Source organism: Pelodiscus sinensis, chromosome 7 (assembly GCF_052426305.1).
Source record: "Pelodiscus sinensis isolate ZL-2025 chromosome 7, ASM5242630v1, whole genome shotgun sequence".
NCBI classification, from domain to species: domain Eukaryota; kingdom Metazoa; phylum Chordata; order Testudines; family Trionychidae; genus Pelodiscus; species Pelodiscus sinensis.
The window spans coordinates 39,701,199-39,982,505 of NC_143058.1; the positions used below are offsets into that span (position 1 = coordinate 39,701,199).

A 281,307-nucleotide genomic window follows, 5' to 3' on the forward strand; every position below is an offset into this window, starting at 1 on the left:
AGGAGCAAAATACATTCATTCTGGTCTTTCCTTTGAAGCTTAGACTGAAATAAGAATGGAACATCTGACTATATTACAAGCATACATAAGATTATGTGAGAATACCACTAGCATTTTAAATTAATTTCTCTTAAGTAGTGCAGTCAATGGAAATTATATGACTGAAATGGAGACTGGATACTTTATGGATGAAAAATCGTAAATTAAGGGCAAAGCTACTGACAATTCTCATGCACAGTTATACAAATTAAAAATTATTTGTGTGTGGAAATATTTCCCAGATGACACTAGGATTTGTTGATTTCTCCCAGTATCTCTTGATTTGCACTATGGTATATGTTAGTAATTATCACTGCCATGAAAATAACTGAAATACATAATTTACTTGATACAAATATCACCCTGCAGTTTCAGAAACAATTTAAATAAAGTGGTATTATAACTCTGCTTCTAGAAGTGTGAGAATCTATAAATTATGCATTTTAAAAAGTTGAATTTTTTGCAAATATAAGGTTTTTCTGCTGGCAATTTTATGTGTGTTATTTCATATGCAAATGTTAAAGACAGTGAAGAACACTGTTGAACAGGGGGAAAATTCTCTAAAAATAAAGGCAAGATGGACATAGAGCAGCTGGCAAATCAGGAAAAGAAGATTTAATCTCCACTAGAGAGAGAAAGAGAGAGAGAACTGCAGAAATTCTCAAGAACAAGCAAGCCAAATATCAGAGATTAGGTAAATATATTTTTGGAGGGAAAGATAGAGAAAGTAAGAAGTATTTTATCTTATTGCACATAAAAAGAGTCCATTACAAGAATTAATCAAAAATAATGTTAGGTGACAAAAATCAGAGGACTTGAAGAAAAGAACATTGAATGGCATGTAAAAGTTGCTGAGAAGTCACTGAACTCTGCTTCTAACACAGTGTTTTCATGATCTTTCAAAGTAGGAGGAGGAGAGACTGGCAGGATTATTACAAAGTCTTCTATTACATTTTGCAGAAATAGAATGACAGATTGAATGAACGCATATAGAAACCCAAAAAGCTACTCATATATATTTGCATCACATATGCAAATTTATCAGCAGACACTGATTAACAACTCTAGATTTTTATTGAGAATTTGTGACTGGTAAAACTATTGGGTCTATTTTGGGTTATAAATCTTTTATTATAAAAATGTACATAACACATGACAAGAAGGTACTTTTCATTTTATTTTTGCCCCTTTAAATGCAATATTCCAAAACAGAAAATCCAGGAAAGGACTTAGAAGCAGAAATGTACAGAAATGATAGGGAAGAGAAAAATCAGAAATGAATTTGTAGTATAATATACCAGGAAAATGTCAATAGGTCAGGTTGCAAACCGCTGCTAATGTTTGATAAATTAAATAGCAATAAGTCTCCAGGATTGGATGGTATTCTCTCAAGAGTTCTGAAGGGACTGAAATATGAAATTGCAAAATTACTAACTGTGGTACTTCAAATTAGCTAACCTCTAATTAACTGGTATAGATGCTGATGTGATCCACATTCTTAATTTTATTTTCCAGGAGACAATCTTGCCAACTACAGGCCAGTAAAACTAACTTAAGTATTAGGCAAATTGGGTTGAAACTATAGAAAAGAACCAAATAATCAGACACATAGATCAACATAATGTGTTGGGGAAGAGTCAACACAGCTTTGTAAAGGAAAATGTGTCTTACTGATCTATCAGAGATCTGATCTACTAAAATTCATTGAAGAGGACAAGTGTGGCCAAGGGTGATATAGTGTACAAGATTGCTTGTTAGTGGAATCCTTGTCCAAATAATAGCTCCTGAAATAACTATTTTGAAATAGAGTGTCCACACTATAGGGAAGCCTCAAAATCAGTCTGAGGAAGGCTCCCTTAATGTAGATGCGCTATCTCGATTTAGAGCTCCAGGAATCACTGAGGAGTAATTAATTTGAGTGACTCCGGGGAATAGTTACTTTGAAATAGCAGTGGTGTGGACACTCCACTGCTGCTTTTTCAAAATAACTATTTCAAAATAAGTGTTATTCCTCATGGAAAGCAGGAATTATTATTTCAAAATAACTAGCCCCTATTTTCAAAATAATGGGCTTGGTAGTGTGAATGTTTTGCTTCTTATTTCGAAATAACTCCCTAGTGTAGACCAGAGCTCAGTGGTTAAAAGACAGACACAAAGGGTAGGAAACAATGGTCAATTTTCAAAATGGAGAGAGGTAAATAGTATGTCCCCAGGGACCGCTATTAGTACCAGTGATGTTCAACATGCTCATAAATGATCTGGAAAAAGAGGTAAACTGATGGCAAAATTTGAAAAGGACACAAAATTAGTCCAAAGCAGACTATGAAAAGTTACAAAAGGATCTCAGAAAATTGAGTGATAGGTCAACAAAATGGCAGATGAAATTCAATGTTGATAAATGCAAAGTAATGCACCCTGGAAAACATAATCCCAACTATGAATACAAAATGGTATAGAAATTAGTGGTTTCTAGTCACAAAAGAGACCTTAGAGTCACTCTGAATAGTTCTCTGAAAACAGGCCGAGCCAAAGGGTTTGCAGGGCTCAAGGCAGCACGCTGAGTTTGGCTGAGCCACATAGCCGGGTGGCTCCCAGTGAGGGCAGCGAGTGAGTGGCCAGGTGGGCGGGAGCTGGGCAGTGCAGGGCCCAAGGCAACCACCTTGCTCACCTTGTCCAAAAGCTGGGCCTGTCTGAAAACATCTACTCAATGTGCAGCACCAGTTAAAAAAAGTTAATGTTAGGAACCATTAGGAAAGTGATAGATAATAAGACTGAAAATATCATACTGCCACTTTATAAATCCATGGTGCACCTATTCCTTGTATACTGCATGTAACTCTGGTTTCCCCATCTAAAAAAAAATTTATTAGAATTGGAAACTGTACAGAGAAGAGTAACAAATATTATTAAAGGTATGGAACAGTTTCCTTAAAAGGAGAGATTAAAAAGACTGGGACTTTTCGGTTTATAAAAGTGATGACTAAGGGGAATATGCTAGGGGTCTATAAAATCACGAATGGCATGGAGAAAAGTGTTATTTACCCCTTGACATAGTACAAGAACCAGAGGTAATCCAATGAAATTAATAAGAAGCAGGTTTAAACAAACCAATATGCTTGTATTGTCTATTGCAGGGCAGGACCTTACTTTGTGCCTTGAGTTTTATCATATAACTCAGAACCTATATGCCTCCTTGTCTGAAGAGGCTATAGTCTGTTATCGTGTTTGGGAAGACCAATTTGTTAGGACAGGTTCTGGGGGCACACATATTCAAACTCTTTCTTCCACTTCATAGTACCTTCCTTAACATTTTGTTATATTTCATAACTCTTACTAGGATACTTTCAATTTTCAATTTCTTTGTTTGAATTTATGTATGTTTGGTGTGCTAATGCTAAATGGATCTGGTATTATCTCCATTACTGATCATGATAAACGTGGGAAAGAAATCTCTGTATTACTTTGTAGAAAAGCTCAGAAGCTTTGTTTACCTTTAGTCTCCTGACTATGGTAAGGAATGCATGTGTCAGATTTATTGAAAAGGTGAGCTTAACTGAGAAAGAATACGAGGAGTTGATGTGAACTTAACTAAAAACCTTTCTGAAACAAGTGTCTCAAAGCAACATCCCTGTCTACCCTAGAAAAATGACTGATCATTTTCAGTTCCCCATTATTGACCAAGCACATTAACTGCAGTTGAAAATGACTTTCCTATTAAAGTAGACATGCCTTAATAAATAACATCTGTACAGCATAAATATACTGTGATGAAGTAGTCCACACGGAGGGAGAACAGCCACAGGGTGAAAAGTCACTACAGAGAGACTGAATCTACAATGGCATGCTAATTATATCAGTCTCTGCCTTACAGAAATTTAACATAGCAGAGCTATAGGAGGTCCCAGCTTCAGGGTGCACACAGCAAAGCTTGTCCCCACTATTCAAACAACTCAAATTTAGACTAGACACCAATACTTTCAGAAATATTCCCCTGAAGTGGGAACAATTAACTTTCTTGTTCTCTTCTGGTTCTGTGGCCTAGGAAAAACCAGAAGCATTATATGCACATTGCTGTAAGATGACATTTTGAATCTCATACGTAGGGTTGAAAGTGTGGCTAACACACAGTGCTACATTTTGGCAGGAAAGCAGTGAGAATAAGAAACTGGAAATACCACATTAAGTTGTTTTTCTATTTATTTTTCGTTTTGCTTTTTTCCCCTCCTTTTTTTGCTCAGTGTTATTGGTATTTTGTTGGTTCCTCAGGAACGCAAAGGTCACATTATCCCATCAAAACAAAGGATGGAGATAGGAAAAAATAGTATAGAAGGAAAGGGGTCTGAAGCCCAAGGGAGTCATCATCACTGGCCATACACTGGGTCTTAAAGTCCCAGTTTCAGAATTAGCTGGGGCAGAATTTTAAAAGAAAAAGGCATCTTTCTTGTTAAACAGTTATTGATCATATTAATACCTGAAACCGTGTATGAAGATTCAGTATTCTTTTTAGGGAACTTTAAATAAAAGGCATTTTATAGACCATAAAATAGAGTGTCATAGCTAGCAACTATGCTGTTTCTTTGCACTGAATCAGTTTGAGTCTACAGCCTATGCTTCCCAAGACACAGTTGTAGGGTGACAAACTGTAGAAGGTCTAAATAAAACAAAGCATAGTTTGTTCCAGAACAAATATAAAATGAAAGCAGTTTTTAGTGCTGCCATTCCAATACTTCCATTTAATAACCAGTATAAGCCAATGCAAAAGACAACCCCACAAATCTATCCCTCCTCATCCTCAGAAACAAATTCAATGCCTGTCCATTGTAGGGGACAACAATGGAGTCATGTGACCCCAGTAATAATAAAAAAGCAGCAATGGGAATAGTTACAACAGCATTATAAACAAACTCAAGAAGTGCTGAGCCTTTTTTATTTCCTCTTTGTATTTAAGCAGCGTAAGTTATGTTTTCTGGTCACAATGTACCTGAAACAAGCTATATAAATAAAAAGTGTAAGCTATATGTTATCTTCAACAGCTACTCTCCACAGCTTAAACTAGTATTTCACCAAAACAAGCTTAAATGGATTGCTTCTGTGGTGAGGGAAGAGGACAGCTAGCTAATAAGTCACATGATTAATGATACTTTTCAGTATATATGTGATTTCTTTACTGTTATTTGGTGTGTGCTTTTCACCTCTTCTGAAATTAAAGGTTTGAACTATGTCCCCAGTTGTTCACTGTTGGGTCTATAGTGTTCTGCCTTACCAAAAATTGTTCAGCAGTTGGCTAGTGAAGGACTCATTTATTTTATATTCTGCCAAGTCCTCTTTCCTTCCTCTCCCCCCAAGGGTTCCTTTCCAAAAGCCTGAGTGAGTTTAGTGTTGTAGTGAGGATTCTTTGGGTCCTATTTGCACAGCTCCATATCCTTGTTACTCTGACCTTATGGAACTTTTGATCATCTTTCTCTGACAGCCTCTTGCCAAGTTTCTTTGACATGGTGCACTGATTTTCCCACAGCCTACCAATCTTTTTCTGAGATATCTGAGCATCCTATGAATTTGTCACTGTATATATTTCTAGTTTAATTTTGCCTTTAGGCATTTCATAAATATTGTGCCAGGCAAGCTGATGTCTCTTTTCTTAAAAAAACAAAACAAACCCCCCCAAACTTTACTTCTTTGAGAAAGTAACAAGAAATGTTTTGTTCTCCTTCCTTGAGGATTCCAGCCTCTGCACCTTCTGCTACAAGAGACCAGGTTGACTTTTTTCCTCATAGGATCTCAAAGAATCAGCAGGATCCACATTTTTGTGTAGCTTCCAGATCTGAAGACAGCTTAGTTTAACATCTTTAGTTTGCAGATGGCTCCTTGTTTGTACCATTATCTCAATGTTCTCTGTGGTTCTAATTTGGAACTTTTGTTCTTTCTTTCTAGTTCTTCCACTCAATGAGTGGGCAAGTTAACACCTCTCTCTGAGTTTCCTTATTAATCATTTTTTTTAAAAAGCTTTAGAGGGGTAGCTTTTTAGAGGGGCAGAGTTAGTCTCTAGCAGGAAAAATTTAAAAAAACAACAAATAGTCTAGTAGCACCTTAGAGACTAATAAAACATGCAGATGGTATCATGAGCTTTTGTGGGCACAATCCACTTCTTCAGATGACAGGAGTGTTAGTTTTTTTAAAAGTTTAACAATTCATTAATATTGGCTACACGCAGCTAGGACTAATCTAAGCATAATTTATAAATCCACAGCACACAGGGGGTCATCTGTTTTGATATGGGTGTAAATAGTAGATCTAAATGTGTAAAATGCACTGTCACAAGTTCACATGTATTGCAAGTCAAGATCACTGTTCTCCTTGGGATATTAAAATGTGGTGTTCAAAAATTCAACATAGAAAAGAGGTTCTCAAACTTGGGGGCAGGCTCCCTTGCAGGGGATATGAAATATATTCTGTGATGTGTGAGAGAGAAGCTTTGGGGGGGGGGGGGGGGAGAAAAATCTTACTTTATACATTTTACCCACTGCAAAGGAAAACCAGCAAAACATTTCTCCAAATATATAAAAGGCACCAGCTGGTTCTGTGCATTTGACTCTAGGTGGCGCTGTACATTTTGACAGATTTCCATTTAGCTTGCATAGCATTATACAAAGTTGTTGCCATCTGTATGTTACTCCATTTGCTACAATACAGTGTGCACATTTAACAGTAAGCATCAACCACAATCGTTGTTTTGCTTTTGCTCTTACTACCATGGATTATTAGTTCAGTCTGAATAAATACCTTCCTTTTATATTTAAAAGTTAGTGAGTTGCATGTTGTTGGTTTTTAATCAATATATGTATTTGAATGGCAGAAGAGGGCATAAACAACTGCAGATGCAAAGAATGGGAGGCATGATCAAATAAGTTTGAGAGCCACTGATGCAGAGTTTATCTATTTAGCCGTGGAACATCCCATTTAAGTTACCCTCTAGGTCCAGTCCCTGTGAAAGTTCTGCATCCTTTGCCAATAAGTTTCTTTCCCTACATTGATCACCAGTGTCCAGTGGAATGCTGCTGTTGTAGGTGGCCATAGTCAAAGATGGAGCAGCATCCACGCCCCCATCCTATAGACCAGTGGTTCCCAACCTTTTTGAGCAGGCAGACGTCTTTTCAATCTTAAAATTTCACAGACCCCACAAACGATCCATTTTTGCTAGCGGCCCAACTAAACCCCTTCCTGCCACTCTAATAGCTTTGGAATGGTTAGAGCAGGGTGACGTATTTAAAAAGAGAAAAAAAATGGTAAAAAATGACTGACCCATTTATAAGCCGACTCCAGAGTACAGTCGCAGCTTGTCAGCTTCGGCATGGGCTGAGGGATGTGCAGACTGCAGGGCACGTAGCTTCTCAGGTCCCATTGGCTGCTGTTCACCCATGCTGCTTCCTCAGCTCCTGTCCCCTCAGTCCCCTGCCCATCCACTGAGTAAGGGGGTTCTTATGGCCAAAGGGAGTTCTGGAGCTGCCAACTCCTGAAGGGTGGAATTTTGGGAGGATAGGGGGCAAGGGCAGATCTTTGGAAGCATGGGGGAGGCGGAAGGGAGAGGGGAGGTAGCAGCTGTATGCACCGGGACATGGCTTGATTTTGATCCTGTTCTCTGGAAGCTAAGGAGGTGTGGGGAAAGTGCTTGCATGATGTGCATGCCTTTCATGCCTGGCTGGTGTGAGAGGCATGCATGGGATGCAAGCACTTTCCTCTTGCTCCCTTAGTGTCCAGAGAATGGGATCAAAAGCAAGCCACATCTCGGTTTGCATGGCTGCTGCCCCCTGCCCCTCCCCATTCAGGGAGGCAGAAGAAAAGATCCTTACTTTTAAAAACTTTCCACAGACCTCTGCAGTGCCCTCCGTGGACCACAGGTTGGGAACCACTGCTACAGAAGATATTGAATATCAGGAGATGTCTTCAGCTGGATTCTGTATTCAGCTGGGAGCCAGAGAAGAATAGAGAAACAGGATGATGCACTTACAGCAACTTGTGTTGCTAAGATGATGGGATGTTGCATTTTATATCAGTTGGAGTTTTATCAGAGGATATGACTTCATCCCCAAATATAAAGAGCAAAAATTGACTCCTCTCTGTTCAAATTCCAATCAATTATATCTAATTTTAGAGGTAAGCCCCACTGAAATTACACCGTCTCCCAAGCTGCAAACTGAAGCTTCCTCACCAAACAGGTATGTGTTACACAATCTGCACAAAATTCATTCATGGGGGTGGTTGCTCTGCAGGGAGAAGCCAGTTTGGTGTACTCAAAGAGGGCAGAGAGAAATGTGACCAAAGGTGTTGTCATATCCCCAACAGAAAAGAAACTAAACTTCTCTTCTAATAGTAATCAAAATCTTTCCCTACTGGAGGTAAGAAGTTTAACAAAATAAATGAGTCTGGAATGGAAGTTGGAGATAAGGAAGATTAGTTCTCAGAGATAAAGGAAAGGAGGCCAGTCTTACGAGCTACTAGATGCCTTCACATGGACTTTGTGTACTTGTAACTCCATTGGGAGTGGCAAGTGCTTAACATCTTATAACAGTGGAAGAGTTGCTGGAAACAAAAGAAGTGTCCTCACTTGTAGCTGGGTTATGCTAGTTCTCACCAAGCTCACACTAATGAACGTCATGTAGCTGTAAGTGTGCGTGCGATGGCTCATACAAGCCCCTGAGTAGATACCCACAGGCTCCAACTGTGTTTGTAAGTGACGTGGCTAGTCTCTCCTACCTCACACTACTATTCTTAACTTGCTAGCACTGCAAGATCTAGCAAGAGTATCTCCATGAACTGGAAGTCGCACTCTGCCTCTCCCAGTGAACACCTACTCAAACAGCAGAGGCTGCTGGTCTCTGCAGAACCTGCCTGCTGTTAGCATGAAGTAGGTGCAACCTCCAGGCATTATATAGAACAGTTGCTGCTGTACAATCTGATGCAGAGCAGTCAGTTTATTTGGAGGAGATGGGAGGCAGGGCCAGAGATTGATATAGCTTTGGCTGTTCCCCGCTCTAGTTTATAGAGTACCAAAAATCTTCTGTATACCCTGAGTATTGAGTGTCTGTAAATAACGGTAGTGATGCAGGGTTAGCCCTTATACCACTTGTCCTGTTTCTCAGTTTTCAATCTGAGTACCCCTTATAAGCTTACAGCCCACACCACTTCTTTCACAAGCCTATTCATTTAGAAGATTGCTTCAGCTCCCTTCTCCAAATAGGAGAGAATAGGAACAGTCTGCTGAACTGACAGGCCTGTCAAACAAGCAGAGAAGTGTTACCTCCACTTGGTCAGTATTTACTGTTTCCAAATGCTCCTTAATGTAAAACTCCACTGATCATTAAAATAGTTCCTTGCTATACAGCTAACAGTGCAGCTACTTCTTTGTATGGGATAATTCATAAACAGGACTAATAAGAAGACATCAAATGGTCATGTTCTCATTAATGTATCCTACTGTACAGTGCATGTGTGCATAGACCATCCATATTAGCAGAGGGAAGGGAATTACACTTATCCCACCTCAGTTGGGTATCCTATTCCAAAGTGTAAAGAGTTTTTCAATGTTCTTACTTTCTCCCCTACATGGCATGTTTCTCTCTGATCATAGCAGCTAGTCACACAGCTGGGCATAACTCATTTTCCTTGACGATGCAACAGACCTGCCCCCCCCCCCCCCCCGTGGGTCTGATCCTGAATTCCTTGCACACCCAAAATGCACATTGACGTTGATGGGAGATTCAAGTGGACAAGAAATAAAGAAGTTGCTGTGTTCAGGAACCTGTGTAATAGTCAGCTGGCTGTATTTATTTCAGCGTCTGATTCCCTTTCTCTTTTCATCAATTTTAAAGAGAGCAGGGTAGGGAAAACACAGCAGTTCTATGTAACTCCTTGCACCAGGAAAAGACATCCTGCAGTTATTGGCCCTTACCAAAGGCAGAACGTCTGCCAACTTCATGAGGAGTTTTACCTAAGGAAGGAGTGCAAGATTTGGCCATAGACTTTATGCCATTCACAACTGTTCCCCCTCCCCTGCCAATTAGCTATTCCAGAAAGCATGACCTCTGAACCTCAAATATCACCACAGAACTATCTTCAAAATTTATATGGAGCAAACCATTTAGGTGGCTTGAGAACTGAGGTGAGCAGGGCCTTCAACAATGCCTGAGTGTGCGTCTATAGAAATTTTACTGCCAATTTTAAAAATGGCAGGTTCAGGCCCTGTATACCTTCAATTGTACGTAAGGCTGTTCACCTTGTCACAATGATGTTAGAGAACTAGCTCGTGCCCATGAAGGATGTGAGTCTGTACTGAAAACTACACAAAGCCATAAAATGCACTTCCAAGAGCTTCAGGGAATGCAGAAAGCATACACTATATGGCCATCCAGTTTCATTGGCTTACAGGAGGAGACCCTACCCAGTCTCTCTCACTTCTTTTGGGTTCAAGTGAGAAAATTCTTTGTCCATTGTGGTCAGTTTCATAGTCTTAGGATTTTGAAAACGAAACAAAACATCGGTTTCGTTATTTCTATAGCTGAAACTGCAGTGCTATAATTGTAAGGGTCCTGACCCAAAAAGGAGATGGGAGGGGTTAGGGTGCGGTTAGTTTTATTTCTGTGCTGCTTTCAGAGCTGAGCAGTTGGAGAGTGGCTGCTACTGGCCAGGACCCCTACTCTGAAGGAAGAGCTGCAGCCAGTGAGGCACAGAAGTAAGGATGGTATGTTGTAGTATTGCTCCCCTTCTGCACTGCTGCCTGCAGGGCTGGGCATCCAGCCAACAGCCACTGCACTTTGGCCACCTAGCTGTGATGGCACCCCAGAAGAAAGGGTGACAATACTGCAGCCCCCTCAAATAATGTTGTGACTCACCCCTACAACTCCTTTTTTGGTCAGGACCTACAGTTTGAGAGAGGTTGGTGTTCCCTCTGATGTCTATGTAGTATAATAAAGGGTAAAAGCACATGAAAGACCATGATCCATGATGTGTTTTTTATGGCCATGAATTTGGTGGGGCCCTACTTATTGACATCCTTTTCTTATATAAACTGTCTTCCGTTCAGGTACAAAACATTTATTTACATAACTCTTTGCATAGTGCCGAAAATGCCCTTATCTCAAGACTTGTTTTCCCCCACGACTAAGGTCTGCCCTCACATTCCAGCCCTTCTAGTCTTGTGTTCCTTCATTTATGATGCTCGTTTTCTTCCACTCTTACAGCTGAGGCTGGCCACCGTCTTGCACATCTATTGTGACATTTTGATAAGTTTTCCCAGTTCCCCTGTTGTTCTCAGAGCACCTGTGTCTGAGCCAAGGCACATGATAGTTCAGTTGCTTAACTCAGCTCAGTGCTTGTCTCAGCATTTGAATTGTCTTTGTGCTCACCTTGACACACTGGAACCTCCCAACCTTCATTTTAAGTCAGCATCATCAACAATATCAAAGGCTGGCGCCCATGTTTGTTGGGTCAGCTACTTTGGAATGGACCACAGCATTCCAAGGCTCTGTGCAACATTGAAGCAAAATGCAGGACAATGTAGCACTTTAAAGACTAACAAGATGGTTTATTAGATGATGAGCTTTCGTGGGCCAGACCCACTTCCTCAGATCAAATAGTGGAAGAAAGTAGTCACAACCATATATATTCCACTATTTGATCTGAGGAAGTGGGTCTGGCCCACGAAAGCTCATCATCTAATAAACCATCTTGTTATCTTTAAAGTGCTACATTGTCCTGCATTTTGCTTCACTACCCCAGACTAACACGGCTACATTTCTATCACTATTCTGCAACATTGAACTAAGCTGTAAAATCCCATTTAATTAGTTAACTGGTTAAATTGAATGTTTAATTGGTTAGCTGATTAAACGGGCGGTGAGTGGGGGAGCTGTTCCAGCCTGGTTGCTTTCGACCTGCGCAGGGCTGCTGGCTCCCAGCCTGCGTGAGCTGGGAGACAGCAGCCTTGAGTGGCGGCCTGGCAAGGCTTTAGCCACCCTCTGCATCACCCATTAAGGGAGATGCTTACTGGGTAACTGGTTACCCATTAACACCCCTACCTTCAGCCCCTTTAAATGTGCTTCTTTCCTTGTGTGTTACAGTTGCCAGTCCCAGTACACCAGCTCTCATACATCCCGGGTACGTCTACACTACAGCACTAATTCGAACTAACTTAGTTCGAATTAGTTAATTCGAACTAAGCTAATTCGAACTAACGCGTCTAGAATTAAAAGCTAGTTTGAATTAGCGTTTTGCTAATTCGAACTAGCGCGTCCACACTGATTGGACGCAGGGGGGCATTTAAGGGCAGCTTAAACCGGTTCTGGCAGGGCATCAGGTCAGTAGTTGCTTTGTGTGGCTGCTGTCTGAGGCTATCTGAGGCTCGAGCTTAAAGGGACCCCCCCCGGACAGCCGGTTCTCAGCTTTTCCTGCTTGCTTGCCAACCTCGCCGAGGGACAGCAAAGCGTCGGTCTCTGTGCCCGTCTGTGTCGGTGCTTCCCTTCGGGGAGGCCGCCGCAGGTGGCAACATGGAGCCACGGCTCGCCCTGCACCTTCTGGTGCACGTTCTGGACTTGCTGCTGCAAGCCTGCCAGCAATGGCTCGAGGCTGCCTGGCACCACCTGGGGAACGTCAGCCCCCTGCCTTTCCACCTGGCCGCCCTGGGGGCCGTGGAGGAGCCGCGGCAGCGCCCCGGCACCGGCGTGCCCTGCCGCATCTGGCGTCTGGACACCAGCACCAACTGGTGGGACCGCATCGTCCTGGAGCGCTGGGAGGACCGACAGTGGACCCAGAACTTCAGGATGAGGAGGGACACCTTCCTGGAGCTCTGCGAGTGGCTCACCCCTGCCCTACAAAGAAGGGACACTCGCATGAGACCCGCCATCCCCCTCCAGAAGCGGGTGGCCATTGCCCTCTGGAAGCTCTCCACGCCGGACAGCTACCGATCCGTCGGGAACCAGTTCGGCGTGGGGAGATCCACCGTCGGAGCGGTGCTCATGCAGGTACGGCACTCGTCGGCCACCGAGCCGGGGGGAGGGGGGCTGCGAGGAGGGGATGGGCCGCCCAAGGGACAAAGAGGGGGCGGGAGGAGGCGAAAGCGCCCCGCACCGGAGGGGTCGGGCTGTCCCAACCGTACTACACGCCGCCGGGGGGGTTGCTTCCAGGAGTGGGGCGCAGGGCACTGCCAGGGCACGCACGCTCCCAGCCACCCGGGCGCCCCACTGATTGGCACTTTGCTGTGTCTCTCTCCGCAGGTGGTCAAGGCCATCAACCGGGTGCTGCTCCGCAGGGTGGTCCGCCTCACCGACCCGGACGCCGTCATCCGGGGATTCGGCGCCCTCGGCTTCCCCAACTGCGGGGGGGCCATCGACGGGACGCACATCCCCATCCGTGCCCGGGAACACCAGGCGTCCCGGTACGTCAACAGAAAGGGGTACTTCTCCGTCATCCTGCAGGCTGTGTGTGACCACCGGGGACAGTTCACGGACATTAATGTGGGCTGGTCCGGCAAAGCACACGACGCACGGGTGTACCGCAACTCCTCCGTGTGCCAGAGGCTGCAGGACGGGACCTTCTTCCCCGACCGCCACATCAGGGTCGGGGACGTGGACATGCCCATGTGCCTGGTGGGGGATGCCGCCTACCCACTGCAGCCGTGGCTGATGAAGCCCTACACGGGGCACCTCAATCCCTCCCGCCAGGCCTTCAATGCCAGGCTGACCAGGGCCCACATCGTGGTGGAGGGGGCCTTCGGGCGACTGAAAGCCCGCTTTCGATGCCTCCTCACCCGTCTGGACCTGGCCGAGCACAACATCCCTCCCGTGGTGGCGGCATGTTGTGTGCTCCACAATTTGTGTGAGCGGAAGGGGGAGGCTTTCCTGCCAGCCTGGATGGCTGAGGCTGACCGCATGGCTGGACACTACGGTCAGCCCCGCACCGCCGCCATCCGGGAAGCCCAGCGGGGGGCCATCCGGATCCGGGAAGCCCTGCGGGAGAGCTTCCAGGTGGAGGAGGAGGACTGACCTCTCCCTTGCATGCCCCACTGGGGCCTTCTTCCACCCTACCCCCGTTCCCCTTTCCCCTCCCTATCTACTGTCAAATAAAGACACCTGTTTGTCAAACAAAAACGTCTGTTTATTTCACATAACTGGGGTGGGTGGAGGGAGGATTGAAGGTGGGAGAAGGGAGGGGGAAACCTGGGACGAGGGAGCTGGAAGGGAAGGGAGGAAGGGAAAGGAAAGCTCAGGGGTGGGAGTCCGGCTGCCTCTCCCATCTCGCCACACTGCGGGTCCGGGGGCGTCGGTGAGGAATGGTTATGGGGGGGGGGGCAGGAGGGACAGGGGGTGTGGAGGAAGCAGGAGCAGAAGCGGGAGCAGGAGGAGCAGGGGGAGCAAGAAGGGGAGCAGGGGGAGCAAGAGGGGGAGCAGGGGGAGCAAGAGGGGGAGGAAATGGGAAGAGGTCCAGCAGGCTCTGGAGGTGGCCTCGCAGGGCACGGCCCTGCTCCTCCAGGGCCTCCAGACTCCTCCGGCGCAGCCTGAGGTCCTTCTGGACCCAGTGGTCCTGGAGACGGAGCTGTCGATCCAGGAACCGGAGGTGCCGCCTCCTGGTTCCTGGCTGTCCTGCTTGCCCGGGCGCGGGCAGCTGTTGCAGGCGGGGTGGTGTGCCCTGCAGTCCCAGGTGCTGCGGCTGTGGTGCAAGAAGACCAGCGGTCAATTACCCCAGGGGCCCAGGTGTGTGAAACCCAGCTCCCCTCTGCAAGGCCAGGGCCCCTGCAGGATCCCCAGCTGCTGCTCCTTGGTGGGCAAGGTCCAGGCGCACGGTCCCGGGGCTCCCTCTCACCCCGGCCCCCAGTACACATAAGGGGAACACGAGGGTACTCACAGGTGGACGCCTCCCCGGCCTCAGACGACGCAGGCGAGCGGCTCTGTGGCGTGCCTCGGGGGTCCCGGGTAGGCTGGCGGCAGGCTCCTGGCTCTCAGAGCCCTCTTCCTCCTCCTCTGTGTCCAGGAGCGGTCCCTCTGCCCTGGGGTCAATCACGTCCCGGGAGGCAGGGATGGCATGAGCCCCCAGGAGGCGGTCCAGGGCATAGAAGTGGGGGCAGGCCTCCGGGTTGGCCCCTGGCAGGCAGGCCCGGGAGTAGGACTGCCGCAAGTCCTTAATTTTCCAGCGCACCTGCTCCCGGCTGCGCTGGTGGCCCCTGGCGGCCAGGCTGGCAGCCATGCGGCCGTAGACGGCCGCATTCCGGTGGCTAGTGCAGAGATCGTGGACATTGGAGGCTTCCCCCCAAACCTCGATGAGGTCCACGATCTCCGCACTTGACCAGGCTGGCGCCCGCCTTTTGCGCCCCCAGGCAGGCTCCCGGGAGCCGCCAGGCTGGTCCTGGGGAGCAGTGGAGGGCTGGGAGCCCTCGGATGGCTGGCTCATCCTGTGGCAGGTGCAGGCTGTGCAGGCACGGGTGCTTGCAGCCTTGCAACTGGCACAAAGTGTGTAGCCAGCCCGTGGCCCTTTAAGAGCTCCGGGGCCGGGAGGGGGGCAATAGAGTTTCCCTGGTGTTGGCCAGAGTGGCCACCAGGGAAACCTGGGAAGCCTTAGCCTCCCACTAGTTCGAATTAAGGGTCTACACAGCCCTTAATTCGAACTAGCTAGTTTGAACTAGGCTTAATCCTCGTAAAATGAGGATTACCTAGTTCGAACTAAGCACTCCGTTAGTTCGAACTAACTTTGTAGTGTAGACATACCCCCAGAGGGCACAAGGAAAGGGAGTTATTTTCCCTATGGTGAAGAGCAGAATGACCACTTGCCCCACTACTGCCTGTAGAGGGAAGGGGAGATCCTGGATGGAAAATAAGTAGAATGGACAGGGTGCTCTTAGGCAGAGACCTGAATAAGAGGCAGTTAAACTCAAAGACATTTTAAGAAGAGAAGTATTCATAAGAAAAATAGCAGGAATCATTTATGCCTATGAGATCTTTTTTAGCAACATTGCCTTGCAGGAGATAAAAATCACCTAGAAATACTCTTCATGCTAGGGTCAAGAAAATTGACACAATTGAAACATATTTGTGTTTCGTTATCCTGCATGGTGAAGCTCTTCATGGGCTAGATACTTCAGTATTTTTTTAAAAAAAATACATCATACTGAAAGGATGCCAAAGAGCATTTAACAAGTCATTTGAGACAAAGAACAAGACTTTAGCATCCTAAATGTCTGGTCTCGATAATAGGGTAAGACTGAGTAAACACAGCTATCTTTGCTCTCAGGAATTACAGAAGTGTCTAACCCCTTACCAACAGTGGTATTTAGTGGACAGCTCTGTCCCCTGAAATTAAATCAGGGTTACGTTAGTCGATAAAGGAACATTTTAAATTACAAAAACAATTAACATACTTGTAACACATTCTTAACCATAAGCCCAGCCAGCTGCAATTTTTCCATTTGTAAGTAACTAGCCAATTAATGAGTTATTCAGTCCATGTGAATCATGGCACAATTCTGAGAATTTCACCCAGATATTTAATGGATATTACTGATAATCACTGTTCACATATTCACAAGATGATATTGCTTTCTCTTCCAGTTAATGTAATTCTGCCAGAACAGAGAATTTAGTGGCTACAGTATATATAGCTGCAATTTATATCTCTGGAACACTGCATAAAATGGCAAGTTTATTAAAAAAATGCAGTTGCATATGCATCTCTAGTTGTGTAAAAATGTCTGCATCCTATATTTTAGATGCATTATATTAGCAGTAACAATTTAAAATCAATCAGCAGTGGTTTGGTTTAAACAGCTCTACAAGGAGTTTCAGTTTTTTCCTGCAATATATTCTCATAGACATGTATTAAGTGTTACTAGCAAACAAATATAGAACAGATGGTACCCTAATGTGGACAGGTGGTGCATGACTCTGGATCACCTTTTAACATATCCCAGAGCATTGATTTGCTTTATTAATTCAAGTAATGTCAGCATAATTATCAATTTCTGACTCTTCTTGCTGATTCCCTCTCTGTAGGTACAAAGAAGCCTGCACAAGGTTTTTGTTCTCTCTTCTGAATTTACTATTGAAGAGAAAAGGTTAAAAAAAAGCTACTTTCAAAGGAGCACACTGTATGCCAGGTAGCCTTATAATGACTGTGCTTGAGGCTACAGTTATTAGCTATGACAGCAATCAAATAGCAAAACAATGCATTTCCTTTTTAAACAGATCCTTTAATGAACATTTTTAGAGGAGACAAAAGTGGATTTTCTAAGCCACAAAATTAAATTCCATAAATGTATCTATAATTAGTTCAGACTGTTTACGTATAGAAGAAATGCATCATGAGTTTCTATAAGCATTATACTAGAACATGAGGACAGAGAGTATGGAAGTTAGTGAGAAGAATTATGGATATGTAGAAAGGAGATGGATGAGCTCAAGAATAGGGGTTTCATTCTCAGCAATATTCTTCCTGAGGTCTTTGAACACTTAGAAAAAATACTGGGTTAGAGGACCTAATTCTCCATTGCTTTCTATCTTGTGTAGTCTGTTAGACACTGGCAAAGCAAATCAGAATGAGGTTGTACAATTATATCAGTGTAATATGGCAACATTTTTTTACCTTCTACATTCCTGTTGTACTCAGGAGAGGGCATGTCTACACTGCAGGGCAAAAGTTGAATTAATATATGCAACTTCAGCTACATCAATTGCATAGCTGAAGTCAAAATAGCTTAATTCAGTTTTTGGCACGGTCTATATGGCAGGAAGTCGAAGGAAGAACACTCTTCAACTTCCCAAACTCCTCATGATATGAGGGTTACAGAACTCAGAGTAAGAAGTCCGCCATCTCAAAATTATTTTGAAATAGTGGCTTGCTGTGTAGATGCACACTTTGTTATTCTGAAATAACGTCAATTATTCTGAAATAATGCTGCTGCATAGACATACCCTAAGTGACCACACAAGTGCAAGTCAGTGGAGAACAGGCCATAAGTAACATATTGTGCAGTTATTTGCATTGCTTCCTTATATCTATTCAAGAATATACCAACACAAATGTTCCAACGTAACCATCTTGCATCATAATAAGCCTTGTTACAATTTTAAAATAAATTATTACCCAGAAAGTACACAGTAAGAGATACTATTTTAGAAATATTCAAAGGGAATGTTTATTTCGTAGATTATATTAATTTCTTTTTTAAGAGGCATTTTCCAAAATAAGACATTTGCTGCATTTATGAGTTAGAGCAATCAGTACAGAATTAAATATATACTTTAAAAAAATTGCTGTCAACTAAAGTAAAAAAGCAGTGATGCTCAGGGAGTTGTCATATGAAGCACAGTAATTGAGATATAGATGTGAATATTCAGCTAAAAGATCCTTATACCACTGGTTGGACAAGAGGCTCACCATGAAGTTTAGAAAAGTCTCCTTGGTACTAAAAAAAAAAGAGTGCAAATACCAATGAGGCTAAAATCATTTGACACTATGAATTCTTCTAGACTCAAAGAATTATGGAGCAGAATCTATCAAGTTAGCTGTAAGAGAATGTGATGTATGAGCTAGTGGTAAAGATAAAAAATAACAATGTTTAGGTTATCAGTACATATATCTAGTTTCCTAAAAAACAAACAAACAAAAAACACAAAGAAAACCCTGTCCTCTCTGGTCATCCTTGACAAGTGCCATGAAAACATAAACTGAACTACCACCACATTAAGCCTAAAATGACTATTTTTGAACTATGTATGAATAAAATCTGAGACAGTCAGGCATACTATAACTGAAGAAATTAGAGATATGGAAAAAAAAGTTACTTCCCCCTAAATGCTATATATAGCAACAGGTATGCGATAAGAAGATAACCATCATCAGGAAGTTTTAAGTTGTCATACTCTCAGGTACAGGGACAAGAAGCAGTTACATAGCCCAAAAGAGATCAAACACAGAGAGAATAGAGAGCATCAGCAGCACTGTGCTCACTTCATAACTAACTTATTTAACTACAAGAACTGAAAGCCTGCTTTGGTTGTTGCTAATATACTACAGCAAAGCATAATTTGGGCAAGTGGACAGTTGCCAGGGAGACTGACCAAACTCCACTATTTCAGTAGTTTCAGTCCAGCATCTCTAGAAGTTTGTATTTTCCCATTCAGATTTACCACCAGAGGTACATCTATACTGCAGAGTTTTTCCATGATACCAGAGGTATCATGGAATAACTCTGCTGCATCCAAGGAACACATCTGCTCTGACATTTTTTTCCAGAAGAGCAGACATGGTTTTTTGGTCAGCCCTGTAAACCTTGTTTTACAAGGAAGAAGGGATGTTCTGAAAAAGGATTTTTCCCCAACATTTGGCCCCATGTAGACGGGCCAAATGTTGGAAAAGCCTCTTCCAGAAAAAGAAGCAGAAAAAGCTACACAAATTGCGAACTGCAATTTGCGTATCTTTTTCCAGAAGAACTGTGTAGTCTAGACACAGCCCAAGATGCTATGTCTTGATCAACTCATACACTTTCCAATCCCCTTGAAACATTTCTGTGCAGCCCCTCCATGATCTGGAAAGGTTCAGTTTTCCCATCATTGACTAACCACTAGCATCAGAAGTGCTGCAAGGGGACATTTCCAACTCCTAGTCTTGCACAAGATAAAGATTCAGGTGTGTGCAAGTTCCTTGGGGACAGATCATGTCACCTCCATGGTCTGAAGAGAATCCCATCAACCTGAGGCTATAAAAATGTAAAAAACAAACACTCACAAAGGCTTCAGTAACATCCAAAATGTTAGCAGGCATACATGTGCAAAAGGGAGAGATCAACCCTAGGGCTGCTGTGGTGGGTGCAGAGGGAAAGCAGGCAGTCCAGCTATGTAAACCTGCTATTCATTCCAGGAGCATTTTTGGTTCCCACCTTACACAATAAGCCTGAAGAGCATCAGGGTCAGTCCACCCAGCACCTAGGCAAGTTACACAGGCTTTCTGGGCTCAATTATTCTCTTCCTATCATATAAACCTTGCTCAGGAGTCATCCCTCTTTAGGTACAGGATAATGTCACTCAAAACTGATGGGCAGCCCCCTCACAAGGTGAGAGCTGATAGTCAGGTGTCAGCTCTGCAAAACATGCTATATAGCACAGTGGAAGCTCTTACCCATGCAGAGCATTACTCTGCCCACATCCTGGCTCCAAACCAGCATCCTAGGATGGTCATCTTAGCCATTCCCAGTTCTTAGTGTATTTTTAATATAGCGTTCAAATTTAGAAGCGGCAGTTGTGCTGCAGTCATAAAAAAAATGGATGTAATCAGCCAGATAGCTCAGGAGGTTACAGTCCAGCCAGATAATAGAATGAGTGTCAAAAGTGACGGTTTTTAGCCCATGTGATATTTCTTCAGTTCACTTCCCTACAAACCTCAGTGTTTCCAGAGTTGGCATATTCCAACGCCAAAGCACTAATGGTTCCTTCTGTAAAGAAAAGTGGTTTTATGGGTTTTGTTATGGCTCACTCAACTGTACAGGGACCAAAGAGCAAGCATGAAGCCTCCTTACCCTGTGTCCTTGTGCAAGGCTTTCCGCAGTCCCTGTGTGCTGGCAAGAAGGATGCAGAGAAGGGTGCTAGGGATGACAGCAAAATTCACGACCCACCCACTTACATGCCAGCCCACAGAGCAGGGTTTGATAACTTTGGTGCACCACTGGTTGCCACTTATCCTCATGCACACACATCAGCCATGAAGAGGGAACATTTGCCTGAGATGCAAACTCTCTGGAACTTTTCATGATGCTGACCAACTCTGCACCAACCCTCCCACCAGCATGTGCCATATAAAAGTCACCAACTAGCACATACAGGCTTACACAACAGGCCTGCAATAACACACCAGTAGTATGTATACATTGAGAATCACTACAATGTGTTCTGATGCATTCATACTTTTGTATTAATAATTATCCGTATGCACGGGAAAATCCATATGCACGGGAAAATAAAGACAAAAATACATGTTCATACTTCACCCTATTTTGGCTGTCCTACTGCTTGTGGGGAAGGAACAGTGTATATTCAGATTATTTGAATGGTTGCTTGGTTTATCATGAATTCATAAGCTATCGATACAGTGGATTGCTAGGACCACGTTGTGCCCTTTTGATTCATGTATGGAAGGATGGTCTACATGCAGGTCTCCGTCAGAACTAGAGCAGAGACAAATGGCACCTTCATCACTCCCCAAGATCCTGTGGAAACCCTTTCATTGGTCTATGTATCCATGCTACTTGATGAACAATAGGACTAGCCACAGAGTTCATTTGGGCCTGGACAACATTTGTGGGGCTCAGGCAGAAGGGACAATGTTCTCTCTAATGTGCAGAATATTTTTATGTGAACCGAGGCATGTGTGAAAGTGCACCATCAAAAGTGCAAACCTAGCTGTGGGCAGTCTGCTAAATAGCTGGGTGGCATTTGAATCTCTCCCGCCTGAGTGCACACACACATCTTACAGGGAATACTGAGAAGGGGTGGGGCTAGAGGCAGTCATTCCTCAGCAGTGCCCTGACCCCAGTGGCAGCTCAAAGCCTCAGGTCACTTTAAATTGACAGGCTCCAGGGAAGCATGAGGAGTGTAGACGTCAGTCTTCCATCACCCTGTACAAGTTTTCCAGCAGTGCACTCCATCACATATACGGGAGTCAGGAGCAGTGTCAGGAGATTCTGGCTTGTGCTATCCTAGGGCCTCTTCAGGAGATCTGCTCAGATTCAGTACTGCCAGCCCCAGGCATTTCATCAGTAAAGCCCACCCCCCTCCTCCCAATCAAGCTATTGGCTTGAAATCCTATATTTTTAAAAATAATGTATTTGCCATCAGATTTAAGCTCCTGGGTGCATTTGGGTCACAATTCCAAGTTTTTACTCAGTGGGTATAAGACTAGAAATCTCATTTTTAAAGGAAAACTGAGATTCTCAAGTAATCCCATTGCTTTTCTTAAAGCTCCTGGTGCTGAAGTAATCTGCATAATTCATCATGAAGTCATTATGAGAGTTGGAAACACTGCAGAAGGGGGACCCAAACCTTTTACTACTCTGGAGTTGGGGCAAGAAACATAGGGATAATCTTTGCTCCCAATCCGCTTGAAATGCTTAGAAAGGCTGTGAGGCTCACTTATCCCTCCCTCAGACACCATCTGCAGGAGGGAGTCATAAGTTTGCAGAAGAGTATTGTTGCATTCTGCTGATGTAAGATCTATTTAACATATAGTTATTAGTCCTAGCAAAATAGTAGATATTGTAAATGTGGATTTCCTCCTGTAAGCGCAAAAGCACAGAGAAGACAAGAAGCATCTAGGTTCCCATGAATTTACAGTACTTGAACTAAAGTACAGCTATTAATTGTCATTAGTGGAGCTGACATTTTCCTTCAAGCATCCAGCCTCTTGGAGGGCAAAACCGTTACACCCTCCCTCAGTAGGCTCTGTGCTAATCTGGCATCTCTGAGAATATTAAGTGGATTGGAAACCACAGCCTTACTTTCATAACAGAAGTGAAGTCTGTCCTTGGAGAGTGGGCTTGTGCAATGAGGCACATCACTTAATTTCAGATGCACAATCTCTGGGATTTGTTTTCCCACACATTTAATGAGATCATGCACAGCTTCTCCCTCAACCTGAGAATTAGGATGTTTATCTGTATTTGTAATCATGATTGTAACAACCAATTTAGAGGTTACAAACAAACAAACAACTATTTCAAGTCTGCAAAGATATCAAAAGGCCTAGTTCTACCCCACCACGAAGTCAACACCGAGCTTGTTCTGCTTTTCACTCTACTGTACAATAAATGTTATCGCAGGCTAGTTTCTAGTCTGGGCATCAAACTTTATGGACCGTTAACTGGGACACACATCGCATGAAGACCAGAATGCATATTTCTTGTTCTAGCACTCAGTCTTTTAAAGCATGGTAGTAAAATAAGGGCTGCAGTTTTTTGATTTTTATTCAGACCAGTACAGTACATAGGGCTAACAATAAAATTCAGATCTAGTGGTCCAATTGGAGTCTGAAATACACACACCAAGACTAATTCAAACAAATCTGACAACTCCTTTCTGCAAGAGGGTAGAATACAAAACACAAGTTCTCTCCTCCTGTATACTATTATAATAGGAGAGGCATCCATCACGCCGTCTGTCACAGAGAACATTTGAGAAGACTTGAGAAGTTTCTAGGGAGAGGCAAGCCCCACATACAGCCCTGTCCCCTCTGCTGAGGCCCCATCCCTACCACAGGGAGGGGAGGAGGAGGAGCAGCGTGCCAAGTGGAAGCGTGCCCCACCACCATCCCCGGAGCAGTTGGGAGGGAAGAGGACACATGGCCCTTCCCCTGCCAGCAGCAGGAAGAATGAGTCAGCCCAACCCTCCCAGGCCCCAGGAGCTGCAGGGACGGATGAGGTCATGTGGGTGCATGCATCCTTCCCGCCCTCCCCTCCCTCCACCACAGGGAAGGGAAGAGCATCCATGCCCTTCCATCCCCAGAGCAGCAGGGCAGGAAGAGGATGCATGGCTGCAACCTCCCCTCTCCCCCTTAGTTCCTGGGAGCAGCAGGGAGGGAAGAGGCTGCTCGGCCGAGCCATGATTGTGAGCCCCAGGGAGGGAGGCATCCATGGGGCCTGAGCCAGTCCAAGCTTCCTCAGCCCCAGGAACAGCGGGGAGGGAGGAAGCCACACGTACCTTTACCATCACAACAGGATGGGTAATGTTAGTGTGGATAATAGAGTTTCTAAATCCTGCTTGCTCCCATTGTGTCATTTGATTATGGGGGAAGTAGTTCTGTGATATTCCATAAGTTGTGTATGCACAGCACCCCCCTAAGAAGTAATTTCATGATGAAATAACAAAGACACCTACCTAACCACTTACCAAATAGGGAGTACTTAAAACAAAACACACACATCCCAAATAAAGGCATAACATAAGCTTCTAGGAATTAGAAGGATTTCCACACCTTTGGACTTTTTATTTTACCTACTCATGACTTCATTTCAGTTTGCTACTCACACATACTGCTAGCAGTATAAAATGAATAAAGGAATCTAGCAGTTAAAGTTAAGATCCTGATTCCATTGACTTCAAATAGAAAGGTTTAATTGACTGCAGTGGGTATTTGCTAGGCCCTAAACTTAAGTCATTAGTCATGATATAGAGGTGTGCTGTGTATGGGAGGCACCCAAAGATACATAATAAAACTAATGCCTAGTAAACAGAGAGCTGTTTCATTAGTGATTTCTGTGATCCCGGTTCCTGTGTGTCTGTGCAGAGAACACTGTCTGATCTCAAGGAAGATCAGCAACTGCCTTATTCTCAAAACACACTGGTCCAAACACAACCATCTCCAGTTTTGAAAGGCTTCAGATATACCTGATGGACACAGAGGGTTTTGTCCAAGTGGGACAATAATGCAGAGTGCTCATTGCTGTCTAGGGATCAGGAATGCCCTTCAATTAACCAGAAATGTTGAAGATCAGAGACCTGAGGTGAGCTTATTTCACAAAATCAGCAGCTGTGATGTTCTTTGCATCAGAAGTATGCATAATTGAAGTTACATGAGAAGAGGGCATTACAAATGCAGTCAATAACTAAAAAAAAAAAAAAACAAGATTTTTTTCAAAGTAAAAATAAATCTATAAAATTTCACACTCTTAACAAAGTCATTTTAAAGCATTTGACAAATAAAGAAGAAACTGACATGATAACTATATACCAGCATTGTTGCTAGATGCCTTCCCCAGGTTGCCCCAACCCTCACCTAGACCATAGCTCTGTAAGGAAATTTTCCCACTCCAGTTCCAGTCCTAAGAGTTTTCATTCTCCAACAGGATTTCCCACCCCTTTCAAGGCAGACAAAGCACAGAAAGGAAGTTGGTTTAATGTTTACTTCCTTCAGAGAACATTCCTGGAGAGTGGGAAGGGAAAGTAACCTCAAACTGAGATCACAAAGAATAGAGAGGACTAAGTCCCTCTCAAAATGGATCAAGTCACTCCTCAGTAGGGCAAGAAGCTCTTACCTTCAGGCAGTCCTTGCTACTGGATCACACAGATAAAAATTGTCTCTACTCAATCATCAGTTGAGCTGGGTTTCTCTCTCTTAATTTCTTCCCTGAAATTCTGATATCTCACAGGTGTGATGGAGCAGAGCCACCTGAACCCACATTAGTTAATTAACTTTATGCTGATCTATTCCTCAAAAAAGGCTTATGGCTTGAAAATTTATGCTTAAAAATAAGCCATTTGCATTCTGGAAGCTTGTAAATTACATACCATATTTTAATCAGCCCCCTGATCTACATGCATGGAAACACTCCTTTGCAGAAGGCACTGGGAAATAGGTTGTGTGTCTTGCAGCTCCTAATTCTCTCCCTGAACTCTGCAAAATCTTGCTGCTGGAGAACATGTAGAGATAAAGAGCTAAGCACTCAGAACAGGTGCACAGGTATATAGAGGGACAGAGATTACATTGATGGCCTATGGGCTGCCACCAATAGGCTGGGATCAACCATAGAGCCTCTTTTCCTGGGTGAGCAGGAAGAGATAAACATAGAGGCTACGTCTAGACTGGCATGATTTTCCAGAAATGCTTTTAACGGAAAAGTTTTCTGTTAAAAGCATTTTTGGAACAGAGCGTCTAGATTGGCACAGACGCTTTTCCGCAAAAGCACTTTTTGCAGAAAAGCGTCCATGGCCAATCTAGACACGCTTTTCTGCAAAAAAGCCCCGATCACCATTTTCGTGATCGGTGCTTCTTTGCGAAAAACAAATCTCAGATGTCTACACTGGCCCTTTTGCGCAAAAGGGACTTTTGCCTGAACGGGAGCAGCATAGTATTTCCGCAAAAAGCACTGATTTCTTACAGTAGGAAGTCAGTGCTTTTGCGGAAATTCAAGCGGCCAGTGTAGACAGCTGGCAAGTTTTTCTGGAAAAGCAGCTGATTTTCCAGAAAAACTGGCCAGTCTAAACAGCCAGATTGAACAAGGAAGGACAGATCTCTGTGAGGAGAACCTTGCAAAGATTTTACACCTTGGCTACGTCTAGACTGGCATGATTTTCTCAAATGCTTTTAACAGAAAAGTTTTCTGTTAAAAGCATTTGCGGAAAAGAGCATCTAGATTGGTGTGGACGCTTTTCCACAAAAGCACTTTTTGCAGAAAACCGTCCATGCCAATCTAGACGTGCTTTTGCGCAAAAAATCCCCGATCGCCATTTTCGCGATTGGGGCTTTTTTGCGCAAAACAAATCTGAGCTATCTACACTGGCCCTTTTGTGCAAAGGCTTTTGCGCAAAAGGACTTTTGCCCGAATGGGAGCAGCATAGCATTTCCGCAAGAAGCACTGACTTCAGACAGTAGGAAGTCAGTGCTCTTGCGGAAATTCAAGCGGCCAGTGTATACAGCTGTCAAGCTTTTCCGCAAAAGCAGCTGCTTTTGTGGAAAAACTTGCCAGTCTAGACACAGCCCTTTAGTTCTAGCCTGTGGGAAGGGATGATCCTGCCACCAATCAAATAACTGGCAAAACTTGCATTTATTTCAGTAGGAAGAAGCTCCAGCCTGCAAATGCCCCAAATCTTCAGTGTTAATAAAGCAAAACTCTCAGACTCCAAGGCTACGTCTACACTGGCCCCTTTTCCGGAAGGGGCATGTTAATTTCAGAAGCCGTAATAGGGAAATCCGCGGGGGATTTAAATATCCCCCGCGGCATTTAAATAAAAATGTCCGCCGCTTTTTTCCGGCTTTTAAAAGAGCCGGAAAAGAGCGTCTACACTGGCCCCGATCCTCCGGAAAAAGCGCCCTTTTCCGGAGGCTCTTATTCCTACTTTGAAGGAATAAGATCCTCCGGAAAAGGGCGCTTTTTCCGGAGGATCGGGGCCAGTGTAGACGCTCTTTTCCAGCTTTTTTAAAAGCCGGAAAAAAGCGGCGGACATTTTTATTTAAATGCCGCGGGGGATATTTAAATCCCCCGCGGATTTCCCTATTACGGCTTCTGAAATTAACATGCCCCTTCCGGAAAAGGGGCCAGTGTAGACGTAGCCCAACAGTTTTATTCAGTTAAGGACCACAGAATGTGGCCCACAAATCAGGACTTTTCAAATTTCATTGCACTATGACCCCCTTTTAACAACAAAAATTACTTCCTGATTCCAGGAGGAGGACCAAAGCCTGAGCCTACCCAAGCCCCATTGCCCTGAATCGGTGACTAAAGCCCAAGACCCATCACTCTGGATTGGGGAGGGAAAAGGGGGATAAAGCTTCAGCCCCAGGTAGGGGCCCTTTCATCCAGTACTGAAGCCCTGGGACACTAGCTCAGCCCTGGGCCCCGACGAGTCTAAGCTAGCTCTGGTGACCCCATCAGAAAAGGGTTATGACCCATTTTGGGGTCCTGACCGGAAGTTTGAGGACCACTGTATTAGGCTGAAAGCAGGGATGGGGAACCTTTTCTGGGTTGGGGGGCACTGAACCACAGAAAAACTAGTTAGAGGCTGCACACAACTGAGAAGCAAAAAACCCCAACCAAACCATCATTGACGTGGCTCCTGACTGAGAAGGAGAAAGATACTCCCCACAGTCCCCTCGTGCACCAGGGCCCAGGGTAGGGGATGCAAGTGAAGTAGTGACTTACATGAAGTGAAATAGTGACTCTACTAGTCGCTTTCCCCGCTTCCTTCCTCTATCAGAGAGAGGCAACAAGGGGGAGTGAGCAGAAGCCGGTGCTGGAGGGAGCTGGCTTAAAAGCCAGTTCTCCCCAGCACCATCTCCAGTGAGGCAGAGGAAGCAGAGGCGCAGCGGGGGGACCAGGCACGAGCCAGAAATCAGCTGTGCCCAGTCCCAGACAATGTGCCTTTGCTTTTTAAATGTATTAAGAGCTGGTGGTCCCCCTCTTTGCCTCTGCCTCTCCATCTCCCCTGGTGGCTCTTAATACAACTAAAAAGCAGATGCACTGTGGAGTGGGGGACTGGGAGTGAGCTGGGACAGCTGATTCCTGGCTTGCTCCTGCTGCACTTCTGCTTTTTAAATGCATTAAGAGCATGGTGGCTCTTAATTTAAAAGGCAGAGTTGAAGAGGGGGGAACAGGTGCAAGCTGGGAACCAGCTGGTTCCTGACTCACGTCGAATCCCCCTCACTACGTGCCTACTTTTTAAATGTATTAAGAGCCATCAGGGGACTGATTCTGGCTTGCTGCTGGTCCCCCTGCCAGGGCTGTAACCAGGGCAAGGTGAGTGAGGCACTTGCCTCAGGCGCATAGGTGAGGGGGCGCAAATAAATAAACCAACCTTCCTCTCGGCTTCTGGGTACTTTGGCCATGCACCCATTGGGTCCCGAAGTACACCCCTGTTCTTTCCTTCCCCAGTGCCTCTCTTTATGGAATGGCAGCTCCCACCCACCCTGGAACATTGAACCCCCTGGGCTGCAGTTCTGCACCCCCCGGTGTGGGGCCACTTGGGCTGGGTGCAGAAGAGAGACAGCTCACGCACCTCCTGGCGCTGGTTTTCTATCCACTCCAGCTCGGTGTCTGAGCACTGCCCAGCAACAGCCCTTGGCAGAGGAGGCAGAGAGGGACCAACTTGCCTGTCGGGGTGGGCAGGGTTTCCAAGGAGCCCTGCGCCATGGGTCACGCCTGCACAGATGTTTTAGCTAATTAAAAGGGAAAAGGCAGTGATGGGGTTGGGATGTCTGCAATTAGTGCCTGTGCATCCAGTGGAACAGGAAAACAGGGGAGGGTCTTTTAAATTCTCTTCTCCTTTCCAGCAAAGGGTCCATTTTTATTGATGTTGGGTGCGATTCACCCCTTTGCAAAACCTTGGCTCCCAGCCCCCCACTTTATCTCCAGGTCTGGGGCTAGTGGGTTAGTGCCCAGAAGCCTTGACTCCCCTCCCCAGCACTCTTGCCCTCTTGCAGGGGAGGCCTTGCAGTGTCCTTGCTGGCATCGACCCCATTGAGAAAGCCCTGGGCACCTGCCCCAGTCCAGGCTGGGCAAGAGAACAAGCAGGCCGCAGAGCTCGGCCCTGCCTTGCTGCCCAGGGTGTACAGCCCAAGAATAGAGCAGCTCTTCCTATTTTTAGAAGATGCCCCAGTGCAGCCATATGGCTGGTGCGCTACCACCGGCCCCACAACTGTAGCAGGGCTGGCTGGACGATCACAGTGTTGGAAGGGGCCGGGGCTGGCTGGCTGCTGGACAAGAGAGGTTCAATGTGTAGATTCCTAGACAGGTGCTGAAATCTATGAATAGCCTGACCCCAGTGTTCAGTGTAGACAGGGACAGTGGAAGTAACATCCTCCCAAGGGACTGTGAACTGGAACATGCCCCAGCCTGCCCTGGGACCTGGTCCCCTTTGCCCTGCAGTCAGGGTGAAGCGCCACTGGGGCACACGAGTGAATGCCGTGCACCTGATTTGCACAGGTGTAAACAGAGAATCAAGCCCAGACCTTCGTTAGCCCAGACCTGTCCACAGCAAGGTCCTGCCCCGATGGGATCCAACAGGCAATATTTCTCTGCTTGCCAGTGACTGTGGCTTCTTGCTAAAGAAGTTTTAGGAAACGAAAATGAATTAGGAACTATCTTCAAGCATCCACGGGTCAGGAGAGAGAATCAAATATGTCCATCTTATCAATAGAACACGAAGTAGTGACTAATATTAATTACAATGCAATTATTGATGAGTTTGCCTCATTAAAAGTGTGCAAAGTACAATTATAAACAAATGCCTAATACTACCTGACATGGTGATATTTTATAGTTATATATATAGCTGTATTAATTGATTGTTTATGCAGATCTCATAACTATAATAAATAAATGTGTTATTATTATTATTGTTATTTATGTATTTTCTCTTTTTCTATGAAATAACTACCATGAATATATAAACATGAGGGAATTTTATATTCTTGCCTCAGGCGCAAAATTAGCTAGTTACGGCACTGTAACCTGCTGTGCCTTTGCCTTTAAATGTTTTAAGAGCCTGGCTCTTAATACATGTAAACGGAAGAGCCACAGCAGGGTTAGCTCCCAGGCTGGGGGCAAACCTCGCTGCAGCTCAGCAGTTTTTTCCCCTTATCGACTAATCGAGTGGTCAATGGAAATTCCATCAGCTACTCAATTAGCTGATTACCTACAATTTAACATCATTAGCCCAGGCTAGTAGATTTTGTGTGTTCCAGTCCCATGGAAGGGTGGGGAGGGCGGGTTGGCGTGCCAGCACTGACTCCCCAATGCTGGGATGGGGAGCCACGAGGCTTGGGGGCTGAATCCAGGCAAGCTGGGGGCTGCATCCAGCCCGCCAGGCCTTAGGTTCCCTGTCCCTGCTCTAAAGAATGTCAATGATACAGAAGCAAAATGCAGGTCTGAGGAAGTGGGTCTGGCCCACGAAAGCTCATCATCTAATAAACCATCTTGTTAGTCTTTAAAGTGCTACATTGTCCTGCATTTTGCTTCAGCTACCCCAGACTAACACGGCTACATTTCTATCACTAATGATACAGAAAACACAGAGAAACTTGAATATAGTGGCACTTTAGCAGCACAGCTACACTTGAAAATGAAAATAGGTTTAATGTATAATTCAATTCCACTATACAGTGGGGGAGGGAAGAAAGAAAATTAACTGCTATGCAAGTTCACTTGCTAATTTGTAAACTTAAGTATCTTGTCTGTTTAAAATAATGAATTGATCCGCATTTAGGACTAAATCCCAGATTGTACAGTCTCTACCTTAAATGATTGTAGGCAGCACTCCTAGACCAGAGCAGGAGTAGTCATGTGAGTGAAGTGAACTGGATGTGAACCATTGTCCCCAAACTCCCAAAACTAATATCTACTGTAGTACCTCAGAAAACTGATATCACCAAGTTAGTGTTGAAAAGGCATGTTAAGCAATGTGCTCCTCTGGCATATATTGTACTGTGTGGATGTATGGACTGGAGTGCATGTTATTCCTCTTTGAAAACACGTGTGCTATGGAAATCTACCATCTTGTGCAGAAGCAGGCCTGTACTGATACTCATGTCATGTTTATTTCCCATTTCTTGCTTGTATCTTTTTAAAGTGAAACCTCAAGAGTGTCACAGAACACAAGATGACTCCAGGTTCACTGAGAACAAATGACTCTTAATAAGCTACAAGAACCATGGCACTGATCTAAAGGCCACTGAAGTTAGTAGAAAGACCCCCTTTGATTCCAGTGGGCTTTAGATCAGGCCCCAGGTTAATAGTCCATTGGCTTAGAAGGTCCTGAGAGCTATCCAGACCTGTTAGTTGAAAAGAAAAAAAAATCCTGTCATATTCCTTTAGCAGTCTTCAAACTACAAAAACAATAGAGTGCTCTTATTATTCTCACGTGTTCCATTTTTTGAAGGCCTTTAGGATATATCCCTTCTTCCCCCAACAGTAAGAGGAAGAAAATGAGGAGTTTTTATGTTTCACTATTTGATGCCTGGACTGTAGAATGAAAAGGAATAGATATAAAGAAAGAAATAGAACTTTAAAAAATTGTATTTGTAGTTGCTCAAAAGCTTTCAAATCCTTAGAAACAAAACACTAAAACCCTAAAATAAATTGGCAGTGGAAGAATAACTAGGTTATCCTAATGACTGATAAAGCCTGCTTCAAACGGATCTCAGATTTCAATCTCTCCAGTGAACAACTAGCTGCATTTACATAAAAACTGTGCGCTTAATAAACTAGTAAAGTGAAAGCAGTATGTTTGGAGCTTGAGAAACAATTTTTAAAGTGACTGTTCTTATATCAGATCAACTCCCACCAAAGTTAATAGTAAAACTCACTTTGAAATCAATTGATTCAAGATCAGGCCTATGAAATATCCTCAAATAAAATCCCTATTAAAACATTACAGCTACTGGGATTTTTGCAGTAACTGAGAATATGTGTCTGTTCTGTATTTTAGTTAAAGTTTAATGAACTACTCCAGTATATATTCCTATCACACATCTGAAGTGTATTCTTCCAACTTTGATACTAGGTGCATATTGACTCTTTACTTGCTTCCTATGCTATATATTTTCACATTACATTTGCACTTTTAAATTTATGGGGGTTTTTCTTTTCCATTATTCTTTACACATATAAGTCTCTTATTTTTCACAGTATTTAGCTAAGTCATAATGGCTTTTCATATCTTCTCATGATTGTAACATTTTTACAAGAATAAAATAGCAAAATTAAGGATCCGAATGCAAAGCCTATATAATACTGGAGAGAGATAAAGATAACGTATAAAGAGCTGTGACTTTGCAATCAAAGACATCCAAACTGTTTTGACATGCTTCTTATGTTAACTTCAAACTACATTGTAGTCTGGACTAGATTAGGAAACACAACTCCATTAATACTGCAGAGGACCCCAGCTGTACTTCAGAAAACACTTGTTGATGGTTCAATGAGAATTGAGTGGGTAGCCCACCCTCCAGGACTGTCCAGAAGTCTCCAGGAATTAAGGTTTAATCTTTAATTAAAGATAATACCATGTGATGAAACCTCCAGGAATTCATCCAACCAAAATTGCAGCCCTAGCTGGCTGGCTACATGGTTATGGATCTAATTGTTTCCAGTTGAGAAGAAAAGCGCAGAAAGGAGAGGGAGAGGAAATGAAAAGCAGAAGTAGATAGTGTGATGGATTTTCTTCCCCCCAAAGAGCCAAATATTTATATCGTTAAAGACAATTTGCCAAAGGATGTCACGTGGTCACCGATGGCGGGAGGTGTGATGCAGAAAACAATTTTCCTGATTTACTCAGTTTCTTCTTCACCTATTCCAGCCCATCTTTTAATGTAATGATCTGTTATCATATACTTCTGAGCAAGGTGACCGTGCCAATGAAATCACAAGAAGACAGTAGGCCGATGGACTTGCTCTGTGCCCCCAGAAGATGCAGGTACTCAGGCTGAAAGGATAGAGCTGGAGGCTAGCTTTCCCCAGCAGCCTTCAGTGCCATACAGAGCACGCTGCACCTACCCCAGACAGCCTTCAGTGCTGCCTGCAGTACACCACATGGAGCTCTGGCAGCACATGGTCCAGGGCAGTGGACGCTGCAGTAAGGAGTCCTGGGCCCTCTTGAATCACTGGGGCCTGGGGCAGTTGCCTCCTTTTGCTATTCCCTCCATCAGCCTGCCTGCAAACAGACTAGGAATGGTTCCTTCTATTATAGCCTCTTAAAAAAATTCAAAACAAATGGCAAAAACATTTAATTTCCAAATTGATGAAGGTGTAAGTGGTGGAAAGAATTTTTTTCCATAATGGTTTTTGGCTGTGAATCATGGCAAACTAATGATACTGACACAAAGAAAACTGAAACCTTTGAAATACAGTGGACATACTCTTGTGTATGTCCTGGAAGAAAAGAAAAAAAACAAATGTCTACATGAAAAATATTGTTGGAGAAAAGAAAATCCTGATGTCAGAAATGAACAAACTAATGTACTTCAGTCACATTAAGAGTCAAGATGGAAATAGCCTTAAGAAAGTTATTATGGAAGAAATGGGGAAGGGTCATCATAGTAGGAGAGGATAAGTGGGATTAATGGGTTGCATTTGGCGTATCACTGTAAGGTCAGATACTGACTAATCAAAGTTAGATCATGAAGACTTCTGCTATGATGTCACCAATATTCAGACATGAACAAACAGATTCACTTAGTTTAATTGTTGTAGCTCAAAGATGAGCTTACAGAGGTCTTCATTCTAAAGGAGTCAATAATTTATATTATGTAGGTCTTTCATTATATGCGTCTTTTCATGGACAGACAAGATTTTGGCTTGGCTTATTTTGCTAGCAACATAAGCCCAAGTCTGGGAATGTAGTTAAACATGTACTTAAATCCAACACTATTTAGGAGAGTGCATTAGCTACTTGTATGTGCATACATGCTGCACTGAATAAGGATGCTTTCCTGTATTCAGAGATAATTAATTTTAAGAAGCTATTATTCTGAATTTCCCCAATTAGCAACATGAATATATCAGATCTTGAGGATTGTGGTGATGTATATTATAGCCCATTGAGTTACTGATGAGAATCACCAGATGGAACTTTGACACATAGTCTGAGAAATTATTTTTCTTAGTGTGTGAGCAGTGTACAGAAATTGTTTATCATTGCTGAATCTGTGAGGCAAATATTTTGGTGCAGCTGTGGTAAAAAGCAAAAGAGTTTGCTCTCTGCCTTAATTTCCCTATGTAGATTAGGATGCTCAGGAGAAGTCGACTAGTTGACTATCCAATAAGCAAATGCTTATCGGGCAGTCAACAGGATAGTCGACTAGTCTCTTCCCCCCTTCCCTTGCTGCCTCTATTAGAGTGGGGTACTTCAAAGCTGCAGCGCTGCAGGGAGCCCAGGTCTCCGTGTGGTGCTGCCTCTTTGAAACGCTGTTGCGGTGTTTCAAAGGGGCAGTGCCGCACAGCTGATGCTTGTGCTGCCCCTTTGAAATGCCGCTGCAGAGAGCCCGGGATCAGCTGTGTGGCACTGCCCCTTTGAAATGCCACCACGGCGTTTCAAAGGGGCAGTGCCATGTGAAGCCTGAGGTCAGCCGGGCAAAAATGCATTGACTATGCGACTAGTACATTACATGCTACTTAACATCCTTAATCTAGAGCCAATTATTGGAGCAAAATTACTTCCTGGAAACTGGGCATAAGTCTTTGGGCTGAGATTCCTGAAAAGGGGTTAGCTGAGTGCTATTTGAAACTACCTCTATTCAATGAGTACAGTAGGTCAGCCAGTAGGGTCTGGACAATCTAAGCTGGACACATGAACTCTGAAGAGGAAAACTATACCAACTTGTCACTTCCCTGATCTACAGACAGCCTGGATACAAAATGGCCACTGGTATATTTCCTAACTTACCTTAGCTGAAGTAGTCCTTTAGGGATCATACTACTGGCCAGGAATAGGTCCCTCCTAACTCCCCTTCTCCTGGCCACCAGCCTGCCATATAATATCACGAATGCACATTGGGGAAGTGGCCAGGAGTAGCTGGCATAGCTAGCCCTACTCCAGCTGGAGGTTTGCCTATGCTAGGGAAATCCTTGGATATTGCTTTAAGTTGCAAAGTGACTTTGGAGAGGCCAAGAATTTGCCTCAATATTGAAAACATATTTTATTTATTTGCATCTTATATTTTAGTGTATATCATAAACATACTTGACATCCCATAAATACATTAAGTAATTACCCTGAATGGAGGATTTGTGACAATATAGCTTTAAAATGGAAAGTCCTGTGCTTCCAATGGTTTGTCCCTGAATTTATGCAAATACATACAAGCTTAAGCAAATGTACAGTCTACTGCTTATTTGTCAGAGGACACTAGTCATGAAAAGTGACACTTCTCCATGCTTTTTTGGATAATCGGTAATTGTCTCCTCCCTACTACAAAACAATATTAAATTTATGTAAATCAAATTTGGTAAGTAGGCTGCCTAGCCCTTCAGGTTTTCCCAGTGCTTTCTATTAGCAATATTACATCGTCTTCAGTGGATACATTCCATCCATTTGACATTCTAAGATTCAGAACAGTAAATTACCATGTATTGCTTCTTTTGAATTTATTTGTCACAGTGAACAAGTAACATCATTTGTAGTCGTACATCATTAGTACATCAGCAGTTGGAGATTCACTTGGCTGGAAAAAATGGGTCACAGAGATCAAATAAGCTTCATATGGATAATCTAAAGTTTATGACAAAGAGAATGCCAATAAATAGCAAGCAAGTCTCCCAGTACAGCAAAAACTACAATAAAATTAAATGGATGTGGATTGCTTTGAAAACACTCACATTCGTTACATGTGTAGATTCTGACTTTGGAAGCAACCCCTTGAAAAAATGCAACTACTTATCTTTTATTATTCTGAAAAACAGCAATGCTTACTTAACACCAAATACAAGTACCATAAACTCAGCTGAATAATTCTTAAAGTACTTAATTGTTTTTTATTTAGGTCTCTTATATTATACCAATTATATGTCCCCTCCAACTTTTTCTATGTCCTTAAGAAAAATATTCATTAATACAGCACATGCTTTGTTCTCAGCTATAGAGTTTTTAAACAAAAGCTGTTGCTTCCAGCTTTTACCACTGCTGATCAGTGAAAGGTGAGTGCACAGTACAACCAGAGATATGGCAGAAAGTATGCTTCTTTCTTCTCTGTCTCACTAAATAATACATTGGCAAGAGGCACGTATAAGAGATATGGTGTCTTGTAACTGCTATCAGATGAATTTCTATCGTGCCTGATGTTCATTAGTTAGATGAGATCAGCAAGTTAAAGAACTTTTACATTCCTGTTTTCCTTTAACAGGTACATGACTGCTGTAGCAGACTCACAAGAGAGAAACTTGACTGAAAAAAATACTGTGGTAAGATAAGCTCATTATAAATATGCAACTTAATGGATTTTTAAAAATAGGTTATCTACTATGGTGCCGGATATCGTTCATGTAATAAATGAGAATGAGGAGATAAAAGGAAGAAAAATAAACAAATGTGTTGCCTTTGGTTTACTCTTCATAAATATTAATAATGCATGGTTTGTATTCCTTTCCTATTAAGTGAAACAATGTGCTAGTTTTGGATAGAAGATGTGCAGACTGCTAAGTGAGAATTACTGCTTCAGAGTGAATTACCTCAGAATAGTGACACCTGTGAGCACTGCTACAGTTAAGTCATTTGCTGTTTACATTTAAAATTCTGCTTCTTCAAGGTTTATAATTTAGCCACCTCTCTTTGCATCAGCCTGGAGCTTACCATATAAAATGTGAGCTCAAATTAATCCATTGTTACAAAACATAGCTATGATTATTTAGGCTTTCTGTTTTTAAATTAGATAATCAAAATTTTTTGCTCATTTCAGACAGTTGTTTAATCTCCTTCATGTGAGAAATGTCTGATTTTTAAATGGAGAACTGTTCTAAATACTTGAAATTTTATTTACCTTCTAAAAAAAGTGCAGCTTTTCAATCCATGTATGCTGAAAGGAACCTCAGAAGAGTGTGTATAGACTAAAAAGAAAACACATTGCTCAGTGGAGAACCTTAAGTGGGGTGCAAAAGAAGGCACCATGATGACACAGCGGTAGCTGAACATCCTTACTATGAAGAAAGGGATCAGTTGCCTCTGTGTCCTTGTGGATGGTTGTTCACTGGCCTGAGTGTCCACACTGGCAAATAGGTGATGACCGGATGGGCTAGGGAAGGATTTGCAGGTGTTGGGGTAGGGGTGGGGAGAGGTACCCTGGGACTGTATTATCTTCTCCACATAACCTGCTCAGTGGTGCAGAGAGGGTCTTTATGATAGGTGTGGTCAGAGGAATCCAGGATGATGTAGTTCCATTGGATACATGCTCTCAGGGGCTATGTCTACACTACAGAGTTTTTCTGAAATAGAGGTATCCCGGAAAAACTCTGCTGCATCCAGGGAACGCATCTGGAAGAGCAGATGCATTTTTTCGGCAACCCTGTAAACCTTGTTTTACAAGGAAGAAGGGATGTTCCAGAAAAGGGTTTTTTTCTGACATTTGGCCCAGTGTAGATGGGCCAAATGTCGGAAAAGCCTCTTTCAAAAAAAGAAGTGTAAAAAGTTACTCGAATTGCGGTTTGCAATTTGCATAGCTTTTTCCGGAAGAACAGAGTTGCATAGACATAGGGAGGGAGAGGGATTTTGTTACTGAGGGCAAACACTGCTGCCGCTGTGTTGGCGTCCCTGGCTTGATACCAATGGATGTTTGGGTTTAGAAAATGGGGCCCAATAGCCTATTCCACATAAGAAAACTCTATCCTCTTAATAGAACACTGTGGGGGAACTGAACAGAGAATTCCTCCCTCAATTCATTCTTCTCTAGGTTTTACCAAGAGAGTTAAAAATCTGGCTCAGAATGTGGGCTTACTTCTCACACCAGCTGATTAATGTTACATTAATATTACTCCCTCGTATGTCACTCTGCTAAAATGCGATTGTTTCACCTGCCCATGGGATCATGAATCTTCTTGGCTTCACACCTAGCCAAATGACTCAAGAGAAGTTTGGCTAGGCTAAGAAAACATTCTGTTTTCTGTCACAGTTACAGCTCTAGGTCACAGACTGCAAAGGGTAGTGAGCTTTCTTGCTCTTTTCTGCCTGGAATTTTAAACTCACTTCAGAGGGGCCAATGAATGGCTCTTCATGTGTAAATGATCAATATTTTCAGATAAGTTTCCTTGCCCTGCAGCAGATTGACATTGTATGACAATCTTTTTTTTTTCTGATTGGATCGGAAAGTTCTTTTTTACCATTTGTCCAATGCCTTCCTGTTTAAAAAGTAGCAATATGGAGATCCATTAGGTACTGGGAAAATATCAGCTGTTTATCAACCTCAGAAAAAATAATACCTTCTTGTAATGAAAAAAGGGGCTTTCTACCACATCTATATTTCACTGTCCGTGCTCACATCATCCCAAATGACCTGTAGCATTGCCGGGAGAAAAAGCTCCGAGACAGAGCTTTTGGGCTGAGTGCGGGCTAAAAAGGTGTTTCTAGCTGTGAGTAAAAAGAATCTGTCTCCTGCTGTTTGATTCCTGCTGTGTTCAGGGAAACAAGGCTGTGTAGATAAAGAGGATTGGTAAATAAATAAATAGGAGTGCATCAGATACCAGGCCTCCATCATCAGCTTCTCCTCCTAGCTGAAACAACCTACAGAATCCTGAATTTTATCAAAGCTCTTGGGTCAAAAACAGATAACAATATACTTTCTACCTTGGTTACCTAATGTTTTCTATACTAAGGATCGCAATGTAAGCATATGCTTAAGTGCATCTGTATTCAGAGAAGTCAATAACATTTAAATGTGTTCCTGAAGTTGAGCATGTGCTTAAGTTCTTTGCTGGATAGGAATGGATTGCTGAATCAGGGCCTAAACAAGAAGCCCAGCTGCCTATCCTTTTCATCATGGTTAGACACTAGTTTGCTTGAATGCTGATCAACATGTGTTTGGGATTTTCTACTACAAATACCTAGCTCTTACGTAGCACTTTTCATCAGTAGATCTCAAAGTACTTTGCAAAGGATGTAATGATCATTATCCTCATTATGATAAAGCTGTCAGTATCCACGCTAGGGAAAGTAAGCACCAGACAACCTACAGTGACTTGCCCAGGGATACCTAAAAGGCCAATAGCAGAACAGGGAACAGAACTCTGGTCTTCGGAATCCTAGTCCAGTGCTCATTCTCTGCCAAGTATATTTCTCTTTTATTTAGAGTAATTTAATTGTATGCAAATGCTGTTGAGTTGAAATATTCATTGTAAGGTCATTTTACATAGAAGGAACATGAATTAAGAGTTTGGCACCTGCTCAAAAGTGAGGGAGCTATGAGTCTCCTCTCAAACAATGCACTTGCAGAGGTCACTTGATCTCAGTGGTTATTGGCTTGGGTCTGGGATCTTAGGGTGGGATCACTGGCAGTCAGTGCAACTAGAACTGGGGAAGGCAGGTCCCCAGCCTCACCTACAGCTCCACCCCTCTGCTGAGGCCCTGTCCTCCACTATGGTGAGGGAAAGAAAGGGGAGGAGGTGAGTGCATGAGAGCCCTGTGGAGGGAGGAGGGTGCGTGATCTGAGCCTCCCGGCCCCTGGAGCACAGGGAGGGTGGGCGCTGGGGACAGCAACACTCCACAGCCTAGGCTACGGATGCCCATGGGTGGGATACACAAAGGCACTTAGGCATCTAAATCCTAGGGATTTGAAGGAATAGTCAACTAGTTGCTTCCCCCCTTCCCCGCTGCCTCTATCAGATAGAGGCAGCAAGGAGCAGGGGGAAAAAAGGGGTTTACTTCAAAGCAGCAGTGCTGCTTGAAGCCTGGGGCCAGACGCCCAGCTCCACATGGCGCTGCCGCTTTAAAAAGCCGCATGCAGCCCAGGGCCAACTGGGGTGTCCCCAGGCTGCATGTGGCGTCTCAAAGCAGCAGCGCCATGTGGAGCCCGGGATAAGCTGGGGACTCCCCACTGACCCCAGGCTCCGTGCAGTGCTACCACTTTGAAATGCTACAGGGAGACCAACGTCAGGCTCCTGACAGCGTTTCAAAATGGCAGTGCCATATGGAGCCCTAGACCTGTTGCTACACTTCAAAGGCAGAGGTGCACTATTCAGTTAGTCAATTACCCGATACTTAACATCTTTACTAAGTCCTAGTTTTAGATTCCACAGTTATCCACCAAACTCCTGTCAAAAACCTTGCATGCTTTTAAGATTTTGGACTAAAAGTTCTAGCAGCACCCAATTTTCTGCCTCTGGGCATGCAAACTGCTGGCTCTTTGTAGGTGTCAGGTACCCTATCTCCCATCTAAGCCCTGGGGCAGACTATTTGAGAATCTATCTACTGTGGAACAGATTTTGGGATGGGGGTGGGGAGAGAGGTTAGGACATAGCTGGGGAGTGAAGACTTGAGGTCCAGTCCCCCTGCTCTGATCACTTCTTCATTATTTATCCACAATGGAATAGCTTTGGAGAGATTGGGAAAAATCCCCCATCAGAATGGCTCAAAGCTTAGTGATTAGAATACTTTTCTGAGGGATAAAAGAGCCCTGTTCTCTACTGCTGGCAGAGAGGGGAGTATTGATGGGTCTCCCACATCCTAGGCGAGTGCTTTAATTGACTGGGTTAAAATTATATGGTGTGCAGCATCTCCTCTTTCAGCTGTTTTTGTGTGGGATGAAGCAGGCATCTAACTCATTACTGTCTGAAACCGCTTGGCTACAGCTATGCTACGTGCTTTGCCGAAAGAGGCAATGCAAATGAAGCGCAGATTAGCATTTTCCTGTGCTTCATTTGCATACTCTCTTTCGTTCCATTTTTGCTCTAGGGGTTTTTGCGCAAAAACAGGCAGTGTGGCCATGGCCGTTTTGCACAAAAACCCCTTTTCCCACAAGATCTGTATGCCTCCCTGGGACAGGCATAAGGATCTTTCAGAAAAAGGGGGGGTTGCACAAAACGGCCACGGCCACATGGCCTGTTTTTGCGCAAAAACCCCTAGTGGAAAAATGGAATGAAAGAGAGTATGCAAATGAAGCATGAGAATATGCTAATGCATGCTTCATTTTGTGACAGCCTGTCACTGGTCGGGGGGCGGGGCGGCCGGAGCCCCGGTCCCCAGGAGGCTGACGCCGGGGAACCGGCTCTCCGACGTTCCCCCAGCGCGAGCGGGAGGCGGCGGCGGGCGGGGGCACTCCCCCCGCGCCTGCGCCGGTTGCGCCGTTTTAGCTCCTTCCCCGCGTCCCCGGACGGCGGGGGCGGGGGGGAGCGGATCAGCTGGGCGGCGGGGCGCTGCGCGGCGGCGTGCCCGGAAGGGGCAGGGCCCCAGGGAGCGGCTAACACGGCGGGCCGGCTCAAAAGGGCCGGCCGCCGGCGGAGAAGGAGGCAGGCTCCTGGCAGGAGCACCGGAGCCGAACCAGAGGCAGGACGGAGCCCGGGCGGCATACCCCGCGGCTGCCGGCCCGGCGCTGGTCCCGAGGTCTTCGGGACAGCCACTGCCCCTGGCGGTCCCTCAGCCCCTCAGCAGACGGGGGGCGCACCCCACCGCGTCGCACACAGCGGGAGCGGGACGGCCGGAGGCGGAACGACACCCCAGAGCGCTCTCCAGAGACTGCATCCGGAGGCGAGGCACCGCAGGACCCCGAACTAGGGTAGGTGCGAACACGGCGGGCACGATTGGCGGGTGCCGCCCCGAAGGAGGAAGGAGTCCGGGGCAGGGCGCTTTTGGCGGCCTTGGGTGGACGAGTTGAGGAGGGATTAACCCCCCTCGTCCACCGCGTCGGGGCGCTAGCGAGCCCCGTCGCTTAGGGCCCCGGACTGGGACCCGGAGAGAGGGTGGGACCGGGTCCCCCTCCCTCCACGAAGGGAACATCCCTCTACCCACGACCTTAGTGCAAGAACGCTATCAGGCGGAACCCCGCGAGGGGAAACTCTGAACCTGGGGCCTGCTGCCCCGTCCCGCAGAGACAGGTAACTATTGGCGGGTTCGCTGACCCCCACTTCCTACTGGGAGGGGGTGATCGCACCCATTGTCCGGGGTTCCCCCATTGGGACCCCAGGGACTGAAAAAGCCCTAGGAGGGGGCATGAGGGTTCGCTGACCCCCCCCTCTCGGACCAAGAGGGGGTGATCGCACCCTGAAACCCCCACAATTTGCATTGCCACTTTTGGCAAAGCATGTAGTGTAGCCGTAGCCCTTAGGTGCTTACGTTACCTGGCCTCAGGATACAGGGTCCCATTCATGGATGGAGTGGGACTTAACACGCATGCCTCTCATTGCCATCTCCCATTGAGGAGTTTAGGTGATTTCCTGCCTAGCACGCTGGCCTTTGAATTGCATTCCCAGGCACCTATCTCTTCCCCATTCATTGTACAGGGAACCTAAACTTCTAACTCAGGCCTGGTCTACAGTATAAACTTTGTTGAACAGAAGCTTCTTTATATTGACTTAATAATGTGTCTATAATCCCAGGTCCTTTTCTGTGATGAGTTCGAGCACGGGGTCCCCTTGGAACTGTCATTCAGTTATGCCACTGAGCCCACCTACCAACCCTCTGAGGTGTCCCACCACTCTGCACTACTGGGTCAGAAACTCTGGTCTTCCCCAGCCAAGGCACAAGTTTGGGTAATAGCCTCCAGCAGAGCAACACAGATACTGAACCAGCTCAGCTATACGGCCGTTGATAGCACCCAGGAACACAGCCCCCAAGCGGACCAAACCCTCAAATAAGTTTTATTCTGTATAAAAGTTTGAGAGAGAGAAAGATCATAATGTCAGCCCCCTTTATCAAGGAAAGAGAGATACGTACAATGGCTACTTTCCATCTCTCCCATAATAATTATTTACACTGCATTTGATAAAGAACAAAAGTATTTGTATTAATTTCTAGAAGATAGACCCAGTGTTGTTCAGGTCCTTATCTCAATTAATTTTTATTTTTTGGAAAATAAAATGACAATGTACATGCTTCATTTAAATCACTGTTCTGGAGTAAGGGACATGGCCCTACCAGCTGGGAGAGACTTGCTGCTCTGTCCTCAGCAGGGAGCTACTGCTATTGCTGAGGAAGAAGTGCCCGTCCCCCAGCCAGGCAGCTCTGTGCACAGAGCACTGAACTCCTGGCAGGGCGGGACTGATTAAGCAGCTGTGGGGTTCTGCCACTGCATAGCTTAGAGGGAACCTTGCTCTGGGGTGGAGATGGGGATGAGAGGTTCAGTATGCAGGCTGCCACAGGGAGAGAAGACAACCCCAGTCCTCTCGCACTGCAGCAGCTTGGGGTCAGGTGACAATCACTTCTACATGGCTACTGAAGCTCTAACAGAAATAGCCAGGGAGGAGTGCATTTCCCCTGACTGGGACGGGTTCAAGTATGTCTGCCCCCTATGCTCCCAAGCCAGAATGAGGAATGCAGCACACTGCACTTTCCCCTAGCTTCCTGATTAAGGGGAACAGCCAGCAATACCCCAATGCAAATCAGGGTGGGGGGAGCTTCAGCCCCCCCCCCCCACACACACACCCTAAAGTATGCCTGCGGGTGGGAGGCTTAGACTGGGGAAGTCCCAGATGAGGAGGTGCACCCATAGGCAGCCACTATCATTTGCCTGGTGATTCTGTCTCTTTTCTGTATGGTTTTTATGAGAAGCAACCCCATTCCAGACACATCCCATTTTCCTGGCACAACCACACCTTTACCTTCTTTTACAATAAGAGGAAACTATATACCAAATGTGGTGGTCCTAGAACTTACCGTTTAAGAGGAGTTCTTCAACAAACAGATGGACAAAATCTCTCAAATGTATAGTGGATAAAAACTAGGATTTAAGTGACTGCAAGTGAAAACAGATAGATCAATGTAAATTACTGAGCTAACATTTACAAAACACGCCAGCTAATCCTAATACATTAAGAAACTCAATACATGCAAAATCTTACCCTAACATTTGTTCTAATAATAAGCTAGGCAGCCTCTTAGCTCGGGCCCAATCCTTCCCAATCCTTCCCTCTGTTCAGTCTTAGATGTTTCCAGCATGCATCTTGGATGGGAAGTGGGGGTTTCCTGGCATCTAGTAACCACCCTTCGTTTGGTTTCCCATCTTTACATCTCTTCTGTCCAAAGCAGAAATTCTTTGTGTTCAATTCAAACTTTTCTCATCTTGATGGAAAGTACAAGATCCAGATGGCTGGCCACATGTCCTGGTAGCACCAACCACAATCCACACTCAAAGACTGTTACCTTGAGCACTGGGCCATTATGTTTTTAAGTACCACTAATAGCTACTACTACAAATTCTACATTTATAAACAAATTCATATTTCTAACTTTGCATACAAGAAAGACACAAGCACAGAAATAGAATATATACATTCAGCAGATTGTAACTTTTAAAATGATGTTACAAGATGCATTTTCCCTCCAGGGTCTTCGAATTAGGCATATTCATACAACAATTTTCATAAAGTAAAGGGGCACATGACATTTCTGATGACCTTACACACCTTTAATGTTGACTTAATTATTATACCACCCCAAAAGCATAGTGCTTAATTCAATACTGATAGTTCAACAGAGAGGCAGTATAGATACAGCACTGTATAATATGATTACATCGGCCTCCAGGAGGAATACCAAAATGCTCTGTTGTGACCACTCTGGAAATTGCTTTCAACTCTGCAGCACAGGAGCCAAGTAACACAGGAAACAGCCCTTCCTCTATGAAAGCCCTGGGAAGTTTCCAATTCCCATTCCTGTTTGATCAGCATAGAGAACTCGCATGCTCAGCTGATCATGGTGACTCAGTGCCCCAAGCGTGCTCCAGCCTGAACTACACAGAAGGTGGTGGATCTTATTGATAGGTGGGGAAAAGAGGAAATGCAGACACAGCTCCAATCCAGCCAAAGAAACAGACACCTACAAAATAAATTGCATTAGCCATGGGGGAGAAGGGCTACCCAAGGGACATGCACTGTCACTTGAAAATTGAAGACCTTCATAAGATAAGGAAGTGAACAGTTGTTTAGGCACAGACATGCCACTTCTACAATGATCTGCATGCATTTCTTGGTAGGCACACCATCACTACTCCCAAATACAGTGTGAATACGTCACAGGAATCTGAGTCTCAAGCAACCACAAACAACAAGGATGATGTTCTGGATGAGGAAGAGAATAGGAGACATGTGAGTGAGGGAACCATTCTCCCCAAGAGCCAGGAGTTATTTTTAATCCTGGATCAATCCAACCAGTCGCAGGACAGTATGGTGTCTGAGTATGGTGCCAGGGAAGGCACGCCTGGTGAGTATGCAATTCCAATCAAATTGTAGAGGCTACATGCTCTTATATGTCATGTTTAATATGAAGAAAAAGTGAGGTGCAGTGGGTGTCTGCTTCCCAGTGGCCACTTCAGCTATCCAGATGGTACCTCCTGAAAAAGACTATTTATACCCACAGGGACGGCCTGGGAATCCTCCATGGAGATCTCCAGGAAACTTTCATGGAGGTATTGTGCAATCCTTTGCAAAGTATTTCTGGAGAAGGCTGCCTTATTTCTTTCATCATGATAGGATACTTTCCCATGCCACTCCAGTATTAACTCTGCTGGCAGCATTGTGGCACATAGCACAGCAACAAAAGGACCAGGTCTCTACCCAGATGCTTACAGCATCTGCTCCCATGCTGCCTTTGTTACCCTCAGACGACTGATATCACATAAGGTCACCTAGGTGAGATGGTGGAAGTTTTCATTACAAGTGCTCATACTTCAAACAGCAGAATATATGATCCCTCACCAATGGTGATTTCTGGGTTCCTCAACCATAGTTTGAGTGGCAGGGATTGGTAGTCACCTCAGAATCTGTAAACCCAGGGCAACTGCTACCAGCAACATTAAGCAAAGGGGGGAGGGATGGTTTCTTATATTCTCTGGTGGCTATAAAACACCCATCCCACCAGAGCTTCCTTGAATAAAGATCACAATTTGGGAAGTTTATTGCTAGCCCCTTGTCTCAAAGCAACATTCATGTTGCTAAGTGGAGGGAGCGTTGTGTACCTGCTCACCAATGCTCTGAAGCGGATTTCTCACAAGGCCCATTACCCATGCCGCTGGGCCATAGTCACCATGGATGAAACAGCAAACTAGTTCACTAAATAGCTAGGGCTTCTGATTATGTTCTGGCTTGCATCTGAGTATAATAAGGGGAGTGACTTTTGAATATCAGCCTTGTACTTAGATCCAGGGTATGCAATGACTATGATTTCCTGGCACTTTCCATGTCTTACAATGGAAAGGTTAGTCTTCAGCACATCCTTCTTGCTAGTGGAGAGGCTTTCACAGATTGGAAAACAAAGAGAGAAGGTGTGATAACATGTTCAATGAGATAATGAACACCTCTAGGACACAAAGCTCAGAGCCTGGAGGATTTCATTATGTGAAACCTGGATATGGACATGAAGAACAGGCGATTATCCCAGGAACATCAGCATGCCATGCAGGATGAGATGCTGCATATTGGGGCAACTGGACATGTTGAGGCATCTGGCTGAGTTTCAAGAAAAAGAGCTTGAGGTTAGAATCCCCTGCAACCTCTGCACAATGACCTGCAAACGTCATCCTGTTTTCCATCTCTCTCCCCCAAACATTCCAGGAGCAGGAGGAGGTGCAGTATCCTTTTCTACTCAGCACCCCAGGATGTTACTAAGAACAAAAGGTAACCATTCAAAGATGTTTGATTGGCAAGACTCCCGTGCTTTCACAGACAAGCTGGCTTGGTTTCTTCGCCTCCCATTTTTTTCACACTATTTGCTCAAGGTTAAATTATTTTCCTGTACTTTCAGTTTCTTTATGTTTGTGCAATAAAAATCAATGTCCCAAGAATGCAGTACTCTTTATTTATTTGAAGCATGGGGAGATGAAGGGAAGGTACAAGGAACTGATGATGAAAGAGAAGGTATGGGAAGGCCAAGTGCAGATAGGCAACACATGTTACTGAAATGGGTTTTCAAAGCCTCCCAGAGGTGCAGAGCTCATCACTGGGTCTTGGTACCTGGCTGCTCAAAATTAGCTGCCAGCCTATCTGCCTTCGCAGTCCACCCTTGCAGAAACATGTCTCCCTTTTCCTCACAGATATTATGGAGTACGTACCAGTCAGGAAAAAGTATGGGGATATTCCTTTCATTGAAGTCTTATTGAGAAACCGTGCCAGTGATGCTTTAAATATCTGACGGCACCTTCCACTCCCATTCTGCACTTGTTCAGCCTATTGTTGACCTGCTCCTTACTGCTGTCCAGGTAGCCAGTGTATGGCTTCATGAGCCATGGAAGCAAGATATAGGATGGGTCTCCCAAGATCACTATTGGCATTTCAACATCATCAGTGGTTATTTTGCAATTTGGAAAGAAAGTCCTTGGTCGTAGCTTTCTGAACAAACCTGTATTCCTATAGATGCATCTTTCCTGACCACCCCATGTTAATGTCTCTGAAATACTTCTGTGATCTAGCATTTGACTGCAGAAACATTGAAAAATACCTTTCAGTTTATGTACTCTTTGGCAGGATGGTCCGGTCCAAGACAGAGGATGTGGGTGCCATCTATTGCTCCACTACAGTTGGGAACCCTATGAAGGCCAAACCTTCCACACTGTCCTGAACATTGTCCACAGTCATTACCCTTAGCAGAAGTCAATTAATTGACCTTCACACTTAGGGTATGTCTACACTACAGCGTTATTTTGAAATATCTTATTTCGAATTAGTTATTTCGAAATAGCTTATGTCTACACACAAAATGCATTTCAAAATAGCTTTTTGCTATTTCGAAATAGCGTGTCCACACTGAGTGGACGCTGAATCACATTTAAGGCCAGCTGGAATCAGGTCCGGCAGGGCATCAGGTCAGGAGTTACTTTGTGTGGCTGATCCCTGTGCTTAATGGGATCCCCCCCAGACAGCTGGTTCTCAGCATTCCCTGCTTGCTTGCCTACCTCGATGAGGGACAGCAAAGCATTTTGTCTTTGCATGCTCTGATTGCCCTCACTCAGGATACCACAGCACTCTACAACATGGAGCCAGAGCTGCCCCTGGGCACTCTGGAGCTTCTCGTGGACATGTTGCTGCAAGCCTGGCTGCACTTTCTGCAGGCTGCCATCCGGGCGGTCCATTGGGGAGCTGTCAGTATCCGGGAGGCCCTGCGGGAGAGCTTCCACCCTGAGGAGCACCAAGAGCCTCCCTGGTCTGCCCCACTGGCGGCTTGTGCCTCATTCCTCCCTCACGTCCTTCCACTTACCCCTCCCTAGCCCCCCTTCCTGATGTCAAATCAAATAAATGTATTTCTGTGAACTCAAACTCTCTTTATTTAACAAAACTGAGGGGGGGGGGAGAATGAAACTCTGGTGAGACTGGGGAAAGGAGGCGGGAGAGGGGAGAAGAGAGGGTGGGAGAGGGAAACCTGGGAGGAAGGAGCTGGAAGAGGAAAGCAAAGGGAATAAGGGGGAGGGGAAGCTCAGGGCTCAGGGTTGGGGGTCTCTCTGGACCAACTTGATTTTCATGCAAATCTGCTCCTGGGTTCGCATGTGGCCTTTGATGGCCAGGCTGCCAGCTATCCTCCCACAGATGGCCGCATTCCTCTGTCTAGTGCAGAGATCATGGACGTTGGGGGCATCCCTCCTTGACCAGGAAGGCGCCCGCCTTCTCCGGGCCTTGGCAGGCTCCTGGGAGCTGGCAGACTGCTCCTGGGGAGCAGTGGAGGGCTGGCTGCCAGTGGCTTGCTGGCTCATGTTTTGGGGCCACTGGGTCAGGGGCAGTGACTGCTGGCTCTGGGTTGGCAGGCTTGGAGCTGGCACAGGCACTGTGGCCAGAGACAACCCCTTTAAGGGCTCCGGGGAGGGGGGGGGAGAGGAGTGTTCTTGGTTGAGGCTCGAGTGGCCACCAGGGCACCCTGGGAAGGCTGGAGGCAGTGGCAGATGATTATTTTGCGGGGCCCAGGGCAGCCCAATTTCGCGGGGCCCTCCTTTGCCACGGTGCATGCGCGGGGCTTCTTGAAGCGCGGGGCCCGGGGTGGCTGCCCCACTTGCCCTGGCTTATATCCGCCCCTGGCTGGAGGCCCTCTATTTTGATATAAGTGTCTACACAGGACTTATTTCAAAATAGCTATTTCGAATTTGGAGTTATTCCTCGTGGAAGGAGGTTTACCAAATTCAAAATAAGCACTCCGCTATTTCAAATTAATTTCAAAATAGCGGTTTGGCTGTGTAGACTCTAGTAAAGTTATTTCAAAATAATGGCTGTGTAGAAAACAGTTCCCAAAGTGGATTTTCCATCTCTGAATTGATATCCCACTGTCCAATAATAATCTGGTGTTGCAAGATTCCACAGAGTGATCATCACTTTCTTTTTCCACTGTCAGAGTAGGTCTTATTTTACTGTTGATGCACTTCAGAGCTGCTGTCAGCTTGCATAAAGTTCCTGGGAAGTGGCCTTGTGCATTTGAAAATTCTCCAGCCACTGCTCATCATCCAATAGCTGCATAACAATGCGATCCCACCAGTCAATGCTTGTTTCCTGGGACCAGAAATGGCTCTCTACCATGTTCAGTTGCTGTGCAACTCCCAACTGCAACCAGGAATTGTTTCATTCTATGACTTGCAGCAAGGCAGCTTAAGTAGCATCGAAATATTCCTGCTATCTTGGCTCTGAAAATACAGCAGGTTAAAGCATGGGGTGTTTGTAATGCTCACAACAAGAATGCACAATTGCCTGGGGTCCACGCTTCTTGGACAATGGTGTATGTGTAGCTAAGCAAGGCTTTTGAAAAAAAAAGGTGTAAAAACACCCTGGGTCATTTGCCATTGCTATCAGAGGAGAGAGGGAGGAAGAAAACTGCATCCTGGGAGGTCAAAGCCATATTTCTATTTCCCCTCTGCAACAATGTTTTGATCCCATGAGGCACGGCAAGCTGTTCCTATAAAACACATATTGCTAGTTGCACTGTGGAATAGCTACCTAAGGCGGACGGCTCTGTGCATCGATGTAAGCAATGCTAATGAGGATGCATTCCACCAACACAATGATTATGGTTTGGATGCACAGCTGACTGACTTAACTGCTGCAGTTTCTTTAAAAAACACTACTTTCCTGAAGAACAGAAGGACTGTCTAGGAAAAGAAGAACGATTTTTGTTTATATGAAACCTGACTGGTCAATAGCTGGAATTTAGCTAGAACACAAGAATTACAAAGTCTTCATACATAAGGCTGGATTTCAATTTAAATTAAGTGTAAACATGTCCTCAGGCTTTGTAGATTGCAATGTTGTTCCTATGAGGTGCCATGATACTGAGCATTGCAATGACTAAGTCACTGTTGATCCAGGCTGTAATCTTTTTCATGGTGGAAGAATTAGCACATATGTAATCTCTTTACTAGCATGTGCTCCATGACTATATGAGGAAGAATGCTGGTTTGTTGTCACAGTCATACCTGACCTCATATTTGCATTAAAATGCAGTATCTCACCCTACAATACTGACAGCTGTATCAAATCTGAGAGAACAATCAGCACTCACCTGTCATAACAACCTTCATTGCAACACACACTCATTATTCAGCACTCATTCATTAGCTCCTACCTACTGGAAATTCTCCCTAAATGTGCACTTGCATTCATGATAGACAGCAATGCTTCTGGCAATATCTGCATAACACACTTAACTCACTAGCCAATTAACATATTTATACAGCATCAACACACTGAGCCTTTCACTGACTCTATTAATTATATTTTAATGGATCCAATTTAAAAAGTTCAGCTGGTGGATATTGCATTTCAAGATTTATATTTTTAGGTCTTTGAAAAAAATGCATCACTACTTTTTGTCCTTTTAGCTAAGATTTAATAAGTCTTTTCTCTATACTGTAATATCAGCTTAATGTCTGACACTTCCTCTCTAGCCGTACATTTATTTTGGGATACTAGAGGTTTTCCGAAATAGCAACCCCTCATCTACACAAGCCACCCATTATTTCAAAATATTTTTCGAAATAACGGGCGTGCTATTTTGCCATCCTAGTAAACCTTGTTGCATGGGGATAAGGGATGACTTGAAATAGCGTGTTATTTCAAAATTTGGTGCTATGTCGATGTGCCAAATTTCAAAATAAGCTATTTCAAAATAGATTTAAGATAAGATGTGCAATTTGTGTAGTGCAAATTGTGTATCTTATTTCGAGTTTAGGGTGCCGTGTAGATGCACCCTGAGGGATTATTGTTATTTTGCTGGAGGTGAAGGAGGACTCCATGATCTAATGGGCCTTTTCTGTCTCTAACTGCAATAATCCTATACATCACAGACAATGTAGTGTAAAAATGCAGTGTTTTTAGTTAAATGATGTTTATAGCCATGGGAAACAAATGGCAAAATAATGTCCTCCTATTTATACAAAGCTATTATAAGGAGCCAAACACAGGGAGCTACAGAGAAAGAATCTATAAATCACTTTCACAGATGGGCCTGCCTGTGCTCAGTAGTCTGATATCAGCAGTAGTCCAAGAACAAGATACCTAATTAAACATTTCTTTACCTTTAAACAGGTGTGCCAAGAACTATTATCAGTCAGACCAGTGGTCCAGATTTACACAGCCATTATCAAAAGCAGAATTTGGCACATATGTTTTTAAGTAAACCTATTCCTCCTCTCCATTTTCTATTTAATTTCTTTTCTTTTTTGCATAGCGATGGATATAAAAAAGCTCATCTGTGTCTAAATTAACTATTTCAGCTCTCCTAGCCTCCTCACCCCATTTCCTTTCTCTTCATGTAACAAAGTGATATTCTGCTAACTGTGTAGTAATAAGTTCCATACCAAGATACTAGATTGTTTTCATTATCATAATATCTGAATCACTGCCGCATTATTGCAATTTTATGCCTGTCATTAATTTGAATGGAATTGCACATGTATAAAAATGGAGTTACAATGGTAAATTATACCCTTAATTTTTGTAATGGTGAGGGGAAACCAAAATACTGTTGGAACCATGTGTGAGAATAGCTTTTCCCCAAAATATGCAAGCTGTATAAAAAAAAAATCATAGCTGAACTAAACTTAGGACACTACATGGAAGAGGACTTGGAGGTAGGGTTACTACAGAGCTGACAGCCTGATACAGGCCACTGAAAACTATATAGACCCATGAAATCAACAGGAGATATTCCATTAACTTATATGGACTGTGAAACAGGCCCTATGTGGTCATAATACACCTGATGTCCATCACTGCCCTAAACATAAACAAATTTTGGCTAATATCATACTTTGGAATCTGACCTAAGGAAAGTTATGAAAGGCTTTCTCCAGTTCTTCTTTCACATAGAGAAACATACACTTTATAACTTTAATATCTCTCTGGTTTCCCACAACAAAACAAAACAAAATCAAAACTTTCTTAGACTTTTTGCTGTGTAGATAGCACCAAAAGCTGAAATAAGCCATTTCAATTTCAGCTACACAATTGGGCTACGTCTACTCTGGCCCCTTCTTCGGAAGAGGCATGCTAATTTCTAACTTTGGAATAGGGAAATCCCCCGCGGGATTTAAATAAACATGGCCACCGCTTTTTTTCCAGCTTGGGGAAAATCCGGAAAAGAGCGTCCAGACTGGCGCGATCCTCCGGAATAAAGCCCTTTTCCGGAGGATCTCTTATTCCTACTTCTTTGTATTCATGCCCTATCAGCATCAAAGCAGCTATTTGCATATATTTGCATATATGTGCAACTGCACTTAAGTTGCGGCCCTCGGCATGTACTGTGGGTATCATTGTGGACCCCGGGGCTTCCAAAGTTGAGTAGCCCTGGCCTAGACTGTGCCTACTTCTGTGCCTATTTCAGGTAGGAATAAGAGTTTATTTAAATCCCGCGGGGGATATTTAAATCCCCCGCGGATTTCCCTATTCCAAAGTTAGAAATTAGCATGCCTCCTCCGAAGAAGGGGCCAGTGTAGACGTAGCCTTGGTGTAGCTCAGGTGGCGTAGCTTATTTTGGCTTTAGCTCTGCCGAGTAGACATGCCTTTAGACTCAGCTGCTTTATACTGTCAGGCTATGTCTACACAGCAGGCTTCTTGCTCAAGAAGCCTTTTGAGCAAAAACTTCTTGCACAAGAGCACATCCACACCTCAAAGCACATCTCAAAAGTGATGTACTTTTGTGCAAGAGAGCATCCACACTGCATTGACGCTCTTGCGCAAGAAAGCTCTGATGGCCTTCTCCGTGAGCGGAGCTGCGCAGCAAGGCACTGAGACAAGCCACATCAACGCATGGGAGGGAGCTGCCTGCTGGCAGGGGGAGGGGAGATATGTGGCAAAAGGTAGCAGCAAAGCATGCCTACCACGTCTCTGCTCTGTGAGGACTGTGGGAGCTGGTGCTTGGTGGGGCAGGCAGGGGAAAGGAAGGGAGTCTGGGAAGCAAGATTCCTGAGTTCCTTTTCTAGCCATGCCACTTCTCTGCTTGGTGCCTTTAACTTCACATTGATTGTACTGATATTGCAGTAAATATTGTATTGGCAGTTTTTGTTTGATTTGTTAAAATTGTGAAGCCAAAACAAAAAAAGAAGTCAATATAATGGTCTTCTATTGATATGTGTTTTTGTAGTTAAATTCCTGGACTGTTGTGAAGACAAAACAAAAAAAATCAATATAATGGTCTTCTGTTAATACGTGTTTTAGTAGTTAAATTGCTGAACTGTCATTGCTCATTAAAAGTGCTGTCATATGGGTGGAAATCAGGTAAATATTGCATTTTATTAATATCAGCAGATCTGATTTAAATGGGGCCTGTGCGTTGTGTAGTCTTGCCATACTCTTTGTATTCATGCCCTATCAGCATCAAAGCAGCTATTTGCATATTTTTGCATATATGTGCAACTGCACTTAAGTTGTGGCCCTCGGCATGTACTGTGGGTATCATTGTGGACCCCGGGGCTTCCAAAGTTGAGTAGCCCTGGCCTAGACTGTGCCCAACTAGGAATACAGACCAGAATAGTCTGTTTACTCATTAAAATATAAAAGTCTGCAGTTCTTTTGGCAAGTCTCTAGTACTATATTTTTAACAAATTACGTAAGAAAGCTTTGTAGTTCTTGAATTCAAGCTAAATTCCAGCTATTGACCAGTCAGACCCCATATGAACAAACATGTTCTTTCTTTTCCTGGACCAATGCCTTCTGTTCTGCAGGAAAGTAATGCCCTTTTTTAAAGAACTGCTTTGTTATTCAGTGGAATTCACAGTGTTGGGTAGGAAATTTTCCACTGGAGAATTTCTGAGCCACAGATTTTTTATTGCAAAAATCCCACCACAGGTGTCCAGTCATCCAGGCATGTGTGTAGCTAGGTCAACTATATATATTTGAGATTTTAATTTATCAGAAAAGTCCTGGACAGTTATCCAAATCCAAAGTGCAAATCCAAAGTGTAAATAACAGCTTTCTAATATCTAATGACTGATATCTCTGTGCCAGCGGTATTTCTGAAAGGTACTTTTGTCAATGAAAATCAGGACCTTAAATACCTTTGTGGCTCTGAACTTGACTTTGAAAAACTGGTTTGGGATGGGACTCCATTCAGAGTGGTTGCACCACAATGAAAAAGAATAGTTACTTAATTGCAAGTGACGTGTTTATGATAGGGCTTTGTTTTTGACCAGGAAGTCTTGGAAGTGCTCCAGACCATGAACTTGAGCAATATTTGTTTTTAGAGTTGAGATTATTAGTGATGCTTTTCCCAGCACTTAACAATCAGGGGTTTCCACATAACAGTTCTTTGGTTGGGTGCGTGCTGCATCTAAGGAAATGAGGGGCAATAGGCTTTTCCTGCGCCTGTTTCCTGCTGGCTGGGACCATTTTTCCCCTGGGAAGTTGCTTATGTCATTGACCGCCTGACGTTGCACTTCCAGAGCCGACCCTTGCTTCCCAGTGAGTCCTCGCCTTTGGGCCTGCCCATGTCTGGGTGCGCCTGCGGGGTCCCACTACACGCCAGGCGCGGGCCTGGGACTGGCGGGTGGGTGTCTCCTTCACGCGTTGGTGCCACGTGTTTTGACCCAGCCGCGTGGTGCTTTTGCAGGGCGCCCTGGAGCCGGCGAAGTTCCCGATCCAGAAGGGCTCCCTGGAGCGCCTCAGGCAGCAGTGGGAGTCCGGCGATGCGCTGAGAGCCGGTCCCCGAAGGGACTCCGCGGGAGGCCGCCGCCGCAGGCGCTCGCCAAGCCCGGAGGGGAGGGCAGCTCGCCCCGCGCCAGCAGCAGCGGCCGCCGCCCTGCGGGAGGAGGAGACCCGAGCAGCTGCAGCCGGCGGCCAAGAGGGCCGAGTTCAGAGCCGGCCGCCGGATAAGAGCCGCGGCAGCAGCAGCAGCACCATGGAGAAAGCGCCGCGGGCCAGCGCGGGGGCTGAAGTGGCCAAGGAGGAGGCGCGGGACGGCCGCCGCAGGCTGGAGCGCTTCGCCATCCCCTGGGAGGAGCTGAGAAGCCGCTTCGAGACCCCCAGCGGCGCGGCAGCGGCAGGCAGGCAGGTAAGAGCCATGGCCTGGTGCCACACACGCGCACCCCAGCCAGCGGCAGCAGCGCCCCGGGAAACTTCCCCTGGGCCTGGCCAGGGGCTGCCGTCAACTCAAGCACGTTAGTCCAGAGCCTGCTGCGTCGTCGGCCCGTGGTCACGTAAATGGATGGAGACGGCCACCAGAGGCACTGACTAAACCACTTTGGGGGCCAGTACCCCACGGCCTGCCCTACAGGAATTCAGAGAGGCGGCTCTTCCTCCGCCTTGTGTTTGCCCTTCTCTCCTGTGCCTGTAGGTAGTAGCTAGGATCTCGGGCTTTTGCCTTGCCATTATGTACAGCACAGGGATGACGAGCTGATTGACTCTCACTGTTTCTTCCACGTTAAGTACATTAGTGTAAAATTGTCTGTGTGTCACAGGAAGATGGAGCAGACAGTGGTCAAAAATCAGCAAGGGAAAGGGGGAAATGAGGTGATACGACAGGAACCATTTTATGAAATGAAGGTGAGATCAATGAGTACACCAAAGCATTTTTAGATTTCTAATGTATTATGTGGATCCACTGTGTGAAGAAATTTTAATGCTCTCTTCTACAGTAGAGATTTGAAAAAGTTACGGGGAAAAGTTACTAAGGATGCTGTTACATTGTTAACTTGGCAATTTCTAGAATAGAATTTGTTTTAATTAGCTCCTTTGCTACTCAAAGAGTCCCTTGGCGCTTTACAATAATAAGGTAGATAAGCAGCACAGGGAGTGTGTAGCAGATGAGGTAGGCACTGTGCATTCAACAATAGTTCACACATTACTTTATTCTTTAAAGACTGTTTTACTGAAGGAAACCCATCTGCCCGAAATATGGGCTATCTGAGAGGGCTTTTTTTCCTCAAGTAGTTCCACAAGATCTTTACTTCTCCCTACACAGCCACTGAATTTAATACCTGGCTCTCATCTGTAGATCTCAAAATGCTTTACAAAGGTCAGTGTCATTAGTCCTGTTTTACAGAGAAGTGAATTGACTTTCCCAAGATTATAGACAAAGTAAGAATCTGGATGCAGAAAGCGATGTTTAGCTTTTCCAATCAGAACAGAAAACAAAGTCATTCTGTGATAGAGAGAATGTTTTTTAATGTATTTAATTTAAAAGAAAGACTTAAGGGTGGTGAGAAGAGATGGTTCTGTGTGTGGAAAGCTGGAGAAAGTGTGTGTTATATTTTGGTGGTTACCATCACTACAGACATGAAATAAAGCCCACACAACAAAACTATGAATGCCAGTAGTCCAGCACATTGAATCATAGAACCGGAAGGGACTTCGAGAGGTAATCCAATCCAGTCCCCTGCAAACACACATCAGTTTCTTCCCCATAGAGCTTTCATATAGCAGCTTAAAAATAAAATAAAAACTAAGACATTTATTTGCCTTCTGGATGTGTGCATGCTACTTGAAGTGTGCGGGGGGAGGCAGCTCTGTGTCCCCAGAAGGGGAGGTGCCATGGGCAGAAGAGGGAGGGCCAGGGCAATACTCCTGCCCAGCCACCAGAGCTGTGTGTGGTGTGGCAATCCATCAGGGTATGTCTACACTACCACCCTAGTTCGAACTAGGGTGGTAATGTAGGCAACCGGAGTTGCAAATGAAGCCCGGGATTTGAATTACCCGGGCTTCATTTGCATAAAGCCGGGCGCCGCCATTTTTAAATGTCCGCTAGGCTTCCTAGTCCGAACTACCGTTACCCCTCTTGAAACCTCGAAGCCTAGTCTGAACTACCTAGTCCGTGCCGCATGTAGCCGCAAGGCACGAAGTCCGCACTAGCGGACATTTAAAAATGGCAGCGCCCTGCTTTATGCAAATGAAGCCCGGGAAATTCAAATCCTGGGCTTCATTTGCAACTCCGGTTGCCTACATTACCACCCTAGTTCGAACTACAGTGGTAGTGTAGACATACCCTCAGTGATTTAAAAGGCATGGGGCTCTGGCCACTGCTGCCTTTGAATCACTGGGCCCCAAGGCAGCTGTCACTGGGCCTGAGATAAAGTGCACAAGTGTTGAGGGCTGGGGGCCAACATTGCTCCACAACAACTGCCTCTGCATATATGGATCTTAACAGGAGCATATGCTGCAGTCTTTAGGGTGTTAGGTCTACTAAAGCTACATGATGACTTATCCAAGGTCCATCCTTGCTCATGCTTTTTTTTATAAGACTGTACCTAAACTAATGCAGAAATTCTTTGGTCTAGTTCCCATGTGAGGAGAAGGCTCTCTTCTGTGGTGTCACCCAAAGGAAGAAAATAAATCTATGTAATTAGCATAGTGTAAAACACATGTTATAAGCCATCTTTTGTAATTAGGGATAAACACTATATTTTTCAAATACATATGTTTAGTTACACTTCATAATTTTTCAGTGTAGGGTATACAGGCAGTCCCCGGGTTACATGGATCCGACTTACATCGGATCCCTACTTACAAACGGGGTGAGGCAACCCCGCACTAGCTGCTTCCCCCCAGCAGACCAGGGAAACGCGAAGCTAGCGCCCCCCTCAGCAGACCAGGGAGACGTGGAGCGGCTTTTCTCAGCAGACACCGCATCTAGAGAATAAAGGACTGAGGGAAGTGAGGTGTGGGAGAATAAAACTGAGCTCTGGAGAAATGTTTGGCTAGAGTTTCCCCTACAATATGTACCAGTTCCGACTTACATACAAATTCAACTTAAGAACAAACCTACAGTCCCTATCTTGTACGTAACCTGGGGACTGCCTGTACTTTTGTTATTGCTGAAGTCAGTGGAAGTTTTGTCTGTGAATAGAGTTGCCAGATGGTTTCAACAAAAATACCGGACACACTTAATATTACATCACAATCTCCATTACATCTTATTTAGAAAATACCAGACATTTATATTTTCTCAATTTGTTTTCCGAACAGAAAGCTCAAATACTGGACTGTTGGGTTCAAAGCTGGACACCTGGCAACCCTATCTGTGAAAGCATATGCTTTCTTCAATTATTACAGAGAAGAAATGATCAGAAAGGCCTTGATCCCGCTGTTGGACAAGCAATGAGGAGTAACAGTTAATTTGAGGGAAGGGTTTTGGATCGGACTACTGCGTCTACATGCGGCGAGTTAATTCGGGCTACCAGCTTTTTAAAATGGCGACCGGCCACGAATACGCTAATCAAGCGCGGGATATTTAAATCCCATGCTTCATTAGCAACTTCGGTATGCTTAATTTGTCTTCCTAGTTCGAACTAAGGGGCAAGTATAGACATACCCTAACGTACTACCTACAAAATTACAAGGCTACAGGGGGTAAGGGATTGGAATGCAGGAAGGGGTGTGTGGGATTTGGGAGGGAATCTAGATGGAGGAGGGGATTGTGACCTGGGACAGGTAAGAGGGGTGTAGGGTTTGGGTTACGTAGGGTATGGGTGCAGGAACAGGGCTTGGGGGGGATGGAGCAGCTGGAGAGCCAGAGGCAGGCTCTGGCTAGGAGGTGCTTACCTGAGCGGCTCCCAGTCAGCAGTTCAGCAGGTTCCTCAACCAGATTCCCTGCCTGCTCCACCCCCACACGCTACTCATAGCAGTTGCCTGCATGGGCTACGTGTGCTGCTCTGAACACAGTGTGCCAGGGGGTAGAAGTAATTCTTGCGCTAGCTCCCATTGGCCGGAAACTAGCCAATGAGAGCTGCGAGATTGTGCTGAGGGTGGGAACAGCTAGAGAAGTCTCCTCCCCTCCCCCTCCCCCCAGCTTTCAGTATTTAGAGCTGCACACATGGTTCCTGCAACTTTGTTGCAAGGGGATGTGGATTGCAACTGCTTTGAACACTAAGGAGAGGGTAAAGGGCTTGTTTATTAAGTTAAAACTGGGAAGGGAGGGGGATCTCACTCATACACTCAACCACACTTACAATCCCAGGCAGGATGATAAGGCAAGCAGAAGTCAGTTCAAGTTATCTGATCTTCCCGTGTTGACTCCTGAGCTGGTCTGCTGGCCAGGCGATCTGAGCAGAGGGCGTTCTCCGGGAGGTTCCACTTGATGGTCAACCCACTGTGTCTGTGCCCCTCTCTCTTTTAAGGATCAGTCACGTGTAGCTTCTGGGTCCCTGGGCCTCTCGGGCTGTGTGCACTGTTTTTTACTCCTGCTGTTTACCTCAGAGTTTTCCCACCTCTTGTGTCCACCACAGACATTCTTCTGCACTCACTCAGGGAAGAGATAGGGGGTTAACATATAACACTTTAACAGCTTAGGGAGCCAAACAACATCGTTAACAGGTCAGAAAGAGAACAACCTCCATTTTAACTCTTTCCTTGCTCCTCCTCCACCTCCAACACAACAGACTTCTCTAAGTGGCATGCAGTAGCGGGGCAGGCAGGAAGCGCTGGGTGGGGAGCTGGATCCAGCAGTTCGGCAGGCCAAATCCAGCCTGCAAGCCATATTTTGCCCATCACAATCTAGATCATATCTGACAGATGTTTGTCCAATCTGCTCTTAAAAATCTTAAATGATGGAGATTCTACAACCCCCGTAAGCAATTGATTCCATTGCTGAACCACCGTGGTAGTTAGGAAGTTTTTCCTAATGTCCAATTTAAGCCCATTGCTTCTTGCTAAGTCCTATGATCAAAGGTCACTTGAAAGAAATATAAAAGCAATATGAAATATACATGTAAAGAAGACCAGCAAATATATCCAGGAAAGTGAAAAGTGTTAATTCCAATCACTTGCATAGATTTATTCAGAATATCTTGAAAAATCTTGGGGGTTAGTGTTTGATTCTCTTGATTTTCTAAAATAATAAAAAATGTAAGTTGATGCATTATTGAGTAAAGAGCTACAAGAAACAGCAATAACAGTTTTAAGGAAGAGGAAAGGAACTGATCTGGCAAAAGAGGGAGTTTTAGGCACATTAATATAAGTAGGAACATTTTTCAAACATGACTGCTTGTTTTTAGGTAGTTAGATCAGCATTTTGGCACATAGACCAGATTAGTCTGTTTTTCAAAGTAACTGACCAACCACAACTCTTATGGCTTTCAAGAGGAATTGTAAGTAACTAGAACATCTAAAAATTAGGCCATATAAAATTAGGCATCTAAATATGGATCTAGGTTTCTGACTTTAGGCATTGTACTTTCCAAGGGCATCACTGGAAAGTACATCATCGTCAGTGACATCAGCAACCACATCTTCATTCATGAGTCAGCAAAACAGCTGTGTTCCTCATTTGGGACAATAAAGTCAGGGCAAAGCACATAAGAGCTGGAGACCAATTGATTTTGGCCAGAGGGTTATTCTTTAAAACATACTTCCAAAGGATGTCAGACTAATCTGGAGTCAGACCACATTCTGGGAATACTGGCAAAACTCTCTCTCTTTGACAAAATTTTCCTAACATAGAAAACATAATGGGAGAGGAGCAAAAGAGGGAAAACCCACATAGATGTGGGCCCCAGAAGATAGTTGTCTAAAATGGGAGGGAGAAGAACAGAAGACCTCATGAAGTCCACTAAGGACCTCACCAAGCAGATCTAAGGGTATGTCTACACTACCATCCTAGTTCGAGGAGTAACGGTAGTTCGGGCTAGGAAGCCTAGTCCGAACTACCTAGTCCGTGCCGCGTATAGCTGCGCGGCACGGAGTCCGCAATAGCGGACATTTAAAAATGGCGGCGCCCGGCTTTATGCAAATGAAGCCCGGGAAATTCAAATCCCGGGCTTCATTTGCAACTCCGGTTGCCTACATTACCACCCTAGTTCGAACTAGGGTGGTAGTGTAGACATACACTAATTGACTTGGGCAGTACTTAGATCAGCAAGGGGCAATCATGAATAATGAGTAGGCTGCATGAGTGGCCCTTCTCCATCTTAGTGGGCCATAGCAGCCCACTGAAGCTAGCCCACAGACCCCTGTCTGCCCCTTGTTCCCGTGTGCCTCTTGAGCACCAGAGCCCTGCACTTCCTTCTCCTCTCCCTCCCGCCCAGCACTTTCAGAACACCATCCTATACTCCTTACCTGCTTCTCTCCCTGCCACCCAGAGATTGAACAGCCACAAACAGTTGATTGACAGAATTATAGCTCTGGGAGGGAGGTGGAGAAGGGGTATAGAGTGTGAATCAGCAGGTTTGTGGCACTCTGAAAGTGCTGAGAGGGAGGGAGAGGAGCAGGTAAGTGCGGGGCTCCGGTGCACGAGAGTGTGTTGCATAGTGAGTATGCCAACGAGTTACAGTACCTTTCGCTCTACAGTGCACACAGTGAAGAGAGGTGTTTATGGCTGGCAGGTGTGGGGTACACACCACTGCTGTACCAACTCTGTGGGAAGCCTCTACTGGGTTGCGCCCCAAGGATGAGCTGTTGCTCACAGAAGTTTAGGAGAAAGCATCATCTCTGGATCATGTCTGATAGGGACTTGACATTCTTGGGTTGCCTGTGCCTAGATTGGATTTGTGACCAGATCGGACTTTAAAAATAGGCCTGAACTGAATAGTAAATAAATGGCACCATTTGCTAGCTTGACAATCCTGTTAGGGCATGTCTACATAGCAGGGCTAAATTCGAAATAAGCAATGCAACTTGAGCTGTGCTAATTTGCATAGCTTAAGTCGAAATAGCTTATTTTGACTTTTGGCACTGTCTACACAGCTGTTATTCCCGTTGCCAGCTTTGTCCACATATTTACTCTGCTGACACCATCACTGGACCTAATCACATCAGTTACAAGGTCAAGAACACGTATTCCTGTTCATCCAGAAATATAACTTATGCCATCATGTGCCAACAGTGTCCTTCTGCTATGTATATTGGACAGACTTCTCAGACACTTCGCCAAAGAATTAATGCCCACAAATCAGACATCACAAAGAAAAAACAGTTTCTTGTCATTTCAACCATACTGGGCATTGTCTCAATGACCTCACTACATGTATATAACTTCAGAGACTTTAACACCAGACTACAAAGGGAAACCTCAGAACTGTCATTCATGCTTAAATTTGACACTTTACGAATGGGCCTTAACAAAGATGCTAACTACCTTACCTGTTACAAAGATAGCTTTCCCAATTATCACCCCTAATATCATTATCTCATAGACACTAACCTCCCCCCCCCCCCCGTTCTAAAATCTGATTTGTCAATTTTATATGTGTTCACTTTTTTTATTGTATCCCTTTGGTATATATGGTCATGCCAATTTTCTTCCACAATTTGATCTGAGGAAGTGGGTCTGGCCCACGAAAGCTCATCACCTAATAAACCATCTTGTTAGTCTTTAAAGTGCTGCATAGCCCTGTCTTTTGTTTCATTTCGAAATAGAGCAATCTTCCCCCTGACTTCCCTTACTCCTCATATAATGAGGTTTACAGGAATTGGAGTAAGAAGCCCATTTTGAAATAGTGGGCTTGCTGTGTCGATGCGCGCTACATTATTTCAGAATAACTGACGCTATTTTGAACTAACACTGCTGTGTAGACATAGCCTTATCTAATTTGGAAGAAATTCTATCTAGTACTTTATATTTGTTGGATAAGACATTACGTACTGAAGGCAGAATTCCTAAGTGAAAATACTTATATGCTCTTTAAAACTTCCATTTGCAACTGCAATCCCATCTCATTTAGGTGTCACACTGATGTACAAGAATTGCAATGAAATGCCAAATACTAGACAGAGATATAACGCAATACTGACTCTCTTTCAGATGAGAAAAGCTATCAGTGCATGCATTGGCTTTCCCTGACATAAGCAAAGCAGGTGGGGCAAATCAAACTTTTTCATTGCAGGTGTAACCCACACATCTAGGGTACGTCTAGACTGCAAGCTTCTTTCAAATGAAGCTTTTTTGGAAGAGATCTTCCAAAAACTCTTCTTTTGAAAGAGAGCATCCACACTTCAAAAGTGGATCGAAAAAGCGATCTGCTTTTTCGAAAAAGAGTGCCCACACTCATTGGATGCTCTCTCACATAAAAGGCCGCCCAGAACCACTTCTGGCAGGGCAATAGGTCAGCAGTTACATTCGGATGCTGTTGCCTAAGGATATTTGAGACACGTGCTTAAAGAGACCCCCCCTGGACAGCCATTTTTCAGGTTCTGCTGTGGGCTTGCCTACCTCTCTGAGGGAGAGCAAAGCTTTTGCAGTGCGTGCTTTGGTTGCCCAGCTTGGTTGGACACCACAGCATTTTTTTCTCTTTTTGTGATGGAGACGGAGTTGCCCCTGGGTAGGTGATGGCCCCACATTGCCATGCTGCAGCTTCTGCAACACTTTCAGCAGACTGTCATGACGGTCTTGCCCCAGCTTGAATTTGAGCTCAGCATTGAAAACGTCTGCCTGGATGCAGGAGCAATGCCCTTGCCCCCATACTCCACGGTCGAGAGGTGATTTTGGAGGCTGGACATCACCAGCCTCATGATGGCGCACTGGGATGACCAGCAGTGGCTCCAAAACTTCCGCATGCGGAAGGCCACCTTCTTGGAGCTGTGTGCCTGGCTCGCCCCTGCACTCCGATGATAGGACACCCACCTGCGGCCTGCCATCCCCCTCGAGAAGAGGGTCAAAATTGCCATGTGGAAGCTCGCCATCCCTGACAGCTACCGTTTGGTGGGACATCAGTTTGGCATGGGGAAGTCCACCATTGGGATCATCTTTATGGAGGTAAGGCACTCTCGGGGTACACTTCCTGCTGGGAAGGGGGCTAGAAAAGGGGTACCCTCGGGAAAGGGGAATAGGGAGTGGCGTGGGAGCAAGGCCCATCCCTGGGGAGGGTTGTGCCGTCCCGCCCTCATACAGCCCTGCTGGTGGGGGGACGCCTTATAGGGGGTGACTCCTGGGGTCCTTGAGGGGGGCTGAGGAGGGAGGCTGGCACCTCCAAAGGGTTCAGGCACCCCCTCTCATTCTCTGTTTTGTGTGTTTCTATGTCTCCTTCTGCAGATGGTGAGGGCCATTAACTCAGTCCTGTTGCGCAGGATGATCCACCTCAGAGACCTGGACCCCATCGTGGCCGCATTTGGTGCCCTTGGTTTCCCGAACTGTGGAGGAGCGATTGATGGGACCCACATCCCGATACGTGCACCACAGCACTGAGCCACCTAATATATAAACAGAAAGGGCTTCTCCATTTGCCCGCATATTTAGGAACTCTAGCCTCTACTGCAGGCTAGAACATTCTTCTCTCAGCATAACTTTACAGTTGGGGATGTGCAGCTGCCGATTTACATCATAGGCGATGCGGCTTTTCCACTGATGCCGTGGCTCATGAAGGCCTACACTGGCCACCTGGACCCGAGCAGGGAACAATTTAACGTGCAGCTGAACTGGGCTTGCATGCAGGTGGAATGCACCTTCGGGTGCCTCAAGGCCCAGTTCAGGTGCCTGCTGACACACCTCGACATGAGAGAGTGCAACATCCCTGAGGTGGACTCTGCGTGTTGCATGCTCCACAACATCATGGAGAGCAAAGGGGAGGCCTTTGTCCCGTGGTAGGGGACACAGGCTGGTGGCAAGGGGAAGCTGTTTGAACAGCCGCAGACAGCTGCCATTTGCTAGGCCCATCAGGCCAGGGTGTGCATTCGGGTGGCCCTGAGGGAGAGGTTCTCTGAAGGAGCCCAGTAACTCTCCCCTGGGCCTCCCCAATGGGAACTTGTGTCTTGACTCTCAATACCTTTCCCTCCACAACCCCTCCTTGCCCCCATTCCCTGTATAATTAATAAACACGCTAGTTTTGCTTTCAAAATAAACTTTGAATTGTGTTCTTTATAATCAAAGTCACTGGGGCAGAGGGGAGCTCACAACCAGGAAGGGGGAACGAGGAGGGGCTCACAACCAGGAGGGGGGCTGAGAAGGAGGAGGGGGGCACAGGGCTAGGAATGGCACATGGAGCGCCTGTAAGTGACGCCTCAGGTTCGGGGACCTTGACGGACTCGTAGTTGAGTGAGGCCTGGAACAACAGGTGGTTGGGCAGGAGCGGGGGCTGCAGTAGGCTCAAGGATGGCTGAGGGAGCAGGGCTGGGGGGAGCGGGCGTGGGGAGAGCGGGAACAGGGACAGGACCCGGGTATGCCATCACCTTCCAGATGATGGCACACGTTTTCGCCCTGCCGCACCAGCTGGTCCCACATGCGATTGCGGCACTCGGCATCACTGAAGACCTTCTGGGCGAGTCTCAGGGCGAGTCTTTTGCTGCATGTCTCGGGACTGCGATCTGCTGTCACGTGAGGTAGTGGTAGGCCCCCTAGTGCTTGTGGCTCACTCAGCTTCGGTCGGCTGCCTGGGCTGGTGTGGCGTGCCCCTCAGCAACGGCTGGTCCGGCTGTGGAGGACAAAGAGGAAAGGGGTTCAGTCATCCATGCAGACACTGTCCTTGAGGGCGCGCCCTCCTCTGTGAGCAGCGAGCAACTGTCCTTGGAAAAGGGGACAGTGACGTCCCGAGAGCAAAGCCACATATGGCCTGCACAGCAGGCCCTGCCTCACAGAGGCCCTGAGGTGACCAGGAGACCATCCTGCCTGCTTCTGCACCCCGTTCCCCCTCCCCCATGAACAAGCAGGCCCCAGTGAAGTGTCGGGCCAGAGTGGGCTCCCATGGATGGGAGAGGGACCTGGAGCAGCCTGGCCCTCCCTGGGGTCCAGACACACTCGCACCTGGCAGCACTGTCCGCTGGAGCGGGTGGTACATTGTGCATGGAGGCATAGCCGTGTGCTATGTGCGACACTCATCCGTCTGTGTGGGGTTGTTCATGCTCCCTTGTGCCCAATCTCCTTCTGGCAGTGCCTGGCAGGGAGAGGCTGTCCCTCCTAGGGGTCAGATGTGTGTGGGGTCTCCCCCCAGTCTGTGATCAGCAGCCCGTGTGTGCTCCAGGATTGGCTTCTGAGACCACATACTGCACTCTGCCACTGCATGTGCTTGCATGTGCACGGCCAGCTGCACATTGTCCAAGCCGAGCATGTCCAGCGACCATCAAGCCCCATCCCCCGTGCTTCTGCCTCCACCGCCCTGTGTGTGTGCCAACCTGACAGCACTCATGTGATGTTCCCTCCCCGACGTCAGATGATACCTGGGAGATGTCCAAGGCCTGGGGTAACGGCTCCAGGCTGAGGGTGACGACATTGCCGGTGTCGTCTTCGTCGTGCAGCTGCTGTCCTTTCTCGTCCCCCTCCTCCAGGAGCTCTGGCCAGGCAACCCTGGGTGTCTTGAGGCCCAAGTCAACCAGAGCGGCTGGGGACAGGGCTTGCCCACCACCCAGAATCTGGTGGAGCTCTTTGTAATAAGGGCAGAAGTGCGCTCCCTGGCCCGTGCATAGCCTTGCTGCAGCTCCTTCACCTTGCTACTCACTTGGTCAAGGGTGCGGGGATGGTGTCCTCTCTGGCTGACAGCCTCGGCCATCCGGCCATAAACGTCTGTGTTTCTGCAGCACGACTGAAGTTCCTGGAGAGACGACTCCTCTCCCCAGAGCTCCAGGGGGGCCTGGATCTCAGTCCCTGACCAGGATGGTACCCGGCATTTGGTGCCCCTGGGTGGGTCCTGGGACTCTGAGGGATGTTCCCTGGAAGGGCCAGGAGATCCCAGGGGGCTTGTGGCTGTGCCATGGCTTGTTCTTGGTGTGGCAGGGAGAGCCACGTGGTCAGGGTGCTGCTCTGAGGCTGGCTTCCTGCCATAAGGCTTGCCCCAGATGCTTGCAGCTTTAAGACCTGGCTGGAGACAGGAACGATAGAGCTGTGATTGGTGTGGATGAAGTGTCCACCGGGGCACCTGTGCTTTTTCCTGGAGGCCTCTTTTTTCCAAAAGAACTGCCTCTTCTGTGTCCACACATGCCTTCTTCCTCATAGAATGAGGTTTACCAGTGTCAGAAAACCCCCTGCATTCTTTCGATATTCTTTCAAAAGAACGTGATTGCAGTGTGGATGTAGGTGATTTTTTTCGGAAAAAATGGCCATTTTTTCTGAAAAAAACCCCTTGAAGTCTAGACCTACCTCTGATGAGTGTGGTTCACTGATCCATACAGTGGCACTTAAATCACTTTCAGAGAAAGATAAGAAGGAGTGAGCCTACACCCTAAACAGCAAGCAAGCTGTAGAGGCTCCTACACTAAGATCCAGAGGTCTTAGGTTCTAATCTGCCTCTGATGGTTACAAGTGAGTTTATGGGTTACACAAGCATATTTCCTTGCCCTCCCTGCCCAATTTCCATTCATGAACTAGGCATGAAATTATTGAGAAAGAAGTCAGGATTTCTTTAAAATACTTAGCCAAGATGCAAGTTTCTTCTGAAAATATCAAATGCTGATACTCCATTTGTGCAGAGATTTGAAGTGAAGTGTTACATCCTAAATATATATATATATAAAATAAAGAAGATAGGATCTATCACTTTTCAATTAATATCTTTCCTAGGCACATGCATCACAGGAAGAATTCATGTCTAAATATTTGCACAGTAGTGATTCATGGCTTTTAAGGGCAGAAAGAACCTTTATGAACATCTTTTAACTTTCTTTTATTATGGCCCTATTGATATTTGTTCTAATGCAATACCTTTTAAAATGTGTAAATGGCTGATACATTTTTCTACTTAAACAAAAAAAGATTCTCCTGCTTAGTCAATTCCTTTTTTCATGTTTAATGGGTAGAACTCACTGGTCTTCAGACACCTGAAACTCATTCAAGCACCGTTAATGTTTCTTCTCTCTGTAAGTTACTGTCAATGATTTATGACACTTAATAGTGTGCTAACTTGTTTTATGTCAATGTAAGTCATTTAGGGTATGTCATGAGATAAATTGCTGTGAAGTGTAGCAATACATCATGCACATTTCCGAGCATGTAAAAATAGTTAGAGAATGCAAGTTTGATCAAATGCCTACTCTGCTCCAGAACAAGGTGGCTACGTCTAGACTGGCATGATTTTCTGGAAATGCTTTTAACGGAAAAGTTTTCCGTTAAAAGCATTTCCGGAAAAGAGCATCTAGATTGGCATGGATGCTTTTCTGCAAAAGCACTTTTTGCGGAAAAGCATCCGTGGCCAATCTAGGCGCACTTTTGCGCAAAACAAATCTCAGCTGTCTACACTGGCCCTTTTGCGCAAAAGTTTTGCGCAAAAGGGACTTTTGCCCGAACGGGAGCAACATAGTATTTCCGCAAAAAGCACTGATTTCTTACAGTAGGAAGTCAGTGCTTTTGTGGAAATTCAAGCGGCCAGTGTAGACAACTGGCACGTTTTTCTGGAAAAGCGGCTGATTTTCCGGAAAAACTGACCAGTCTAGACATAGTCATCATGTATAAGCACTTTCATACTGGCAAAGGCAATAAGAAGAAAACATAGTATCTCGTGCAACAATTGTATAATTAAGGAAGACTGATATCCATTTAAAATATTTTCAGGTTTTTATACTTTGTGTTATTAATGTGTCAGTCCAAAAAGAGAATTTATTGTAATTTCCCCCAACTTTTCCACAGCTTATATATTTAAACCAGAAACTGCTCTTTAGGAGTGATCACTGTATTGTGGATGTTCTTCTTTCCTGAATATTTATGTAGCCCCCTTTTTCCTTCCTGGGTTACTTGGAAGCAGGTCACACTCACATGTGTGCCTGGGCACCTGATGTTTTTAACATAAAAGGAAATCCTGAGTACCCCAGTGGTGATGTTGTTTAGTTGGGGATTCCCTATCCACCCCTTGCTGCAGTCCCTTGCTCCTAAAGAATATATAGTAGGGGTAACTCTACTTGGCTGACTCTTAATGGTGTGCTTGGGAGCATCCAGGAATAATTATTCCAGCAATAATCTGGATCTAACTCCAAGACAACAATTATAAATAATATACATCTAATTGATTAAATTAGAATTAACACACCTTTACTTAACAACTTAAAGAAACAGGGTTTAACAGATTAAAAGTGAATAAAATCAATTAAAGTACACAGAAATAAAGGGAACTTGTCTATCTGGCATTTGCACTGCTACCATTTATTCCACCCCAGAGTGTGCATTCCTCTGGATTCAGAGTCCCAGACACTTGCTTGCGTGGGTGCGCTTGAAGGTCTGCAGCTAGAGTGGAGACAGCACTATGCAGGTCTGTGTGTGTTAGTCCAAGCTGAACAGTCAGCTGGAAAATCCCTCTGCCATTGGAGCAGGCTCCACCAAATGCCAGCAGCTCTGGTTCACTGGGATGGTCACTCTGCCTCTCTTTGGACCCAGAGTTAGTCTATATCGCTGCGGTCTGTCCCAGGAAGCACCTTCCCAAAAAGTCCAGTAACTTAGAATTTCCTCCTGTGTGCAGGTTTATGTAGCCCTTCTCAGCCATAGGCACAGCCAGAGTCTCTCCCCTCTAGGGACAATCAGCAGCCCCTAAAGCAGCCTGCTAGATACAAGCCCTGCAGGCTCTCAGTCCCAGGCTCTAGCTGCAATGCAACAGCTCCAGGACTGGAAAAAGGCTCTGTTGTGCTTAAAAGAAGCACCCAGAATCTTTTTCAGGGGGATAAGGCAACATGCCACATTTATTGAACATACATAGCTCAATCAATACTTTATCATATGCATATGATACATTACACTAATGCACTCTCTCACATACACACACCATCTTGTTGTTACCAATAGTTGCTCCCCCTAACTACACTGGCCAGGTGAGTTAGATGGGTGAAGGGTGCAGCCAGGCTTCTGCCGATCTGGATCAATGCTCCCATGTTGACAAGACGAAAACCCGGGGTCCCTCTGCAAGATGTCTCATATTTATCCCTCTCATGCAGCCAGTTAGTCATCAGCTGGCCTTTTTTAATGCTGCTTCAAAGAGGGCCCTTCCAAGGGCAGGCACTTGCTGCTTAACTCCCAAGGCCGTCTATGTGTCCAATCTTCTTTTCAATGAGCTCACTTCACAAGTCTTGTTGTTTTTGGATCTGGCTCCCAGCCCCTCTCCACCCTTGCAAATGCTGCTGGAGGTGCTCACCTCTCAAGGCTTCTCCATTCACACCTCATTCATTTCAACAGGACAATCAATGAAAGGGAAGAGATCTATTCCACTCCTAGGCTGTGTCCAGACTCCATGCCTCCGTCGACGGAGGCATGTAGATTAGCCAGCTCGGAAGAGGGAAATGAAGCCGCGATTAAAATAATCGCGGCTTCATTTAAATTTAAATGGCTGCCCCGATCTGCCGATCAGCTGTTTGTCGGCAGATCGGGAGAGTCTGGACGCGATGCCCCGACAAAGAAGCCTTTCTTCATCGACACAGGTAAACCTGGTTTCACGAGGCTTACCTGTGTCGATGAAGAAAGGCTTCTTTGTCGGGGCATCGCGTCCAGACTCTCCCGATCTGCCGACAAACAGCTGATCGGCAGATCGGGGCAGCTATTTAAATTTAAATGAAGCAGCGATTATTTTAATCGCGGCTTCATTTCCCTCTTCCGAGCTGGCTAATCTACATGCCTCCGTCGACGGAGGCATGGAGTCTGGACACAGCCCTAGAAAAAGACATTTTCCTATTCCTAAGGCCTATAACATAAAGGGCTTAATACAAAGTTTCTATGGTCTATAAGAAGCAAATATCTATACAAGACTTATAAAGTTTCTCTTAATACAAAGTTATATGAGAATGATACATGGTTATATGGAAATGTTGCAGAGATTTATCCACAGCTACTCCACAGCAGCCTGGCTCCTCTCTCCCAAAATGGAGAGCCTCTCTCTCTCCCAAAATGTTTGGACAAACCCGTTTCCTCTTTTTTCCTCAAGGGCTCATGGGAGTTGTAGTCTTTAGGGGTATGTCTAGACTGCATCCCTCTGTCGGCAGAGGAATTCAGATTAGGCAGGTCGACACTGCAAATGAGGCAGGGATTTAAATATCCCATGCCTAATTTGCATAAAAATGGCCATTGCGTTTTGCCAACTCAGCACTTTGTCGGCAAAAAGCGGCAGTCTAGAGGGGGATCTGTTGAGAAAGAAAGCCTTTTTCGACAGATCCCTTCTGCCTCCTACAAGGAGGTTTACAGGATCTGTTGAAGGCGGCTTTCTTTCGATAGATCCCCCTCTACACTGCCGCTTTTTGCCGACAAAGTGCTGAGTTGGCAAAATGCGGTGGCCATTTTAATGCAAATTAGGCACGGGATATTTAAATCCCTGCCTCATTTGCAGTGTCGACCTGCCTAATCTGAATTCCTCTGCCGACAGAGGGATGCAGTCTAGACATAACCTACAGCTAGATTGTAGCACAAAGGAGTCTCCCAGAAAAAGTCAGAGGCCCCTTTAGTAAGGGAACTACACTTAAACAACCAGCAGGCAGGCAGGATTTCTTTATTTTGACACAGGTAACAATAGACACCTTTGGGAAGTTAAGAGGGGGGTAATAGAATTTCTGGGCCCTGGACAAGGTATAGAGGGGCTGGCTCTGTGTTCTCGGAAGGAGCAATTCCTTGGGCAGAAGCTGCGGGCCTGTCCAGACCACACTGCTTGGGGCTCCAGCAGCAATTTAAAGGGCCCAGGGCTCCAGCCTCCGCTGCTGCTGCTGCAGTGGTGGTGGCACTTGGGAGCTCAGGGTCCTTTAGAATTGCCAGACCACGGAGCAGTTTCATCTTTTCTCCTCACATCAGTGGGGCTTGAGGGTTGACCGTGAGTCTTTAAATTAATAGACTATCTATGCCTTATGGATAATATTTTCAGAAGCATTTATGCTGACATATCATGTAATTCTCTAACCTACCTTCCTTCCTTCCTCTCAACTTTTCTTTGTCCCCTTCCTTTTTTCTAGTGCATCTCCATTCATTTCAGTTTCTCCTCCGCCTATCTCCCCCTTTTTTCTTGTGTTGTGTTCTCTATCCATTTCACAAGTTTTCATACGAACTGTCAGTTTTTGCTTTTTTCACATCTTACCCATCCCTGAGTTTCTCCCCCTTTCTCTTCTCTTCTCTCCTCTCCTTTTCCTCACCCCTAATTTCTCACATCTCTTTTCTAAAGTACTCCTCTCTAATTTTCTTCCTCGTTTCAGTTTTCCTCAATATAGTCTGTTTTTACTGCCTGCAGACATCTGCTATTTATTGAATACCACAAGAGACCCCCCTCAGTCTACACGTCCACCCCCCAGTCATTCACTGATTTTCAAATTTTAGAGCTCTGCAATATTCATATTTTTTTTCAAAGCAAACATATGCTTTTCTCATTATTGACAGTTACTGCCTCAGTGACCCGGGCATATTTCTCAGAGTGGGGTATTCTTTCCCAGGATTTAGTGTTGGGAATGAATTTATCAGGAAACGCTAAACAAGGGCTAACATCCACTTTGAGTAAAAGAACAGCATTTACAGCTCATCCAACTTTGCTTTTTACTCCAAAATGCTATTCATCAAAATGAACACTTTCCGCTGCACTGTTTGTTCTTGATAAATGCAGAGCAAATTTACTTGGTGTAAACTACATGTCTTGAACTAACATGTTGTACATTTCAGGCATTCTGAAAGAAGTATCTAGCATGCTGTACCATTACATGCAAAACCAGAATATGTGGTCACTTTCTTTCACTCACCAGTGCATCCATGTACTTGTCTCCCTCCCCTTGCCCTAATCAGTCTTTTATTCCTAGACCCTTAGGGCTCTCCTAGGAGAAGAGTGAAGGAGGTGCTAAAGAACAGGCACTGGAAAAGATGGGGCAGAAAGAGGTGTGCAGTGGGATGGGGCTCCAGTGGCATTGACTCTTGTTGCCATTCACTCCAGAGGGAAGAGCATCCTGAAAGGGGAAAGTCTTATCTTCCCTAAAAGGTTGAATCAGGGATGGATTCAGAAATACCTGAAGTAGTTAGGATCATGTGCTTCAAGCTTAAGAGCCTTTACAGTTTGGTTGCATTTGGGATAAGTTTTGGCTTGGCTACCTTTCTGATAGTTAAATGTAAGTGTGCTATAATGTGCTATTTGCTAGCTGGACATTTTTTTAAATGGCATGGAAACTTTAGCTTATATCTAAGTATCCCTTTGAGGAGGACAGAAGAGATGCCAGTTTGATATCTTATCTGGTGGATGACAGGTCTAATATGCAGCACCCAGATGGACTTAAACACAATTTTCTGGCCCAGAAACTTCAGTTCAAAATAATGTATGCTGAGCCCCATATAACTCATATCAATTCCTTATAATCAAAAATGGTAAAAAGCCTTTTTATATGAATACTAAAGTGAAAATTCAGCTGAATAAAGCTCTTTTATTGGCACTAGATACTTAATACCTGCTACTTAATGTATCAGTAAAATGAGATGTAAAACTTGATAGGACTTTTTAGTATTTTAAAGAACACAAAATATCTCATGGACTACATTTAGCCCACATTCTCAAATTATTTTAAGGTGGAAGTTTTTTTGGTTTTCAGTAGTAACATTAGCAGTTAGTCACTTTTAGCAGTACAGTAAAACTCCGATGGTCCGGCATCTGACGGTCCGGCACTCCTGATGGTCCGGCACCATCAGGAACCTGGAAATGCTCCGGGCAGCCGGACCATTGGAGCTGCTCTGCCCCCAGCTTCCCGGATTCAGCTGCTGCTAAAACTGACCAGCGCTGAATCCGGGAAGCAGGGGGCAGAACAGCTGGAGTGCTGCCGGGTAGGTCCAGTAGCGCTGCCCCTCGGGGCTGCGGGACCAACCCAGCAGCACCCCAGCTGTCCCGGATTCAGCCGCTGCTGAAACTGACCAGCGGCTGACTCCAGGAAGCCCGGGGCAGAGCAGCTCTGCTCTGCCTCTGGCTTTCTGGAGTCAGCCGCTGATCAGTATCAGCAGCGGCTGACTTGGGGACACCTGGGGCAGAGCAGCTGGGGTGCTGCTGGGTGGTCCAGTAGCGCCGAAGAGCAGCGCTGCGGGACCAACCCGTCAGCACCACAGCTGCTCTGCCCCAGGCGTCCCCAAGAGCAGTTGGGGTGCTGACGGGTTGGTCTCGCTGCGCCAAGGGTCGGCGCTACCGGACCAGCCCAGCAGCACCCCAGCTGCTCTGCTGCAGGTGCCCCCGATTCAGCCGCTGCTGAAACTGACCAGCAGCAGCTGAATCGGGGACTCCTGGGGCAGAGCCAGACTATCAGAAGGGAGGGCTATGAGGGGGCCTGGGGTAGCATCCCCCCACCCCACACCCTTCATAGCCCCCCCTTCTGATAGTCCGGCATATCTGATAATCCGGCACCCCCTGGGTCCTAAAGGTGCCGGATTATCGGAAGTTTACTGTAACAGGAAAAAGGGTTGTTTTGCTGTTAGCCAGTAAAACTTTCAGTATTGCAAACGCCACAATTCTTGCAGGAGTAAACAGTTTATTTTAAAATCTATTTGGAACAGAGAGATTTTTTTTAAGTGGGGAATAATTCTCAGCACATTATAAAGCACTCTTCTTCCATAGATCTCAAAGTGCTTTACTCAAAGCATGATTACCAAGGTCACAATGCAAGTCATTTTCAGGGATGGGAATAGAACTCACATCTCCTTAGCCCTAGTCCCATGCCTTTGGGGGGGGGGGGGGGGGAAGGGGGAGGAGACTGTAGGGGAAAGTTGTTCTTAGCTTTGTCAGTAAAAATATATAGTGAATTTTGTTAGTTCAAGTACCAAATTCTGTGCTCAGCTGCCTGTAATGTGCTCACTTCACTGTAGAATCTGGCCTTCAGTATTGTGATTTCACACTGTGTGTATATTCCTGTGCTAGATGTTCTCATCACTGAGTATCTCATCCTCTGTATTATAGTACAGATGGCAGCAAAAGCATAATAAAGTTATGCAAACAGAGCTAGGATGCATTGTGCTACATTACACAACTTCTCCCCCTTTCCTGTTTGTTTTCCAGCAGCCCCTCTACCCCCCTCCACACTTACTCCATAGGAGCCCTGCTCCATAGCTAAGAGACTCTTCTGGACAATGTGAGGTGGATCCAGAAAGTATTTTCTCTACACAGCCTGCTTGCTAACCCAGCAAAAGTCATTTAATAATGGCAAGTAAACTGCCACTTTTCCTAGTAGTCGTACTTGCCTTCCGCAGTTTGCACGGATTATTGGAAGGCAAAGAAAGCATAAGAATGGGAAAATGACCAAAGTCAGTCTAAGAAATTAAAGTTCTGCAGATGTTGTGCATGACAAGATGTGCAGGAAATGCCCTCCTTCGTCACACAGTTCTTCAGGGACTTCATAATAGCTAGAGCATATTAACTGCCAGTGCTGCAACTCTCTCCTTTAAGTGAAACACGAAAGACTGGAGCACAATACTGTTCAGAGCCATAGATCCCACAAAATAAACCCGCCTACTTTGTTCAATAATTATATTTTATTATTATATGCACAAGCTGGGAACTCCAGCATTAAGTCATTGAAGTGGCAATCAGAAAACCATGACCTCCGTAAGAGCAAGATTGAACCCCCAAACTCTTCTTTGTTGGTCTGGAGGCTCTGTCCCTTTTATGATTCTCTACATGTATCATGAAATCAAAAGTAATAGGAAATAAATAGAGGAGACTACTCAAACATAGAAAAGGCAAATAGACCATTCCTTTATGCTCCCATCTTTTTTAAAAAACACTATCATTTCTGTAGCTTTTGTTTAAATTATAGCCTTGGTACAGATGTCTTATCTGAAGCCTTGGTACAGTTATTTCTCTGAAGCACTAAATATGCCAAAAGTCAAAGTGAAAGTTACAGAAAGCAAGATTTTTTTTTAAAGTGGAATTAAGCTGCTTTATCACCCATCACACAGCTTAGGGCTTGTTTATACAAATGTTTAATTTGTGGCAAGCTGAGGTGTGAATTTTCCACGCTAGCCTACTGCAACCCATTTGTCCATTCCACGCTAGCCTACTGCAACCCATTTGTCCATTCCACGCTAGCCTACTGCAACCCATTTGTCCATTTACTTCAGTCTCAAAGAGGACTATTGCATCATTTATTCTATCCACAACTATCCCACCCAGTTGATGTACCTGAATGCAAACTTTGGCATCATCTCCACAGTGGGAGGTCAACAGGAGAAACGCTCCCATCGCCTTCCCTTACTCGTGAAGAGTAGGAGTACGGGTGTCGATGAGGGTGCCCTCAGCATTTGATTTAGCTGGTCCTTACTGTTCCTGATAAATCAAATGCCAGAAGATCCACCTCTGTAGTGTTGATCTGCGGGTTAATGTAAATGTGGCATTAGGAAATAGGCTTACGTGGTAGCCTTGAAATGACACTCTGGAAGTTACTTCCCCAGAGTTCTGAAAGGGCTAGAAGCTTCACATGCTCCTTCAACAGAAAAAGTGGCAGAATAGAATCCTCCACAAGAGAATTGTTGTGATATATGAGCAATTGTCCAATCCTCCATCTTGGATTTCAGTTAGGAAAAACCAAGACACGTTTGCAATTGAATTAACAAAAAACGTATAGCCAACAGTATCAATGGCTTCTGCCAGTGTAGAAAAAGTCAGCATGGACACTTAAAATTGTGTTCATTATCAGAATGAGCTCATCAACTCAGAAAACTAGCATAATCCCATAGCAATATATATGCCAAAAGCCAGACTGCAAAGGCTCCAGAAAGTCTATAAACTCCAAATGACACGAAAGCTATCCCAATATAATTTTCTAAGTAATATCACCTGAAACAAGATTGTGAGATGCAGAGTGGTATCTGTGCTTCAAGCATTACTGTCAACATCTAAATCAATGTCTAAAATCTACTTCTTAGAGGAATGCTCTTTCATGCAAAGGTCTTAACTGACAGTGGACTTAGGTACCTGCTACAGCCAGTCCCCAAGTTATGAATGCATCCATCCACTTATGACCATTAATATTTATGACCAACCTCCTATACAGCTGGTCCCTGAGTTATGAACGAAATCTGCACGTATGAACAGCGTGGCCATATGTAAGTGAATGTAATCCGACTTACGAACACATCGAGTTAGGACCTAGTGTTTGGTACGTAACTCATTCATAAGTTGGGGACCGGCTTACTGGCAATAGTGGTGTCATCAAGAAATCCCTTGTGTCCATTTTCTTAGAGAAGATCTTTCAGTGAAAGTGGCTAGACCTTGTGTACACCACCAAAACAAACAAACAAACAAACAAACAAACCACACCCATCAAAAATAGCTAGTTATAAATTGTGTATTTGGGAAAAACAAACACACATAAGCTGAGATTGATTCCTAGTGTTTTCAGGCTTTACATGTAACCTGGAATCTATGCAAAATTTAACATTAAAATTATTAAATTATTAATTCAATATATTATTAAAATCATTAAATCTGAGACAAGGTTGGTGAGGTAATATCTTTTATTGGACCAACGTCTGTTGGTGAGAGATAATCTTTCAAATTTACTCAGGACTCTCCTTTTTTCCAACCAAAACTGGTCCAATAGACAATATTATCCCTCCCACTTTGTGTCTAATATCTGGGACCAACATGGATACAGCAACATTGCATTATTCAAAACTGGGCAGTATACCCAGATGTCCATAAAATGGCAATGCTAAAATTACCAAATATTATAGATGGCAAAATATCAATTTGAAAATTGCTTGCAAAGCAACATCCAGCTATAGTAATGTACACTTAGTATTTTGGTAGTTAAAAACATCTTACTTTTCTTAATGCTGGATAATATTTCAAGTATGAAAAACAATAACTAATTATAAGTGACTCAAACGTCACAACATACATACATCTTAAAACTCTTCATGCCTAGAGGGACTCGTTTCAAATAGGACCAGCTTCCTGACATCACTATTTAGAGAGGGGATTTGAACTCCTTATTATCTTAGCTGCTACTTTTATTTGTGACTTAACCTAAACTAAGATCAGAGTTCACTTTCCTTTTCTCCAAGGCATTCAAGAGTGGGGAGCCCGCAGCTATCACATCCAATGCCAGTTACCCAAAGTTCATTATTCAGCTAGTAGAGAAACACAGAATAAAATGTTTAGTCACTGAAAAAGTTAGCTAACCAAGCTTTGGGCTTATGACAGTGCAGCTGCATTGGTGAACCAGTGATAACCAAGCTAGAAAAATTATACAGGACTGATTCACAACCCTTTGAAAAGGAGTCTTTTCATTGTCCTTGTACTAAAAGCAATTTGAATGCTTGTTAGTTAAGAATTATACCTCCAAAACTTCATTTAAACAGCAAATATTTATTGTGTACTTTTATTCAGTTGACATTTTATTACAATGACAAAAAAATACAATAGTAATGCCATTCATTTAATCCATTCTAGCATATTTCTGCAAGAGGCTTCTTCAGTTCACATCAGCCTATGTAATGACAATCTTTTAACCAGCATATTGAGAGTCTGAACTCACAAACAAACAAGCAGGCCACAAACACAATAGCTGGTCATAGTAACTTTTTGCAATCTTTTTAAGAAATAGGATTATACATCCATAATGTACTTTAATATCCATGTACATGATTTAGACTGGTCAAAGTTCTTTGAACCTTGTTTAAAAAAAGACTTTGGTTAAAAAAACCTCCACAAGCACATGTAAAACATTGACTGAGAAGGAAAAAACCTTTTAAATGCTTAAAGTAGCCAGAATTAATTAGTAATAAAATAGGGCATAAATACCAAAAAACCACAACAGAATCAGCCACTTTCTCTGGGATCAATAGAAACTTTTTCCTGGGAAACAAAACAAAGGTGTAGCCTACTAATATTCTCAGTTTGGGGTTTCATATCAGATTGATAACTTAATTCAGAAAACACTCCTCCTCAAGGCAGTTTCTCCCCCACTTTTTTCCTGGAGGATCTGCTTTTACGGGCTGTACCAATAGCATCTGTGTGAGTTTGACTTGCTCTTAACACCCTGGACAGAATTAGACCTTTGCAGCCTGTCACATCATGAGTTGGCACCTAACTGTTTCTCAGGCAACTGTTTCACTCCCACTGACACCAGTAGAAGTACTTTCTAAGACAGAATGGGACTGGGTATTGTAGCGGGTTTGACTCACTTTCTGCATGGTTCTTCCCTCGAGGTGGCTTTTGGGGAAATAACTGGCTGCTCCGACACTGATGCGCCCCCTTTTGGGTGAGGTGTTCTCTTCAGGGCACTGCTCTCCGGCAGTAACCACTCCAATCTCGTCTTCCCCCCTTCTGGGGAGCAGGAACAGTCATTGTTTTTTCTCTGCTCCTCCTCCAGGGTCCTCCCTATTCCCTAGGAGCCCAAGTTCTTCTCCCACTCTGCCTTCTGCAACCCTGCCTTGTGGGCTTATGGCCTCGGGCTTCCCTAGCTCAAACTCCCCCAGCTGCCTCCTTGCAGAACCGTGGCTGCCTCCTTGCAGCCCGGCCTTTTAGGGCTGCCTCCATGCAAACCGAGCCCTGCCCTCCAGGACTGCCTCCTTGCAGCCCTGGTCCTCAGGCCAGGTAGCCTGGGTTTGCTAGGCCAAAGCCTCTCTCATTACAGGCAGGCAGGTCTTCTACTCTCAGGAGCTGCTCTTATAGTCTCCAGCTGGGCCCTCCTTATTTGCCTCAGCTGGGCTTCCCCCTGACTCCAGCGCCCAGTCCCTTAAAGGGGCAGTGCAGGGCAACGCCCTGCCACAGTATGTATTTCAGGATAGGGCCATTTAACAACACAGTTAGATCACATTTAGAATTAATATTTTGATAGGAGTTTATCTGTATGTCTACTTGCATTTATACAATTTGTTGTACAGTAAACTTCCGATAATCCTGCACCTTTAGGACCCAGGGGGTGCCGGATTATCAGATATGCCAGACTATCAGAAGGGGGGGCTATGAGGGGTCTGGAGTGGGGTGGGAGGGGATGCCACCCCAGGCCCCCTCATAGCCCTCCCTTACGAAAGTCCGGCTCTGCCCCAGGCGTCCCTGATTCAGCCGCTGCTGATCAGTTTCAGCAGCAGCTGAATCGGGGATGCCTGCAATAGAGCAGCTGGGGTGCTGCCGGGTTGGTCCCGCAGCGCCGAGGGGCGGCTCTATGGCACCAACCCAGCAGCAATCCAGCTGCTCTTGAGGACGCTTGGGGCAGAAGAGCTCCCGGCTTCCCCGATTCAGCTGCTGGTCAGTTTCAGCAGCAGCTGAATGGGGGAAGCCTGTCCGGCTGCCCAGCACTTCCAGGTTCCTGATGGTGCCGGACCATCAGGAGTCCCAGAGCATTGGATGCCGGACTAATGGAGTTTTACTGTATTTGTAGCATCTGAGCACCCTCCAAATTAATAAAAGAATACCAACAGACCTTCTCCTTTTGCCTACAGGGATAACTTGAAAGGTGGCAGTTACAGGCAGTCCCCGGGTTACATGGATCCGACTTACATCGGATCCCTACTTACAAACGGGGTGAGGCAATCCCGCACTACGTGCTTCCCCCCAGTAGACCAGGGAGACGTGAAGCTAGCGTCCCCCCCAGCAGACCAGGGAAACGCGGAGCTGCTTTTCTCAGCAGACACTCAGCTTGAGAATAAAGGACTGAGGGAAGTGAGGTGTGGGAGAATAAAACTGAGCTATGGAGAAATGTTTGGCTAGAGTTTCCCCTACAATATGTACCAGTTCCGACTTACATACAAATTCAACTTAAGAACAAACCTACAGTCCCTATCTTGTACGTAACCCGGGGACTGCCTGTATTTGCCCTTTCTGTCCCCAAGCTCCTCCTATGTGTGTGCAAACTATGAACAGAGCTACTATGGTAAAGCTAATTCAAAGAAAATGAACTTCTAAGTGCTGCAAGGGCCTTGGTCATCCTGAACTCCTGCAAGAGCACTCTTGGTCATGTACGTGCAGCTCCACGAGAGGTTCTGTCTCCTGAACTCCTCCTCCTAGCTGCTTTCAGGAATTAAAGTCACTGAGACATAGGGAATCTCTCAGGCAGCTAGGACCAATCACACTGAGAATTTTGTATTTCTGGACAGACTTGTAAGTGGCACCCCTGTTCAAAGTGTGTGGGAGGCATCAGAGAGAGTGGAATACCACTTGAATGAGTTCAGAGGGGTCCGTATTACTATGCAAGTAGATTTGCTTCCTGTTGGAGCTCTGTGACTTTGTTTGGCTTTATTCCTGGATATAATGAGTTGCAATAATCAAGCCTGTAGGTCATGAATGTTGCTTTCTGTTGCCTGTTCCAAGTTTAGCAAACCCCATTCTAGTTAAATTTAAAAAATGTGAAATAACATAGTACTGTTACCCCCATTCCCATGACCTCATTTCCCTCCCTAAATATTCTCTGTAAGGATTTAGAATTTCTCTTGTTTTGGAAATACCCTACTGGTTAGGCCTTGTAACAGGATACCTCCAGCCCCTAAAGAGCTGAAGCAGAAAGGGTACGTCTACACTACAGTGCTAGTTCGAACTAACTTAGTTCGAATTAGTTAATTCGAACTAAGATAGTTCGAACTAACGCGTCTAGAACTAAAAACTAGTTCGAACTAGCGTTTTGCTAGTTCGAACTAGTAAGTCCACATTGAGTGGACTCTGAACAGGGCTTAAGGATGGCCGGAAGCAGTGCCGGCAGGGCATAAAAGGAGGACTTAGAGCATGGAGATGCTGTCTCAGGCTAGCCGAGGGCTGCGCTTAAAGGGTCCCGACCCCCACCCCGGACACACAGTTCTAAGGGGTGCCCCGCTTCCAAAGAAGTTCTGGCTTGGAGTGCCCTGAGTGCCCACACTGGGCACATCACACCACTCGGCCATCAGCCCGGCTGCACTTGCCGCAGGCTGCCATCTGGGGAGAGGGAGTAATTGGGGGGCTGCAGGAGAGCTTCCACCCCCAGAAGCCCGCAGAGCCAGCCCAGTCCTCCCCATCGGGGGCTCGTACCCCATTCCTCCCTCACCTCCTTCCACTTACCCTTCCCTAGCCCCTTTTCTTGATGTACAAAATAAAGGACAATTGTGTTCAAAAATGGAATCTGTCTTTATTGAACAAAACTGGGTGAGACTGGGAAAAGGAGGTGGGAGAGGGGAAGAGAGAGGGTGGGAGAGGGGAGGGCAACTTCAATGATCAGGGGTTGGGAACAGGTCCCAGATGAAGAAAGGCTACAGAGACTGGGACTGTTCAGCTTAGAAAAGAGGAGACGGAGGGGGGACAGGATAGAGGTCTCTAAAAGCAGGGGTTGGGTGGAGAGGGTGCATTCAGAAAAGTTCTTCCTGAGTTCCCATAAAGAAGGACTAGAGGACACCAAAGGAAAGGAATGGGTATCAGGCTTGAAACTAGTAAGAGAAAGTTGTTGTTGTTGTTGACAAAGCAAATAGTTAACCTGTGGAACTCCTTGCTGCAGGAGGCTGTGAAGGCTACAACTAGAACAGAGTTTAAAGGGAAGTGAGATAAAGTGATGGAGGTTGGGTCCATGGAGTCCTATTAGCCAGAGGGTAGGAGTGGTGTCCCTGCCCAAAGTTTGTGGAAGGCTGGAGAGGGATGGCATGAGACAAATGGCTTGGTCATTGTCTTCGGTCCATCCCCTCCAGGGTCCCTAGGGTTGGCCGCTGTTGGCAGACAGGCTACTGGGCTAGATGGACCTTTGGTCTGACCCAGTACGGCCATTGTAAGCTCAGGGCTCAGTGTCGGGGGTCTCAGTGGACTCCCTTGATTTTCATGCACACCTGGTCCTGGGTGGCCAGGCTGGCAGCTCTCCTGCCCTAGACGGCCACTTTCCTGTGCCTAGTGCGGAGATTGTGGACGAGGTCCACGATGTCCGCACTAGCCCAGGAAGGTGCCCGCCTCTTGCAGTCCAGGGGAAGCTCCCGGGAGCCGCCAGCCTGGTCCCGGCAAGAGGGGGTGGGCTGGGGGGCATCGGGTGGGTGGCTCTGTGCCGTGCCAGGTGCAGGGTCTGCTAGCTGGGTGCTGGCCGGCTTGCACCTGGCACGGGCACCGTAGCCAGCCCGTGCCCCTTTAAGGGGTCCGGGGCCGGGAGGGGGGCATAGAGTTTCCCTGGTGTTGGCCAGAGTGGCCACCAGGGAAACCTGGGGAGGGCTAGCCTCCCACTAGTTCGAACTAAAGGGCTACACAGCCCTTAGTTCGAACTAGCTAGTTCGAACTAGGCGTTAGTCCTCGTAGAATGAGGTTTACCTAGTTCGAACTAAGCGCTCCGCTAGTTCGATTCAAATTCGAACTAGCGGAGCGCTAGTGTAGCACCTATTAAAGTTAGTTCGAACTAACGTCCGTTAGTTCGAACTAACTTTGTAGTGTAGACATACCCAAAGAGAGGGATTTTCCTGTTGCATTCTGCTATTCAATTTTTTCTAGTCACTCCTGTGTTCACATTCTGGGCCCTTCCACTCCTTCCCTTGCCATTGTTGGAATATTTTTCTTGCAGCCTACATCTGTAAACTCCTGATCTCCAGTCTCCAGCAGTGTTTTTCCCATGTTGAATCTGTTTCATTGCTTAAACAATGAAATTATCTTTTGCCTTTTTTATAAAATGGAGCTAAGAAAATACCAGGCATTGCCCTTTAACATAAGCTTTTGGCAATCAAATGTTGGTTCTGGCGTTCTCAGCACCAGACCTCTCTTTCATTTTGTCTTGCCGTTATGTCGCTTTGGGGATCTCTAGGCAACTAACACCTGTACGTCCCAATCTGGTTAACTGTAGTTTTTAGGATGTTAACGCTAGTTTTAATAATGTTAACATTAAACTTTTTATTAGGTTCTTCAGTCCTTGATAACATGTATTTGCATTGTAATAAATAGCATTCCTGCATGTACAAAACTAAATATCTTTCTCTGTGAGGATCTGGTTGCACTGAGTCCATCCTGTTTTTTCCCACAGTACCCTTCACTTCCAAATTTTTTCCTATATTTCTCTAGATTTTTGGCTCCACTATTCAGAGCTGATGTAAGCAACCCTAGGCTGTCTTATGACCAGCTTTAAGTTGTTCTTTTTAATTAGTAGTAGTTGTTACTTATTTTCATATATTGCTATGTAATGGATTTCTAGAGCAGAGAGGCCAAACCCCCTCCTCTAATGTACAGCCTGAAAAAACTGGCTGGGTGTTGAGGAGAACCCTGGAAACTGACATGAGGTTACTGCATTAATATGCCTCTTGCCCTTAAGTCTGTGATGTTCTAACCATCTGTGGCATGGGCATGACCAACCGAGCCAAAGAGATACAGACCCTGAGCTGCATTCCTTGGTTCTTCACAAGCTATCCCTGGCCCAAACCAACATCCTGGGATTGAGGAAAGGAACACTTGAAAACCATAGATCTTTTGTAAACGGGGTAGACTCCCCAAATTGCACAGACTCCCTAAATCCTTCCCAAAAGAATACCAATTCCTCTGAATCCAAGGCCTTCTGAAGCTGGAGGTTGTGGGAAGGGATGGCAAATTTTGTGTTATAGCCTCCTAAATTACATCTGCAATACTGGGTGTGATTCCCATCTTGAGTAGACAATCTCGTCCTCATTGTCATTGAGTTAGCTAGATCAAAACAGCAATGTAGCCATGGTAGCACAGGCAACATTCTTCTTTCGAATGTCGTGTTCAATGCTATATTTCTTCATCAGAGTTGGACATCCAAGCTCTCCAGCCAGTGAACAGCATCACTGGTTAGATTGTGGATATCCTCCAATGAGCCAGTGAATTTTTGTGTTGGGCATTCTGCAACAATGTGATACATCATTTGCGGACTGCCACAATCACAAAAAGTGGAGATGGCAAAAAATTCCACTCATGCAATAGATAACCGCACCTGCCCTGACCAGTCCTAAGCCTGTTTAGGACACACCACAGTCTCCGGGAAGGATCGAAGCCTTTATGCTCAGTGGTGGGCTCCGACACAAGATGTTTGTTTGGGACGTCCACGTACTGCCATTCAGCTCACCATAGTTCCTTGACATTGGCTGTGACTTCCTTCTCTCACTGCCAGGGAGGCTTACGGGATTTTAGACGTGATGTTGGTGGCTGATCAAAGTATTTTTGGATGGAAAGAGGTTGGCTGCTGCAGTTGATACAGTCTGTATTCCTGCTTCTGTAGATGAATGCTTGGTGGGGCAATGTTTGCCAGCAGCGGTAACCATTCTATGGCAGTGGGCTTTAAAGTTCCCGTTATCACTCGCATGGCACTATTCAGTTGAGTGTCAACTAGCTTTGTGTGGGCGCTTTCTGACCACACAGGAGAGTAATATTCAGCAACAGACTACACCAGGGCTATTGCTGAGATCCTTAAGGTGCATGCTCCAGCTCCCCAACTGGTTGCAGCTAATTTTCTTAGAAGGTTGATCCTTGGCTTTAGTTTCTCCTTTGTTTGTTCCAGTTTGTGTCGGAAGGAGAGTGTACAGTCATGGGTATTTGGGATGAGGCTTGTAAGCAATCTTTTTTGTACAGAAAGCAACATCAAGTTTTGTGGTGGCGTTACGATCGTCTAGATGAAAAGCTGTGACCACAGTTTTGTCTGAATTTGGTTTAAGCTGCCACTTCTGTAGGTAATTGGATAGGTCGGATGTTAGCAGCTGGCTGACAGTTTTGAAAGATTGTGATTGTGCAGCCAGTGAGATATCAGCTGCGTAGATAAACATTGCAGAGCCAGTTTTGGGGATTTCACTAAGATAGATGTTAAATAATGATGGTGCCAGTACGGAGCGCTGAGGGAGACTGTTTTTCAGCGTTCTGGGTCTACTAATGCTATTATTGAGGTGCACACAAAACCGGCGGTCACCAAGCATTACTGTCAATAGCCGAAGCGTCAGCCGGCACTGAATCAACCTTGATAGTTTGCATAGTAATCCCTTTGCTGCACACTGTGTCGTATGCAGCTGACGGATTGACAAGAGCTATTACAGTCTTCATTTTTGCCTGGTAGCCAGCTTCAATTGTGGTTGTGAGAGCCAGAACCTGGTCACACGTACTTCTGCCTGTACTAAAATCAGCCTGATCTTTTAATAACCCAGTCTCTATGGTGGCAGACAAACGAGCCAACTTTTAGGGGTGGCAGTGGTTAGCTGCCCTGAATGCCAACCTGCCTTGATGCCCTAGGTATGTATAGTGGCTAGCCTGTGCCTACTTGCCACAGCCCCGCTACGATAGTTACACTACTTTTTTTAGGGTACTAGCTTTATGGAAGCTAATGTATGCCTACTGAAGCTGTGAATTGTTCCCCCACTCCAAGTGCCTTAGAGAGACACACGTTATCACTTTGTTTATCTGAGAAAAGTGGGAAATAGCCATCTTCTATAGAGTTTTCTGTTTGAGCAGGGAAATAGTATATGGCCTATTCATGAGTCTCTGCTGAGAATAGAACTGTGTCAATAATATTCTGCCTTTAGAAGACGGTTTGTTTTTGAAAATAGTTATATACTTTGGAATATTGAGTACACAATAAAAATAATTCAGTGCATAAAATATTGTATAACTAGAAATGCTCTTTTCACTTATATAGATACAAGTCCTTAGTCAAAAAATAAATTACAGTTCAGCATGTCAAGTTAAATAATTATGTATACTACATACAATACATGTTGACAATAAGACTCCTTTCAGCTCCTCTTGAAATGCTGCTCGTTTACTTTGCTTTATACGATATTTAATCTTAAAGCTAACTTGTGATATGACTAAGATTCTGTCTATAGCTCCTTTGTTAACTTAATAGTCATAAAATTGCTTTTGCTGGATTGAAATTTGGATTTCAAAAATAAGCACATTGAAAAATCCTTTATGATTACATCTCCAGACTGTCCTTTTAACCCTTTTGAACTTGCTCTCTTATTAAATGCAGAAAGGGAATAATAACAGCTGGCACATCTAGGTATTAAAGGAAGTTCCATTAGGGTGAAGTGATGCTTAATTAAATTCACACTAGCATACAAATAAAATGATTAACAGTTCCTTTAAATAATAATTCATTCACACTGATTGACCTTACTGGAGATACAAATAAAACACATTTTCGTAAACTACAAATGTTTCAGGCAGGATATTGTTTGTCCTATATTTGTGAAGGAAATCTCATTGATTGTTTTGCTGTTTGAAAAATCTGAAAAATTCACAAGTACATGTTGTCACTGAAGCAAAAACTAATTTGCTTCACATAATAATATCTAGCTTTCCCATTACTATATTTAATTGTAGTGAGATTTGGGGAGTTGTCATTGCCCTTTTATATAAGGCTAAATGAAGGTAGAGATGTTAGTTCTGACAGCTCACGGTTAAATATATCAAAGGAAAATAGGTAATCTGCAGTTTAATGTAGGATCTTCTTAGCCCTAATCATTGCTTGATTAACATGAGAATTCAAATAAATAATTTTTATTGGCATCATAGAATTAAAATCATCTGTCTTTTCTCTGGTGCAATGGTGCTAGTACAGATTTACACCTTTGTAACAGGCAGCAGAACAAAGCCCCAGATCTTCGTCTCAATTAATTGAAGTTCTGCAAATCAAATGAGTTGCTTAAATAACTCTCAAGTTATTAGATTTAAATAATGTATCTTATGTGGCCAATAGATCAGCATAAGTGTGTATCAACTGATTATGCCTCCACAGCCAAGCCCAGATTCCTTCATGCTACCATGAACTAGTTCTGGCGAAATCTCTACAACAGTGGTCTTCAACCTTTTTAACCACAAGATCACTTTTTTAATTTAAGTGCAATATAAGATCTACCCCAAACCCAAATACCCTTGCTCCACTACCTTCCCACCCCTTCTTTGAGGCCCTACCCCTGCTCACTCCATCCCCCTTCCTCCCCATCCTCACTCACTTTCACCAGGCTGGGGTAAGGGGTTGGGATGCAGGCTCTGGTATTGGACAAAGGGGTTGAAATGTAGGAGGATGGGAGATTGGGGTCCAGGAGGGGTTTCAGGGTGCAAGCTCTGGGAAGGAGTTTGGATGCAGGGGGACTCATGTCTGGGTAGAAAATTGGGTGCAGAAGGAGGTTCAGGGCTGGGACAGGGGTTTAGGAAGCAGGATCTGGCTGGGCACCATTTAACTGAGACGGCTTCCAGATGGCAGAGCAGTTGGGTTAAGGCAGGCTCACTCCTGCCCTGGCCCTGCACCACTCCTGTAAGCAGCTGGCATGTACAACAATGGCTCCATGTGCTGCCCCTCATCTACAGGCACTGAGCTCACAGTTTCTACTGGCCACGGTTCCCCATTATTGATCAATGGGAGCTGCAGAAACGGTGTCTGCTGACAAGGACAGCATGTGGAGACCCTCCTGCTCTGCCGTTCTCAGGCTGCAGGGACATGCCAGCCACTTCCAGGAGCAGCAATTCCCATAGGGATAATGACTCCAGCCATGACAGGCTAGGCATTTTATAACTCACTACTCAAATAATTACATTTAAGCATAAGAGAGAAATGAAAATGATGAAATGCGCAGACCAGTCAAAAACAAAACATAACACACTTTGCAAGCAGTAAAAGAAGTAAAAATAACGTGTGTGTGTTGGATTGGGCGATGAGAGTGAAGGAGAGTGGGTGTTTGTGAGAATGACATGCATCTGACGAAGTGGGTCTTTGCCCACGAAAGCTTATGCTCCAACACTTCGTTTAGTCTATAAGGTGCCACGGGACTCCTCGCCGCTTTTGCAGATTCAGACTAACACAGCTACCCCTCTGATACTAGACACACAGTGTGTGAGAGTGGCAGAGATTTGCATTGTCAAGCTCCCTCCCTTCCTCCCTCCCTCCCTCCCTCCCTCCCCTTCTCTTTGTGTAGATATAGTGTACAGAGTGGGGGGAGGGGGAACACCTTGACATCAGCGCCCCCTCTGCTCCCTCCCACATCCTGAAAAGCAAGCAGGGGGCACCCAGAGGGCAGCTCCGAGGCAGAGGTGAGGACCAGCATGACAGTGAGTGAAGGGGCAATTGAAGTGCCAGTGCTTGATAGCTTCCTGGCCAAACCAATCAGGATCCCCTGTCAGAAGCTCCAAGATCTACCAGTAGATCCCAATCTACTGGTTGGTGAACACTGCTCTACAACATGCCCTCATCTGCATTGTGGATCTGCAGCAGTTTTACTGCCTCTTGGGTCACCTGTCTCTCCAGAGTAGGTGCACCTAGATGGGTTCAGGAACAGATGAAAACTTAGCTCAGTAGAGAAAAGCACAGGCAATTTATCCTGACGACTTTTATTCCAAAATAAATGTTATTTAGTTTTATTTTATCCAATTATGTTTTTGACACTAGTAAACTCTCCCCATGATTTACTCCCGTTTTCCTAATTAGAATAATGTTTTCTTAGCTGGACTAGGCCATTTTTGTTTTTAATGGACTTCCTTGGTGTTACAAAGAGAATTACAGGAATGTGTCCTTTCCAGGAGATGTCTAACCCTTTAGCCTGGTGCTCTTTAATTCACTAATGTATATTTCAGACTCAGAAAGTCAGGCAGGGTTTCAAAAGCTCTGCTATCTATGGCTAATAAGATGGGCAGAGAAAATTAAGAAGGATATATTTTCATAACAGGGAACGATTTTTCATCCAAAGCATGTGTTTTATTTTTTAAACGGCTTTGTTTCCATACTCCCAAACAACTTCTAGACTACTTTTCATTTCCCATCTAAAATAATGCAAACATTTCAAGGGTACACCTCTGGCAGATCTGCATTTCAATGGGGCACCTCTGGTGGATCTCTCTTACACGTCTTCCCTCATACCACAAGCACACCTGTGTTTCCTGCTGTTTGAAAAGTAATGTTGATAAATGGCACTGCAAATCTTGTCAGATCATCTCTCTTACCTCAGAGATTTCTGTAATGGAACAGCTCATAGCTATGAGCACACATTATTCTACCTTAGCTCCTTTCCTTAAAATTTCCAAAGGAGGCAATTATGGTAGCTCAGAAAGCACCACAAAAATCATATTTCTCATCAGGAATTAGTTGCATTTGGTCTGAAAACCTCCAGCATAAAAGCAAAATAAAATAATGTACAATACACAATTTAATTTTTCCATGAAAAAAGCTTTAATTTTCCCAAACAGAGCTCCCCAGACACTTCTGGAGCACTAGCTGCTTTGGGATTAAGTTCCAACAGATTTCAGAGTACAGAGTTTGTTGTCAGTTCTCTTATTCATATAATTTAATATGCAGTACCCACATTTCTAAAAATGTAAATGGAAAATAACTTGCAATGAGTTAATTTCCAACCTGCTGACTATTTAATAGTCGTTACTATGATCCTGTTTCCATTGTCATTAATGAAGGTTTTATCTGTTTTTAATATTAGGACATATGCTAACAGTTTAAAGAACATTATTCTCAAGACTATTGTCTTTTTCCTTCTTTATTCACAAGCCAATCTAAAATTCTCCTTAAACAAGTAGTTGAAAGGAAAGGCTCAATATGTAACATACTTTACAAAGAGAATCAGAGATCTTAAGGCATCTAGTAGTGACCACAGGAACAATGATTTTAGGAAATAGCAAAACCTAAATTAGTACAGGTCAAACCTCTCTAGTCCAGCACTCTCTGGTTTGGCAATATCCATGGTCCAGCATGATTTTAGTTAGTAGGATATACACTTATCATGGGTGTGACTAAGTTTGCTATGATCTCATAAAGCTTGTTCTGTGCTGTTATTTAGCACTAATTTACCCCTAAATGTCTTCTAAGAACCCAGTGGAAGATTTGGTAATTCTGCCAGACAATATTGACCTTCTGTGGTCTGGCATGTTCTCTGGTTCAGCATTAGTCAGGTCCCACGGGTGCCGGACTAAAGAAATTCAGCCTGTATAATTAATTAGATATGGTCAAGTGTATCCTTTTTAGCCTATTTGGCACTCTGTCATAGATTTTTTGGTATGTGTTCAAACAAAGTACTAATCAGTACAGTAGGTATTAGGTAATTATGCATGTAAAGTAGCAGACTAATTTTGATGTGACTTTTCCAATTTAAGGGAAGTACAGATTAAGGTGAAGCCATCTCAAGAACTGTCAGACACCACTTTACTAAACCACAGGTTTCATTCTGCCTACAAGGATTGTTTCCTCTATTCCATCTTCTCTTTTTTTACTTCTGTGACATACCAGGATTGTAAGAAGTGGGCATCAATGATCTTTGATAAATCTCATAGGATTGCAGGCAGGAAGAACAAGAGATTCATTTATTTTCTCATGTCCATAGGCCAAGGAAGGGGAAAATACCACTTAGCAAACAGGCTTATATAAAGAGGATTTTGCTGGAGATGTTTACACATTGTTTCTGAAAACATACTGAAGTATAGAACAGACTGGAGAGAGGGAGAAGAACTTAAAGGGGATCTTAAAATAGCACCAAATGTAAGATTACTTGGTCCACTCCTAAGGTAAAAAAATTGCTCCTGAGTGTAACAATCTGCTTCAACACGGAGTGAAGAGAACCAGTTGCAAGAAGGAAATGTTTGGAAACAGCCCTAGGAAATTAGCATGTTCATGATTAGATGACTAGTTGCAGTTGTGGCATCTTTGTAAATAATTCTCTTTATAAACAGTTTAGTTGTATGAACATGGAATCCTTTTATATTGTTATCCAGTATGCAATACATAAAACAGAGTGTCTGTGATAAGTTTAGTCACGAGACCCACAGCAAAGTAGAGTGTAACTGGATAAATTCACAATAAATTACACAATTCTATAAATTACACAATTCAATACATTATTTGTCTGAGAGATTCTCTCCAGCTTACTGGAGAGACTATGGGGGGAAAAAATCTAACCCTAGAGAAATGCCTCCATATAGCAAGGGCAGCTGAACTGTCCAGGATCTCAATAATGACAGCAGAACAGATGCAGAACAGAATGCAGAACAGATAGGCTATGTCTACACTGCAAGGTTTTTGTGGCAGAAAGTATGCTAATGATGCAATCATTAACATGAGTCGCAATGTCATTAGCATATTTTCTGCCAATGTTTTTTGCGCAAAAGTTTTTTGTGTAGAAAGAAGCAGTGTAGCCACTTCCGTTTTGCACAAAAAAAAACCCTTTTGCGCAAGATCCTTGTGCCTCTCCTGGAGGCTACACTGCTTCTTTTTGCACAAAAACCCCTTGTGCAAAAAGCATTGGCAAAAAATATGCTAATGAGTCCGTCATTAGTGTACTCTCTGCCGCAAGAACTTGGAGTGTAGACAAAGCCATACATGGATTCAGGACAGAGACCATTTTGAGAATGCGGAAATTATGTGCAGAACATATATGCCCAGTGGCGCAAGGGGGAAACAGAATGTGTTGATATTTCAGCTTCCCCAGGAAGCAGTAGTAGTGAATGCAGAGACTGAGGATGTAGGGATATCCAGTGAAGGGGAGAATATCTGAACTGTGACAGTAGCTCCAAAGACTGCCAATGTACACTGCAGAAGAAGGCTAACAGACATTCAAGTGCTATATTTGTAACTATATTATTTAGATCAATGACCAATTCAGTTTCCCCATCACTGTAGGATCAACTGCAATATAACCCCAGCAACAGTGAAAAGCAGCAATATTAGACGGGACCAATGTGACTAAGTGCTGATGATGTGTGATAAACCTGAGCTTGGCAGAATTCAATTTTTATTTTTAAGGATTTTCCCCATTTTTTATCAATTTAATTTTCATAATTTTCATAGTTGCATAAAATTATGAGTTTTAAACTTTTATTATTATCAATTTAAATGCTCAGTTGTGGGAAAATACAGGAGAGATGGGGTCCAGGAAATTAATTATTTACTGAAAGTAGACATTGAGAAGATTTATAATGGCTACAGCACAATTTTTCCACTTTCCATGTGAAAATATACAAAATAAATTTTCTTTAATCAAGCACTACTAAGCAATATGTTTTTTACCTTGCCTGCCTGTAAATGTTGCCTATCTATTATCAACTGAAATATTTTTGTCAGTTTGTGTAAATATGGTAAAATTGACATTTGCTGATAAAAATCCAATCCTTCCAAGCCTAAATAATGCCATTCTAAGGACAGTAGGCAAATGTAGATTGTAGATATTAACACCACAAAAGAAGAAACATTATTACTTCTAGTTTATAGTGGTTGGCACTGAGGAATACCATAGACTATAGGGCTGCAAGATACTGCAAGCTATAGATTTGATCACAGGACAACAACAGAACATCCTCAATGTGAACAGTCACTAGGTGACCCATTCAGCGTCCCAATAGACTATAAAGACATATTTCAAGTGGATGGCCACCCAAAGGGCAAGTTTAAGGTGTAAATAGACTCGTGCATGCAGCCTGTGAGACTACTGAAATGTAGAATCACATTGGTCCTGGCAGAGCCAGTGAAGGAAGAAATTGTGAGCCTGCGAAGAGGAGGCATTGTTACAGCCATTGAAACTACACAGAGGGAATTAGCAGCCTAATAGTGGAGAGACAGCCTGCAAGTATACTCAGAACCTGCATTGACCCAAAATAATTTAAGGCATCAAGAACAAGTCACTACACATTAGTGGTGTCTGAGGAAAGACTGTCTGGTTTATGAAGAGCAAAAGTATTCACTGTTTACGATATCAGGAATGAGTTTTGGCATATCGAGCTACCTGACAACCTTTGCCACACCTTTTGGCAGGTACTCTTGGGTATGAATGTGGTCACAGGCCATGTTCCCCACTTTGGATTTCTCTTTGGAAGCACTCAGTCCACACCCTCTCAAAGATAAATTCACCTACTTTATTTACATTGTCTTAGGCAACACCATATCCCATCACCATGCAGCTTTTCCCAAATTTCAGCCTACCTGTTTGATATGGGGTGAGAGCTAGGGAAAGAAGCCTCACCTCTTTGAGATCCTGAGTTTCTTTGCCTTTCCTTCCAGCCTTCTCAGTTTCCTTTCTGTCTCCCATAGAACAGTTCCTTTGTTAACTGGTCAGTCTCTATGGGCATCAGTCTGGGCCCACAGATGCTCCAGTGTGAACCAGGCAGTAGAGGGACACCAAGGGATCGAGTACTTAATGACATTCTTATTACAGGAGGAGAGCCCAAGAAAGAGGAAATCTAGGACCATGATACCAAGCTGCTGTAACTCTTAGACACGTGCCAACAGTAGAATATTAGGCTGAATGCAAACTAGCTGACGCTGAGAGCACTGAGGTCCCCTTCATCAAACATATGTTTACTTCCGAAGGACTTTTATGAAAATGCTCAGATAAAAAATGTGATGGGAATCCAGTGCTTTATAGGGGCTGACCAGGTATCACTCCAGCTTCTGCATATACCCTTCAGAAGCCTATGAGCTGTTGAGATAATAACACACAATTCTGCTGCATGAGAATGGTCAGACCCAAAAACAGATATTAGAAAGACTAAATACATTATAAGTGAGTCACCAGTCCCAAAGTACTACAACCCTGTGAAACTGCTAAAGCCACCAAGTGAAGTCTCAAGAAGTGGCCTAGGAGCAGCAGTGATGCACATCCAGGGGAGATCACCTCCCAGGGACTCTTCCCCAAGCTCAGGAAAGGACCTGTCTCTTCCCACCCCTGCTCTACTCCTGCTCTGCCCCTACTCCACCACTTCCCCCATCCCCATCCCCCCAAGTGATGTGTCCTGGGGGACTATTGGGGGGCCTGGCACTGGCAGCTGGGGTCAGCTCTCCTCCCCAGCAGTTGGAATTGTAATGATGTGGCTAGAAGTCTGGGAAGTGGAGCAGGCTGGGGTTGGATTGCTCTGCTTTCCACTGCCACCTCTGGTGAGTCCAGGGGAGCCTGAATCCTGCTGCCGCTGCCAGTGCAAAATGTGCAAAGAATATAATGATTGACAACAGAACAAGACTCTGTGGCATTATGAAATCACAACCCAGCCCTGGGAAAAGGTCTGAACCTAACGGCTTTATTCTTAGTGACAGGAACTAAATGGTCACAGTAGATTACAGCTCAAATTTCTGGGAGGGAGAATTATCTGGAGGACACTCAGGCAAGACCTGTGATCATGAAAGGGGTGGCAAATTTTGTGAGGCCTGACTTTCCTGACACTCTGTGCTCAGACATTAAGTTACAGTACACTGCAGTGGAATTAAAACGATTCTGCATCAAAAGGAAATTTGAGAATACTTGTCTTCCCCATGCTATTTGCAAAGCAATGGGATGGTGGAATTATCAGTAAAGACAGCTAAGAGGTTGACGCCAAAGGCAAATCAGACAGAAAATGATTCTTACCAACCACTGTTATACACCCTTCCAAGGATTAGATAATTATCTAGCACAGGAACCGATGGATTGGAAGATCCATGAAGGCTAGTCAGTTGCAGCCCAGCAGGGCAATGATGGACAGATTACAGAAGTATTTAAAAAATGCCAAAGTAAGCAGGCAGCCCACAATAAGAAAAGGGCAAGGACTCGAAGCCACTACACACAGGGGAGAAGGTCTAGGTTCAGTCAACAAATAGCCGCACAAAGCAATAGCAAAAAGCAACAGTCTAAGCTTCAGTGGGACAAAGGTCATATGAGGTGGCTATAGATTTGGGACATCAGTGTAAACAAAACCAAAAACAGCTGTGGAGTAATGGCAGACATCAGGCATGCCTAGAATGACAGGGCTCAGGGCAGGAAGACATAAAAAGAACCTTAATGATCAGATGACCTGACATAGGGGAGCCATGTGAGTATAAGAGCAGTACAGAGCACCAACAAGATACCACACAACAGAATGAAGGCAGTGACAGGGTGGAAGCAAGTACCCACTAACGGCAATAACAAGAATTGAGAGATTGGTTTGAAGACCAGCACTTTTGAAGGACTTTGAGGTGTAAGAATCAAGTCCTAGGATAGGCTATCTACTTTTAATCTCTGGCCCAAGCTAGTAAGCAAGTGGCTTTTACAAAAGCCACAACAACAAAAATTGTTAAATGAAAACATGTAGCTACCTGCATGGAATTCAGAGAAAGGGGCATAGGGAAAAGTTTGGAGGCAGCACCAGAAAAAAAAAAACCACACAGCAGTCCAACAGTACAGCATTTAATTTCAGAAAGGGGAACTACACAAAAATGAAGAGGTTAGTTAAACAGAAATTAAAAAGTACAGTGCCAAAAGTGGAATCCCTGAAAGCTTGCATGGAAACTTTTCAAAGACACCATAATAGAGGCTCAACTTAAATGTATATCCTAAATTTAAAAACCAACCAACCAACCAACCATAGTATGATAACCAAAAAGTGCCACCATTACTTAACAAAGTAAAAGAAGCAGTGAGAGATAAAACACAGTTTAAAAAGTGGAAGTTAAATACCAGATGAGTATGTGAGGGAGATTCCCAAATATGAGCCATTCTTTTTAGGTGACAAATTTGAGGAACTGGTTGAGGTGTCATTAGAGGAGGTTTTGGAACAAACTGATAAACTAAAGAGTAATAAGTCTTTAGGATCAGATGGCATTCACTTAAGAGTTCTGAAGAAACTCTAGTGTTGCTAGGTGTCCGGTTTTGAACTGGATAGTCCAGTATTTGAGCTTTCTGTTCAGGAAACAAATTGAGAAAATATAAATGAGTAAATATAAATGTCCGATATTTTCTAAATAAGCTGTCATATAGATTGTGATGTAATGTCAATTGTGTCCGCTATTTTTGTTGAAACCATCTGGCAATCCTATGAACTCAAATGTGAAATTGTGGAACTACTAACTATGAGGTGAACCTATCCTTTAAATCATCTTCTGTACCAAATGACAGTAGGATAGCTAATGTGACACCGATTTTTAAATAGGGCTCTAGAGTTGATCTTGGCATTTATAGGCCAGTAAGTCTAACTTCAGAATTGGGTAAATTGGTTGAAACCATGGTGAAGAACAGATTTGTCAGATACATAGATAAACATAATTTGTTGGGGAAAAGTTACTATAACCGAAAATCGTGCCTTAAACTACTAATCAGCCCTAGTGCCAACTCCATCCACACATGTACACTAGTGATTTCATCACTGGACCCACCACATCGTCCACCAAATCAGAGGCTCATTTAACTGCACATCCAATAATGTAATCTATGCCATAAAATGCCAGCAATGTCCCACTGCCATGTATGGCCAAATTGGACAGTCTCTATGGGAAAGAATTAATGGACACAAATCAGACATCCGAAAAGCACCAGAGAGAACCACTGGCTGTTTTAAAACAGCTGGCAGTTCTCTCTAGCACCTGTGAGCCCCTGGCAGGGCAGGGGCAGAGGGTGAGACACTTCATGCTCTCTCCTCGCCCCAGGCCCTGTTGGCTTGGGGACGGGTGAGCATGTGAAGACACCCTCTAGGTGCTGCAGCAGGAGGAATGTCTAGACTACAACTCTCTGTAGACAGAGAGATGTAATTAGGCACGTTGAAATTGCTAATGAGGCAGGGATTTAAATATCCTGTACTTCATTAGCATAAACATGGCTGCCGCTTTGTCCAAAATGGAGCTTTTTTGGAAAAAACAGCAGTCTAGATGTGGATCTGTTGAAAATAAACCCTTTTTCAACAGATCCTGTATTCCTCAAAAAATGAGGTTTACAGGATCTGTCGAAAAAGGGTTTATTTTTGACAGATCTGCATCTAGACTGCCGTTTTTTTTTCCGAAAAAGCTCCATTTAAAAAAAAAGTAGCGGACATGTTTATTCTAATGAAGCACGGGATATTTAAATCCCTGCTTCATTAGCCATTTTGACATGCCTAATCTACATCTCTCTGTCGACAGAGAGGTGTAGTTTAGACACAACCAGAGGGAACCGCCAGCTTTTTCTTGCTAAGGGACAGGGGGAGGAGGAATGACTTCATGTGCTCCCCCACCCCTGTGCCAATCAGGGTCTGTGTGTGGGGGAGCATGAGAACTCTCCATGCCCTGCCCCTTCCACCCAAAGCCCCACCCCTTCTGGGGCGGCCCGAGGCCACTTCAGGAATTTTTGAAGTGGCCCCCTTTTAAAAATTATTGCCTACCCCTACCCTAGCCTCTGTTTGTCATAAGCTGGGAATGGGTGACAGGAGATGGATCACTTGCTGATTACCTATCCTGTTCATTTGCTCTGGGGCACCTGGTATTGGCCATTGTCAGAATACAGGATACTGGGCTAGATGGACCTTTGGTCTGAGCCAGTATGGCCATTCTTATGTTCTTGGTGGACTTGGCTAGAATGCTGCCAGCAGTCAGCAACATTCAGGAATAAGTAGGAAGCAGCAAGGAAAATCATCTGAACTCATCTTTCATTTCAGAGCCAGATTTTTAACAAGAGATTCTTGTAAGCTTTAGAAAAAAAGCTCCAGCATGTTTCTGGATTTCCTCATCAAATGAGTACATATATGATTGTGGCCTTAGTCTTTCTCCTTCAGTCAAGACTGCCAGAATGATATATCATATTTAATTAAACCATATTAGGCAAATTACTCTGTTGTGTTTGAGGAAGAGAGTCACATAATTTGGAATCTTATATGTGTGCACCAGAAATAACATTTTTGGATCAGAGGTATATTTTGATTGGTAACTTATGTATTTAAACAACAATAATCACTGATATTACAGCCCACTAATACTGCAATGCAATTCATTATCATCTTGCGTCCCTGTAGTGCCTTATGACAAAGCAATAGAAGAGTTTTTTGCAAAGAACCTAAAGTTAAAATGGTTACAAGAAATAAAGATCATAGAATTCCCAGAGTCAATTTTTTTAAATGTTAAATAAGATAGCTAGCTTTTAAGATCTGTCCATGAGCTTAAAAATAAGCACGTGGATAAGTGTTTGCCGAATTCTGGACTATATTTAGATTAAAAACATGGAATAATTGAAGGACTGTTGAAGAATAAATTGAAAGTAATTGAAATAAAGTTCTAAAAAAATTATACTTCACATAAGATTTCTATTGACAAATCCAGAATGTGCTATTATCTATTTTGGAACAAATGTATAGAAAGAAATAAGAGCAATTAAATAAAATATAGACAGTAAATTTTAAAGCATAATATTCATGTAGCAAGTCTACCTCTTTGAATAGGATCAGCACCCATCTTATCACAGTTAGGGTATGTCTACACTGCAACGCTATTTCAGGATACCAGAATATCCCAAAATAGTTACCCCGTGTCTTCACAGCAACCCTGTTATTTTGGGCTCACTAGTCTGATGTCCCTATAACGTCATTCTACAAGGAGTAACGGACATTTTGGAATAGCGCTATTGTCAAGTGTGCCCACCATGGGCCCCTGGTTCATTGTAATATGAGCAGTCTGTTAACAGCGATTAAATGAAGGTCGCCCTGGTGGCGGGGTGAGGGGTCCGGGCCCTCCCTCCCTCCGGACCCTGACCCAGGGCCCTAACACCAGGAGCTGAGGCTCCTGGTGGTAGCAGGTGGGGGCTTGCCCCTAAAGTCGCCTGCTCACGGGTTCCACAACCCTCCCTGGGTCGATTCCTACCCCGCTAGTGGGTCTGGTCACGCACCCAATCCCCGCACCTAAGCCAGGTGGGTGATTACCTCTCCCGTCCTCTTTCCGTCCCCCGCTTCCCCTTCCTCCTCGCTTCCTCCGCCTATTGTCTGTCTCTCCTCTCTCCTCTCGCCCAGTCCGTTCCCCCTCTTATCCCTCACCGCGTCTGTTTCCCCTCCTCCCACTTCTGGGTGTCCCGCCCCCCTCGCCGTGGTCGCGCCGCTGACGTCAGCGGGTCTCACAGGTGCGCAGAGATGCGTCTCAGCCTCCCCGTCCGCCCTGCACACCGGTGCCGGCCAGACTGCGTTCGCGCCGATAAGCGTGGGTGCGTGACGGGGTTGCTTCACCCCGTCACAGCTATATTTTGAAATTTGGTGCAGTGTAGACAGTGACAAATGACGAAAAAAGCTATTTCAAATTAGCATCTAAATAAGATATGTAATTTATGTAGCTCAAATTGCATATCTTATTTCAAGTTATGGTGCAGTGTAGCTGCACCCTTAGAAATAAAGTTATATATGTAACTGAATGGTTAGAACAGAGGACTGTGCTGAAAGATTCATAATCCTAGAGCCAGCTTTTGATACTGAATCATAGTAGGTAAATCACTTATTCTCTCTGTCTTATTTTACCCAACTGTAAAATGGATTTAATTTCCTCCCTCACAGGGGAGTGAGTGGATTAATTATATGTTTGATAATCCCTTTGGCAGCCTTTGAAAAAAGATGCTATAGGGCTATTTGAATATCTTTTATGCTTATTTATGTCCCTTGTTTTCTCCCTACGATAAGGCTGAGAAGCAGAACAGTTGACCCTTTCCTGTATGAAAAAGTGCATTTGGTTAATACGGGGTGGGAGGGGAATCAATCCACTGTACTGACATTGCATTCCTACAAAATAACAACTATTTAAATTATAATTATTATAAATTATACTAGCATTTAAAACGGTCGGAATTTTAAGGCAACTAAGCCTTATGCTCCTAAGACAGTGATTATGTATGTTTTTTCTTAAAATATGTTAAAGCACCCCAATTGGGAAAGTAATTTTATACTTGCTTTTTAGAGAAACCTATTCAAAGAACTTATTAACACTACCATTCATTTAAATAATCTGGTATATATTCATTAAGCTGTGTCCGCTGCAGAAAATTTATGAACTGCTGCCAGAAAGTAAATGAAGGGAACAGATGTTTAATGTAAAAGGTTAGACCTTCATTAAAATTGTTTAAACAACCAGCAACTTTTCTCCCCTAACATTTCTGAGAAATATTTCTATTAATTTAACAAAGGTGTATAATGGAGTGCAGGGGAGAGAAAGCTCACCACCATTGGCCTTAGGAGAAAAACCTATTCTTGTTTACAGACAACCCCCTAACCTGAAACGAATTCTTTCTGATAACCATGCCACACAACCACATCATAAGCCTCCCAGGAACCCAGCCCTGCAACCAAAAAAGATGCCAACTCTGCCCACATATCTACACTGACGAATTCAGCACTGGAGCAAACAACATAAGCCACAAAATCAAAGGGTCATTTGACTGCACATCTAATAATTTGAGCTACACCATCAAATACCAACAGTGCCCCTCTGCTATATATATTGGTCAAACTGGACATTCTCTGCGGGAAAGAATCAATGGGCACAAATCGAATATACATAAAGGGAATACTCAGAAGCCCATTGGAGAACATTTCTGCTTGTCTAACCATAATCTGACAGACCTGCAGGTGGAGGTCCTGTCACAGGCCAGCTCCTCAAGCCAAATAGAGAAAACTTGGAATTACATTACATAGGCAAATTCAATTCACATGCTAATGGACTCAATCACGATTTAAACTGGTGGGGAATCTACCATTGAAGGTGCTAACAGCTTTCTGAGTGGTATCCTTCCTGTTTTACCAATCTATTTATTGACTTTGATCTTTAGCTGCTTAGGTTTAGCGCCCATTATCCAGATACAGGCAGTCCCCGGGTTACGTACAAGATAGGGACTGTAGGTTTGTTCTTAAGTTGAATCTGTATGTAAGTCGGAACTGGCATCCAGATTCAGCCGCTGCTGAAACTGACCGCCAGTTCTGACTTACATACAGAATCAACTTAAGAACCCCAGGCGTCCTCAAGTCAGCTGCTGCTGAAACTGATTAGCAGCTGATTCCAGGAAGCCCGGGGCAGAGCAACTCTGCCTCGGGCTTCCTGTATTCAGCGCTGGTCAGTTTCAGCAGCGGCTAAATCAGGATGCCTGGGGCAAAGCAGCTGGGGTGCTGCTGGGTTGCTCCAGTAGCGCCGCTCCTCGGCACTACTGGACCAAGCCAGCAGCACCCCATCTGCTCTGCCCCAGGCGTCCTGATTCAGCCGCTGCTGAAACTGACCAGCAGCGGCTGAATCAGGACCAGAGCAGCTGGGGTGCTGCTGGGTTGGACCAGTAGCGCCCAGAGCGGCGCTGTGGGACCAACCAGCAGCACCCCAGCTGCTCTGCCACAGGCATCCGGAGAAAAGCCTAGTCTGCTGGGGGGGGGGTACTAGCTGCGCCCCCCTCCACCCCAGCAGACCAGGAAGACACGCAGACCAGGGAGATCAGCAGACCAGGGAGACGGGGAGCAAAGCCTCTGAGGACGCCGGCAGCGGAGCAGCCTAGGCGCGCCTGGGGTGCCCCGCTGCCCGAGCCCCCCCGCCGCTTTGCAAAGCCTCGGGGAAGCCGGCAGCGGAGCAGCCGAGACGCGCCTGGGCTGCCTCGCTGCCCGAGCCCCCCCGCCGCTTTGCAAAGCCTCGGGGAAGCCGGCAGCGGAGCAGCCGAGACGCGCCTGGGCTGCCTCGCTGCCCGAGCCCCCGCGGCTTTGCAAAGCCGCGCGGGGGTGGGGGTGCTGCCCCGCTGCCCGAGCCCCTCCGCGGCTTTGCTCTGCGTCTTCCTGGTCTGCAGACCAGGGAGACGCAGAGAAAGCCCCAGAACACACGGGCGGCAGGACCGTGAGGTTCCGCAGTCCGTGTACTCTGGGGCAGCCCCGTTCGTAACTGCGGATCCGACATAAGTCGGATCCGCGTAAGTCGGGGACTGCCTGTACTTAAAGAAAAAACAGGAAGGGGGGGTGAGAGACAGAGCATCATTCTCTTCTCCCCCCCCCCCCGCCCTTCCCTTCTCCTATTTATTTAGAGTTTTCATATCCCCTACTCATTACTCCGGTTATCTGAAGAAGTAGGCTGTGCCCACAAAAGCTCATGATACCCTCTACATGTTTTGTTAGTCTATAAAGTGCTACCAGACCATTTGTTGCCAATTATCTATGGTACTTCAGTTTTAGCTTCTGAAGAGTTGCTTTACATTTGATGTTCTTTTTTCCCATAATGGGAGTACTTCTGTTCTGTGCTTGTAACTTCATGGTAAATATATTGGATAATTACATATAACTTGAAATTATAAAAATCATCTAAAGAAATAATGTCAATTTTGCTGATTCTTGTTTAATTCATCTTTGTAATGTTCTGCCCTGTTAGACTATAGCATGATGCACTAAATAACTGAACTATTGGATGCCAGACATACAGTAATGATGTGACAGTTTATTGTCTGTCTTCTATAATCTTTTATTCTCTTTAAAAAGTGAAGGGACATATCCTCATCTGTTGTATATTTTCATAGTTTGTTTGAAATCTGAACGTACATCTTTTTTCCCTCAGTTTATCTGAAATCTTCTGTCAATTGAAGGCTTTCAAAATTCTTTCACTCACAAGTTGTGATCTTCACATTTTCCTTGGCAGAACAACTTGCATATTTATTTTTCATATACATTAATTATTGTTAACATTTACGGTTCTTTCCTCCTCACCTTTTCTACCAATTTTTATTGAGTAATACAAATATATCAGTTGTACTCAATGGTTATTCTCTAATTTCTACTTTCCATGTTTTGTTTATTTAATGTGTACTTTTCATTTCTCGTTGTTTTAATAACTCATCATTTCCAATATTATTCTTCATTATGCCCTTCTGAACCCAATGTCTTCATTCCTTCCCATAATAAGTATCTCTGTTCATTCAAACTATGTGAACATTTTCTAAATAATTTGGAGCTTGTTTAGTTTTGTATTGTTTAGTTACTTTGGACGTAACAGAGACAACTTTCTTATTATTTCATTCAAAATGATCATACAATTCAGATGTTATTTTCTGCTTTCTTGATTTGCAGATGTGTATGGCTGAGAGAATAAGTTGCAATAAAATCTCGTGTTATGTTTTCAAAGAAGGAAGTCGTACTATCCATGCTCTTTAAAAACCAGATTTGTTTTACCCATTCCTCCTCTCAGGGAGCATCTAGGCCACATCTATACTTGCTGGAAGACTGACACTCCAGAGGTCGATCTTCTGGAATTCAATTTAGCAGGTCAAGTAGATACCTCTATATTGAATGTTGAGGGAAGCTCCCACCAGTGCTGGTACTTCTCCTTTTGTGAGGAGTAAGGGAAGCTGATGGGAGCTTGTACTCCCATCAGCCTCCTGCAGTATGGACACTGCCATGGCTCGGCTTAAGGTAAACTGACTCCAGCTACACATTTTGTGTAGGTGGAGTTGCATACTTTAAGCCAACCTTCTGGGCCTAGTGTAGACCTGGCCCTATTGTCCAAATTACTATGATGATGATGGAAGTTTTCTTATTTAGTGAAAAGAACTGCAGATCAGTCTGAAAAGTGAAATTTTTGTGTCACTTTTTATGAAAAGTAAAATCTGTTTTACCTTTATTTACGTGTGAAATATTTTTAAGTAGTCTAGGTTTGAGCAGTCTAGTCTATTATCATAAAGATAGTCAGACAGGAAAATAATCATACAAGATCAACTAAGGACATCATCCTTAGGACATCATCTTTAAAATAATATTTTGTTCAATAAACCTCCTGTCTAAAACTTTGCCTGGATCCTGCTGCCTCTCCAGATTTCTCCTACTACAAACACATCAAGATTAATTAAGTATCAGTATCTACAGTTGAGATGGCTTGACCTTAGGATTGCTATATTTGTCCTCAATAAATTGCACAGAGGTCAAGAATAGTTTAAATGGCTGCCCTTAGGTTCCAGTTAACATGTTGTCTGCCGGTATGCCCTGCACAGTTCCCTCTCCCTTCTCTTTTTAATGTGAACTGTCCTCTCTTTTCTTTTCAAAAGGCTGTCTTTTAATTATTGTCAACAGCTGCTTTTACTCTAGGCTCTGCAAAAGCATATTTCCATTACCACTCTAATCTCTGCTTAACACATGGTTCACACCCCCGCTACTTTCTGAGCTGAATGAACAATAGATATCACTAACAAGCTTACCTAAAGGAGAGTGGTTATTTTCTGACAAAGGGAAGTGAAAAATGGTGGTACTCACAATAAGCAGACTTCCCATACCAACCTCTTCTTAGAAGCACAGGAGAGTCACCACTGTCTTAGTGTCACTACTAAGCTTACCAGACTTAGAAAAGGCCAAGTCCCCACAGCCACTTTTGAATATTCAAATTTTTTAAGCATTAGTGCTTCTGTGTTTGAGATGAGTAAAATTGTGCCAGGAGCTGTATTTGGCTTGGAGGCAGGACATTTGATACCCCTATCCTAGGATAGGTCTACACTACAGCTTTTTCCTTTTTTTTCAGAAGAGGCTACACTGGGCCAAATTTCGGAAAATCCCCCTCTTTCAGAAGATCCCTTCTTCCTCATTCCATGAGGAAGATAGGGCTTCCGAAAGAGCGCATTTACACTCCTGCAAAAAAAAAAAAAAAGCAGAAGAGCAAATGTGTTCCCTGGACATGATAGAGCTTTTCCGGGATAACAGAGGTATCCCAGAAAAACTCTGTGGTATAGACGTACCCCTAGAAGCACTTTTGAAGTAAGAATGAGTGATTAGAGTCATTCCTACTGTTATAAATAAGCTTTATTTCAATCTAACAGTTCTTAGCTGAGATTTTCATTTTTGTGACCTTCTCTGGGCTAGTATATTGTAGATGCTATTTCTCTATGAAAGTTATATTGGTGTGATGATGTGTGTCACTTTTTAAACACATTTGGATGGTACAAAACAGATAATTAATTAAGCATGAATGCATGTTTTTGCACCCCACCTAAAATGAATGTCTCTTATTATGTTACATTCCCCCTTTCCTCCCTGAGTTTTCTGAAGGCATGCAATACTCAGCTGGGTGACTGATGTTACTGACATTAAAGGAGACCCTGAGGATCCCAGTGTTCCATGTTCCCTCTAAGCTGTGGAGCAGTACAGCGTCACAGGTGATTAATCAGCCCTGCCAAGTCAGCCAGTGGCCGGGAGGAAAGCCAGGGAGAGCCTGAATGGCTGGGAGCAGAGGGTCTAGCATTGACTTCCTCTGCTTTAGCAAACTCCTTGGTTCAGGACCAGTCAGGTCCTAAGGGTACGGAACCAGGGAGGTCCCACCTGTGTATAGAAATGAAATTTATTTAACTGGCATTTACATTTCCACCAATTACCACACCCCGGAACATATTCCTTTTGGGATTTCAGAGTCCCATATTCTTATGTGGTGCACTTGAAGACCTGAAGCTGGAGACAGCTAGGGTTGCCAGATGTTTTAACCAAAAACACTGAACAGCCGCCCCCCCCCCCAAAAAAAAACCCATCAGGAAAAAAATTCTGAATGTGCACTGGGAGGGGGGCAGACCAAAGTTGTTAAGCAAGAAAAAAAAAGGACACCAACAGCAGTTATTAAGCAAAAAAAATTATAAAATAAAAAATCAGCACGACTCCTTTAAGAAAAGGCTTTTTTGCTTGCAGCCATTTTGTTTTTCTGCTCTAGCCAAAAGACAAGCCCCTGCGGAACCAGGTAAGCAGTGGGGGGGCATCCAGGGGGCCCGGTGGGGAGTCTGGGGGCTTGGCCCCGTTGTTGAGTGTGTTGTAGGGTCGCCAGGTATCTGGTATTTTCACCTCCTGGAAGGGGAAAAAAATCAGAAAATACTGGACATTTTAGATGTCCAGTATTTTCTGAATTTTTTTTACTGGCCAGGAGGCAAAAATACCGGACTGTCTGGGTCAATACCAGACACCTGGGAACCCTAGAGACAGCATTCTGTTGGTTCTATGTATCAGTCTAGCCAAGGCAACAAGTTGCACAACCCCTTTGAAGATTGGAGTTGGATCCATCAAGTGTCAGCAGCTCTTGGTCCTGGTTCAGTGGAAAGATCACTCTGCCCATCCTCAGACTCAGTCTTCTGCTGTGCCCCTTGCAAGTACTTTCCCAAACAATAGTGAGGTTATTCTCAGTTCCTTCACTTCAGGCCCACTTCAGACAGGTTTAGGCACAGCAACAATATCTTCCCTTCACACCAATCATTGTTCTCCTTTCCCAAATGGAGCCCATTTCCTGCTCTCCTTGCTCTCCTCTTTCTCCAAGGCATCATGGGAGTTGTGGCATATAAAACTGGATTGCAGCACATAGGATCTTTTCAACTGAAATTCTCCCAAGTAAATTAGGAGGCCACACTAGTAAAGGGAGCCTATGTGAATAGGGCAAAACAAACTGTGCCTTCCAATATGCAAAATACTTTGTATGGCTGTAGATAAAATGTTAATGAATGTACATCATATGTACACAAACAGGTAACACATAATATTTTGAAAATCTAGTTACATAAATCTAGCAAAACTGGGGAAGACTGTAATTGCCATCACCATTCCAGGAAGCTTTTTCCATTGAAATGTCAACATATCAACTAACTCACCTTCAGCTTCTGAATGATCCTTCATTTCCTGTTACTTACATCAGTTTTGCTCTCCCTCCTGATTGAGTCAGTTTGTCAGCATGTTTCCTTTCACTCCCACACACATCTTCTACTATTGCCAATGTCAACTCTCCCCATATTCTGAATATTTTGCTCACTGTCCAAATCAGTTCCTATTATCATATCTATATCATGGATGTATCACGACAGTAACCTAAGTACTTTTTCTTAAAGCCTCATGTTATAGTGAATATTAGTGACCTGATAGTTACAGATGTATATATCTGAACATGTTAGGCTAAACATTTTCCTGGGATAAATGTTACATATTATGACTGACATAGTTTAAAAGGGATATTCATTTGAACATTAATCCTTGTTTGAGTGTGCAAGTTCTGTCACTTGCACAGGCAGATGATTATTTGTGTTTATAAACTGAGTTGTTCCATGTAAAAGATCATGTTCTGGACAATGAAATGGAGATTTTGCATGCACAAATGGTTGTGCATGCACAAAAAGGACCACCATTAAAATTTAACTTTGACTTGTTCTCCCTCCACGTACATGGTCGCTTTACAGTAGTGTCTGTCTGCCTCAGGGAAGAACTTGACCATCTTCCACTGAATAATGAGTTTGCAAGTCAGTTATTAAAACTTTGGTTATGCAATTTCACATGCAAAATGTGTATAAAATTTCATATCTGTATGGCAAAATTTTGTGTGCAAATTGAGTAACTGGGTATAGGAAAAAAATGATTAAAATTGGCCATAGGCACATATGTTTACTTGATCCATGCATTCAGTGCAGTAATTGCTTGTACATTGAGTGTGACTGGTTTTCTTTTTTTTTAATTGTAGTCTATAATGTCAATTGTGCCATGTTACACCTGCAGTCATTCTGCAAAACTGTGGTATCAATGGCAGATTCATGCACGCTGTCAGAGGAGAATATGGCTGCCAGGGAGAATATTTGTAAGCAAATGTTTCCAGAAAATAAAAAAAGGAATATTTTTTTCCCTAGCGGACAGAATTGCAGCAGAAATAGTTAGGATTTTTCATACTTCTATTATATTTGTGTTTCTATTACTCAAAAACGTATTTTTTTTAAAACACGACATTGCAGACTATTAAATCATAATGTGTAATAATGACTTTTGATGCTTTGGAACACCACCAAAAATTGGTTGTAATGTATTGCAGAGGTTTAGATAGTGAATTCACTTCATAAGGTTAAGCTTGGGATTTCATGATCATATTGCACATGATAACCATCCAGTTCATTACATGCTGTAGATTTATGCTTTAATTTGAAACTATAAAACCAGCACTCCTTATAATAAGTAAATACACAGCCCAACAACAATACAATAATCAGTCATCAACCCCTTCCTAATACCAAGGTGTAAGTCTCTCACACAAACTACATTCAAGAAATATTAAGGTTGCAAGGAAAAAGCTGGAAGAATATCTGGTTTTGATTTTAGGGTCCCCAAACATCACAGCGTGATCTATTTCTTTCCCCATCTGTCCCTGATAAATATGTGTGAACTGCCATTGGAGAAGGAAAACCCAAACAAGTTTCAAGAGTTTCCATTTTTAAGTAAGTGAGAAAAATCATATGGCTAACAAAAAGTATACAGGCAGTCCCCGGGTTACGTACAAGATAGGGACTGTAGGTTTGTTCTTAAGTTGAATCTCTACTGGACCAACCCAGCAGCACCCATCTGCTCTGCCCCAGGCGTCCTGATTCAGCCGCTGCTGAAACTGACCAGCAGCGGCTAAATCAGGACCAGAGCAGCTGGGGTGCTGCTGGGTTGGTCCAGTAGCGCCCAGAGCGGCACTGCGGGACCAACCGGCAGCGCCCCAGCTGCTCTGCCACAGGCGTCCAGAGAAAAGCCTAGTCTGCTGGGGGGGGGGGGCGTACTAGCTGCGCCCCGCCCCCCACCCCAGCAGACCAGGAAGACGCGGGCGGCAGACCGAGACGCACCACGGTCCCGCCGCCTGGGTCCTCTGTGGTTTTGCTCCCCGTCTCCCTGGTCTGCTGGAGACCAGCAGACCAGGGAGACGGGGAGCAAAGCCTCTGAGGACGCCGGCAGCGGGAGAGCTGCGGGGCGTCTGGGCTGTCCCGCTGCCGGCTTTCCCCGCAGCTTTGCAAAGCCTCGGGGAAGCCGGCAGCGGAGCAGCCCAGGCGGCCTGGGCTGCCTTGCTGCCCGAGCCCCCCCGTGGCTTTGCAAAGTCTGGGGAAGCCGGCATCGCTGCCGGCTTCCCCGAGGCTTTGCAAAGCCGCGGGGGGGCTCGGGCAGCGGCTTTGCTCCGCGTCTTCCTGGTCTGCAGACCAGGGAGACGCGGAGCAGCTTTTCTCGCCCTGAGTACACGGGCGGCGGGACCGCGAGGTCCCGCAGTCCGTGTACTCCGGGGCAGCCCCGTTCATAACTGCGGATCCAACATAAGTTGGATCTGCGTAAGTCGGGGACTGCCTGTACTAATATGTGCTGGCTGACACTTTTCAAATGCTCAAGAAGGCTCGCTATATCTGAATTTCTTTTTAAAATTACTATTGTCTTTTGAATAGTGGCTACACAGCCCTTATCTGTTTCATTGAACATATTACATATGGTTTTTTCCAGTAGCTTTTTCTAAAGGTGTAAGTTGAGCTGAACTGATTTTTGTATTCTGCACAATTCAGATGGCATCAAGTATTTCTCCATCTGTGTTTTTTTTCATTATAACTTGGGGTGGGAGAGTTGATGGGGGGAATATTGCTACCGGAAAGGGGAAGTGATGGAAAACTGCCGATTTTAGAAAAGGAAAAAAGATTATTTGAATAATTTTGTGACACTTCCAACTCTAGCGATGGAAGTATGTCCAGATGTAGAGGTTATGAGATGCTTGTAAATAGTTTTATGTGCAGTGGAAAAGTAATCCGCTAACAAAAACAAAAACAAAACTATTTTCCAAGAAGGACACAATAGGTTTTCCCACAAAAATGCACAGGAAATTGATTCTTACAGCTCTATTTCTGTTTGGACTGTGAAAGACAACAGCACCATTGTGAGTTGGGAATTATCTCCATATATTATTTTTTTCTCCTCTTTTTTTTCACTATGACTTTCCTGTCCTCAAGCCAAGTCTCTTGGCAGCTATAAAATAAGACCAAGCCAGGGAGCATGATCCATCTGCTTCTGTGTATAGTCACCAGCTTTTGGCAGCTGTCCGAGGCCAGAGGCTTAAAGTCTTTCCCTAGTTCCCAACTAGTTTTGAAAAGTGGCCCTACTGCTCTCCCAGTGCATGTTTAAGAACCCCACTCAGTACATAAACGTCTACTCAGAATTAGATGGCTTTTGTCCTTCCCTTTGGGCAGGGTTTCTGCTCAGCAAATGGGGTATCACATATCTTTTCTGCTTCTGATACCAAATTCTCAGCAGATTGACACTCACTGGACCCTTGATCTTTTCAGGAAATGGAAGGAAGTGCTGCGAGGAAGAAAGAAAATATAGAATAATCTAAAAATAAATTGTTAAAGGAGTTGTTTAAAAATCCCAGTAATACACTTTTTATTATAGATATCCCTGTAGTTTACAAGAGTGTATTGAGGAAAATAATAGTCCTCTCCCCTTTTCACTTTATAATGTGATGTATAGACTAGGAAAGTGACTGAATTTACTGAGGGCAATTCTTGCCCATGCCTATAACTCTTTTGGCCACATAGTTTGAAACTGCTTAAACATATCCATACACCTACAAAAGTCACAGAAATATAGGAGGAAAAATATTATTTTGTTTCTATTTTTGCTGTTGTGTTTTTACTGTTGACAAGTGGTTGTAAAAGGAGACAGGAGTTTCCAGGAAGCCGAAATATTTTTTGTTTTTTTTTAAACATTAATTTTATTCCAGTCAGAGATGTTTGCATTACTTGATTTAGGATCTGATCCAGCAGAAATTGTTTTTTGGGGGGGTGGGAGGAGAGAGGATTCAGTCGTGACAGGCTGACCCTATTGTATTAACTTTTCTGCATGACCTTTCAGAGGGGCTTCTGGGTATGAGGAAAAAAGGAGTTTTTGTCTTCCTGACTGAGATCTGAAGCTGATGCTGTATCATTCTCCGGTCAGAGTGTGTGCTACCAAACTAGTTAAAGATAATGCAGACCAATGAAATGAGATGCCTCTCAGGGCACGACTACACAGCAGAGTAAAAGTCAAATTAAGATACGCAACTTCAGCTATGTCAATTGCGCAACAGAAGTCGAAATAGCTTAGTTTGGCTTTTGGTGCTATCTACACAGCAGGAAGTTGAAGGAAGATCACTCTTCCTTCGATTTCCTTTACTCCTCGTGAAATGAGGGTTACATGAGTTGAAGTAAGAAGTCCTCCATCTCAACATTATTTTGAAATAATGGTTTGCTGTGTAGACGGGCATTTTGTTATTTTGAAATAACATCAGTTATTCCGAAATAACACTGCTGTGTAGATGTACCCTCAGTGATTCTGCATTGGATTCCTAATCACCTAATTCCTCTCCTTTCAGAACATGAAATGCCATTGCCGGTCAGAGATAGCAGAGAAACTAGGTTTTGCAGAAATAAGCATTTACAAAGACTTGGGGCACGTCTACAAAGCAACATTATTTCAAATAACTAGGATTATTTTGAAATAACTTAGTCCACGTCTATACAGCAGGCAATTATTTCAAAATAATGTTGAAATACTGTCATACTGGAGGACTTCTTACTGCGACTCCTGTAACCCTCATTGCATGAAGAGTAAGGGAAGTTGGAGGAAGAGTGCTTTATTTCAAAATAAGTGCTGTGTAGATGCTCCCAATTTCGAAATAAGCTATGCAATTGTCGTAGCTCAATTTGCATAGCTTATTTTGAGTTAAGCCCTGCTGTATAGATGCACCCTGAGATGGATATCAATAATGTACAAAAAAAATCTAGCCTAGATCAGTTTTAAAATATGTGATCAGTAGTACTGAAAACTGGGTCAGAGTATTATCTTCTCTAACAGGAAGGGGCTAAGTGGGAGGAATTTTTACTTAGGTCTGTTTTGAGGCATTACCACAATATTACTCAATCACAGGGGCAGGGTAACCTCTGTGTCCTGAGAGTTCCTCAATCACATTTCCCTATAAAGTTATTGACTGTGCCTGTGTGGAACTAAATGTCTTGTTTTCATACAGCCTATTGTTAAGCCTCCCTCCTGTAGTGTTTCCAACCCATTGTTCCACTGCACTAGGGCATGATAACCTGTATGTGAAATTGACTACAAAGTGGTTATTAATAAATCATGTCTATTTTCATTGTTTGAGCTCAGTGACAAGTAAATTAGATTTTGAAAATATGTTAAGTTTTGACTTGTAACAGATATCTTTGCTTTTTAATACAATGTAATTTTAATTTTCAGCATGTTATACATTTGAAGTATTTCTTTCTAGGACATTTTGGAACTTGTATCTGAGAGAAATAAAAGTATTATTTACCAAATACATTTCTTTTCATGATGTTCTGTCATCTTGGTTGTGTTGGGGTTCTGGAAGGAAGTTTGTGTTTTTGCATTAATGTAATTTGTAAATTTAACAAGACCATGTAGTTAGCTGACAAATTTTCCTGGCAATTTTAAATAAATAATTTAATTGGTGGGTGGAAGAAAAGGCATAGTCATGTCTCTCCACAAGTGTTTGCAGGGCTGGGGTCTCAAACAGCTGACTTGTTCAGGAGACCTAGATGCAATTTTTTGCAGAGCAGTAAGTGGGAAGGTGGCAGGAAGAAAAGAAGTTCATTACCCAAGTGAGAGTGAAATCATGGGTGAAATGGAAATATAAATGTGTATTATGTGAAGAGAGGGAAAGTTGAATAGGAAGGAAATAGGTCTACGATTTGAAAGCGCCAGAACAAGAGGGGGCAGGAGATCCATGAACTAAACACGAGAGAATGAGGCAAAAGTAGCTAACAATGTAAGACGGAGAGTAATAAATTAGGTGGGCACATTCAGGCTAACGATCAAAATTTCATGTGCCTGTTTCAGCATTACCCACCTTTATTGATTGATACTACTTTCAAACCTTGCCACCAGGTTGTAAATCACCACAGAAAATAAACTGCACACAATATCTTCTCCTGTTCCATTGTTCTAATTTCTTTTCAGTTATCTGGCAGAATTTATCCTAATAAAAGTTGTATTTAGCTCCTATTCATTTTTTATTTATTTATTTATTTATTTATTTTTTATTTTCACATTATCATTATGTTGCTTCAGACCAAGGTTTGCAAAGGTGATTTGGGGTTCCTCGGTTTTGGGATATCCAGCTTGAGATAGCTTAATTTTTTTCAAAAACTGCTGAACATCCACTCTTTGAAAATTTGATCTTTTAAAGTGTCTCAAGTTGGGTTCCAAAAGTCACCAGTCATTTATGAAAGTCCTGGGTCTAGTCTATCAGGTATTTTAGCAATGTGAAAGAAAAGTATTTGAAAGGCCTACAATTTAAATTGGATAGTTGCTTTAAAAAAAGGAATAATTTGCTCTCACATTCAAAGAAAACATGACTTAGAGAGAGGGAGCATTTTTGGCATGACATTCATAGTGGGAGTATTGGGTGCTCAGCACTTCTGAAGTACTTTTAAAATTATTGACACAAAGCCAGAACAATTTTTAAAGGTACCGTGGGCAGAGGCAAGCTCAGAAGTGGGAGCTGTAAAAACACTTCCTTTCAAAGAAACAGAATATAATGATCAAACTACCTACCTTCTTTACCTCCTGCCTGACATACTTGCAAGCTGCCAGTGGGCATAGTTAGACAATGAATTATTAAAACCAAACACACCATCATACAGACTGTCAAAGCTAGTCAGTGCTTTAAAAAGTTTTGACCAACATTATTCTCTAAATTTTTCTCCTGCTTCTTTCCCATTGTCGTCCCTGCTTTGCAGTTATTCTTTGTCACTAAGAGTTGCGAAGGGAAAGACTCAGATCACTATTTCTGCAGTGGTTGGCAGCAGCATGAAACTCCCTAGTCAGCAATCACTGCTCTCAAAAATTTCACATTGTTGTCAACCATATAGATTGTGAAAGCTATTTCAAAAAGAATTTCGGTTTCCAAAGAGAACCATAGACACAATACATAAGTCACAATAGGTGATTGTGCTATCCTCACAATGGAGGGAATGTCCCTCTGAAAGGTACTACAGTAGTTCCAAATATCAGCCTATTAGGCCTGTTTTCTACATGCTTTGGAGGCAAGAACAAGCTTCCTACTGGCTGGTTTTTGTATTGTAAAGGCCAGGTTACATGATGGCAGCGAGGGAGGTCCCATAGGTTATCTGTATAAGAAGGGCAAAACCTACCATTTCAGCATAGTTTTATTTCAGTTTAAGAGAAACAACAAACAAAGAACAGATATCAGGAGATAGGAAGAAAGGTGTCTCTCTTTTTCTGTTTCCAAAAGATTATCCATCCAGAATTTTTCTTAAAGCTCTAGTCACCAATGTCCTACACCTAATAAAGATGCAGTAAAGAGACCACTGAATGATAGCTACGTATGCCACATACTCATGGGCAGTCACTGAGGGAGTCCTCATATATGCTTATAGAAAGATGGTTAATAGTAGAGTATTATGAAGTGTTAAATACAATGCCTACTAAGAGCAATGTAACTCATACAACACACCATTGGTTTGGGGAGCAGGAGCCGGTGCTGGGTTGAGCCGGGTTAAAAGCTAGTTCCCCCCCAGCACTGTCTCAGCAGTGGAGAATGGGAGGAAAAGGTGCTATAGGGGAAACGGGGGGGAGGGGGTTCTTGCTGTGCCTCTTCCTTTGAAATTTACAAGAGCTGCCTCGATGGAAGCTAAAGTGTGTAGTTGGTTTTAGGTTTGATACATGGTGCAGTAAAAGCTCTGTTTTCCAGTATGCTGGTGGAAAGGGCGGTGCCTATTAATTGAATATTCTGGTTAACTGAGAGTTATACTTTACCAATGGAATACCAGTTTTTAAAGAATTAGAATACAATAAAATGAATAAAGCATAATATAGTATACAGGGGCTCACCAATCCAGCAGTAGTGCTGCACTGCAGAATGTTTTTTTTTTAAACATTTAGGTTACTACAGGTAACGTTTTCTATACAGTAGGTTATTTTATGACGCTACATGTCACTATGGGCAGTGTATTGCATACACTCAGATCACTAAGGCTATGACTACACTGCACTCTAAACTCAAAATAAGATACGCAATTTGTGCTATTTGAGTTTATTTCAAAATAGGCTATTTCAAAATTTGGTGCTGTCTATACAGCACCAGATTTTGAAATAAAGAGTTATTTTGAGACATCCCTTAACCCTTGTTGAATGAGGGTTACTGGGATGCCAAAATAACTTTGATGTGTAGACACTTAACACTGAAACTATATTGTACATAATATATTTCATTGATGATTTAGAAGGTACTTTATGATCTTGCAGTGCCTCAGGGTCATCATAATCAACATTAGTTATTGTTGTAGATATAGAAAGTTTAGGAGATTGGGCTGAATCTGTAATGATCCTATAATATACCGTGGAAGCACTTTTTTGAATAAATCTCTGATTTCAGTTTGCTTACTTGTCTTTCTGCCTCTTTTGCATAATAGCAGAGTGCAATTGCATAAAGTGCTAGGTAGTATATTAGTCCTGAATACTAGAGAGAAGATTTGTATTGGGAGATGCCAGAAGTTCTGGTTAATTGAGATTTCTGGTTAATTAAGTGCCAGATAATAGAGCTTTTAGTGTAGTACTACCTTTTATGTGTCTTTGCCAAGCCCCTGCTTGCTAATGACCATGAATTAGAGGTTGACATTTAAACAGTGTTTGGCCTAATAATTCTTTCACTATTCAAATACACATGGGATTTAGGAATTACCCATAGTACTGTTAATGTAAACACTGTACCTTGATTAGTTACATTGGACATAATTCTGAAATTTTTTAGCACATCTCTAAAATATCTTAGTCCTTGACCAATAAACAAAGAAGGAAGGATTGACATATGTTAAAATTACTATTTGAAATTCTGGTGAATGAATATGTAATGGAACTAAAAGATTAAAGGGATAATGTTTCAAGTTTCACAAGATCAAATTTTTATTTAAAAAAGACCTGTATTGTGTCTATTAGCAATTCTCATTCCTGGTGAGAATTGTTTTAGTCACAATGATAACCCTGGCTTCGGATGCTGGCCGTGCTTTCTGAGACCATGTCTACAATGCCTCTTTATTGCACTGCAACTTCCTTCCTCAGGGGTCTGAAAAAGTACCCACTTGAGTGCAGCAAGTTTCACAGCTGTAAAGTGCCGGTGTAAGCTACTCCTCTTTTTTAGGTGGTTTACATAGAGCTCTGGGATGCCTTTCTCTCAGCACTGATTTTATGGCTGCACTTTCACTTTCATGTTTTAAGTGTAGACGTAGCCTAAACTATTGAGACATTTTAAAAATATAGCTGCTAACAGCCTTGACAGTGTTCCCTCACTGAAGTGTTCACTCCGCTGATTAGTACAGGTTGGACCTCTCTGGTCTGGCACCCTCGGGACCTCACCTGTTCCAAATGAGGGAATTTGCTAGATCAAGGGAGGTTGCCTGCTACTGGCCCCCCAGCCTACTGCCCCATCCCACTCCTGGGCCAGCTCCCCTCACTCCCACTCCCCTGCCGGGCTGCCATACTGCTGCAGCCCTGGCAGCTCAGACTGTTGCAGCTGCAGCCCCGGTCTGGGACCCACTATTGGGGCTGCTGTGGCCCTGGCCCTAGCCCCACTATCGGGGCTGTTGTATCCCTGGCCCCACTACTGGGGCTGCTGCATCTCCGGCCCTGGCTCTGCTGTGGTTGCTGTGGCTCTGGCCCCACTATTGGGGCTGTTGTGTTCCTGACCTCACTACCGAGGCTGCTGCATCCCTGGCCCCAGTGCTACTATCAGAGCTGTTGCAGCTGCTGTGTCCCTAGCCCTGGCCCCGCTACTGGGGCTGCCGCATCCCTGTCCCTGGCTCTGCTGCTGGGGCTGCCATGGCTATTGCATCCCCAAACCCACTACTGAGGCTGCTGCAGACCCAGCTGCACTAGTCCCCAGTTCAAGTCCCCAGTCCAGCTCCAGCCCCGCCACACTCCAAGCTTCCAGCCCTCTTGCCAGGGGGGGCTCCCAGCCAGGGCTCCCTGGTCCAGGAACTTCCATGGTCCTGCCGAATGGATGAAGCCAGACCAGAGAGACCAGGTTTTGGGAGGTCCAACCTGTAACAGGTGAACTCCAACAGTTGGGTCCATCAGGCATCTCTATGGTGTTTCCATCTCTCAGAATTCACCAGTTTGCTTCTTTCAAAGAAGCACTACACTCCAGATTATTCATCACACCTCAAATCACCACTCCACTCAATCCACGGCATCTCACTGGCGATGTGAGGTACTAGAGATGTGAAAGATTAAATGGTAAGGCTTATCCGTTACCAGATCCCGTGGTAACCAGGCATGGGGCTGATCTAACCCCACGAAGCCGGCTGCGGACATGGACTGCTCCTGTGGGCCCAGGTGCATCACAGGCGGGGGCTACTCCAGTTGCTTGTGGCAGTGGGTGCTGCTCCAGCCCGGCCACAATAAGTGGGGGCACCACTCCAGTACAGTCAGGCTGAGGTGCCCCCCTTTTAATCTGTTAACTGGTTAAACTTAAAATTTAACTGGTTAACCAATTAAATGGGATTTCACATTCATAGTGGCTATTGACCAAGGACCTAGCTCTGAAAGCAATTGGAATGGAAGTAATGATGGCAATACCATGCCATGCTTGCCTCTATGCTGCTGCTGGCAATGACTCCACCTTCAGAACTGGGCTCTTGGCCAGCAGCCAACACTCTGTGGCTGCCCAGCTCTGAAGGCAGTGCCACTGCCAGCATCAGTGCAAAAGTAAGGACAGCAGTACCTCAACTCCCTACGATAACTTTGCAACCCACGTACCCCACAACTCCTTTTTGAGTCAAGACCTTTATAATTATTATAACACTGAAATTTCAGGTTTAAATAGCGGAAATCATGACATTTATTATTTTTAAAATTCTATGACTATGAAATGAACCAAAACGGACAATGACTTTGGTACAATACAAATAATGGGGAACTATCTTTAGTGCTCCGCCCACACACCTACACACAAAAGTCTGTAAGCCATGTCTATACAAAGCCATTATGAACATTTGTCTTTTAGGCTATAGTTGTACTGCAGATGTACAGAAATACCTAACCAAAGATTCCTATTAAAAGTGTAAATTTGCTCTTTCTGTGCTGTTGTACTCACATACAGTATGCATTCATTATATAAATTTTGAGATATCCCTCTGACAAATTAATTAGGTATCTGTGGTTAATGTTTAGAACAGACCAAAACCAGAAGCAAATCCTGATTTATGCAAATACATGTAGTGACACATAGGTAATATTTAGCTACTGTATCCAAGCAATTTTTCAGCCAGTATTCAAATTCAGAACGATGACCAAAAAATTACTGTAGTATCATGCTGCTGCTGTTCACGCCTCAATTCAGCGGTCTGCATTCCTCCACACCCAATTTCACACCACAATAGGTGCTGTGTGAAAGGCCACTAAAAACTTTTAACTAGCATTTGAAATAGGATGCTTGAAAAGTGCACTTTGCCAAGAAGCACAGAACCTGTACCAGAATTATATATTCCACCAATGCCCAAGGACTGGAGTCACTAAAATGTGTTAAAGATCAGAGCAATTCATACTGAAAGCAATTACTACTGTAGGGTGGAGGTGTAGTCAAACTTTGTAGATGCTGGAAATAGAAGTGACCTATGGGGTCATCCGTAACACCTCTTTCCAGTGTAGCACTGTACTTTACAGTTTATTTTCTAGTGTTTTCTATATTGTATGAATGGCAATAGCACCTATGCGAAATGACAAACACAATGGCATGAACTCATTTCTCAGGCACAGGAGAGAAACACAGAAAATACTATTTATTTTCACACAACCAACCAGACAACCTCCCCCTGCCCACCACGTCAAAACATGGAAGGCGTTTTCAGGTATTTGCATGACAGAGCTTTTTGCTACTCCATCAACCCTCACTCTCATTCTAAGGTCACTCACATTTTCCCCTAGTCTCTTTTCATTCCCTGGTAAAAATTTGAAAAATAAAAATTAGTGATGCTTTATTAATGTCAAGAAAGATTATTGAATGGCCTAATTTACATACATGCAGATAATTTGCATATAACCATATACTTTAGTTTAATAAAATTGTGTGGGGATTTAGTGCTTATGAAGTGTGTCCGTCCGGCTGAATTGAAATTTTCTGATTATCTACAGGACAGTGTCAGGACAAGCTTCCCAAAACACAAGGTCCTTGCAGCATGTCTTAAGTCTTGGTCTACACTACCAACTTATGTTAGTATAACTACATCCACGGAGCTGCGAAAAGTCCACACACCAAAAAACACAGTTAAATTGGCCTTCATGTTCCATTCTCATTCCTTCTCATTTTGCTTCTGAACTCCTTCTTGGTATGGCGTGGGGGGACCGGCAGAGGTGGGCTGGGGCCTGCTCCAGGCAGAGCTGGGGGAGAGACCCAGCTCCAAATATTGCTGGAGCAGGGCCCCCGGCTCTGAATAGTAACTCGCCACACATGGCGCCCAGCACACTTCCAGGTTCAGGGCGCAGGGCCCCTTTAGATACGGGGCCCGATTTGGGGGAATTGGGCGAATCGGACTAAGGCCGGCCCTGTTTATATTTGAGTTAAAAATTGAGTAGCATTTACTTTTTTCCATTTTGGGATGCTGTTTATATTTCAGCACTGGGCATTATAGTTGATGGGTGTGGTTCAATTAAAAGAAACAATTTTCCTATCCTTATCCCCGGTTTTTCAATTAAGTTCGCTCACGCGAGTTAGCTTCATGTACTTGAAAACCCTTGTTAAGACACATGCTAACATCTCTGAAGGTGTCTGACTTAATTGTTTTGTATCCTGGGTTCTCTCCATTACAATTCAGCAACACATTATTTCTATCTATCACAACTTATCCCTGGAGATAATCCATGCAGATCATGGTTTAGGCTCATTTCCATATAGTATAGGGGAGTTTACGTTAATGCTGCATGTGTCACACGTTTTGTGATAAAAAGAGGAATACACTGTCCAAAGTTGTTGACCTAGCACCACTGCAAAACTCATTATCCAACAGCATCTAACTGTTGTGCTGTTAGAGATTTGCATGTTATAATCAGCTGGTTACAGAGGTTAGACATTATACTGAATGGAATCTGAATTGCTCAATTATATCATAGACCTCATATTGCTAAAAAAAGGAGATATTCCTTTAGCTCAGGTAGTTGGGGCCTTTACTTCTGAAGGAGCAGAATCTGAGGCCAATCCATGACACAGTGAAGTTCTATTTTGCAATGGGTTATGGTAAATCAATGGGATTTTTGTCAATTAAGGGCAGAGACCTGTGTTCACAGCCAATGACATGAACAGCTTTAGTGTGTATTTGAAGGCAGAATTTGTCCCGAATATGTCTTTACAACGATCAGCCCTACTCAGATTTGGAAATTACTCTCATTTTTCTCAGAATGACTCTAAACTAATTCAAAAGGTATTTTTCTGAAGCTTCAGACTGCTGCTGTCTGCATCCATCAGCTTCTAACAACCTCTAAATCACCATGCAGGCAATCATTAATTACTGAAAAAGGTAGATGTCTCTGGGAACCAGGTCTAGAGACAAGCTCCAAGAAGACACTGTGTTTTAAAAAAGCCTCCTGAGACATTTTGGCTCAGTGAAATGGTGCATTTTAGAGAATCAAATGAGAATTCTACGGTTTGCCTCAATGTTTTTCCTTACTAGCTTCACAGAGTTTATGCAGCAGGTGTTATTAGCACTCTTCTGTAATAGATTGTTTAGTGGGCTTGCAGTGAGTCTTAATAATGCCCTCAGTATCCCAGTAGATGCTTGATATGATACTGTACACTCACCGCTTTCCAAAATTGTGCTGAGATGAGTTTCCATCATATTTTTAATTAACAAATGTAAAATATATCAGAAGATGACATTTATCATACTGACATTTCCAGATAAGGTGTTTTCAAACAGCCAAGTGTTAATGTTTTTCTGGGGTTTTTTTTAGTATTGTTTTGTTTTTAAACATTTCACTGGGGTTGGTGATATTTTCAGCTCCAAATCACTCTTGTAAATTCTTCAGTTCAGTGCTCTACTGCTTTGAATTACAGTGTGAAGTACCAGAGCCAGCCTGATCAGTGGTGGTTGTAGAAAGTCCTCCTTACTAAAAAATTGAAATTACCAAAGAATGCTTTTTATTAGGAAAAACCTATGGGTAGGACATAAACCCAACTCTTAGCCTAACTAGCCAATTAGCCCGTCATAAAACGGGATTTTCAGGTCTTCTCTACTGAGCTCTCTCGCTCCGTGTCTCTCTTTCTCTCTCTCTCTCTCTCTCTCTCTCTCCTCCTATTGCCTCCCCCTCTCTCTCTCAGCTCTCCTCCGCCTCCTGCCTCTTTCTCCGTCTCTTTCTTTCTCTTCTCCCCCTCCTGCCTCTCACTTTCTCTGGGTATGTCTACAATACAGCGCTAATTCGAACTAACTTAGTTCAAATTAGTTAATTCGAACTAAGCTAATTCAAATTAGCGCATCTAGACCTAAAAACTAGTTTGAATTAGTGTTTTGCTAATTCGAACTAGCATGTCCACATTGAGTGGACCCTGAACAGAGGTTAAGGATGGCCGGAAGCAGTGCCGGCAGGGCATCAGAGTTGGACTTAGAGCGTGGAGCTGCTGTCTCAGGCTAGCCGAGGGCTGCGCTTAAAGGGACCCAACCCCCACCCCGGACAGACAGTTCTCAGGGGTGCCCCGCTTGCAAAGCAGTCCTGGCTTGGAGTGTCCTGAGTGCCCACACTCAGAACATCACAGCACTCGGCCATCAGCCTGGCTGCACTTGCCGCAGGCTGCTATCCGGGGAAGGGGACAATCGGGGGGCTGCAGGAGAACTTCCACCCCGAGCAGCCCGCAGAGCCAGCCCAGTCCTCCCCATCAGGGGCTCGTACCCCATTCCTCCCTCACCTCCTTCCACTTACCCCTCCCTAGCCCCCCTGCCTGATGTACAAAATAAAGGACAGGTGTGGTCAAAAATAGAATCTCTCTTTATTGAACAAAACTGGGGGAGACTGGGAAAAGGAGGTGGGAGAGGGGAAGAGAGAGGCTGGGAGAGGGGAGGGCAACTAAAATGATCAGGGGTTTGGAACAGGTCCCATATGAAGAGAGGCTAAAGAGACTGGGACTTCTCAGCTTAGAGAAGAGGAGATGGAGGGGGGATATGATAGAGGTCTATAAAAGTATGAGTGGCGTGGAGAGGGTGCATCAAGAAAAGTTCTCCAGTAGTTCCCATAATAGAAGGACTAGAGGACACCAAAGGAAAGGAATGGGTAGCAGGCTTCAGACTAGTAACAGAAAGTTCTTCTTCACAAAGCAAATAGTCAACCTGTGGAACTCCTTGCTGCAGGAGGCTGTGAAGGCTACAACTAGAACAGAGTTTAAAGAGAAGTTAGATTAATTCATGGAGGTTGGGTCCATGGAGTGCTATTAGCCAGGGGGTAGGAATGGTGTCCCTGCCCAAAGTTTGTGGAAGGCTGGAGAGGGATGGCACGAGACAAATGGCTTGGTCACTGTCTTTGGTCCATCCCCTCCAGGGTACCTAGGGTTGGCTGCTGTCGGCAGACAGGCTACTGGAGTAGATGGACCTTTGGTCTGACCCAGTACGGCCATTCTAAGCTCAGGGCTCAGGGTCAGGGGTCTCAGTGGACCACCTTGATTTTCATGCAGACCTGCTCCTGGGTGGCCAGGCTGGCAGCTATCCTGCCCTAGACGGCCACTTTCCTGTGCCTAGTGCAGAGGTCGTGGACGAGGTCCACGATGTCTGCACTAGACCAGGCGGGTGCCCGCCTCTTGCGGTCCTGGCCAGGCTCCAGAGAGCTGCCAGCCTGGTCCCAGGAAGAGGGGGAGGGCTGGGGGGCATCGGGTGGCTGGCTCGAGCCATGCCAGGTGTAGGGTCTGCTGGCTGGGTGCTGGCAGGCTTGCACCTGGCATGGGCACTGTAGCCAGCCCGTGCACCTTTAAGGGCTCCGGGGCTGGGAGGGGGGCAGACGAGTTTCCCTGGTGGTGCCCAGAGTGGCCACCAGGGAAAGCTGGGGAGGACTAGCCTCCCACTAGTTTGAATTAAGGGGCTACACAGCCCTTAATTCAAACTAGTAAGTTTGAACTAGGCTTAGTCCTCGTGGAATGAGGTTTACCTAGTTCGAACTAAGCGCTCTGCTAGTTCGAATTAAGTTCAAACTAGCAGAGCGCTAGTGTAGCGCCTATCAAAGTTAATTCGAACTAACATCCGTTAGTTCGAATTAACTTTGTAGTGTAGACATACCCTCTTTCTCTTCTCCTCCTCCTCCTGCCTCTCTCTCTCCTCCGTCTCTCCCTGCCCACCTTCCCCTTCCTCTTCCCCTTCCTCTCCCGCCGTGGCGCTCGGCTGAGTGCTGCCTGCTCAGCCGGGCTGCCGCGAGGGAGGGGGGCAGGGCGGTGACGTACACGGCCAGGAGGCGTGGCCGTGTACGTCAGTGTTACAGACTCACAGACACTGAGCTACTATATATATGATGCTCCATAAATATATACAGACCTATCTATCCTATCGAAACCTCCAGAAGGATGACAGGACAATAAGAGGAAGTGTCATACTAATGCAAGATTAAGAATGTACTGAAAATATCTTGTAAATAATGAGAATGAGACCATGAAATGTTATGATTAGGATAACTTTCACTCTCTGTTATGGTCCTGTTTCTACGTCCAGGGATATTTAAAAGCCTGTTATACATTTCAGTATATACACTTAATTAGTGTACGTAGAGAAAGGGATTTCTTATCTCTCTTTCTCAAGCTTATTTAATGTGTATGATATTAACAAATTTAGGAGGTAACAGTCCAGGAAAGTACTTTAAGCATGTGAATAGCTTTAAGTACGTTCAGTTCACATTCACTTCAGTAACGCTCCTTGCATGCTTAAAATTTACACACAGAATTAAGAGCCTGCTGGATCAAAATCGTTTATTAAAACTACCAATCAGATTTTCAAACACTTAACCATGCTGTCTCCTTCTTATTTTTCCATTTCTTTCCCTTCTCATTTATCAGTCTATTTCCCCACCCCCTTTTTTATTAGTCTTTTCTCTCTCTCATTGAATGTAATGTTCACACATTCTCTTACTGACACATTAAGCCACACCTCACTGTGGGAGTGGAAGCAATCCAGTCTCCAGAGTGAGAACTCAAGAAGAGCTTAATATAAGCACAAAGCCCTACCAAATTCATGGCCATGAAAAATCTGAAAGGGTGCATCTACGCAGCACCCTTACCTCAAAATAAGCTACACAATTTGCGCTATAGAAATTGCATAGCATATTTCAAAGTAATTTAGAAAGAGCTTATTTTGAAATTTGGCATTATCTAGTGCCAGATTTTTAAAGACAGTGCCATTCTGAAACATCCCTTAACCCTCGTGCAATGAGATTTACAGGGACATTGGAATAGTGAGCCCGTTATATTTTGATATAACAGGCTTGCTCTTAAGATGCAGAATAGCTATTTAGGGATACCGGAGGTATTCTGAAATAGCTCCGTAGTGTAGGCACAGCCTAATAGACCATGAAATCTGAGTTCTTCCATGTGGAATTGGCCTTTTTTGTGCTTTTACCCTAGCCTATACAAATTTCAGAATGGAGACCAATGTTTCTCAAATTGGGGGTCCTCATCAAAAAGGGAGTTGCATTGTCTTCATAAAGCTGGGGTTTTTTGGGGGGGATGTCTCAGTATTGATGTTCTTACCGGCCAGTACTGACCTCAGAACTAGATGGCCAGAGGACAAAGGCTGTTGGCTGGACTTCCAGCAGCAGCACAAAAGTAAGAGTGAAATACCATACCACCCTTATTTCTGCACTGCCGCCTATAGAGCTGGATGACCAGACAGTTCGTGGATTCTGCACTACCACGGGCTTGTACTTTCTGAGATACTATAAATAAAGGATAAGACATATCTGACTAGGATTTTTTTTAAAGTACATATTTATTTGTAAAAATAAAATAAAATAAATAAATAAAAGCAGCCCTGTAGCACCTTAAGAGATCATCAATATACTGTACAGGCAGTCCCCGGGTTACGTGCAAGATAGGGACTGTAGGTTTGTTCTTAAGTTGAATCTGTATATAAGTCAGAACTGGCGTCAGCCGCTGCTGAAACTGATCAGTTTCAACCATGGCTGAATCTGGACGCCAGTTCTGACTTACATACAGATTCAACTTAAGAAACCCAGGCGTCCCTAAGTCAGATGCTGCTGAAACTGATCAGCGGCTGATTCCAGGAAGCCTGGGGCAGAGCAACTCTGCCTCGGGCTTCCTGTAGTCAGCCGCTGGTCAGTTTCAGCAGCGGCTGACTTGGGGACGCCTGGGGCAGAGCAGCTAGGGTGCTGCTGGGTTGCTCCAGTAGCGCAGCTCCTTGGCGCTACTGGAGCAACCCAGCAGCACCCCAGCTGCTCTGCTCCAGGCGTCCTGATTCAGCCGCTGCTGAAACTGACCAGCAGCGGCTGAATCAGGATGCCTGGGGCAGAGCAGCTGGGGTGCTGCCAGGTTGGTCCGGAGCGGCGCTGCGGGACCAACCTGGCAGCCCCTAGCTGCTCTACCCCAGGGGTAGGCAAGAAAAGCCTGATCTGCTGGGGGGGGCACTAGCTGCACCCTCCCCCAGCAGACCAGGGAGACGGGGGTGGAGGGACCGCCCAAGTCCTCCACGGCTTTGCTCCGTCTCCTTGGTCTGCTGACCTGGGAGACGCGGAGCAAAGCCTTGGAGCACGCCCGCAGCGGGACAGCCCAAGCGGGCCTGGGCTGTCCCACTGCGGGTGTGCTCCGAGGCTTTGCTCCCCATCTCCCTGGTCTGCTGGTCAGGAGACGGGGAGCAAAGCCGCGGAGCACACCCGCAGGGGGACAGCTCAAGCGCACCCGGGCTGTCCCGCTGCGGGCGTGCTCCAAGGCTTTGCTCCCCGTCTCCCTGCAGACCAGGGAGATGGGGAGCAGCTTTTCTCGCCCCAGAGGATGGGGGCGGTAGACCGCGGTGCATCTGGGCGTCCCACCGCTCCCATCCTCCGGGGCAAGAAAAACCCCGTTTGTAACTGCAGATCGGACATAAGTCGGATCCGCGTAACTCGAGGACTGCCTGTATATATAGTATCATGAGCTTTCATGGGCACAATCCACTTCTTCAGATGAGGGGAGCAACAGGCACACCTCTTTATCTGTGTTGGAAAGACCTCTCCATGCTCTCTGGAAGACTCTGGAGATAGTTTAAGCTCCAAAGCCTGGGTATAGTAGGACAGGTCTGTAGATATTTTCAGAAGTATCTTCAACTTTATCTTCACAGGCAATTAAAAAGATTAAATGTTTTGTACATTAAGAGCTGTTGCTTACAGTCTAATCAATGTAGTGATACCAGGGTTTCCCTTCTCTCCTGATCTAAGATAATTCCATGTATGCAGGAAAGACAATAGTAATTTGGGGAAATAGTTCTCTTCTGTGTAAAGCTTCTTATATTATGGTTTACTAGTCTTCAGATTAGCACAGGTCTAGATAGCCAACAAAAAATCCATATATAAATGAAAGTGTAGTCACTGAAGAAGCTAATAAAATGGGAATCTTTATCTGTGACATATTCTCAATATGCTGACTATATATCTTAGAAATGTATCATTTATATGATTTATTCTTTAAAACATGCAAAGGGTATTGAATACTATATTATCAGTAACCTTGGAAGGATTAGATTATTAATCAGTAAATGCTGGTAAACATTTATTTCACCATACGCTTACTAACTGACAAAGTATTTCCATCAATAAAAGTCCAATATCTACAGACAGACAAAGTAAGAAAAATGTGCTTGAGAACTTATTAGAGTTGTACCTTAATCTGTATAAAATTGGGATGTAAAAAATCAGTTGAATAGGTAACTGTGTAACTGCAGAAAATCTCAAGCTTTATACTGCAGAGCCTGCAGTGAAGCCTCCCCGGGAGCAGCCCCAACTGGCTCCGCTCCCGGGGAGCCAGCATGTAATCTGGGCGGGCCCACCATGGACAGAGGTTGATCCAGGCAGTCAGCTGGAGTAGCCCTTGCCTGCTTTAGGCTCTGCGGGGCTGGAGCAACCCCCTGCCTGGGCCAGGTGGTGAGCTGTTTCAGCCTGTGAGGTTAACTAGAACAAGTAAACATTATGGCTGTGTCTATACTGGCGCGATCTTGCACCAGAGCTATGCAAATGAGACTCAGCGTGGAATATCGCCGAGCTTCATTTGCATAACTAATGAGCCGCCATTTTTGTGGAAGAGGCTCTTGCGCAAGATGGAGCTGTCTACACTGCCCCTTCTTGATCAAGAAAAACCCTCTTGCGCAAAGCCGTTATGCCTGATAATAATCAGCATAACGGCTTTGCGCAAGAAGGGGCAGTGTAGACAGCTCCGTCTTGCGCAAGAGCCTCTTCCGCAAAAATGGTGGCTCATTAGTTATGCAAATGAGGCTCGGCGATATTCCACGCTGAGCCTCATTTGCATAGCTCTGGCGCAAGATCGTGCCAGTATAGACACAGCCTATCTGTTTAGGGTGAGGCTTACCAGTTAGCTGGTTAACCTTTCACATCCCAAATATGAAAGAATTTATAATGCTGATGTTAGTGGTGATGGAGCATGAGCTACAGTTAGGTGCTTTAAATTGTTTTATCTCAATATCGACTGTCATTAAATAATTATTAGAGAGGGTCAGACATAATTTCCCAGAACTGTGATTATCTAAATCAATAAAAATTGAAAAAAGTGCTTAATTATAAACATTGATATTATCCATCAAAATTATAAAAATATCAAATTATGCCAAGCAATTATAAAAAAGTAAGAGTACTGATCATATATGTGAGATCATGGCTGCACTGTACATCTGCAACTAGGAGTTCTATCATAGGTAGCATGCTAATTCTCAACAAATAGTGATCCATAAAGAGGAACAGAGTCCGTTTATTTGGGACCATCTTGTGGACAGTATCTGTTCCACCTAACCATCTGTCCCTATGAACAGATAACATTGTGGCTAGATCCATACATTAACTCACAAAGAGATTAACGCAAAGTAAAGCACTGCATTAAATAACAAAGAATAAAAAGTGATACTCCCTGCATTTTACCTGTATTTTTTTAGCTTTTAATTTTTACTCAACTTTTGCAAGCATTACATAACTATTTAGCACTTAATTAAGCACCACTTGGCACTAGCCCAGTGCTCTCTCATTAAGTGGAATTTATGGTAATACTATCCTAATTAAGCAGCTGTCTTTACTAGTCACCATCATTAGGCTAATGAGTTATCTGGGGAGACATCCCAATAAAGCAGCCTCCTGGTTAAGGTTGTCCTGATTAAAAGGAGTTTATGGCAGTTGTAATGTATTTCAGTAACTTTTCACACAATAAATAATGCACTCTCCGATGGTCAAATCCAAACTCCAGCACCTCAGCCACCTTCTGGAGAAGCATACAATGGGGCAGACCGAAGAATCCTCCCCAGCGAAAAAGCAGGTCTGCAGCTGTTCCGCAGAGGCAACTTGAGACATTGGACTTAAGTAGCCTACAGAGTGCCCTTATTTGGCACTTGGAAGATAATGGAAATAACAGGAGCTGGGCAATGTCAGATAACTGGCATACTGCTACATAAGAATCTTCTGTAAAGCAGGACTCCATGCTCTGCTGAGTGTACACTTCTTTTGCCTCAAATGTGGTCCACACTGTAGACTGGAATCATACCAGTTTCACTTTACAGTGTCCTTCCATTGAGGAAGAAGTAGAAATGTGATCTACCCAGTAGGGGACATACAGAAAATATTGCTGTGGATAATTGTGCAGTATGATGACAAAATCATCAAACCAGCTATGAAATCAAGAAGTCACTTTGAACATTTGATGGAGAAATAATATAAGGTGGTGGTCCCAAAAAGTATGTCCAACAATAGAGAAAATATATCTGAATGTATTTGGCAACATCCTTTGCTCCCCCACAAATCACAAAACTGCATTTAACAAAACAGTTTGCAAAAGTAAACACAGATCTCAAGCTACTTAATTTGAAAATGTACTAAATTGTATTCAATCTGCCATAACTAAATACTTTGTGGAGTCAGGATAACAAATTATTGTCATGCTATAAAACAGGAAAAGAGTAGTGCTAAAGCTATTAATACAGGGAGCTAGTTATTGGAGTCTTTAAAAGACAAAAATACTGAATCAAAAAATATTGCAGTCTTGAACATTAAGGACTGAACCTCAATGAAAAGCAAAGTTTGAAATTCAAAGAAGCTTATACATAGGAAACTCAACAATAAAGCTAAACAAGAAAATGTTACAATAGGATAAATGGTTCTAGGTAAAAATCTCAGATTAATTTGACCAAGGCGCTTTTCTGAACTTCTAGGAACAACAAAATTGGATGATAATGTTGACTGGCATTTTCTGCTCTTAAAAGACTATCTATAATATATTTTGGGGACACATCTCACTGAAATAGAGCAGACTTACCCAGAATTAATATTAAAACAACAAAACCAGGCAAAAAGGCATATCTTTGAAGCTTGATGTCTAATGTCCTATTAAACTAAATGCATAGAATAGCCATTCACACAAAGTTTATATGTCAAAATAATTTCTAGCACACAGATGAAAATTGGAACAAATTCTTGGAAAAGAGCTAGTTTATAAGTTGATGAATGTTAAGGCAAATGCGAATCAAAACCTTTCATAGTTTGTATTGGACCCCTGCTTTCAAGTTCAAGAGCAAGGGTACAGCTAGACTACATTAATCTGTCAAAAGAAGATATGCAAATTTGGAACTAATTTGCATATCTTCTTCTGATCAGGTTATCGGAAGAGGTTTTTTCAAAAGTGAAAGCAGTTTAGATGGGTTTTTTTAAAAGAACCCCCCTTTTTCGAAAGAACCTTTCTTCCTTAAAAAATGAGATGTACAAGGTTCTTTCGAAAACGGGGGAATCTTTAAAAAAAAAAGTCTAAACTGCATTCACTTTAGAAAAAATGCTATCAAAAAAGCGATCGGAAGATATGCAAATTAGCGCCACATTTTCATATCTTCTTTTGAAAGTGAAAGCAAATCTAGACATGCCCCAAGAGTAAACAATAACAATAAATGTTTTAATTGCTTAGATGTTGTTGGAAACAAATATACTGCGAATGCAAAAGGGTTAAATTATTTTGGTCCCAGAGGTGTCAATAATAATAATAATTGAAAACTCATCATGTTTTGAACTTTTGGTTTGTACTAAATTAAATGAATTAAAGGAGTTCCTAACACATCATTCAAATGGACCTCTGTTAGTCTAATGATGGCTGAAAGGATAATTCTGTGGCTGTCTGACCATCTTCTCTGATTTATGCCAGTGACACTCTGGTCCCAGGATTGGAGAAACATAAAGGCAGCCTTCTGCCTTCATGTTTCCCCTGGTCTTTCACAGAGCACAGCTTGGCGAATTTCTTCCTGTGTTTTCCTTCCCCCATCACCACATTCAGCATTCAAAATTTGTCAGTGTCATGCTTCAGATATAATGGCCAGATTCTCAATTTCTGTAACCCAGCATCAGTGTTCCCTCTAAGCTCCCTGCATGGAGCCTGAGCCTCTGACTGAGCAGGGCTGATTAATCACCTGTGAAGCTGAACTGCCATGCAGCTTAGAGGGAACACTGACCAGCATAGCTTCCATTGAATTCAGTGGAATTTACACCAGAGTCTTGTCCTATGTGTTTGTATTGTTTGATAGCAACAACAAAAGGAGAATAAAGAGGAAAAAAATAAATAAGTGTTTTGGAAAGAACAATCAAATATAAAATGCAAAAAAGCAAGATATATCAAGAAACAAAAGGCCAATACTAGTCTTTAGGATAATGCTTATTGGAGTATTGGGAAGGAAGAAGCATCTTATAGAGACTAACAATGGCTTACAAAGTTTAAGAATATACATTCAATGCTTGCACACAAGTAGCTTGTCAAAATTCAGGATAAACATTATATTAATTGATTATATATTCTTACTATGAAAATGACTTTTGAAACTGAAGGTAAATTGTGTTGTGTGACATTGCAAAATATGTTCATTTTTCCTTACACTAAAAAGGCAAACTCCTTTCCTAGAAAATGTATTCCTATTAATGATAGCCATGACAGGCCAGATTCTGCCACGTCTTACTCACAATGAGGAGACTATCGAAGACTCCCGTTGATCTGAATAGAACTGCTTACACATTAAGATAATGCTAAGTAAGGTTAGCAAAAAGAGGTGCAACATTTGCACAAGAGAAAATACTAATATAATGAATGCAGTATATTTGAAGGTTTAACTACTGCATCTTAAACCAATTTAACCATCTAATATTTTGTCTGATTTTAAAAGGAGTTAGTCCTCATTGGAAAAGAAGCAGTTACAATAATTTTAAATAGCAAATTTGCAAAAAATAAAAAAGCCCACCCAACAAGCAAGGTATTTTTCTTGTGGGGATTTTTGTGTGTTATTAGTAAAATGGGCTTGTAAATAACTTACAATAAAGAAGGCAGGGTTTGGCCACCTAAGGTTAATGCTGTTCATCGTGTTTTCTTGTGTTTTATAGTGTATCTGTTTATGAAATATTGTAGTACTGGAGTTCTTTCTCCAAAGAGCTTAGTAAAATACAGAACAAAGACAGATTAGGATATTTTCTTCATATATGGAATGCTTAAACATGCCTTTTGTTTTGCATTTGGACAACACACAGTAACATGGGTTACAAGCCATGCAATTAGAAAAAGAAGTATCTTTGTATGGTATATAAAACAATTCCTCTTCTATATTTTCTTTTCTTGGTAAGTCTATTTCTGGTTTGATTTCTTTGTTATTGATTACTAGCACATTTACCTGGCATTGCTTGGGATCTTAATTCAATTTTTTTTAATAAAAATGAAAATGAACTAGAGTAAAAACTCAATTAAAATCTAACCATGTAACTGATAAAAATACTAGCAGTTACATAGTTACATGCAGTGGGCTCTGCAGGATAAAGCTTATATATATATGCTTTTATACTACAGATCCTGCAATGAAGGAATCCCAGGGAGGCTTTGGTGTGGGCTCTGCAGCCAGGAGTGGGACCAGTATGTACTCTGTGATGTGGGTGTCAAGCCGGCTTCACCATGGACAGGGGCTGCTTTGGCCAGCTGGCTGGAGCAGCCCCTGCCTGCAGCCAGCCCCATGGAGCTGGAGCATCGCCCTCCCTGTGGCAGGTGGGGAGCTGCTCTAGCTCCTTACTAGCTAACTGAAACTGGTAAGCCTCACCTGTTAACCATTTACATCCCTAAAATGTATATGCTTTATTTAAATGATTGTTTAAAAAAATACAGGGAGCAAAGCAAAGTGTACAGCTTAACTCCCTCATAGAATCATAGAACCATAGAGACCTCAGAAGGCCATCAAGTCCAGCCCCCTTCCCAAGGCAGGGCCAATCCCAACTAAATCAACCCGGCCAGGGCTTTGTCAAGCCGAGACTTAAACACCTCTAGGGATGGAGACTCTACTACTTCCCTAGGTAACCCATTCCAGTGCTTCACTACCCTCCTAGTGAAATAGTTTTTCCTAATATCCAACCTGGACCTCTCCCACCACAACTTGAGACCATTGCTCCTTGTTCTGCCATCTGTCACTACTGAGAACAGCCTCTCTCCATCCTCTTTGGAACCTCCCTTCAGGAAGTTGAAGGCTGCTATCAAATCCCCCCTCACTCTTCGCTTCTGCAGACTGAACAGACCCAACTCCCTCAGCCTCTCCTCATAAGTCATATGCTCCAGCTCCCTAATCATTTTGGTTGCCATCTGCTGGACTCTCTACAATGTGTCCACATCCTTTTTGTAGTGGGGAGCTCAGAACTGGACAATACTCCAGATGTGGCCTCACCAAAGCTGAATAAAGGGGAATAATGACATCTCTGGATCTGCTGGCAATGCTCCTCTTAATGCAACCTAATATGCCATTAGCCTTCTTGGCTACAAGGGCACACTGTTGACTCATATCCAGCTTCTCATCCACTGTAACCCCCAGGTCCTTTTCTGAAGAACTGCTACTTAACTGGTTGGTCCCCAGCTTGTAACTATGCTTAGGATTCTTCCATCCCAAGTGCAGGACTCTGCACTTGTCCTTGTTGAACCTCATCAGATTTCTTGTGGCCCAATCCTCCAATTTGTCTGAGTCACTCTGGACCCTATCTCTGCCCTAAAGCATATCTACCTCTCCCCCTAGCTTAGTGACATCCGCAAACTTGCTGAGGGTGCAATCCATCCTCTCATGCAGGTCATTAATATAGATATTGAACAAAACTGGTCCTAGAACCAAACCTTGGAGCACTCTGCTAAAAACTGACCACCATCCTGTACTCCCCGGCCACAGTGAGGAATGCAGCAAACTGTGCACTTTCCTCTTGCTCCCTGACAAAGGGGAATAGTCAGCAATGTCTCCAGATTAAACTGGAGGGGGTGGGGGAAGCTTCCCAGCCCAGAGTCTCCTACTATACAGAGGCCCTTTAAGGAGGGTGGCAGGGGAGAGTAAGTGCCCCCTAGATTCATCCTGGAACACATAAAACCATACAGAAAAGAGATGATCAAAGAGGCTGATAAAGGAGGTGCTGTTGTCATCATGAACAGACGTGACTACCCAAAGGAGGCTGCCAGACAACTCTTCAATACCAAATTCTACAGGACACTTTCCTCAGATCCCACTGAGGAATACACTAAGAAACTGCACCATCTGCTCAGGACACTCCCCACACAAGCACAGGAACAAATCAACACACCCTTAGAGCCCCAACCAGGGTTGTTCTATCTATTACCCAAGATCCACAAACCTGGAAATCCTGGACACCCCATCACCTCTGGCATTGGCACTCTCACTGAAGGATTGTCTGGATATGTGAACGCTCTACTCAGACCCTATGCCACCAGCACTCCCAGTTACCTCCGTGACATTACTGATTTCCTGAGAAAACTACAATGCATTAGTGATCTTCCAGAAAATACCATCCTAGGCTCTCTACACAAACATCCCACATGAATACAAGCTGTCAGGAACAGTAGCCTTGATGATGCCACAACACAACTGGTGGCTGAGCTCTGTGACTTTATCCTCACATACAACTATTTCAGATTTGGTGACAATATATACCTCTAGACCAGTGGCACTGCTATGGGCACCTGCATGGCCCCACAATACATCAACTTTTTTATGGCTGACCTGGAACAATGCTTCCTCAGCTCTCGTCCACTTACGCCCCTTCCCTACCTACGCTACATCGATGACATCTTCGTCGTCTGGACTCATGGAAAGGAGACTCTGGAAGAATTTCACCATGATTTCAACAGCTTTCACCCCACCATCAACCTCAGCATGGACCAGTCTACACAGGAGGTCCATTTCCTGGACACCACAGTGCTAATAAGTGACGGTCACATAAACACCACCCTATACCGAAAGCCTACCAACTGCTATGCTTACCAGCATGCCTCCAGCTTCCATCCCGGACACACTACACGATCCATTGTCTACAACCAAGCACTGAGGTACAACCGCATATGCTCCAACCCCTCAGACAGAGACCTACACCTACAAGATCTTCAACAAGCATTCTGGAAACTACGATACCCACACAAGGAAGTTAGGAGACAGATTAACAGAGCCAGATGTTTACCCAGAAGCCTCCTGCTACGGGACAAGCCCAAGAAAGAAACCAACAGAACACCACTGGCCATCACCTACAGTCCTCAGCTAAAACCTCTCCAACGCATCATCAGTGATCTACAATCCATCTTGGACAATGATCCCTCACTGTCAGTGAGGGAGGCAGGCCAGTCCTCGCCCACAGACAGCCCACCAACCTGAAGCATATTCTCACCAGCAACTATACACCACACCATAATAACTCTAACTCAGGAACCAATCCATGCAACAAACCTTGGTGCCAACTCTTCCCACATATGTACACCAGCAACACCATCACAGGACCTAACCAGATCATCCACACTGTCACTGGTTCATTTTCCTGCACATCTACTAATGTAATATATGCCATCATGTGCCAACAATGCCCCTCTGCTATATACATCGGCCAAACTGGACAGTCCCTACATAAAAAAATAAATGGACACAAATCAGATATTAGGAATGGCGATATACAAAAACCTGTAGGAGAACACTTCAGTCTCCCTGGACACACTATTGCAGATCTAAAGGTAGCCATCCTGCAGCAAAAAACTTCAAGACCAGACTTCAAAGAGAAACCTCTGAGCTACAGTTCATCTTCAAGTTTGACACCAACTCAGGATTAAACAAAGACTGCGAATGGCTCACTAACTACAAAAGCAGCTTCTCCTCTCTTGGTATTCACACCTCCAGATCAGCTACTAGAAGTGGGCCTCATCCTCCCTGATTGGATTCACCTTGTTATCTCTAGCCTGATACTGGCCTGCATATTTATACCTGCCTCTAGAAATTTCCACTACATGCATCTGACGAAGTTGGTCTTTGCCCACGAAAGCTTATGCTCCAACACTTCTGTTAGCCTATAAGGTGTCACAGGAGTCCTTGCCACTTTTACAGAAAAGAGAGAATCACCAGACAAGTAAAAGGGATGGGCTGGGGGCAACCCCATCTAGGACTGCCTGGCAAACTGTGCACTTTCCCTTCACTCCCTGTGAAGAGGAGCAGGCAGTAATGTTCCTGTACAAATCAGGGAAAGGGAACTTCAGACCTTCTGCTTCTGTAAATGGTAACTGGAGGGAGGAGATTTTGGGGTTGGGGTAGTCCTGGACTGGAGAGAGAGGTGCACCCGCAGCCTGCTCCTTTTACCTGTCCGGCTATTCTGTCAGTTCTGCATATGGTTTTATGAGAAGCAACCCTATTCCAGGCACATCTCATTTTACTGACACAGCCAAACCCTTATGTATCTTTAAGTTCTGATAAGAGGAAGCTATATTTCAAATTTGGTGGTCGTAGCTCTTACTGTTTAGGAGACAGATAGACAAACTTTCTCAAATATATCGTAGATGTTTAGTTCCTAGTAGGAGCTAGCAGAAAAGGGAGGTCAAAGTAGAAAGTAAACAAATAGATTCCTATTTCAATTTGGCTATGTCTACACGATAAGGTTATTGTGCAAAAACAGCTGTTTTAGCTTAAAAACGGCAGAGCGTCCACACCTCAAGCATGTTTTTGCTCAAGAAAATTGACAGAACAGAGGGCTTTTGCCGGTAGAGTTATTCATCTCCCCACGAGGAATAACTCCTTTTTGCAGCTCTTGCGCAAAAAGGCAGGTATGGACGCTCCCAAGGGGTTTTTGCACAAGAAACCCCTATTGGAAAAAGCACAAGAGATTCTCTTTCTTGCACAAGAGATTCCATGCAGTGGGAACGCTGTCTTGTGCAAGAGCACATCACTTTTGTGATGCACTTTGAGGTCTGGATGCACTTTTGTGCAAGAAGTTTTTGTGCAAGAACTCTTCCGCAAAAGGCTTCTTGCATAGAAACCCTGCAGTGCAGAGAAAGCCTTTCATACAGAAATTGAAAATGTGTACTGCATGGTTTATATTTCATAAGTCTTATCACACAGAAATTCATTGGGCACAAAACAAGCTAACATATGCATCTAAAATTAAGGCCAAAAAGAAAGAAAAGTCAACAGGGGCTTTGAAGTCACACGCTGCAAATATAAATGGGCCCCAGTCCCACACTGGTGATAAGCTTAATTGCTTTGCTTGATCTGGGCTGTGGTGACCACTGTAAAAGATCTATGAAGTACAATGACTATTTTAAAAATTACCTTTATTCGGAAATTCACTGCTTTTGTTGATTTATATTAGAATCTTAATGTTTTTTCTGTTTTTTATTTTCATATACATTATTCTTACTTTATACAATAATTTACTGCTATTGTGTTTCATAAATAAAATAATTTATAGAAACAGAGCTGCATTGTTATATAACATAACTAAGTCTCAGCATTTCACTAAATTTCTTGGCTTAGAGCAGGGATTCTCAAACTGCATTGCACTGCAACCCTTTCTGACAAGAAAAATTACTACGCAACCCCAAGAGGGGAACGAAACCTGAGCCCGTCCGAGTGCCACCACCATTGCTAAAACTAAGGGCTTCAGTCCCAGTGTGTGACCTAATCTCCACTTCCCAGGACTGAAGCCCTTAGGTCAAGGGTCTCAAACTCATGGCTCACAGGCCAACTCCATCCCAAGCATTTTCACAATCCATTCCAGGAGTCCCTGCGGCTCAGGGTATGTGTGTGTCCATATCCATTCCCAAGCCCCACCCTTTCCTGCCACTGCCCACGTCAAGCCTCTCCTTCTGAGGGGGGATTGTGGAAGCTTGGCACAAAGGGGCAGCTGCAGGGAAGCGAGTGTTCACATGTAATGAATGATCAGTTGTAGACATCTCTCTCAGGAAATAGTAACAACTTTATTATTTGGTATCTTTAAAATTAGACTAGAGGGAAAAAAACTAAAAAAATGCACACTGAGAAGCTGTCCTACTTTGGCAACCAGATTCACTAAGGGCATGTTTACACTGAGGAGTTATTTTGAAATAACAAGGCGAGCATCCACACTACCAAGCCTGTTATTTTGAAATAATGAACTTGCTATTTTGAAATAATAACTCCTGCTAGTGAAGAGGAATAAGCTTATTTTTAAATAGTTATTTCAGGAGCTTTGTTTTGAAATAACTTATTTTGAAATAACCTCTTAGTGCAGATATAGCCTAAATAACCGAGGGCTCGTCTAGACTATGCGGAAGATTCAAAAAAGGATATGTAAATTCTTCAGGAATTTGTATATCTTCTTCCGATCTCACTTTCAAAAGTGGAGCTTTCATTTTGACACCATAAAAAGCCTTTATGCATTTTGACTGAATGTTGGCCATTCTTCAGAAGTAGCCTTATGATGTCCTGAAGGGGTGGAATCAGGAGCAGGATTTAGGCTGATATAGCAGTAGTTTGACTTTTACCTCGCCTCTGAGCTGCCATGTTTCTCCTATTATTCCTAGAGAACAAGGACAGCACTTACTTTCCTTGGCTTTTGTCTGCTAAAGTGCTAGCTTATGGTCTAGATGCTCCACACTGGAAGCTGCTATCATTATGTCTGTGTTTGCCAGGAGGATTAGTTCCTCAGGGATTCCGTTTTTATCTTCAAGTTGTACTGATTTTTTCATTCAATCAAATACTTTATATCTTCTGAAGAGAAACAATGAATCCAGCACATTTGCAGCCTCTCTGCTCTTTAAGGCTGTGTCTAGACTACATGCCTCTGTCGTCAGTGGCATGTAGATTAGACACATAGGAAAAGGCAAATGAATCCGCGATTTAAATGATCGTGGCTTCATTTAAATTTATGTAAGCGGGGGAATGGTCCCGCTCTTGTGGGGAACTTTCCTGGCTTCTATACACCCCGGTGAAATGAAGCAGCGAAAGGATCTGAGTCCCCGCTCCCACTTCCTTTACCCCGCGGCTCCCTGATCCTGAGGGCTCCCCCTCCACTCTCCTGAGTAGCAGAGCCCTTGAAACCCCAACAAGGCTGGGCCCAGGTTTCCTGGGGCTTAATCCCTGACCTTGTAGTCACTAGGGGCAGGAGTTAGGGTGTCCCCACTCCGAGGTGCTCTCTTTACACTGCAGGCCTTCTTGGCCCAGTGATCACTTCATAAGGTTCAAAGCAAATACAATTTATTAAACATCAACTGATTAAAGAGAATAGAATAAGAAACAATGAGAATGGTTAAATGAGAACACACAGCCCTGCTCTGTAGCACAGGGACATCAACACAGCAGTCTGCAGAGTGTAAGGACAGTTCACAGTCTCTTCCTTAGAAGCCCTGGATGTGCTGCAAGGGGCTGGACACGCTTGCACTGGCAGTGACCACACAGCCTCAGTCTCTAAGTGGCCAGACCCCTCTCCCAGTCCAGAGCCTTTCCCCACACTTTGCATGTCCCAGTAGCTCACCACATCCAGCTGCAGGCTGTGCTGCTTGGCCAGTTCCAGCTCCTTGTGTTGTTTCTCTGTTCCTTTTGGCTTTCTGAGCACTGCCAGTCTGCTGCTCAACACAGGGTCTGCACTGCTTGGCCTGTCTGGGTCTGGTTCTGTCGCTGCAGGACTTCTTCTTGTACTCCTCTTTCAGCTCTCTGTCTTTGCAGGACCTCTTCTGCACACAGCTTGTTTGTTCAGAGACAGAGCCAGAACAATCCCCACTTACAACCTGTCAGTCAGGCTGAGCTGGAGTGTTGACTGCTTTCCATTGTCTCTGGGGTCTGTCAGTCTCATGAACCCTTCCCCTTCTGAAGCTGGTAAACCAAAAACTCCCACAGAGTTTTAGTAAGGGGTAACAGTCCCCTTACATTTACATGGCTGCCGTGCTGAGCCGACAAACAGGTGATTAGCTGTTTGTCCACTCAGCGCGCTAGTCTGGACGCTCCCCTGCCAACATCAAAGCCCTTTGTCGGCAGCCACGTTATTCCGTCGACGGAGCCATGTAGTTTAGACGTATCCTAACTGTCTCATCAACTTGGATTCTGATCTACATCAAGTTGCCATTGCCGATGCGAAGAGTTTGATTACATGTAGGATCCCAAGATTTTTAAAACTTCTTGCACTACAGGCAGTCCCCAAGTTACGCGGATCCGACTTATGTTGGATCCGCAGTTACGAACGGGGCTTTTCTCGCCCCAGAGGACGGGAGCGGCGGGATGCCCAGATGCGCCACGGTCCGCCGCCCCCGTCCTCCGGGGCGAGAAAAGCTGCTCCCCGTCTCCCTAGTCTGCAGGGAGATGGGGAGCAAAGCCTTGGAGCACACCCGCAGTGGGACAGCCCGGGCGCGCTTGAGCTGTCCCCTGCGGGCGTGCTCCGCAGCTTTGCTCCCCGTCTCCCGACCAGCAGACCAGGGAGACGGGGAGCAAAGCCTTGGAGCACGCCCGCAGAGGGACACCCCAGGGGCTTAAGAACAAACCTACAGTCCCTATCTTGTACGTAACTCGGGGACTGCCTGTACTTTTATCAAGAACTCCCCAATATATGTGCATCAGCCCATTTCCCTGGTATATGCAATTCATTCTCTAAAACACGTGTACAAAAGACAATTAGAATGTGTTAAAGAAGGGTGTATTTAATCTCTCCAAAGAAGTGATGGCTAACCCCAAATGAATGGTTTGGCTGGTAGCAATTTGCAAACTGTCCTGCTTCCCATGGCAGGGTGATCATATTTACAAAATAAACTTCTGGGACATTGTGGTTCAGAGCAGTGTCTTGGGAGGAAATAAATGAAATTGGTAAGGAAATGAAAAGAAAGAGGGGATCTCTCTTCCTTTCTCCTCTTTCTAGCCATATCATAATGGGAAAGTGGCTCAGGGCCAGGTAGGAGAAACCATCATTTATCCCTCAGTGATCCATTAGTTTTCTCCCCTTAGTTCCAACTTCTTCCCCTCTAATCTAGTTCTTAACTTCATCATCTCCCTCTAGTATGTCTCCACACCTTCCATTATTAATTAAAGCCATTCCTTTTGAGCTCTAAACTCACCTTCCGCATACAAACAAATATAATTTATTTCTCAGCTTAACAGTCCGTTCTATTTCTTCTTAACTAACACAGAAAAGCAGGAGTAGAGGCAACAGAATCATGTAATCTGAAACAGCTCCCCCAAATCCTGTATGCCTTGTCATTCCAGTGTCTCTCAGTCTTGTACTACAGGGAGCATGTGCTGATTGTCCTGTACCTCAGTAGAGCTAGTCCCACCAAAGCCTTTGCCCCCTGGTTGCTCTTTACTGCTTGATGTCTATGGGCTGCAGGACCAGGAATCCCTCAGTTACAAATGGAACTTGGACTCTAGGTCACCAGCCATACTATGCAGTGGTGACATTTTTGATGGGGCTTAGGGTCATCGGCTTCTGCTCCGAACTTTATCGTGTTTCAGATTAGCTGTGCCTTTGGTTCCACTACTACTTATTTTCCTTGCCTTACAATACAGCAAAAACAGATTAGGTGCAGGGTGGTACAAACCAGAATGAATGATAACAAATGTATATACCACTTGCAGATGACACAGAAAGAAAAAAAGCACATGTTCTCTTTTAAAATGATGTCCTTTTAAACACAACTCCCTCCTAAACTCATTGAATATCTCATTCTCAGATATAGAACAGTTTTAGTTAATTAACGTGAACTTAAGATACCTCCTGAACCAGTGACCACAGTGACTCCATGAAGAGCTCCTTAGAGAAGCATCTTCCTCCATGTGCACCTCAGGCTTGATTGACAGCCATCTCATTAACTAGTTTCAACTCAGTCTCTTATGGGATAAAAATCCTGTAGCATATCACACAACTCTGGCCCCAGAAATTTGGAACTTCATCAATCCTTTCAAAAGTAAAGACAAATATTGTTTGGAGTACTCAAAAAAAATCCTTTGCAAGGCAACACGTTAAACTCATTAACACATCCATTTAAATATGCTAGTACAAATTAGTTTTAAAAGGTTTAACCATTAGGGAGTCTCCATTGCTACTTAGAGGCACAACTGAAACTCATTGAAATACTTTTTAATATGTCTTCTTTTCATTACAATTCTTAAGAGTGAATTTAATCTGACACAAATACATATAACAATGAAGTACTTAAAGGCCCTGTTGAAGGGTATTTAGCAAATTACATGATCTTATTCTATGCTTGAAAAATGTACAGTATTTTCTTTTCAAATATAAAGAAACACTGCTGTGCAAATGTACAACAAATAAGTAACAGTAAACACCTCTATCTCATCAGGATTATACTGCAGATTTTCAGATCAATGAAGTCCAGCATTCTTTTAGGTTCATAGTAGGGTGGTCAATTGTCATGTGTTAACGCCTGCAATTAACGCAGTCCAGGATTAACATGTTAAATTTTTTAAGGTGTTAATCGCCGGTGTTAATGCTGTTCTGCTCCTTTGAAGTGCCGCAGTGGCGCTTCAAAGGGGCAGTGCAATGCAGAGCCCGGGATCAGCACTCCAGCTGATCCTGGGCTCCGTGTTGCGCTGCCCCTTTGATATGCCTCCGTGGTGCTTCAAAGAGGTAGCGCTGCATGGAGCCTGGGATCAGCTGGGGCCTTCCAGCACTCCAGCTGATCCCAGGCTCCATGCAGCACTGCCCCATTGAAATGCCGTGGCAGCGTTTCAAAGGGGAGGCACATGCAATTAATCACAATTAAATTTTCTAATCACATGATTAATCGTGATTTTTTAATCGCTTGACAGCCCTAGTTCAAAGGTAAAACAAATAAAAATAAGGGCCCGATTCTCATTTACACTCAAACCACAGAACCTCACTCTGGCAATGTAAAGGGCCTACAAGGTATATGTAAATTATGCCCATTTGAAGGCTTCTTTACATAAGGTTTGAAGTAATCTTGGCAAACATGAGAATCAGGCCCTGAAAGAACAAGGGACAGCAAGGCATACTGATGGACTGACTTGATAAAAGCAAAGCTATCAGCAGGAGTTTGCTAAGGACCCAAATACCACAGTGGAAGGATGCTCGGAGAACTTGGCTTTTTGCCAGAAAATACTAGATTGTGTAAGCTCAAAATTTTTAGGTGAACTTGGTTAGTAGAGTTCCTGTTCCTTTGCTACCCACTCCTCCTCCTATCAGATTAGTTTAGCACGACCCTTAGGCTATGTCTAGACTGCAAGCCTCTTTCGAAAGAGGCTCTTTCGAAAGATACTTAGAGGCTCGAAAGAGCCTCTTTCGAAAGAGAGCGTCTAGACTGCACGCGGAATTTCAAAAAAGCAAGCCGCTTTTTCGAAAGAAAGCACCCAGTGAGTCTGGATGCTCTCTTTCTAAAAAGCCTGTTTGCTTTCAAGAACACCTTCTTTCGAAAGAGCACTTTCGAAAGAAGGCGTTCTTCCTCGTGGAATTAGGTTTACCACCGTCGAAAGAAAAGCTGCATTCTTTCGATTTAATTTCGAAAGAACGCGGCTGCAGTCTAGACACAGGTGAAGTTTTTTCGAAAAAAGGCTACTTTTTTCGAAAAAAACCCTGAGTCTGGACACAGTCTTATAGATGTAAAAATGCAGATGATTGTTGTAAAATGCTTCTTCTTCCCAGGAGTCACCAGATAGCAAGTGTGAAATATCAGGATGGGAGGACAGGAGGTAATAGGTACCCATGTAAGACAAAATCCCAACTATCGGGACTTTCCCTATAAAATTGGGGCATCTGGGCACCCTATTTCCCTTCCTTCCAACATTTCCATTTTTTTCTTTAAATTTTAATGGGTTGGTTCTAGATAGGTCTCAACCAAAACATAATTTCAGAGGTCAAATTTTGTTTCTATTAACACAGTGTGCATAATTTTGTATCTACAGTTCATTATGGGTACAAAAGTGGAGACTGAAAATCAAGGACCACATCTTTTTAAACAGTGCTTTTCAAAATAGGGCTTTATATGTGTGTGTTTCACCTTCTAATTTGTCATTTAGTGTTTCGTGAATACTCTTGGGCTACACTGCACAGTAACTTGAAATAAAATACGCAATTTGAGCTATGCAAATTGAATATCTTATTTCGATCATATATCAAAATAGCTTATGTCATATTTGGTGCTGTCTACACAGTGCCAAATTTCAAAAAATAGCGTTATTACGAAACGTCCCTCACTCCTTGTAGAATGAGGTTTACAGGGACGTCGGAATAGTGAGCTCAAAATAATCGGCTTGTATGAAGATGCAGGATAGCTATTTCGGGATACTCTGGTACCAAAAAAACTGTTGCAGTGTAAACGTAGCCTTAGATCAGTGGTTCCCAATTTTTTTGATACTGGGGACCAGTAAACCCATTCACAAGCTTTTGGAGGACAGGTAACATTTGTTTGCATATTCATTAAGCAAATGATGAATATGCAAATAAATTGTGTCGCTGGCCCTACCTGTCCAGTGGGTTGTTCTGCTCCTCCCCTTTTGGCCCCAATCCCAGCTGCTTTATCGGCCAGTGCCGGCTTCCCCAGCTGCATCCAGCACCGGGCATTCTGCGTCAATGCACATGGCGCCCGATGGGTTGTTCTGCCCCCCACCCCCTCCTGGCCCCAATCCCAGCTGCTTTATTGGCCAGCGCTAGCTGACTGTGTCTGGCACCGGGCGTTCTGCATCGGTGCGCATGGCCTTCTGCCTGGATCCTAGCGCCGGCCAGATATAGCCCTGTTTCCCGGGATCATGCCTGGCAGAGACGCCGCGGCAGCGGGCTCTCTCCCAAGAGGGCCATGACATTGCTCTCAGCAGCACGGGTTGCTGCTACCCTGTCACACAAATTAATAGTATCGTGCATGATAATTTTTCTAAGGACTGGTATTTTTTTTCTAAAGACTGGTACTGGGTCACGGACCACACTTTGGGAAATGCTGCCTTAGATAAAGTAATACTACAAAGAGTGGAAGGTACAAAAAAGAAATGTTATTCCTTTAAATGTTGTGATTAAGTGTATTCAGATATTTCACAAGACTCAAAAAGTGTCAGGTAATTCTAGCTCTAGTTTACATTCTTGTCACAAAATTTGTCGAATAGCTGTTTATCTAAAAAGCTTTTGACAATATGAGAAAATATAATATGGAAAAGTCACATACTGTGTTTGAAAAGTCAAATAAGTGCGTTTGAAAAGCTAGACTCTTATATTCCTTTTTCACACAGCTCTAGTATATTTAAAAAGCAGTAAATGTCATAAGTGACTTGTTTGTTATGTCTCTGCCTTATAGTTGTTTGGAAAATGTATCCTCTTTATACACCGAATAGGAAAATGACCTCAGCTTACTGGGCTCTTTCAGCCTATTCCCTTGAAATATAAAGGAAATTTTTACTGCTGGAGCTGCCTTGTCTAACTTGCTTAATTTAAAGACTTTGTCCAAAGCTTTAGATTCGTTGTGGACAAGATGGTGAACAAGTTTGTACTAGGTGGCATATCATGCCAGGAAACAGCATGCCAAAGCATCCAATTTAGTGACACTGTAGTTTGGGGTTGGAAACTATTTATTCATTTTGTTTCAAAGTACTGTAGATATTTTTATGGTGATAATTGTATTCAATGCAGAGATGGAATTAGGGTCCATTGTGATTAATGAAATCCATTTGAAATATCATGAAATTATATTAAAAATCAAACTGTTGATTAATACCTATTTGTTCTGAGGAAGTGGGTCTGGCCCATGAAAGCTCATCACCTAAAAATCCATCTTGTTAGTCTTTAAAGTGCTACATAGTCTTGCATTTTATTCTGTGTATGTGAGCTCTGACATATTTTAAGGGTTATAAATGTTATTTACAAGTTAATGAAATTCCCTTTGTCCACATTTTTTAAACAAATATATATCTTATGAGCAGTTGGTGTTTTTAATTGAGATACTTATAACCAAAGTTTCTTTTTCTGAGTGTGGGGAGAATCATGAAAAAAATGCCAAATGAGAAGGCAAGCTATTTCCAGGAATCACCCTTTGTTGAAATGTAAAGTAAGCACAGCCATGTATTTGTATCTCTCTGCACAGTCATAAGAGATTTACCCTGTAACTTCATCATCACTCATGTAAGGAACCCTCTTCCCCCACCTTCACGCACTCTCCTCCCCCAGAAAACCACATCTGTTTCCTACTGATATCTTTTAACACACATCCCCTTAATGTCTTCTAACAGGAAGTAGAAATTGAGAGAAGTTTGCATTCACCAACATTTAAGAATCAGCCTGGGAGTCTTTCCATCATTTCTGTGAAAGATTCAGACGGGAAAAGCGGGAAAACATTTTTTGACAAGATGTCATCTGAAAGTGGTCAGAACAACAACTCTGAAGGTCAGCACATTTTAACTGATTTCTTGCTTTTTTACCTTTTTCAAAACAAGTAAGATAAAGTGTAAGTGTGTGTGTGTGTTTGTGTGTGTGTTTTAGAAGTAAAACAAAACTGATGATACAGTATATGGTTCTTTTTTTAAGAAAACGGCATAGAATGCACTAAAATGTGAATTTAATTGACATTCCTTTCATTATTCAAGTTGGGATTTTATTTGTAGAGTTACTGTGTGCAATAGGAGGTTATTGACACTATTGCAAAAAAAGACCTCAACACACATAATTACCTCTTTTCCCCTAGAAATAGTGCTGTTACAGAAGATAAAACAGTGCATTAATTTCTTCACACACAAAAAGTATAGATATTTTTAGAACAATGCACTTGATTGTCAAAGTGACAAAGGGGAATCATAGTTGTATAATCAAAGCTGAATGCAATGAAAGAATTAGACGTGTTTATCAATTGAAAAAATTATCTTTTCATCTTTTCTTTTTCAGACGAATACCCTAAATGTGTATAATGAGTTCAAAGTAAAATATGACAGAATCATGTCACAGTTTTTAGATATATGTTATATAATTTTGATTTACTAATGTTTTGCAAATGTCATTAAAATGTTAATAGTTTATATGCCTGAGATTGTACTTGTTACCATAATTTTTCAGTAATGACAGAGCCACAATATACACTATCCTATTAAAAATACAGACCCCATCAATCACTTCTGAAGAGGCAATAAGTAGATTGTACATTTTGGTAATTTGGAATTAGCAATGTGTTTGTTAAAAACAATAATAATGATTATATAATTAACCTCTATTGCACTTCTCTCTGTGACTAAATTGCCCACACTTTCAGCTTGCTACTCAATTTGACCCTAACAATAAAGACGTTTTAAAAAATTAGAAATAAAGAAAAACAATATATCCCATCTCACTCCCCACAATGATATATCTTAGCCTTATCCCTAAATTTTCCCATGGGAGGTTCAATACAAGAACAGCAAAGTTGTTATGACTTGCAGGTCATAGTTATAGTCTGAAAGGCAGATTACACTGCTGATATAAATCCCATACTATCATGTGCAAAAAAATACATCAATATACAGGCGGTCCCCGACTTAGGAACACATCGACATACGACCATCTGCACTTATGACCAACCTCTTATACAGCCAGTCCCCGACTTACGAACGGTGATCCGCGCTTACAAACAGCGTGGTCCCATTTAAATGAATGGGATGCAACTTACGAACAGATCAAGTTACGACCAAGTGTTTGGTACATAACTTGTTCGTAAGTCGGGGACTATCTGTAATTTGAAATGGAGATGGGCCTTAGGTGTTACATTTTGGATAGAAATACAAGATTTGCATTCAAACTTTTTCAAAATTTAGGGTAGTTCATATTCAGAGTTTGGTTCAGGTTCATGATAAAAGTTGGGAAATTTGGATCTGAAATGTTGCAAAATGTGTTTGTGAGGAGTGTCAAATCCAGTGTCTGGTTTAGGAAAACATATTCCTGGTAGATTTTCTACCACTAAGAGGCCTATGTTAGAGTATACACTAGCAAAGGCCTGTGTAAACTTGGGATTAATCTTTTTGCGCAGTATAGATTTCTTTTGATAATCAGCCAACTGGGGGGAATTTCCACTTATAGTACTAACTCTCCAGAAATACTGAAGCATTTAAGCCTGTGTCACCTTGAACAATTACCTACATTATACTTCATGTGGGTGAAGAACAAAACATCTTAAATGTCATCAGAAATAAAATTCGTTTCAGTTTCTGTAATAAAGGAGGGAACTTTAAGAGTTGTTATGTAGGTGGAGGTTGTGACAACCACTTTTTGTCTCCCAGCTAGAGGTATTTGCATGCTATAGTGTGGCCTTATCATTTTCCTCTGACCTGTCAATTAACTGATGCTCTAATATTGCCATTGACAGTCTTATTTTCCTAAATACAGGCTTCAGTATGGTTCAGTGAAGTACAGGCTGGACCTCCCTGGTGTGGCACCCTTGGGACCTGACCAGTCACAGATGAGGGATTTTGCTGAACCAGGGGAGGTCATTTCTGGACCTCTGCCATGGCTCCCCCGGCCTGGCCCACTAGCCTCCTGGCTGGCTCCCCACCTACTGCTGGCCCCACTTCCAAGCCAACCGTGCTGAGGTGGCTCCTGCCTGGCAGCCATGCACTGGATCTCTCAAACCCACTGGGCAGCCTCACTGCCCTGCTGGCCCTGCAGGGCTCCTTGCTGCTGGCCCTCCACTGGGGCTCTCTGGTCCTGCAACATCTTGTGCCAGATCACGGATGTTGCAAGATGAGAGAATCCCAGTTAAGAGAGTTTCTACCTGTAGGTTGTTTGCCATAGACTTGCTGTGTGGTTTTGGGCAAGTCCCTTAACCTCCCTCAATTTCCACTTCTGTAAAGTGGGAGTAGAAAACCATGCCTCCCCACCCCCCATAAAATACTGTGATCTTTGTGTGATACGTGTGTCAATTTCACGCAATAGACCTTACTACATTAAGTTTAAGTATTTGAGGAACTGATTGTACAAAGAAAACAAATGTTTATGTATTATTGTGGATTGGCATATTACTTTTTTGAAAGAAGACATGGCTAATGTAAACCCTGGTAAGAGTTATGAGCTTTAAAGGATTCTTTAAGTCAATGTGCCAAAAAAGAAAACGAAGTGGGATTCCTAGAAAATACTTGGGAGGAGGGGAATGCAAATCTACCCACATCTGGATCCATTCTCCAAGAGAGACTCATTGTCTAGCTGGATTGCCTGTTGAAAGACACAAGCTGGATAAAGGAATGACTCTCAGATTCATGAGGGTGCTTGTTCTGAGTCAAAGCAGTACTGAACTGATAACCACTGCAAAAACTGTCGGTGGAATTTGAAGGACTGCTTACCAACTCGAATACTTAATAGAGTTGGAGTGATGTCTGGTAAGCTTATTAGCATATGTATAGGTTCTTTTACTGTTTTAATATGGTTTCTTTGTAATTCTATCACCTTAAATATAAATGAGCTTGGTGAGGAAGTGCTGTGTGATAACTTAACTGTAGCAATTACACTATCTGCCATCATTGAGGAGAAAATGCTGGCCTGTTTCAAGCAGTTTGACTTTACTGGGAAATTCATAGAGCAGACATGGAACTGTGCAGTCAGTTAGGTAAGGAGGGAGAGAGACATTTGTCTCTGTACAAGAGACAATGGCTGGAGAGCTGGAAAGATAATAATGGATAATGGAAGCCCTTGCTGGACCATACACAGGAATTTCAGTTGCAGTTTCCCTGTCCTGTGACACTATGAATGATTAGTTCTGTTTGAGTGCTTTGTATTATTATTGTAGAAAACTAATACTACAGTTGAATGTGATATTTAAACAAACAGCTATAATCAACCTCAGGAATGAAAGTAGAATTCTCCCAAAAGCATTGCTACTAGTACTGAAAAGACAAAAAAACAAATAAATGACGCAGATAAACTGGAGTTCATGTGGCTGGTTCTGTATATCCCTCTTCATTAAATCTCCAATGGTGAGATCAATGGTGATCAGTTTCCCTTAAGCGAAAATCTATATGTAAGCAAATCATGATGAAAAAGAAGAGCCAGAAATAAAGAACAAAAGAAACAAAATCTAATACTTGTGTGAACTTGAACCTTATGTGCACATTAATTAACTCTTAGAGTCACTGAACCAAAACAGATTCCAAAGCTGCATTTGGAGGCTGACTGGCGTCTCTAGCTGACGGAAGATTACTATTCTGAGAAATATGCTATTAAAGGGCCACTTCCTATGTTTTCCAAAAGACAGCTCAGAAATTTACACCCTGGAATGCTGTAAGAGGCATCCTAACATTTATATTGGTTAGTTTGTGAACCCAGTTTGAGCCCAGTTTAGTTGTAATGTAGAATATTATTAATTAAAGTGATATAGGACAATATAAAAGATGAGACACTATCTGCTAAATATCAAAATTTTCACTTAGTTTTAGACAGAATTTAACATTTATATCATACTGTTAACTTGATGACCTCTCCCAAGCCCTTCCAGTTCCAGTATTCTATGATTAAGATAGTTACGACATTATATGCCTATTTTTCAATAATTTATTACCCAACCATTATATCAAGAAACTGAAACTTTTATTTTTCTGTTAAAATTGACTTTTTTAGTTTAAGTGACTCAAAAGACCTATTTATTTGGCTTCAGATAATATTTTTTCACCTTATTTATAGTTAGCAAAAAAGAATTGATTTTTTAATGACACCTGTTGGCATTAAATCCTCACAGAAGACCTATTTCTTTCAATTCAATTTGTCAGTCTTCCAGGTGTTTTTGCAAATACAGAGTGTAGAGTATGAAAAAAGAATTCAGACTAGACACAAGGGATGGAATTCTGGGTCCACTGAAGTCTGTTAACTTCAGTGGATTCAGAATTTCACCTTACATACATAATGCAGTAGGCTACCGCTGAACATCAGAAACATCTTTGCTACACGTTACAGTTAAAACCATAATATTTATCGCAACTCTCTAACATTAAACCCACTCCCTTCCTAAAATCCCCAAAACAAAGATGAGCCTCTTAATGTGCCAAGATTTACAGATTTGGACTCTGGCAGACCACAGGGAAGAGTGATTTCCAGAGATGAGGACTTCTTACAGGAAATACTCTACCATCAACTTCTTACTCGTCGGCTTTGTCTACATTACACTGATATGACATATTGATGCGGCTGTGTCGCTACAAGTCTGGAGGTGTGAACATTGTTTGTCCGGAAAAATTCTCCACAAGCAGAATTTACGTTGTCAGCAGGAGACTTGCTTCAGCCAATAACATGCAGTTCACACTGCCACTTGCTTGGCAAAACTTTGGGGAGTGGACTTTTTTAAGCTTCTGTGAATGACCTTTTGTTGTTCTGTTGGCAATCAATGTAGACAAATTCTCAAACTACTAAGATGCTTGCTCATATGCCTCTGCTGATTTCAACTGCTGTGGTATCTTTGAGCGAGAGGGAGGTAGTCTCTCAGATAATCAGGATTCAATCTATTTATAATTTTATAAGTTAAAGCAAATACCTTAAAGTGCTGTCTATCCAGAAAAATGACACTGCGGACACAGTATAATGGAATTCCATATTCAGTGTCCGTCCCTCAGTTATTCCTAATCAAGTTTGTTCCATTTGTTGTGTGTCTAACAAATAAAAGCTATTTTCCCTAAGTGCTAAGTCTTGCAAATTTAGTCTGGGTTGAGCATCAGGACTTTTTCTTTTTTGGCCATCATTATTTGTAAGAAGAGTTCTGCATTATTTTGATTCAATCTCATTTATTTCACAGATGTAACTGACAAACTCAGTAAACAGATATGTTAAGGATGAACACAAAGAAGCAGAATGCAGCTCAGGCTCCTATAAATGGATTAGCTCTATGACACTGACCAGAGTAAAAAGCAATAAAAAGTTATTTTTGTCATTAAAGTCAGTAAATAGGATTCTGAATACCCCAGAGAACATATCTGTTGAAGAAAATGCCATTTTTATATTGTAATTTTTCAGAATAAATCTGCAGTCCAAACTCCAACTGGAATTTAGAGCATCCAGCGCAAACCATGAAGCACTGGCCTTATGTGCTTGCCATGAAACTCTGCTCAGGAAGTGGGCAGCCACATTTCACACTAGCTACAGTTTCCAGATGGCCTCAAGATGTAAAGCTCACTACAACAGTACAATATAGTCTTGAGGCAACAAAGGCTTGCTAATGGTTTAAAGATCTACATCGAAAGGAAAAACAACAAGAAGTCTGGTGGCACTTTAAAGACTAACAGATTTATTAGGATATTAGAACATAAGCTTTTGTCAGCTACAGCTCACTTCCTCAGATGCTGAAGAGAAAAAGAAAGAAAGACAGGAAGGGGGAAAAAAGGATACAGACAGATGAGACAGTAACATCAGTGCAAATTAAATCAGAATGGATATGGCTCATCTCCAACAATGATGAGAAGACGGAGTAGTCCTGTGGCACCTTAGGGTATGTCTACAATAGCCTCCTAGTTCGAACTAGGAAGGCTAATGTAGGCATTCGAAGTTGCAAATGAAGCCCGGGATTTAAATAAGGAATGAGGTGTACTGGGAGTTCGAATTAGAGATCCTAATTCCAACTACCTACTCCGTGCCGTGTGTAGCCGCGGGCACAGAGTTCGGACTAAGGGACATTTAAAAATGGCGGCGCCCGGGAAGATGCAAATGAAGCCCGGGATATTTAAATCCCGGGCTTCATTTGCAACTTCGAATGCCTACATTAGCCTCCCTAGTTCGAACTAGGGGGCTAGTGTAGACATACCCTTAGAGATTAACAATTTATATATATATATATATATATATATATATATATATATATATATAATCATGAGCTTTCGTAGACAAAACCCACTTCCTCAGATGAGCTTCAGTCTTAGTGGTGAGAAGATGAGACTACCTGAATGGGAAACTACCTACTGTAATGTGAAAACCACTCCATGTGTTTATTTAGACCTTGGTTCAGGGTATCAAATTTGCATATGAATTCCAGCTCAGCACTTTCTTTCTGCAGTCTGTTTTTGAAGTTTTTCTGTCTGGAATAGCAAATTGCCAACAGACTCCTGAGAGAAACTGCAGGGCTATCTCTCTGAAACCTACAGATTTATTAGGTCATAAGCTTTCATAGCATAACATTTATTAGGGCAGAAGCTTTCATCTAATGAAGTAGGTTTTACCCACGAAAGCTTCTGTGCTAATAAATTTGTGAGTCTCTAAGGAAAGGATGTTAAGAGGCAGGTAGAAGATATAATTTTTATTGGCTGCATGATTACAGCTGCTCCCCAAGTTGCAAACGATCGAGTTACGACCGTTCGCACTTACAACCAAAGCTCCCATTGAGCGGTGGTAAAGGTGGTCCCCGAGTTACAAACGCGACCCACGCTTACTAACAGCGTGGTCGTGTGTAACTAAATGGGGTCCGAATTACGAATGGATCGAGTTATGGCCAAGTGTTTGGTCCATAATTCGTTCGTAACTCAGGGGTTCCAGCTTGCGCCTAGTTCAGAGTCACCTCCACTGTGTCTCTGCAGTTTAAATATAGTAGGAGTCTGTCATGCATACATTTAAACTGCAGAGGCACAGTAGGGGTATGATCCGAACCCGGCGCGAGCCAGGACTGAGCAAGCCCAGCTCAGTTCCAGCTCACGTCAGGTCCAGCAGCTACTGTCGTTGTGGCTCTGCAGTTTAAATGTAGTAGGAGCCAGGTGCACAGGCAGCAGTGGGGGGAATGCGAGTCGTCGACTTAACTACTTGATAAGCCTAAGCTTTTTGGATAGTCGACTAGTCGTCTATTCACTTACATCTGCTCTAAGGTGCCAAAGGACTCCTCTTCGTTTTTGCAGATACAGACTAACACAGCTACATCTCTGAGATTCTCTGAAACCTGTCATCTAAAGAAAGAGCTCGCGTATTTTATCAGGCACAGACAGAAAAAAATGCATTTAGCTACAGCTGTAACCTAAGCACACTAGACTCTTAACATACCCTTTGAAATGCAAACCTGTTGTACAAAAGTGCTCATGCTATGAACTTTTCTCTCTTTAACCCCTAGTGATCTTAAATACACATTAACAGGAAAGATAGCAAGATGAGAAACTGCTCAAAGGAAGTGCCCCAAACTACCTTCTGGATCTATCACAAAGATAGAAGCAGAGGCACTCAAGATGAATACCATCTCCTGCCTGGGTCTGCCACAGTGTCAACCAACCATACCACTTTTGTCCCCTATAAAAAAGGCAGCTGACAGATTTAAAAAAATCATGATGGACACCTTCCCAGCCATCATTGAAGTCAATTGAAATTTTAAGGGATTAGACAGGAGGACTCCATGAATTGACCAGTCCTATTCTTAGAGTCTGATTTTGCAGTCTAAATACAGCCAAAACTCCCATTAAACTAATGCTAGGGATTACTTTTGACTGTGCAAAGTCTTCAGGATCAGGCTGCATATAAGGCAAAATAGCAAGAGTTAATTTAAATACCCTGCAGCATAGCAAAAATGTATTTTCTGAGTGCTTACATTGAAAGAAATCTGTGTGTCCTATTCATTTTCTACCCAACAGAAAATGGAAAACATTTAGTACAATGGGAATTGAAGTGGGGTTTTGCATTTAAAAAAATTAATAAAAGAATCAATTAAAATAACAGTAAGTGTTTTCCTTACATAATCAGAAGTCGAATGCATTAATTCAATTAAAGTAGGTTGTCATGCCACTACTGCTGTGCTTGGTAAGAATGCTGTTTTTATTGAATGCCACTGTTGAATTTAAAGTGTGCATACTAAACTAGTTGGTGTGACGAAATAATGCTAAACAAGATTCAAAGCTTACATTTCTGCTGCCCCCAAGCCTGTGTCTAGACTGCAGGGTTTTTTCGAAAAAAGTAGCCTTTTTTCGAAAAAACTTTTCCTGCGTCTAGACTACAGCCGTGTTCTTTCGAAATTAAATCGAAAGAACGTGGCTTTTCTTTCGACAGCGGTACTCCTCATTTCACGAGGAATAACGCCTTTTTTTCAAAAGTGCTCTTTCAAAAAAAGGCGCTATGTAATACAAACTGTGCTTTTTTGAAAGAGAGCATCCAGACTGCCTGGGTGCTCTCTTTCAAAAAAACAGCTTGCTTTTTCGAAAGTACTGATTGTAGTCTAGATGCTCTTTTTCGAAAGAAGCTTTTTCAAAAGTATCTTTCGAAAAAGCCTCTTTTGAAAGAGGCTTGCAGTCTAGACGTAGCCCAAATGTTATATGAGCATTGAACATAAGGAAATGGCATAAGAATGCAACCTGTAATTATGTTGCAGCTTGTTACTAAAGCTTTATGAAGTCCATACTAACATAAGTTTTCTTTTTGATTTGTGCATGAAATAATGGCTTTTGATGAGGTGTATCCTATCGCACACATAGTAAAACTGGCTGTTTGAAAATCTGTGCTTGAAAAGTTTGTAAAGGAAAATGCTCATTTTCCTTGAAGGTAATCTGAACAGTCTCCAGCTTTCAGGGTTTTTCAGAAGTGATCTAGAATCATAGAATTTTGAAATTTGCATGTCAAATAGCTCATAATACACATTGATTCGGTCAACTTAAATGTTACTGGGAATTATTAATTAGTTGAAACAAACTTGGTTAATTGTTAACCCAATGGGCATCCTGGGTGAGGAGGACTTGTTTTGCAACAGATAAATGGCAAATTGACTGAGAACCTTTAAAATGACTTAAAATGGTAAGCAAAATAGCCTGATGATCTGTAAGAAAGGAAGAGATGGGTTATATTTTGCTCAAATGATTACAATAATCTTTTGACTTTAATAAAGAATCCTTTGTCTGACAGATTTGTTTATGGTGTTGTAGTCTTTTGGGTTAATATAATTTGATTAACTTAGTTTTAGCATCAGTGGGCCTGATTCTCATCTCACTAATGCTGGATTCATACTATTTAATTTCAGTGGGTGATTCATAGAGATGTAAATGAGAAAGAAGTCAGGCTTAACATTTATTTCTGGAATTAGTAATTCAGCACAGAGGGTTACATTCTAAACCAGAGGTGGGCAATCATTTTTGACCAGGGGCCACTTCAGAAATTTGTGAAGTGGTCCTGGCCTACCTGACATGGGGCGGGGCCTCAGGCAGTAGGAGTGAGGCCAGGATACTTCCGTACTTCCCCAGTGACAGACCCTGATTGGTCTGGGGGTGAGGGAGGGCACAAAGTCTCTCCCCCCACCAAAGAACCACCAGCTATTCTGAACAGCTGGCGGTTCCCTCTCGGCTCCCATGCCCCTGGCAGCAGGAGGAGACTTTGCATGCTCCTCTCACCCTCAGATCAATCAGGGCTGGGGGGAAGGGGGGGGAGCAGGGGAGGAAGGAAGTGCACAAAGTCTCCTCTCACCCTGCCCCTGTCCTGGAAGGAACATGCAGCACTTAGAAGCATTGCACCCCTTGCAGGGCAGGAAGAGACTTTGTACTCAGGGCTTGGGGGTGGGGGAGCGCACAAAGTCTCCTCCTGCTGCCACGCACTCCTTGCAGGGCGAGGGCAGGGCAGGAGGAGACTTCGCGTACTTCTCCCCCACCCCAGACCTTGATTGTCTTGGGGGAACCGTGATAAGTCTCTTGCTCCCTACCCTCTGGCACACGGCACTTAGAGTCAACTCTAAGCAATGCACGCTCCCCCGCCTTTAGGCTCTGATGGGACCAGGGAGGGGGGAGTGGCAGGGTCTCCAGGTGCCAGATCAACCTGCTTGGCAGGCTGGATCTGGCCCATGGAGGCCCTTTTGCCCACCCCTATTCTAACTGACAAGCATTTGGAAAGTTGATGTTAGTGTGGAGTCAGTACCTGCGTATTGTCATGTTTGTAAGTAAATTCAGAATTATTTTTGAATTAATCCTGCTGATTTTTATTTTTACAAGAGTATCCTTTAAGTACATTTATCTTGACACGCGTATGTTCTGCGTTTGACAAATTTATCACTAAAGCTTCATCTGTTTCTCTCACTTTGTTCTGTTTGTTCACACTGTGCTGCAGTCTACTGCTTGGTGTGAGCTTTCTTGAGAAAAATGTTAGGCTGAGGCCTGTGGTTTGACCCCTATCAGATATCTATGATCATCTATAATTTGCTAACTTCCTTCAGTCTCTTTCTCTCTTCCTCTCACTCTCTTGTTTTAAGATATCTTCCTGAATTGTTCATGTGAAATTAACTAGTGTTTGTTGTACACACAAAACTTACAAGTGCTAATTTGTGTGTGCAAGCACACATATTTAAAAATGGAAAATTAGCACCCTATGTGTGAAATCAGTTGCACTTGAAAATTTTGCAGGAATGGTTCACAAGTTCCTTTGGAAATGTGGCATTCTCACTTCCAGAGATGAGTGGGCTTCCAAAGATTTGTATGTTCAGTACAGATAAGCCCCTGAAATCTCTTGTAATGTCATGTGAGTTAACGTGAATTATTTCATGATAATTCATATAATTATAATTATTTCATGATAACCTTACAAGTACAAACAAAACTTTTTGTTATAAATCATCTGGTTCTTTTAACATATGTTATTAAACTGAATTTGGAAGTGTGTTTACTGGGATATGAGATAAATTTACCTGCAAGGAAGTAGGCATGGATGCATTTCCATATCAAAATAACTGTTGTGTTCCTGCCAAATCCTCCTATTCACACTGCTTTGCTACATAGTAGAGTCAGTCTGCCTATTTACTTATGATCCCTTTACAACTCCAGGGTCATCCTGACTGGATGATACCTCCCTTTTTAAATGCTGGTGTGCACTCAAGTATTGTTCTTTGTGATTACAGCTGGAATCTTGTGGGAAGTTCACTTATCTGTGTGATACTCCTCATTATTAGCAGACATGCCTTGTACTTCAGCATGGCCTGGGCTGAAATCCAGATCTGCAGTCCCACCCATCATTGGTAGTTAGCTGAATCTCAGTCCCAAAAGTAAAGCTACTTCAGGAAAAGATGTAGAAGTTTAAGCCTCCTCCTCAGGTGCTTTTATTATCTTAATTCTGACGTCTTTGTGTGACTTTAGATATGCTTGCAGCCGTCTGTTTATATTCATCACTGTGAGAATCACAGTTGTTCCCAGTTTCCGCTATGTTGCTTGAAAATGCTATCAAAATGGTTACAAAAGCCAAGTGAATGATGGGATAAAGGAAGGTCATCATGGGAAGATTTTAGTTTGATTCAAGTCCCATCTTCTTTTCAATAAGCTAAACAGAATGAGTTATTAAAATCTCTTGTGTAAATCATTTTCCCCAGCCCTGGAATCATTTTTGTGTCTCTTTTCTGCCCCCTCTCTAGTTTTTCAATGTCCTTTTTAAAATGTAGACATCAGAATTGGATGCAGTAAATCACCTCCCTACATATACTCAGTATTCCAATGTGAGTAAATGAAAGTATCTCTTTAGATCTTTTTGCCCTAGTATTGCACTGGGAGCTCATGTTCAGTTACTTTTCCACCCTAGCCTCTTTTCAGAGTTGCTGCTTTCCAAGATACAGTTCCATATCACGTTCTTCGTTTTTAGCTACATGACTTTTCATTTTCCTGAATGAACATGTGTTTTTAATTTGACCATGTTAGTCAGACAACAAAATGCATTTTTATATGAATGAGCCCAGCTTACTAAGCTCTCTACCATCGCCCTGTCCTCATAATTACTTATCATTCTTCTAATTTTTGTATCGTTTACAGATTTTATTAGCAATAAATTTATAATTATTCCAGCTATCTAATGAAAATGCTGAGTAGCACCAGTTCCTATAGTACCCCCTTAGAAAACACCCCCATTCAACAATGAGTCCCATTAACAACTGTTTTTCAGTTCTGTCATTCAGCCAGTATTTAATCCGTGCCCTTTATTGATACTGTATAATGTTGGGGTTTTGAGCTGAAGGTTGTCTGGTATTAAGTCACATGCATTATAAAAAAACTTACATCTATACAATTGCCTTTTACACCCAATCTTGTTATATCATCAAAGAGTGAAATCAAGGCTATTTGATAAACCTATTTTCATAAAATCATGTGGACTGGCATTAATTATACTGCTATTCTATATTTTTTATCCATTAAATCATTTTTTCTCTTGTGGTGGTCATAAGCTAACTTGCCAAGTTATTTGGATCATCTTGCTTGCCCTTTTTGAACACTGGTGTATCATTGGCACTCCTCCAGTATTCTGGAATTTCCATCGTAATGCAAAATTTATTAAAAATTATCAGCATACCATAAATCAATTTTGGCAACTCTTTTAGGACAGCAGAATGGAATGAGACCCCATCACAGTCAGAAAGCATTAATAATCAGTTACTTAAATGCATTACATCTGTGTCATAATTAATAAGCTGCTTGTCAGCTGGAGGGCTAAGAGGCATCAGGTGTTTACTTAATGAATGCCTGGGCCTCATAACAGGGAGAGAGTTCAGTCTGAAGAAAAAAATCACAAGGAGCGGAGAGATTTCTATGAATGGACCTGACCAAAAGTCTGTAGAACAGATCCTTAGGCTGAGTTGAGGGAGAAGAGTCTGGAGTATCTGAGAAAGATTAAAAATAGGAAGAGCTGATTCATTTAGATACTTTGAATATTAGTGTGATGTGTATTTATTTACACCAAAAGTAATCTGAAATAGACACGTCCCACCCAGAGTGCTGAATTGTGAACAGAGGCAGATTGTTTATACAGGATTCTAGAGACTTCTGCAATGTCCATCATACCCTTATGCAAGCATGAGTGTGAATTTTACCAGATGGTTGAGAGCAGGATCTCCTTAGCCAATTCTTCTAGGACTCTAGGATAGAGCTTATTTAAAAAAAAATTATCTCTGGTAGAGGTTATCTGACACCCTCTTTAATTATCTCTGGTAGAGGTTATCTGACACCCTATTTCATCATCCTCATGCGATTAGTACATCATCCTGCTTCTTTCCAAATACAGAACAGAAATATTGATTGAACACTTCTGTATCATGAACAATTTTACCATATCCATCTAATAATGAATCTATGCTGTTGGTAGGCTTTCTTTTGTTCCTAATACACTGAAGAGTGGAGTGAAATTAAACTAATTTTTCTTTATTCCTGACAGTCAGGGATTTTTCTCTGGTGTCTTCAGATTCCATTGTCAATTTTTTGCACTTCAGAGGTTCTAACTTGTGTATCTTATTTGAAAAAAAATCTTCTCAAGTGAGAAAAAGTGTTGATGAACCATTTACACCGAGTTCACTAGCTGAGCATTTTTGGCTGCCATTATTGTCAGTGAGCAGAAGCTGAACTGATGTTCATGTGGCTTATAATAAAAACATGATGGATATTAATTGGCAGTAGCTAATTTAGTTAGTTCTTTCAAAAAATGGGAGCAGCCACAATTCTCCACTCCCTTTTATGTGTGGTACACTTTGCCAACCTATTTATCTATTCTATAGTTTTAACTTCTAATTAACAAGAATATAATGAATTCTCTGAGAGGGCCACTAAGGCCCCTGTAAAAAAAAGATGGGTAAGACATATGCAGTGTTTCATTATGTGAGCCCTATGTAAATCACACTAGAAATAACAGAGATTTCACAGCTTTTTCCTCCCAGAAGTAGTATACTTCAGTTGGATGCATGTGTGACATCATTGAATGCTGATGTGAACATACAAAACATTGGTGCAACCACTGTTATATGTTTGCACTAAATCTATTGAAAGCTTATGTTTTGTGGATTCTGTTATGCTCTTCATATGCATGTATCATTGTTGTATTGGAAGGTTTGAGTAATGAGCTGCATACTTGTATTTCACATGTTTGCTTCTGGGAAATCTCGAAGGCTTAGTCTATTGTGAAAGGGTTGCTAGCCAAATGAATAGCAGTACTTGACTGATAATGGGCCTTAATAAGTGCCAATGCACATCTGAGGAACTTTGCAGTGAATATTCAGACCTGCATGTAAGTGATGGCTACTGCTTCAAAAAGCAAGTTGTGCATAGATAGGTGACTTCCTCATGTGACAAACTCCATCTTGGGATATACTTTCACACAGCAATAAGAGTGGAAGTCCCTCCACATTGGCAAGGGTATAAAGAGGGCCATGAGAGCTCCTCCATTTTGTCTTCATTCTAGCTCCTCCTTCAGGAGCATCTTTGCTATGACTAAGTCTGAAAGGACTGATCCAGAGACTGATAGCACAGCAGACTTTTCCATCTCTTCACCATGAACTTTGTAATTGGTATATGTAATTTGTTTCCTTTAACAATTTTACTCTCAACCTTTTCTTTCCTTTATTAATAAACCTTTAGATTTTACATTCCAATGGACTGGAACAGCATGCTCTTTTGGGTAAGATCTGAGGTATAAACTGAGGTATAAATTGACCTGGGAATGTGGCTGGCCCTTTGGGATTGGGAGAAACTGTTGGGATTTGGTGAGATTGGTTTTCATAACCTCTCATCTGTGTAAGGAGTGGTGCTGGTTGTGGTGGGGAACCGAAGGCCTGGGGACTGGGTTGCCTGGAACTGGCCCATGAGGTTCTGGGCTCCTCCCCACCCTCCAGCATTGGGGAGCCCACACTGGCACTGCAGCCCCATGCCTCCCTTCCCCACCCACTCGCAGCTCCCACCCTGGGGCTGGAGTACCAGCTGCCTGATATATAGGGAGTAGCTCAGAGCCTCCTGGGCTAGAGTCAGGAAAGTTAGAGCCAGATCCAATCCACAGGCTCTGCCTGGTATGGGAGGAAGTGTCTCCACTCACTGGTGCTCCCCCTCCCCTTCCCCCTTGCTAGTCTGGACCCCCTCCACCCCCAGGTTCTCCTGTGTGAGGGAAATGGGGAGGGGGTCTTTCCACCTCTCAGGGTCCACGAGGTGGGATTTTTGTTAGTTTGTATTTTTGCTTTTCACTTTTGTGTGGCCCCCAACTGATTTTTCTGTGTGTCAGTGACCCCCAATCCAAAAACGGTTCCCCACCTGATGTAAGAAGATTTCTTGTGCGCCATATTGTTGGTCAGTGTGGCAAACAAAAGTGCTGTTTGTGGGTGGTTTGGCATGCCTTATAATGGAGGATCCTCAATCTTGGGGTGTAAGTAACCCTCTCTTTAAGCAATTCACCCTGGCTGGGTCTAGACTGGCCTCTTGAATTTCCGCAAGAACACTGAAGATCTCATGTAAGATTGTCAGTGTTCTTGCGGAAATACTATGCTGCTCCCGTTCGGGCAAAAGCCCTCTTGTGCAAATGCTTTTGCGCAGGAGGGCCAGTGTAGACAACGCAGTATTGTTTTGCGCAAAAAAAGCCCCGATCACGAAAATGGCGATCGGGGCTTTCTTGCGCAAAACCGTGTCTAGATTGGCATGGACACTTTTCTGCAAAAAGTGCTTTTGCAGAAGAGCATCCGTGCCAATCTAGACGCTCTTTTCCGCAAATGCTTTTAACAGAAAAACTTTTCCATTAAAAGCATTTGCGGAAAATCATGCCAGTCAAGACATAGCCCCTGATTTTACCCTCTCAGTGGTGCCCCAGGAACCTTGCAATATTACAACGTCAAAGGTTTTTCTGAAAAAAATATTGCCTAAGAAATACACACTTATCCCTGAAAGAATCAGCAGCTTCTATCCAGGTGAGTAATGTTTTTTATCTCTACAAACACAGTTTGTGATTGAAAGTAAGGGGCAAACAGAATTACAGCATTTAAGGTCTCAAAATAACACCAAGAGTTTCAAGTTATGCTATACAAAGAGCTCATAAACAGGACATGCAGTCTAATGCTACTAAGAGAATGGTCTTTGATGCCTTCTTTTTCTAGAAGGAATTTCTTAAAAACATCCAATTAAAGTCACTGACCCTCAATTCAGCAAGGCACTTGAGCACATCTAATTTTAAGCATGTGAGTAGTCATGTTAGGTTTAGTGAAACTACTCATGTGCTTAAAAGTTGGGCATTATCTTAAATGCCTTGCTTATCTCCATAGGACCACTATCAACATCTTTGGACTCATCCATTTTCCAGGAAAATTAAAACATGAAATAAAAATCTAGCTGATAATGCAGTGATGTTACCTTTTCTTAAAGTACGTGGAAATATTTAATTGATGGGAATAGACCATATCACCAACAAGGTCTCTCTCTTCCTAACTGGAGATATTTTTTTTTCCATCACTAAATCAAAACAGCTCATACAGTTTTTCCTTTAAAGACAACATGTTTCTATTCATTCTGGTTTCTGCTCTTACAAGATATGTCTTGTCTCTGTCTCTGCTGATTTTCACTGACTCTTATTATAGCTGTTAGAAATTCTTCGGTGAGGTAGCAATTCTTTTCCCTTCTTGTATGTTCTAAATACAGGCAGTCCCCGGGTTACATGGATCCGACTTACATCGGATCCCTACTTACAAACGGGGTGAGGCAACCCCGCACTAGCGGCTTCCCCCCAGCAGACCAGGGAGACGCGAAGCTAGCGCCTTCCCCCCCAGCAGACCAGGGAGATGCGGACTGGCTTTTCTCAGCAGACACCTCAGCTTGAGAATAAAGGACTGAGGGAAGTGAGGTGTGGGATAATAAAACTGAGCTCTGGAGAAATGTTTGGCTAGAGTTTCCCCTACAATATGTACCAGTTCTGACTTACATACAAATTCAACTTAAGAACAAACCTACAGTCCCTATCTTGTACGTAACCCGGGGACTGCCTGTATGTTGAAACAGAAAATTGGTCTCATATTTTGGTTATAAATAATTAGGGATAACAAATAACCCTGAATTGGGAAAATTTATTTTTAAAAGTATGCTTACACTGAGGGCCAGAATGCTGCCCTTGGATGCATATGGGCTCATTGTATTGTAATCAGTAGTATGCATGCATATATGAGTGCAGAATTTGGCCTTAGTTTGTTTACGTATGTCTACAAACTAGTCTGACCTGGTCAGAAGGGCCTTTACAAGACGTATTCTGTATTTCTTTTTCTTTTTTCAGTAGAAAAGAATATGTCTTTCATTGGGACTGATAAAAACAATTAAAAAAAGATGCTTTTAAATATTTTAATAACAAATTTTACTTCGTTAGGGCACCTAGTGTCTTATCAAAAACAACTCAAGAATCAGAAGTTAGCCTGTGATGGTAACTTAGGTAGGAGAAAGTTTGATTGATTGAACAAGTGTTTAAGCTATCCTTAAATATGACAAAAGCACACTGTAATAGTGCCTTTACAACAGGTTTCTACAACAAGTAATTGACTCAAGCACAGGCTATATAGGCCTCACCCCCTAAAAATAGGCACTAAGTTCCATCTTTTACATGTGGGGCTAAAATAAAATCAGCTGTCCCCACCTACTTGCTTGACAGAAGAGAGAGGTGTGTACTTCAGTGGAGCTGGTCTCCACTAGCCTGTATATTTCAGGGGACTGGGAACGTCTTACAAAAAAATCAAGAAATATAACTGGCTAGTAGAGGACATAAAGACTTCCTTTATAAAAAGAACTGCAGTTCAGGAAATCGTGTTGATGCACTCTGAATTATAGCAAAGGTAAGTGGAGTCTAGTATGTTAGTATTATATGACTGATGTGAAATAACTATGCCCCCATATAACTTGTGAAAAACAGCTGATTTTAATGATGGCAAACCGGGTAAATGGCATTAGCAAAGGATAAAAAAGCATGAATTAACTGCATGCCAAATATGATATTACATAGTTGCTCTCTAGCATGTACTTAAAATATAGTAAGTTAATAACCTATAAATAAACTTTATTTTGAATGAGAAATCTTCAACACAGTGAAAGCAGTTTAGATCCTAACACTTGTGTTACCGTGTATGGTATGTCTCTATGGGGACAAGCAAAAATGTATTTCAAGATTTGGATTTCATGTAATTTGTAGTTATATTACTAATATCACAAAAATTAATGAATGGCTATAAACACATAAAGAATAGCTATTTTTTGAATAAACAGCTAAAATGTAGTGGGATCTCCAAGTAAAGTTGCATGTTTAACATTCTAGGATAACTGTTGTCAGTTGGCTATGTGAGATCTAAATAGAAACTCTAATAACTTTAACAATGGGGACCCCGATTTTCTAAAATAATAGATTTACATTTATTGACACCATTTACTATTTTATGCATATGTTTGTAAAATCTGTCTTTTGAGATGTTGATGTATGATTAAGGATAGCTATGATATAGGTGCTTAGATATTGCACGTTTACGATTTATAACTGGACTGATTAAGTCAAAATATGAAGTGAGACAAACAAGGTGAGTGATGTAATATCTTTCATTGGACCAGCTTCTGCTGGCGAAACATATAACTTTCATTCTTCATAGAGCTCTTCTTCAAGTCTCTGTGTAGCACAAAAGCTTATCACTTTCACTAACAGAAGTTGGTCCAATAAAATATATGACGTCACCCACCTTTCTCTCTAATATTCCTGGGCCAACAGTGCAAATAAAATTTAAAAAAAAAATCAGAGTCATGACTCATTACTTTAAAATTATGTAATAAGAATACATATTTTATTTGCAAGTATTAATGGAAAAATATGTTCTTTGCTTGTATTTCATTTGCTAAGTGATAAAGTGTATGTACAATATGTGAGTTTGAAACCTGTCCCAAGAATCATACAGTTGAAACAGAATAGTGGATTTTGGCATGCAAATTTGAATATAAACTCAGTAACTTTTTCAAGTATTGCTCAATGCTTTTCAGATGGACAATGACCAATGTGATTTAGTTAGGATTAAAATAACAGTGCTAAATAGCACACATGTAGTACTTTCTGCATAATAATTATTACAATATTTTAAACGCTGTTTCAACATTGTTGATAATAAATATTGAAACTAATCTCTTTTTTCACCGTGGCATACCTGGGTTTACATTTTTCCTGTTTTCTTCTAACAATTTTATTTACATTATTCTAAGGTGAAGAGCTGTTCATATTAGTCAGGACTTGCTGTTTCAGTTAGATCATTGCCCCTAATTGTGCTGCATGGAGTAACAGACTCGACAGGGGCCTTTAGAAGTGACATGCACATATGCAGGTGCTTTACTACATCAAGTATTTAAAGAGCATTACCATGGCTGTCTGTGTGTAAAAATAGGCATGCTGATAGATAAGACGTATGTTCAGATATAATTTATATAGACTACCAGGGTATTTATAAATAGCATTGTGCTGTGATTTAAGCATTTTGACTGAACAATCTGCCGGGGAATAGAATTTAATTGTCACTGAGTTGCTTTTCTTTTCCTTTCCTTATGAGAGCATTCAAGTTGTACTTTGAAGTTTAATTAAATTGTGATTTGCCTTCTCCTAGACCTGAAGCAAATAATTTCTCAACAGAATTCCAGAGAAACTAATGGCATTTTTGTCTTTATAAGACTAATCCAGGAATGTATTTTTAATACTCACTTAACTTCCTTCAATGCCCCCAAGATATACTGAATGATATACACATGGACCAAATTTATGTAAACTTGGTTGCTTACATCACTGGGAGCTGGGATGCTCATTTATGAAAGCCAGGTCATTTATTCATCTGCTTAAATATGGACTAGAGAACCCACCTTTAGGCATCTAAGGCTATATCTAGACTGCAGTGGTAAATCGGAAAAAGATACACAATTTGCGATATGCAAATTGTGTATTGTTTTCCAATTTACTTTTGAAAGAGGTTTTCCCATAATTTGGCGCATCTATACAGTGCCAAATTTCGGAAAAAAGTGCTCTTTCAACACAACCCTTCTTCCTTGTAGAACAAGGTTTACAGGGATAGCAAAAGAGCGTGTCCGCTTTTTCGAAAATTTTTCGGTATCCTGGAAAACAGTGCAGTATAGACGTAGCCTAAGTGAGAATGTATTAGCTTATGTATTTTCACATTTCTTCCAAATCAGTGATGCCATTTAACCCATTTTTATATAACATCTGACACTGAAATAGTTAATAAATTATGCAATTTACTTTCCTAATAATCTCTCCACAGCAAATTAAATTAAATTTAAACCAGGACTGTCTATGAATAAGCCTCTGAAAAAGCTAAGAATGGCCAATTAATTAGATTGAACAGCTTCCAGAAATTTGGAGGAAACAAAAATAAGATAAAGATAAATATTGCTTTATTTCAGTAGCTAGTGGGAAAACCATCTGTTGTCCTTAGAGTAAGGTTTACTTGGGTGAATAAGAATATGCAGCCTGAAGTAGTCTCACTGTCAGAGGTCACATGCTCTATGAATCTGGTAATGTTGGTAATTGTATTGCGCTAAACACAGTACTCATCATTTTGTTTTCATCTTTACATTTGGAATCACGGTGGTACTCAGTTATTTTTTTTCTTTGAAACCTCCTAAAAATTTTGAATAGAGGTGTGCACTGCTAGAGGTCCAGGTTGAAAATCTGTGGACTAGAACCACCAAATATTAGTGCAGGGCTTTCACAAAGTCACTTCATATAGGTCACTGTTTATCTCCACAGAAATAACTGCTCCTGCTCAAATTTTTTTCATTTTGTTTCTCACAGCTTTTTAAAATAGAAGTGTTCAGATGAAAGGGAATAATTACATCTGTAAATAAAAGGGGTGGCTTATTTTTTAATTCTTCTGTGCACTCTTATCTGTTCATCTTCCATGTTACATGAACTCTTCTCTTACAGGAAATATTGCAATTGCCTGTTGCATTACAAGTTCTGATATGTGAAATTTCTCAAACATAAAAAAATTACCAAATTGTTCAAGGTGAACATGTGATTTACAATAAAAATAATCCTTAAAGGGGCTATTTTTGGAGTTTGCTGTGCTAGTCACAGACATGGTGGCATCACCATGAGAGGATTATGCACATGCTCAAGTTGTCTGCGAGGACTGATCTAAAATTGGTGGTTACGTGTTTAACAAAGATAAACAACACAGGAGTCCTAGCTTTAAATACAGATGTTGTAATTGGAGCTAGACCCAATAGATTCAGAAAAGTTAATTTGCCTCCAAATGTAGGTGGATCATCCTGTTTTATATGTCACTTTATTATTGAGTCTGCTTTTAAAATGGAATGCACGCAAATTCAACAAGAAAAAATGGAGTGGGACACAGAGTGGTAAAATGAGTTTGATTCTAGGAATTGTAGAGCACCTGCAATTTTTATTGACTACAGATGCACTTGTGGGTGATCAGCCCTTATCATCAGTAAGCCTCTGGGTCAATGGCTACAGTGCATCTGGTAATGAGCCTCCCAGACTTCCATAGACTAGTGGGACGTGGGGAGCAGAGCTCATGCTTAAGGTCCTACCAAATTCATGAAAAATGTATCATGGACTGTGAAATCCAGTCGTTTGTGTGCTTTTAGCCTATACTATATAGATTTCTCAGGAGAAACCAGTGTTTCTCAAATTAGGGATCCTGACCTAAAAGGAAGTTGCAGGAGGATCACAGTGTCATTTTAGAGGGCTGCAGTATTGCCACCCTTACTTCTGTGCTACTTTCAGAGCTGGGCGGCTGGAGAGTGGTGGCTGTTGACAAAATTCCACAGTTCTGAAGGCAGCACCCTGCCAGGACTAGCACACAAGGGCAGCAATACCATAGCATATCATCCTTACTTCTGTGCTACTGCTGGCAGTGACTGTGCCTTTAGAGCTGGGCTCCTGGCCAGCAGCAGGGCAGATGTAAGGGTTCCAGTCCTTCCCAACTCCCATAAAATAACCTTGCAACCACTTCTTCCCCTATAATTCCTTTCTGGGTCAGGACTTCTACAATTAACATAGTGAAATTTCAGATTTAAATACTGAAATCATGACATTTACTATTTTTAAAATCCTGTGTCAAAAATGGACCATGAATTTGGTAGGGCCTTATGCTAGTCCACTAAAAGCAGCTGAGTAGACACTGCAGTTTGGACTCTCTAACCATCCTGCTACTCTAGGCATGAAATCCTTAGCCACAATGTCTACCCAGTTATTTTTAGTGCACTGGCTCAACCCCCTTTAGGCACAAGTCAGTGGATCCATCTTGAGAATCTCACCCCCCCCCTCCCACCAGAGGCAGTGTTGATGTAGCCTAGGACATGAGCCCACAGATCCTGAGTGAATACTAATGGATGAGGCTGTTACTAATATTTTTAAAAGCTCTTTCCATGTGCCTCTTTTGTCTCTCATTACATTAGCTGTATTGGCCTTATTCTGCTCATCTGACTCAGGAGTTTCATCCTACTCACTGGATGAATTTTCTCTATAGTTGGTGCACATCAACACAGTTCTTGTGACACTGTATTTACCTCTTTACAGTATGTAATTATTTCATTTACTTAAGGTTCTCTGAGACTACTGCTAATCAAATGCTGAGGGTCACACTCAAATTGCACCTTGCATAGGTGCACAGAGGGAGAAAGGCAGAAGGATCCATTTGCTTACTTATACTCCCTTACGAAGCAACTTGCTGCAGTCCTAATGCATGGCCTTATCTGAGTGTAGGACTGATCTCTATAAGCATCCTGTTATAAGGTGCAAACTGGGGAGGCAGGAATGAAGGGTTGCTGCCATCAACTAAGAGATATTGCAGTTGGTAGATCCTCTCTGCATACTGGGGTGATCCCAAAGATGTCATAAATCACACAATACCTTCTCAAACAACTCCTGTGTCATGCAGCTGCCTTCCGACCACTGCTCACAAGCCTTTTCATGTAGTCACATTACTGAAGGAACTGGCGCTATATTGTAGCACGGGGGTTGGCAACCTTTGGCATGTGCCCATCAGGGCAATCCACTAGAAGGCTATGAAACATTTTGTTTACATTGACTGTCCACGAGAACAGTCTCCTGCAGCTCTCAGTGACTGTGGTTTGCGGTTCCCAACCAGTGCGAGCTGTGGAACACAGTGGCCAGCACATCCCTGCAGATATCTTTGATGTGTGGAAAGATTGGCTCAAGCAAAGAAGGTGGACCTTGCTGAGTGACAACTGCCACTACCTTACAAGGTGTCTAAAACTAAGAATCATGTACAGCCTTTATGTGCTTTTTGAAATGGCTTTACTACAGGAGAGCAATGTCACGCAATGTGGAATAATTATGACAGGTAAAGATACCGCACATCTACTACATGACCATGGAGTAGCAGTTGGCCATCTGAAATTGCAGAAAAGTTTCTTAACTGCAGTGGAACCACTTAAAATAGCACCTGTAGCTACACGGCTGTAAATGTGATGCACATAGCTCAAAATAGAATAATAGAATACTAGAACTGTAAGGGACCCCGAGAGGTCATCAAGTCCAGTCATCTGTACTCTTGGCACGATCAAGCACCATCTAGATCATCCCTAGTAGATATTTATCTAACCTGATCTTAAAATTCTCCAGTGATAGAGATTCCACAACCTTCTGTCAACGGGTGTGTTCGCCCTCGGCGTTGGGGCTGCCTCGACAGATAATGTCTCCACATGTCGGCCCCTCTGTCCAGTCTCTATGACCTTCTACTAGGGTATATTTGGCCTTTGAGGCCTAGTCACAAAGTTCACATCCCTCTATCAGGGTATATACGGCCCTTGAGCCTAGTCACCAAAAAAAGCCTTTCCTGGCCAGGGAGTTGTTTGTCCAGGGTAGGGAAAAGAGTCGTAGGGGGACCCGGGCCCTCCCTCTCCACTGAGTCCCAGCCCAGGGCCCTTTAGGCAGAGACTATGGCTCCTGCCTGCTTGGTGGGGAATCCGGCCGCTACACACCGAGCCTCTCTATCAGTCCTCTGCCCTGGGCTGCTTCTTACCACAACCAGATCCGGATTAAGGGGGGGGCTAGCCAAGCAGCAGCCCAGGGTGCCAACCTGTGGGGGGCACCTGATGGCAGCTCTAAGGGGAGCAGCACGCCAGGGGGCAGGGCCGCGCATGAGTTGCATGCCCGCTGCCCGGGGCGCAGGAATATCTCGAGCTGGCCCTGACCACACCCTGTAGTATGCTGGCCTCCAGGCCCGGTCCTTATTGAGGGCTGGAGCTGGAGCTGGGGTTGCGAGCGCTCCTGCCTCCCAGTCAGTGGTGGCTGCTGGCTTTGCTCCGGTTGGCTGCAGGCTGCCATCAGCTGCTGCAGAAACACGTGGGGGGGCGGGAGCGGCCTGACCTACCCCTTCCTGCAGCTGCCTCCCTACCTGTAGGGCTCTCTCTGCTTTTATACTCTGGATCTGCTGGGAGCATGCCCAGCAGAGCTGGGTGGGCGGGGCTTTCTCAGCCAGCTGGGCCTGGGCTACTTTCTGCCCTTCAGTGCGGGGCCTGTCTGCCTCGCCACACCTTCCTAGACAATTTATTCCAGGACTTAACCGCCCTGAGAGTTAGGAAGTTTTTCCTAATGTCCATCCTAAATCTCTCTTGCTGCAATTTAACCCCATTGCTTCTTGTCCTATCATCAGGCATTAAGGAGAATATTTTTTCTCACTTCTCCTTGTAACACCCAGTTAGGTGCTTGAAATACTTGACAGGGACATCACAGAACACAGGCACAGAACAGGATTGTTCCAGCTGGAGATGTTTAAATCCCCTTCACACCAGAGTTGGCAGATGAAAAGTTAATGAAGAAGTGGGGCTTTTGCACCGAGCTGGACATGTGACTGTGGTGAAACACAAACTATGGAAAATCTGTTCGTCTTCTGACTCTTGGAGGAGCCATGAACCATGGAAGATCTTGCCAGTGCTATAGACTCGGACATAGCACGTACCCAACACTGAAAAAATCCTTTCATTGTGGTGGAAAGAACACAAGGAGGAGAAAAATAAGAATGAAGAGGAGGCATGAGGAAAACACCAAATATCATGAGAGTTGGTAACATTGCTTGACAGCCCTGGGTTGCATGAGACACATTTACGGTGCAATATAACTCTCATCAGAATGACAAGTTTACTGAGTCCAAAGCAGTAATAGTTGATACTGTAGTAATGACTGCATCTCTATGCTTACTGGTTGAGAACACATTGCTGGACAAGCCTTCAGTTCATGAAATCATAGAAATCATAGAATACTAGGACTGGAAGGGACCTCAAGAGGTCATCGAGTCCAGTCCCCTGCCCTCATGGCAGGACCAAATACTGTCTAGACCATCTCTGATAGACATTTATCTAACCTACTCTTAAATATCTCAGAGATGGAGATTCCACAACCTCACTGGGCAATTTATTCCAGTGTCTGACTACCCTGACAGTTAGGAACTTTTTCCTAATGTCCAACCTAAACCTCCCTTGCTGCAGTTTAAGCCCATTGCTTCTTGTTCTATCCTCAGAGGCCAAGATGAACAAGTTTTCTCCCTCCTCCTTATGACACCCCTTTAGATATCTGAAAACTGCCATCATGTCCCCCCTCAATCTTCTCTTTTCTAAACTAAACAAACTCAATTCCTTCAGTCTTCCTTCATAGGTCATGTTCTCTAGACCTTTAATCATTCTCGTTGCTCTTCTCTGGACCCTCTCCAGTTTCTCCACATCTTTCTTGAAATGCGGTGCCCACAACTGGACACAATACTCCAACTGAGGCCTAACCAGCACAGAGTAGAGCGGAAGAATGACTTCTCGTGTCTTGCTCACAACACACCTGTTAATGCATCACAAAGAAAGCAAACGTGATTCTGGAACAGCATCACACTGCTGACTCATGTTCAACTTGTGGTCCACTATAACCGCTAGATCCCTTTCTGCCATACTCCTTCCCAGACAGTCGCTTCCCATTCTGTATGTATGAAACTGACTGTTCCTTCCTAAGTGGAGCACTTTGCATTTGTCTTTATTAAACTTTGTCCTATTTACCTCAGACCATTTCTCCAATTTGTCCAGGTCATTTTGAACTACGACCCTATCCTCCAGATTAGTTGCAACCCCTCCCAGCTTGGTATCATCTGCAAACTTAATGGCTGTGTCTAGACTGGCAAGTTTTTCCGCAAAATCAGATGATTTTGCGGAAAAACTTGCCAGCTGTCTACACTGGCCGTTTGAATTTCCGCAAGAACACTGACGATCTCATGTAAGATCATCAGTGTTCTTGCGGAAATACTGTGCTGCTCCCGTTCAGGCAAAAGCCCTCTTGCGCAAATCATTTGTGCAAGAGGGCCAGTGTAAACAGCACAGTACTGTTTTCCTTAAAAAAGCCCCAATCGCGAAAATAGCGATCAGGGCTTTTTTGCGGAAAACCGCTTCTAGATTGGCCACGGACTCTTTTCCATAAAAAGTGCTTTTTCGGAAAAAACATCCTGCCAATCTAGATGTGCTTTTCTGAAAATGCTTTTAATGGAAAACTTTTCCGTTAAAAGCATTTTCGGAAAATCATGCCAGTGTAGTCTAAATTGTTGATGAAGATATTGAACAGAGCCAGTCCCAAAACAGACCCCTGCAGAACCCCACTTGTTATGCCTTTCCAGCAGGATTGTGAACCATTAATAACTACTCTCTGAGTACGGTTATCCAGCCAGTTATGCACCCACCTTATAGTAGCCCCATCTAAGTTGTATTTACCTAGTGAAGGAATTAGGGACCTAAGATTAAATATATGGTCCAGTGGCCTGAACATGGTTTCCATGCTGAGAGAAGGCTATGTGGCTTTGGCAATCACTCATCACCTCTGCCATCTATTCACTCTCTTATCTAAGAAGAGTTGTAAGGATTTAATTTATTAAATAAAGGGGCCGAAGATACTGGTGGCTGAAGATGTAGCACAATATGTTACAGTTCCACTTCTGGATTCTCAGGGATAATCAACAGTCCCACTGGGAAGCTGCGAACCAGCAAAGTAGAATGTGAAGAGGTGTTACACAAAGCTCCATTGGCAAGGATTTTACTTTATTTTGAGGCCTATAAGGCTCAAGTGTTGTATGATTTGTCTCCAGGCAGAAAGCAATATTTACAGTTGAGAAAATCTGATTTTCCTCCACAAAATGATCCTTTTTCAGTGCTCTGCAATAGTGGAACCATTTTTGGCAGAAAGCACAACTGGCCAAAAGCCCAAAATGGACTTGTTTTGCTTTTCATGCAAACAGTTTTGCAGTTTAACTTTCACCTGCTCATGTGGTGTCTTTTTGAAGCTTTTGGCAATACACTTCATTGCAATGAGTTGGGCTCCCGGGTTCAAAGCTTGACTTCTATTTTTATTTTGTCATGGGAATTTTATTCCCAGTCTTTCTGACTACTGCTGTTATAATTACTTGAGTCACATCTTTGAAATTTAGTTTCCCCTATTTTTAAATATGCTAAATACAAACACAAAAACAAGTGTCTTGTATGCATTGCTATGTAGATGGACACAGTAATATGCTCTGTAATTCCAACAGAAGTCAGAATAAATATTCAAAGCTCATCACATTTGCACTTTCACATATGTGGCGTGTATTGTATATTGTAAACACATTGGTTCTGGAATGTCAGGATGACCTGGCTGCAGATTTCTTGATGTCTCAGGCTAAGTCTACACTGGCACTTTACAGTGCTGTAACTTTCTGGCTCGTGGGTGTGAACATTCACTCTCCCTCAAGCACATCAAGTTACAGGCTACAGTGCTGGGAGCTGTGCTTCCCATGCAGTGTTGAGATGGTTAGAGAGTCCCTCGGGTGACACTTTCAGTTTGAAGTGCTGCATTTTAATCTTTTAAGTGTAGACAAAGCCTCAGTATTTGATAATGTTGCTCTTTCTATAGCACAAGTATCTTTGCTGTTCTCCCAGGAGGTCAGTGGGGACACATTTATGAAGCCAGTATCTAAGCACCTCTTTTAAACTCTGCCACACTAACTAGAACTCTGTTTACCAAGATTTCATGCTAAGATTTGAAAAGCTGGATGCAAAAGTTCTCCTTTGTAAATGTATTTGCACATCACAGGAGGAGATGGAAAATGTGATTATATGAGTGTACATATGTGTACGGAGATGATGGTAGACCTGAAAGGGAAGACTGTCCAGTGGATGACACAGGTTGAGTTCACTGATACGCCACAGGATACTGTGTGACTGTAGGGAAATTACTCAAGGTAGGTCTATGTACATTTCCTGGGTATAATTACTCCCAGACATACCCAAGCTAGCTTTAATTTTAGCTAGGTTAAGTATTAGAGGAGTGAAAACATTGGCTCTAGCATGGACTAGCAACCTGTGAAATTACCCATGGATCTGGGAGATTAAGGGGGGATAGGATAAAGGTTTATGAAATTATAACAGGTATGGAGCAGATGAATAAGGAAAAAAATTATGGACTTGTTCCCGTAACATAAGAACTAGAGGTCACCAAATGAAATTAATAGGTAGCAGGTTTAAAACAAACAAAATGCAATGCACAGTCAACCTGTGGAACTCCCTGCCAGAGGATGTTATGAAGACCTGGACTTAAACAGGATCCAACTAGATAAATTCACGGAGGTTAGGTGCATTGATACTGATTAGTCAGAATGTCTAGGAATGGTGTCCCTAGCCTCTGTTTGTCAGAGGCTGGAAATGGATGACAAAAGAGGGCTTACTTGATGATTACCTGTTCACTCCCTCTGGGGCATCTGTCATTGGCCACTGTCAAAAAACAGGATCTGGACTAGATGGACCTTTGGTCTGACCCAGTATGGCCATTCTTGTGTTCTTATGACTTGTGCTGCTTGTGATGGCACAGTTTCATTTTTCCAGTAGTTATCATGCTAAATTAAAGCTATCATAGGTATGTCTGAATAAGCTGTAATCACACTCCATGTAAACATACCTTCAGTCTCTGTGCCTAAATTCCCCATGCACAATGGGGCTGAAAGGGGTGGGGCCTTAGTTGGAAGGGATAGAGCTGGGGCTAGGCAGCCCTCAGCACTCTACCACACCTTCCCCAGGCAGCCCTCAGCACTGCCCAGAGTGCACCATGCCAGGTAAATATCCTAAGTTATATTCATTTCATGGGCCGTGTCTTGCTGATAGTTCTGAGCTATATAGAAATGAGGAGGCAGTATTGTTTAAAAATTGATGGAATGCTATATCCTCTAATTACATCCATCCCAAAGTACATGGACAGTTCTTAAGTACTGTTATTCATACTTGCAGAGATTTATGTAGGCCATCTTCTCCCTTAAACCTTTGGAAGGTAAAATAGCTGAGAAAATATTCTGATGCAACAAAGGTTGAATGACAAAGCATGCTCAAAATGAGTAAGACAGGGTGCGAGCAGTGTAAGAGTATATGACCAGACTAATAAGCTTTAATAGCTAACAGAAGGCACATTGCTCCTTCTTCTCTCTATCTCACCTTGTATTGAATTTTATGGTATTAAGTTCTGATACCATTTTGGTTGGATTACTTCTAGATGCAGTATTTTAATCTGTCCCATCTCTGTAATGTGAGTTCTTCAATCAGTATAATTCCTTTCCATTTAGTGGTCCTATGGGCATGTCTACACAGCAAAGTTATTTCGAAATAACTAGTTATTTCGAAATAACTTTACTAGCATCTACACAGCTAAACTGCTATTTCGAAATCAGTTCAAAATAGCGGAGCGCTTATTTCGAATTTGGTAAACCTCATTCAACGAGGAATAATGTCAAATTCAAAATAGCTATTTCAAAATAAGTGGTGTGTAGACACTTATATCGAAATAGGGGACCTCCAGCCTTCCCAGGCTGCCCTGATGGCCACTCCAGCCTCAACCAAGAACACTCCTCTCCCTTTCCCTTCCCCAGAACCCTTAAAGGGGTTGACTCTGGCCACAGTGCCTGTGCCAGCTCCTGGCCTGCCAGCCCAGAACCAGTAGTTACTGCCCCTGACCCAGTGGCCCCAAAACATGAGCCAGCAAGCTACCAGTAGCCAGCCCTTCACCGCTCCCCAGGAGCCTGCCAGGGCCCAGAGAAGGTGGGCACCTTCCTGATCCAGGGTAGAGATCATGGACCTTATTCAGATTTGGGGGGAATGCCCCCAGTGTCCATGAACTCCACATTATATAGAGGAACACTGCCGTCTATGGCAAGATTGCTGCCAGCCTGGCCACCAAAGGCCACATGAAAACCCAGGCGCAGGTTTGCATGAAAATCAAGTTGGTCTGGAGAGACCCCCCAACCCTGAGCTTTCCCTTCCTGTTTTTCCCCTTGCTTCCCTCTTCCAGCTCCCTCCTCCCAGGTTTCCCCCTCCCCTCTCCCACCCTCTCTCTCCCGTCTCCCGCTTCCTTTCCCCAGACTCACCAGTTTCATTCCCCCCCTCCACCTAGTTTTGTTAAATAAAGAGAGTTTGTGTTCATGAAAATACATGTATTTTGTTTGACATCAGGAAGGGGGGCTAAGGAGGGGTAAGTGGAAGGACGTGAGGGAGGAATGAGGTACAAGTCCCCAATGGGGCAGACCAGGGAGGCTCTTAGTGCTCCTTAGGGTGGAAGCTCTCCCGCAGAGCGTCCTGGATACTGACAGCCCCCAGATGGACCTCCTGGATGGCAGCCTGCAGAAAGTGCAGCCAGGCTCGCAGCAACACGTCCATGAGAAGCACCAGAGTGCCCAGGCACAGCTCTGGCTCCATGTTGCAGAGTGCTGAGGTGTCCCGAGTGAGGGCAATCAGAGCACGCAGAGACAAAATGCTTTGCTGTCCCTCATCGAGGTAGGCAAGCAAACAGGGAAAGCTGAGAACTGACTGTCCGAGGGGGGGGGGGTCCCTTTAAGCACAGGCCTCAAAATGCCTCAGGCAGCAGCCACACAAAGTAACTCCTGACCTGATGCCTTGCGGACTTGGTTCTGGCCGGCCTTAAATGTGATTCAGCATCCACTCAGTGTGGACGCGCTATTTTGAAATAGCAAAATGCTATTTCGAAATGCATTTTGTGTGTAGATTCGTTACTTTGAAATAACTTATTTCGAATTAACTATTTTGAAATAAGATATTTCGAAATAACGCTGTAGTGTAGACATACCCTATGTGATTATTTTACTCTTGCAAGGTCAACTTTGCAGGAGTGAAAGAAAAGGAAGAATTAAAATAACTTTAAGAAAACTAGATCACACTTAGATAAAGTTAGCTGATTAGTACAGGAGAAAATAACCTATGTATTCGTCTCTTAATTTCAATTGCTTGTTATGATTATCATTTTTCTTAATCATGTAAGGATGCAATATGTTTCAGATGAAGAAGTATTTTGGTCAGACTGGTGAGAAGTGTTAAACTCATTCTTGGCACCTCCATTATACTCAACATACTCAGTTTATTTCGCTGCAGTTTATAAGTATGTTGGTCATACATTAATGATGATAACTCTAAACATTTACATCACCACCTTTTCACTGTTGGAACATAGTACCCAAAATCCTAAAGAAGTTCACTGTAGTTCACATAAACATAAATGCAGCTTTGTACGGTTTCAGACAGCATATTCTTATGGGAATCTGTTCTAAAGACTTTTATGCCACTGATTTTCTGAGACAACTTATTTATCTTTATATTATTCTATATTTATATCGGGGACAAACTTTATTTAGAAAAGTTAAGTAGAGAAGAAGAAAACTCAGCAGAGACTGGAAAAGGTGAAGACATTTGGTCAAGTCAATCACCTTACTATCTTTGATAAGTTCAAAAGAAGTGCAAGGGAATTTTTAAAATACAACTTGTCAGCTCTGGCCACTAAGCATCACTTTGGATCCAAATTTAGCTCAGCTGAAACCTGTAACCTCAGACAATGTATTTTTTAAAATAAGGCAGGTTGGTGTAAATATACCCACTCTTACATTAGCAAGGAAAAAGGAGAGATGTGGATGGACTTAGGGGTGATCTGATATTATGTGCAGTATGGGTAGAGAGATTAATAGCTAGATTCTAGTGGCTTTTACTAAAAAATAAATATATACTTACCATATAATTGAGAGAGTTGTTTGTCTGTCTGTTCAAGAATTCCTCCTAAACAGTAAGAGCTAGGGCCACCAAATTTGGCATACAGCATCCTCTTATCATAACTTAAAACAACATAAGAGTTTGGTTGTGCCAGGAAAATGGGATGTGCTAGGAATTTGATTGCTTCTCATAAAGTCATACCGAAAAGAGATGGAATCACCACCCCCTAGGCGCCCTTTATGGAGTAAAGGGAAAGCACACAGTTTGCTGCATTCCTCACTCTGCCTGGGAAGCACAGGAAGCAAGTAGAATTTAGACCTGCCCCAGCTAGGGGACGTGCACCCCTCCCCCGCAGGCACAATCGGGGGAGAGGAAACGTCACTTTCCCTCACTCCATAAAGGATGCCAAGGTGGGATTTGGGGCTTGGACAGTCCCGGACCAGGGGTGGGGGTATCCCCAGCTAGCCTGTTGATTCTGGTGATTCTGTCTCGTTTCTATATGGTTTTATGAGCAGTAATCCCATTCCAAACACATCCCATTTTACGGGGACAACCAAACCCTTTCATTACTTCCCTTTGCTGCCCCCCTGTGGTCATTATACAGTTTAACTGTCCCTGCTTTCCATCCCATATCACTGGCTACACCCATCTGGCCATTATAGAGCAGAACCCTCCCTTTCCATTTTAAGAGAAGCAATCACATTCCAGACACATCCCATTTTCCTGGCACAACCAAACCTTTATGTTGCTTTGAGTTATGATAAGAGGAAGCTGCATAACAAATTTCATCGTCCCAGCTCCTACCATTTAGGAGGAGTTCTTGAACAGACACACACATGGACAGACAGACAATCTCTCTCAAATATATATAAAATAATTGGAGTCTAAAAATACCCCCTTTTCTTGAAGGAATGGATAGTCCTACTTACAGGGACTTAGCATTATTCAAACACATTTTCTAGTGCAATAAAACTTTAGCAGGACGAGTGAAATTTCCAAGCATTGGGAATGTATTCAATCTGAACTATTTGTTAAATATAGATGCTCACCGCATGTTTTCTTCATCTTTATCTATAAGAAGGAAAACTGTCATGAAGATGCATTTTTAAGGCATCTTGCCAGATATATGCAATTCCTTTAATGAACTGATGAAACAGGAAAAATGTCAAGTATTTTTCATAATAATATTCCTATACTGCATTTTCTAAGATGCTCCAAATTACTGCTTCCACATTCTCTGTTACAGAGTTACACATTTGTGGCAATGGAGCAAGGAGCATGCGTTAGCATCTTATGCTAACTCAAGGGAAGTACATTTGGAGCTAAATCCCACCTCTAGCACATTCCCATGGAAGATTTAAGAATCCTTGAACACAGTCAGGATGTAGTTAACATGAGCTAGTGATCTCATGCATTCAGACCTGTATCCGCAATTGAAGATACTCAATTTAAGATCAAACGCCATGAAAATTACTCAAATTGTAAAACTTACCATTTTTAATTTCTCACATAAAATTGGTGCTCATGTAACTCAGATATTTAGTTAGATGGAAAATCTGGAAGGAGGCTGGAAAGCATGCAGAAATAGAACAAATTAGCAAGATTACTTAATCCTGCATTTTGAAAAAGAGATGTGCTTTCACTTGTGTGGTAGCAGACAACCCATGAAGACACTGAGGGTATGTCTACACTACCACCCTAGTTCAAACTAGGGTGGTTAATGTAGGCAACCGGAGTTGCAAATGAAGCTCGGGATTTGAATTTCCCGGGCTTCATTTACATATTACCGGGCGCCGCCATTTTTAAATGTCCGCTAGTTCGGACTCTGTGCCCGTCGCTACACGCGGCACGAACTAGGTAGTTTGGATTAGGCTTCCTATTCCGAACTACCGGTACACCTCGTTCCATGAGGAGTAATGGTAGTTCGGAATAGGAAGCCTAATCCGAACTACCTAGTTCGTGCCGCGTGTAGCTGCGGGCACGGAGTCCGAACTAGCGGACATTTAAAAATGGCGGCGCCTGGCAGTATGCAAATGAAGCCCGGGAAATTCAGATCCCGGGCTTCATTTGCAACTCCGGTTGCCTACATTAACCACCCTAGTTCGAACTAGGGTGGCTAGTGTAGACATACCCTGAGATAGTAAGCATTACATGAGCAATGCACTCACACCACAACCATATAATTATGGCTACCACATGAAAATATCCACTTTTCTCCTCATATATTAGATCAATGTTTTTACAGTGCTTTGAAATCGTAGAGTGATATAAATGTGCTTTCCTTCCCTATTGTGTATTTATGTCTGCTTTACTTGCAGGAATACACATGCAAACACTCATACTTGACAGAGTAATTGGTTTTGCTTAAGAATATATGGCCCAATTCTTAAGACATTATTGATATAAAACTTCCAATGATTTCAATGGGAGTTTTTCCTGGATCAGAACAGAGTAAGGACTTCACAATTCAGCCCATGGCCTTTAACTTTATCTGTCATTTCAGTTCCTAGGGATGAATGTTGTAGAAATAGTGGCAGAAGTTTCTAAGGCCACATCTCCACTTGCCAGAAGATTGACACTCTGGTGATTGATCCTCTGAGGTTTGATTTAGTGGGTCTAAATGGAATGCTGAGGGCACCCCTGTCGGTGCCAGTAGTTCATGCTATCACGAGAAGTAAGAGAAATCAACGGGAGCATTTCTCCCATTGGTCTCCCACTGTCGGGCCGCCCCAGAAAATCAGTGCAAGGTGTGGCGGGTTTACAGGTGCGAGCACCGCTCCCCTTCTCCCCCTCCGGGGGGGAAAATGGGGGGCTCCGCGAACCCACCGCCTTGGGTCTGTCCGGTGAGTCCCTAAGTAGGGTCGGTCTACGGTGGTAGTGATGGGTGCGACCGCCCCTCTGCCCTAGCCGGCAGAGGGGGTTCAGCGGACCCGCCACCATGTCACCCCTAGCGGGGCTGGAGGTTTGGCCCGACAGCGGGCTTCGGGGTCCTGGCCCCTTTCCTGCCCCTCCAAGGGGCGGTTGTGTGTCCGTAGGGTGGGGGTGAGACTACTGTCCTCACACTGCCCTCATCACGGGGGAGGGGGGGTTCGATCACTTGGGGTACTTCGTGCGGGGGGGCGTGTGGGGGAGTGGGGGACCCGGGCCCTCCCTCTCCTCCGGGTCCCAGCCCGGGGCCCTAAGTGGAGTGCGGTGTCAGCTAGTCATCCTCTACGGCAGACGGGGCAGTGGCCCTAAACTCGCCTGCCCACGGGCGCCAGAAGGGCCCTGCCCCGGGCTCCTTCCACTCCCCACATCCCGGCCTTCCCAGCAGGACGCCCGCTGCATCACTCACCCCGTTGGAGTCGCCGGGTCCGTCCGACCGCGATCCGGAGTCTGCTGGGGCCGTCTCTCTTCTTCGCCCGGGGGGCGGGAGGCTTGGTGCTCCTGGAAGCCAGCATGGCCGCCGCTCTGCCTCCCCTTGGCCGGCGTCCTCCGGCCATTTTTCAGGGCGCCCAGGGAGTAATGTCAGGGGGGTTGGCCCCGCCGCCCCTCCGGGCTTCTCCTCTGAGCTCTCTTCGGCGTACGCCCGGGGCCCTGCCCCTAGCGCGAGTCGCCTGCCCCTGCCGGGGTGCTTCCCTGCAGTCCGGGTCAAGCCCCGCCACCTCCGCTGCGGGCCCCTGCGGGCTTCCCCGTGCTCCTGTGCCCGTCAGGCCGATGCGGCTCTGCCGCTTCTGGCCGCGGCAGCTTTTCCCCCGTCCGGGGGGTTAGCCTTCCCCCTGGGGCTAGTGTGGATCCTGCCGGGTCCGTCACACAATTACACTGACTTCAGCAACCTGATTCACATAGCTGCATATCTTGCATCAATTTTCTCTGCCAGTGTAGACCTGTCCTAAAGGGTCTCTTTAAGATTCCTCCACTATAGAAATGTGCCAGACCCTAGTTTTTCTGATTTTCAGAGAACAATATAAGGTATATTTATTTTGTTTAAGTTTTTGGGTTAACTTTCATGACCCTGAATTACACATTCCAGTTTCAAGTGCATTCTTTGCCACAGTAACAGCACTAGCTTTTAGGTTTAGGGTGGCTTTCTGTATTTGTATGCATTTAAAAAAAATAAACGTGGCCATGCCTAACTGCCAGTGAGATAACATAGTGCTTAAATATTCATAATAAAAACAATCCTGTCCAGGAGATGTTCTTGCTTTTGTGAACTGAAGTGAAGGTCCTTTATGTAAGAGTATATGCCAGGCATCCTTCTTCTACTATATTCTGATAAAATTCTAAAGCGACTAGCAGAAAAGAGTACCTCTCTCCTCTTAGTACAGTAACTGAAGAAGTGTGTGGATAATTTTCAATTAATAGAAGGAAATCCCTAAAAATGTAATTGAATATGAAATGTCCTCATGGGTCATTTAAACAGAATCTTGCTCTAATAGGTATAAGAAAGGCTCCCCCTGCTGGAGTATTTCCCAAGAGTTCAGCTATTCATATGTACACATTTCTTCAGCATACAATATAAAAATCACCCCTCCTTCAACAGTTAAGGGAATAGATTGCATTCATACACTTTTGTAAAGCAAAAGAAAAATTGTTTGTTACAACGGGCCTTCTTGTCCTGTGCAAAACTTCAGATTAATTGCATTTGAAGGACTAGGTTCTTTCTTTCAGGTCATATGCCCCAACGTAATTTTTGTCTTTTTCAGAATATGACAATGTGAACAGTTTCCTTTACAGTGAGAATCTCCAGAACAACTGTACTTGTCACAGAGTTGGTTGATTTGGGCTTCTGTCCTATTAGTAGGTAAATGGAATAGAAAATAGGCAAATGACTGGTTATACAGGACTAACTTGTGAATTATCTCGGTGATTAGCATTTGAGTTTCAGTGCTGCATAAATCATTTCGCCCTAGTCTACATTAGGGAGTTATTTCGAAATAACTCCCCTTATTTCAAAATAACAAGCGGCACATCTACACTACAAAGACAGTTATTTAGAAATAACGGGCTGGTTATTTTGCTTGTCATGGGGAATAACACTTATTCTGAAATTGTTATTTCAAAAGAGCATTAGTGTGGATGCTCAGCTGTTGCTATTTTGAAATAATTGACCTCCAGAGGCCTTTCACAGCTTCATTTGTGGCTGCTCTGGTCACACCCCTAACAACTCCAGTGCTCCTCTTCTCCTGTAGAGTTTAAAACTGCAGTTAGAAGGGGAAGGGCTTGTGGCACCAGGACAACATCGCTAGCCCAGTGCCACACAGCAGCCTTCATTGGAGCCATGTCGGCCCTCAGCGCTCCCTCCACACCCCCCATGGCTGCCAGCACTCACACAGGTACAAAAAAGGGCACCAGCCTGGACTGGTGCTGAGATGCTAGACATCCAGGATCGCTACACCAAGAGGAGGAATGCTGACGTGTACAGCCAGATGGACACATGCAACCAGGTCCACATGAATGTCAAAAAACTCTAGTAGGCCTACACTAAAGCCAGGGAGCACAGTTCTCATGCTGTGACAACACCGCACACCTGCTACTTCTATAAGCAGCTAGATGCCATCCTGGAAGGGGAGTGGTCACCTTTCCCACTCCCTCGTCATCGTCAGCTCTGACCAGGACACATCCTATGTCAGCGTCTATAAGGGCTGGGTTCTGTAGGAGGACTTGGAAGAAGACAAGGAGGAGCAGCAGACCAGCCAGGACATCGTGCCTGTCAGCCAGGAGCTGATTCTCAGCCTGGAGCCAGTTTCCCCTTCCAGGACATCCCCCAGGCCTCAGACAGTCCCGGGGAAGGCACTTCAGGTGAGTTCCATCACTTTCCCTAAACACACACAGGGGCAGACAGTGGCTGCAAGGGGCTAGGTATGCCTTGCTTGGCCTTTTCGGCCTGCGGGGTTGCACAACAGTCTGTGCATGTGGGTGTATATGGAGTGTCAGTCCAGAGCACTTACCTCCATGATGCTCTCACACAGGAATCTTGGTCCTTCTGACAAGGTTCCTGGAGAGGCCTGCCTTACTCCAGATTCTGTGGTGAGACACCTTCCCACAATAAGCCACTACTAAGGAGGCTGAGGTCATGGAAACACACAGCAACGCTGCACACGGCACAGGCACATGCCCGCACTCTGGCGGCATTCGGTTCTGGTCAAGTGCGGTGATGCAGAGGAGACCAATATCGTGCATGGGAACCTGCCGCGAGGAGAGGGGGGAACTCAGTAGCATTCTCTCTGACAAGTGGCCTCTACTACTCACACATACCTCCCCCAACACTCCCCTCTCCAGTGAGCAGTGATAGAAATTCTCTGTCTTGGGGATACCCCAGTGCTGGACCCAGCGTGTGCAGGAGATGGAAGGGAACTGAGTGATCTTATCCCTCTCCCCCCCCCCCGCCCACAGGCTCCTGGTCTGGTTGGCATATTCCCATGTCTGCTTGTCCCCCAAACCATGGGGGTAGTGATGCTCCCCTGAGTCATCAGTGCACCTTCAGGAAAGTGCCTGCTGTGTAAGCAACTGATGACCTTGTTCAAAGCACATTGCAATAATCTGAACGAGACCTTCTGTGTCGGCTGAGAGATTGGGCTAAGCTTCATTCACAGCGTCTCCTGAAATAACTGCTCCTCTAACTTTTCTTCACAGCTCGGCCAATTGCGAGCATAGTGTGTCCACCGCCTCTAACAACATCTTCCCGACCCTGCGGGATTCGCCACAGACAAGCACACCAGGAAAGACCTCCTGTGGGACAGATGGCCTGCCTCCAGTCCTTCATCTGGAGGTTCGATGAGGAATGTTTGGAGTGGGCCACTGACTGCAAGGAGCACCAGGCTATCACACCAGCATGAGGCCATATGCTCCTCCATAACATCTGTCATGGAGCGCATGGTCAAGCATGGTGATGCAGAGGAGACCAATCTCGTGCATGGGATCCTGCCGTGGGGAGAGGAGGTTCTGCCGTGTATGGAGCAGGCCACCAGCCACCTCCCCACCCCCATCCTCCCCAACTCCCCACTCTACCCCACTCCTTGCCCAGCTATCCACCCCCAACTCCCTGATTCCCCCCCCCCCCGGGCGTCTCCTCCTGGTACCCCCAGGAACCATACATGGTGGTGGGACCTCCCAAGGCAGCCAAAGCCAAAATGGTACCTGAGACAGGCACCACTCCTTGCCCCATCACTGAGCCCCTCTCCTCTCATCCCCAATTTTCCCCCATCCCAGGTTCTTTCACCAGTCCCTCCCCTGTTGTATATCCCTCAAATTAAAAAAATAGTGTTATCTGTTCAAACAAAAAGGCTTATTTATTTTGTCTGTAGAGGTGGGGGGCAAGGAAGGGCAGGGGAAAGGAGGGTGAGGGAGGAAAGGCACATGGGGCAATGCAGGGATTCCTTGTGGAGAGGCCCAGGGGGAGTCTCACAGGTGGCCTTGTCTGAAACTCTCCCTTAAAGCCTCCCACATAAGCACAGCCCACTGATGTGCTCTTCTGATGGCACTGGTGTCTGACTGCTCGTAAGCCCTGTCCAGGCAATCAGCCTCTGCCCCCCACCCTGGCAAGAAAGTCTCCCCCTCGCTCTCACGCACATGTTGTGGAGCACATAGCAGGCCACCATCATATAGTGGATGTTTCACTCGCTAAGTTCCAGGCAGGTGAGGAGACTTCTGAACCTCCTCTTTAGGCAGCTGAAGGCAGATCCTGACATTGAAGTGCTCCTTGGTGGGGTCCACGCTGCTTGTGTAGGGTTTCATCAGCCAGGGGTAGTCTGTGTCACACAGGATGCACATGGACGTGCCGATGTCCCCAGTCCTGATGGTGCAGTTGGGGAATAAAGTGTCAGAGTGCATCCTCTGGAACAGGTTTGAGTTCCAGAAAATGTGGCCATCGTGCGCCTTTTCCAACAAGCTGACATTAATGTCCATGAACCAGCCCCTGTGGTCTACCAGGGCCTTCAGTACCATCAAGAAGTACTCCTTCCTATCTATATAGCCTGAGACATGGTGGTCAAGGGCCAGCAGGGGATGTGGGTGCTGTCTATGGCCCCTCATAGTTGGGGAAGCCCGTGGCAGCAAAGCCATCCATGATGGGGTTGACGTTCCCCAGGGTGACAACCCTCTACAGAAATATGGTGTTGATGGCCTTGACTACTGCAGGATCATAGCCCTGACCATGGATTTCCCCACACCAAACTGGTTCCCCACCGGCATGGCAAGTTTCCACAGGGCGATGGTGACGTGCTCCTTCAGCGGGGTGGTGGGTCTCAGAAGGTTGTCCTGTTGCTTGCGGGCATGGGTGAGCCATTCACAGAGTAAGGATGTAAGTGACTACTTGGATAGTCGACTACCCAGTAACCTTAGGCTTATTGGATATTTCAGTCACTACTTGACTACTTGCTCCGCCCACTTGTAGCAAGATTCAAAGGCAGCAAGAGGATGGGGAAGCAGGAGCCACTATTGGGGTGGGGGGAGCCGACTTAAAAGCCAGTTGCCCCTAGCACTGTCTCCGTGGTGCGGGGAGAGAAGGAGGAGAGACAGAGCCGCAGTAGTCTCACAGCCAGTGCAAGCCAGAACTGTTCAGTCCCGGCTTCCACCGCCCCCAGCAGCTACCCCCGCAGCAGCTCTGCATTTTAAATGTAGTAAGATCACAGTGGGCTCTTACTACTTTTAAAATGCAGAGCCATAGTTATCCAGGAGCCGGCATGAGCCATGACTGCTTAGTCCCAGCTCGTACCACCCTTGGGAGCTAACCCCGCTGTGGCCTGCATGCCTGGCTCCTACTACATTTAAATGGCAGAGCTGCAGTGGGGGTAGCTGAGGGCCGGACTGAGGCATGGGCGAGCCGGGCAGCTGCCCAGGGCGCCAACCGATGGGGGGCGCATGATGGTAGCTGTAAGGGGCACATGGCGTCCCTTACAGCTGCCATCAGGCGCCGCGTGCCCAGCTCCCACAGAGCCAGCCCCGTGGCGCTGGCCAGCAGTGCCCTTCCCCCCACGGCCGTGGGGCCCTGCATGGCCTGGCGCGCATGCCAGCAGCACTGGCCAGGCCAGCCTGGGCAGCAAATGTGCCGTGCACCCCGGGAGCGGGCCCCGGGCTGTGCACCAGCGGCCGTGGCTGGCACGCGCATGCACCGTGCGCCCGGGGGCGACGCCGCATGCCCGGGCTGAGGGCACCAAAAGGGCTCGGGCCAGCCCTGAGTGGCAGTAGCGAATGTCCCCCACTTGGTCTCCCTCCATCAGAAGCGGCGTTCCACAGGGTGCAGGGGTGCTTTCGAAAGTGAAAGTAGTCGGGACGCGGCTTTTTTGACAACCCCCCCTTTTTCAAAAAGTCGCTCTTCCTCAAAAAATGACATTTACGCAGCTTTTCGAAAAAGTGGGGGTTGCCAAAAAAGCCACGTCCTGACTAAAATCAAATGATTTTATTAAATGAAAATAATTGCAGGAAATTAAATTATAGTATTAAGTGGCTAACCAATGTTTCCTTCAAGTCCTTTATCCTCGTCTTGCTCTAGTAAATATTGTACATGCTCCATGCTGACTTACAAAGGTCTTTACCTTGCAGATTTTCCTTGAACTGCACCTTGATCCAGATAAAAGTAAACAAAGCCATATGTTCTCACTCTCTACTGTAGGCCCATTTCTGCAGCTGCTTTGCTGCTGTTGCTAGATTTCCTAAATTGCATTATGATTGCAAATCTCATTTCAATTAATCATATAATCTGTCTCTGACTTGACATTCAGTATCTGAGCTGCATTGTAAAGGCTAAACTTTGTTCCACAGCAACTTTCAGTTTTATTTGACATTTAAAGGAATATCCTGCCTTCATTTAGGTATTTGTCATAACCAAATCTAGATACTGTGTCTGATTTTTAAATGGTTGTTTTGTATTTAAAAACCAAAATTAAAATTAAGTTGATTAAAAAAACCTGACTTGATTCACTAAGCTCCTTCAACCATTTATTTCACTTGCATTTAGGCTGTATATTTCATAAGTTTAGAGGCTACTCTTCAATACATATGCTTAAAAATAGTCTTAAACGATCAAGGGCAGATTCTTCTGTAATACTCATTTATGCAGTTCCCACTCATCTATGCTGATGTACATGATAGCAAAATTTTACCCTTACAGGGTTTTGAAATCTCAAAACATGAGCAGAAATCTCCATGCAACTATAGTTTTTAAACTTGTTACAAAATTGGATTTTGTTGCACCAGCTTGCACAAAGGCACTGCCACTTGCAGCTAGCATGTTAAGAAGTCTATTTATTATTTAAATGAATCTCTTCCTATTAATTTGTAGAGACTCTCAAAAAGCAATTTTTATATAATGGAAAGTATGGAATTAGAAATAATAAAAAAGATAGACGTACTAGTACTTGCTCTTGAATTAAATTAATTGTTCTCTTGACTTTACCTGCCAGTATGACATGACAATTTCTAGGGTAGGACTGCAATGATTTTACACTAAGAAAAATATTACTACTTTACAAGCACCAGGGAAATGAAACATGAACACTCTGCTTATTTTATCCAATCAGGTTACACTATGTGTCATGGGAGCAATAGCAAAGCAGGACTAGGTACTATCTATGGGTATGTCTACACTACCCCCCTAGTTCGAACTACGGGGGGTAATGTAGTCATACGTAGTTGCAAATGAAGCCCGGGATTTGAATTTCCCGGGCTTCATTTGCATAAAGCCGGCCGGTGCCATTTTTAAATGCCGGCTAGTTCGGACCCCGTGCCACGCGGCTACACGTGGCACGAAGTAGCTAGTTCGGATTAGGCTTCCTAATCCGAACTAGCTGTACGCCTCGTGGAATCCCGGGCGTGAATCCCTCGTGAATCCCGGGCTTCATTTGCAACTCAGTATGACTACATTACCCCCCCTAGTTCGAACTAGGGGGGTAGTGTAGACATACCCTATCAGTATTCTATACATCAGGTGTGGGCAAAAGGGCCTCTGTGGGCTGGATCTGGCCTGCCAAGCAGATGGTTGCAGTCCGCGGACTTCCTGCCGCTCCCCCACCCTCAGGCCAATTAGGGCCTGGGGTCAGGGGGAGTGCACAAAGTCTCCTCCCCCACCATGGGCCCTCAGTGCTTAAAGTCAACTGCCAGATTAATTGGCCTGGGGTCAGGAAGAGCTCACAAAGTCTCTCATTCCGTGCCCCCTCCCTGTAAGGGGTGCATGGCGCTTAGAGACTACTGCCAGCTGAGCAGTTGGCGGTTGACTCTAAGCACTACATGCCCCTTGCAGGACAGGGGCAGGTTTGGAGGAGACTTTGTATGCTCCCCCCACCTCCAGGCCTGATTGACCTGGGGGTGGGGGGAGCACACCAAGTCTCCTCCCACCCTGTAAGAGACATAGGGTGCTTAGAGTCAGCCGCCAGCTGCTGCTCAACTGGTGGTTAACTCTAAGCACACCATCCCCTTGCAGGGTGGGGACAGGGAGTGAAAGACTCCCTATGCTCCCCCCATCCCCAGGTCCTGATTAACCTAGGGGTGGGGGAAGTGTGCAAAGTCTCAGTCTCCTCCCACCACCGGGGGCCCGGGTAGGGTTACCAGGTGTCCGGTATTCACCCAGATAGTCTGGTATTTTCGGCTCCTGTCTGGTAAAAAAATTCAGAGAATACTGGACACCTAAAATGTCTTTTATTTTCTGAATTTTTCCCCGGCCAGGAGGTGAAAATGCCAAGTACCTGGCAACCCTACAAACACTCAGTGCCCGGCCTCTCCCCGCTCCGAGCCCTCCTTAGCCCCCAACACCACCAGCTCCCCGATCCCAGTCCCCATGCTTATCTGGTTCCCCAAGGCTGCCAGCACAAAATGGCTGCTGACCAAAAGACCTAGGGGTCTTAGTGCTCAACCTCTCCCCTGTTCCTATCCCTGCACTTAAAGGGAACATGCTGTTTTATTTTAAATTATTTTTTTTTGGCTTAATAAGTTCTTGGAGTCCTTTTTTTTTGGGGGGGGGGGAGGTCAATGACTTTGGTCTCCCTCTCCTTCGCCCCCCCCCCCAACAGAATTTTTTCCTGGTGTTTTTTTTTGAGGGGGGGGGGTGTCGATATTTTTGTTTCAACCATCTGCCAACCCCTAGGCCCGGGCACCTAGAGGGAAACACCTGCTGTTCAGAACAGCTGGTGATTCTCTCTGGAGAGGCAAAGACTTCATTGTCTTCCACTACCCCCAGGCCAGTCAGGATCTGTGGGCAGGGAAGCATGGAAGTGTCCTGGCCCCACCCCTTCTGCCCAAGGCCCCACCCTTTTCACTGTCCGCACATCTAAAATTACTGCCCATCCCTGCTCTACATCCTGGAATTTAGCTTTGAACATGATATTCCCTTGTGACATACTACAGGAAGACGTGAAAGTTAGCAAGGTACTGCTGGCACAAAATGTCTAATAAAGTTGAACAGAAGCTGTAAAACCTTTGTCTATCTCCACTCTTTTAAATAGTAAGAAGTGCATACCGAATATACAAAAAATAGAAACTCACAACAGGCAAATGTCCATACTTGGTTTTGGTTTTTAGTTTCGATAAGTATAATTCTATCTCATGAGTGATCTACACTGGTCTTGTCTTCACTACTAAAAAGGGTTCATTATTTTAGGGTAACTACAAGCATGAGCTACCCCAACATAAAAGTATAGTGAAGACAAGGCACTTCAGTTTTACTGCCAGGGAAATGACAGGATCAACCCAGAACATATAGTGCTGACTTTGCTTAGTTAACCTCGTAGTAAAATGAAAGGGTCTTGTTTTTACTGTGATATTTCCTCGGGATAGCTCAGGAATGTTAGTTGCTCCAAGGTAAAGAATGTACCTTTTTTAACCAGTGAAGATGAGGACATTGATGACATCATCATGAAGAATGATTTATTGTATAGTGTTACTGTTCTTCCCATAACTATCAGCATATGCATGAAGTCATCTAATATATGAACATATCAAAGTGACTTTTTTGGCCAGGTGCAAAATTATAAAGGGAAAAATTTCATGGTAACCTGTGATATCCTCACCAAATGTAGAGTTTTATATACTATGGATGAAATATCAAGTGAAGATCTCAGAAGAGCAAATTAAAAAGTAAGCTATGATGAGACAATGCACATTTTAGGGGCAACGAGTCTTAACTTTGTGGGTGCAGCATAAACTGAGGAAGTAACAGCAATATAGATAGGTGTTGCATTTTTCAGAGTAAAAGTAATTAAGTGTAAACCACTACAATATTCATTGCTTTACATACTCTTGTTCTTGACTTTATCATATGTGAGGTTAATGCAGTTTATTTTCGGTAAGGTTTTAATACTCTAGTGAAGACAAAATAATTAATAGTAAATAAATAAACTGGAAACAAATTCTGCTCTGACTTACTCCTTTGCAACTAAATTGATTACAGTTTGCTAGTCATGATTTCTGGTGGCCATGTATTTTTGCTAGGTTATCAAGAAAAATAAACAATCTATTTTGTGGAAAAGTCTTACTATAATTTTTTTTTAACAGTGATGTTTATTTCAATAAGAAACATCATTATTTCCATTGAAATACCTTTTGACTTCACGGGGAGAAGGCTTGGGCACACTGGGCCTGATTCTGAGTCATAACTTGCTGCAGTTCATACATTATGAGTTAGAACTGATGTAACATTCCATAAATATTGGATGATATTGTTCATTCTTTGCAGTCTGTTTTTGAAGATAATTTCTCTTTTCAGACTTAAAAAGCAGCTATTTAATAATAAAAATTAACCTCCTAATACAAAATATTATGTTTGCTTTTAGCTACTGCTGTCTGTCACAAACCTGTAAGTGGATTTTCAGACGAAAGCACGAATTGGAGTGATAGTGTGACATTGGATTTCCAGGATTCTGTCTCATTGAAGGAGAGAATGGCTATGTATCAAGCAGCTGTGTCCAAAGTAGAGCGCAGCAGCTCCTCTGCTAATGTAAGATTTAACATCACAATTGTCTTTATGTTTTGCTATTTCTGTTTATACAGATCCCTATTCTGCTTGTTTATTCACAAAAGCGATCCCACCATTTTTCCCACATTACCTTTATGTAGCACAAAAATTAAAAACCTGAATCACTAAAACCTACACAACAAAATCACCAGTTCATTTCAGTCTCTTATTAATGAGAGTTTGCATACCACTGATCTTTTGGAAGACTCATTTTAATTCACTGTCTGTACAGTTTTTTCTTTTTGCTCTTTTATGCACTAAATCTATTAGGAATATTTAAATAAACATAGAAATGAGAGATAAGCAACATTGCCGCTTTGCTAAACCAATTGTGATGATAGAAGAATACAGCTTTCTGTATGATTACCAATTTTTGTAATCAGCAGGTAATAAAATTTTATTCAAAATAATATTTAACTTTTGGCTAGTCAAGCTGAGGAATTTGAAATTACTGCAGTGTAAAACTTGGTAATAGTACAGAATCATTAAAAGTAGGCTTGGGAGGGACCTTGAGACATCATCTAGTCCAGTGCCTTGCAATGAGCAAGATTAAGTAACTAATTGTCCAACCTGTTCTTTAAAACCTTCCATATAATGAAAAATAAAAGAACATTGTTTTGTAATAAGATTATAAAAGCAACTAGTCATCTATTACAGGCAGTCCCCGGGTTACATCAATCCAACTTACGGCGGATCCCTAGTTACAAACGGGGGAAGGGGGTGCAGCTAGTGCGGGGTGCCTCCCCCACTGTCGCCGCCTCCGGCGGTGCTTCCCCCCAGCAGACCAGGGAGACGCTGGGAGTGGCTTTTCTCGCTGCAGAGGACGCGGGTCTGCTGGGGGTACAAGACACCAGCCAAAAGGGGGCACCCCAGAGCAGAAAAAGTAATTTCCTAGGGAACAGCAGGAGCAGCAGGCAGTGAGACCCATTGTGTTACAGTCCCCACCTTGGGAGCAACAGCTCTTTCCCTCTTCAGCACTAGAGCTGCAAGTATCTTGTTAGCGTCACGTGAAATTAACAAGTCCCTTCCAGTCTGGCAGAGGTGAAGCTGAAAAATTACCCAGTGGTGTGGGTGGGCAAGAATGGGGAGGAGCAGGGCAGAAGGGAAGAGGGGATAAGCCCCAACCCCACACCGTGGCTGGAGCGGAGCAGGGTAAGCTCCGAGGGGATGGGTCTGGTTGTAAAGTGGGTGAGTGGACAATGAGGACCCACCTGTGGCTAAACTCCTGTTCCCAACACAGAATTTTTCTTTAAAATTAATCCTGTGGATAAATTCACACACACACTTCACAGGAAGGGATTTCCATTTTCTGCTCAGCAGAATACAACAACAGCTTTGATTGTATCAATATTTCACTGTGCTCTCCAATGACTATTGATTACACTTAATACCCATTTCACTGAACCATCTGTAGCAAATTCTATTTGGAACAGTAATATGCATTGAATAAACTTTTTTTAGTTATAAAAAACAAAGATTCTGACTATTAAATGAATAACTGGGATCTTTCATGTACCCCAAAAGGAAGATTTGGATATAGCATGAAACACTGAAACTTATGATCAATTTTTAATTAAAATATCAACCAAAAAAACCTTCATATCAAAACAGTATGTGTTTTTCTTAGAATAAGGAAGTTGTATGAGAATCAGGGTCTTTTCCACCTAACTCCAGCTTCCCCCCCCAAAAAAACATGTGCCAGTTCCGACTTACATACAAATTCAACTTAAGAACAAACTTACAGTCCCTATCTTGTACATAACCTGGGGACTGCCTGTATGTAAAAAACTCTGACTAATTTTGTTTTACTATTGTGTGCCTCTCTAGTCAATAGGAATTTATTTTACAGAAATACTTAATATTGATGCTGAGAATTATGACTATAGTACCTGTCCAACAATCTAATCTATTTAAAAATTTGACTTATATTTTTAAATATCATTCACATTAGTTGCTAAAAAAGAAACTGTAGTTATGTATACAGCATACCAAAATACTATAGATTATAAGTTATTTCTGAAAAACTTTTGTAAAACTGAAATAACCAAGCAATAAGTGTACCAGCGTCTCCTAAAACCATGAATGAAATGACTGTAGGCTTGAACTTTGTTACCATGTTTGTGAGCACCCCTTATTGCGTGATAGTGAAACAACTTCGGAATTGAAGGAGTGCAGCATCTGGGTCTTATTTGCACATGGAATTAAAGATTTATATTACCTGTGGTACCCAACACACTAGCCACATGTGGCTATTTGGTCGGTTGAGTGTGGCTAGTTGGCTTGAACAATGTGGCTATTTGGCCGGTTGAGGGTGACTAGTTCAGTATAGCAGTAGCCACTGTATGGCTATTGCTTCAGAACTGGTTGGACACCATGGTCTTAAGCACATGCTGACAATAGAAAACATGCTTAGAAACAGTATTTCAATCACGTAGTTTTCTTCTAGATTATGTTAGAAAATGTAAGGGTAGTATATCACAGTGTTCCTTAATGGACCAGAAAATAGGTACTTAGAATTTCTCTTTAAGAAAGACGTGAAATTAGAAATGATGGTAAAAACAGAAACACTGTGAGAGGTGTGTACATAGGAGGAGCATATTAATGAGTCTGGTCTCTTGTTGATTCCAGTGTGTTACTCTTTTTGACATCAGTAGGAGTTTTCTCTAGGTATGAAGGGTAGGATAGACCATTAAAGTTCCTGAAGGCACATTATTTCAATAAAAAAGAGCCACGGCATATTTTTTTATTCAATTAAGTACTGTAGAAAACACCCCAGAATTCTCTTTAGAATGTAAAGTAGGAGAACAAAAAAAGAATAGTATTAAAAAAACATAGGTCAAAGAACAAGAGAACTGGTGCATACATACACTTTTTCTATATATTTATAAAATGTAGTAAAATGCTGAACAGCAAAATGAAAAACGACAGAGAATTGAAATGTGATACTAGTGTGAACTCAAGTATATGATACTTGGTTTCACTGACTTGTTCCTCTATCATTTGTACCTCAGAAATCTTGCAGAAGGTCACAGAAAGAAAGATGATGAAAGAACCACATAATAGATTTGAATTGTGACACGTTGGGCTTAAGATGCTAAATGTTGCACTCTATTTGCATCATCCTTAAAGTGATATGAAAGGAATTAAGAGCTCCAATTTTTTTCAAGTTTCCTAAATGATTTCCACTTACTAAAAATCAGAGAAAATGGCAAACGACTTTTACCATTTTTATCTTGCCCAGGTTTCCTGAGAATTTCGCTTAAACGCTTTCAGAGGTCTCACTTATACAACAACCAGACCCAGAAAAGTATGCTAACATTAAAATAGCTCATACAACATTGGTATTTGTGGTTTATACAAATCTCATGGAGTCCTAGAATACATGCTTGTAGGGTGTCTGGATGAGCATTGAAAAAGGTGCGAGTTATATCACGTTAATTGGTACTCACGTAACTCAAATTATAGGGGTGCCACAAACTAGTCTAGACATACCCATAAATAGGTTTTTTTGTCCTACACTCGGCTGAGCTGTCATATCACAGCACTGATCTGTATAGTGTCACACAGTATGCCATGAAATTGGCAGAGAACTTTGGATGAGTTAATCTTATTGCTGCAAATTAAGGCACACATTTATAATGGTGAGAAAATTAAGCATTTGAATAATTTATGGTGGGTTCTCCATCACTGAAAATTTTTAAATCAAGATGGGATGCTTTTCTAAAAGATCTGGTCGAGGAATTATTTTGGGAAAGTTCCATGGCCTGTGTTCTACTGTAGGTCAGACTAGAGTATCGCAGTGGTTCCTTCTGACCTTGAATTTTATGGAAAAAATATATTTCCCTAAACTCTAACACACAGTAGAAATGCCTGTAGCTATTATACAGCCTGTCACGATAGCTATTAAAATACCTCTGAGTCTAACATAGGAAAGGGCAAAGCTCAGATAAGATTTAGAGAAAAATAATATGTAGGAGAAAGGTAGCTATTACTTTCTGCACACTTCAGAAGAAACTATTTTAGATCAACATGTAACAAGTGGTGCCTATTTGATTGTAGTAAGAAATGAGAAGCAAAACATACAGCTAACCTAGATTACCCCAACAGGAAAAAAACATAATTTAGCAATTTTTAAGCAATGGTTTCCTTGAATACATCGACTCAAATTTTCATTTGAGATGCTGTTTTACTACTGAATTTGTTTTCTTGATACACGGTTAAGAAGACTCTTGCATGATTTCATAAAACATCATGATACAGGTTGGACCTCCCTTGAGATCTGACCAGTTCCAAACAAGGGATTTTGCTGGACCAGGGAAGGTCGGGCGGGGGAGGGAGGAGGGAGGCAGTTTCCCTGCTGGGCTACTCTCTCCAGCCATCTGGGCTCCTCTTCCTAACATCTTCTCCTTAGTCTCCCTGCTGACCTTGCAGCCCCACCAGCTGCAGGCTCTGCTGCCCCACAAGCTCCATCAGCCCCAGCCTTATTGGCTCTGAGCTCCAGTCCCCCCACACACTAGCCAGCTTCACTGCCCCTGCCAGCTGGCTCTGCTCTCAGCTGTCAGCAACCTTTGCCACTGGGACTCTCTAGTCCAGCAACATCCTGTCACCCACAGATTTTGCTGGACCAGAGAGTCCCAGACCACAGAGATTCAACCTGTACTCTGTTAGTAATACTGCTATAGAGAGAACCTCTATAGATAACAGGCTAGAATTGATGTGATAACCATGCTGAGAAGTGAAAAATGTTGTTAATTAAAAATGAACTGAAGATGTGGTTAGAAATATCTTGTATTGCAGGTATAAATAATATGGTACAAAATAAAACATGGCATGATTTTAAAAATCACAGAATTCACAATATGAAAGAGTTCTAAAAAGCACACAAAGAGCTGAGTGTGTCCAGATCCTAGAGAACACAGAAATAACTTTGCACACTTCTTCCTCAGATACTTATTTAGACACACAGACCCCACCATTGCTACATCTCACACAACCTCTGTGAGCTAGGGAAGTATTTTCATTTTACAGATGAGGAACTCAGGTACCAAAAGACAAAACACTGTCTATGCTAGGGGAAAAAAAGATGTATTTTAATAGAAGTTAAAATTCTTGTGTAATAAGCAATTATAGTAGTGGTAACCAGTCAAAAAACCTCATAAACTCCATCTTCTGCCCACATGTGAAAACAACTTCTTTGTTAACACATTAAAATATTTTTTCCTCCCCACTGTAGGCAAGGCCTGAGTAATCTGTTCAAGATCAGAGGATGTATGTGGCAGAGTAAGGAAATGGAACTGGCTCTGCTCAGCCACAGGCTAACATAATCACTGGATTATTACAGCTATTGAAGAACTGATTACTCTTTCATCAGGGAATAGTTCAGTGGCATGGCACTATCATACAGTGTCCAAGTTCACTCTTTTCTTGCATTAATATGAAGTATGGGAAGTGAGGAACTATAGTCTCCAATTTCTAGAATGACTGATTGAGGCATTGACTGGACTGGTGCCTAGAAGACCCCTAGATCGCAGCAGCATAATGGTCTCTTAATGTCATCTTTGCACGCTTTCCTACCAAACCTGTGACAGGGATTCCTCAGCCACAAGCCAGAATCTGCATCCTATGTGCTTAAGCATGCCAAATATTCTCTACTCCTGCCTCTCAGTATGTCATCTACATGTTGATATTGCATATTTGGATTATATGCAGAACAGTTTAAGGATGTTAAGGAACGGGGATTTTGCTAATGGTAAGGGGAGACTTGCTCCATGACCACAGTGACTCTGCATTTTAAACATAGTAAGAACCTGGCGCTATTATAATATTTAAAATGCAGAGGCGCAGTGGTCCTGGACTCATTTGACCCAGGAGTGCTCAGTCCCGACTCATACCGGGTTTAGCAGCCCCTCTTTGCGGCGGTCCAGGCTGGCCGCGGACAGGGACTGAACGGGCAGCAGCCCCTCTTCATGGTGGCCAGGGCTAGCCACAGACAGGGGCTGATGCCAGAGCATCCCCTGCACGTGACCAGGCTGGGGCATTGCAAACAGGAGCCATTTTGCAGCAGCAGTCTCTGTCTGCAGGAGACCCCAGTTCCCTCCTGGGACCCCCCACAGATGGGCTGCTGCCAGAGCAACTGAGGCCCATCATGGGTAGAGGTTGCTTTGCTGCAACCTTCCCTACCCCCCCACCTCCGCCGCCTCTGACAGAGGTGGTGGCGGGGGAGGGGGAGAGAGTCAGCACTGGGGAAACTGGCTTTTAAGCTGTTTCCCCCCCATCACCATCTCCTGTTCCCCCCACCTTGCTGCCTCTCATACAGAAGCAGCAAGAGGGGTGGGGAAGTGAGTAGTTGATACTCCACTTGACTACTTGCTTACATCCCTAGTACAGTTTGCTGCATAAAGATTTTTTGTTTAGAAATATTGTGCTATCTTTGAAAGAGACTACCTATTTCAAATATATTTCCAATATGAAGAGTAGTGACTCCCTCAAAATAGATGAAATGTATTAAATATAATCCCTGTAACTAATAGGATCTCAGTAAACTTAGCATGTGTGAAGAAAAAAAAAACTTTGGCCCCAATCCAGAACTCCTTAGTTAAGGTTCTGTTGAAATCAATTATAAGTTTGCCTAAGTAATTCAAGATCCTTCTATAAGAAGGAAATTTAGATATTTGCAGATAGCTTTTGTGTAAAGGACATGACTTAGAGCTGAAGGAATTATGACTCACACTCGTGGGTGGTGGGTGAATCTGCTGCTTGGGGACACAAACTCCCCAGCCTGTTGCCTCACCTATACTCCACCCTTGCTCTGTCCCAGTTCCACCCTCTCCCCACTGTCTCCTTCTTCTCTCTTTATCCCTTTCCAGCCAAATCCCTGTATCCAAATGAAACAAATGACATTTGGAAAAAAACACTCTTCTAAAATTTCTTTCTAAAGGAAAAAATGGAGCATGTTTTCCACTACATGCCAGATTGTGAAGACTGAACATGCACGTGGTACCTAATTAAAAGCACTTAATTTGGAAATAAAAAATTGTCAGTCCTAGGTCAATCATTGTTTCCAGCCAAGGGTAGCCGCAGGAAGTGGTGGCCTGGGCTATGATGCTTCCCATGGCTCCCCTTGGCTGGAAACAGTGAACTGGAGCCAACCGGAGCCCCGAGGTTCTGTGACTATGGATCCTTTAGGAAAACAAAATGGTGCAGGCCCACTAGTGGCTTACGCTGTTTTAAATAAATGAGGTAGGAACCCAGTGAGGTTTTAACATCTAGTCTTAAGTGTTTATATGTTTAGTGTTTTTGACAGCCTTATTAGTGGTTTGTTTTATTACTGTAGCTATGACATACTAATATTCATGAGTTCTGTGTGCTAGCTACTGTTGCATTATGCTTTAACAACAGTGAGAGATCAGACATCAAAATGTATCTGACAAAGAATCAAGAAAACATTTCAAAGTTCTATAATAAACTAGTTAATATAAAATCTAACATACAATGAGGTAGTAGAGCTTGTAGAATATGGTGATGGAAGTTATCACTAAGTGGTTACATATATTTTGGAAATGAGTGGTTACGCAAGTGGTAAATAGACAAATTATTCTTATTGCCTAATGAAAAAGATCATTTCCATGAATATTTGTTCTTACTGTACCAGGTAACACTAATTTTTTCTGTTACACTAGGTTTTGGAGGAATCAGAGACCTGCACAGTGCCTGGTGGCTTAGCAAGTGTGAAGAAACAATTTGAGAAACGGGAAACTGCCTCTTCACAAAAAATAATTGATCAACACCAGTACGAGCACAAATCTGTACAGGTAACAATAGTATAAGAGATACCACTTTCCAGATAACTTTGAAGGGAAATACTGTTAGTTATCATGCTGAATGTGCTGATTAATTTCATTATCAGTGACAATGTTTTTGTAATGTACACACACAGTGTAATTTTCTCTTTGACATTTGCTACTCTTTAGGTAGATAAACTCTCAATATGTAAAAGAGATCTATACTTATTGCTGATCTACAGGCAAATAGATAAGTATTGTAAGAACTTTGCCTTTGGGGTTGTAACTCATTATAAAAGTATCTGCTAGTATTTTGCATATATTTTACTTGAAGCGTTAAGTCATTTTCCTTGAGAAGGAGTTTGCTGTTTAAATTTAATCAGCTTCTCTAACCAGATCAAAGATTGCATGGAAGAACACAGATGCTACATAAAACCACATTCGAAATGTTTTAGATAAAAGGTTTTTGCATTTTATTTCTTCATTATCATATATCATAAAAAATGGTTGCAGAAGATAATGATTTTGGAATATACAAAGACTTAGTGCAATGAATTTTATTACACATATATACTGTGCACTCTGAAAAGGAGCAATGGCAAAATGAAAAGCAGCATTTGATGAGTTTGTTTGAGAGAGATTAAAATAATAGAAGTGTAAAGCTTTGTATCACAATATAAAATTATACAGATTGAACTTCTCTAGTCCGGCACCCATGGGACTTGATTGATTCCAAACTAGAGAATATGCTGGACCATAGGAGGTCAGTATAATCTAGCAGCATTCCTAGCACTTCCACTGCTTACTGGGATGTTAGAAGACATTTAAGGGTAAATTAGAGATAAATAACAGCACAGACCACTCTGAGAGCCAAGACTGGTGGTCATAAACAAACTTGGTCACATCCATGATAAATTGACATCTGGCTAACTAAAATCATGCTGGACCACTGATGTTGCTGGAACACAGAGTGCCAAATTAGAGAGATGCAGCCTGCACTTTGAAATAATTATACTTTGTGTGTTCAGTTAGAACAACTTTAGACATGGCCACTATTGATCATTTTATTCCTCATGACTATTAGGACCCACAGCATTTACACAAAGTCAGGCAAATTCTACACTGGGGTATGCTTGTGCAGTTCCCAGTAAAGTCAATGGGAAACGTGTATTCAAAGGCAGAATTTGAAGATTACATAAATGAAATCTAGAGTAACAGTAAATGGTGGGTTATGTCTAAAGCTGGAGGTACATTTCAATGGAAATCATGAATTTGCAAATGGGGAGACTGTGGTAAAATAAGGATTTATAGTCTCAAACAGTTTTAAATTTAAATGGTGATTCTTTTTAAAAGATTTAACATCTCAATGGACACTATGATTATGTAGGTGTCTACCAATCCTTTTCTTCTTTTCAGTCTCACTATGTAACCTGTTTAATGCTTTAAAAATTCATTTGACTGCATTTGTATATACAGTTTAGGAAGAACTGTTACTTTGTCTTCTGTGTTTCCATGATGTCTCAGGGTGGCACATATGAAATTATCTGTTCTGTTGACTGGAAACTACATCAGTTTACACTAACCAAGGAGCTCCCACTTTATGGCAACAAAAGTTAATACAGGGTCTCATTCCTTTCTCTAATACATGAATTGCCAATAGTGTAGTTTTGTTGAAGTTAACAGTGTGAAACTAGTGTAACAGAATTTTGTATCAGATTCACACTTCCTACTGCGGATAAAAATGAGTTCCAGTTCCACACCTGGGATTGTTCACATGCAGGAGTGAGTCTTGCTGGTGTGGACATTCCAAATTCTACATTTCAATATGAAGAAAAGTTGTATTAGGGTACATCTAGACTACAAGCCTCTTTCAAAAGAGCTCTTTCGAAAAAGGCGTTCTTCTCGTAAAATGAGGTTTACCTCTGTTGAAAAAACTGCTGTGTTCTTTTGATTTAATTTCAAAAGAACACAACCGGAGTCTAGACGCAGGTGTCGTTTTTTTGAAAAAAAGGCTACTCTTTTCCAAAAAAATCTCTGTAGTCTAGACATAGCCCAAGTGACAGAAGGAACATAAGTCAAAGACTGGATTGTTCCAAGGAGAGGAATGACTTTAAAAGAGTCAGATCTCCAAAGCAATGCAAAGAAATGTTAGAGAGAACATACCCTCTCATCACTCTCAACAGAGAGAGGTCCTTTTCTGGACAGCAGGGAATAAAAAGTAAAAACACATGTAGTAGGGAAGGAGGCTGCCCCCCACTCTTGTCCTCCCATGGTCTTTTCTTAGTCATTGACTTGGGAAAGAGGGATGAAGTCAGCTGATTGGCTACCAAGTGTCCTGCCCCGTTTAAGTGAAACATCTTGTTCTCTGGTTAGCTGCTTCATCCTACCCATAATCTGTTAGTCGACTATTCTATAGTCCCTAGGGGCCGGGCCGGCAGCCAGTGCACTCCAGCCCCACTCCCAAGGAGTTCCCTGCTACTCCACACAGGGTGCCAGGTGGGAGCTGGTCTGGAGGAGAGCCAGTTGAAAAACCAGCTCTCCTTGCAGACTGGCTATCTGTCGCCCTATACTGCTGCCCCTGAAGTTCAAGCACTCAAAAGTTAGGAAAGACTCTACAATTGTCTGTGAGATCGTAATTCAGCCCCTTTGTGTGTAAACATTAAGATACAACATTTATTTACACAATCAGATACTTTTTCCCCCCATGGAGGCCCTGCCTCATTGGAACTGTAGCTGTTCAGCATCTGTAGCAGTGGGTGGAATGGACATAGAGTTGGGAGTCAGGTTTGCCTGAATTCTAATCCCAGCTTTGTCATTTTTTTACTATGTGGCTTCAGGTAAGTCCTTTTGTTTCAGTTTCCCCATCTATAAAATTAGAATAATAAATCTCTCATCTCTCAGTAAAGATAATTTCATTAATTCTGAGGGATGCAGCTATTACAGCAATGATTACCATGGAAAACATCATGAGGAGATGAATAGTTCTGCATTTATTGCACAGTACTCAGTAAATAAGGCAGGAGTTACTAGGGGTACATCTAAATTGAAAATAAGAAATGCAATTTGGGCTGTGCAAATTGCATATGTTGTCTCGAATCTATTTTGATATTTCACGCATCTACACAGTGCCAAATTTCGAAATAACACATTATTTCGAACCATCCCTTAACCTTCGTGCAATGAAGTTTACTGAGATGGCATAATAACGTGCCCCTTATTTCAAAAAATATTTTGAAATAATGGGTGGCTTGTGTAGATGCAGGGTAGCTATTTTGAGATACCTCCAATATCCTGAAATAACCATGCAATGTAGACGTACCCTTGCTGAATGGGAAAGATAAAAATATTGACCATCACCTTCATTCCCTCAGCATTGGCTATCCTCTGGCCTAAATGAAGCAGAGTCCTAGGGCAAACATAGTAGTTACACTTTGGATAAAATTTCCAAATCACCCAACTTCAGAATCCAAATCCCACTAAATTTCAATAAGATTAAGGTTCTAAATTTATTTATCTAATGCCTATGTATAATGGGACAGAATTAAGTATGTACGGGCAGTCTACATTCTGGTTTTCTAATTTCTGAGTGTTTGGCTTTGTAGCCTAATAACATTCTTGTAACATGGAATTTTAAATATAATTCCTCTTTTATTTAATTTCTTCTGTTGAATATATCACATTCTTTGCCACTTTTACTATTTTTCCTTCTTCTGATATTTTCTGTCAGCTTCAACAGGTTTAGAAGTACAGTTCAGTTCACACATGATCCCAAAAGTCTAGTTAATCTGAACTAGCCAACCTCCTTAGTGAACAAGTCCTTTCTCCAAAAGCATTGGAGTTCTACCTGTGGCCCGCACACTCCCTCTCTGCCCTCTTCTCAAGCACTGATGCAATGAAGCCCCACACTTACCTATTACTACTTCCCTTCCCTCCCAGCACTTTCAGAGCACTGAATCAGCTGATTCACGCTCTGTCCCCCTTTCTCCCCTCACTCCCACAGCTTGAATGCTGCAAATCAGCTGATTCATGTGCTCCAAAAGTGCTGGGAGGGAGGGGGTAGGGAGTAGGTAAGTTCAGGGCACCAGTGCCCCAGTGTGCGAGAGGCATGGAGAAAAGGGCAGAGCAGAAGTGCATGGGCCTAAGGTGGAATCCCAGTGGGCCACAGGCCACAGGTTGCCCACAACTGGATTTCAATCTTGTGGCCCACTGAGATGAAGGCAGGACACTTATGCGCCTCATTCACTAGTCTTGGTTGCCCATCACTCTTAGTGAGTCAACAATCATCACTTCCAGTCACTTAGGGCTAGACTGTAACATAAAAACCTGTCTTAAATAAGAGAAGCACATATCTGCACTGACTCAGTTGTCCTCAGGGGAGCTGTATTTTGTACCAGGGGAGTCACACTGAGAATCACAGTTTATTTCATGCTCTCCTTCCCTCCTGCTCCAAAGGGGAATTAATTTGCTCAGCATCCATGCCAGTTGCAGGTTTCTTCCCCATTCAGGGTCATTAAAGCATGTTGCTCAATTCTAGTCATTCCACACCCCAATCTGTCCCACTCCTCCCACAGCTGCACAAAATGGACACTAGTGGCTCAGTGGAGGCTACTCTCCTTCCTGTGCCTTGACCCATGATACAGGCAGCGCACAAAGCAGCTCACAGTAAAGAGATCACTGAAATTCCTTTATTATTCTGTGTGGAAGAGAAATAATCTTGGTTTTAAGATTAAAAGTGGGAAGAGAAAGAGTACAGCTTGGAATCCCTATAGTATTGAGACATGTGAACTTGTCACATTTCTGTGACATTCAGGGGATCAGACTGTTTTTAAAAATAGCTTTCTCCCCGAGAGTTACTTTCCATCCTAACAAGGCCTCCATGTGCTTTCCTATATTTAGAGCAGAAAACTTTTTTGTTATTTTTAAAGAACAAAATAAAAACTCAGTGGGAAATATATAAAATAGTGGATAGAGCTACGAGAAAGAGAAGTTTAGAAAAGGGGAAAATGTCTGTAGAATTCCCCACTTTTTCAGTCTGTGTCACATGACAAATTGCTTCACTGAATTTTGTGTCAGGAACATTAGTTGTTCCTTTCCTTTGTTAGAATAACTTTTTATAGCCATGTGACGGGCACTGTTGTCCCATACTGACAGCTGCGCGGTGACTCTGTGGGGAACCCGCTGGCCGACATGCTGACTCTACTGCGCATGCTCAGAGGTGGCTAGGGAGAACCGGAGGATAGCTAGGGCATGGGGGGGGAGGGACCAGAGCCAGAGGGTAAGTACACCCAAGGCCCAGAATGGGGGCCAGCCGGGGAGGGGAAGCCCGGTCCTTGAGGGAGGGTGTGTGACAGGGCGCACACCCTACACTGGCCCTTTAAGGGCAAAACCCAGGCCTGGAGCAGGGGCTGAAAGAAAAGACCCAGCTGAGGCCGTTAGGGCTAATGAGGGCCCAGCTGCGAACTATATAAAGAACAGTTTGCTACTGAGGGGGGAGAGCAGTAGAGAGCTGGCAGCTGAGGAAGCAAGAGGCTCCCAGGAGCAAGAGCAGGCCTGGGGCTTGGAGGGTGGCAGCCCTGGTAAGCGGGGTAGCAAATCTACACCCCGTGCCAGTGATGAGCTGCCCATACAGACTGCAGCTTGCCCCAGAAAATGGGCTAGATGAAGACTGGCAGTGGGTCACCGAGGCATGGTGCGGAGTATGCACCCCTACAAGCCATCTAAGATGTGGAGCCAATAATGAACTCTGGCAGTCCTTGTTTTTATACATATATCTGTATCTGCTTCCTTAAAGACCCAAATGCAAATGTTAGCACTCAGGAAAGATTATGTGGATTTGTAACAACAACATTTGATAGCTTCTGACAAATATGTTCTTGCTCCAATGAACTCGTTCTTTTCAAAGATAGAAGAGGAACTAAAATATGTATTTTATGAGCTGAATGCACCAAATAACAAGGATAGGAGGGATAATTAATTATTTTCATTTTAGTCCCTGAAATTGCTGATTGGTGGTTTTGGTCCATTGAGCGACTTCTGCTTGCATTACGCTGTTGACACGAAAGCTACCAACTGTCCCCCATATCCTCCTAGAGCATGGTATTGAATCTTATAATATCAGATCAGTGGAATACTGTACAGGATTTTCATAGATTTTTTAATTTGACATTTTTTTAATGATAGTAAATGTTAAAATAAATCCAATACTCTAAAATAATGTCTACATATAACTCGTACAGTCTAGTTTCACTAGGATTCCTTAAAAAAATCTCAGAAGGGAAGCCGTGTTAGTCTGTAACTTTAAAAACAAGTATTCCTATGGCACTTTAGAGACTTACATAAATATATAGTATCATGAGCTTTCATGGTAAAATGCACCTCGTGATCTGAAGTGGGTTTTTCCCATGAAAGCTCATGATACTACAGGGGTGGGCAATAATTTTTAATGGGGGGCCACCCTAAGATTTTGGCAAGTAGTCAAGGGCCGCATTTTTTACCGAGGTAGGTTTGGGGTCTGGGACAGAGGTTGGGTGCAGAAGGGAGCTTGAGGTAGGAGACTGGGATGCAGGAGGGGGTGTGGAGTCTGAGAGGGAATTTGGGTGAAGGAGGGAGTTGTGACCTGGTTGAAGTTGGTGCAGAGGGTTTGGGTGATGACTTGGGGTAGGGAATGAGGTGCATGGTCAGGGAGGGGGTATGGGTACCAGAGAGGATTCTGGTTTGGGGGAATAGTGTAGGAGGGGGTTCAGAGTCTAGGAGGGAGTTGTGACCTAGGGAAAGGGGTACAGAGAGTTGCGTGGTGGCCTCGGGCAGGTAGTTGGGGGGGGGAGCGAGGGAGTGTACCAGAGGCAGGCTCTGGCTAGGAGACTCTTACCGAGGCATCTCTCAGTCAGCAGCCCTGCAGGAACCTGAAGGCTGCAGTCGCAAGCTACTCCACATGGCTCTGCTCCAGGCAAAATGAAGGAGAGTGCGTGGGGGAGGAGGGGTAGGGCGGGAGGCTCCATTGACTACCCCTGCCACCAGGAAAATATCTCAGCTGCTTTTGGTCAGAAACTGGCCAATGGAAGCTGAGAGATTTTGCTGAGGGGCGGGACAGAGCACAAAACCTCCCTCCATGCTCCCAGAATAGACCAGCCACATTTAAAGCGGCTGCCGCTGCACTGTGCTTAAGAATCCCAGAGAGGCAGCCGTGGGCTGGATGTGGTGGCTTGGTGGGCTGAATCCAGCCCGCTTGCAGCCTCTTGCCCACCCCGTGATACTATATATGTTTCATAGACTCTAAGGTGCCACAGGACTACTTGTTGGATTCCTTAGGATGCATGATGTGCATCCTCGCATGGGGTGACTATAGTGCCAGCTGACAATTTGATAGACGTGAAAGAACCGTTTTCCTCTCATTCTCAACTATCCCTACTCCTTTCCCAGTCAAAGAACATTATTATTTCTCATAATATTGTGTATCATATGTAAGGCCAGACTGTGCCTGGCACTTGATATATGATGTGAAATAAGAAATAAGGAGACGTTCCCCACACTTTAGCACAGCTTGCGTAAGCCTTCGGGAGGTTTGCAGCTCCTGCTATGTGGAGGATGCAGGGGTTATTTTGGCCCTACTTCCTCAGGTGCACTGTGCCCTGAAAGGAGCAGAGAGGGATGTGTCAACACATAAGCCATCAGACCTTGCTGGCTGCACTGGGACAAAAAGCTGAACTATGACTTCGGCACACACCAGTTGTAGGAGATTATGAATGATCCATCTGTCTTAGATTTTTCCTAGGTATCATTAGAATCTAAGCAGTATTACAAAAAATAAGTAAATTAGATGAATTATCTTCTCACCTTTGTTATTTGGAGCCTTCAGTGCATACAGATCTATGCAAGTAATTTTTAAAGGAAATATTTGTAGAATATCTTTTAAAGAGAAGCTATCTGCATTTTTCTCTGAAAACAGCTCTCTAATATCACCAAAAATCACCACAAATGGCATGATATATTGTGTAGAAAATACAAAATAGTGTTGTACAAAGGATTTTATCAGTATGAATTTAAGATGGCCACATAACTCATGGACTAACAAAACATGTAGATGGTTAGTCTATAAAGTGCTACCAGACCATTTGTTGTTTTTTCCTGAAACTCACATAACTCATGAATGGCAAAGCAGAGTGAACTATGGAAGTAATCTCATCCAATAAAATCTTTATACCACTGTTTTAGGGAATTTAAAACATTTTATTGATACTGGGCTGAGTTGTCAAGTGCACAAAACTGGAAGTTTTGCATCTCTTTTTTGCTTCTCTTTAATTCTGGGTCCAGCTAAGGCCCGTTCAATCCCTAATATAATGTATAAAAACTTGTAGGTCCTTAGAGTTGTGATGATTTATAACAATGCCCTAAGCACTGTTATGCTACATGGTGATAACAATATCTTGGACACATGGTTTTTACTTAAAAAAAATGGTTGTGAAGCACACCAAATATTAATCAAGTGTAATGTAAACAGTGGTGTCTATTTGAATTTCAGCAACCCTGAAATTGTGAATCTTAAATGTGAACCTCTCTCTTTATTTGGGTGCTAACTCTGTTGTCAAGGTGATACATTAAATATCAATGTCATTAATAGAGCTGGGCAGAAAATGTTTTTTCTTGTTCCATAAAAATTCGATATATAAACAAATATTCCCCATCTTAAATTAAGACAAAAGATCAGAATCTTAATTTTTCAGTAAACAAAAAGTAATAATAAAAAGAAAGAAATTGGTTTTCGTCAATCAAAATATTTTGTTTCAATAAGATCTATATGTTTGTTTTGATTTTCACTTTTTAAAACCTTTGTCTAAAATTTTAAAACAAAGTTATTTTAATTCAAAAAACCAAACTTTTCATTTTGGATTCATGAAAACCAGTCCTATTTTTAAAAAAGAATTTTGGTTCTGATATATGGAAGAGAAAGCAATAAGATAAGCAAAAGGATGAGAGAGACTTGAAGGCTTTGTCTATACTGCAAGTTTTTGCAGCAGAAAATATGCTAATGGGGGATTAATTAGCATGAGTCACAATGTCATTAGCATATTATCTGCAGATGCTTTTTGCGCAAGCTACACTGGTTCTTTTTGCGTAAAAGCTCTCTGCCACAAAAACTTATAGGCTGTATTTAGACTGCATCCCTTTTCCGTAAAAGGGATGCAAATTAAACACATCGCAATTGCAAATGAAGCGGGGATTTAAATCCTACCCCCACTTCATTTGCATAAACATGGCTGCCGCTTTTTTCCGACTCGGAGCTTTGCTGGAAAAAAGCGCCAGTCTAGACGGGGATCTTTCGGAAAATAAAGCCTTTTCCGAAAGATCCTTTATTTCTTTTTTCAAAGTTTAGAGAAAGGCTATTAAAAGTTTTAGGTAGGCCATCTGACCACTGTGCCATAAATCCAGCACCAAACAGGTACTTTCACCTTCCCCACATGAAAACTGCTTGAATGTCTTCTCTGTTTATCAGTCTGATCTTCAGACATCCTTATTAACAGCAAGGGATCTATTCTTTCTACTGATGTACAGAGGATTTATGACTGTAACTTACATTAGTGTTAATAGGATTTATTGTGTAAGCCTTCCCCCCTTCCAAAGATGAGAGACTAGATGTCTAAAAGTCTTGTTAACTGTCTTTTCAGCTTTTCATAAACCAGTAGAAGGTAAGATGATTTCTGCTTAGTCTCTATTAGGGATATAGAAAATCCAATTAAGAGGTTTAATTTTTAGAATATTACTAATTGGATGAAAGCCACTTTTCAGCCTTTAGATCAAGTTTCTTATTACACTCATGGTTGCATTGCAGGTGATGTGCACTCACGTCAGTATGTCAGAAAAATTCCACGCTTTCACATTAGATTCACCATACAATAAATCCTGCATGGACAAGGTGCATTTGCATCTTTATTTAGAATTAGGGTGGTGTCAGAGTTGTATGTCGACCTTCTTGTCAATATTTTTCCCATAATTCTCATCATATTTTTAATAATATTTTTTTCTGATTCCTGTTTGTGTGGCAAATATGTGCATGCTAAAATATATTTTAAACTATATAACCAGTCAGAGGTGATGAACAGGTGTCTAGCAGACATGGGGAGTTGACAGCCATGCTGGGCTCCTAGGAATGGTGAAAGCTCTATGGTTCTGGAAGGGGCATGGCCTAGGGCAGAAGGGGCGGGGCCAGAGGCAGGCAGCCCTCAGCACTGCATGGTCTGAGGTGCACTCCCTCACTCAGCCCTCAGAACCACCCAGCATGCATGGTGCAGCATTCTGTCAGTGATTCAAAGGCAAGCCCTAGGGCATTTAGCCCGACCTCTCCCCTTGGCAGGCCTGTGTCAGATAAATAATGTCTATGCCAGTCTCTGATGTGAATTAAGTATTGTAAGGCATCACAATAAGAGCTACATTTGCATTCTCAGTCAATGTGAGGATGTGAAGTCAACATGGGAAGACACTGGAAACAGGTGATACCCTACCATTGGGAGAATGTGTGGAAAGACTTTGAACTTTGGATTGTGAGAGGAAAACAAAAGGATTTCTGCTTGATTTTGAACCCAGGGAATAATGGGGCGGTGTGATTACATTAGTTAAAATAGGATCTCAACAAGATTTGGTTGAAAGCAATGTAAAAGACATCTGGGTAAGATAGACTTCTTTAGGCCTTAGCCTAGTACAGGTTAATGTATAAGAAGTGTGTCACACCTTTTGTTTTACTTGTAACCAGTTGTTCTTATATCTGCTCATTATATCTTAAATTGTAACCTTTGTTAATAAACTTATATTTGTTTTCACAGTAAGTAGATTACAGTGATATTAATACGTAAGAAGGCCAAAGTTGGGCAAAGCCAGAGGCTACATGCTCTGCACAGCATTAACAAGGATGAGTCAGTGAACCCAAAAGTCCTTTGCAGAACAATTAGAGCAGGGGTGAGATGAGCCAGAAAACTTAGCATTTCCACAAGACAATGAGCTCTGTGATGAATAGTCAGGAAGTTGGGTACCAGCAGGTCACTGAGACTCAAAGGGCCTAAGGGGAAGTGAGGTAGGGACCCTATGGGACCTGGAAGATCCTCAAGTGGACCGAGTGGAAAAATGATTTAGAGCTAAGACATCAAACTTTAGGGCAGCATTTTCAAACTTCAGTGCCTACCGTTAGGCACATAAATAAAACTAGTATAGGCATTAAAGGTGCTGAGCAGTCGTCACGTGAAAGAGGAAATGTGGACCAATTAGACTGAGCATTGGATTGGGAGTCAGGAAACCTGTGTTTTATTCCCAGATCTACCACTGAGTTGCTGTGTCAACTTTCGTAAATCGTTCAACCTCTTCCTGCCTGTTTCCTCATCTACTATATATTTGAGAGAGTTTGTGGGTCTGCTTGTGTGTCTGTTGTTCAATAACTGCTCCTAAATGGTTAGAGCTAGGACCACCCGATTTAGGACTAACAGCTTCCTCCTGTAATAACTTATAGCAAGGTAAGGGCTCCCCATGCCCAACCCCTGATCCATACAAGGATGCCTAAAACCATACAGAAAAACAGAGAATTACCAGACAAGTGAAAGGGGCTAGTTTGGGGTGTATCCCTCTGATCTAGGACTGCCCCTACCCTGAGCCTCCCACATACAAGGCACCCTTTAGGGAGCATGGGGAAAGTGCACATTGCTCCATTCCTCAATCTGACTGCAGATTGCAGAGCACAGATGAACGTGGACCACTCCTACCTGGGGGACAAACACCCCTCCCATGGCTGTGCCTGCTGCAGCTGCAGCAAGCACAGAGAAGCACTTCTAACTTGGCTCCCAGCTGCTGTGTGAGGGCCAGGGTTGTCCTCTCTCTGGGTATGTCTACACTACAGCGTTAATTCGAACTAACGCATCCAGACTAAAAAACTAGTTCGAATTAGCGTTTTGCTAATTCGAACTAGCATGTCCACATTAAGTGGACCCTGAACCGGGGTTAAGGATGGCCAGAAGCAGTGCCGGCAGGGCATCAGATGAGGACTTAGAGTGTGGAGCTGATGCCTCAGGCTAACCGAGGGCTGTGCTTAAAGGGACCCGACCCCCACCCCGGACAGACAGTTCTCAGGGGTGCCCCGCTTGCAAAGCAGTCCTGTCTTGGAGTGCCCTGAGTGCCCACACTGGGCACATCACAGCACTCGGTCATCAGACCGGCTGCACTTGCCGCAGGTGTCCCCAAGAGCAGCTGGGGTGCTGCCGGGTTGATCCCGCAGCCCCGAGGGGCAGCGCTACGAGACCAACCCGGCAGCACCCCAGCTGCTCTGCTCCCGGCTTCCCCGATTCAGCTGCTGGTCAGTTTCAGCAGCAGCTGAATGGGGGAAGCCTGTCCGGCTGCCCCAGCACTTCTGGGTTCCTGATGGTGCTGGACCATCAGGAGTCCCGGAGCATTGGATGCCGGACTAATGGAGTTTTACTGTACCAGGGTTGGTATTAGTGTGGTATGTCCTGTTGTTGTTGGTAAGAGTCATATCTCCTATAGACAACCACCTAACCTCAAGATGATTCTTACCAATAATCACAGGACATACCACACTAATACCAACCCTGGAACTTTCCCTTGCAACAAACCCTGTTGCCAGTTTTGTCCACATATTCACTCTGCTGATACCATTATTGGACCTAACCAATTGAGTTATAAGATCAAGAACACATATTCCTGCTCATCCAGAAATATAATTTATGCTATCATGTGCCGACAGTGTCCGTCTGCTATGTACATTGGACAATCGTCTCAGACACTTCACCAAAGAACCAATGCACACAAAACAGATATTAGACAGGATCACAAAGAAAAAACAGTTTCTTGCCATTTCAACCAGAAAGGGCATTGTCTCGAGGACTCAACTACCTGCATTTTGCTTCAAAGACATTTTAACACTAGACTTGAAAGAGAATACTCTGAACTGTCATTCATGCTTAAATTTGACACTTTACACGTAGGTCTTAACAAGGACGCTAATTATCTTACCCATTACAAGGATAGCTTCCCCAATTATCACCTCTAATATCATTAGCTCACAGACACTCCCCCCAATCTCCCTTCTGTTCTGAAATTTGATTTGTCCTTTTCATATGTGTTCATTTTTTTGATTGTATCCTTTGGTATATATGGTCATGCCAATTTTCTTCCACTATTTGATCTGAGGAAGTGGGTCTGGCTCACGAAAGCTCATCACCTAATCAACCATCTTGTTAGTCTTTAAAGTGCTACATAGTCCTGTTTTTTGTTTCAGCTAGACCAGACTAACACGGCTACATTTCTATTACTATTCTCAAAGAAATAATGTGATTGGTTTTCTCCCTTGGAGTCAGATAGTGATGTTTCTATGAAAGGTCTAAGATTGAAGCAGTTTTAAATCTAGTTCTCCACCAAGCCACTCAGGTGGCTCCCTTTTATCTTTGATAAAAGTGTCATTGCTTAGCCTCTGCATCTTTACTCTTTATACCCTGTTGAGGATTCACTGTTAAATAATCAACTAAATAGCTAAATTCACATTGAAATAGAATCACTCAGACTGTGTGGAATAGTCTTTAAATTTAGATTAAATAACTAGTGCAAGACCATAAAATCCTATTTATTCTTAATGGAACTGCACTTTCATGGAAAATGTGATTATATATTTTAGTTGCAGAAAGCTTATTCGAGACCATTCAATCAAACCTGGGGCAAAAGCTTTCAGTTTGGATATATATCTCAAAGTCTGATCAAAGTTTTTAATTCATCCAAAGCTGGAAAACATTTCACTTATTTAAACAATTGTACAGTAGGTATTATTACATATCCATATGAAAATGTTGTTTATGATAAACTGTGTTGCTTTTTATTCAAAATATGTATGTGAAATATCAAAATATTAAACTCTTTTTGTGCCACAAGTATCCTCTTATTTTTCTTTTTTAAAGTGAGTTTAGTGCTTGTGAAAGTTGCCATATTAGTGACAGTAAAAGTTGCCATATTAATGAAAACTAAAACCTATAGTTTGCCTACAAACTGGGGGGCAGCTATGAAAGCTTGCACCCCACTGCGCAATTATCTTCATTCCTGCTCTGGGGAAACCTTCATGGGACAACACTACTGTTCATTCTGAGGCTAGTCATTCTTTCCCTTTTCTGCTGAAATGGCTGAGAAGGTACCAGTTTTGGTGGCAGTCATGTGAAGTAGCTACACATTCTGTTAGTCACATATGGAACCTTATTTTTAGTTTGGGAGTAGACAATGGGAGCATAATAAACACACTTCTTTCCTGCTCTATCCACTACCTAATCCAGCAACAGAACATATTTCCCCACTTCTCTCCCATGTGAGTGATTGAACCAGCCACAGTGATTTGCTCTAAAGAATCTTGTGCACAGGCTACTCTAAATGAGGGTTTTTCAAACTCTGGGTCACAGCATGTAAGAGCAAGCCACTAGCTAGCCACGAGACCCTTTGATTATCTGCACCTCCAAAGGTATGGGCAATCACAGCTTCTGTTGGCTGCAGAACATTATTCCCAGCCACTGGGAGCTGTGGGAAGTGATGAGCTGGTCTTCACTACTTTCCGTAGCTCCCGTTGACCAAGAATCATGATCCATGGCCAATGGGAGCTATTATTTCCCGTACTGGTGGAGGTGCAGGAAAACAAATCATCTCATGGCCAGCTAGCGACTTGCAGTTACAAGCTGCAAACCAGAGTTTGAGAAACCCTGTTCTGGACAAACTCTAGAAGCTCTAGCTGTCCAACTTAATGACCAAAGTGGTAGGGAAAACAATTTAATTGTATTATAGCCGCAACCATTGATGTTTTATTCCCTAAATCCCCTATATAAACTCCATAGATCACTTTCATTCATTAACTAACCACATTATGTGAAGACTGAAAGCAGAATACTAAATCATTGGTGACAAAAAAAAAACCCCAGTCAGAATTTATTCAACAAAGGCACATAGACTTCTTACAGGAAAACACTACTGACATGCTAGAAATGAAGAGAACCTCTTCAATTATATCTCGGAAGCTGCAAAGTCACATCTAACAGAAATATTCAGTAGGTGAACTGTCTAATTAATCAAGACTGCATAGCCTGGATGTGAGACACACTGCAGCAAAGAGTTCTCAGCCTACCTCACAGAAAGGATAGACTGAATATAAGCCAAACTCATTGGGACTGAGGACATCAAACCAGAAGAGGAAGCATGAGCATACTGGGTTAGTCCAATGGTCCATCTAGCCTAGTATCCTGTCTTTTGACAGTGGCAAGTGCCAGGTGCCCAAAAAGGGAATGAACAGAATCAAGTGATCCCACCCTGTTGCCCAATCCCAGCCTCTGATAAACAGCCATGCCTAGCCATCCTGGCTAAGAGCCACTAATGGACCTGTCTTCCATTAATTTATTTAGCTCTTTTTTGAACTCTAACCCAGGGCCTTCACAACATCCCTTGGCAAGGAATTCCACAAGTTGACTTTGTGTTGTGTGAAGATGTACTTCCTTTTGTTTGTTTTAAACCTGCTACCTATTAATTTCATTTGGTGACCCCTAGTTCTCATGGGAACAAGTAAATAACTTTTCCTTATTTAGTTTTTCCACACCATTCATGTTTTATAAACCTCTATCATATCTCCCCTTAGTCTCCTCTTTTCTAAGATTAAAAGTCCCAGTCTTTAATCTCTCTTCATATGGCAGCCATTCCAAACCCCTAATAATTTTTGTTGCCTTTGTCTAAACTTTTTCCCAATGCTAATATATGTTTTTTGAGATGAGGCAACCACATCTATATGCAGTATTGAAAATGTGGGCATAGCATGGATTTATACAGAGGCAATAAGGGTATGTCTACACTACAAAGTTAGTTCGAACTAACAGACGTTAGTTCGAACTAACTTTAATAGGTGCTACACTAGCGCTCCGCTAGTTCGAATTTGAATCGAACTAGCGGAGCGCTTAGTTCGAACTAGGTAAACCTCATTTTACGAGGACTAACGCCTAGTTCGAACTAGCTAGCCAACACCAGGGAAACTCTATGCCCCCCTCCCGGCCCCGGACCCCTTAAAGGGGCACGGGCTGGCTACGGTGCCCGTGCCAGGTGCAAGCCTGCCAGCACCCAGCTAGCAGACCCTGCACCTGGCACGGCTTGAGCCAGCCACCCGATGCCCCCCAGCCCTCTCCCTCTTCCCGGGACCAGGCTGGCGGCTCCCGGGAGCTTGCCCTGGACCGCAAGAGGCGGGCACCTTCCTGGGCTAGTGCGGACATCGTGGACCTCGTCCACGATCTCCGCACTAGGCACAGGAAAGTGGCCGTCTAGGGCAGGAGAGCTGCCAGCCTGGCCACCCAGGAGCAGGTGTGCATGAAAATCAAGGGGGTCCACTGAGACCCCCGACACTGAGCCCTGAGCTTACAATGGCCGTCCTGGGTCAGACCAAAGGTCCATCTAGCCCAGTAGCCTGTCTGCCAACAGCGGCCAACCCTAGGGACCCTGGAGGGGATGGACCGAAGACAATGACCAAGCCATTTGTCTCGTGCCATCCCTCTCCAGCCTTCCACAAACTTTGGGCAGGGACACCACTCCTACCCTCTGGCTAATAGGACTCCATGGACCCAACCTCCATGACTTGATCTCACTTCCCTTTAAACTCTGTTCTAGTTGTAGCCTTCACAGCCTCCTGCAGCAAGGAGTTCCACAGGTTAACTATTTGCTTTGTCAAGAAGAACAACTTTCTCTTACTAGTTTCAAGCCTGATACCCATTCCTTTCCTTTGGTGTCCTCTAGTCCTTCTGGGTATGTCTACACTACCCCGCTAGTTCGAACTAGCGGGGTAATGTATGCATACCGCACTTGCTAATGAAGCCCGGGATTTGAATTTCCCGGGCTTCATTAGCATAAGCGGGGAGCCGCCATTTTTAAATCCCCGCTGCTTCGAACCCTGTGTAGCGCGGCTACACGGGGCTCGAACTAGGTAGTTCGGACTAGGGTCCTATTCCGAACTACCGTTACTCCTCGTGAAACGAGGTGTACCGGTAGTTCGGAAGAGGCACCCTAGTCCGAACTACCTAGTTCGAGCCCCGTGTAGCCGCGCTACACGGGGTTCGAAGCAGCGGGGATTTAAAAATGGCGGCTCCCCGCTTATGCTAATGAAGCCCGGGAAATTCAAATCCCGGGCTTCATTAGCAAGTGCGGTATGCATACATTACCCTCCTAGTTCGAACTAGGAGGGTAGTGTAGACATACCCTCTTTATGGGAACTCAGAAAGAACTTTTCTCAATGCACCCTCTCCACCCAACCCCTGCTTTTAGAGACCTCTATCCTGTCCCCCCTCCGTCTCCTCTTTTCTAAGCTGAACAGTCCCAGTCTCTGTAGCCTTTCTTCATATGGGACCTGTTCCCAACCCCTGATCATGTTAGTTGCCCTCCCCTCTCCCAGCCTTTCTCTTCCCCTCTCCCACCTCCTTTTCCCAGTCTCCCCCAGTTTTGTTCAAGAAAGACAGAGTCAATGTTGGAAGAAACGTTATCTTTATTTTGTACATCAATAAGAAGGGGGGCTAGGGAAGGGTAAGTGGAAGGAGGTGAGGGAGGAATGGGGTACGAGCCCCCGATGGGGAGGACTGGGCTGGCTCTGCGGGCTTCTGGGGGTGGAAGCTCACCTGCAGCCCCCCAATTACTCCCTCTCCCCAAATGGCAGCCTGCGGCAAGTGCAGCCGGGCTGATGGCCGAGTGGTGTGATGTGCCCAGTGTGGGCACTCAGGGCACTCCAAGCCAGAACTTCTTTGCAAGCGGGGCACCCCTTAGAACTGTGTATCCGGTGTGGGGGTCGGGACCCTTTAAGCGCAGCCCTCGGCTAGCCTGAGACAGCATCTCCATGCTCTAAGTCCTCCTTTTATGCCCTGCCGGCACTGCTTCCGGCCATCCTTAAGCCCTGTTCAGAGTCCACTCAATGTGGACTTGCTAGTTCGAACTAGCAAAACGCTAGTTCGAACTAGTTTTTAGTTTAGATGCGTTAGTTCGAACTAGCTTAGTTCGAATTAACTAATTAACTAAGTTAGTTCGAACTAGCGCTGTAGTGTAGACGTACCCTAAGATATTCTCTGTCTTATTTGTCATGCCATTTTAAATTATTCCTAACATTTTGTTGGCTTTTTTGACTGCTGCTGCACATTGTTTGGATGTTTTCAGAGAACTATCCATAATGACTCCAAGATCTCTCTCTTGAGTGGTAATAGCTAATTTAGTCTCCATCATTTTGTACGTATAGTTGGGATTATGTTTTCCAATATGCATTACTTTGCATTTATCAACATTAAAATTCATTTGCCATTTTGTTGCCCAGGCACCTAGCTTTGTCAGATCCTTTTGAAGCTCTTCACAGACTGCTTTGGTTAACTTTCTTGAGCATTTTAGTATTACTGTATCTGCAAATTTTTCCACCTCACTGTTTACCTTTTTTCCAGATCATTTATGAATATGTTGAATGTTGAATAGGCTTGGTCCCCATATGGACCCATTATTGAATTTGGCTCATCATGGAAGCAAAGGGACCTCAGGACATATGTAAAATGGATTGTTGTCCCTCTTGGCTAGTGAAAACCAGTGACAAGCAGCTGGGCTAGTGCTTGTGAGTGTGAGCATTGCCTACTTCAGAGAGAGAAACTAACTAACCGCCCTGACTGATCTAATTGTGTGGCTAGCCCTCAACCAGCTCCCTCTCTTGCTAACTCTCCTGCCAAGGTAAGAGACTGAAAAAGTAGTCTTAAGCAAACTCCAGTGTCCAGCATGTCAAGAGACACTGTCCTCTCATGATTGGACTTAAGGGAAGTACATGGCAGAGACAGCACTAACAGGAACAACAGATGACTGCCTAATGGCTACCACACAAGTAATCCAAACCAAATGTCTTGTACTGCTCAACTTCTGCAACTTTCAGCAATCAGTCATGAAGTGCTGCTGACCCAAGGGAAAAAGCATAATCACAGTGGGCTGTGCAGCACCTTGTTATGTCTGCACTACATGCTAATCTGACCTCTGCCTTAGGGTTGAATCCAAACCCCTCTTTTGTCCACACACAAATCATTCTTACTCAGCAAGTCAGCAACACTCAGGTCCTAGGATTTTGCCAGCATGTGGGTCAAAAGCCAACTCCTACTGAGATGCTGGGCCGAGCTCTGTCATTTTGCAGTGCGGACCTGTGTCAGAAGATCAGCATAGACACAGTAGTATTGATGTGAAACCCGGACCCAGCAATTGTAAACCCAGGTTTACAATGCAGCATGGATGTTCAAGCAGATCTTGGAAACACTAAGTCCACAAAACTGGGTCCACAGACCTGGGCTTAATTGTTACCAACAATATATTGATAATCCCAAGCATTGTCTCTCCTACTCAGTAGACATGAAATGTAGTTGGAAAAATATTCAAATGTATGAATGCGAGCAGACTCAGGACAAGGAGAAGGAGAAACTTGCTCAAATAATGTTAGTGGAAAAAAGAAATCATTTCAAAGAGGTAGACAAAGTATTATCTCATCTTCAACTGATGGCATCTGCAGTCCATTTAGCAAAGTAAAATGGTTTCTCAGAATCTTACAGGATGTATCATCAACCTTGAGCAAAGAGGTAGCCACAGAAGCAATAGATGCCCTGATCAAGATAAGATGCTTGGATAATGGACTGCCAATTGAGGAATGGCCTATCAGAGAAGATAAGTGTGAGCCCTAACTTGGCATATTTTGAAGAATGGTGCATTCAATTGTGTAAAAGCCTTCCACACAATGACTGAAGGCAGTGAAAACGCATGTACCCAAGCACATGCACACACAGACAGACAAACAGTATAATCAAAATGACCAAACCCGGGAGAGGCAAGGAGAAGAATATACTGTAGTATCCTCTAGAAAACGTTGGTGCAGATCTTCTGTATTTGTCACTTGAGCAAATATTGTGATAGGATGTTGTGTGTTAGGCATGTTATAAAGAAGGAAAAACTGAAAGATCACTACAGATTCAGACCCATTCCAAATAGGCTACTGTTCAGTCATCATATGGTACAAATTTAGGTAATTAAATATTAACTCTCATGAATTTACGTATGGAGCAACAGATTTGTAAAATAGATGTGATTTTTTTATTTTAATAAGAAATGCATAAAATGTTACTTTCAGTACTTGCAGATTTTATTTTCAGTACTCATCAATCCATTTTACATGTGTCCTGAGGTCCCTCTGCTTCCATGATGAGCCAAATTCAATAACGGGTCCATATGGGGACCAAGCCTATTCAACATTCAACATATTCATAAATAATCTGGAAAAAAGGTAAACAGTGAGGTGGAAAAATTTGCACCTATTGAAGTACTTGGTAAAAGGCTAGTGTAGATCATCAAGCAATCCAGTCCTATTTTCTTTTCACTCATTCTCTGTTTCTCCATACAAATAATTTTACTCTATAAAGTGACCTTCTTTCCTTTTCTGCCACAAAACAGAGGCCGTTTAGGGGAAAAATGGCGGCCATGTTTATGCTAATGAAGCGTGAGATATTTAAATCCCCACTTCATTAGCAATTTCGACGTGCCTAATCTACATCTCTCTGTCGACAGAGAGGTGTAATCTAGACGTACCCAGAGATGGGAAGCTTTCCGCTCCTATCCCCCCCCCCAAAAAAAAGTCAGACAAAAGGAAAAGGCAAAGGTAGGTCTGAAGTATACAGCATAATTACAAAAAATCTTGGAACATTTTATTACAGGATTCAGAGTAAATTATTGCAGCCCAGGTGCCCTAAAATTGATGCATCAGCCATTAACATATAAAACTAGTGTAACAATTACTGTTCTATTCAGTAATAGCATCTAAACGCCTGAATAAAAATGAAGTCCCTTAATGCAAATATATGCAGACTTATGCCCATGTTTGCTTCCTCCTTTATAAAGATTATTTTAATTTTTAAACCATTTGTAATATTTGTATTACAGTAGTCTCTGGAGATCCTGATCTAGGTCACACTGTGGTACATACATTTAAATAACATGGTACCTGCCCCCAACAGCCCACAGTATACGATAATGATAAGAATTAACAGGTAGAAGGAACCAACAAAAGAGAAAGGTGGAGGAGAATGGGAGGTAGAAGTAACAGTGAAGTGAAAATTGTGCATAATGAACAGCTGTCTTAACTTGCCACATGACTAACCATAGCTGGCACTTAAAGGGGGCCCCTGATCACAGGGAAAACCATCATCATAATAGAAAGCGTTTTCACACCTGGCTCTAAAAATACATTTTTTCTCTACCATTTTCTTCTGTGTCTCTGCACAGATGGATACTCGCAATTGTTCTTTTCTGATAGAATTATGCATCCTCTGATTGGCACCTACCATCTTTCAGCATTTTGGCCACAGAATGTTTCTATTGTTGTAGTGCCCCATTTTACAAATCCTTAAAAGTTTCTAATATTCTTGTGGACCTATGTATGAGTGAATCACAAAGTTACTTGTATTATTCCTTTGCCTCAGTATTGAAGGGATTTGATATCATAATGTTATTAACATTCTATGCCTTGCTCTACCAGCTACTTTCAATTCATATTATTGATCTCTAGCAATTTTCAGCTTCTTTAGGTATGCTTAAATGTCATGTACATTATGTATTTTAGATAACATTATCGTACCCTATAAAAAAAAGAAAGAACAATCATTTTCTCAGCTACTCTAATTTTACTCATGCCACAAGTTCTACCGCTGATTATCAGTGCAGGCATTCCCACAACTTGGATTTTGCCTTTTAGAAGTTAGTGCACATGGCACATTCATTCATAAAGAATCACAAAACGAGACCTTTACCATTCATGTGGTTTCAGTTCCCAATGTCATAATCAATTGTGAACATTCCATAGTCATGAATGGTTTACACATAAACTACTGACTCTGTGCAATTAACATGATGGCATCCTTAAAATTAGGAAGTATTTAGCCACTGTGAATAAAATATAGAGTTAATAATATACATTGCAGAAAGACAGACAAAGAATTCATCTTCTCTTGGCAGGCATAACTAATAATTTTAACACTTTCCCATTAGACCTCAGACTAGATTGTGACATTTACCTGTCCTGGTACACTGCCCTTGTACATTGAGGGCAGTGTAAGCACAGAACTCTATGAGGAACTGTCAATGGCCCTAGTGGCCTACTAATGTTTGTGGGGTGGTGAACCCTCCCAGTGGAGGCCGGGGGCACCCCACCCCGGGGTTATTCTAGCCCCGTCTTATTGGCAGCGGCGACCTGCCCCTGACAATGAGGCTTTTCACTGGCGTCTGGGGGAGTCACGGCCTACAGGTCACTATAGTCCTTCCGCGGGCCCTTGCCTTTCTGCCTGCGGGCCTCAGTCCGGCCGCTGTCTGATAGGGGGCTGAACCCCGCTCGGTTCCCTAGCCTGTCGCAGCAGTGACACAGAAGGCCGGGCCTTCTTCACTCCCTCTCTCTTTCTTGCTTCGTGCTAGTCTCTGTTGGCAGTAGGGGGATCTGGCCCCACCTGCTCCACTGGGTCCCGGCCCAGGGCCCTCAGGGCAGGGGACTGACACTTCCGTGGGTCTAACAGAGCTAACCCCAGTTCCAGTGCTCTTCCCGGGAAGTGCTTGCTCCCCCTCCCTGGGCCACTTCCTACCCCACTATAGACTCTGCCTTCTCCTCCACCCCGGGCGCTGTTCCACGCCTTACCACCACCTGATATCCGCTTCCTCCGTGTCATGATAGTGTCCCTGTCCTCGAAGCTCCCACATCGTTACCAGTTTCAGGGACATCCGGACCTCTGTCTCTGTCACTCCCGGGCAAGTCTTCTGATTCAAGGGGGGCTGGCCTCCATCCCAAGGCTTGGCTGCCTACCCCCTTCCCGGGTACTCAGTACTCCCTCCGTGCTCTCGCTGACTCTTGGGGGGGGCCTCTCCTCCGCTGTGTTCTCCCCTGCCCTCTCTCTCCTGCCCTGCTGATCACCTGCCGCCTCCAGGCATTCCAGCAGTTCAACCTTTCCCCTGCCTGGCCAGACCCTCGCCTACTCTGGGCTCTCAGGAGGTTCTCCCCTCCTCTTGCCAGGTGGTGCCTCCGCTCCCTCTTGGGCCGCTCCTTCCTCTCTCCACGACTGGCCGCCCGCTGCTTCCAGGTTCCTGCCAGTCTCCGCACTGGCACCTGCCATCCCCCTGCTTGAGCGTGCTGGTGCAGCCTTTGAACGGCCCACCTGGCTGCCCAACCATGCGCTGCAGTATCTTGGCATGCCGCGCCGCTCGCTCCCGAGCACGGCAGCCCGCTTCAAGAGGGAGCGGGGCGAGGTCGCCCTGTCACAGGAACACTAAATGGTCTGTGTAGAACACTTTGTAATGTGTCTGTGTGGGGAGCACAGTCCCTTATGGCATGAATTTTACTTCCCCTGGCAACGTACTGGTGGCCAATACAGAGGGGTAGGAGCAACCATGGGTCTAAATACACCCTGCTCCTTTTGACGGATTGTTTGGAAGAGCAGCATTTCTATAGCAGCGCATGTGCTCTCTCCAGTGCAATTTCAACCAGCTTTTGAACAAGCCATACAAGGGAAGGAGGCCCCTCTTCCACTTCCACTGCCCAGGACATAGCCTTATAACTACAGCGTCAATATGTGGTCTTTAATGTTTAGGCTGCCTAAGATACTTGTTAATTATAGGTTTAGACATCGATGGCTATTATTTTATGCCATTGTGATTTTTAGCAATATAGTAGCTACTTCATAAGCAGATATAAAAGTTGCAGCAATAACGCAGCAGTGATGTTGGCATTTAGACTTGGGTGGGAGAGATCATAACTAACACACCCATGTCTAAGTGCCAACACACACACACACACACGTAAAATATAACTACAAAGGAAAGAGAGGGGAGCAGTGTACCCTGAAAGTTGTGTGCACATGCAGATGCTCAGTAGAGATTCAAATGCCACCCAGCTGATTAGCAAAGTGCCCACAGCTAAGTTCTATTTTTACTGGTTGTGGCACATTCACAGATGCCTCAGTGCACGTAAAAATGTATTCCGAACATGGATGGAAAAGATTAGAGGGAGCATGGGAGGGGAGGATTGATCGCTAAATCTAGGCTGCCCCCTGCCATTAGCTGTGTGGAGAGCTAATTCTGAAGCCTTTTTGATTTTGGGGGGAGCTAACACTCAAAACAGCTGTATGTTTGTAACGTCAATCATGTCCCCATCTTGTCTGTAACAGACTCTATGTGCACTTTTACAGTGCAAACATAACAGTGACTAAGATAAACCTTGAAGTTAGTGACCCACTAGATCATTCAGTGGGTCACTAGTCAGATGATTTATTCTACCTGCAGCAATATTTTTGTTCCTCTTCTAGCCTTATCAGAGAATGTTACTGTACCTATGGTCTAATACACAACACTCCTTCCATTTGTATCCACATGGAGCATTTGTGAGTTTCTTCTGAAGGACTAGAAACCTCCTTTTTGTCATTCCTCCTTCCCCCCCTTTAAACTGGAATCTTAGATTCAGCAGAAACTAATGGGTAGTCCCCTATTAGAAAGGAGTTTTTGATTTGACACAGACAAAAAGGTGAGTTGATTTGTCAAACGTATTTGAAAAAATATTTGAAAAACTTGTACAAATGGATTTAACTGATAATAGTTATCACTTAGAGAATGCTGCTAATCAAGTCTCAGCACTTTATCGAGATTGTAAAATTAAAATAATAGTGTTTACAAGAGAGGTAATTGAGGCATAAAAAAGTTAAATGACTTGTGCTTGGTCAGAAAGCAAGTCAGTGGCAGAATCTAGGATGAAACTGTGTGTAACTGTCACTATGACAGGCATTATAGACATAAAACTAGATTTCACAGATATAAAACTATCTCAAAACTTTCACTGGATAGTCCTATGCTCAGTCTATATGACAATTGCCTTTTTTCCCCAATTTCACTAGACCCTCTTTAATTCAGCAACCCTGGGAAACAAAGTATTCTGGGTTAAAGATTTTGCTGGGTCTGGGTATGACAGAGAAGGGAGTGGAGCACTTATGTGGTGCCTCAGTCCCTGAGGCACATGGGGCTCTGTATTCCATGCACCACTTCCTGCTGGTATGATAGCAGTGGGAAAAAGCTGCAGGGAAGCATCTCGCTATGTTCCCATTCCTGCACTTGAGAGGAGGGGGAGCAGCAGCGCACAGTGTTGCTTCTTCCATACCCAGATTAGGGACACCCAAAGTACCCAGAATTTTATAAACTTTCAAGTTTATAAAAGAAGCATAACTATTACATTGGCTCTTTTGTTAAGACTGAAGGGAAGGCAGAATGGGTTTGAAAGTGTCTATACAGCCTCCATTTGTGCATATACAAACATGCAAATGCAATTCCATGTGCACACATCCTTGTACTCTCTCGCACGTGCAAAGAAATTGTAGAATTTACTGTAAAGTGTCTTTGGCCTAACTCCTGCTAATAAGGAGTAACTGAGTGGCTGTGCAGTCACCTTCATTAAAGCAGGATCAGCTTCCTGTGCTCTCCTCATCATTTTCTACCTTATGCTTCTATGTGGAACTTCAGTAGCTGTAAATCAACTCTGAGATTGCAGTAATGAAATGACAATGCATGTTCTGTTATATAACAAAGCCTGTCTTAGGTTGTTTATAGTTCTTATCCATACATACTACATTAATAATGGTATCCTGTTGAAGAATGTTTTTTTTTTTCAAACAGTGCTATTGAAGAGATAACATTAGCGAAAAGCCATTCATAGACAAATATTACATTTTCAATTTAACCTGTTAATGTATAATTACTCTTATTTGTCTTTAGGAGGGGACAAGTAGTCAGCAGCTCACAGTATCGAGCAGCAGCAGAGAAGCTGAACAGAATGAAGTGACCTCCAAAGGAACTCAGTTGGAAGCCTTTCAAGTAGAAGAGGTTAAATGTATTAATTCATAATTATGTCACCAGGCCACTGTTCAGAGATTCTGATATTGAAACTGCATATTTGCTTTGCTTTTTATCTCTGTTACCACTTAGTACAACAAGATCTTGATGTGCTACTGGAATGTTCCCGGATTTTTTGATAGGCAGTAATTTTAAAATAGGTGTTTTGTGAGTGTTGCTTCAATGTGTTAATTAGTTGGGTTTTCATTCAGACTTTGCCTTTATAAAACATTTGTATCAAGTATCTGAATGCAAATAGAAAACTTAACATATTATACTAAATCCTGTGTTAAATGATTTTGTCCACAGGTTTCTCATTTTGAGCAATCTACCCATCAGACAAACAGGGCTTCTAATTTCACTCAACAGATTGGTGAAACAGGTAAGAAAATCAGGACGATTTTAAACAGGAGAATAAAGATTAAGAAATGATGAACAGCAAATAAATGCATTCACACAAAAATTCCATTGTTCAAGGTAAATATGGGCCCTGTAATCCAATTCTGTTCAGCAAAACACATCCATTCATTTCAGTGGGATTTAAAAAACACATGGTAATTTAAATACCCTAAGAAGCACTTTGTTAATGAGGTGGACTTTAAGCACCTGTTCAATGATCTACTGATTTGGGGCCATGAAAAAATGCCATTCTCCTCACATTTGTTCATCAAAACCCATTTATGCAAATGTTTGTCAATAGTGAACAATAAAGGGTAAAATTATTATATGTTAAAGTAACATCTCTGCAGAATATGAAAAATATTCACAAAAGATGATTTTTCAATATTCAGTCAGTTCTAGCCCTAACATTAACACAGTGCACACATTGCAAAACAATATGTGATGTGTTACTCTGTAATTAATCTGTAGTTTTCTGTGTGTTCATCTGAGTGATTCTTTAGTTCTGTTAGGTTGAGTGCAGTTGGTGTAGTTTAATAACGCTTTTAAAAATAACTTGATTAGAAAATTATAATAAAATACTAGGCTCAGAAAAACCCTTTTGTTCTTCTTTTCTTTTTGCAGTAGTCGATGCAACTATGAATGAAGAGCTCCCAAAGATTTCAACACAGTTTTTAAAGCAGCGCTTTGAAAAGACAGCTCAGGAAAAGTCTTTTCTCTCAGACAAAGAGACTGCAACACCTGCAAAGCATATTAAGGTCTGTGCTTTCCAGAAAGGGAATTTCTGACTCTAAAAAATAAAAGTGTTAAAGTTAACCAGATTTTTTAAATGTGCCCTCTTGTGCAATTGCTCAAATCTCAGAATATTCACATTTTGACAATTTAGTTGATTTTGAAATTCAAAATGGTGGGAGCATGGGTGGGTTTAGAAACTGTTGACACATTAAGTAAGAAGTAATGAAGATTATATTAAGTAAATCTAACAAATATATTTATATAATATGATAAAAACCTTAAAAGTAAAGGTTTGTAAAAATATTTGTTTTCCATTGTATTCCTCTGCTGCATGCAATCTTCTCTCTCTCCTTTGACTCATGCAAAAAAAATTCTTACTGTTTCTCTTCAAAATTTTTGGTGGACACAATGTTTCATTGGGGTAAATGCAGTGACTATCAGTTTAATCAATGAATGGAATAAATATAAACTGCTGCTAAATGATACAATGTGAATTGGTTGCAGTAGAGAAAGTAAATCTGCAAAATCACTGTGCATCTCTTTGAAAGAAGTACATTACCTTCCAGAGAGAGGCTGCATTAGAATACAGGTTGAACCTCTCTTAACCAGCACTCTCTGGTCCAGCAACATCCCTGGTCCAGCAGGACCACAGATGTCCCAGGACCAAAGAGTCCCGGTGGAGGGCTGGTGGCTGGGAGCCCTGTAGTGGGACTAGAGCCCAGTAGCGGTGCTGCCCTAAGGCAGCAAAATAGGAGCCCAACAGTAGAGCTGCCATCCAGTGGCAACACTACAGAGGTGGTTGGGGGGCTGGAGGCCAGCAGCAAAACTGCCTGGTGAGACCAGGAGGCATGGAGCCGCCCAGCAGCACAACTGGGAGCTTGGCAGATCTTCTGTGATCAAGGTCTAGAATGCAGCCCAGCCAGGATCCTGACCATGGGGCTGTCTGGGGGCGGGACCAGGAATCTGGGAGTGGGGCTGCCCAGTGACACAGCAAAGATCCCTCCCGGCAGCCCCCTGCTGCCTACAGAGCTGGCCTGTGAGACTGGGAGGCAGCGGGGCTACTGACTGAGGCTGAAGCCCAAGCGGGGCGGTCGCCCGGCATCACAGCTGGACCTCCAGCAGGGGGGCCACCCTGTGGGGCCAGGAGCCCTGCAATGAAGTCACTTTGGGGTCAGAAGCCCTGCATTCAGAGGGGCCGGCAGCAGTGGGCAGCCATCTGGGAGGCTGACAACGAGGCCATGGCTGGGGGGGGGGGAGATGAGGTGATAGGGAGGGCCAGAAATGACCTTCCTTGGTCTGGCAAAATCCCTCATCCAAGACCGGTCAGAGTGCCGGACCAAGGAGATCTAACCAGTAGTATGTTCCCTTTAGGCTCAGTGCTATAATGCTCTGAACAACTCCTGGAGGTGCTGAGCCCCCTGAACTCCCTCTGCAATCCCATTGCTCAGCATCTTACAGGACAGAATGAATAAAAGCTGTGGTCTTAAAAGTGATTTCTTAAACATACTAATTTTGTCCCCTAAAGATTGAAAATGAATTCCAAGAAATTATATTACCTTCTGCAATGAGCTTCTCTTCTGCTGCCTCTGCTTCAGCAAGTAGAACACATGAAACACGAAAAACAGAACATGGAATTGCTGCTGCTGTTACCTCTTATGCCAACTCCCCTAAACATGGAAGCACAAAAGAGTTTTCCCCTCCTCCCCGACCAAACATAATACAGGCGCCATCAGAAATGAAAGAGTTTTCCCAGTCCCCTGAACCATCCTCTTCTCCAGCAAAGCCCACAGTCCCCAAAGATTTATATTCAAAGCAAAGAAATTTATATGAGTTAAAACGTTTATACAGACATATTCACCCAGAATTAAGGAAGAATTTAGAAAAAGAATATTTTAATGAAGTTTCTGATATTGTTTCTAGTAAGGTTGAAATAGGCAGCTCTGTGTCTGGAGATGTACAGCAAACTAGATATGTCTTTGAAAACACTGGTCATAGCCCTCAGAAGTGTATGAGCCCTGAGAGAGAATTCCTAGAATGGGATGAAATCCTAAAAGGAGAGGTTCAGTCTACGAGATGGATTTTTGAGAACCAGCCTTTAGATTCAATCAGAGATGAATCTCCTGAAGCCAGCAGCATTAAAAGCATTGCAGACCAAGAAATCATTGCAGGTGGAGATGTAAAATATACTACCTGGATGTTTGAAACACAACCTATTGATGCACTGGGTACACATTCTTCAATCTCTGCAGAAAATACAGACAAAATTCCAGATTTGGCTAGAGGAGATGTCCGGACAGCAACATGGATGTTTGAAACCCAGCCATTAGACTCAATGAATAAAATTCATCATGACAATGAACAAGATGAAACTTTTATTAAAGAAATTACTGGAGGTGATGTGAAATCTGTACGGTACATGTTTGAAACCCAGCATCTGGATAAACTTGGGCAGCTATACTCAGTGGATGAAGTTAACTTGCTGCAGCTCAAATCTGAGCTTAAAGAGATTAAAGGAGATGTGAAAAGAAGCATAAAGCATTTTGAAACTCAACCAATGTATGTGATTAAAGATAGCTTAGGTCAAATACTGGAGATTAAAACTGTTCACCGAGAAGATATTGAAAAAGGGGATGTTAGAACAGCACGTTGGATGTTTGAAACACAGCCCCTAGATATGATTAACAAAGATTCTGTGGAAATTAAAGTTGTGCGTGGAATCTCTATGGAGGAAAGTATCAAAGGCGGTGTGCATAAGGCAAAGTGGGTATTTGAAACCCAGCCTTTGGATACTATAAAAGAAGACTCAGATGTATCTGTTATTGAAAAGGAAACTATTCTAGGGACTGATGTCTGTAGAAAATGCTGGATTTTTGAGACTCAACCTCTTGACACCCTAAAAGATAATATTGACACAACTCATCTACCACCTGAAGAAATAATAGGGGGTGATGTAAGAACTACCAAACACTTATTTGAAACCTTACCAATGGATGCTTTAAAGGATAGCCCAGATGTTGGGAAGCTTCAAAAAGTGGTTGCCACTGAAGAAGAAAAAGGTGATGTGAGACATCAGAAATGGGTTTTTGAGACTAAACCTCTTGAACAGATTAGAGAAAAAAGAAAGGAATTTGTGACAACAGTGAAACTTGAAGAAGTTGACAGGGGAGATGTGATTAGGTGCAAACATATATTTGAATCAAGCAGTTTAAGTAAATATGATGAATCATGTAAAATCCATGTGGAAGGAATAAGGAGAGGAACTGTAGAGTTGAATAAAGATCTTTTTGAAACAACTCCATTATATGCAATTCAAGATAGTCTTGGGAAATATCATGAAGTTAAAACAATTCGACAAGAAGAAGTTTTAAGAGGTGATGTAAGAAGCTGCAGGTGGCTATTTGAAACAAGGCCTGTTGACCAGTTTGATGAGAGCATTAAAAAAATCCAGATTATCAAAGGAATATCTTCACAAGAAGTAAAATCGGGTGATGTGAAAACAGCTAAATGGTTGTTTGAAACTCAGCCTCTTGATTCTATTAAATATTTTAGCAATGTGGAAAGTGAAGAATGTAAAACAGAACAGACTGCAGACATTATTAAAGGAGATGTAAAAATGCGTAGATGGCTGTTTGAAACTCAGCCTATGGAATTGCTGTATGACAAGGTTGCGATAGTGACTGATGGTGAAGAAGTACATAAAGGAGATGTCAAAACCTGTACTTGGCTTTTTGAAACCCAGCCACTTGATGAAATAAAAGATGAATTGGAAAAAAGAGTAAAAGTACACACTGTGAATCAGGAGGATATCCACGGAAGTGATGTCCGCACAGCATGTTTCCTTTTTGAAACAGAAAATCTAGAAAATATACAAGGAGAAGAAGAAAAGGAATTCAAACGAGTAACAGAAATTGATATCCAGCCTGGGGATGTTTCCACCATGAAATATAAATTTGAAAACCAGTCACTAGATTCCATACATTCCAGTTCAGAGGAAGTATTGAAAAAAATTAAAACGGTACAAAGTGAAGATATACAGAAAGGAAATGTTCTACATTGCCGATGGCTTTTTGAAAACCATTCTATTGATGCAATAAAAGAAAACCAGGAAGATGGTACGTTAGTCAGAACTGTTACAGATATACAGGCTGGGAATGTAAGAAAAGGCTGCTTTATATTTGAGACATTTTCTTTGGACCTGATTAAAGATGGATCTGAAGAAACCACCACCAAGAAAACTATTAGTGAAAAAGAAATAACAAAGGGAGATGTGAAAAACTACAGAATGCTGTTTGAAACACAGCCACTGTATGCAATTCAAGACAAAGAAGGGTATTATCATGAAGTGACAACAGTTAAAAAGGAAGAAGTTATTCATGGAGATGTACGTGGGACTAGGTGGTTGTTTGAAACAAAACCTTTAGGATCTATTAATGAATCAGATAATGTGTATGTTATTAGAGCTGTCACCGAGGAAGATATTCAGAAAGGAGATGTGAGCTCTGTCAGATACAGATTTGAAACACAGCCACTGGACAAAATTTCAGATGATGAAAAATTAATTGGGCTCACTATTAACAGTATCCAGGGTGGTGATGTTAAGGCTAGCAAACAATTATTTGAGTCTGAAGGACTCAATAAAGGTACATATGTAAAAACAGTAAGTGTCAGTGAAATCCAACGGGGCAATGTTAAAACTTCCACTTGGTTATTTGAAACACACTCTCTGGATGAAATTAAAGGAGAGGGGTCAGAGTATAAAGATGTCAAGACAGTCACAAAGGAAGATGTGCAAGAAGGTGATGTTCAGCATGCTGTGTGGCTTTTTGAAAACCAGCCTTTAGATTCCATTAAGGAAAGTGATGAGAGTGAAATAAAAATAACCAGGGAAGAAATTCCCCAATCAGATGTAAAGACAACAACATGGCTTTTTGAAACGACACCTTTCCATGAATTTAATGACAATACAGTTGAAAAGCAAGAAATTATAGGGAAAAGTATCAAAGAAACTCTAAAAGAACTTTACTCTCACAAAGTCATTGAGTATCATGGAATTATTCTTGAGGCAGATGAAATTGGAGATGTCAGAATGGCAAAATATAAATTAATGAATCAAGAGACTCCTGAAATACAAAAGGAAGAGATTATTAGAGGGAATCTAGAAAACATAATGATGAATCTACTGTCCAGAAGCAGCACTACCAAAAGAGAAATTACAGTAAATGAAGATGAAAAGGGCAATGTTGATTTGACCAAAGCTCAGTTATTGAACAGATCAACAGATGTTTGTGTTGAGAAAGAAGAGATTGTGAGAGGTGATGTACAGCAAGCTATAAAAAATCTATTTACTCAGGATAGTTCTGTAAAACGAGGAATTTTAATTCAGGAAAATGAAAAAGGTGATATTAACATGACACTCTATTCTCTCCTTCACAAAAAGGATGACAATAAAATCCAGCGTGATGAAGTGATAGGTGGTGATGTGAAACATACAATTCACAACCTTCTGTCTTCTGCAATGAATAATGAAATAGCCAAAAGAGCTAAAATAGATGATTCAGAAAGGGGCAATGTTCAGTTTTTCACAACCTGCATAGAATCTGGAGCTTTGGATTATCTGAAGCTACTCCAGATGGGGTCAATTGAAACATTTACAGCCCAGAAACAAGAGGAGGAGGAGGAGGAAATAATTGGCGGTGATGTAGAAGGCACAAAGCTCTTATTAAAGAAACAGAAGTTTCAGATTCAACGAACAGTTAATGAAAGTGATATCATTCCTGGAAATGTGACTAATTCTGTTAAAATTTTTATGACAGAGCCACAAAACACATCTTGTTATGTAAATAAACAAGATATTATAAAAGGTGATTTGAAAGCAACTTTAAATTCCCTCAGTCAGGCCATAAATCAGACATCAATTACCAAAAAGGAAGAAACTATAAAAGCTGACATTCTCACAATACTGAAGTCTCTTAAAGAATCAGCCTATCAACTGAAAGAAACAGAAAAGCCTGATGTCATCCCTGGTGATATTAAGCGGGCCATTGAGTCCCTTGAAAATGCAATGACTGCAAAAAATGAAGTTCTAAAAGGAGAGGTTGTTCGAGGTGACCTTGAGTCAACATTAAGATCTTTAAAAGAGGCTCAGCAGTCTCTCAAGAATGTAGACAAAGAAGATGTAATCAGAAGAGATATTCAGCCTGCTTTACAAAACATCTTAAAAGCCTCTGCTGAAAAGAAAATGGCACAGCATCAAGTAAGTGGTCTTAGAGATATAAAAAGCAGCATCCAGACACAGCATATAGCTCAGAACCAAAGTAACAGGTCACATAATCTGCAAGAGAATGTAAAATCTGTCCATGAATGCCTTGAGGAAACACATGCTGAAAATGAGACTTTCCTCAGAAAAAGTGGACAAGATACCAGAAAGATCCATTTAGAACAAGAACAAAGCTCTGAGTCTCTTGTTGTAGATGAAAAACATATAAAGAGTTTATCTAATTCTCAACACATGGTCTTCAAAAAAGTGGATGAATCAATAGATAAAAGAAGAATCCAGAGCAATATAAAAAAAGAAGCAAAGCATGTGACCAGCCAGTCTTCTGTCCATGATAATGTTAAGAGAGATGTAAGAACAGAGAAATCAGAGACACATAGAGCTCTGAAAAATAATAGCACCATCAGTGGTGTGCAGTCCAGAGAAAAAATAGCTGAAAAGAAACAGAATGAGCACAAGCATAAAGACAATGAATATTCCAACCTAAACTGTCAGAAGGGAACAAGACAAAAGCCAAAAATGTCAACTGATGTTGATAGTTTCAAATCCAAAACTGCACGACAACTGATTAAAATGCCAGCTAGTGGGATTGCTAAGCCAACTGTCCATTTTGAAAAGCAAGTGAGAAAGCAAGAAACAAAACAAGCTCTGCATTTTGAGAGAGAGCTTTTTTCGGAGAATGAAATAAATGTTCAGCTGGGGCAAGATGTAGTTTCCATGACAGCAGAACACAATATAAACAACGAAAGAGAAGTAAAAGTTACAAAGGAAGCACACATTAAATTTAAAGAAACTGAAAGGCTGCAAAAGAGAGATGTTCATCAGCAAAATAAGAAATCTGTAGGACAGTTTATAGGAAAGACTGAAATGGAAACTGCTAAGTCAGACTTCCAATTTGCAGTGAAAAATCCTCTAAATACAGCTGTGAGGAAAGATAAGCCAGAAATAGATTCATCATCTATTCCACCGCCATCACCCCCTCCTCCTCCACCTCCACCACCATCAGTAGCATCATCTGAAATTGAATTTCCTCTGCCTCCGCCTCCACCTCCAATAATGATGCCATCTGATAGACAGATGTTCCCTTCACCTCCATCACCTGTGGACAAGCCCAAAGCTGACTTTGATCATTTTCCTCCTCCCCCACCACCGGTAGATGACAAATCTGAAAGTGAGTTTCTGCAGGATCTCCCTTTACCGCCTCCCCCTCCACCCTTGTTGATTCTTCCTACTTCTCAACCAAAGCAAAGGAAAGAACTTTTTTCAAAATGTCCAGAACAGTCACTGCCTGAGCCATTGAAATGTAATGCCAGTGCTAAAACATCTTCAGGTAAACCATCTGGGGTTCCCTCTTCAAATAAATTCCTCAAAATGGAATCTCCTAGGGGGTTAGAAATTAACAAATCTAAAATGCTTCCAAAAATTAAACCAACTGTTCTTCAGACACACAGGGAAATGGATATTACCACAGCAGTGGGAGAAAGCAAAAATTCCACAATTCTAGTGAATGTGGTTAGCCATGAACAGAAACAGGAAACAACTCATACTAAAACAGAAGGGGTAAGAAGGCCATCATCTGTTTCAGAAGTGACTGATCCGCCACATAAAGCTCTGCAAGAGACACCACTGACCAAGAAAAGAGTGGGGTTTTCCCTTAAAAGATCTCCTTCCCTTCCAGCAGAGCCGACACAAATAAAACCTAAACCTTATGTCAGAAAATTTAAAACTCCTTTAATGATTGCTGAAGAAAAATACAGACAGCAAAGGGAGGAGACAGAGAAAGTTCAAGTCAAAAGTCTTTGTCATGAGACTATCAGAACAAATAGTGAGACTCTGGGAAGTCCAGTTCAAACAGAGTCAGTAAATTGTGTACCATTATTAAAATCAAGCAAGCAAGATAAAACTCCTTTACAAGGTTCAGTTCCCTCTGTAACTCCTGAAAAAACAACACCCCCTGGTTCTGACTTTCAAGTCAGTTTACAAGCAACAGAATCTCAAGGTGAAAAACAACTATCTGCATCATTAGTAGTATCATCAGCTGCTGAGCAGCTTCAAAACATTTTAGAAACCTCAGCAGAAGATCAAATTAGAAAAAAAGTACTGCAAGGTTCAAAGGAACTTACAAAACATAATTTATCTTGTCAAATGGAACAAATCCATCAAGAGCATACTTTGCATAAGGCAGAGCAGCTGAAAAATGTGGAGCAGTTGCATATGTCCAAAAATAAAATTATCTCTCCTCATTTCAAAGTTAAGACGATCAAGCTTCCAATTGTAGATCAAAGCTTACATGAAATACACAAAGATTCTGAGACACACAAGAAACAGCAGGAAACTAATGTTCAAAATGTTGTCAAACAACAAAATCAGGAAAAACAGAGAGAAGACATAAGTACTACCATTAGGAAAAAGCAAAGTGTTGCAAAGGAATATCATCAGAAGTATGTTGATGTAAAGGTGCTGAGAGAAAAACCACCTTTACAACATACAGACAAAAAGCAAGAAGTAAGCCAGAAAGATTTCAGTGAAGTGAAACAAAAATTAGTTAATGAGAAAGAAATCGGAAAAGGAGAATTCAGGCCTGAGAAAATCTCGCTGGTTAAAGAAGAAAATCGGGGCCAGATATTAGTTCCTCCAAAAGATGAAAAAGTAACTATTCCAAAAAGCCAAGATCAGTTTAAGAATAAATCAGCAGAGAAAATAGTCAAGCAAAAGGTAATTGATACACACCATGACTTACAGACTCCAGTAGCTGAGCAAAAGAATGTGTGTGTTTCTGAAAACAATGTTCAAAATAAAAAGTTATCCCAACAATATAAATGTCTACAAGAGATAGCGTGTGTCAAAGACAAGGATATAAAAGTAAAACAAGTCCTTCCAAAGAAGACAGACCCCAAACAAGAGATTGCACAGAACAAGCTTTTATTTTCTCCTCCATCAAAAGGATCACAGCTGAAGGATGAAATACATGAAGTAGATATATTAGAATTCTTAAGGAAACGGGAGGAACTACAGCAAGTTTTATCTAGAGTGAAACAATTTGAAGCAGAGCCAAATAAAAATGGTATGAAAGCATTTCAGACATTTTTAAATAATATCCCAGTATGGCTGGTAAATGAAAAAAGAAAGAAAAATATAGTTCATGTTGCAACAGAAGATAATTTAGAAAAGATGAAAGAAGAGCTATCAGATATTAAAAACCAAGCAGTGAAAATGCTTGCATCATGTGAAGACACAATACAGACAGCTATGATGTCCACAAAAGCAGGGAAATCCAGAAATGACTCAGTTAGTTTTGGAGGCTTGTCACAGAAGATATCAAAAATCAGCATTGACTCCAACAGAAGAGATTCCCATCAAATGAAAGAGGTTATAAATCAAGAAACAGTGCACCATGAAATTATACAGCAGTCCAGTGGAAACAAACAGACAGAATTCAAAACTTCTTCTCCAGCACTGAGAATGCGGTCGCCATCACCTACTTATATAATAATTCAATCTAAACTGACAGAATCTCCCCTCAGGGAAGCACTCTCTTCATCTCCCATCCAAAGAACTAGTACTCCTATTCCTCCGCCAGCACACAGATCAGCAACACCAACATCTAGACTTCAAAGGCCAGCTTCTTCCCTCTCTCCTCCAAGGAGCCATTCTGAACAACTCGCCAAACTAAAAGGCACCACTGCAAAGCTGTCTCAAGGAATAACACAACACCGGTCTGCAACATCAGTTCCAGTTGTAGAAAAAAAGTCAGAAATTGTTAAATCTCCTGCAACTCTTCGTAGACAAATTAAGATTGAAAAACATGCTATGATGGAGCCTTTATCCTCAGCAACTATACAGAGATCTCAAGTTACTGCTGGTACAGTAAAGGGCATAAAAGAAACATGTGAAGAAAATCTAAAAGCAGAGAAAAACACCAACTACATGCACCAATATCCAGTAAACATTCCAGAATGCATAAAGCCACATGTAGTAAGTTTTAAGGTTCCTAAGACTGACAAGTCAGGGCTTACCCTTAGGTTTGAAGCATCTGAGCAAAGACGAGATACAAAAAAGGAACCAGTCACAGTAGTTGAAAGAGCAGACTATGAGAGTGTAGATGAAATAGATATGTTATTAGGGAAATCAGAGGACAATTCAGGATTGGATGTGGAATCGAAGAAAAGAGTTTTTGAAAGGGATGAAATGAATAGCAAAAGAAAGCAAGAAAGACACACATTTAGTAAGGATGAATTCAGAGTGACATCTCTGAAGAATCAAAAGCAAAAAGATAGCGTCCAAAACTCTCCTTGCAAGCAGCCAAGAGACCCAAAGGAAGGTAGATCTTATAAACAAAAGCAATGTGAAGATAAAGAGCGCTCGTTTGAACCTCTGGTATGCTTGGAAGCAAAGTATCATACTGACCACACTTCTGGTCTGGATAGATTTGCCAACATGGTTACTGAATCGAGGACTGCCATAACGACATCACAAAGTGCTGATGGTATGCAGTCAGGATCTGGCTTCAAGCATGCACCTCCAGCATACGAAGATGTAGTCGCAGGACACATTTTGGATATTTCTGCTACTGATTCACCAAAAGAATTGCTAAGGAATTTTCAGAAGACATGGCAGGAGAGTGAGAGAGTGTTTAATAGGCTTGGCTACATGATCTCAGACACTTCTGAAACTGAAGTGAGAAGTAGCTTCCAGGAATCAGCATTTGTCAGTGGTAAATAAGCATGCAAAGTGTGAAGAAACCTTAACGTAAAACAAATGATTAAACCTCAGTATATTGTGCAATTAATGAAGTGTGTTTGTAGTCAAAGAACAAAGTAACATAAAACTAACAAACTTTTTCTCACTTTCACTTTCTCTCTCTCTCTTTTCTCTCAGTGATCTTTAATCATTTTCCCTTTCCAAAGGCTTTAAGTGATGTGCTGAGTGTGTGACTAACAAATAAATACTGGCATGTTGAGTTTTGAGGACTTTTTTTGACAAGGTAAATGTTGCATTTGAATTAGCACTGAAACAAAAATATGTATGTTAATGTATCATGAATGTGTATAGAATGAATTTCATATCATACAGCGACAAACAGCTAGCATTGTACTTTTAACTGAGATAAAATAATACATGGTGTGTATTTGTGTTTGCATGCGGTACTATATAACTATAATGGTATAACAATGTGCATGGTTTATATGCCTCTGTTTTATGTTTGCTAAAACCACCAATTTAAATGTGTGAAAAAGTAAAGAAGTTGTTTACAAAATATAATGTGAAAACTTTTGCCAATTCATGTTTGGTGAATTCATACCATGACATTTTATTTTGCGCTGAAATACACAAAAATGCAAAATGTCACTGTCACACTACTATATGATGTTACTATCTATTGTTTTGAGGGAAATATCCCTTCCTCTTTCCTCTCTAATGGTTCTGACACTCTATGAGGTACTTCTTTCTCCCTGATAGAGGCCTAACCTCCCATGGCTTCAGTGCTACATCCAGGCCAGTGAAAATGAATCAGAAATGTCTTTGTTACACATTCACTTTGGGTGTCTTACTTTTATTTTATTTTATTTTATTTTATTTTATTTTATTTTAGCCCAACCTTCCCTACCATACATCCAGAAAAAACGCTGACCTAAGTTTGGAACTGTTTAAAGTTAATTATATTATTTTGCAGTGTGGTTCCTCACACCAGGCTAAGCTAACCTTAGTGCTCAGATAAGATACCTGCCACCTGGGTTAACTGTGAAGTGAAGACATACCCTTAATATGTGTGTCTCTAGCTTAGGTATTAGTTTCTAAGACATGGGGAGTATCTATACTTTGTGTGATTTCCAGCTCAAGGAGACATACCTAAGCTAGCTCTGAGGACACATCTAGCATCTTGGACTGGTACATACCACCAGTCATGCTATCATGGCTGCCCTCTTTTTTCAGCCTGCTAACTCAAGCCATGATCGATTTTCTGATGTTCAATTTAGTAGGTCTAGTTAATCGTACACTGAGAGTAGCTCCGGTCAGCACCAAGTTCAGCTTATGGTAAGATGACTCCAGCTACATATTTTACATGGTTGGAGTTGCATACCTTAACCTGACCTTCCAGGTGTAATGTAGACTTGGCCTCAGAGATACCATGGGAATGTTTCCTGACTTGAGAAGTGCAGACATCCCTCAGACAATCAAGGAACCTGTAAAAATACTGAGAGAGTTTAAATACCTGCCTTCCCTCAGGCTATCACCACAGTTTGAAACTAAATCCATGCTGTTATGCAAAAAGTGCCTTGAAATTTTCATGGACATGAGTACAAAGATAACTTGATGACCAACTTTGATTAATCTATTCACTGATGGAGAAAATTTTGTGTTCAGGTAATTTTTAAGCAGATTTTGAAGATTTTTAATTTCTCCTTGGATGTTTTCCACAACTCTCAGTATAGTTAGGAGATATAGGTATAGTTGAATAGTCTATACTGCTATTCTGTCTTGATTTATGAATTGCTATAAAATCAGTACTGGCAGACAAATAAAAATAATGTAACAAGAATGGGACACATTCTCGGCTGATGCAAATGAGTATAAAACTCTGTTGATAGTGGAGCAGCACTCATTTACATTAGCAGAGAATTTAGCCCATTATATTGATGTATTTGCCTGTTAGCAGTGATGTTGTAGCGATTCATAAATCAAGACAGAATAGCAATATAGTTTTCTCAAACCCAGCAGATTGTCTGTCATCTCCCTCTCTTCCTGCCCCTCATCTTCCTGAAATAAACTTATTACTGGTGCTCTGTACTTGGAAGTATAGCTAGTTTCCTTTACAATCACTCATGCTTCATAAAATAAGGGATTTGATATAATTAGCCAATATTGGAATTGTAGCTAATTCTCTCTTGCAAATTAACTGAACAAAATACCAGTCATGAACATGAAAACAATAAAAAGCTTAAATAATTATATCCCTATCATATTTACAACATACGTACATGTAGTTTGCATGTTAACACAGTAATGGAGTTCCTTGATGTGCTTCTGAAATCAGAGTTTCAAACATTCACCCTCTTGGTGTGTGTTTATATATATATATATATATATATATATATATATATATATATATATATATATATATATATATATAATCTGAATGACATTGCAAATTCAAAGCAGTGGGTTCTATATAAACACACTTAATCCAATTTAACATTCCTTTTTATGATACCATCTATTCTATTCTTACCTGAAAAAATGAACAGATTTTTGCTCTCAAAGTATTACAATTAGTGGAAGTATAGTTATCCCTAAAATTTGTGTCTTAGTTATCAATTTAAAAATTGGCTAACAAAAATCAGCATTGCAGCTTTCCATGTGAAAAAAGACATTTTCTTTATGAATTGATCAAGTAACATATTTGAGAAATAAGTTCTAATACCTGGCAAAGGACCTATAAATGACCTTTATACAATTTCGTTTCTAGAAACTGCAACTTCAGGAAAAGGAAACATGCATACTTTGTCAAAAGAAAGTTTATCCAATGGAATGCCTAATTGTCGACAAGCAAATCTTTCATAAATCTTGTTTCCGATGTCATCACTGTGGCAGTAAATTAAGGTAAGGAGGAACTACCAGTTGATTCATAGAAAATCTGCTTTTGAGATGCAAGTAGTCCTGTAACTGGCAAATGTGTTCCTCTTCTTGCTAACTTGGGAGCTGTTCCAACCAAGGATTTTAGAACTGATCCTGCTCTTATAAAGTCAGTCGGAATTTTTGCTTCATTTGAGAGCAGGATCAAGACCTAAGTAAACATGAACATGAATTAATTCTGTCATTTGAAAAAAGGACTGTAGTGTGCTAACAGAGAAGTGTAGAGAAGCTTGGGAAGTAATACAAATTTTCCATCCATTCTATTAGAAAATAGAGAACTTCAATCTCCAAGGTTGTCATAAACTTTAAAAAATCTTAACCCTAAAGTGCTAGGGATTATTCCTCTTGGCAGCCTGTACTTTGATTAGTCAATTTCTTGTAAAGTGTCTCTATACCTCTACAAAATAATCATCCATCTATATTTTTAATTATTATTTTTATTAAAGTGAACTTCTTGGTACCAAAACCACTATTTAAACTTTTAGTTGTTATAGGAATTTACAATACATAATATTTCAAAGTTTGGTGAGACCAAAATGAACATTAAAAATAAATTGTATTGTTTCTTTGCTAAAATATTCATAGAGTTATTTATAGTTATTTATAGTTACTCTAATTTCTCAGTGCTTATCAGGTCAGCTAAAATTGAATATTCATTGTATTTATTCTTGATAGAGCTGTAGATGCTAGCAAACAAATTTTATTCCATTTTACAGCTTGGGAAATTATGCATCTCTTCATGGACAAACATACTGTAAACCCCATTTTAAGCAACTTTTCAAGTCTAAAGGAAATTATGATGAAGGTTTTGGACACAAGCAACACAAAGAGTTATGGAGTTCCAAAGATCAAAGAAGCTCAATTGGCAATGTTCATGCTGAAGAGGTAAATCCAAGTCATGAAACAACCATCATATCTAAGCTTAATACAGAAATTGAACCAGACTTGCATTCAGATATTCACTATGTGCATCCTGAAACTTTGGATGACAATTTGAAAAGATCTATAGAAAGAGGCAAATTAAAAATCACTTGGCCTCCTTCTACTGATGATGTCATACCCCAAAAAATATTTTCCATTGAAGAAGAAGTTAAAATGAATAAGCCAAAGTGGCCCCCAGAAGGTTTCACACAAGAAGACTCCAGAACATACACAAATACATCTCTGGGCAATAAAAATGAACCACAGCTAGAAAATACCCAGAGTGATCTCAGAGAGAAAGAGCAAAAGAAAGATGACATAGGTGACTCTCAACAAAATCAAAAGTCATCTCTTAGTTCTGTGTCTGAGAGGGAAGAAGTTGAAAAAAATGAGAATGTGGAAGATAAGGTGAATGAAACAGAAGGATTAGAAACTAGTGAGGATAGTGGAAAGGATGGTAATGAACATAATGTGATTGTACAGAGTGTTGAGAAGGAGCAAGATGACCTGTGTAATGAATCTGACGGTGTAGAGGTTTTACGGATTGCTAACATTGATAAGGAGACAGTACTAGATAATCATAAAGAGTTCAATATGAGTAATAATAATAATAATGATAATACTACATCTGTTTCACACTGGAATATCTGTAGACAGGAAAACTCTCTCTCAGTAATACCAAAACCATTAACAAAATTAAACCATGCAAATTGCACCACGTTTGAATATGCTTTTGAAAAGCTAGAAAATCAACCAGAAACTGCAGAAGTACTTGGTATACCTGAATTTCTAGAGAGCTATTCTAGAGATGTTGTAACCACTGCACTTCAGAAACCAAACTCCAAAGATAAAAATACCATTAGCTCAGATAGTCTTGTTCAAATTAATACAGATGCCACTTGCCAAAAACCTTGTACTAGCAATGTATTAATTTTAAAGGAAACCACTAATACAACATTCCCTATTGATACCAAGTTGATAAGCATCAGGGAAGAACCAAAACAAGACAGTAGCTTAAATAATATTTTACATGAGATTGTGAAAATACCTTCTCCTGAAAAAGATGACATGTTTTCAAACTTTGGTCTGTTAAATTCTGTAAACATAACTAAAAATGCTTCCAGTCCATATTCAAAAGAACATGGGAATTCTGATATGGAACTATCTGCTATCTATCAAGGTGGTGAAATAATGGAAGTGTCAGCAAATGGCACATGCACAAGTTTAGATTTATTGAGCCCAAATTATATAGCTGTTCCATCACCTCAAGGAGATAAAGTCGAGCTTGATCATTTTACTGTAGAAGAGCAAATCAAAAGAAATAGATGCTATGATGAAAACGAATAAAACAATTACATAATCAGCTAAAAATGTCACACACAAAGTATGAGGTAAAATATAATTTATGTCTACAATTAGTAGGTTAGGCATTTCTGTAATCCAGTTTTTCTCCAGCACTTCCTGAAGAACTTAATATACAGAGTTTATATGTGAATGTTTATTTGTATTATGTATAATCAATTATTCATATTTTATTTTTGCTTAAATTATCTTTCAGTCAATGGAGAGTCAAAAATATGATCTTTTTCAGTTTGGACTGCAAATGATTTATATTTCTACAATTCTTTGTGCTGTAGGCAATATTTTACAATACGACTATCATGCTGATACATGCATTAATTCAACATTGTTCTTTATCATTTGTAATGAACTAAGAAGTAATGCACCTGGTGTGCAGAAGAATGAGGAAAAATATTTCTACTTTTTTGTGTATTGTTATTTCTGTACGTAAATAAGACATTTCTCCATGGTAAATTATGTACATTTTTCTTATTAGCTTTTACTAGAAAAATTTTTCTAGCAACATCATGAAGACTACAACCAGTGGGTAAATAATAATAGATATAATTTTGCTGTCTGCCTAAAATTATGATGTCCCTTTGGAATGCTGAAATGTTTACTGTGCATTATGCTGCATGACAGCAAAAAATAAGATGTGTAAAAATGAAGAGCAAATAGCATAAAAAAGATCATCACATACAGAGTTGGGACAGTATTCAAGATGCAGAAGACTGGAATAAAACAGAGTTTATTTTACTAATTTTTTCAAAAATCATTTTAGATAAACTAGCTTCTCAGTTTTAGATTTAAAACTACAATATTCCTCAGATTTAGCACTTTTTATTCTTAACACTTTTATGGCATAGTATGTTTTTGCTATCTTAACATTATCCTGGCTTGCATGAAACAGCAACACATCATTTAACTGTTGACAATGCATAATAAAAAAGCACTTTATAAAATCTATCTTTGGAATATTTTTGTCTATATTTCCTCAAACTATTGTGAAATTATTCAGATAGGAATCATTTTACTTCAGGGAGGATATTTGTCATACTGAATTGGAAAAATCTCTGGGTCAGGAAACCAAAATACGGTGTTTGAAACTATCAATTTCTACAAGCACTGGTACCCACATTCTCCTTTGCTATGCAACAATAAATAATTTACAAGTAGAATTGTTTGCCAGTTTCCTGCAGTAATTACAAATACGTAAGCAACATATTCTGACAATGAAACTATCATGCAAGGATAGCAGCACAGGATATCTCAGGGGTCCAGCACTTTGTCCAAACATGGGGCTGTGATTGTGCATAGGCTGGTGGAATCTCCCATCCAAATGTGTACACTATATGGCTGTGTCTAGACTACAAAGAAAAGTCCAAAATGGTACGCTAATTGTGAATCGCTATTTGCGTATCTTTTTCCACTTTTCTTCCAAAAGAGACTTTTCTGACTTTTAGCCTGTCAACACTGGGCCATATGTCAGAAAAAAGCCTTTTTCGGAACATCCCTTCTTCCTCGTCGAACGAGGTTTACAGAGATTGCAAAAAAATCGCGTCTGCTTTTCTGAATTTTTTTTTTTTTTTGAAAAGCAGACACATTCCTTAGACGCGGAAGAGCTTTTCCAGGATACCTCCAGTTTCCTGGAAAAACTCTGCAGTCTAGACATACCCTAAATGTCTTTTAGTACCCCAAACTTTGCTCATGTAATGTAAGAAATCATTTTCCAATGTAATTAGCTTGTTATGGCAAAAGTACACAGATACTATGGTGATAGGTGGCCTTGTAAAAACTTTGATGGATGCAAGTAACCTGTGAACCATTCTGAAGGGCCAAACCACTGATAGGGAAGTATAGGCAAGCCACTCACTTGTGGTAAAATCCTTTTCTATTCAAGTCAATGGCAAAACATCCATTAACTTCAGAGGATCCTAGATTTCCTTCCAGATACATGAAACCTAGAGATACGCTACCCAGTGATTTAAAAGATGGCTATAGATATTACAGCATCTCAGTCTACAAGGGTTTTAGGTCATATCTACTGTCTCTCCATAAGGCAGCCTGGTGCATAATTGACAGGATAATGTGGTTCTACTGATATATTTTCATGGTTCTTTTCAAGTAAATTTTCACCTTCCAGATGTTTTTCCATGGGATATAAGCCATGTATTTAGTTTACTTCTCCTATTATCAAAATCTTTGTAATGCGCTTTTACTACTTGTGGACCATCCCCTTAGTTTCTAAGGGTACGTCTACACTACAACATTAATTCGAACTAACGTAGTTCCAATTAGTTAATTCGAACTAAGCTAATACGAACTAACGGATCCAGACTAAAACACTAGTTCAAATTAGCGTTTTGCTAATTCAAACTAGCATGTCCACATTAAGTGGACCCTGAACCAGGTTTAAGGATGGCCGGAAGCAGTGCCGGCAGGACATCAGAGGAGGACTTAGAGCATGGAGATGCTATCTCAGGCTAGCCGAGGGCTGCGCTTAAAGGGTCCCGACCCCCACCCCGGACAGACAGTTCTCAGGGGTGTCCCGCTTGCAAAGCAGTCCTGGCTTGGAATGCCCGGAGTACCCACACTGGGCACATCACAGCAATCGGCCATCAGACCGGCTGCACTTGCCACAGGCTGCCATCTGGGGAGAGGAGGCAATTGGGGGGCTGCAGGAGAGCTTCCACCCCCAGAAGCCCGCAGAGCCAGCCCAGTCCTCCTCATCGGGGGCGCGTACCCCATTCCTCCCTCACCTCCTTCCACTTACCCTTCCCTAGCCCCTCTTCTTGATGTACAAAATAAAGATAACGTGTCTTCCAAAATGGAATCTGTCTTTATTGAACAACACTGGGGGAGACTGGGAAAAGGAGGTGGGAGAGGGGAAGAGAGAGGGTGGGAGAGGGGAGGGCAACTAAAATGATCAGAGGTTGGGAACAGGTCCCATATGAAGAGAGGCTAAAGAGACTGGGACTTTTCAGCTTAGAAAAGAGGAGACGGAGGGGGGACAGGATAGAGGTCTCTAAAAGCAGGAGTTGGGTGGAGAGGGTGCATACAGAAAAGTTCTTCCTGAGTTCCCATAAAGAAGGACTAGAGGACACCAAAGGAAAGGAATGGGTAGCAGGCTTCAAAGTAGTAACAGAAAGTTGTTTTTCACAAAGCAAAGAGTCAACCTGTGGAACTCCTTGCTGCAGGAGGCTGTGAAGGCTACAACTAGAACAGAGTTTAAAGGGACGTGAGATCAAGTCATGGAGGTTGGGGCCATGGACTGCTATTAGCCAGGGGGTAGGAGTGGTGTCCCTGCCCAAGGTTTGTGGAAGGCTGGAGAGGGATGGCACGGGACAAATGGCTTGGTCACTGTCTTCGGTCCATCCCCTCCAGGGTCCCTAGGGTTGGCCGCTGTCGGCAGACAGGCTACTGGGCTAGATGGACCTTTGGTCTGTAAGCTCAGGGCTCAGGGTCGGGGGTCTCAGTGGACCACCTTGATTTTCATGCATACCTGCTCCTGGGTGGCCAGGCTGGCAGCTCTTCTGCCCTAGCTGGCCACTTTCCTGTGCCTAGTGCGGAGGTCATGGACGAGGTCCACGATGTCCACACTAGCCCAGGCGGGTGCCCGCCTCTTGCGGTCCCGGGCAAGCTCCCGGGAGCCGCCAGCCTGGTCCCGGGAAGAGGGGGAGGGCTGGGAGGCATCAGGTGGGTGGCTCGATCCGTGCCAGGTGCAGGGTCGGCTTGCTGGGTGCTGGCAGGCTTGCACCTGGCACAGGCACTGTAACCAGCCCGTGCCCCTTTAAGGGGTCCGGGGCCGGGAGGGGGGCAGATGAGTTTCCCTGGTGTTGGCCAGAGTGGCCACCAGGGAAACCTGGGGAGGGCTAGCCTCCCACTAGTTCGAATTAAGGGGCTACACACCCCTTAATTTGAACTACCTAGTTCGAACTAGGCTTAATCCTCGTAAAATGAGGTTTTCCTAGTTCGAACTAAGCGCTCCGCTAGTTCGAATTAAATTCGAACTAGTGGAGCGCTAGTGTAGCGCCTATTAAAGTTAGTTCAAACTAACGTCCGTTAGTTTGAACTAACTTTGTAGTGTAGACATACCCTAACTCAGTTTCTATTCAGGCTAACTCTTATAGAGTCAATTTCATTAAAGTTTGCCTAAGAAAAAATTGAGTAAGTAGCTCAGGGTTTTATCATGTTATTTTCAAATGCTGTAGCAGAATTTTTTTAAGTTCTGTTGTGAATATGGTAAACTATAAAAATAGAATGTTTGTAAATTTATTTTTCCCAAACTAATGATTTTCTACAAACAATTTGAAAACACTTTCCTGAAATGTCCCCTATCTTAGATAGGAAATGTTTGATCAGATCAGCATGGGAAAAACAATCACTGGATTCCTGAGCAGAAGGGAAAATAGAGGGTTAATTTTAGTGGTTTGGGGCACATCAAGAGTGTGCCTAGGTATGAAGTGAAGCAAGGGGAAAGGAAAGAGATTCTGCTTCTCCTTTCTGCTATTGCCCCAATCTCTGGTAGACAAGGGAGAATTTATTCTTTTGTGCTTTTCCCTTTGCATCTTGCAGTATGTGACTCCTTCAAAGTAAGTAGTAGTCCACCTGCTGCAGTTGCTGCTTTGTCCTGCCTGCCCTATAATGGAGGTATAGTTTGGACTAGGTTTCCAAGATGCTGTGGGATCATTAGTTTTTGGGATCAGGAAGAAATCCTCCTCCCCCTCAAGAAGGATTGATGAGATGTTCGTTGAGTTCAAGATGTTGGAGCAAGATGGGGAGATCTTTAGTATTCATAGATTAAGGTTCCTTTCAGTAATACCTTTTGCAGGGAGAAAATAAGATTCAGACGTGAGCTGAATCTTAGTAAGACTGAAGAGGCCAGCCCTGAATATTGCTTATTTGGCATGAGACCATTTAACATTGCACTGGACCCAAATGCGAGTTTTGTTTTGGGGTGGGTTGGGGAGAAATTCTTCCAAAAAAAATGTAATAATGGTTCAGCCTTTTGCTTTAAAACCCATCCTTGTGCCCATGTTTCTTTTTCCTGCATGTCCTCGTCAGTTATTTGGAGAACGCCAGGATACAAGAGTGGGAGATGTGACTTATCTCAGCGTATGCCTGTGCAACGAATCTACTTTCACAAAGAGTTAATATTTCTTATAGAAAATTATCTCATTAAGTAACAACAAAAGCTCAAAAGAAAAATAAGTCTTTCCTCTAACCAGTAAATTAACTTGCAGGAAGAGAAGACTCAATGAAAGAATATAACAGGGTAAGAGAGAAGATATGGACTATGAGGAAATTCCATTCCTGTTTTAAGAGAAATAAGAGCAAGGGCCAAAGCCAGATCACATTTCTACTCCTATCATCCTGGGCTCCTTATGCCTCAATAAATATGCTTTAGAAAGGAAAAAGAAATGTTAGTTGTGGAGTTAGGCAATAATTGCAAAAGAACATAAGTGCTGGGAGAAAATGAAGCCCGGACTAAAAGCTTTACAAGACTTTTTCCAAGAGCTTGAAGCATGAGTAATCACAGACAAATGAGGCAGAAACTCAATGAATACATGTCTGTTTGCTGGGATACATACTGAAATCGTGTGAATGAATTTGCACATGGCAGCTCTCCTAGCCTACATATAGGAGCTACAAAAAATGTGGTCAGACAGAGGAATGTTACGTTGTCAATGGCTGGGAATGTCAAACCATGATCAATGGGAGCCCGCAGGGGACCATGTCTGTGGACACTCAATGTCAGCAAACTGTCTCGCAGCCCACCAGCAACTACCTTGAAGGGCTAAGAGCCAAAGATTGCCAAACCCTGTCAGTAACGTTGTCAATAAATGTGGTGTTTTGCCTGATCCCCTTATAAAGATCCTGTGAGATTCTTTCGGTATAACATGTGTACCATATCCCTAATGTGTGCTGTAGGCACCATGCCATATTGACTATTTTGGAGTGAGTCTCTTTCAATCTCTCCTGTAGGAGCGGTTCCATTTGCATAAATAATTAAACATTCACTGGACAAGAAAGAGTGAGAAACTGACTATCACCAGGTAATTAGGGAACTCATCTGGGATGTGAGAGAGGCAGGGACATTAACTTGGAGAGAGTTTCTCCAATGACGTTGTCATTCCCAGACGCTGCAAGGTCGTGCTGGCTGCTGCTTCCTGCAGCTCCCATGGACTGGGAATGGCAATCTATGGCTGCTGGGGGCTAAGCCTGTAGATGCTCAATGTCAGCAAACCTCTCATGATCCGCCAGCGAATTACCCTGACGGGCCGACAGCCAAAGGTTTCCACCATACTGACTGTAGCAACAGATTCTATAAGAATTTACATTATTCTGAGAGATACTATTGATACTAATCTGAGCAACATTCTAAAGGATTTGCAGGGCCCCACAGTTCTTCTAGGGCCTGATTCAAACCTCATTGAAGTCAATGGAAAGTCTCCCGTTGACTTCAACAGACATTGGATCAGGCCTTTAAAAAGTGGCAAGTGGCTAGAAGGGTCTGAAACTGCTGTAGAAGAGTATTTCATATCTAAGGGTATGTCTACACTACAGTGTTATTTCAAAATATCTTATTTCAAAATAGCTTATTTCAAAATAGTGCGTCTACACACAAAATGCATTTTGAAATAGCATTTTGCTATTTTGAAATAGCGTGTCCACACTGAGTGGACTCTGAATCGCATTTAAGGTTGGCCGAAGCCAGTTCTGGCAGGGCACCAGGTCAGGACTTACTGTGTGGGGCTGCTGCCTGAGGCTATCTGAGGTCTGTGCTTAAAGGGACACTCTCCCCCCCCCCCCCCCCCGGTCAGCCAGTTCTCAGGTTTCCCTGCCTACCTCACTGAGGGACAGCAAAGCATTTTGTCTCTGTGTGCTCCGGTTGCCCTCACTCGGGACACCATAGCTCTCTGCAACATGGAGCCAGAGCTGCCCCTGGGCACTCTGGTGTTTCTCGTGGACGCGTTGCTATGAGCCTGGCTGCACTTTCTCTGGGCTGCCATCCAGGAGGTCCATCGGGGGGCTGTCAGTATCCAGGAGGCCCTGCGGGAGAGCTTCCGCCCTGAGGAGCACTAAGAGCCTCCCTGGTGTGTCCCACTGGGGTCTTGTGCCTCATTCCTTCCTCACAACCTTCCACTTACCCCCTCCCCTCATCCCCCCTTCATAATGTAAAATAAAAACCACTTTTTTCATAAATATAAACTCTCTTTATTTAACAAAACTTGGGGGGGGGGATGAAACTCTGGGGAAACTGGGGAAAGGAGGTGGGAGAGGGGAAGAGAGAGGGGAAGGGGCAACCTGGGAGGAGGGAGCTGGAAGGGGGAAGCCAGGGGAAGAAGGGAGAGGAGAAGCTCAGTGGTGGGGGTCTCGATGGGCCAACTGTCTCCCAGCACAGTGGATGCGGGGGCTTCTGCGTCCCCGGGGGGATGGGAAGGAGGGGTGTGGAGGGAGAAGCGGAAGGGGGAGAAGGAGTGGGAGGAGGAGCAGTAGCTGGGGAGGCAGCAGGCGCTGGAGCGGCAGGAGGCAGCACGCTCTGCACCAGGGCCTGCAGGTGCTGGCAGATGGCACGGCCCTGGGCAAGCTGCTGCCGCCAGAGCTCCAGGTCTTCTTGCACCAAGTTCTGGAGGGTGCGGTGCAGGGCTCGCAGTGCCCCCAGGTGCTGCTGTCGATACCACTGCACTGTTCAGGTGGTCCTGCAGAGCCCTCGAGTGCGGGAGCATGTCCCGGGTGGGGTGATGTGCCCTGCATGCACAGCTGGTGCGGCTGTGAAGAAATAAGAGAAGTGGTCAGTTATCCCTCGGGACACAGTGGGTGAAGCACAGCCCCCGTCTGCAAGGGGAGGATGACCGTTCCCTGTACCATCAGAGCCAATGTGCTTGCACAGAGGCCATGATCGGAATGTCCGGCTGTCCCCGGGAATGGGAGCTGCCCCGAGACCACACCCATGCCCCTGTGCTATGTATAGTGCAGCTGAGGTGGGGGGGAGATGTTCCCCTGCCTCTGTGTAGAATGGCCCTGTGGAGGGAGGGCATCCTGCTGTGTCACACCCCAGGGTCAGGAGCATGTCATGTCTCTTCACTCACGCGTGTGGTGTGAAAGTAGAAAGAATTATATTGTAAGAGAAGATTATGTTTGTAGGTATGTAGATCAGAATGAAGCCAGGTGTGCCTGGGATAACAGGAAAATGAACATTAGGTGCTAGGCAGAAAGTAATTGAGGTAACCAGGGAAATATGGACAGGAGATTGCTGTATGCTTGATGTGGAAATGAAGATATTTGAATAGTCTCATACTAATCATGTGAAGTTTTGCCACCTTTTAATCTTGTTAAGTTGGCTTTCTTTTGACTGTATACATCAAAGGGGTTTGAGCCTTGCATTGTACTCACATTTTCTTGGTGTATTAGCAGAGCGGCTTTGCTAATAAACAGAGTGGTCGGACAAATCTGTGAGTCCTGTGTCTGACTTTGACAGTGGCTAACAGGCCAATGCCCCTGTGTGGCAGCCAGCTGGAACCACGTGCCCAGGGGTGGCATGGCACATGCTCGCACGTGCACAGATTGCCGCGAGATCCGTGGTAAGCAAGGCCCACATGCGCAATCCCTGGTCTCCTTCCCCACCCTCCCCCCAGTAAGGGGACAGTGATGGCACTCACATGTTGTTGCCTCCCTGGATGACCCTGGTGACTCAGCTGCTGGGATGGCTCAGGGGTCCTGGCGGAATGGCACACTCCGTCTCAGCTCCTGTAGCTCCTGGTGCTCCTCCTCCATGTCCTGGTCAGGGCCCTCTGCTCCCAGATCGCTGCCCCCTGGGGTGGCACGGACCGTCCCGCCCCCCAGGATGCAGTCCAGGGCATCAAAATAGGGGCAGATCTCTGCCCCTGTTGGGGAGCTGCCCCGTGTGGCCCTGGCATATGCCTGCCGTAGTTCATTTATTTTCATGCACACCTGCTCCTGGGTGCGCATGTGCCCTTTTGTGGCCATGCTGGCAGTTATCCGGCTGTAGACGGCCGCCTTCCTCTGTCTAGTGTGGAGATCTTGGATGTTGGAGGCCTCCCCCCAAACCTCAATGAGATCCATGATCTCCGCACTAGTCCAGAAAGGCACCCACCTTCTCCAGCCCCTGGCTGGCTCCTGAGAGCTGGGGGACTGGGTGGTGGAGGGCTGGCTGGCACTGGCTGCCCAGCTCATTGTGGGGCCATTGGGTCAGTGGCAGCGACTGCTGGCAGGCCTGGAGCTGGCACATGCACTGTGGCCAGAGTCTACCCCTTTAAGGGCTCCGGGGCTGGGGGAGAGGAGCTGAGTTTTCCTGGTTTGGCCCCAAATGGCCACCAGGGCACAGTGGGAAGGGCTGGAGGCCCCCTATTTCGAAATAAGCATCTACACGGCGCTTATTTCGAATTAGCTATTTCGAATTTGGTGTTATTCCTTATAGAATGAGGTTTACCAAATTTGAAATACCAAATTTGGCTGTGTAGACGATAGGAAAGTTAATTTGAAATAACGGCTATTATTTCGAATTAACTTTGATGTGTAGACATACCCCAAGAGTTGGAGAATGTCTCTAGTCCTGGATGGTTTGAAATCAAACTGTTTTTTCCCCAGATGAAAATGTTTTTCCTATTTCCTATGTTTCTTCACTAAAAAGAAACTTACAAAATGTAAGTATGTTGGGCAACAGAGAGCATGTTTAAAAATGTTTTCTTAAAGATGCACATCACTGTTCAAAATGTACAAAACAAGAATACTGAGTAAGGCTGTAAAAAAATATCTCAGAGCTGATCACAAATCACTTATGTTTTGCTCTCATTCTGAGTCATCCGTACCAATCTGTGCCTGTGCTTACGTAGCCTTACAATGGTAGTTCTGAGTGACCTTTGTGGTACACACTCATTTAAATAAAGGGCATGTTATGAACAGTTATCAAAGTGACTGATATTCTGACAACAGAAGTATCTACTCTATTGTATAAACCAGGCCAGTTCTTAAGCATTCACTGGAAATTTCAGAGAGTTTATTAATATTTTTCCATCACAATTCAATATTCTAAATTATTGAAGAATGAGACAATAGGGCAACTTCAATTACACAAGGACCTAGAAACATAGGTCACTTTTCTAAAACCTCAACCTTTTAAATGAATAATAGTGAACAATGAAACTTATCCAGAACAAAATGAACTAAGAAGTGAGCAAAAATTCTTAGCATCAAGGAGGAAGTAAGAGGAGCAGAGCATTACCATTCATACAGTACTGTATGGGCTATGAATATTTTGAAGCGTACGCTAACAAGAAAAGACCTTGGAACTTTAACCATTGATACCTGCTATACCTTTGTGTATAATGTGGCAGAATTTCAAAGGAGAAATATCAGGAACTTGGTATGTTTAGCACTATTATAATAGTTTGATTGAATTGGGTCAAATAGGACAACACCCTTTTAAATACTTTAATTTGTAAACATGCTATGTTTGAACCTAGCTGAATTAATTTGGGAAGCAAATGGATTACATTATATTTTAGGGGTTGTTTCCATTCTCAGGGGATGATAGGCAGAGAGGTAGTTCTTGTAATTGGACCTGGTCTGAGTGCAGCAACAGATGAAAGTTCAGAAAAGATGCAAGAAAAAATGTTTCTCCTCTGCAGCTGGATAGACTGAATTGCTATATAATGAGAGTATTTTTGGTTATGACTGAAGAAAAGGGCAAGAGGTTGGTACAGTTTATTTAGGTGAAAGTTTACTGTATTGTAATTATAGTAATTTTAAAATAATTTGTTTTTTGTGAGTCTCTGCTTTTTATGGTACTCTTGCTAAAAGATGATAGTTAAGATTTCTCTAACCTATTTGGAAGGGTCTATTTTTTTAATGGAACAGTAATAGTTGATGCCTTCATTCAGCAAAGCACTTATGAATGTGTTTAACTTTAAGCATATGTGAAATCCTATCCCTGGTTAGAAAAGTGCATACGCATGTGTAAATTTAACCATGTGAGTCATTCTACAGCAATAAATTGGACCTAAGCAGATGATTAAAATAAAGTGTGTGCTTCTGTTTCGCAAAATCAGAGAACAATAAAGTTCTAATTTTTCAGGGAATTGTTATAACTTAGTAAGAAAAGTACTCAAATAATGAGAGACAGGTTGACAACAAGAGCCTAGTAAACATGGTGAGCTGGACGTGATTCATGTAAGCCTATAAACTTATGAAAGAATCCCTGCCAATTGTAAACCAATATAAACCAATTCAAACCTAATTGCTAAGACTAAAGGAAACAAGAAGCTGGACTCCTATTCTGCAGAAAGAGATTTATGAGAGAGAGGACCAAAGTTTCCCACACAATTTTATTTTTGTCACACCTGCTAATGGGGAGAGGAGCAAAGGGAGCAGTTGCCCTGGGTTCCCAGCTCCACAGCCACTGTAGCCGTCTGAGGACTACCAGGTGGGGAGAGGGCTGCAGCCCCCCCCCCCCCCATTACTCTGAGGCCCCACCTGTTGGCAAGTCTGTTGGTGCCCCTAACTTTTCTATATCAAACAAATTCATTAAGCTAGCATTATTCCCAACATCTCAGTATTTCCCTCAAAATCCTTAGAAGAATCCTGGGGGGAAATCTTGGTTACATTAAGAGAGATAAGGGGGAACATATTTAGTAATTTAATTCCCAAATGCTGGGGGTCTCTGCTACTTAATCCACGTGAGTGTTGCAACACTTGTTATGATGACGAGAGCTGTTGCAAGTGACCCACCTGAATGCTCCTTCATCAGCTGCTTAAGATGCTCACAAGATGGAACAAGAAAGAAGATGGAGTCAAGTTATTGCTAGCACAGAGTGGGGATTTGCCACTGAGTACTTTAAGAAATTCTCCTGCCATTGCTCCAGTTCTTCTGATTTTACAGGTGTCATAATAAGTCAAAATTTTACAGGTGTCTGATTTTACAGGTGTCAAATTTATTTTTCTTTAAAGTTCCAGCTCTTGGCATCATATACACACACAAGTCTCTCACCTATGATAGGAAGGGGGAAGGAGTTTCTAGCCCTAATGGTTGCAGAGAAAAACTTGAAAATGTGAGCACAAAAGTATCTAAAGATTCAAAAACAAGAAATTAAATGAAAAAAAAACCCACACTAAAATGTACTGCTTTTGAAAATCTCATTTTAAGCTAACTTCATGATTTTGGGGTGGTCTTGGATTTTTGAATATTTGGGGTTGTCAATGCAGTAACAACAATAATGTAGCAACTGTGTCATGTGTCACACAAGGCAAAAAAAGTCACACATTTGGCATCCCTATGGTGATTTCTTTGTGAACAACTGCACCTGTGTTCACATGCTAAAGACCGTGATAATAGTCTTTATACAAAATATGCCTTGTGAGGTATCAGATGAAAAAATAGTATCTTCCTAGTCAATAATATCTTGAAGAAATGGATGGAGCAATATTATGTGTAAAGTTATGCACATGAGATGAAGTAACAATTGAAATGTGTTTACTAGACAAGGCTAAGAAGGGGATGAACCTGTTCCTTAGAGATGAAGGACATGACAATACTTGAGCCAGGTGTCATCAAAGTTGATTGACTGTCACCTGTCAAGTGGCCATCCTTTGGCAATGAAGAAGGGCAGGAAGAGTTAGATCAGCATTTTAGCAAACATGGGACTTCTTTCACTAGAATACTTCATGCCTCTATCTGCATAAGAGTAACTCTCAGGAGTAATACTCCAGGTATTTCCCCCTTCCCACCTACTCTCTCTTCCATCTAAAAGGGTATGTCTACACTACCCCACTAGTTCGAACTAGCGGGGGTAATGTAGTCATCCGCAATTGCAAATGAAGCCTGGGATTTGAATTTCCCGGGCTTCATTTGCATGAAGCCAGCCGGCGCCATTTTTAAATGCCGGCTAGTTCGAACCCCGTGCCGCGTGGCTACACGCGGCATGGAGTAGCTAGTTTGGATTGGGCTTCTAATCCGAACTAGCTGTACTCCTCGTGGAATGAGGAGTACAGCTAGTTTGGATTAGGAAGCCTAATCCGAACTAGCTATTCCGTGCCACGTGTAGCCGCGCGGCACAGGGTTCGAACTAGCCGGCATTTAAAAATGGCGCCGGCCGGCTTCATGCAAATGAAGCCCGGGAAATTCAAATCCCGGGCTTCATTTGCAATTGCGGATGACTACATTACCCCCGCTAGTTCGAACTAGCGGGGTAGTGTAGACATACCCAAAAAGACAAAGGAACAAGCCTTTGGAGTTCAGGAGGGGTTCTGACCTGAGAATTTGGTCAGCCCCTTACTGGGAGCATGTGGTAAGGATTTTACCATGAACCAAATCTAGTTCAAGTTTGGCTGCTAGAAAGCATTTAATCTTTGTTTGTCCTGTAGCCATTTCTGATTTAATGCCTTAGGGTATGTCTACACTACAGCGCTAATTCGAACTAACGCATCCAGACTAAAAAACTAGTTTGAATTAGTGTTTTGCTAATTCAAACTAGCATGTCCACACACAGTGGACCCTGAACCGAGTTTAAGAATGGCCGGAAACAGTGCCGGCAGGGCATCAGATTAGGACTTAAGAGCGTGGAGCTGCTGTCTCAGGCTAGCCGAGGGCTGTGCTTAAAGGGACCCGACCCCCACCCCAGACAGACAGTTCTCAGGGGTTCCCCGCTTGCAAAGCAGTCCTGGCTTGGAGTGCCCTGAGTGCCCACACTCAGCACATCACAGCACTCAGCCATTAGCCCGGCTGCACTTGCCGCAGGCTGCCATCTGGAGGGGGGGGGGGGGTCAATCAAAGGGCTTCAGGAGAGTTTCCACCCCGAGGAGCCCGCAGAGCCAGCCCAGTCCTCCCCATCGGGGGCTCGTACCCCATTCCTCCCTCACCTCCTTCCACTTATCCCTCCCTAGCCCCCCTTCCTGATGTGCAAAATAAAGGAAACGTGTGTTCAAAAATAGAAACTCTCTTTATTGAACAAAACTCGGGGAGACTGGGAAAAAAAGGTGGGAGAGGGGAAGAGAGAGGGTGGAAGAGGGGAGGGCAACTAAAATGATCAGGGGTTTGGAACAGGTCCCATATGAAGAGAGGCTAAAGAGACTGGGAATTTTCAGCTTAGAAAAGAGGAGGCTGAGGGGGGATATGATAGAGGTCTATAAAAGCATGAGTGGTGTGGAAAGGGTGCATAAAGAAAAGTTCTTCATTAGTTCCCATAATATAAGGACTAGAGGACACCAAATGAAATGAATGGGTAGCAGGATTCAAACTAACAACAGAAAGTTCTTCTTCACAAAGCAAATAGTCAACCTGTGGAACTCCTTGCTGCAGGAGGCTGTGAAGGCTAGAACTAGAACAGAGTTTAAAGAGAAGTGAGATAAAGTTATGGAGGTTGGGACCATGGAGTGCTATTAGCCAGGGGTTAGGAATGGTGTCCTTGGCCTCTGTTTGTGGAAGGCTGGAGATGGATGGCACGAGACAAATGGCTTGGTCATTGTCTTCGGTCCATCTCCTCCAGGTTCCCTAGGGTTGGCCGCTGTCGGCAGACAGGCTACTGGGCTAGATGGACCTTTGGTCTGACAGCCCTTAATTCGAACTAGTTAATTCAAACTAGGCGTTAGTCCTCGTAGAATGAGGTTTACCTAGTTCGAATTAAGCACCCCGCTCGTTAGAATTAACTTCAAACTAGCGGTTTGCATGTGTAGCACCTATCAAAGTTAATTCGAACTAACGGCTGTTAGTTCGAATTAACTTTGTAGTATAGACATACCCTTATACTTGCACTCAATCTCTCTCTCTCTTTGATTTGTGATTAAATGATTAATCTCATTTGTGATGAAATGAACGTGATTTATTTTTTTAATCATAACAAATCTACTCTTGTGTTTAAACTGAGCTGTTTGGTAACTCCATTTAGTGGGCTGTTGGATATCGAGCCCTTACTGGGGTAATAGAGCTATTTCATCTGAGCCTATGGACCTATATCATCAGGGACGGGCTGGATGGTGCAAAACATGTGTATGGGGGGGATCTGGCCTAAGATATTGTTGGGGGTCACACTACAGGTACAACTCCAGGCAGATGGAAGCCCATCTGTGGCTGAAGTGCTACTGACAGGCTGCTGGGGTCAGAGTTACTGGAGCAGGACTACAGCTATTCAGACACTCGGGGTATGAAGTTCATATTATTTGGCCATTTGTGAGTGACCCAGGTTGGGAGCTACAGCAGCACTGTGAGGCAGCCGAGACTGTAGAACAAGGATGACACAGCCACTCACTGATCCCGATTGCCCTGCAGAAGGTGATGCTTGCTCAGCCAGCAAACAGGGACCTTCAGAGATCAACAAGTCCACCCTCCCTGGCCGGAGGCAGGATGAAGCATAGCTAGCTCAGCCACTTGCACTAATTCATGATTAGTTGGTGGTGAAGGGCCTGGGGAGCTGAAGCAGGATTCCAGCGATTCAGGGACTGGATGGAGATGTGGAAGCTGAGGGAAGACAGGCTAGGGATTAGAATGAGAAGGGGAACAGGATGTTCAGAATTTAGGGCCAGCAGGAATGACAGCCTCACCGGGCTCCCGGGCAAGCCAGCTCCTCGCTCCCAGAAGGGGCGGGGTCCTGTGAGCAAGGGGTAGGGCTGGGCACTGCTAAAAACACATTGTGCTGCCTTCAGGAAGATTGACAGCAGCTTGGTGGTGCTCTGATGGTGATGTAATGGACCCAAGGCCCTGGCTGCTGCTGCTGCTGCTGCTGCTGCTACAGTGACAACTGCAGCCAGAACCCCAGGCCCTTTTGAATTGCCAGGCCCTGAGGCAATTGCCCTGTTATTTCTCCTGCCCCGTCAGCAGACCTGATGAGGGCTGATTAATGGAAAGAAGGATAAGGATGGTGAAAGCTGTTTCAGGCTTTGCCCAGTCCCCAGCAAACTACCACAAAGCTCTTTTACCCCACTCCATAAATAAGCTTTCATGTGCCTTCCTCTACCACCTGCTTCTGATTCACTGCTATCTTCTGTTCCCACCTGGTTTCCCCAGGCTCCTGCATGCTGCTCCTGGCTCTATCTGGTTACACCCCAGCTTCTGGGAGACATGGGATCGTCTCTCAGACAGATTGTGTCTTACTGCTGGGGCCTATTGTGAGGGGGAAATAAGGGTATGTCTACACTAGCCCCCTAGGCTGTGTCCAGACTCAGGGGTTTTTTCGAAAAAAGTAGCCTTTTTTCGAAAAAACCTCACCTGCGTCCAGACTCAAGCCGCGTTCTTTCGAAATTAAATCGAAAGAAGCGGCTTTTCTTTCGATGGCGGTAAACCTCATTTCACAAGGAAGAACACCTTCTTTCGAAAGTTCCTCTTTTGAAAGAAGGCGTTCTTCAATGTAAATAGGGCTTCTTCGAAAGAGAGCATCCAGACTCACTGGATGCTTTCTTTCGAAAAAGCAAGCCGTTTTTTCGAAAGTTCAACGTGCAGTCTAGACGCTCTCTTTCGAAAGAGGCTCTTTCGAAAGTATCTTCGAAAGAGCCTCTTTCGAAAGAGGCTTGCAGTCTAGACATAGCCTTAGTTCAAACTAGGGTGGCTAATGTAGGCATTCGAAGTTGCAAATGAAGCCCGGGATTTAAATATCCTGGGCTTCATTTGCATCTTGCCGGGCACCACCATTTTTAAATCCCCGCAGCACGGAGTAGGCAGTTCGAATTAGGCTCTCTAATTCAAACTACTGTTACTCCTGGAACGAGGTGTACCGGTAGTTCGAATTAGAGAGCCTAATTCAAACTACCTACTCTGTGCCGCATGTAGCCGCAGGCACGGAGTCCGCACTAACGGGGATTTAAAAATGGCGGCGCCCGGCAAGATGCAAATGAAGCCTGGGATATTTAAATCCCGGGCTTCATTTGCAACTTCGAATGCCTACATTAGCCACCCTAGTTCGAACTAGGGGGCTAGTGTAGACAAACCCTAAGTGACTATTTCTGTCATAGGGGAATGCTCAGTAGGTGCAAGACTGGCAGCCCTACAGCACCCATCCCTTTTCCCTACATGGGTAAGGGGCATTGCAGGATGGGCTGGGCACAAATTTGTCTAGTCTGGAGCTGTGAGGCTGGCCTGATATGCGCTGGGGCTAGTTCTGGGGTTAGAAAAGTGGCTTAAAACTCTGGTACCTCTGGGAATCTAGCCAGAGACTCGCAGACATGAGTGTACTTTTCAAAAACATACTTAGCAAGTCCCTTTTTAGGACTGTAGAGTGTTCTCTTGTGATTGTATTTACAACAACTGCTCATTTGCTACTCAGAGTACTTGCTATGGCCGGAACAAGTTACAAGAGCACTTTCTAATTCTAGAAAGGGCAGGCAGTGTGGTAAAAAACACAGACAACAGAGATGTTCTTTCAGAGTACAATAGAATCCTGGTTTTATGAACACTGATCTTATGATTAACTAGGATGAGCCTACAACCCTTCACACTCAATGCCTACAGAGCACTGGAAATTGCTTTGCAGCTAGTTGACGTACAAGAAGAACATTTGATTTTATGAAGGTTTCAATGTTATGAACTCATGCCCCAAATAGTTCATAAAATAGAGCTTCCACTTTAAATTTATTTTGGGGGCTGAGCAGAATTAATCCCATCCCCCAATTTCAGCTTTAATGGGCTGTCCCACTTACTCTGTCAGTGTGCCTTGCTTTGGCACAGATTCAGCTTCTGTTCTGATTTGCATATGAATTTGTGCCAGATCGCTGCTCGGCTACCACTTTTCTGACTCCTTGATTTTGGGGGTCGCTGGGGACCAAACTGGTTCCTCGTGCAACTTAGAGTCTTAGGGCTATTCTAATTTGTGTTATCTGCCAATGGCTGCTTCGGAGCTTCTCCCCCCCACCTCACAAGCCATGATCTCTGGAGAACAGCTCTCTGGCCATGACCAATGTTCCCTCTAATTTTTTCCATCCTTGTACAGAATAAATTTTGTTACATCCACTGAGGCATATGCAGATGTGCACCACCCGGAGAAATACACGCTCTGGCTTTGCTAATCAATTGGGCAGCATTTGAATCTCTCCTGGGTAGCCGCCCAAGGGCTCGGTTTACAGGGTCATGACCCTTGCACTTGTGATATGTCTGTATGTAGAGCAGCTGGTGTAGAGCTGGCTACACCCTGCACTCCATGCCTGCTGACAATTCCTCAGCTGCTGCCATAAGGCAGCTTTAAGACCCCTTGTGCCACTGTGGCAGTGTAAAGGCAACTTAGGAATGGACAAGGATCTGGCTTCCACTTCCTGCATTACTAAGTAAGTTTTATTGGTCAAAATTAGAGGGCTCTCAAAATGTCAGCTGGTGCATGCTTTGCTGTGATTAGTGGGATTAGTGCTTTAACACTGTGAATAAATAGTTTTCAAAATATTAATATGAACACCTGAAGAAAACATTTACAGACCAGAGCAAGGGAAAAGCTTGCCTCTAGGATGCTGGCTAACCTGTCGATTTCTAACATCCTGGATACTTGCCACTTGTGTAGGATTTTGGGGTGTCCTTGAGTAAGGTGGCACAAAAAGAAGGGAGAATTTCAGGTCACTGCAAGACGGGGCCAGACCAGAACTTGTCTATACTAGTGTCATGACTAGCCTACTGTCTTCATCCATTGTGTTCTGCTACTTCACTGCACATCAGGAACCAAAATGGCAGCATGCATCAGTGAGTCACCAGCCACGGACAGACACAGTTGCACTCATTATATGTTCTTTTTGGCCACCAGGGCTGCTCGCTTTTATCATCCTCAGAAATGAAAACCACACCAAAGGGAGGAGGAAAGGCAAAGAAAAAAATCCATATCCCATCTCATCCACTCCGTCCAGCAGGGCTGACATGACACAGGTAAGAAGGCATGCTGTGACTCCTGAAAGCACAACATCATAACTTACCAGGAGACAATATCTCCGGGAGCTCTGTATGATGCTGCAGATCTGCATGGGTCCTCAGCACAAGACAGTGTCCAAAAAACACAAGAAAGCCCTAATCTTTGGGATGACTCATATGACCACTCTCTTTTAAGATTCAAAGGTCAAGCGAATAGAGAAAAATCTAAACACATTTATAAGAATTCCTTTCTAGAACATTTTCATTAAAGACATTGTCAGATCCATATTTTGTCCAAAACAAGTCTCTGCTATAGCTAAGTGTCCTGCTATTGAAAGAAAAAAACTGTCAAGGAAATAAAATCAGACTTCTTCATTTCTTGTAATGATAACTTCAGAGGTTCAGCAAAATCATACAGGCCCTAGGACTTCCATGGGCCTGATTTGAATATGTTAAGAAGTTAGCAAAGATTTGTTCAATTGCTATCTGCACACCACCAGCTCTAGGTCTGACAGACAGCTACAACTGGGCCACATGTAATAGCAAAGCAGCATTGAAAAGGAAATACTAGTGGACTTTTGGGGTATGTCTACACTACCACCCTAGTTCGAACTAGGGTGGTTAATGTAGTCATACGGAGTTGCAATGAAGCCCGGGATTTGAATTTCCCGGGCTTCATTTGCATAAAGCCAGACGCCGCCATTTTTAAATGTCCGCTAGTGCGGACTCCGTGCCGCGTGTAGCAGCGCAGCATGGAGTCCACACCAGCGGACATTTAAAAATGGCGGCGCCCGGCTTTATGCAAATGAAGCCCGGGAAATTCAAATCCCGGGCTTCATTTGCAACTCCGTATGACTACATTAACCACCCTAGTTCGAACTAAGGTGGTAGTGTAGACATACCCGTGTGTTGTTTAGGCCAGTGGGTTTCAAACTTTTTTTCTCATGACCCAATTGAAGAAAATTGTTGATGCCTGGTGACCCAACATAATTTGACTAGAGTATGGGCTCCGGGGTGGGGCTGAGGATGAGAGCGTTGGGCTGTAGGAGGGGGCTCCAGTCTGGGGAGGAGGGTCAAAGCTGAGGCAGGAGGGCCTTACCTTGAGTGGCTCCCGGTCAGTGGTGGTGCTGAGGCAGGCTTCTTGTCTCTCCTGGCACCAAAGACCATGCTGCACCCCAGAAGGAGCCAGTAGCAATGGGAGTTTGGAGCTAGTGCTCAGGATAGGGGCACTGTGTGGAGCCCTCTCCCCATAGGAGTCGATTCTGTTGCTGGTCACTTCTGTGGCACAGTGCAGTCTGCAGTGCCAGGAATAGCAGGTAGCCTGCCTTCACACTCCCACTGTTACCTGCTCACCTTGCAGCAAGGAGAGACCCAGTGCCTGGCTTTCCATGACCCATAGTTTGAAAACCACTGATTTAGGCTATGTCTTCAGTGCACTTTTATCAGTAAAATTTTTGTCAGTTAAGGATGTGAAAAAACACACCCCAACCAACAAAAGTTTTACCAACAAAAAACACCAGCATGGACCACACTTTGTCAGCAGGAGATGCTCACCCACCAGCAAAGTTCCTGCAGCTCATTGGGTGGGGTTTCATTTTATCAGCAGGAGAGCTGCTACACAAGAGACCTCTACAGCGGCAGAGCTGTGCTGCTGTAAGGTAGGCAGTGTAGAAGTCTGCAATTCTAAAGGGCTATGTCTACACTGGCATGATTTTCCGGAAATGTTTTTAACGGAAAAGTTTTCCATTAAAAGCATTTTCGGAAAAGCGCATCTAGATTGGCAGGATGGTTTTCCGCAAAAGCACATTTTGCGGAAAAGCATCCGTGGCCAATCTAGATGCGCTTTTCCGCAAAAAAGCCCCGATCGCCATTTTTGCGATCAGGGCTTTTTTGCGGAAAACAAATCTCTGCTATCTACACTGGCCCTTTTCACAAAAGTTTTTTGGAAAAAGACTTTTGCCCGAACGGGAGCAGCATAGTATTTCCGCAAAAGCACTGACAATCTTACATGAGATCATCAGTGCTTTTGCAGAAATTCAAGCGGCCAGTGTAGACAGCAGATGATTTTGCAGAAAAACTTGCCAGTCTAGACACAGCCTTCGTGTATCTTTGTTAGCATTACTAGTAGGCCAGATAGTGGAAGGTCTGCGTTGAGCTCCAGTAGTTGATCTGCTGCTTTTGGATTCCAGAGTCCACAGCAGGAGTTAGGTGTCAAGTATCAGAGGGGTAGCCGTGTTAGTCTGGATCTGCTATAGGACTCGCTTCAGCAGGAGTTAGGTTTTCTTCTAAGCAGAAAAGGCACTACTTAGATACACTAAAGAGGCTGATTTAATGTGCTGTTAAGGGACTTCTGCATTACTAAATCAGTGCTGGACTTTATGGGACTTCTAAATGTGCAGTCCCTTTGCAGCTTCATTAACATAATTGACACCAAGACTTATTTGGAGCTTCTTACATAGTTGGCATCTATAAAAACTATCTGCTGTTTCCCTTGGAGTCCAACTTTAGTTAGGGACCGCTTCAAACTGTAAAGGGATCTAAAGAACAATTCTATTATACTGCTGAGATGGACTGTTCATCTTGAGTGAAGGGCCTGATAAAGACAAATGATTGATCACTGCCAAATTATGGGCATGGTGTGTGTTTTCTGTTCAAAATGTATCTTCCTCAGACATATTAACAGGCAAGTCTATGTTAGCATCTTAAAAGACCTAGCACTTAGCATGGACATTAAAATCATATCATGCTGGTGATTTGCGTTATCTAACACCACACAAACACTTTTTTCAGGACGCCTGCTATAAATATTTATAGTGGAGACTTCATTTTCAAAGTGCGGGATAATTATCAGAATTACTTGTATAAGATCTGGGTCACTTGAGTCAAGTACACCTCCAACTGGTGAGTATAATTACAAACACATTAACAACCCTGTGGGCATACACACCAAACAGCAAAGCATCAAGTCAAAAGAGACAGATGAATCTATGCTGCATATTTATGGACAATGCTTTCTTTACTAATGCACTGATCATAGTGCACCTGAAATAAGTAATGTGGGTGAAATTCTTTGACTTCCCTCCCCCCTCACTGAGTTGAATAAAGGTAGGATTTCACCAGTAAGTACTCATAACTCTTGAAGACAAAGAGTCTCGTTTCCTGCTTTTGACTGAGAAAGATGGTAAGTGTATTGTACAGAGCTTTACAAATTTTAAAGGATTTTGGTAAAAAAAAAGAAATTAGGAAAACAGCCAAAAGGGCATTGACTTTTGACTTTCCAAAAAATCAAATTAGAAGTGAAAATAGTAAAAGTGAGCGGTTTTTCAGAACATGCCTTACAATATATACAACAAATTACTTAAAGTGAAACAGCAGCCTGGTCCTCATGCATGCATACATTTGTGGAGAAGAAGAAAGGAGACTTCTCCTTCTATTAAGGACCTCTGGTTGACAGAGTCCATGGACAGCTCCCTCTGGAGATACACAGTGCCCCAAGGGGAGAGAGAAAGAAGAGCAAGACACTTACAAGTAGCAGTAGGCATATTCTGTCTGTACATAGGGAGCTTTTCCTCAGATGTAAAAATTTTTCTAGGTTTCCCAAGGAGCAGTGCCAAAGCAACACAACTCAGCCTTAAATTTGCACATTTGAGTATTCAAAATTCAAGAAATGCCAATATTGAAGGTTACATGTACAACCATAGCTCTGCTTCAATTATCTGCATACATTTATGATGATGTCATACAGTTAATGTGCCTTTCTATAGCCATGCACTTTACAAGTTAAATCACAAATACATACACAGAATCTACTCTAAATTTAAAATGTGATTGTCAAGTCAAAGCCAATTTTCTTTGGAACATTCAGAGGCACATTTATTAATTAATTATTATTATTATTATTATTACAGTAGCACCCAAAAATGAAGTCAGGGAACATGGCTTATTGTGTAGGTGTGATACACACCAATTAATAAGATGATCTCTGCCCCAAGGAATTAATAATCCAACCATCAGGAACATGTAGTTTTTCCAGTCTCCCTTAAACTCAAAAGTGACTGATCTTTTTTCTCAGACTTTCCAAAATCTCTGTGTTTGGGCAGAGACTGAAAGGGAAAATTTCAATCCCAAAGAGGAAATATTTAGAAAGATATGTGTGATTGAAAGAGGAATACAGTGTAAATCCCACAGATGCAATGATGAGAGTGCTATCTGAAAGTTCCTAGATAGAAAGGCAAATTGTATAATCTAACTTAATCTGCTTTAACTATTGTAATCACTGCTGCTCTCACTATAATGAATTAATAGCTAATATATAAATAATGGTTCCTTACATTTAACATTTTAAACACATTTCTCTCTGCTATTAGTTACAGGCTATACATGGCAGGCTATAAATTCAATAAGTGCAGCACACAGTATATATTTGCAGTTTCAATATGATGAGGGGAAATATAATGTATACACACTAATATATTGCAACTTTGGGGTATTTTTTTCCATCAGCTTTCCTCTGTAAACTGCTATTCTCATTTGTTGGAATTGTGCTTTTGTTTTGAAGGAGACAAATTGAGTGTTGGTGACATGGGTTAGGCGAATATGCTGTCCCAGGTAGGTAGTGGCTTTTATGGGCCTGGAGAGGAAATAAAATATTACTTTAAAAGGCTCCTGTTGATTATCTATGCTGTCAGCATGTAAAAAACAGAAGCAGCATGGACCTTGCTTTTTATATGAGAAGTAAAATCAAAAGTTTGTTTCCCAAAAAAGCATGATACACACTGAGGAACCTTCAGGGCTATGTCTGGTGGAATAACTGTACCTAGTCTGATGCCTCATTATGTCTCTTGCTCACACTGTGGCATGTGTCACACTCCAGGAGTTGCAGTGCTGCCTTTTTGCAAGATGGGATGCTGTCTCTTCATGGCTTGGCCCTCAGGCCAACTCACTATACTTTTTCCTTTCAAGGGGTAGCCAAATCTCTCTGGACCAGCTCATGTCTCCAACAATCCTCTATCACTTCCCCTTGGCTAACAGGAGAACCCAGGCCCACCCACTTTTCTTGGTTACAGCCCAGGGACTTTAAAACAAGCAGCCAAAGGTCTACACAGTTCCCATTCTTGTTTCAGTTTCTCTAAGCTACTTGCCCTACCTTCTCAGGCTTTCTTTCCACATAACTCCCCTGGGGTGGCCCTTTCTAGCTGGACTTTTGATTCCAAGAAGGTTTATTCCTAGCCACCTCTCTGTATGCAGAGAGTACCTGCATCTTCCTTCTACCCTCCCTGCTTATCTCTCTCAGGTCTGGCCCGTTAGGTTAATTGGTCTCTGCTGAGCCTCATTAGCCCTTTACAGGTTAGTGTGGGGCTAAACATCCCATCACAGCATGTATTACTACAATCACAGGGATACTTCTGAAGCATTCTTGGAGGCAACATGATACGGACATTTGAAAACTACTTATACAGATATTTATATTGATATGAAGCATAACACATTGGACAGCAAAGTTAGTGACCTTGAGCTCCCTATTCCACATATAACTTGGGAATAACTGTATCACCTCACATATTGTGAAAATAAATTATAACATTTGTCTTTGCCGAAATTAATCATTCTGTCTTCAGAGCAGGGTTTGAATAGTGTGCAAGTATGCAATAAATAAGCAATGGGCCTCACTGAAAGCAAAATATTGATCAGATGCTCATTAAGTTTCTTGTACACTGAATGAGGCAGGGGTCCTGTGGAAGAATGTGTGAGATTCATATAATCCAAGACTCCATCGTCACACATTCACACAGCAAAGATGAGCTAACATTGCACAGACAACTTTAATTTTCATATTTTCTAATTTCAGAGTGTTTAACTTTGCAACCTAACATTCTTTGAATGTATGCAATTTATGTGCAAATAGACAGATGTTCATACAACCACAAGCAGAACCAAGATATGAGCACAGTAATCAACAAATTATTGTAACACAGATGTATATAAAGAGAATTGTCAAGATTAGTTCCGTGCCACTAAATTGCCTGTGTAAACTTTAGTGTTCCTTTTCCCTGTCTTCTCACTCTATAGTCCCTTTTTCCATCTTGTCGTAACTTTCACTGTAAGCTCTACAGTGCAGGGGCCATGTATATCTTATTCTCTGGATGGGAAGCAGCACCCTGTTGAGTGCTCAGGATCCAAGCCTGCTACCCCTACTTAAATCAATTGAAACCTTAGACCCTGAATTTGCAGTGACCTCCACATGGGTGAACACTTGTGCCCACATGAAAGCCATTGTAGAACTGGAGCCTTATTTGGCAAGTAATCCCACTGATTTTGATTGCAGAGTAAGATCCCATTCAATGTACATAAGTCAGAATGACAGAATCAGGTCCTCCGTACATCAGTAATTCATAACATAACTCCCAAACTCTTGTGGCACTAGTACCAGGGTACTCAAACCCCTTGACTTTTGGTAGCATTTTCCATCTTCCCAAAGACGGGAGAATACCTCTGAGGGGGAGGGTACGTCAGTTGTTAGGAAGAGTCAGGTGCTAGTGGTGAATGATTCGATAATTAGAAACATAGATTGTTGGGTTTGTGATGACCGGGAGAACCGTATGGTGACTTGCCTGTCTGGTGTGAAGGTTGTGGCTCTATCGAGGCATCTAGCTAGACTTATGTCTAGTGCTGGGGAGGAGCCAGTGGTCGTGGTACATGTAGGTATCAATGACGTAGGGAAGGGTTGGAGAGATGTCTTGGAGGCCAAATTTAGGTGGCTAGGGAAAAGACTGAAATCCAAGACCTCTATGGTAGCATTCTTGGAAATGCTTCCAGTTCCACACTCAGGGCCAGGTAGGCAGGCAGAGCTTCAGAGTCTCAATGCGTGGATGCGACGATGGTGTAGGGAGGAGGGGTTTACATTTCTTAGGAACTAGGGACACTTTTGGGAGAGGAGGAGCCTATACAGGAAGGATGGGCTCCACCTAAACCAGGATGGAACCACACTGCTGGCACTAAACATTAAAAAGACCACAGAGCAGTTTTTAAACTAAGAGATGGGGGAAAGCTGATTGGTGCTGAGAAGCACATAAATCAGATAGAGACTTCTCTTACAGGAGAATCCATTGATAGAGATTCTCTAGGCTGTAGTCAGAAAGAAAGGAGGGGAGAGGACAAACAATGTGCCAGAGCAGACAAACAACCGCATATAAAGGAATCCAATGCATCAGGGAAGGGCAGACAAATAAACAGTGGCAATTTTTTAAAGTGCTTCTACACAAATGCCAGGAGTCTGACTAATAAGATGGGTGAACTATAATACAACATATTAAAGGAGGAGATTGACATAATAGGCATCACTGAAACCTGGTGGGATGAGGAAAATCTGTGGGACACAATCATACCGGGATATAAAATATATCGGAAGGCTAGAGCAGGCCGGGTGGGTGGCGGAGTGGCTGTGAAAGATAATGTAGAATAAAATGAAATAAAAATATTAAATGAATCAACATGTTTAATAGAATCACTATGGATAGTAATTTCATGCTCCAATAATAAGAATTTAGCAGTAGGGATATATTATCAACCATCTGACCAGGACAGTGATACTGACATTGAAATGCTAAGGAAGATTAGAGAGGCTACCAAAACAAAAAACTCTATAATAACGGGGGATTTTAATTATCCCCATATTGACTGAGTACATGTCACCTCAGGAAGAGAAGCAGAGATAAAATTTCTCAATGGCTTAAAGGACTGCTTCTTGGAGCAGGTGGTACAGAAACCCACAATGGGAGAGACAATTCTCGATTTAGTCCTGAGTGGACCCAGGATCAGGTCCAGGAGAAAACCATTACAGGACCGCTTGGGAATAGTGACCATAATATAATAACATTTACCATTCCTGTGGTGGGAAGAACACCTCAGCAGTCCAGCACTCTGGCATTTAATTTAAAAAAGGGGAATTACACAAAAATGAGGAGGTTAGTTAAACAGAAATTAAAAGGCACAGTGACTAGAGCCAAATCCCTGCAAGCTGCATGGAAACTTTTTAAAGACACCATAATAGAGGCCCAACTTAAATGTATACCCCAAATTAAAAAACATAGTAAGAGACCTAAAAAAGAGTTATCGTGGCTTAACCACCGTGTAAAAGAAGCAGTGAGGGACAAAAAGGCATCTTTCAAGAAATGGAAGTCCAATCCTAGTGAGATAAATAGAAAGGAACATAAACACTTTCAAATCAAGTGTAAAAATGTAATAAGAAAAGCAAAAAAAGATTTTGAGGAACAGCTAGCCAAAAACTCAAAAGGCAACAGCAAAATGTTTTTAAGTACATTCTAATGTACTTAGCAGGAAGCCTGCTAAAAAACCAGTGGGTCCTCTAGACGATCGAGATACAAAAGGAGCAATCAAGAACAATAAAGCCATTGCAGAGAAACTAAATGATTTCTTTGATTCAGTCTTCACTGCTGAGGATGTTAAGGAGATTCCCAAATCTGCACCGTCCTTTGTACGTGATGAAGTTGAGGAGCTGTCCTGGATTGAAGTGTCATTAGAAGAGGTTTTGGAACAAACAGAAAAACTTAACGTTAACAAATCACCGGGACAGGATGGCATGCATTCGAGGGTTCTAAAAGAACTCAGATGGGAAATTGCAGAACTATTATCTGTGGTTTGTAACCTATCCTTTAAATTGGTTTCCGTACCTAATGACTGGAAGATAGCTAACGTGACACCAATATTTAAAAAGGGCTTTAGAGGTGATCCTGGCAATTACAGACCGGTAAGTCTAACTTCAGTACCGGGCAAATTAGTCAAAACAATAGTAAAGAATAAAATTGTCAGGCTTGTAGAAGAACATAATTTCTTGGACAAAAGTCAACATGGTTTCTGTAAAGGGAAATCATGTCTTACTAATCTAGTAGAGTTCTTTGAAGGGGAGATTTTCAGAAAGCCTTTGACGAGGTCCCTCACCAAAGGCTCTTGTGTAAATTACATTGTCATGGGATAAGAGGGAAGGTCCTTTCATGGATTGAGAACTGGTTAAAAGACTGGAAACAAAGGGTAGGAATAAATGGTAAATTTTCAAAATGGATGGGGTAACCCCCAAGGTGTCCCCCAAGGATCAGTCCTGGGACCAATCCTGTCCAACTTATTCATAAATGATCTGGAGAAAGGGGTAAGCAGTGAAGTGGTAAAGTTTGCGGATGATACCAAACTGTTTAGGATAGTCAAGACAGAAGCAGATTGTGAAGAACTTCAAAAAGATCTCACCAAACTGAGTGATTGGGCAACAAAATGGCAAATTAAATTTAATGTGGATAAGTGTAAAGTAATGCATATTGCAAAAAATAACCCCAACTATACCTACAATATGATGGGGGCTAATTTGGCTACAAAGAATCAGGAAAGGGATCTTAAAGTCATTGTGGATAGTTCTCTGAAAACTTCCACACAGTGTGCAGCGGCGGTCAAAAAGACAAATAGGATGTTAGTAATTACAGTAAACTTCCGATAATCCGGCACCTTTAGGACCCAGGGGGTGCCGGATTATCAGATATGCCGGACTATCAGAAGGGGGGGGGCCTATGAGGGGTCTGGAGTGGGGTAGAGGGGATGCCACCCCAGATCCCTCATAAACCCCCCTTACTTTAATCCGGCTCTGCCGGTTGCCCTGATTCAGCTGCTGCTGGCCAGTTTCAGCAGCAGCTGAATCCGGGATGCCTGCAATAGAGCAGCTGGGGTGCTGCCGGGTTGGTCCCGCAGCGCCGAGGGGCGGCACTACGGCACCAACCCAGCAGCACTCCAGCTACTCTTGGGGACGCCTTGGACAGAGCAGCTGGGGTACTGCCCAGTTGGTCCCGTAGCGCTGCCCCTCGGGGCTGCAATACCAACCCAGCAGCACCCCAGCTGCTCTTGGGGACACCTGGGGCAGAGCAGCTGGGGTCCTGCCGGGTTAGTCCCGCAGCCCCGAGGGGCGGCGCTATGAGACCAACCCAGCAGCACCCCAGCTGCTCTGCTCCCGGCTTCCCTGATTCAGCTGCTGGTCAGTTTCAGCAGCAGCTGAATGGGGGGAGCCTGTCTGGCTGCCCCAGCACTTCCGGGTTCCTGATGGTGCCGAACCATCAGGCGTCCCGGAGCATTGGATGCCGGACTAATGGAGTTTTACTCTATTAAGAAGGGATAGAAAATAAGACAGAATATCTTACTGCCTCTGTATAAAGCTATGGTACGCCCACATCTTGAATACTGTGTACAGATGTGGTCTCCTCACCTCAACAAAGATATTTTGGTCTTGGAAAGACTTCAGAAAAGGGCAACTAAAATGATTAGGGGTTTGGAATGGGTCCCATATGAAGAGAGGCTAAAGCAACTGGGACTTTTCAGTTTAGAAAAGAGGAGACGCAAACTTTACCATCTCAGGGTATGTCTACACTACAAAGTTAGTTCGAACTAACGGACGTTAGTTCGAACTAACTTTCATAGGCGTTACACTAGCACTCCGTTAGTTCGAATTAAATTCGAACTAACGGAACGCTTAGTTCGAACTAGGAAAACCTCATTTTATGAGGATTAAGCCTAGTTCGAACTAGATAGTTCGAATTAAGGGGTGTGTAGCCCCTTAATTCGAACTAGTGGGAGGCTAGCCCTCCCCAGGTTTCCCTGGTGGCCACTCTGGCCAACACCAGGGAAACTCTTCTGCTCCCCTCCCGGCCCTGGACCCCTTAAAGGGGCACGGGCTGGCTACGGTGCCCGTGCCAGGTGCAAGCCTGCCAGCACCCAGCCAGCTGACCCTACACCTGGCATGGATCGAGCCAACCACCCGATGCCCCCCAGCCCTCTCCCTCTTCCCGGGACCAGGCTGGCGGCTCCCGGGAGCTTGCCCGGGACCGCAAGAGGCGGGCACCCGCCTGGGCTAGTGCAGACATCGTGGACCTCGTCCACGATCTCCGCACTAGGCACAGGAAAGTGGCCGTCTAGGGCAGGATAGCTGCCAGCCTGGCCACCCAGGAGCAGGTGTGCAAGAGAATCAAGGGGGTCCAGTGAGACCCCCGACCCTGAGCCCTGAGCTTACAATGGCCGTCCTGGGTCAGACCAAAGGTCCATCTAGCCCAGTAGCCTGTCTGCCGACAGCGGCCAACCCGAGGGACCCTGAAGGGGATGGACCGAAGACAGTGACCAAGCCATTTGTCTCATGCCATCCCTCTCCAGCCTTCCACAAACTTTGGGCAGGGACACCACTCCTACCCCCTGGCTAATACCACTCCATGGACCCAGCCTCCATGACTTGATCTCACTTCCCTTTAAACTCTGTTCTAGTTGTAGCCTTCACAGCCTCCTGCAGCAAGGAGTTCCACAGGTTGACTCTTTGCTTTGTGAAAAACAACTTTCTGTTACTACTTTGAAACTGCTACCCATTCCTTTCCTTTGGTGTCCTCTAGTCCTTCTTTATGGGAACTAATGAAGAACTTTTCTGTATGCACCCTCTCCACCCAACTCCTGCTTTTAGAGACCTCTATCCTGTCCCCCCTCCGTCTCCTCTTTTCTAAGCTGAAAAGTCCCAGTCTCTTTAGCCTCTCTTCATATGGGACCTGTTCCCAACTCCTGATCATTTTAGTTGCCCTCCCCTCTCCCAGCCTCTCTCTTCCCCTCTCCCACCTCCTTTTCCCAGTCTCCCCCAGTTTTGTTCAATAAAGACAGATTCCATTTTTTAACACAATTGTCCTTTATTTTGTACATCAAGAAGAGGGGCTAGGGAAGGGTAAGTGGAAGGAGGTGAGGGAGGAATGGGGTACGAGCCCCCGATGGGGAGGACTGGGCTGGCTTTGTGGGCTTCTGGGGGTGGAAGATCTCCTGCAGCCCCCCAATTGCCCCCTTTTCCCAGATGGCAGCCTGCGGCAAGTGCAGCCGGGCTGATGGCCGAGTGCTGTGATGTGCCCAGTGTGGGTAGTCCGGGAAATCCAAGCCAGGACTGCTTTGCAAGCGGGACACCCCTGAGAACTGTCTGTCCGGGGTGGGGGTCGGGACCCTTTAAGCACAGCCCTCGGCTAGCCTGAGAAAGCATCTCCACGCTCTAAGTTCTTCTCTGATGCCCTGCCGGCACTGCTTCCGGCCATCCTTAACCCCGGTTCAGGGTCCACTTAATGTGGACATGCTAGTTCGAATTAGCAAAACGCTAATTCGAACTAGTTTTTTAGTCTGGATGCGTTAGTTCGAATTAGCTTAGTTCGAATTAACTAATTCGAACTAAGTTAGTTCAAATTAACGTTGTAGTGTAGACATACCCTTATTGCTTACTCCTTTCTCCAGATCATTTATGAATAAGTTGAACAGGATTGGTCCCAGGACTGACCCTTGGGGGACACCACTAGTTACCCCTCTCCATTCTGAAAATTTACCATGTATTCCTACCCTTTGTTTTCTGTCTTTTAACTAGGTATATAAAATCATGAGTGGTGTGGAGAGGGTGAATTAAGAAAAGTTATGTATTAATTCCCATAATAGAAGAACTCGAGGACACCAAATGAAATTAATGGGTAGCAGGTTTAAAACTAATAAAAGAAAGTTCTTCTTCAGACAGCACATAGTCAACCTGTGGAACTCCTTGCCAGAGGAGGCTGTGAAGGCTAGGACTATAACAGAGTTTAAAGAGAAGCTAGATAATTTCACGGAGGTTAGGTCCATAAAAGGCTATTAGCCAGGGGATAGAAATGGTGTCTCTGGCCTCTGTTTGTTAGAGGCTGGAGATGGCATGAGACAAAATCGCTTATGTTCTTACGCTGTCTGAGATCGAGCCACAAACTTTCAACAACTGTTGTTCTGTGAGGCAAATGGCAGCTCTACGAGTTGATGGGGAACCAGGCTTTCCCAGGCTTATTCATACCAATTACCAGATTATTTTGGAAGAGCCTTAAAAAGGAAATTACATGCAAAAGTATAAATAAAATGAAACATTAATCATGATTAAACAGAATCACATTGATTTTTGCCAGCTGGATTCAGCCACCCAACTGCGATCAGAAGAGTTAATCTAGTTCAGAGCTGGATTAATTTTTTTAAATTAATTTATTTTGCAATAGCATTAATGCTTGTTGAAACAGATGGTCTGCCTGAAAATGGAAAGGAGAAGAACTCCGCAGACACTAAGGGTGTGTCTAGCCTACCTAGTTTTGTCGACAAAAGTGGACTTTTGTCGACAAAACAATACCAGCGTCTACACTACCGCGGAGTTCTGTCGACATAACGTCGACAGAACTCCGCGGTTTTGTCGACGCTGGTATACCTCATTTTACGAGGCAAAACACCTTCTGTCGACAGAGTTCTGTCGACAGAAGGTGTTATTGCCTGTAACGTTGCATCCAGACTACGGAGTTCTGTCGACAAAACTTCCGTCGACAAAACGCGGTAGTCTAGACGTACCCTAACTTATAAAGACTCACTTTGATCCTATGCCTGACTACACCAATGTCATAATTTGGTTTAAGGGTTGCTCTGGGGATGACAGGACTGGCCTTGCAGAAAATGGTATACTGGGCAAACTTGCATTTTTACCTTCCTCTGTCCCTTTCTGCTCTTTCCTCACATTGCCCCAGGTTCTCCTCCGTGTCCCAGGCTCCATTACAGCCTCACACCTGAGGCTTGCCCTACTCCTTTCCTCTTGACCATGACACCCTCTTCACCCCGAGCCATTTGGACTATGTGGTTGTCCACATTGTCCATCTAAGACTGGCTCATGCTGAGTAATGTTGCTTGGATCAGAAATCAGATTCTGCCATCTCTCCCTTTTCCAATCCAAAAGTCATAGCTTGCCTCATTGTTTAAGGCAATTCAAAATATATATTTACTGGGTCTTTTAGCTGTTCATAAGTACTGCTGTTACCTTCTGTATGCAAGGACCAATGATATTGTTGTGAATGATGCTATATAAATATAAGCTATTTTGCAACTTAACATTTCAGATAAACAACTGTCTCATTGGATTGTCTGAGTGAGCATGCTAAAAGATGTTCCTTTTTGCGGTTATATGGAAGTAGTTATTTAGCTGATATAATATATGGTAGATAGATTTTAAAATAATAAAAGAAAACATTTTCTCACACAGCATGAAATCAGCTTGTAGAATTCACTTAGACAAGAGGTAACAGAGTCAAATACTCTGGAGCAACAATCTTGTGTTCTTCTTTGTCTCTATAGTGCCTAGCATGCTGATGATGCTCTATAACTAAATCATATAAAATAGTATGATTATAATAAATAGCCAAAGAAGGATTTCAAAGGATACTGAGTAATCTTATGGCTAATTAAGAATATGTAGCTTTATTTTGTTCAAATATAGTTAATCAAATATTCTTCAATCTCATTGTTACTAGAATGCTCTTTTTATGTAGGGATCAAACATCCAACTATCAGAAATGAGAGAAAATGGATCCATACTGTATAAAGTTATGCGTAAAAATGTACTTATAGTTTGATTGGAGATGGTCACGTGTTTCATTATGCCTGACTTGAAGACTGACCTGTTTGCCACATTTAATGCCAGCATTCAGAGAATTTGGGCATCCCAGAAGGAATAGAAGATACTTTTTTAAATTTTGATTTTTAAGTGCAGGCCAAGGAACAACATTCTTAGTTTCACCCCAGTGGTTTAGAAAGTGTTGATCTGATTACAGAAATAAGAAGGAATTTTCTTCCATACATAATTGGCTGGATGACTTATAAGTGGTGGTAGAGAGCTGCCCATGATAGTTTTATACTTGGCACCCTTGTGTAATCTAATCCAATTGTCTATGCATCTGGAAAAGGGGGTTAATATTTGATTGACTTCTCTCTGATCTTCAAACCAGTATGGTAGATATTTCCTTTTGAAACTGAATCTGAGGCAGATTTTCTTATAGACCTAGTAGTCAAAAGGGACCCAGAAACCACAGTGAATCACAGGTGAGCAGCAGGTTACTATGAAGCATGTATATGGCTATCAGTAGGGACCTGCTGAAGTCACTTTGAGTTGATTGAGCTGCATCACCAGTAAGAAAGATCAAGGACTCAAGAGAGGAAGAAAGGCAATGGTCCATCAAGGGACCTGGAGTCAGAGTTTGTCTGTGGAGGAGAGATTAGAAGGGAGTGTATGAGAATAAGATTTGGAGGTTCTAACCCTTGTTTAGTATAATAAGTCCCTGGCTGATTCAGAGGTTAATTTCAGAGAAAACATCTGAGGTTCCAGACACACGATGCCAGCATTAGCAAATTTTGCCAGTGTTCTACAGTGTATTTATTTATTGGTTGTCCTTAAGATTGTCCTTTAAAACATTCCACCAAAAAAAATTTTGTTACATAAAAAAAAAGATAAAATGAATTGCTGAAAGAATTGAGTGCCTAATGCAACCGTGGCCAATCTGAGGCTCGCGAGCCATGTGCAGCCCTTCCCCTTGGGGGTGCAGCTCTCTCCTCCGGCTCCCTGTGCTGACCTGGGGAGGGGAGCTGTCCGGTGCGGCCATGAAAGCTGCAGAAATAAAGATGGTGGCATGTGGCAGGAGCTTGCTATGGCTTAAAAACCCTCAAAATGCATTTAAATGCAGTCTCTTAAAAGGGGCAGAGCTTTTTTTTTTTTTTTTTTTTTTTGCTCGACACCTTTGCCGCCACTGGGAGTCCAGTGGGAAAAATCTTTTTGGCAGGAGACCATTAGTTTACCTTTATTTTTAATTGAGCAACCTTTCTAATTTATCCCCTATTGCCACATAAGAAAATTTCTTGATATTTTGATGAAATAGTTCTTCATACCATGAGAATTAGCAGTGGAATACAGATATGTTCCCCTCTAGGCAACCACTTAGGATCAGGCCAATAGGACATGTGCAGGCTGTTGCTCAGTATAGTTGGTTCTCAGAAAAGTTTGCAGTACAACTGCCCACATCACAAATACCTACACAAATGCTATCTTCACACTTTGTTGGTAGTGTCAACAGTAAAGATGAAGATTTAATGGGCATGATTCTTGAATTATTCTATTACCAATGAAGGTTGTTGATCCAGAACAAAGAAAAAGTTGTACCTACAGAGCTGCACAGGGATGACATTATTTACACTATGAATAAAAAAGAGAAACTTGCCTCCTATGTGTCTCGCTTGCACAATAATCATTTTTAGAAAGAATTGGCAAGCTCTCACCTCTGATGATACCTAAGGATCAGGTCTTAAGAAGGAACTTAGCTTACATATGCAGCATATTGTTGTATTGACCCCATTCAGAAAATGCATTTAAGCATAAACTTTAGGGCTTTGCTGAACAGTAAGGATTTAAGCATGTGCTTATATGATTTGCTGAACAGGGCCCAGATTTTAGGTGCACTATTTTCTCATTTTTACATCTTCAGTGTTTTAAATGGTTTTATATTTCTACACCTTTATCAGCAAGTTTTTGACTGGACACATTTGGTCTGATCAACAACATATTTAGCTGTTGTCATGGGATATATTGCTTTTGTATTTGGACCAAGAGTTATTTAGTGATCTTCAAGACTTTTGATAAATTGGGTGACATGTATTACTGATATTTGTAGTTTTAAGTGCAGGCTTTTCCTGACAAGCAATGATTTAGTGCTACCATACACATTGGAGCTGTTTATATGCTCAGGAGGAGGTACTGTGGAATGTTGAAACATGGAGGGTATTTTTATGAGATGAAAATATTGTCCAGACAGAATTGCTGAGAGTTTTTGATTCCATTTTAGGATACGTTTTCATATACAATTAAGCTATTTCGACTTCTGCTATGCAATCGATGTAGCTCAAGTTGCGTTGCTTATTTTGGCTTTATCCCTGCTGTGTAGATGTATCCCAACTGTAAAATGCTTTTATTAGTTCTGCAATATCTGTAAAAATCTGAACATTAAATAAAATATGGTTTTGTAAAAATGTTAAAATCTTCCTCTGATTTAAAAAAAGTTTGCACTATAACTTAGTTTTAAAAATTAAATTTTAAATATACATTTTCTGAACTACTGGATAACCTTCTTGCTGAAAAACTAAGCCACCATTTTTACTTCAGTAATACAGTATATGTAAAATCTTAAATGCAAGAATAGTTTTGAATAATTCTCCAAAAATGTGAGTATGCCCAGTGTTCAGGATGGCTACAGTTACTTAAGTTGGCTCCACATGCATCATTGTTACCATCTAAAAAAAGTAAAACAGTTTAAGGATGGGAGCAAAATAAAACTAATATCCTAGGGACCAGTCTAACCAGAAGGAAATTTGGATACACTGATGTGGTTTGCAAGTAAAGAAGTAAAATATGTAATGTTTAATGTAAGGGTATGACTACACTGCATGCTTATTTCAAAATAAACTATTCCAGAAGAAATATTCTAAAATAGATTATTTTGAAATAGCATGTGTACACTACAGAGAAACCTCAAAATTAGTCTGAGGCAGGCTTCCCTAATGTGGATATGCTACCTCGATTTAGAGTCCCAGGAGACACTGTGGGGTAAATACTTTGAATGGCCCTGGGAAGGAGCTACCGTATTTAGAAATAGCAGCAGTGGAGCATCCACACTATTGCTATTCCGAAATAGCTATTTCGGAAGAGGAGTTATTCCTCGTGGAATGAGGTTTAGGGAAGTCAGAATAAGCCGTCCACTATTTCAAATTTATTTCAAAATAACAGAATTGCTGTGTAGATGCGTGCATTGTTATTTTGAAATAACGGCAGTTATTCTGAAATAACGCTGCTGTGTAGACGTACCCTGTGTAGTATTTAATTCAGAGTAGTATCAGTAAAGTCAATGTAAGGGTATTGGAACCAGGAAATAAATCAGGAAAAGACTGATGTTCAGATTTTCAGTACTCTTGAAAACAGTATGATTTCATTATATCATAAACATTTGTCCATTGACACAATAGCTATTCACACACCATTTTCACCAGCAATATTCATTACTTTGTGATTATTATGCAATTCTACAAGGCGCTGAGCACATTGGGAAGTCAATGAGAGTTGAGGGAAACTGTAACAGCACACCCAGCATACAGAATTAGGGCCTAACGATATGCCACCAAATAAAACACCTTCTATTGTAATAGTGAAACAATCTGAAAAGAGATATATATTCAAGATCTCTCCCGATCATTCCAGATGTTCTCATAGCAGTTTCAACACAGCCCAGTTTTCTATTTGTGGGCTAAGGAAAGAGACTTAAGCAGTAGAGCAAACATTCCTGTAAGCGAACTAGTAAATGAAGTACTTAATTAAAAGGTGAAGGATAATTAAAATAATCCAGGTGTCTATATCAAATGTTTTTAAAACATTATGGTGGAGCATCAATTCAGCAAAAGATTGAGGAAAAGGAAAGACTGCCTGCCCACAAAGGCCAGCAATGTCAAGAATATTAACCAAAGAAGGGGGACAATATCATCCCTTATAACCACACAGTGTGTATATTAAAGAACACTTGCTATCTATTACCTGGCTTTTGACTATTTAATCACTTTATCACAATGAGCCATGTTCTACCCTCATTTATTCCAGATTTACACCAATTGTGTTTTCATCAGTCTCCCTGCCCCAGCTGAGTGGAAAGGATTAAACACTAGAAGTGAGTGGAGGGATCAAGTACAGCCCTAAGATGTTGACACGTGTGCCCTAGTGGCCTGGGAAGGACCATTTCTCCCTTTCCCCAAGGGGGAAGGAATGCATCTTTACC

General features: G+C 43.2%; 1 protein-coding gene across 3 annotated transcripts; it reads left to right on the top strand.

Moving 5' to 3' along the window:
• Positions 1–54,907: 54,907 nt before the first annotated feature.
• XIRP2 (xin actin binding repeat containing 2) lies at positions 54,908–242,385 on the top strand. Of its 3 annotated transcripts, XM_075933533.2 has the most exons (10): positions 54,908–55,637; positions 146,388–146,541; positions 192,581–192,744; positions 200,442–200,573; positions 226,371–226,478; positions 226,797–226,869; positions 227,511–227,644; positions 229,147–238,609; positions 241,364–241,497; positions 242,247–242,385. In XM_075933533.2, the coding sequence occupies exons 1-9, from the start codon at positions 55,485–55,487 to the stop codon at positions 241,456–241,458; spliced, it is 10,476 nt and encodes a 3,491-aa protein (XP_075789648.2). In that variant the 5' UTR covers positions 54,908–55,484; the 3' UTR covers positions 241,459–241,497; positions 242,247–242,385. The 3 variants fall into 3 exon arrangements, with proteins under 3 accessions (XP_075789648.2, XP_006135828.3, XP_006135829.3); XM_006135766.5 differs by lacking the exons at positions 54,908–55,637; positions 146,388–146,541 and adding an exon at positions 148,819–149,489; XM_006135767.4 differs by lacking the exons at positions 54,908–55,637; positions 146,388–146,541 and adding an exon at positions 164,387–164,611.
• The last annotated feature ends 38,922 nt before the right edge of the window (positions 242,386–281,307 follow it).

Bases quoted from the DNA above. Each gene is read 5' to 3' on its own strand.
- XIRP2 (XM_075933533.2), top strand. From the start codon at position 55,485: ATGGAGAAAGCGCCGCGGGCCAGCGCGGGGGCTGAAGTGGCCAAGGAG. The intron at 146,542-192,580 runs GTCAGCACATTT...GTTTGCTTTTAG, and splicing joins TCAGAACAACAACTCTGAAG to CTACTGCTGTCTGTCACAAA. The intron at 227,645-229,146 runs GTCTGTGCTTTC...TGTCCCCTAAAG, and splicing joins CACCTGCAAAGCATATTAAG to ATTGAAAATGAATTCCAAGA.